Here is a 265,271-nt window from a genome sequence, read left to right as displayed (position 1 = left end):
AGAAGGGCCATCTGTACCCCCAATGTTTATAGCAGCGATGGCCATGGTCATCAAACTGTGGAAAGAACCAAGATGTCCTTCAAAGGACGAATGGATAAGGAAGATGTGGTCCATACACACTATGGAGTATAATGCCTCCATCAGAAAGGATGAATACCCAACTTTTGTAGCAACATGGACAGGACTGGAAGAGATTATGCTGAGCGAAATAAGTCAAGCAGAGAGAGTCAATTATCATATGGTTTCACTTATTTGTGGAGCATAACAAATAGCATGGAGGACAAGGGGAGATGGAGAGGAGAAGGGAATTGAGGGAAATTGGAAGGGCAGGTGAACCATGAGAGACTATGGACTCTGAAAAACAATCTGAGGGTTTTGAAGGGGCGAGGGGTGTGAGGTTGGGGGAACCAGGTGGTGGGTATTATAGAGAGCACGGATTGCATGGAGCACTGGGTGTGGTGCAAAAACAATGAATACTGTTATGCTGAAAATAAATTAAAAAAAAAAAAAGTTCCTATCAGGGGTGCCTCGGTGGCTCAGTAGATTAAAGCCTCTGCCTTTGGCTCAGGCCATGATCCCTGGGTCCTGGGATCGAGCCCCATATTGGGTTCACTACTCAGCAGGGAGCCTGCTTTCCCTCTCTCTCTGTCTGCTTCTCTGCCTACTTGTAATCTCTATCAAATAAATAAATAAAATCTTAAAAAAAATAAAAGTTTCTATCAGGCTCTGAGTATCAGCTTTGATTTGGCCAACCTCTGAAATTCTGACCACAGAACTACTTAAAAACAATGACAACAACAAAATATCTTTCAAATATCTTGTCAGGTTTTAGCCAAAACAAAGAGTAAATATTCCCTGCAGTATTTAAAAATTCCATTGACACAAAAGGGGTCCCTCCCCAAAAAGTGTGCAAAAGAAACTACCCTCCCGAAAAGCCAGAGCCACTGGCAAAGATAACCAAAAGAGAGACTGAGACAGTTTCCCTGAGAGCAAGAAAAAGTCAGTAGGACCCTAGCTCTAAAAAGAGTACAACCATATTTCTGTTGATCACACCAACCATATTTCTGGGAGCTACAACCTGACAGTTGCCAAGCCAAGTTCTCAGGACACAAAATGAGAAAAACAAGAGGCAAAAGCTATCCCTGGGAGAGAAAAAAATTGATAACTTTTTTTTCTTTCCACCAATCCAAATTTGGAAAGAAAGAACAATGTGAAATTTACCTCCCTCTCTCAACCAGGCACCAAAGAGAGAGACCTGGGAGAGCTGACTTTGGTTAGGGCTCTTAAAATACAGACGACTTTATGCAAACGGCTGGAGAAAACTAAATCTTCAACCTTCTGTCATCTTCCCTTTAGTTGAATTCAAACAATAGAAAATTTTTTTTAATAAAAAGTATATTTCCATAACATATTAATATAAGAAGGAGTGACTTGAAGTCCAATTTAAGGTAGAATCACTTACTCAGGATTGTGCCCATTTGGCAGAAAACTTTGATTGGTTATTGAAAGGAGACATGACTTACATAATAAAATCAATCAATTTACAATCTTATAATGGGGATCATTACTTCTTAAAAGCTAAGTGATGGAGACCTAACCAAGTGATTAGACTTGGTATTCCTACTGGCAGGGCAGACTAATATTCTGTGCCTCATAATGTGATGCTTCATTTGCTGATGAGGTGTCCCAAACCAGGACATTCTTGATGGTGGAAGGCACTATTTAGGATTACAGTGGTTCAGAAGGAAAATGGGAATAAATAATTACCCAACTGATCAGGTATAGTTAAAAGTTTACTAATCCTGAATTTCAACCTAGCTTTTAGTTTCCAAGAAGCACAGGAAATAGAAGAATGAGCCAAATGACCCCAAGAGATAACAAAGCCATGTATGTGGGACATCCTACAAGATTACTAGTCTCACCACAAAATAAATATACTGGGAAAAATGTTGGGATGAGAGGATTATTCTAGATTTAAGGAGATATAACCAAATGCAATATATGAACCATGATTGTTCCTGAAGAAATCTGACTCTAGAGTTGATATCACATGTAACTAGAGAATTGTTGGCAGAATAATGCCATGTGATTATGTGGGAAAATGTCCTTTTTGTAAGAGACATATGTTGAAATATTTAAGGAGAGGTGCCACAATGTCTGCAGTTTATTGTGAACAAGTTTATCCCCCAGTATGTTATTTATATTTAAATATACAATGCATGTATGTGAAGTGAAACAAAATTGAAAAAATGTCTACAATTCTTGGTGGTTGCTTATTGTATTATTCTAACACTGATTTAAAATAAAAAGGGGGCAATAATGCTCTTACAAAAATACTCAAAAATATCTAGGTCTACTTCTATCCATTCTGATTTAGACCCCAGTGTATTCTGAGTCTTCCTAGAAGTATAATTTTTATCCTCTCCTGTCTGATGTCATTTACCGGACTTTATTTTTATGTGTACTTTGGGATTTGGGAGATTACATTAGATATGTGTCTTGATGAAAGACATGTGTAATTATTGCAAATTGAGTATGAACATTATCCTTTAGCAATCTTTCCACATCTATCATTTCTAATCAGAGTAGCACTTATAAATTAAACATATCCTTTTAATCTGTTCCTACATAACTACTCAGAGTGTGTGTGTGTGTGTGTGTGTATTTAAACCCCAGTCTGGCATTTTGAAACTCTTCTGAAATACTGTTATGGCATATTATGATAGCTATTGGTCATTTGCAGAGAACTGTGAGTGTTCATGAGACTTTATATCTAGCTTATAGTTCCCTCTGCTCCACCACCAACCAAAATAAAAATTTTCAAGGCAATGCTTCAAGCAACTATATGTCACATCACCATTTTTCCCCCTAAGATGGTCTAAGCTCCCTCAGGGATGGTTTTTTTCATTATGGACCTAGGTGACATGGGATAGAGTCTGATGGCTTGTCCCATTTGTCCCACCCAACCCCCCACGTCGCAAGACAATCTTACAAAGATTGCATCCACGTCCTGCATCCAAAGTGCAGGATCAAGAAGTTCTGATGAAGTCAGACATTTTCTCTTATGCCATTATTTCCCGAAGTATGCTTCACAGAACTAACAGTTATTCCTTGGAGGGGAACAAAAAACCTAATAAAATAAGTTTAGGAGAGGCTGGGTTCAGCCAAGCTAAACTGATTGCTTTACTGCAGGACCTCTCAGAATGTTAACTATGCTAATGTACTTTATCAGTCTCTACTGAGAGATATATACCATTTCCAAAATGTAGTGGCCACAAAACTCTGTCTTGTTGGAATTCTACTTCATGGGACCAGTGTTCTGAGGAATATAGTCTCGGAGGTGCTGTCCTAAGATGCTTTTCTACTTAAAAATTCTCATCTCCCACTCTCACTTCTTTATAGTAAACAACAGATACTGCTTACTGAGTGTTTACTATATATGAAAGAGGTATTTCAGATAGGAATACTGGAAACTGAAGCTCAGAGAGGTTAGGTTATCTGTCCACAGTTCCACAGCCATGAAATCTGACAGTTGTTATTCTCAGCTCAGTCTGATCCTGAAGTGCAAGCTTCCCAGCATTTTGGCTTCTCTCACCTCACCAAACTGACCACTGGAGGGGAAAGAAGTCAGTTCCTTAAAAGTGGAACAGAAAATTATTTTATCTAGTGTAGTCGTAATCTAAAACACTTAACAGACTTCTGCATATATGATAACCGAGGCCTCTCTGTGGCTGGAATGGAATGGAGCTGCCCATGTGGTGGCTGCTCTAGGTTTGCCTCAGAGGAGACCTCACAGTGTGCTTTGAAATTTAACCACCTGTATTATCTGTAAATCCCTGGAAGGGAGCGATAGGCCATCTTCGGTGTACTTTGAAATGCTTTTTCCTCATTGCCTCTGAGTAGAGCTGGCACCAGGCTTTGCATCGCGGGCCAAAACCCCCACGTCAGAACGTCAAGGGAAGGCTCCCAGAGGACCAAATGGAGGGTACGTGTAGTGGAACAACATCAACCCTGCCAGAAACCACAAGCCAAAATCTGGGTCTTCATTAAAAAATAATAATCACTTGGGGTTATACTACCACTGCAAAGACCCTGTCTCTGCAGCCCCTGGTTTGCCAGCTAGAGAATAAGGTACTAGTATTTCTAACTCCTCTCTCACTTCTGACTCATTATGCATTGCTACCGGACAAAAAGTAAGAAGGGATCTCAGAGGCAGCAAAATGGCCCTGACTTTTCTCTATCTCAACACTTTCCAACAGAAACTTAATGTGATCCGCATATGTAGTTCTAAGTTTTCCAGCAGCAACATTAAGAGTAAAAAAAAAAAAAAAAAAAAAAAAACCGAAATTCATTTTAATAACGTCAAATTCAAGAAATCTAAACTTCTATCATTCACACACATAATCTAATCTAAGAATGGCTGTTCAGAACATAGTCTATATTCTTTTGGCTTACTAAATCTTCAGATCCTCCTAATATTTTACACTCAGAGCATCCCAATTACTCCTCTAACTTTCTATTAGAAATATTTGATCTGTATTCAGATTTCAGGAAATTTACAGTAGACAAGTAGATTCCCCCCAACCAAGCTAGTCTAATCATACTTAAAAGTTTCCCAGTAACTGAATCAAGCATTAGTTTTAAGCTGCATAAATTAAATTAAATTAAAAGCTTCGTTCCTTAATCACACTAGCCCCATTTCAGGACTCAAGAGAAACATGTGACTTGCAGCTACCCTATTAGGTAGCACAACTAGTGCCGCAGTTCTTAAGGGGACCAGGAGTGCCCCTTTAGGGGCATTCTGGAAATGGATGGAAACATTTATTTCCTAGTACTGCACTCAGAGTGAATAAACATCACAGATATTTAGTGGGTGGGAGGCTGGGGATTCAGAACATTCTGCAATATGAAGGGCAGTCCTGGCCAAAAGAAAACTGTCCCACACCCCAGCAGCTCACATGGGTAAAACACCTGTTGATAATCATCTGAATCTAGAACTGTTTGTTTGTGTGTTTGTTGGTGTGAGTGGGGAGCTCGGCTTTAATACACAATACATTTTGGGGGATCAAAAATTCATATAAACTAAGGGAAGTTTGTACCTTATTCTAATTAGAGCTCTGCCAAGCATAGTCTACCATTTTAGAAAATCACTTCACAGACTGAAAGGCTGGTCCTCCCTCAGAAAACAAGCAGAGCTGTCGCATTCCCAGGGGTCCTAGGCAGAGGCAGAGTATCTGACACTTCATCACATCTCCTAGGGAAATCACACCCAAGCATTTGCTATGACAATACATAGCATTTCCTTATCAATTACTTTCCCATTCTTCCTATTTATACTCAAGGTTTTTTAAGAACAAGGGTGTTGTGTTGGTTTTTTGAAATCCTATTTCTAGGTGGATTACTTTAATCGACTAGTTTCATTCCAGAACAGTAAAGGGCTGTCAGGAAACAAGTGTTAGTGAAAGCACGGTCCTGACAATCACTGCTCCAGGAAGTATGGCTGGTTCCAACCGATGGGGACTGCCACCTGCAGGAAGGCAAGCGAACTGAGGCTGCACCCATGAACCCAGGAGGAAAGAATGTGGGTCAGGAAGGCGCTGCTTCAATGGAAGAAATGGGTATTTTGCACCGCCAAGATTGAAAGTCCTGTGATTCTAGGAGATAAGGCTATGGAAGTGACCACACAACTATGGCTCTGCTCCCAGCCATTCGTGGTCTTTAAGGGAAAGTACTAGATGTGGGTCTTGGGGGTAAAAATCAGGTCAAGTGGACAAGAATGAGTGGCTGGTCAGAGACACTCCCCACCGGCTTCGGACCTCTCTGCTGGTAACTTGTTTTGGTTTAATTGATCTAGGAAAATATAACAAGAGTGCCATATTTTCTGCACATATATATTTTTTTCAAAATTTACAACAACTTAGAAAATCTATACAAAAACTTAACACAGGGGATGCATGAAAACAGCCTCTTGCAGGATAAAATTTAAAAATTAGTGAGGTATAAATAATAAAACAAAGGGTCTGCTTTGCTCTTCCAAAATAAGTAACTATCACTGTAAGTCTAGAATATGGCCTTCCCAACATTTTATGCATTTATATACATATGTGCTCAAATACAAAAAGATGGCTTTGATGTGTTTTTATTTTTTCTTTTTTAAGATTGTATTCATTATTTGACACACAGAGAGAGAGTACAAGCAGGGGGAGCTGCGGGAAGAGGGAGAAGCACAACCCCGCTGAGCAGGGAGCCCAACGCTGGGCTGGACCCCTTGACCCTTGGATAAGCTGAGTCAAAGGCAGAAGCTTAACCAAGTGAGCCACCCAGATGCCCCGCTTTGGTGTTTTTTAAACAAAATGAAATTATTATAAAACAGGCACATGTATACAAACACATATGTGTATATAACTCCATTATATTAAAATGTTCCTTGGAGGGACTGGATGGTCCCACGTGATCACACAGTAAGTGATGGAACTTAGACTCTACCTGGATTGTCTGATCCTGGAGCTCACATCCTCAAGGAGCTATACTATGCATCATTTAAATACAAATAAGCTCCTATATTATTCCTGTGATTTTTTTTCCTAGCATAAGCAATTCCCTTTGCAGTAAAGATTATGCCTAGCCCTCAAAAAGGCAGTGCAGGATAATGCAAATGACACAGGCTTTAGAGTTAACTCGATCTCGTAGTGTGATCTTGGACAAATTGCTTAACCTCTCTGAATCTCAGACAAGTGGGCAAGGACCCTGAGAAAATGAGACATGGCCTGACTAATTTTCTAGAGGGACTTATGAAAATAAAAATCTCTTACAGATTAAATATAATACTGTATACTAAATATACTTCAATTTCTTTTTAAAGAGAAAACAGGGGCGCCTGGATGGCTCAGTGGTTTAAGCTTTTGCCTTCAGCTCAGGTCACAATCCCAGGGTCCTGGAATCAAGCCCCACATTGGGCTCTCTGCCTAGCAGGGAGCCTGCTTCCTCCTCTCTCTCTGCCTGCTTCTCTGCCTACTTGCGATCTCTGTCTGTCAAATAAATTTTTAAAAATCTTTTAAAAAAATAAAAATATAAAAGAGAAAGCAAGCTCTTAAGGATTTTAGATCCTTAAGGTATCGTTTGTGGCTAAAGATTGGCAGTAAAGTCCAGAGTCTCTACTGGTGAAATCTAGAGCACTCTGGTCACTCCTTGATGTCCCACCGTTATAAATCAGTTTCCTTTGACATTCAGCACCCTCCCTATCTCCCTTCCTTAAAACCTCCTCCCTACCCAGTGTTAGAGCTATCCCTGAAGGCAATGAAAGATTTCAGGGCCACGGGAGGTTTGCCTTAGAGTCAAAAGATGAGAAATCTTATCCCAACTCAATCCATGGAATTACTGTGTGGCTGGTATAAGCCCTTGGCACTCTCTGGTTTCGATTTCTTCATCTCTAAAAATGTCAGTTGCCTAAATAAACTCTAAATTCTCTCTCAGAATGAACATCCTACAACTCTCTCTCTAGCAGTGATGACAAGACGGGAAGGAAGAGAATGGTGGATATAGCGAACATGAAGAATCTGGTTTCCTACCCATATTTATTGATTTGTCAGAGGCTACAGTTGATTGCCTCTCTCTGGAGTAGATGCGCAACTGTTGTTCATGCAGCAAAAGCCATTTTTTGCCTGAGGAAACAAAATGTCCTGGGAAATTTCACAAAAATTGCTCTTAAATTGTCTAAAGAGCTACAAATTCTCATCAAGCAGGGCATTACATGAAGCCTAAGATCTCAAATGTTGCCAGTAAGTATTCTTCCCCAATGAAAATTTCTACAACACTTCAGAGATGTGTCCTGGGCCAAAGAGCACGAGTGGCTGGAGCTGAGTTAGGTCTGACTAACTCCAAACACAGGGAGCTGATTTGTATGTGAATATGGGTCTCTACCCAGAGGGGCCTTAGGTGCTGAAAACAGAACTCTGGGAGGATTACATCCACCCCACCCCCACCCCCACCCAGCCCAAGGCCCCTCTATCCCACGCAGGTCAAACTCCCAGAAACAAAAACACACTCACGCACACAAACCCCACAATCACCCTACTCCAAGAACCATCACTGCTGAGCAAACAGGGTAAAAGAAGGAGACCTAGAGCAGGAGCCAGGACATTGTGGCTCTGGCCTGACAACTGATGGATCTTGACCCTGGAACATGGTCTTTGGGCCTTAACTGCACTATTTGTAAAATGAAACAGCTGGACTTGAACTTGCTAACTGACAATCTCTGATTCTTGCCTGACACCCTGGGGAGCTATATTGGCTTTTCCCAGGCTCTACCTGGCTCTGGTAGCTACAATTTTTGTCTGTTCTGCACAGTTTCCCAATGGCGGAAGGATTTTTGAGCATCTCCTCCCCCTGTTCCATGTGGTCCTTGCAGGAGGTACAAGACCCCACCACTCTGGCCACAGTGATTTGTTTAAGGTTAAGCAGGTGAACTCAAAGATACTCGCATCATTCTTTCTGTTACCTATTGCTGAAGACCAAAATGCCCTGAAACTTAATACCTTTAAATGACAACCACTTTATTCTGTCATGGTTCTGTAACTATGGCTTACAGTCATGGGGAGGCTGGACTGAGCTGGATCATCCAGAATGTGTATGTTATATATGTTTATTATATATGTATATGTATGTGTGTATATATACATATACATATATAATACACACACACACATATACACATATACACACACCACATTTCTCTATCTGTTCATCTGCCATTGGACATCTAGGTTCTTTCCATAGTTTGGCTATTGTGGACATTGCTGCTATAGGCATTGGGGCGCATGTGCCCCTTCGAATCACTATTTTTGTATCCTTTGGATAAATTCCTAGTAGTGCAATTGCTGGGTCATAGGGTAACTCTATCTCTAACTTTTGGAGGAACTCCATACTGTTTTCCAGAGTGGCTGCACCAGCTTGCATTCCCACCAGCAGTTAAAACAATTTTTTAAAAGCCCTACATTGAATTCTTGTCCTTACCACTACATGACCAAAAAGTTCCCTGCGTGAGATTCAGCATCTTTATTCTTAAAACAGAGATAATATCTAGTTCAGAATACCATTATGAAAAGAAAGTAAGTTGAAAGGCCTCAGAATATTTTATAAATCCAAACATACTCTACAAATAGATGTGCTATTCAAATAAACATATCATGGTGATGATGAAAAATGACAAACTGAAAGTTTAATTCAATTCAGTTTGTTGTTCATTCATTTCACAAACAGTTCTTAGATACTTCTTAGGTGTAGAGTATTACTATAACTGGCTGGCTGTGTAGGGGGAAAAACATGTCTAAGCTCTCAAAGATTTTAGAGTCCAATAGGGAATATAGGTATGTACAATATAACATTCACCCAAGGCAAAAAAAAAAAAAAAAAAAAAAAAGCTGCCTTAAGAGAAGAATAAATAAAATACTATGGAGAGGGATGAAAGGAATAAATCATTTTGAGCCACATGGGGATTAGAGAGAAAAATGAGGACATTTTAGAAAATATGGTACTTGGGGCACCTGGGTGGCTCAGTGGGTTAAAGCCTCTGCCTTCGGCTCAGGTTGTGATCCTGGGGTCCTGGGATTGAGCCCCACATCGGGCTCTCTGCTCAGTGGGTAGCCTGCTTCCCCCTTTCTCTCTGCTTGCCTCTCTGCCTACTTGTGACCTCTGTCTGTCAAATAAATAAATAAATAAATCTTTTAAAAAAAAAGAAAATATGGTACTTAACCTGGGCCATTAAGAATGTGTTAGCTTTTATATGCACAGAGAAGGTAGAAGGCATACAGGAGAGTAGTCACTAAATGAACAAAGGCTGGGACATACCAAAGTATCATGTATGTGTATGGATGGATGAATGCAGGATGAACCTGACAATGATAACTGTACTTCTTTTACAGAACAGCCCTCCCTTTCTCTCAATCTACGGAGTGCTGGTGGGCCTGATACCCCTACTCTCATATTCTACTCAAGGGGTGATTAGATGAATCAGCTTGGCCAATGGAAGCATTTCATCACCCTGGATCACAGTGACCAGTTCAGAAAGAGGCATCAGATTCAACCTGGGCCAATAAGATTGTCTCCTGGACTTGTCCCCATTGGGATTATTAATGTAGTATTATGTAGCTGAAGTTTATAGTGACCAAGAAAGCCTATCTGAGAATGAAACTAAAAGGGAAGAAAAAGAGACAATAGACAAAGGGTGTCAATGACCAATGGCTTCATTTGAGTTCCTGCATAGAGCTACCCTAAAAGTAATGCATCCCTGAACTTCCAATTACATTAGAAGTGATCCAACCACATTCAATTTGAATTGATTTTCTGTGTGTAATGAAATGATTCCTGACTTAATAGAGTTGGGCACTACAGTCATCTCTTAACCGTCATTCATTCATTCATTCATTTGAAAAATATGCTCAAGTGCCTACTTTGTGCCAGGATCTATTGTTGGCACCGGAAATAGAGTGAAAAATCAGACAAATATTCCTCCCTCATAGAACTTACATTCTGGAATGGATGAGGGGGTAGATTAGACAAGATTGTAATTATAATGGGGATAGGCAGGATCCTGGAGGGCTTCATAGGCCATTTAAAGGATTTAACTTTCGTTCCTTTTTTTTTTTCTTTTAAAGATTTTATTTATTTATTTGAAAGAGAGTGAAAGTGAGAGAGATCACAGAAGGAGAGGGAGAAACAGACTACTGGCTCAGTGGAGAGCCCAACACAGGGCTGGATCCCAGGACCCTAGAACCATGATCTGAGTTGAAGGCAGATGCTTAACCAGCTAAGCCAACCAGGCGCCCATTAACTTTCCATTCTAAGAGACAGGAAGCCATTGGAGTGTTTTGAGCAAAGGTGGGGTATACACCAATGCAGATTTAAAAGGATCCCTGTGGCTATCACACCAAGTATGAAGAAGGAGGGCATGAGTGAAAGCAAAAGGCCAGTTAAGAGACCCCAGAAATCAGGAAAGAGGATGGTAGCTTGGTCCCTGGTGGCAGCTATGAAGGTGGTGAAACATGGGCAGCTTCTGAATCTATTTTGAAGGTGAAGGCCAACAGGTGTTGCTGATGAATTGGACACAGGGTCATATAAGAGAAGGAAAAGTGGAGAAGACGCCAATATTTTTACTTGAGCACAGATTTGCTATTAATAGATATGGGGATAGTGAGAGAAGAGCAAGTCTGGGGATGCAAGTCAGGAGTCTGTCTTCATCACATTAAATCTGAGTTGCCTGTTTAACTTCTAAGTGTAGACATGGAGAAGACGTCTCAAGTCCAAAGAAAATATCTGATTTGGAGGTATATACATCAGCACCAATCTCAAAGATAGATCAGAAGAAGCTTTAGCCTCATGGATAACAAGGGGAGAGACACCCCTTCTGCCTTACTTTTCCTCTGTCATGTCCTCTTTCCATTTATAACTGTAATTGCCTGGCAAGGCAGAGAGCTCAGATGTGTTTTCTTCAAGCCTCAGAGGTAGATTCTATATTCCAACAATCCTATCCAAGAATATTTTTTTGAAGAAAATATTTCAAGTTTAAAATTTCAGTCTAAAAATCCAAGAGAATATGAATGACCACATGCCAAAAACTTACTTACCAGAAACGAACTTTCCTAGCAGAGAAGTCTCAGGGAAACCTGAAATTCCTGGGACCGTACACAAGGAGGAGCAAGACAGGCACAGAGAGTAGCGCCTGGGCAACAGGTGGCAGAGTAGGTGTCAGTTCAGAAACCTAGTGGGTTTTATCAGCTGATGAATACTGAAATGCTCTGATGATTTTTCAGCTTAAAATAGGAACAATGAATATGGAGGGATCTTTTAAATGTTAATAGAAGCAGTATTAAAGAAGAAAATTGAACCTATTGTTTTGCAAACAGCTGGATCTACTAAAGCAAATTCAGTGTGTATTTCTGAGGGTTCCTTTCAAAATAGGCTTAATTATAATAAGCAAAAACTCCGGGGAGGCACACTACAGAGAAAAGACCTAGGGATTAGGAATGAGAAGATCTGGCTTCCAGCTCCAGCTCTATGGGAAATCCCTGACTTCTGAAAGGCGTGTTCTAAAATGCAGGGTCTAAAATCAATCATTCTGTTGTAAAATGGAAGAAAGACAATGTGCGTAGTAACAATGGAACTGGAAGCACTGAGAGCTATCACTTGCAAACACTGGGCTAGGCACCCGATGGGCACTGTTGTAAGGCTTCCACATCAAGAGGATATCCAGGGTGAGGCTGAGAGATTTGGAAGAAAAGAGCATGGGGGCACCTAGATGGCTCAGTGGGTCGTGATCCCAGGATCCTGGGATCAAGCCCCGCATCCCGCTCTCTGCTCAGCAGGAAGCCTGCTTCCTCCTCTCCCTCTGCCTATCTCTCTGCCTATTTGTGATCTCTGTCTCTTAAATAAATAAATAAAATCTTAAAAAAAAAAAAAAGAGCATGTGTTCAAATCCCAACTCTGAATGACTGCAAGCAAACTACTCACCATTTCTGCACTCAGTTTCCTAATCTGCAAAACAGAGATTATAGCACTTATTTTATTAAGTTATCCAGAAGAGTAAATGCTATATTATAGGTGAAGCACTTTAGCACAGTGCCCAGCACACAATAAGAACTCAATAGTTACTAGCCTTTATTGCTATCATGTATGAATGTAAGAAGGCCATGGAGGTGTACAGACTTTAAGACTGTCATGTAATAGCTGTCAGATAAGAGTGAATGAATAACGTGTCCAGGATTACGTTGGTGTTAAGTAATAAACATCACTAATAAGTAGTTAAGAATGGGGAAGTGTAATTATTTGTATTTTAGAATTTGGAAAGGGTTGTGGGGTTTTTTTTCTCCCTAATGTGGAACTCATTTCAGGCACAAAGCTTCCTCCCATTCTGTTCCTTAGCAGGCATGCTATTAACTTCTATCTCTACAGCTGCTTCCATCCAAAAATCCATTTTTCATTCCCATGTCACATTTCCAGAGAATTTTTCCCTATTAACCTAAAAGTTCCCACTACTCCCATCTTAGAGTCCTATTGACATCACCCTGATTTATTTTCTTTACAGAAGTTACGAATTAACTTCGTCATTTGGTTGTTGTCTATCTCTTCCTACCAGAATGTAAGCTCCTTTGGGGCAAGGATTTTGAATGGCTTCTTAAGGTTTCCATGCGTAGTGCCTGAAATAGTGCCAAGCACATAGTAGATGCTCAGTAAATGAAAGATGAATGAATAACTGATAACAATTCTTTCCACCTTTCTGAGTCTTCTCACTACAATTTCATTTTATGTATAAATCCTTTCAGTTAGTCTTCTGTCTTAGATTCATGAGCAAATGACCAAAGAGTTGGGAAAAATACTCCTGCTCCTTTTATTGCCCTTTCCTGTGAATTTACAAGGCTAACAGGACACTACAATCAGACAAGATTTTCTCGTCTCCTGGAGGCTGGTGCTAAATTGTGAGGATTAATGAGATTCCCACTGCTCTCACTCATTCTAAGTGTCATACCAAGGCTGAACCAATATTGAGACTCATATTGTACATAGGAGTTCATTTCATTCCTACGCTGCTGTACCTGCAAGCAGAGTCTCTGTCAAGTTTGTTTTAATAACAGGGATCCAGAGGGAAAATGCCAACTGAATTCATTACTAAAATAAATCGAAACTACACAAGCAGACTGGAGGGCAAGAGACATCCAAGAAACTTTATCTTCTCAAACTCAGGGGCCGATGATAAACTGACAGCTACTGAAACACATGCTCTCATTGGAAGATAAGATCTTCTTGGTCAGCACCCCCAGACCATGGCTTGACCTTTGTGAATCTGTTCTCTCCATTAACCACACAAAGAGGATCCTGTTGCCTAGAGATGTGCATTTTCCTTCTTGGCAATAATCTCTCCACTGCCCATACAAAACAGTGGATTAATAATGACATAATAATTTACCATCTCTATTCTAACCTCTGTTGCAAAGCCTTATGTACAGTGCTGATGATAACTATACTTCTTATCTATACTTTCATGGGGGAAATGACATGAAATACATAAAAATCAATTCATTATAAATTTTAAGAAGTGCCATGCTGAGACCAAGGCATCTACTTTAGAGAAAGCAGGTAAGATTTAAGCTAATATTGAAAGGACAAGAAGGTAAGCCAAGTGATACGTGTGTGGCATGGGGGGCAGGGAGTGTATGCACGTACATGCATGTGTCCATCAACAGCCATATTCCCATTCTGTGGATGAGGAAACCAAGGCTCTGTGAGATTAAACTTCCTGCCCTAAATCACTCACTTACTACAAAACGGCTTGTTTTTTTTTTTTAATTGAAGTATAATTAACAGTGTTATATTGGTTTCACGTGTACAATATAGTGATTCAAAATTCCAGACATTTCTGAGTGCTCATCAAGATGAGCATATGCTTACTCCCCTTTATCTGTTTCACCTATCTGCCCACCCACCTCCCCTCTGGTAATTACCACTGTGTTCTCTGTATTTAAGAGTTTGTTTTCTTCTATCCTTTTTTTTTTTTAATTTTTTTGGTTCATTTGTTACTTAAATTCCATATATGAATGAAATCATCTGGTATTTGTCTTGCTCTGACTTACACACTTAGCATTATACACTCTGAGTCTACCCATGCAAGTTGTTGCAAATGGCAAGATTTCATTCTCTTTGTGGCCAAATAACATTCCAGTGTGTGTGTATGTGTGTGTGTAATATGTTTTTTATCCCTCATCTGTCAGTGGACACTTAAGCTGCTGTAATTTGGCTACTGTAAATAATAATGCAATAAACATAGGGGTGCAACTACTACCTTTTTGAATTAGTGTTTTTGTTTTCTTTGGGTAAATACCCAGTAGAGGAATTACTGGATCACACAATAATTCTACTTGCAATTTTTTTTAAAGGAAACTCTATACTGTTTTCCACAGTGGTTGCACCAGATTGCATTCCCACCAATAGGGCATGCATGAGGGCTCCTTTTTCTCCATATCTTTGCCAACATCTGTTATTTCTTGTGTTTTTGATTATAGCCATTTGACAAATATAAGATGACATCTTACTGTGGTTTTAATTTGCATTTCCCTGATGATAAGCGATGTTCAGCATCTTTTCATCTGTCTATTGGCTATATATCTAAGAAAGGGCTTCGAAAGCCATTCAGTCTAGCTCCAAGTTATACATTTTTTCCAAGGTTCTCTGGCATTTATTGCTTAAATCAGAGAAATATGGAAGGCTGACACTTCATCAGGGGAAGAGGTTGTTTCTTTCCATGGGTGTCCCCTGCACATTGTGGTGATCGCTGAGTGAGGTTGCTAGGGAAGCCAAAGTAGCCACTGTGGGTTTACAGTTTGGAAAAGACATGGCTTAGTAAAAGAAAGAAGGTAGGAGGAAAGGGAAATGGAAATGAGATGAAGACATTATGGTCAAGAAAAACTCTACCTGGAGAAAATGTGACTGACAAGAGACATAAGGAAATAGATAGGAGATAGGAAGACAGAACAAATGTTGAGACAGCCAATTCACTCCCCCCTTGAGAGTACACTCTGGGCAGTACTTAGATATTGACTAAATTTCAAAGTCCATTTCTGAACTCCCCCTCCAATCCCATAACCAGCCTATTTTGTCCCATTCTCTCCTTTACTTATTTAAAATGCATAGACTGTTATTCCAATGCAAGGCCCTGACAACACAAAGATAAGTGAAGTGATCAGGGACTGGTCTTGTCTAAAAGGGTTCACTTCTGGAGTGCCTGTGTGGCTCAGTCAGTTAAGCATCTGACTCTTGATTTTAGTTCATGTGGTGAACTCAGGGTTGTGAAATCAAGCCCCACATCAGGCTCCATGCTGAGGGTAGAGCCTGCTCAAAATTATCTCTCTCCCTTTGCCTTTTCCCCCACCTCTCTCCCAAAAATAAATAAATACATAAATCAATAATAAAATAGGGTTCACTTCTGACTCCCAAAGTTGGTCAGCAAGTGTCCGAGCCAGGGGCCCTAATGAGTTTTGCCACTGTTGGGTGTCAGTGTTGTCTCAGGCATTATGACCTCTCTAAAAGTAAGAAAGTGAGTAACATCATTCTACCCACCAGAGCTCAGGGCCTAGTAAAGAAGACAAATAGGTCAGTGGACAGTTATAACCCAGTGGGGCAAGAGCTATGGGGAAGAGAAGTGCCAGAGGCCATGGAAGCTGAACCAAGGGTTCTTACCCCTGACCAGGAGCCAGGAAGGCTTCGTAGATGAAATGCCCCTTCATTTGTTCATTCGGCAAGTAATTCCAGAACTTCTGTTATGTGCCAGACATTGCTCTAGGTGACAAGATATAGTGATGAACAATAAACCTCTGATATCCCAGGGGGAGGAGAAGACAGTAAACAAGTAAGAAGCAAATAAATCATTTAAATAATTTGACAGATGGTGTTAAGTGTTGTGAAGTACACAGAGCAGAATGAAATGAAGGAGAGGATAGGCAGGGAAGCTACTTTATAGTGGGTGGGCAGCAAAGGCACCCAACTATCAAGACAAGCCAGCCATGTGAAGACCTGGAGGAAGAGCATCCAAGGCAGAAGCCAGGGCAAAGGCCTAAAGTGGGGACAAGCCGACCTCATCAAGAAACTGGAGGAAGGCCAGCATGAGTAGAATAAAGTGGTCAAAGAGTAGACTGAGAGGAGATGAGGGAGGAGAAATAAGCAGGGCCAATTCCCAAGGGCCTGGTACAGACTGGGGATTTTATCCATAGAGCAATGGGAAGCCACTGAGAGAGTTTAAGAAAGATATTGTTATGCTCTGATTTACATTTTTAAAAGGTAACTCTGGTCAACTGAATTGTTCACCACCCAAGACTGTGAGCATGTCTCCCTCTCTCTCTTTATTTTTTAAATAAACCTTTTATTTTGGAATAATTTTAAATTCTTAGAAAAGTTACAAAAATAGTACAAAGACTTCTTATACTCTTCACCCAGTTTCTCCTGTTAACATCTTACATAACCGTGGTACAGCCAGCACAATGAAGGCATTTATACTGGCGGACTGCCATCAATTAAACTACAAACTCTGTTTAAACATTCTTTTTTAAAGATTTTATTTATTTATTTGACAGACAGAGATCACAAGTAGGCAGAGAGGCAGGCAGAGAGAGAGGGGAAGAATCAGGCTCCCCCAAAAAAAAAAAAAAAAAAGAATCAGGCTCCCCACTAAGCAGAGAGCCTGACGTAGGGCTCGATCCCAGGACCCTGAGACCATAACCTGAGCTGAAAGCAGAGGCTTTACCCACTGAGCCACCCAGGCGCCCCACCACTTTGTTCTTGAATTTTAATAGCTTTTCGACCAGTACTCTTTTTCTGTTCCAGGATCCAACTGAGAAGAGTACACTGCATTTATACCCATCATCTTTTAAATATTCTTTCTGTATTTGAGGAAATACCTCAAGCTAGCAAAAGCCAGAATCTGCTTCCCTGGTTTGTCACAATAGATAAGGGGGAAGAGCGGGCTCAGGCAGGCTGCTTCTGGAGTTACCTGGAGTCACTGAGGCAAGTCATCTAGGCAAGGGATGTAGGAGCCTCCTCAAAAAAACCAGGTGGGAGTCAGTTTACTCAATATAGTCACATCTCTTACTGTCACCTCACAAAATAATGATAATTTTAATACCTCCAAATTAGGAAGAACACAGGCTCAGAATAGGCATTATTTCTACACTGAATAAATTTATCTTTAAGACAAAACTAAAACAATACTTTAAATGTTCTCATTTTTATCTGAGAAGAATGACACTTTATGTGGACATATACCTATCCAGCCCCACAGAGTCTCATCCTGGGACAGTGGCCTCAAAAAAACAAAACAAAACAACAACAACAAAAAAAAACCCAAAAACCTATGTGGGAATGCAAACTGGTGCAGCCACTCTGGAAAATGGTATGGAGGTTCCTCAAAAGTTAAAAATAGAACTACTCTACAATCCAGCAATTGCACTACTAGGTATTTACCCACAGGACATAAAAATACAGATTTGAAGGGGTACACACTCCCTGATATTTATACCACCATTACCAACAATAGCCAAACCATGGAAAGAGGCCAAATGTTCATCAACTGAGGAATGGAAAATGACGATATGGTGTGTATACACACACACACACACACACACACAGGAATATTATTCAATCATCAAAAAGAATGAAATCTAGCTATTTGCACTGATGTGGGTGGAGCTAGAGTGTATTATGTTAAGTGAAATAAGTCAGAGAAAAAAATAAAACAGATGAACTTACGAGAAAGAGGGGAAAAAGAGAGAGGGAAGAAAACAAACCATAAGAGATTCTTAACAATAAGAGAACAAACTGAAGGGTGACAGGGGAGGTGGGTGGGGGATGGGGTAGATGGTTATTAAGGAGGGCACTTGTCCTGTTGACCATTGGGTGTTATATGTAAATGCTGAATCACTGAATTCTAGTCCTAAATCCAACATTACACTGTATGTTAACTAACTAGAATTAAAAAAAAATTTTTTTTTGAAGAAAAAGCATAGAAAAATAACAACCAAACCTGTGGATTTATAAAAATATAATCACTTAATCAACAAACATTCACTGAACACCTTGCGTATTTCAGGCACTATGCTAGCCTCTCGAGAGAGAGATCTCCTGACCTGCTCAAGCCCATAGTCCTATGCAGACATCAGAAGAGTCCTGGTTTTAGAAGCATGCTAGGGACTGAGAAAAGCCACATAATGAATTGCAGAACCTGTTCAGAGATTTATTGCTAACCCGATGGAGATGGTGATTACAGGCAACGAGACACTGATGTGTCAGGTGCAAAATGAGCACAACAGTTGGGAGTGCCTGGCAGGAGATCATATCTGGGATGGGAAGGGTGGCCACTCCTCTTCTTGGGAAAAAAAGCCTCCTGCGAGAGGTGAGATTTCCAGGGTAATTTAATCAGAGGAAATGGGTTTTGAGGCAACTTCAGTTGTGTCCACACCTAAACAGGAAGCCGTCTTTCTTGAGCACAGTATCTCTTCCCTACTCTTTCTTGATCATTTCAGTAGGTCTAAATAGGGATTCAAAGGTTAGAAAACCTCCTGGTAGGAGATCTCAGACCAGAAGATAAAAATCTTGATTCTAGTTAAGATTTAAAAAATAATAACAAATACTACTGAGCTCCTATAATAAGCACAGCAGATCCAGACGAAGAGCTACTCAGCTGCCTTCTCCCCAGCAGCAGAGGTAAAAGCCAAGGGCAACAACAACCATGTGGTGCTGGGGTCACGAGATGAGTTCTGCTCACAGCCATCCGTGAGACTGTGCTCAAGGCAAAGCTAGGCCACTGAAAAATAGGCTTCTTGCTTCCTTTTCCTAATGCTGTAATCCGAGAAGCAGTGGTTACTTTAAATAGTGGCTTGGAAGCTTCTTGCATGAGGATATTCCGAGGTGCTTAGTTAAGAATGAAAAACAGTGAGTCCCTGTCTCAAGGACTCTTAAATCAAAATGTCCAGAATCTGCACTTTAAAGAAGCTCTCTGAGTGACACTGACCTATTTAAAACTCTGAGAACTGATGTCCTAAGGTCCCACTACCAATCTTTGGATGGCCACAATGAGAGAGAAGTGAAGGGACAATGCAGATGACTGGGAGAAGGTCTTGTAGGTTGGGACAGGTAGAGGCAAGAAAGAGCAGGGGCATTTCCCACTACCATTCCTGTGCCCCGCTTTATGTCCTTTTTTGGTAATCTCATATGGTCTGTCGCAGTTCTGTAAACCCTATAGTAGTTACTGCGTAGCTTGACCCTTCCAAGGTTATGTCCACCTTGGTTCTCTAGAGTCCTTTGGGCTAAAAACTTCAAAATCCAGGTATTACTCTCAACACTGTCCAACTTTCACATAGAAGTTTCCAGACAACCTCAAGCCAATCCGCTGGTTAAGAGAGGCTCTAGAATCTAGACACTTAGAGGGCTTTGTCTTTGGACATCTTGTCCCTCAGCTTCCTCCTCTGTACAGCAGGTTCACTACCAGAACCCACCTCATCAGAATGTCGTGAGCAGCAAATGAGAACATCTGTTCAAACTCTCAGAGTGTGTCTGGAACACAACTCACGTGTGATAAATGTTACTTCAAACATACAACCAGTCAAAAATACTGTCCCTGCCATGGGGAAGTGCCCATAGCACACTCGGCTGAACAGAAGAGTCACTGGGTGGGGGGGGGGTGTAGAAAAAGAAAGATGAGTTCATTCACAGAGAACTGATGATGCTATATGGAGAATTCAAGGAGCTGTGCATGCCTGGGTGAGAGTGACACAGTAGAGGAAATGGGGGGACACTGCTTGCCCTGGGCCGGGGGGGGCGGGGCGGGAATCATGTATGATGCAAAAGGTAAAGGAGGGAAGTGAGAAATTCATTGTCTGTGCGTCTGTCATCCTGGATGAGCAATAGAGATCATAAGAATTCTCAAGTCCAGGCTGCATCATTAGATGAAGAATAAAAAGGATTATTATTAGGGGAAATTGATGCTTTGTGAAAGCAGAACTTTTAGAACAAAGAGAACCAGACTGACATTTTGTGTAGCTGAGAAAGTGCATTTCAATCATGATTCATTAGAAGCCTTGGGGTCTTTTGTTTTATTGTTCTCTTGTCCCATTTTCTCCCCCAGGCTCCAGGCTAAACCCTGGAAGGGTAAGGAGTGTATGAAAAAACTCCTGAAGGAGGGTTTGAGGAGGAGGGAGGATTTCTTGTCCAGGAAATACACACAATCTGTATTTTGAAGGGTTTCATTTGAACTGCTTGGCAAATACATCAGAGACGACCTTACATTTTTTGAAGGAGGCTGTTCAGGGGTTGGAGAAGGGCATGGATGTTAATACCAGGATTTAAACATAGTTCAAATGAAGGTGAGTGACTGCGTTACCTTGGGGAAATTACTTAACCCCTTGAACCTCAGTTTCCTCAGCCATAAAATGGGATGGAGGTTACAACCGACCTTATAGGGTTGTTGTGAAAAATGAGTCAAAGTAAGCATGGGGAGGTACAGAGCAAGGTCTAACAGAAAGGGCACTCTCCTCATCAATGTCATTGTTGTTACCACTCCTAACAGGTTATGGGAGCAACAAAGGAGCCTGGCAAATAATTAAGCTGTTTCCTAGCATAGAATCATTGAAGCCCTGAGAAAACACACAGATCACCCATTTCAACCCTAATAACAAGGGGAGCCATCAACAGATTTATTTTGTAAGTTCCTTGTCTTTTTTGAGAAAGCAATTATTCCCAGGGCTGGAAAAGTTCACATCTTTCTCTCTCTCTCTCTCTCTCTCTCTCTCTCTCGTGTGTGTGTGGTGCTTTGTTAGTCACCTTTAAGTTAAGAACGGTACTGTTGTGTCAAGACAGACCGATTCTGCACAGATTTTGCCCCCATCGCATCCCATCACTGGCAACTAATTCCTGAGTCTCCTTTCTTCCCAAAGTTGGTCCCCAAGGCACAAATGGCTCAAGAAGGAATAATTCATATTGTTCTTTCTCAGGTATTCCTGGTTTTTTTAGCCCCAAGTATCGCTGTTTCCATGTTCTGGTTTGTGGACTGCTTTGAAGGTATTTTAGAAAGAGAAGAGGTGTGAGAATGAGAGTAAATGTGCAAAAAATAGTCAAGGACCATGATCCAAAAAAAAGAAAACACATTCTCTCACTCACGTACACATTGAATCATTCTGTGAACCCTCATGGAATCCCCACTGTATGGCAGGCCCCGTGCTAAAAGCCTAGAAGTTCCCAGCCTGGAAGTTAGGTAGCAATAAACAATGATAGCAGTAGAGAGGGAGGGGCACCTGTCACACCCTCAGGTTTGGCCCAGTGATGCCTTCTGGTAAGATTACGGGACTCATGTCCTGTGAACCGGCCTCAGGAATAGGCAGTGAACACCCAGGGATATCCCAAAGTGCCTCTGTGTCCCTCACCTGGCTCCATGCCTCAACTCCCTCATTAGTCTTCATGTTGGAATAAAAGACCACCCCCTTGCTGAATGCCAGTAGGTCTAGAGGACTTCATCATCAGCCATGCCAAAACCATTTTTCTTAATTCCCTTAACAGAGCTTAACAGTTCACAAAACATTTCTATGTTTATTATCTGTTGGTAAGACAGGAAGTTTTGTCCCCATTTACAAATGAGAAAGTTAAATAATTGGCCTGGGGCCTCACATTTCTTTTTATTACTGTGTCAAGATTTTATTTAAATTCTACTTACTTAACATGTCGTGTAGTATTGGTTTCAGGAGTAGAATTCAGTGGCTCATCACTTACATCTGAGCCCCACTGCTCATCATCGCAACCGCCCTCCCTAATGGCCATCCCTCATCTAGCCCATCCCCTGTCCAACTCCCTCCATCAACCCCCAGTTTGTTCTCTATCCTTAAGAGTCTCTTATGACTTGTTTCCCTCCCCCTCTCTCTCTCTTTCTCTCTCTCTTTTCCCTTTCCCCCATGGCCTCACATCTCAAAGGTAACTGAGCTGGGACCTGAACCCAGGTCTTCGGATTCCAATCTAGTGCTCCTCAAAGCCAGCCACGATCATTGCTACTTCCTGGCCACTATGGTGAAGGTACTCTTTCCTCTCAAAAGTAGATACATCATACATGTGATGGAGAAAATAAACTTGAAATAGAGTTAGCATCCCACACTGCATTCTTCTTCAAAGAGCTCCAAGGAAGGAGGGGCTGAGAGCTCTCCTATCCTCTGATGCTCACAGCAGAGACTGCCCAGTCCCTCGGGCACCAGGAAGAGGTCAGATTATGGGAGAACAGCTAATAATAGTGACCGGTTCCTGGAAGCTTACCATGAGGCCAGCACTGGGCAGCATGTTTCAGCTGTATCACTCCAAGTCCCCTGCCTCACCTGCTGCCACCTGTGCAACCACAGCCCCTGTCACTGCCATTATTTAGGGACTTCTCCTCATCAACAGGGAAAACCCCAGGTACAATCCCCTCATGTACATTAGTATCTACTACCCACACACCCTTGTCATCCCATGAACACTGTGGCCTGCATTAAAGCACTGCTGTGCGCCCAGGATGTAGCCTCTTGGGAAGGCTAACAGACTTGGGGTCTCTTAGATCCTCACTGTACCCCTGGACCGAAGTCTACCTTCTGTTATCTTGGCCTCTGAGCCACTGAGTGTCCCACATCACCAGGTGAGAAGAGATCCTTCAGCTCACGGCTCTAACTCCTGCCTCACAGCGGGTGAGAAGTTCTTGGAGTCAGGCAGGGTGGGATTCCTCATAATATCTTCCACGGTCCCTGTGACCCCATTTTTTTGCCCAGGCCCCATGCAGAGGGCTCCTCCCTTCTCTCATAGTCCAAAGCTATATAAAGAAATTGGGAAAAGCTGAGAATCTAGGCCCCACAAATCAATCGAAACTTGCTGGAGAATTCTGTAAAAGAGACAGCTCGGGGAGGTCATGCAGGAGTGGTGCCAGCCCAGAACTCTTAAAAGCAACCCCCCCACCACCACAGAAACAACAGCTGTCATTCCCTGAGTCCTCACATGCTTACCTAATTATCCCTCATAAGCACCCTTTGAAATGAGTACTATTACTGCCTTCGACTTAGATAAGAAAATGGAGTTCAGATGGTCACTTGATGAGGTCATACTCCAAGCTACAAAATCAGGAGATGCGCCCCATCTACCTGACTGCAGAACCTAGACTCTGAACCCTAATTCAACACTCAGCCCCAGGCCTGGCCGTTTGTAAAGGTTTGTGGATCCAGGTAGCATTTCGAATTTCTTGCATTTCAAGTGCTCTGAGAAGCAATGATAAAGGAGAGTTTAAGTATTGGGTGGGTGGGTGGGAGGGAGGAGGAGAAGCTGTTAATTTTAGATCTGTAATTCAGACTGCTCATTAGGTGGCAGACGTGTCACCGTGCCCCTTATCTTTGCCATCCACCTTCTAAAATAAAAGAGTCAGGGCCTATGATTTCCTCAGTGGGAAGATCCTTCTTTGACATACTTAAAAACCCTGGGGATGATGAGACTTTCTATAAAAAAAAATCTCTTTGGAGATTCTGGCATGTGGAAGTCTCCTGTCATTTTCCCCAGTTTTCCCCAAACATGTCCTCAACACCTAGTAGAAAGCAATAGGAGAATATCTCAGAAATTTGGTTTTTGACCAGACTGATAAAACTGCCAGTGGGATCTGGTCAGTCTGGGCCCCTCATTCCTGTGGTCCGGGTCATATAGATGCCCTTAGCAGAAATGACTTGTAAACTCTTACCCCCTAAAACACTAAATTTCTCCTCCTCGCTACTTTTTTTTTTTTTAAGATTTTATTCATTTATTTATTGGGGGGGGGGCGAGGGTAGAGGGAGAGGGACAAGCAGATTCCATGCTGAATGCCTAGCACAACATAGGGCTGATCTCACTACTCTGACCTGAGCCGAGATCAAGAGTCGCATGCTTAACTGACTGAGCCACCCAGGAGCTGCCCTCCTCCCTACTTTTATCAGTTCTACATAAATTGAAAATTAAGTAATTATTTCACATAGTCAAAGTAAGGACCCTAAAATTAGAATTCTAGCCAGCTTGCAGTGTCTATCATATTGCCCCTGCCCCACAAGACAACGGATGATAGTAGCTCACATCCATCTGGTGTTCAGTGTGTGCCAGGCACTGTTCTCCAAGTGTGGCCTAGGAATTGGGTTTGAAATGCAAATTTTCAGGCCCCACCCCAGACTTACTGAATCAGAACCCCTGAGGACGACAGAGGCCTGCAATCTGTTTTAACAAGTTTTAAACGAATGATTCTGGCGCATTCTAAAGTTTGAGAACCCTGCCTTACTTTACAGAGTCCTCACAAACACTGTAGAAGGTATGGGAATATTGAGCATTACTGTTCCCATTTTATAGAGAAGGAATCTGAGTCTCAAAAGTACTGTGCCGCCTGCCCAAAGTAAGTAGTGACACAAGGACTGGAACGCAGGTCATTCTGCTACCCTAAATATGCTTCCCTACCCGTGAAAAGGAAGCATGACAGGGAGTCAAGGAGACAAATGGCTAGTCCCCTGGAAACCAATTAAAGGATGCTTCAGTCCAGGGTTGGGAAAAAAAATTAACATCTATGGAATAGCAGTTATGTGCCAGTCACGATACATAAATATCTCATCTCATTTAATTCTCACCAAAGCCCATGCCAGGTAAGCATCCTGAAATCTGATCAGATCAGATAGTAAGCAACTATGCCAGGCTGTCACAAAGCAAGGTGCAGAGCAGAATCTGAATCCCGCTTAGTCTGTCTCTAAAATCCTCCCAGCCTTCCGGGAGCACACATACACATTCAGCATATTCACAAGCGTCCTCATGGCTAGGAGACCAGAAAACCAAGGCTGAATACATATGCAGCAGTAAATGAGATCACCCTGCTCCAGGGGTGAAAAACCACCTTGACAGCAATTGTGTGACTTTCACAGCGTCATCAATCATCCCGGCTGCTCCTCCCCTCCCGTCTTCTGCTCACAAAACCACAGACTTTTTCCTTTCACCTTCTGAGACAGGGAAGTCAGGTTCTCACTAAACTGAACATGTTTCTGCTCTTCCTATTAATTGCACATTCACCTACCTTTCCAGGGAAGCAAGGCCCTTCATGGGCAAGGACTCCAAGAATGAGATGAAATACCAGTTGAAACCCTAGCGATATTCAGGGAGGATTATCATAATGTTATGGATGCTTTTAACCAGCATACAGAATACATACACACCCTCGAAACTGGCGTAGAATCTACCAGCAACCTTCTAAGCTGATGGCTTAATTAACTTGCAGACTATGTATGCCATGTCATGAAATGTCTCTAAAAATCTAAGAGCACAGGAACGTATAAAATTTAGAAACTACAGTTTCTCAGCCATCATTCCGTAGAGGTTTGTTTGTTTGTTTTTTAAGTTCATTTATCTTTAAGTAATCTCTGCACCCAAAGTGGGGCTGGAACTCACCACCCAGAGATCAAGAGTCACATGCTCTCCTAACTAAATCAGCTAGGTACCCTTAAAGGCCTTTTGTTTTTGAAAAACAGAAAGTTACTTTCCCTTTTCACTTAAATATACAGTATTTCCCCCTTGGTTCATAAAATCGAGGAAACATAAAATGAAAACTCTGGGTGAAAATATTTGACATAAATAGATAAAACAGTTCCAAAACCTTTGTAGCCTAAAACTTGCACATGGCTCTCAGCTGCTTTCAGGATGGAGCCCAGGCAACCCAGACTGCTTCATCAAGCCCTTGTGATCAGGGGGCTGCCCACACTCCAGCCCTGAAGCCTGACATGCCCTGCCCCAAACACAGTGCTCAAGCTATAGGGAATACAGATTGTTCCCAGAAGGTCCCAGGTTCTCTCCTGCCTTCAGGTCCTCACACCTGTGGGTCTCTCTGCCTGGAATTCCCCCTTCAGGCCAGGTGCCACCTCTTCAGAGAAGTGTCCCCAATTTCCAGGGCCGTCTCCCACAGCTTTGTGTGCTGACCCTCATCACATTACTTCTCACCCTATTTTGTGATCATCTATTTACTTTGGTATTACCTTCCAAGATGCAAGCTCCAGTGAAGGTTCCGGTGGCCCAAGACCAAGCAGGCACATAGTAAACACTCCCAACATCTTTGTTGAATGAACAAGTGAATGTGTAAATTAATGAATGATGATCTTTATGCATTTTCCCAGAAGCTCCAGATACACCAGGAGAGATATGATTATTCTCTCCCTATATCTTTAAGATTACGTTTCCACTCCCCGAGACTCATCTAGTCCAACAGGGTCAGAAATATCTCAAGGCCCTAGTCCAAAACATTATCTAGAGAAGCCCGTTATCATGATCTAGATGTATCTAGATAAGCCCAGGGGTATCCACCAAATTCAAGATTCTTGAGATCGGTGACAAAACCAAAGGCAGGCAACTCTTGGAACTGGTTCTTGTCTGAACTAATCTGGAAACTCACTTTGGTTCAGAACTTCTTAGCATTAACGCCAGCGTAAATGCGTTTTCAGTCTTTGTACCCGGGTCTGGGGCGGGGGGGGGGGGGGTGAGTGGGCTGTGCCCCACCCCCACCCCGACGCCCGTGTGCAGGAAGGTCTGGGATCCTACCTGGCCTGGGAGTGGGACCAGGGCCGCACGCACTCCTCATCCTCAGGTCTTGGACACACCGCCGGCAGCAGGGTCCCTAGCAAAAAGATGACCCTTCCAGACCTAGGCCAAGACCCGCCCGACCCTTCCAGACCTAGGCCAAGACCCGCCAGTGCCGGCACTCTGACCCGCTGACCCGGAAGGGGTATTTCCGGTCCGCCCACCGGAAGTGAGTGTAGCGCTTAGCCGAGGACCCACCAAGGATCCCCGCGACCTGTGTGCAGCATCTACAGATTTGTCACCTTAGGAGTTGAGGACTTTCTGAGCTGAATACCTTTCCTGACAACAAGGGCAGAGCCGTACCTGATACCCGGAGCACATTCTGGAGGAGTGACTGAGTGACATGGTCTTGGCCCCATTCCCAGGTTGGGGGTCCTCAAGCCTCGTTGTGGCCCCTGAGCATCCCTCTCAGTTCTTTCCAAGCCCCTGCTTGGGCATCTCTGCTGTCTGCTCAAACTCAGACCCTGCTGAAAACCCGCTGGGGCGGCTGTTGGTGCCAGAGGAAGGTGAGTGCCAGCGGGAGACTGGGAGGGGCTGGGACCAGGACTATGGACCTCCATACACATCTCAGTCTCTCCCTCCAGGTCGCTGGTGCAGTTGCTCAGAGTGGAAGTTCAAGGTTCCACCTTTCACCACCTTTTCCCAGGACTGCCAGGTCTTCCAGCTGATTGTCTTCTGCTTTAGGGATCCATGGCTGGTGGGGTCAGCAGCAGGGGATAGCACGGGGCCTGGGCAGCTAATAAGACTGGTAGACTTGGAGTACCCTTGACAAGGCCATGACCAGCTACCTGAGGCTTGTGGTGAGCTGCCTTAAGGGAGGCTGGGTAGGGAGGAGAAGCTAGTTCTCTAGAGGGTAGATCAGTTCTCTAGGCCCAAAGGTTGGGGCAGTGCCAGATCTACTGGGCTGTGAGCCTGAAGCTACTTCCTGGCAGTGGTCACCCGTCAATGGCAGGTATCCAGTATCAGGAAAGGAGACATGTTTGACCAGGACCCTTTCCTGGCATATCTGATGGTCTTCACTGAAGGAAGCACCCCAAGCTACACCCTCTGTTTCTTGGTGGGGGAGTCATGATCCCAGTGCCAGCTGTGGATCGAGAGGCTTATGATGCTCAAGGTTGTTCCCACGTGGCTCAAGGGCTCTGTTAGATACAGCCCTATTAGGGGATGCCTCCTTACTAGAGATCACTGTTGACCTGCACGTTTTCAACAGCCACCCACTCTCCCTTCCCTCCACCAGTACAAGGCCTACCTACACAACCTGGTGGAGGAATGAATTTCTAAGTCACTGGGGAGGCCTGAGCCCTCACTCCTCATTGTATAGATCCCTTGCCCCTCACCTGGACCAATAAACTGGTTCTTGCCATGGGCAAACAAAGAAAAACAAATATAAAGCAATGTATAGATAGTGCAGGGAAGACCATACTGTGATATTGTCCCAAAATATGATTTGCCAAAGATAACCGTTGTAAGAATATTTTGGAGGTTGATAGGCAGTGAGACTGCAAGACAAAGCCAGTTCACAGATGACCACTTACAATATATATGTATTTTTAATATTTCTAGTGGTTGCCCCAAAGTGAAAATCAGGAGGTTCATGTAACTGAAATATTTTCATGGAGCTTTCAGGATGGCTGAGAAGTAAATAGAGTGTCACAAAGTAGCATGAAAAGCACTATGATTTATAGGTTATCAGGCAAAATCCAAAGATCTGCCAACTCATTAGCAAAGATTAGCTGAAGCTGATCAGTTACTTTCATGCAGGGTGTGTTCTCAAGGTTGTCACAGTCCCTACCTGACCATTTCTAAAACCATTCTGGCCCCCTTATGCATCTGAGTTTGCAGTCATTGATGTCAGTCCTTACAAAGCCTTTCTGTAACATTATGAGTATTATGAACACTGCCTACAGTCTTCTTTTCCATTATCTCCATGTCAGTGTATACAACTCTACCTATTTATTTCACTGTGTGACTATATTATGATACATATAACCAGTCCTATCCTGCTGGATATTTCAGTTAGATCCATTTATCTTCAGTTACAAGCAACAGAACAGTAAATACCCTTGTTTATATCTTTGCATATTTTGTGGGCATTTCTCTTGAATAAAATTCTAAATGGGAAATTATTAAGTAAAAGGAACACATATTTAAAATTTCTATAGATAATCCCAGAATGGGGCAGTAGGTTTAGAATCTAAGCCTTTTTTTTAGTCCTAAGCAAGGGACAAGGAGTGGTTGAACTTGGGAGACTAGCATCAAGAGATGAACTGTCTACCATACTTCATACTCCAGTATTCCTATCCCTAGCTAATGGCTATAAAGATGATATTGCAAATGGACCTAGCAGGATAAATATATTTAGAATTCTAGCTGAAAAGTTAATTCAGAGCATGAATTACAAACTGGGCATGAAAAACAAAATGAAGTAACAAGTCTCATTATATTTATGACATTCTTCAATTCTTATTAAGAACCAAAGGATTTTTTTATCCAAATGTGTTCATGAGTTTTTAGTTTTTTGGCATTTTTATTGTCTAAAAAGGAACTGCCACCTATATTCCCTCCTTTTGTGTTTCAGGTTTATTTCCCTTTCTGTTTTTAATAGATTAACCTGATGTTACTCTGTGAAGGCGACTTGTGTTTCCAAGGCTTAGGCTCTCCTGTGTGGAAATAAAGATAAAAATTTCCAATCAAAAGTGCAATGAAGTATTGATTAAATTAGCCTCTTTTTTTTTTTTTTAATGATAAATGCAGCAAATGGGATGACTTGATGGTTAACAGTGCAGACTCCCTGGGCATAAGGCCTGACTTCCCCAAATACTGGCTGGGGCAAAGCATAACCACTCTCTACACCTCTGTCTCCTCATCTCTTAAGATGAGAGTGATAATAAGGTTATAGTTCCTTGCACAGAATCTGGCACAAAATAATGTTAATTGTTATTATTTATTCCAACATAATAGCCAACCCCACCCCCTCCTAAAGTTCTACAGGGTGCTGCAGTGCCCATGACCAAATAAGCCTCTGGGCAGCTGTTCTGTGAGTTGACAGTCATGTCATGGCCAAGTCGGAATGAATAACTCCTTCAGGGAAACACACCAGGAGTTGGGCTCAGTTTTAAACTATACTTTAGATGCAACATGCTAGATAATAAGAGGCCTGGTAAGAGACTAATAGCTGACCTTTACTGAGCACTTATTCTCTGTCACACTCTTTGAAGCATTTTATGAGCATTTTCTCACTCTATGCTCACAATAATCCTATGCAGCCAGTGGTATTATGACCATCGCTGTTTTCCAGGTGAGAAAATCAAGTATAGAGTGTTTAATCAACTTGCTGAAGGTCACACTCTTGTTTAATAAGATGGCACAGACCTTATGACTCCAGAATGTATGCTCTTAACCATTAGAATAAGTTAGAAACAATTGCAGAAAGAGATAAATCACGTGTAGAACAAAAGAGAGGAATTCAGATGCTGTGGACTGGATTGTATGCAGCAGACACTATTCAAAGTGCTACCAACATGTATTAGGAAGTTTATTCCTTACAGCAAACCTGGGAAGTATATATTACTGATAGCACTTTTATGGATAGGCTTAAGCTGTTGAGTACTCAGGGTCACAGAACTGTTAGTGATAGAGGTGAGTTTCCAAAGCATTCCCAAGCTTTCTCCCTAGGAATGCGGTAAGAATTCCAAACACAAGTGAGTCATCCTCCTCACTCAGCAAATATTTATTAAGCACTTACTGGTGTCAGGCACAAATGAACACTACAGGAATGGTTCCTGCACTAGGGAACAGAGATTATGTAGAAGAGAGATATAATTTATAAGGCCAAATGAGTAAATAACATAATATTATATAATTAATGTATAATTAGCACCATTACAGGGCCCAAGAAATGTCTAACTGATTTGACAAATGTTTATAGCAAGTTATAGGAAAATAATTCTAATTCTTAAAAAAAAAATGGGTAGGGGGAGACATTTGCTTCTCGTGTATTTCATACCCTAGAAGACCTACCTATTAAGAGACAGCTAGGACTAATCAGGGTATTTAGGGAATTACTGAGTTTTTCAACTTTCCCACCTGTGATCAAAAGTATAAGATTGTGGTTATGCAATAGCCTAGGCAAACCGTCAGCTTTTGCACAGACTTGCCCTGAGTTTAATAAGAATTAAGGTTGCAACCTGCTCATGGTTTTGAATCAAAACATTTACTGATTTCATCAGAAAGGAAACAGTAAAGGAAGAGAAGGAAGACTGGTTAGGAGTGAAGTGATCACAGCCCTTTTCTTTTGTAAGGCACAGTATCTAGTGTGGATTAACATCTATGTACAGCAGTTTCGGAGCTTTGTAATTTGTTTTTCTTTTTAAATGGCTGTCTTATCAATGGTAATGTATAGGGTCTTAGTGTTACAGGATTTAACTCTCCCATTGTAAACGTTTTAGTAAATCTATAGTGATTTAAGCCATCTTCTTTATCTTTGAAATTTTTATACCAGTAACATGTCCATTGTAAAAAAAAAAAAAAAAAAATTAGAAAAACACATGAGCAAAATGAAAAAAATCAAATAAAATCAACCGAATAAGTCCAGAGGCCAGAAATTAACTGTTGCTGACATTTTGGCATATATTCTTCTAGTCTCAATAGTATTAAATACTTTGTATTATTATTAAATAACTTGGGCTCATACGCCTTGTAAGTTTCTGTATAGGTTAATTGTGAATACCCTTCATGTCATTAAATATACATCTCCACTATCATTTTTGATAGTTGTATAGAATGTGTGTGTGTGTGAGTGTGTGTGTGTGCATATCTATCTATCTATCTATCCATCTATATCACTGTTTATTTACCTACTCTGTTGTTGAACATTAAGAATTTTTTAACATTTTACTATTATAAGTAATTATATGAGGAACATGGTCGGGTATAACTCTATCACATTAGTATAAATTTCTGGAAGTAATATTTCAGGGCCAGAGAGTATGGATATATTTGCAAGGTTTTGAATATATAGTTTTTACTGGTTTTCTTTTCTGCCTTTCTTTTTTTTAACTTTTTATTTTGAAATAATTATAAACACAAGCAGTTGCAAAAATGGTACAGAGACGTCTCTTACATCCTACAACCAGCTTCCCCCAACATCTTATATATATTACAGTATAAACACTAGGAAATTGACATTGGCACAATACAAGAAGTTACTACAGACTTTACTTGGATTTGACCAGCTGAATTATTTTTTAAACTGAATTATGTTTTTATTATTAATAGAATGGTAAGAAGCATCTTCCTTCCTACTTTCTCTCCTTGCACAACTGCCTTTAGAATTTCTTTCTAATCTTGTAAAGAATAAAACTATGTTTAGTAGATTATTGTCTTCTGTTGAAAATGAAGAGGAGGAAATCCAAGTAAAAGCCCCTCACATAGATGCACAGGTGGTGAACCACCATTTAAGGCACAGGAAATGGTAGGGTTCTGCCCTTCTTTAGGTTCTTCACAGTCATTTTAATTCCTTTATGACAAACTAGAACAGGGTTTCCCAAAACCTGGGAATACAAAATGGTTATCACAGGCTTGTACAATGAGAAAGTTGCCACTTTTTCCTTCACTCCTCTGATTACTTCAAGGAGAAAGTCTCCGTGCATGTCTATGGCAAGTAGCATGGAGATAGGATGCAAATGACTGAAGTTAGGGATACGTTGCGTTAAACCATCTTGGTCCATAAAGAACCGACCAATCATATGGTCTACTATGTTCTTCTTTGGCTTTAGTTTGGGTTAGAGAAGATAGCTCTTGGTTCTCTTATGGGATCTGCTTGCTAGAAAGAAGAAACATAAGAAGGATCCTACATCTATTAAGCATTTACTATATGCATTTTATTAACTCCTCAGAACAAATCAATGAAATAGGTCCTATTAATAACTTCATTTTATACATAAGGAATTTGCCCAAGTTTTCCATCCTCTGGCAGAGCTGAGATTCAAATCAGGCCTATTGGAGTTTAAAACCATGCACTTGAGTACTGGTTTCTCATTAAACTTAAGAACCATAAGTCATTTCTAGAAAATGCGGGGTGGAGTTAACCTTGCTAGGAGTTTGGGTCACTTTACTGTGGGTCTAGTGATTGCATACCCAAAGGTACTTCTAGTACTTTATTTATACTAGTGATTGCATACCCTAAAGTACACTCTTCACCTACAGACATCTTCCTGATAGGAGAGGAAATTTCACAGTCAACTTCATTTCAGACCTGCATCTTTCAAAGAAGGAAAGAATGTCTCATAGACATTCAACCCCTGCCATTCCACCCTCCTTCATTTTTCCACTATTGGAAAGTTTTCCACTTTCCTCCAATCATTCCTCTCGTTGAATATTCCAAAGGTTTTCCAGTATCATTAGAAAACCAAATCAGAGAAGCAAATTTAGCATCTGGGAAACACTAAAGTGAAGTTTCACTTAAGTATTTAAAACATTTCCAGGGACGCCTGGGTGGCTCAGTTGGTTAAGCCACTGCCTTCGGCTCAGGTCATGATCCCAGGGTCCTGGGATCGAGTCCCACATCGGGCTCCTTGCTCAGTGGGGAGCCTGCTTCTCTCTCTGCCTCTGCCTGCCTCTCTGCCTGCTTGTGTTCTCTCACTCTCTCTCTCTCTCTAACAAATAAATAAATAAAATCTTTAAAAAAAAATATAAATAAAATAAAATAAAACATTTCCAAATTTATGCTAGGTACTGAGGAAAGAGAGCAAAGGAGTATAAAACTTGGTTTCTGCCAACAAGAGTCCAGTCATGGTCACGAAAGTCTTCATTCTACAATGCTTTAGATTTCCAATTACTTTAACCCCTTTGGTGGATTTATGGATTACTTTACAAATGATCAGCTTTAGGGCAAAGATCCTGAGACCACCAAAGTGTTAAGAGACCGTCAAAACAAATAGCACAATTCTAAAATTATAATTCCAAAATGCAGGTAAATTTGATTGACAAAAATTGCACACTTGTTTTGTGACCCAATTTTAAATTTGAAACTATGTGAGCCTGAAACAAAGGCTTGCTTGCTTGCTTGAAGGTAATTTATGTGCGAGCAAGGGTGAAGGATGGAGGAATGATTCAGAGAATAAGGAAGAAACAATGAGGATACATTGCTACATTAGCCACTCAATAGCTAAATGGTACTCATCCCACAGAACCTTATGAAGAACCTTATGAAATCTCAGGACTGCCTACTCCAAAAGATGAAAGGAGGAAGTATATTTCCATAGATTTCCCATTAGTCAAGAATCCACAGTTGTGGGCCAGGCTCATATGACTGAAGCAAGCTCCCACTATTATCCCGTATTGCGACATTAGAGAAGCTGTAGGGCAGGGGGCAAGAGATACATGGCAGGGTCCCGAGGAAAGATACCACCACGTAGCGTACACCTGAATCTGGCAAAATTTCTAAGAAATTTAGCCTAGGAAATGAGGCTAATGAGCTAAATTTAGCCTAAGGAGATGAGTGCTACCTTTGAAGTAGCACCCAAGAGGTATCCAAGGTAAAAACATTATCAACAGTTTGTTGCCCCTGGGATGGGAGGGGGTTTGGGGAAGGGACCTGGCTGGCTCAGTTCTCAGAGCATGGGACTCTTGATCTCAGGGTTGTGAGTTCAGGTCCCACGATGGGCATGGGGTCTACTCAAAAAAACAAAAAACAGTTTGGTGTACTTATGCCCAGACACAGTTTTTTAAGAACATCATTCATTCATTAGTAAACCATTCAAAAGCATTTATTAAACATCAACCACATGCCAGTCACTGGGTTAGGTTTAAGGGAAAGAGCAGTGACAAGACACGTAAGTGCCTTGCTTTTCTTGGAGCTTGTCTGTTTGGGGAATCAGGCATTAAATCATTATAACATAATTACTGAATTATGGTTGTGATAACTGCTATGAAGGATAAGTTTAGGATGATAAACTTTTTATTCATAAGAGTCAAGGGAGGCTTCCCTGAGGAAGTGGCATTTAAACTAAAATTTGCGGGGGTGGGAGGTTAAAAAAAAAAAACAGCAAAGGGTGGGGGAGAGTAGGAAGAGAGGAGGAAGAATATAACTGGAAAATGTTGCAGACAGAAGAGCATGAACAAATACATTCTGGTAGAAAAACAAGCTGTCCTGGGTCAAGAGAAAAAGCCAGTGGGACTGGTGTGGGTGGGTGAAGGGGTGATGTGCAGTAAGTTGAGGCAGAAGAGGTAGGTAGGAGCCAGATTCTGTTGGGCCTGGTAAATCAGAAAAGGGATTTGGGTTTTATCTAAGGTCAACAAGAACCTACTGAAGAGTTGTGAAAAGGGGAACAATATGATCAGATTTAGGTTTTTGTTGTGTGTGTGTGTGTGTGTGTGTGTGTGTGTGTGTGTTTGTCTTACATAAATGGAGATATACTGGTAAATACAAGCAGCAGAAACTCAAACATCACACAGGTATGGAAAAAGTACAGTCTGTAATCATTACATACCAGTACGTAATATAAACAAGAGCGTTGATGAGGTGGGAGGGGTGGAGGTGGTGGACTGAGCCTGGAGTCTGGCAAGGCATACATAGTTCAACTTTTTGTTTATTTTTGAGGACTACCTGTTCATCTGATTTGACGCCAAGGTAGCATTTGGGTAAGCCAGGATGAAATCCCCATTTAAAACTCCCCCTTTTTTTTCAAGCTTCAAAAGTTTCTACCAAGACTAACTTCAGGTGTGGGTGGTGTTGGGGACCACCTACAGGGTGTGAATTAGGAGGTGTTAAAAGACCACTCCTGCTCAGTGTAAACTTTGTCTTTCACGAGTGCTTAAGATTCTAAGATGCTACCGTCACTTTTCTATTCTGCTGAATCTTCAACTGCCAGATACATAGTGCAGAGCAACCTGCTGGATCTATGCTGCCTTCCTGGAATGGGAACTGGGTTTTTGAGTTTTGTCAGGGAAGGGAGGGTTTGAAGCTGCTTGAGACCACTGGCTGAGCTATGACATGAAGGTGCATGAGACTGAGCAGTTTCTGTCTTCTTCTTTTAGGTTGGCTCTGAGATCAACTGGTGTGTACATATGGACATATGTATAAATGTGTATGGATTTATACAATAAAGATATATGGGTATATTTATGGCATGTACCTGACTTTATTATGTGGGAAGCAATAATGGAAAGGAACACAGGCCCTGGGACTGGGCCAACCCAGGGTCAGATCAGAAGCTTTGTAATCCTAGGAAAGTTATGCCACCTACCTTATTGGGTGGTTGGGAGGATTTAATGAGATAATCTATTAAAATCTTAGCACTGGTCTGTGGCATACAGCAAGTGCTTCATAAATATTACTCTTAAGGTTATGTGTGTGTTTGTCTTTATGCAAGCATGTGTGTGTGTGCATGTGGTGCAGATTTGGGCATCTAAAGGAGGCAGAATGTGTTTAAGAACAAGAGTGGGGAGGAGAGAGAATGTTGCCCACCCCTGCAGCAAGAGTTCTGGCACTGGAGCAGAACTTTCTAGAGGTTGAGGGGACTGCAGGGCAGCTCACAGAGGAGAGGGCTCAGCTTTACCAAGTGGGAAAAAGCGTAAGGGACAACAAAGGGCTTCAGACTACAGGAGGCTTCCTTATGAGCACAGAATTTATAAAAGTAGACATTAATTGAAGGAGACAGGCAACAGAGTGGATTTGATGTTGCTAAAGCCCCAAAAACCTTTCATAAAAGAGAGAGAAAAAAAGAGTTGAAAATGGTTTCCGAAATTGACATGTATTCAAATCAGGTCTCTGCTCAGAGGACAGATAACTTCATCTGCTCCATCCCAAAGCTCTCCCCTGTTGTGAACTCCATGCATCTTTGCTTTCTCAGAAATAACATGGAAGAACTTTGTAAAACATGTCACCCACCACCATCTGTTCTGGGGCCTCTTGATCCCCTCTTAAGATTTTCCCATGGAGTGGTAGCAAAGTACTTTCTGCATCATAAAGAATTGTCATCCTTAAGTTGAGAGAGAAGATACAGTAAAAAAAGAACACCAATTTCTAGTCCCAGTTCTGCCCCTAACTTACTGGGAATCTCTAGATCTCTCTGAGCCTAGCTGCCTCATTTGCAAAAGAAGTTGATTGGTCAGCTTGGGTCATTATCTTTTGACTTCCTGCCATCCCTGATGAGGTTTACCACCCTTCAACCGTCTCTCCTCCCCTTAAAGCTGTATCACCATAAGACACGGTAATGCAGAGCACAGAACACTTGTCTCTTGCTAGCTGTGACTCCTGGAGTAAGTTATTTGACCTCCCTGGGTCTCAGTTTCCTCAGCAACTGAGGATAAAGAAGAATGCAGTGTATTACCAGCTTGCTAAAAGGATTAAATGAGTTAGTGTGTAAGTAAAGTAGAACAGCACTTGGCACAGATAAGAGCTACTCTGGGGTTAAGTAATAGTATCATGATTATTTACTTTATTGAATACCTATGTAACTTTACATGAAATGTATTATTGATAAATCAAGACATAAAAGTGTTAGCATTATTTGGGCTATAAAAAGATTCCAGTAGGCACCAGGCAGGAAGAGAGGCTGGAACCATTCCTTTTTCAAAGCCCTTCTGTGCTTTGATTTTTCAAAAATGTATATGTGCTACCATGATATGACTCTTTTTTTTTAAACTTAAAGAGTTTGAGCAAAGAGATCACAAAACTCTGTCTCAAATCTACAAATTCAAATAAGAACTATGTTTTTAAGGAGCAGTACTTTTTAGGTGGCTGGCTTATCTTTGTTATAGCTACCGTTAATATGTTTGACCTTTTCAGCAAATCCTTATAAAGGTTTAAAATAAACACAGTCACCTTGGCATGTTTGTAACTGAGCATGTTTCAACTTCTGGGAAAGGAGACAAAATGAGAAAAGTGAAAATATAAACTGTAAATATTTAGCCTTAAGGGTTGGCTTACATCTTGTCCCTTATAATCTTTTCCCAGAAATCAACTCAGTTCCATGAAGGGAAGATCAGTAGCAGAGAGTGAACTCAAGAGAAAAGTGCTGCCGACTGTCAGGCAGCGAAAGCGTTAACAGGGCTGAGTAAGGCGATCCTTGAAATGAGTAAGACTCAGAGTTGTTAAAGTTTTTAAAGCGCAGCAGCAGCAGCGGCGGCTCCTGGGGAAAAGGCAGCAAGTTGGAGGGAGCCTGGCCAAGCAGAAGATCGTGCTGAGCTGAACTCAGCTGGGGTTACAAGCTCAAGGTTAGTGGCCCCCCGCACATCTCCCCAGAGCTAACGTCTTTGGAGAGTTGTCTCAGGAAGGCAAGGTGCCATCTCTCATCCTGGTGTGTCAGGTTCTCTTTGCTGACTGGTGGGGCCCCCCACCCTCCCGCCAAACCTTCCAGGCTGCTGTGCACAATTTTGGCGCTTGTGAGGGACAAATGACCTCTTCCCAGGAGACTTCTCTCAACTGGAGACTTCTTTCCAGACGTCTAAGAGGAAATGGTTTCTGGAATAAGGATGTTTTCAGACCACACACATACACTCACGAGCACACGCAGGTACAGCAGCAGGCACAAACACACACACACACACACACCTGTATACACTACTCCATCTTGATTTTTGCAGGTTCTGACCACAATCCAGAATTCCTGTCTCCTTCAGGTGAAACTGAGAACACTTGTCAGAGTAACTAAACAGGCTGTGTGACTTCATCTTGTGGGAGGAATATTGTCTTGGAGGCTAGAATAATCAGGGAAGAAAAGGCAGGGGAGAGGGAGGGAGGGAGAGAAGGAGGGAGAGGAAAAAGCTTCCAAGCGTCCTGGCATGTAGTTAAGGCAAACAATTTTTGAAAATAGGTTTCTCATAGATATTTTTCTTGAACACTGCTAGAACAACATAATGGGGGAGGATGTATAGTGAAGGAAATAATTCTCCATCTGCATGAGATTCAGATAAACATATCAATGTAAATTTGTCTGTTTGTGCTGGAGATAACAGATAAACCTAAGGGAAGAAGGCCTAGATAGCTTCATAGAAGTCGTGTTCTGAGGAGGCCTTGATTTGAGAACCAAAACCAATTGTCTGGCAGGGAACAGGAGCTCCTTCCAAGCCCTAGGTGGGAGAAAGGAGCACATATGCCACTTCAACTGGCCACTCTTATCACTGCTCTTGCTTGCACACAGAAAAGCAGTGAGTAAGTCGTCAGTCACCGTGCTGAATGCTCCCTCTGAGATCCAGCAGGCAGGAGTTGAGCCTTCTACCTGCTAGCACTGAATCAGAATGAGTCATTTGAAACTTGGGTGCTGGAACAAAGTAACTTGCAGACTGTCTTATGAGACACTGCCTCCTTGTAGGTGGGATATACCTCCCGGAGCAGTCACATTCTTTTCCTCTCTTCCTTTCTCATTCAAACAGGCAAGAATTCTGACGCTCCCAAGAGACCGGATTTACTTCCCTGGCCCAGCTCGCCCTACAATGCGGACTTTCCCCCTCCAGGTCAGGACTGGAGTTTTAAAATAAAATGGATGATCTGACGTTACTTGATCTTCTGGAGTGCCCCGTGTGCTTTGAAAAGCTCGATGTCACAGCCAAAGTCCTCCCGTGCCAGCACACCTTCTGCAAACCATGTCTCCAGAGGATTTTCAAGGCCCACAAGGAGCTGAGGTGCCCCGAATGCCGGACCCTGGTGTTTTGCAGCATCGAGGCACTGCCAGCCAACCTGCTGCTCGTGCGTCTTCTGGATGGTGTGCGCTCGGGGCAGAGCTTGGGAAGAGGGGGCTCCTTCCGCAGGCCCAGCATGCTGACCCCACAGGACAGCAGGAAAAGCAGGACTAACCCCAGAGGTCTGCAGTCCAGCCCTTTCCGCCTGGTGCCTAATATCAGAATCCACATGGATGGGGTAAGAAAGATCTTATTTGTTCATATCATGTCCATTTAGAGGTTGGATCTATGTATACCAGCAGCTAGGGATTATCTTCCTGTAGTTAGGTTTCAAAGAGTGCCGCCACTGATTCCCCAGAGATAAGTTTCTGTGGGCAGTGATCATTTTACCAAAACCTGGTGGAATCCTGAGCCTGTCTCATCCACCCAGGAATTCTTAGAATTGTTCAAGTCTCCTAGGCTCCTCCTGCTTCTTGTCTAGAAGGTAGTAGCACAAAGAAAGCCTTTGTGATTATTTTTCATCTTTTACTTCTGCTGTTTGCATCCAAAGCAGTGCATGGGAAATATACAGAGGAGGGGAAAAAAGAAAGAAAAACAAATCCAGCTGCCTTTTGCTTTTGAGATCTTTGAGAAGTTAAATGTCCGGTTTTGTTTTAATTTTACCCAACCCCATCTTCCCACCCCAAGTCCTAAAGTGCTAGTATGACAGTGCTCGTTCATGATGCATTCGGGAAGCTATCAAGATAACTTGAACGCCCGAAGACTGTGCAGGAGGAACCCGTATCTGTGGGTGGACTGCTCGATCGGAAGGCTGGGCTGTGAAGTACAACACGTGTATACAGCAGCCCTGCAGATGTCTTCCTTTACAAAATGAATCAAACGTACTTAAAATGCTCCTCGGCGGCTGCAATGACCGCAAGGGCCCAGGAGTGGCGCACGGGAGATCCTAGTCGTGTGTTTGGTGTTTGGATAGTGCAAATCGCTCTGGCCAGCCGTGCACAGGACTCCGGAGGGAAGGTCTCCATCTGACGTGGCCGCGAGCCTTTTGTGGGAAACTGTGTTAAGGGCACATCTCAAGAGGAGAACACAGTCCTTGTGAGCCCTGTGGGATTATGCACACTGTAACCCCAGGAGTCATTGTGTCAAAGTAGACACAGAAAGCCGTGACCTGGGTGGCCGGCACACTTAGAGAGTCAAGGCTGGCTTCTGTGAAGTCTTACCTAAAGCGAAGCGCTTTAAAGCGAACGGCAGAGTCCCTTAGCTCTGTTGTGAAGAGTAACAGCGGGTGGAAGGGTCATCGCGGATTCCTTCCCGCACAGGAGAATCGGCTTATGATGTGCTGTCAGGACACTTGTAAAATGTTCCTTTCAACAGCTCACCCCCTCCTTCTGTTCAGTGCATCTCTAAGCTGCCCTTGCAGTAGGGGAATGTGGCAATGGTCGAAAACGAGAGCGGGAAGAAACGGGCATTGGTGTGATTTCTTCACTGCAGACTTTTTATTGCCATTGTATTGTGCTCCTCTGTGTGACCACATTCCAGAAAAGGGCTTGGCATCCTTCTTTCTTTCAGGCTTCCTGTTAGCCCAAGGACTACTCATCAATCAGAATCCACAGGCCTGCAAAAGGCAGGGTGTGGGTAGGCAGCAAACTTCTCTCAAGTGCCTTGTTTGTAGAGAATGGGGCTCCATGGAGGTCAGCAAATCCTCCTTTGAATTTCTAAGACACAGCAACCACCCCTCCCCCACCCAGCAAGGTCGGACTTGGCTCCTGGTGGAGTATCTTCACTGCTAAGAAAGTGTTGCTAAACTAGGAGGAGGCAAGTCCCTAACCTCTTGGAATGTTTTTGTTCAGGTTTTTATCTTTTTTGATGTGGCTGTGTTAAGAAAAGGTAGCCACAGAGGTATCCAGGGCTGCCAAGTTTTTGAACCGTAGAAGATTCCAGGCCCCTCCTGGCATAGGGAACTGTGGGACTGAGAGGTGGTGATATGTAAGAGACAGCCGGTAAGATACTGCATGTCCCTGGAACTCTTTCACAAGGACTTGTAATATCAGACAAAGGTGCCAGTGACGGGGTCGTGCCCATCATCTGAGCCGCACTGGAACAAGTCCTCGTCGGGAGGCAGCAGCCCAGAAGCAGGCTGTGGGCGGCTGCTGCTTTCAGGCGGGCCCTGCCTTAGTCAAGATACTCTGCAAGAGAGCAGAGCTGGCAGCCTCCCCCAGCCACCCCCGTTGCCTTCATTTTCTTAGCCATCCTTCCTTACTGGAAGTGGCTCCTCTCATCCCTTTCGCCTCTCTCAATGGGGTTGTGAACAGACCTGTTCCTGCATGTAAATATGGTTGTCATTCTGCAGCCTGTCTCTGCTTCCAAGAATGTAGCTGTCTTTCCTGTGAGGGCACAAGCAGGCATGCCTCCCTCAGTGAAGAGAACTGAGTCTTGTCTGGGATGCCGCACTGTCCTGAGAGGCAGAGGAGGCACTGGCATCCTCGGTCAGATCCTCGCCCTCTCTGCCTCCTCAGGTTACCTAGTTCAGTCAGCCCCTGGTAATACTTGCTCCCTACCTTCCTCCAGGACAGTGTGAAAATTATCTTTGCAACACACTCTCAGTGTCTTCGAAAACACATGCCCTGTAAATGCAGAGTATCATCATTATCATTAATTTAAACCTGCTGTATGACTTTGGACAAGCCACTTAAGTTTGCTGGGTCTCAATTTAAAATTCTATAAAATCGGAAAATATATTGTAAAAACAGAGAGCCATTGTGAGGCTTAACTAATTAGTGTTTACATAGCACGTTGAGATCCTTAGATGAAAGGCATTTGGAAGATCATTATCATAGTAAACATTATTATTGACTGTTTATTGTGCCCTGCCGTGCATGAGGAATTCCACAAGACACAGAAGGAGTGATAGCGCTTGGCAGGACGGTGAAATGGGTATTATTACTGAGCTTCAGTCTGGGACGAGTCCAGCCCAGGATAATACTAAGTATAAAGTGCTCCCTGAAGAGGGCATAAATAACCTGTTGTCGCAGGGTACCATTTTGTAAAACACCTTTTCCAGGGGCCACGGTGTTAACCTGACATTCTCTAAGAGTTCCCTTCCCTCCCTGTCTGGGAGTTGGTGAAGCCCAAAGCCTGTTCTGCTCACCCAGGCTCATCTAATAGATGAGCTCGTCGGGATTTTCTGTTGGCTCAAAGAAGCCTGGTGCTTCTCGTGCCAGTCGGCATGCCGATGGATCCAATAGTCCCACTTCCTGGTGCCAGCCAAAGAGAGAAAAAACAGTCCATTGTGCCTACCTGTCCAAAACCCTCCCAAGCCTACTGAGTAAAAAGAAAACCTGAGGCATGGCTGTCGGTTCCTACAGCATGCGGTTATTTCAGACCAACAGGTAAGATCAACAGACCCTTGGACAGCCTCCCGCCACACAAACCCTACCAGTTCTTACTGCTTCCCTCACAGCAGTTAGGCAGAAGGAACTTTACATGCCTTCGAGAAGATTACAGCCTCCTGAATAGCTGATCTCTCTTCCTCCTTACTGTGTGAATTTTTAGAAATATTTCTGAATTAAGACAGGCAGGAAAGCAGTGAAACTTGCAAGCTTAGATTTGAAAAATATAAGAATTCAAATCCTCCTGCTGCTGCTCGACAGTTGTATACTTTGGGTGAGTCCCTTGAACCTCAGGGCCTCAATTCCCCATCTGTGAATTGAAGATAATAGTAGCGCCTACTTCAGAGGGTTGCTGGGAGAAATAAATGAGGTGATTCATGTCAATTAGCTCTTAGCACGGGGACGGCTCATGCTCAGCAAATGTTAGCTGGTATTGTTATTGAAGTGACTCAGGACTTTTCGCTCTAAACTGCCCGTCCTCTTTCACCCGCTTGTTAATAGAGTGCCATCCAAAGATGGTCCCTGGTATCCTGATATCTGGCCTGTTTGATTTTTCTCCACATGACCCATGGCTGTGATTCAGATGTGTGATTCTTCCCAACTTGCACTGGCTTAGCAGCCCACTTCCAAGACCCTGAAGGAGCTAGGAACTGATTCCAGGAGAAAACTCACTAGCTGGCTTCTCTCCCCAAGTAACAAGCTCAAACGAACACCTCATGTAGGTGAAGAACTTTCCATTCCCAGCATCTCTGATTCTTCCGTAACTTCTCTAGTTGCCCTTCTCCTGCCTCTCTATCCCCAGCACAAATGTCTCTGCCCCAGGTCTTGCAGGGCCGGACTTTCTCTCTTCTTTGTTACACATCATGCCAACCACACACATTTCTGTCTCGCTTGCCCCAGCTCAGCGAGAACACACCTGCCACCTCCAGCGCACAGACCAGGTGGCTGTGTCCTAGAAACTTCTTTAGCTGGTGTTGCAAGCACCTGAGGGGGGGAAATCAGGTCAGAAAACACACAAGGGAATTGAGCTAAGTAGAAACCAGAAGGTATCCAGCTTCTTCTCTGGGTCTCAGCTGCTGTGTCCTGTGACAGAGACAGTGCTTTCTGCAAAATTGGCAAGGAGACTAAAAGTAACCCACGCCTCTGAAAACAGCAAGCAGAGGCCACCTGGTCAGCAAGGACCGCATGCGACAGGTGGAGGAAGACATAAAGCAGGAGCTAAGGTGGAGAAGTCAGGAGACCCAGATGGTTCTCCACCTTCACACACATTGGTGCATCTTTTTAAAAACCATATGTGCCAAATTGGCTCTGCCCCCAGCCTCTCTCTGTGTACATCTTTCCTAGTTACAATCCCTTCCCTTTTATTATTTACCATAATGTTAGGGATATGTCATCAGATAGAGCTGGGTTTGTGCTGGGATTCAGTTTGCTTTAGGCAGGTCGCTTAACCTCTCTTACCCCCAGTTTCCATGTTTGTATAATGGAGATAATAATGGTGTGCATCTATCATGAGCCTATTGTAAGATTAAAATGAGATAATGTATGTAAAATGAGTACAGATGCCTGGCACATCACAGATGCTGATGAATGTTAGCAACAGAAAATAACAAAATAGTAACAGTAGAGGAGAGAGTCTGCTGGCATGGGATTTGGAGTTCAGCCTCACATAACCATCCAGAGACTCCCATTTAAAAATGAAGCAGAGGGGATAGGGAAAGGAAGGGGAGTTTTAAAAAGACAAGACTATAGTGATAGAAAATAATGGTTCTGAGTGGTTGCTGGAGACTATGGTGTTTCGAGAGACAATGTGACCAGAAAGGGTCATGAGGGAGTTTTCTTCAGTGAGGCAACTGTTCTGTACCCAGACAATGGTGGTGGTTATAGGAGTCCAGGTATCTGTTAAAATTCACAGGCATGTATACCAGGAAAGAAAAAAAGAGTCTGTTTTACTGTCTGATGTTTAAAATCTTTTTTAAGATGGGAAGAGAGCTCTTGTACACATCTTATAGTCTCTGCCTGATATCACCTGGCCCAGTCTGAGTTCCTTTCATCTCTTCGCGGACTGGGTCAGTGCTGTTTTTGAGGACTTGGCCATCATTTGAATGGCCAGGGTAGTTCCTGCAGGTGCGTTCCTCTGTGTTTTAACGAGCGATCCTATTACCTGTTTCAGTTTTCTCATCAGTTAAAGCTGTCTGGCCGAAGGGTGGGACACGCACAGCAGCTCCGCTCCCAGAGGGTGGCCAAGGCAGAGGGGTGGGGCGGCGGGCTCTCCCAACGCAACCTCAATTACCTACCACTCAGGGCAGGTCACCTAAGGGATTAGCCAACACATATTTTTGTGTTGTTTTCCTTTCCTCTTAGGAAAGGTTGCCTGCCCATACGGCCCTTCATAGGATAGAGAGATGATGCGAGCAGGAGGTAGAACGTTTGTTCAGTCATTTTACTCACAAAAAGCATCTTCATCTCTCCCGTTGCAGACGCCACTGCATAACTTTGGGCTGAGCTGGGCCCCGTTCAGATACAGCTCTCTTCACTTTCCTTCTCATTTTCTTTCTCATTTCTTTCTTAAATCATGCATACGTATTAGAGAAGTCTTTCATAAGGCATGATCTACACGCTACAGAGGGATGTTCTTTCAAGCTCAGGGTCAAAGCTTAAAACAGAGCTAAACAGGGGCACCTGGGTGGCTCAGTCAGTTAAGCATCGGCCTTCGGCTCAGGTCATGATCCCAGGGTTCTGGGATTGAGCTCTGCATTGGGCTCCTTGCTCAAGCGAAGAAGGAGTCTGCTTTTCCTTTTCCTGCTCTCCCCCACCCCCAACTCATTTTCTCTTTTTCTCACTTTCTCCCTCAAATAAATAAATAAAACCTTCACACACACAAGAAGAGAACTAAACTTTTTTTTCTTTGCAGCAGCACTTGTCAGAACTTTTAGCATGCTGATGAAGTAGGAATCTCTAAGTGATAACTATAATAAGAAATGTTTCCCACATTTCTTTGACAGTGGCATGCCCCTCTCCTCCCTTTTATTAATACCTTGAATAGTATTAATTGTACATGCGACAAATTTGGGAAAATGTCTCCTACTAATGCAAAGGCAGCTGAGCCCACAAAGAGAAGCTGTGTTGTAATTAGAAACTACGGACTCATTCCAAGAAGAGTTTCAGGCAAGTTCTTGCTATTAGAAGATATTTTTGGAATTGAAACTCACTGTCACCACCTTCTGTAGTGTTTCTTTAGCTCCTATCAGTGTCCAGCTGTGTAAGCACTAGGGGAAGACAGCAAAGTTAGGATTCTCACCTTTCCAGTGCTTACTTTCTAGTGGCAAAACCAACTAGTCAATAACACACACACACATATATATATACATAAGTGGATATATATACACATATATATATATATAAATGTGTGTGATACACACACACACACACACACACACACACACACATACACACACACCCCTGACTCAGAGATATTACCCATTAGACCTGGCTCCAGTAGGAAGGGAAGGCAGCATTTCAAGTAGGAACATGACCCTGTATCTTTGGCGCTGTCAAACCATTAGAAGATGTGTTACAATTTTCTTTATAGCACTTAAGGGAAAAAGGAAATAGTACCATGTTTGATATTCGCTGTAAGATACATCCAATTTTAGAAACGTTAAGATATAAAGAAAGGGGTAGCTTACGTATTGTCTGATTCCATTTATATAAAATTCTACAAATGGCAAACCACATAGTTATTTGGTGAGGGATAATGCAAATGTTTTATGTGGTGGTGTATAGGTTTGTCTAAATTTATCAAACCGTACACTTAAGAATAGTTGCATTTTTTTCCTCTACAAATTATAACTCAGTAAGGTCAATTAAGACAGGGAAGTCTTAGACTCAAGAAATGATGATTTATTAAGATGATGATTAATAAATGACATTTACTAAAATGTCAGTGAGGTGATTCAGTTTGAGAGAAATGAAACTTGGCCAACCAAAAGAAATTTCCTAGAAAAAAACAGGTGTTTTAATGGTCAGGAAAGACATGGTCAGGGGGTGAAAAGGCAGCATCTGTTCTGGGCACGTGGGTGCTAGGTAAGACAGGACAGGAATAGCTGGAGTAGAATCAGAGTTGGAGGAGAGGGAGAAGGAAACAGACGCAGTAGAGACCAGGTAACTGGATACCTAGCCTCAGACCACCACTAGGAAGACACATGTTGGGTACTCTGTATGGTAAAATCTCTCCACAGCCACACTGGTTCTGTGTCATCTCGTGGCCCATGGGCTGTATCTGCCTAAGGGATTCAGTGCAGCCAAACACTGCTAAAGTGGCTGGCTGAGCTTACTGGGCAAGTGAGGAGCCGTGTCCACCTCCTGGCAGACACAGCCATTTTCCCCCATTGAAATGGCTGGGATACCCAGTAACCCTAGCAGATAGGAATGGCAGCCAGTGTGTACAAAGTAGGTGGTAGAGCACAGGCAGGGAAAGAAAAGTCCCTTTGTCATGGGCAGGTTCCTGCAACTTGGGTCTGTGTGTCAGCCCCAGGGGATTCAGCTCCAGACCCCAGCTCAGAAGCCAGGGGGTTCAACAGAAATCTTCTAAGCACCTGCTCTGTACCAGGCTCCATCTTGAAAGCCCACACCAGTACAACCTCATACCACAGATGCTCCTGGCCTCAGACTCGAGGACTCAATTATTAGCTGAGTTCGCCTCTGATCTCTGTCATTTCTCCAGTCTTTTATCTAAGCCCAAGAGGAACAAGCAACTTTTTTGGTTTCTCAGTACAGTGCTCAGAGCACCCAGCCCACAGCCTGGCCCATATTAGGAACCCCCAAATATTTTATAAATGAATACCTTCATGTCTGTGGTTGACCTCATGGAATCATGGAATAACTCTTGATGATGCAAGAATGAACTCTTCATGAATCAAGCCATTAGAGAGCTATGGGAGGAATAAGCAGCACGTTATTTTTGGTGTAAAGTCATGCAGTGACTGAAATCTTCTAGATGTGAATCACCTTACTAATACCTTCCTGGGTGACAGCAGAAGAATCAAGGCATATACTCCTGGGGTGCCTCAAACAGATCACCCCAGCCCAGAACCAGGGGTTCAGCCAGGCGAGAATGAAACTCTCCACCAGTCAGGAAACTGGCCCACGTGGCCACTGCAGCCCATGCTTAGGTCTCAGTGTAACCTTCACTCCTCTGGGAAGTCAGCCCTCTTTCAAAGTCCTAATCTGGCCATAGGTTCCTCCTCAAGTTCCCAGAGGCCCACAGTTCTCTGGCTTCCACAGCACGCATCAGACGGTATAGCATTTTCCAGTCACTTCTCTCTGCCACTGAACTATAAGCTCCATAAGGTTAAGGAGGTATCTTGTCTCCTCTGTCCCTAGCAGACTGGCTGAAATGCAAACAGCTTTCAGTAAATATTTAATGACTGAACGCGTGCTGCTTGCCTTGTTGTAAGAAGCTGCAGTTAGACTCAGCAGCTTCATGGCTCAGGAGCTCCTGATGTCTTCCCCTGAGGCTAGAGGGAAAGGGGATATACCAGCCATTTTGTTCCCAGGATCCCTTCCAGCCCCTGTCTTGTTGACAAGGGTGTTTCTTGATGTCAAGCCAGGTGTGTTAGGAATGGCACGTAGGTGCTTACAGGGGATTCAGAGGCAATTGGGAGGTGAGAAAAGAAGTCAGACCAGAATGGAGCCAGAGAGAGCACCAACTGCCTGACATGCCACAACCCTCTGAGCAGGGTGCCCTGGATCTGCAGAATGAAGGATGATATCGATGCACACATGGAAGTATTCTAATTGGTTGCCAAGGCAATGCAGCAGAATCAGTGGGCATGGGGCAAGAATAGAACTCTGCAGAGCTGTGTTCAGGAGGGGTGTTGCTGATACCACCAAGCTGCATGGATCTGAGAAAAGCAAGGCTGCCCTCAATCTCATTTGGGACTTCTGCTTAATTAACAGGAAAGGTGAGAAAAGGAGGGGCAGAAGAGAAAACTCCCTTCCTGGCTCTCTGGAGAAGCAGGAAGGACCATCTTCTGAATTTCAAATTTCTCCTTGGAGTGGTAAATTCCCATACATGAGGGAAATCCATGTGGACTGTCTCCATGCTTGAAGGCAGGGGGAATAGAGTGAGTGAAGAATGGAGGGAGATGGCCGCGTTCTCTTCCTCCTGAGAGATCATAGAAAGACCTGGGACACAGAAGCCTGCCTTTGAACAGGAAGGACATTTCCCATCTTCTTCTTTTCTGAAGATTCTGAAACACTAGGATTTCATTTTCATTGTTGTTAAATTTTGCAGTTGAGACATGTTCTGGGTTTCCTATCTTCCCCATTCTAATGGTTATGCCAAGGCCCAGCGAAGCAAGTAGATCTCATCCTGTGCAATGTTTGTCCTGATTGCTTGGGCAAGGAGGGAGGGACCAGGAAGGGGAGAAGCCAGACAGGACGAGGACGTGGTTACCAGTCAGCACCTTAGCCAACGGCCATCACATGGTTCATTCATACCGGGTGCCAGACACTGTGCGAGATAGCCATGGCTTTCCTTAAATCCTCCAAATAACACGTGGAGGTCTGTGATATTTTCTCACTTTAGAAAAGTGGCTAGGAAGTGTCAGAACCAGGATGTGAACCAGGTCTACCTGCTTCCAAGGACTGGGCTCTTAACCAGATCAGTCCAGGGGACCAAGACAAGCATGGTGGTTCCCTTGGAGTTCCACGGAGCACTGCACTAACTACCATTGCTGGGTGGGAACTGTTGGCACCAAGAGTACCATTCTAATGTTGCTGATAAGCTTCCAGAGTATAATGTCATCTGTGGCCAGCTCAGTTCCATGTTAATGAAATGCTGTGTCTTGACTGGGTGCCACTTGGTCAGAAACTTAAGGTTTTAAGTAGTAACAATGAGTTTAGATGATTAGGGAAACGAGACAAGAGGAATGGAGTCAGAGAAAAGAGGAGGTTAGAGAAGAGAAAGGCAGAAAAGTTTGCATCTATGATCTACACCGGGGTAACAGAAACCAGGGAGGGAAAGGAGGAAAGGGAAGCAAAATAATCAAGGGGCCAAGTCCACAAGGGCCAGAATTTGGGGAGATAACGTTATCAGGAGCTAGAACAAGCCCCGATCCAGAACTGCGCTCCTTTGCCTAGAAATGTAAACAGAGTCAGAACAAAATATTTAGATTCCATTCCTCTTGGAAACCCGTCATCTGGACAGGCAAAGTGGCCCATTATAGGCGGGGACAAAAAGAGCCTGAAATTCAGGAAAGTCAGCTTCTAATCCTACCTTAGCCGAAAAACCAGCCATGTGACATGAAATGCATCTGAGTTCTTAATAGATGCTCACAGCTACTGCAGTTACAGGAAAAGTCCCAGATTCTCTGAACCTCCAGATTCTAGCATCTCAAATGTAAAACTTGTCCTTTTCGTATTTTACAGAGTATGATGCACAAGAATTTGGATTTACGTTTTTCAGAAATAAAAGTTTCTGGAAAAATAGGTACCACCAGTCATGGGCCCTTAGAGTCTTCAAGGGGCTGTGCTAAATACTTCATCTGCAAAATTTCAAATCCGCAGAGCAACACTGTTTTACAGACAAGGAAACGGAGGTTCAAGAATACTGAGTAGTTTGCCCAAAGTTACTCATGTAGACTGACTCCAAGCCCACATTCTTGACCACTCTTGACATTATGCTGGTTAACCTTGCGGCAACACTAGCTCTGCCTCTCTTATGCAAAGAGTATAAACAGCATATACCTTCTTTAATGTATTAATGTGGCATTTGTAAATTTCTCTCAGGTCATGTAACCTTTGTAAATCTTGTCACTCCAGAACTACATAAGACCAACCATATGTGCAGGGATTGAGTGAGGCTTCTAATTCCTTTGTATTCTAGAGTGACATGTCTAAAAGAGATCTTAAATGTCCTCCAAGCCAGCCATCCACCTCTCCTGCACTTCAGCCCTCTCAGACTTGCCACAGAACTGGTGCATTTAAATCTCCAGCATGGGGGAGTCTTCTGTGCCTGAACACACTCTGTTCCCTCCACCTCTGACAACAGTATTAGAAACGTCTTCCTGAAACTGAGCCAACAAAACATACTTGTCCTTTCTTTCCATGAGTGACTACAGGTTGGTGAAGGCAGCTAGAAGAGGTGCATTTTATTCTTATTTCTTATCTTCTTCAGGCTGAAATACTTCACTTAGTTCATCTAGTGAGCTGGTTTTTCAATATTCTTAACCCAGGGGGTGAGATTGAAGAAAAAGAGCAGGAATGTGAAGTCGTAGTAGTTGATTAGAAATCCCATTTCTACCTCTTGTTAGCTGTGAGACCTTACGCAAGTCATTTAATCTCTCTGAGCCCTGATCTCTCCCTCTGAGAATGGAGTAATATTACCTGCCACATATGTTGGCTCTGAGGATTAAATGAGATACTACACATGACACACTCAAGGACCAGTCCGTGAATGCCTGCTGAATACATGTGAATGATTTTTGTTATTCTTCCCTATTATAGTTGCCAGTCTCTCTGCATTGGTATTCATCTTATTTCACTGAGAGCACCCAGTCCAGGGTCCACTTGCTTTCTGTTTAAATCAGGCACAAATAAGCTTAACAGAGTTTTGTCCTCTGAAAGATCTCTGAAGTATTTATACACTGGGTTTCGGGTGGCTTCAGGAAGAATTGCCAGACTCCTAGAGAATCTGTCTTGGGATCTCCTCCCAGTGAAGAATCTCTAGGTATAACAAGCATTGCTAAAGCAACACTTTAACAGGAACGTTATTCTTGCAAACACCAGAGAACATACCTTTTCTTTGGCTCTAAGTTTTGGAGGGCACATTTAACATTTCTGTGGGTGTATGGTAGGCTGCTGGCATAAACTCAATAAAATGAAGATATTCTGCACTGTAGTAATAATACCCCTGGTATGCAGTCATGACCTAAACATATATTGAGTGTTTGCAAGGTGCCAGATACTAAACAAGGCACTACAGTATGACCATAAACAAGATAGACATATAATGTACACTCTCCCAGGAAAGATGAAAAGAACCAAGAACTCCATGGTCTTAGTTGGTACCCCAGAATCAGACCCTGTCACGAAGATTGAGTGCCTACAGATGATTTGGGAGGTGTAATGACATTGGCAGGAGAGTGGAGATATACAAAGGAGGGATGATGGCTAGTCAAGGTGTGTTATGAAGCTGGTTACCACAGAGGGTGACTGGAACTTCATCCTTTAGGAAAGCTCTGGAAAGTAGCTCAGAATTATCCTGGCCAAGAGGTGAAAGATCTTGGGTATTTATACCCATATGCCTGTCAGTCGTTGGTTAAGAGATGCCCCAAGGAGTGAAGTAGATTCTAGAATCTCAAAGGAGGCTTCCTAAAATTGTAGGAGCCCATTATTGGAAGTCAGGCTGGATTGCACTGAAATGGTAAAAGTATCTGAAAAAAGGTGGGTTGAGTACCATCTGCATTACGCGTACACACTGAATTACCAAAATCACAAATTATGATAAATTTGCTGTGTAAACTAACTCTACACAAAGGTTTGAAATAGAGGGTAAAAGGGAAGGTTTCTGACCAGAGTAGTCCGAGAACACCTTGCTAAGTGGAGGCATTTTTGCCGAGACCTGAAGGATGAGAGGAAGCCCATTGAGCAGAGAACTGGATTGCAGCTCTGGAGAACATCCTGAGTCCTGTGCCCAGAGGGCAGAGGGCGCTTAGAATCTGGGGAACTGACTAGAGACCCAAAGGGCTGTGGGAAGTGGGGGAGAGTTGGTGGGGAGCAGTAAGGTGAGCAGTATGAAAAACGGCTGCAGGGGAAGGTCTAGAGGGACCAAGGTGCCATGGTGATGAAGGGAGATTGGATCCTACTTCTAATGAGAAAGATCCAAGATGAGAGCTGACCTGATACCCAGTTTAATATATACTTTGGCTCCTGTGTGGGAAGTTAATATCTGGGGGACAAGGATGGAAATAGAAGATCAATTCTAGTCTTCTGTCTGGGGCGCCTGGACTGAGATGGTGACAGTGATAGAGATAAGTGGATGGATATGTGAGCAAATCTGGAAGCAGAAACAGGAGAATCTGCTGCAGTTTGGTTTCTTTCTGTGTGCTAAGCACTTCCATTTAACTCTTGCAACCTCTGTGTGAGGATTACCTTCCTCCCCATTTTACAGGTGGGAAGACTCAGGTTTGGGAAGATTAACTTGCTGAAGGTCACACCAAGAATAAGAGACAAAGTGCTCTTAAGGAGCTCTGTTGTAGCATTAAAACCGAGAGGTGGGGTTTGGCCACATTCTCTCTGAATGTGTATGTCACTGTTTGCTTCAATAGTATTCACTTGCAGGATGTCCGTGAAGCAGAGGGAAAATCACAGGCATTAGGGATGCCTGGGTGGCTCAGTTGGTTGGGCATCTGCCTTTAGCTCAGGTCATGATCCCAGGGTCCTGGGATCAAGCCCTGTGTTGAGCTTCCTGCTCATCGGGGAGTCTGTTTCTCCCTCTCCCCGTCCCCCACTCCTGCTCTCTCTTGATATCTCTCTCTCGCCAATAAATAAATAAAAATCTTTAAAAAGAAAAATCAGGGCGCCTGGGTGGCTCAGTGGGTTAAGCCGCTGCCTTCGGCTCAGGTCATGATCTCAGAGTCCTGGGATCGAGTCCCGCATCGGGTTCTCTGCTCAACAGGGAGCCTGCTTCCCTCTCTCTCTCTCTCTCTCTGCCTGCCTCTCTGCCTCCTTGTGATCTCTGCCTTTCAAATAAATAAATAAATAAAATCTTTTTGAAAAATAAATAAATAAATAAATAATAAATAAAATAAAATAAAAAGAAAAATCACAGGGGCGCCTGGGTGGCTCAGTGGTTTAAGGCCTCTGCCTTCGGCTCAGGTCATGGTCTCAGGGTTCTGGAATCAAGCCCCGCGTCGACCTCTCTGCTCAGCGGGGAGCCTGATTCCTCCTCTCTCTCTCTGCCTGCCTCTCTGACTACTTGTGATCTGTCTCTCAAATATATAAATAAAAATATTTTTTTAAAAAATCACAGGCATTAAAACCAAAAGCCATGGGTTTGAATCCCAGCCCTCTCACTTGTTGACTATTATTATGACTTTCTGGACCTCAGTTTCCTTCCTAGTAAAGTCACATAATACCTACTTCCAGTGCTTGGTCTTGAGATTAAGTTTGGTAGGCTGTAAAGCTGGTTCAGTAAGATGTCCCAGCATCATTTCAGCGCACCTCCCCATGTGCCTCCAGCTGGGAGAAAAACTGGGGCCAAATCAGCTCCCAGCCTTGGTTCAGGAGACTTGATTCTGAGGACTCCGGGACAGGTTCCTTCAAAGGGGAACGCATCCAGGCAAATTCCTCCCATGACTCTGGGTACTGCGTAAAGGCACTCCTAAACCGAGTTCATCTCAGGCTTTTTTGAAAACTGCTACCTTATAAGGAATCATAAAGCATAGGTGCTGAGAGCCACAAAGGGCTATAAAAAACATCTCACCCAATGTCTTCCACATACATGGAGTCTAAGACTTAGCAAGAACAGGCTTTCCAAGGCCACAGTGAATAGACAACACGGACCAAACTTCAGGTCTCCTGAATCTCAGTCTGAGTGGTTGGTGTGTCGCCAAAGAACCTTGCATCTTCCGCAGACCATTGTAATTAGTTTGCTGGGCTTCGGTCAGAGGCCTCCAAAGCAGATTTCGGCGTAAAGAATATTTTTAGAAGCATGAACACATTCAGATCACGTGTAGTGTTTTGCAACATGGCCTCTTCAGGGCACTTTCAGACCTGCGGCGCCCAACTGCAATTTGGTCTGAGAGGCAAATAACCATTTACACAGTCTCACAGTTTATGCCAATTTTGAGCCTCAAAAGGCAGTTTCCAAAGACTCAGAGGACAGCACAGGGAGGAGCTAAACAGAGAGACATAGACTAAAACTAAGTGGCAATGAAACCATGTTTCAAATGAAGAGCAAAAGGTCTGAAAACGCTAAGCATGGAATTAGCCACAACTGCTTCCAACATCATGGATATTGTTATCCAAAAGCACTTTTGTAGGCAGCCATTGGCCTCACTCCAGCGATTTTGGTGTTGCTTTTCAACATTTTAAATTATTTCCAAAGAATAGAAAAATGATTCCTGGGTCACAGGAGATGACTATGTTTGAGTCATATATATATATAATATTAATTTATAATATTATATATATAATAATATTAATTTGCTCCCATATATAATATTAATTTGCTATCATCTGTGTTTGTAGAACTCTTTCAATTTCAAGTCACAGAAACCCACCTCAGGCTACCGTAGACAAAAGTGGGACTTTGTCAGCTCCAAGAGCGGCAACCTCAGGGCCTCTTAAAGACCCAGATTGTCCTGTCAGATCACTTTCCCATGTCTTGACTCCACTTTTTTCTATATATTGGCATCATTAAGTCCGAATGCAAATGACATTTTCCATGATGCGTGTCGAAGAAGGTACATCCTCCTGGGTTCTTAGTTACAAACAATAGAATCTACTGCAAAAACAAGATTGAAGAGACAGGATTCATTTAAAAAAAAAAGATGCAAGGTAGTTCCCAGAACTCCTAGGAGGGCTGCAGAGCCTGATTTGAGGCCACCTTGCTCTGGCCCCTCCTCCTACTGCTGCAACTGGAGGTCACCCTAGCGTTAGCAAACTCTGCCCTCTTCCCACCAAGTGGAGGCAAGTCTACCTTGGTAGACACAAAGAGTCTACCTCTTTGTGTCACTAGCTCCCAGTCTGAAATTCAAGTCAGGTCTCTCCAGTTGACAAGACCTAATCCCTGACTGCAGGCCATCCTGATAAAGCTGGCGTCTGAACTTGTTCATTTTGAGGTACTTCCTGTCCCCCACCAAGATGTATAATGTAGGTGAGTTCCCGAACATGGAAAGGGGGTTCAGATGCAGGGCATTTGAAAGAATCCTGAGTATATACTGTAAGAAACACTACAACAGCTCAGATTTACACTATTCCATCTCCACAACTCCAGGAAAGAAGGAAAGTCTTTGCACCACTTAGTTCCATACGTACCTGTCAGACTGAAAGGACCCAGAAACTTTGAAAAGTAAGGCCTGATTCTAAATCCTAAGGCTCCTTTGTGTCTGATCCTGACAAGGCTAAGATGGAATCATGTGTCATCTTCATTTCCCTCCATCCGAAAGATGTGTTCCCTGAGCTTTTGTTTAAGATAGCCACGCCGACCTACCTCACGTGGTCTAACTTTTATTTTTATGGCTGTCTAATTTCTTCCTTGGACTAGGGGGAAGGGACATAGTACTTCTGATAAAGGGAAGTCTGGCAGTTTTACCAGTGGAAGTCTGCTGAAATAGAAAATGAGATTCTTACCTAGGAAGAATCTTAACAGGATGTAAAATTGCCATTGGCACTTAGAGGTACATAGCAGGGTCAACAAGCGGGATCAAAAGGAACCCAGTAGGCAAGGCAGATGGCAAATACAATTCTCAGCTTCATTGAAAACAGGGCAGAAAGTTAAAATGCAATCCCTCAAAGAGCTTTCACAGGTAGTGTGATATTTGATAGCAGCAAGAAGCTGATGGAAATTTTTATACAGATGCTGAAATTAGCTTTGCTAACACATACTCCTAGGGTGAACACCACCCAGCCTGACTCTTGCGAAGTTGCCGGGGGGAGATAAAATGAAGAGGGCAAACTGGTATCATTTTTGAAGACAAGAGGATTTTTTTGGAGCCGTTGCTCTCCTGCAAACATCCTTTTCTTTTCTTTTTTAACAAAAGAGTTTGTAGTGGGGAAAAATCCTGAGGGGGTCATCTTTAGATGTCATTTGTGACAGTCTCCCTAATTTGGTAGTAAAATTAAGGACGTGTTGAGTTGAAGAGTTTACTCATTTCTCTGGAAAGCACATTCTTTGACTCATTTCAAGACGACTCCTGCCTCTTTCTGGCCTGGGGGAAGGGAGAGAGTCACAGAGAGAAAATATGGCCGTAGTGGATGGAGTAACATTCAGTATTCTAGGCGCAGATAGGGAACTCCTGCAAGATTCTTTGGAATGAAAGGACTGAAATACATAAAATACAGAAAATAATCATTGTGATGAATGGTTAAAAGGATTTTTTTTTAGCTGTGGTCTAAAAAAAAAAAAGTCTGGGCATCCAGTTTGGGGCATGTACTGTAACCACAGTGATGGTGTCTTTTTTTTTTTTCTTTTTTTTAAGATTTTATTTATTTATTTGACAGAGGGAGATCACAAGTAGACAGAGAGGCAGGCGGTGGGGGTGGGTGGAGGGAAGCAGGCTCTCTGCTGAGCAGAGAGCCCGATGTGGGGCTCGATTCCAGGACCCTGAGATCATGACCTGAGCCAAAGGCAGAGGCTTAACCCACTGAGCCACCCAGGTGCCCCGGTGTTGTCTTTTTTAACTGAAGTTGCTGACTGCAGCTGTTGGTTCAGCAAGAAAATGAAGTTGGCCAAACCAGATGTTTTAACCTGATGTTGATTTTTATTGATACTGTTTTGACCAGTGTATCCAAGGAAATTTCCTTTGCATCAACACAGTTTATCAGCTCTCTATGTGAGGACTTTTTCAGTTGTGATTTGCAAAATTGCTTGCCAAACTAATTTGAAAAAAAAATGGGAGAGGGTGACTGGAGGATTGGTGGTTTCATGGAGATCTGATGAATGGATCTCAGGCATGGTGGGATATATGAGTTCACAGTGATCTGAATTCTCTCTCTCTCTCTCACCTCTGCCTGCTACTGCTTTCTTTATTCTCAGGGAAGTTCTTTCCAGGAGGAAAATATTGCAGGCAAAGTCTCAACATTCTTAAAGTTCTTAACCTTAGAGAAATGGAGGGTATCTTCTTCCATGGCAGCTCTACCAGGAAGACTCCAGTTAGCTTACCTTGGGTCCCATGTGTCTTTCTGAGCAATTACAGTGAAGAGGATAGAAAGAATACTCTGATTGGTCAGGACAAGGTCCTGCAGCCAACCTTGAAGCTAGAGGACAGGACAGTGTCCACCTTCTGGCAACACAGGGACTGAGCAGAATTACTAGGGAATAAAGGCGAGGTGGTTCACAAGAGGAAAAGAGTCTGTACAGACAAATGTCTCAGTAAGAACACATTTAAATCCTGGGTATGTTTTTAGGATTATTAACTTTCATGCACAGCAGTTAAAAGCAAAAGGGAGATAAATTCAGAGTACCCCCCAACACCTTATTATTTCCCTGAACCCTATCGTTTTCCATCTAGTCTTTTCACCACCGCACAAATCAACCTATCAAAATCGTGCGCAAACTTTTTAAGGTCCTGTTCAAATGCTGCCTCTTTGGAAAATCTTCTCAGTTGGTCCCCATGAGATTCTGTCTCCCTCTTCTGCTCCTGTATCCCGACCCATCTGGCACTACCTTGCCCCGCCTTTATGTGTATTTATAATATGCGTGTTATATGCGCATAGTTTTGCCTTAGGCCTGCTGCCCCCCCCACCACCAGATTAAAACTCAGAAAATACTTTAAAAAGAAACAGACTTGGGGGGCAAGAGAAGGAGGAAGAAAAGAGGCTGAGTATTCCTTGTCTCTTTCTCCTCCGTGACTCAGTTCCTAGCGGGCAAGGAGTCTGCAATATTCAACTCTTCCTTTCTCTATGTCTTGCACATAATAAACACTGGATGCATGGATGGATGGATAGATGGATACATGAACGACTGTGTCATTACAGCTGAGAGGCTGGCATGAACCTTCCCCTTACACCAGTAAGGAAGAGCTCCAAAGAATGAAGGCATTAAGATGAGCTGAGTGAGCAACCAAGAGCGTAACAATACAAGGTGTCATAACCACCCTGAGAACAGATAGTACATAATACATTTAAATTTCTGCCGAAGAGAATTTGTAATGAATGAATGAATAATGTAATGAAAAACGTACCCTCCTCTCAGGCTGATGAAGTACCAGAACCCTTCCTACCATCCCTTGTAACTTCTTCCTAGGTTTCCTGAAGACGGGGAGCTGGATTAAATGTGGTCAGGTGATCCTCAACCCTGTCGCTCACCCCCCAGCTCTCGGCTTCCTTGGAGTTCCCACTACATGTTTTGGGTTTTGTGCTGTAGCATCTTCGTAGCACCAGAACATCCAAAAAAACTGCAGTTCTAGTTAAGTTCTGTTCACAGAGAAAGAAGTAAGCAGACTGTGGAAACGTGCCCTTGTCCCTTTGGGCTGTGGATCCTTCAGTGATCCACCTCAGGGCTCCTCTTAGTTTTCATGCAAAATGCTCCCATTGAAAAACATTCTCTTGTGTGTTCTGAGGATAGTTAACGTGAAATAGTAGACTCGGTTTGGAGGACTTGTTCTTTCTGACAGAGCTGTTCAGAAAGCCAAAAGTGCAAGAACCCTAGCTCAGCTATTTGTAGTTGTCAGTTTTTCTCCGAGAAATGGCACTACCCGGTTTTGTCGGTGGTGTTTACCCTCAGGCCATGTCTGATTCCATAAGTAGTCATCAAGTGAAAACTGATGTGTGCTCACTTGTCATCTCGGGCTATATTAGCCCCACAGTCAATAGTCAGTTGACACACTGTGTTAAAAATCACTGAAAAACTGTTCTGAGCCATCTTCATTTTACTACCTAGAGCCATCATCATTTTTAAAAAGATTTTATTTATTTATTTGAGAAAGAGAGAGCATGGGCAGGGCATGGGGCGGAGGGAGAAGCCGCTCCCCGCTGAGGAGGGAACCCATTGTGGGGCTCGATCCCAGAACCCCGGGATCATGACCTGAGCCGAAGGCAGACGCCCAACCAGCTGAGCCACCTGGAGACCCCAGGCCATCATCATTTTGGACAAGAGTGATGGCAGTCTTCTGTTAAATTAAGAGAAGAAAATGTTGAATTTCAACTGTACTCATTTTAACAAACATTGCCTTTTGCCCCAAGAGCATTAGACTGGGCATTGTGGGGTTTTTAAAGCTGGAAAGAACTAATACCGTCAGTATTTACATGAAATACTCTAAGTATCATTCATCCTTTCAACAAATATTTATTTATCAGCCACCACCATATGGCAGACAGATTGCCAGGCTCAGGGGGAGACACAGTGGAGAAAAGTGTACATGCAGTTTCCTCTTATAGAGCATTCAGTCTAGTGTTAGGTAGTGAAACACACAAATAATTGCATAATTTTAAGGTGTGACTTAAAGTGCAGTTGGTCCTAACAAGGAAAAGCCTTGAAAGCTGTGGCTTCCTCGTGAGGAGGGATATTTTGGGTGATATTTGAGGAGGGAGACATAATTAAAATGAGTATCAGAGACCCAAAAAGGTACTTTCTGAGAAAGTAAAGGGTAAGTCAGGATGAGCCAACTGAAGAGGTGGGCAAGGGTATTTGAGACAAAGGAAATGGCTTGTGCACAAGTCCTGAGGAGGGCAGAATGAACTGCTAGAGGAAAAGACACAGGCCTTGGAAAGAAGGAGAAAGGAGTCATAGGGGAGAGAAGGGGGAGGCAGGGACCCAGTCAGATTTTAAGGACAATGGGAAGCCACTGGGGTTTTAGATGAAAACAGTATAATACAGTTTACATTTTCTAAAGATCATTCTGGCTGCCTTGGTGAGAACCATTGGGCAACAGGAAGACCTATTAGGAGAACATGGCCAAGGGAGGTGGTAGTGAAAGTGACGTAGAGAGAAGTAGCATATTTGAGATCCACCTTGGAGACTCGGCTTGGTATCTGTTGACTCTCTGAATTTGCCCTTTGAAGACTTATGCCCAAGTTAGTCACTGACCAGCAGTTGGGCACGGACAGCAGTCTGTTGGCTCTGTCAGAGGAACGAAGATGCCACAAGATCAAATCATTCAGCAGAAGTGCCAAAAACAGAGTAATATTTATTTAGTACCTGCCAAGTGCCAGACCCCATAGATAGGCATTATTCCACTGCTTTGTGGAGGAAGAAGCTGACCTCCATTGAGTTCATGGAATGTTCCTGTGGTTACAGAGATTATAAGTGGTAAAGGGGGGTTTTAATTCAGATCGGTCTAATGCCAGATGCAGAGTCTTGAGCACTATGTAGAATTATCTGCAGACAACTTTGTGGCTCTCTCTCTCTCTCTCATAGTCAACAATGAGGACATTTGGAAGCTTAATTTATGGTGGATTATTTCCCTAGAAATGTACCTTTTAACTTTGATTTCCGGGAATCCATGAATTCCTGACACTCTATAAAAAACAGTATGAATGTTTGCCTCTGTGATATTTCCTGAGGAGAAAGCCCATAGCCTTCCTCAGATTGTCTATGACCCTCCAAAATGATAAAATTTGGCCTAATCTATCAAAATTTAAGATGTGTGTACTTACTAATTTAATAATCTCACTTGGGATATACTAACATAGCGCTTAACAGTATTCTTGCACAGATTCTTAAACACTGCATCATTGTTTATAAAAGAAAACACTTGGAGGGGTGCCTGGATGCCTCAGTCAGTTGAGCGTCCTGCTCTTGATTTTAGCTCAGGTCACAATCTCAGGTCATGGGATTGAGCCCTGTGTTGGGCTCTGTGCTCAGCATAGAGTCTGCTTGTCCCTCTCCCTCTGCTCCTCCCCCTGCTTGCTCGCTCTCTCTCTCTCTCTCATACATAAGTAAACAAAATAATCGTTAAAAAAATAAAACATTGGAAACAACACCAAACCTCATTAATTAAATAAACAAAGATATATATATATTACATATATATATAAAGAATATTATACCCATTTTTAAAAGCAAGGAAACTCTACGTATGCTAATAAAACATGTCCATAAAGTATCGCAAAATGAAAAAAAGCAACTTGCCAAACATATTTATATGTGCTTTTTTGTTAAAAATTATGTTTTGTATGTGTTTGTGCATATATGCAAGTCTGTATATGCACAGCAATAAATCTAGAACATCATTTTCCAGTATAAATGTCATGTGAGCTACATAGGTAATTTAAAATTTTTAGTAGCCACATTATATAAGTCAAGAGAACGGTGAAATGTATCTTAAAAATATTTTTGGGGGGGAGCACTTCAGTGGCACACCCCATTAAGCATCTGACTCTTGGTTTCAGCTCAGGCCATGGTCTCAGGGTCATGAGATCTAGCCCCATCCTGGACCCTGTGCTGAGCACAGAATCTTCTTAAGACTTTTTCTCCCTCTCCCTCTGCCCCTACCCTCTGCACATGTACGCTCTCTCTCTCTCTAAAATAAAATATATATATATGTGTTTTTATTTGGCCCAGTATATCAAAATACTTTCATTTCAACATATAAATCGAAATAAAAGTTATTGAAGATATTTTACATTCTTTTTTCATACTAAGTTTCTTAAATCCAGTGTGTATTTTTTACTTACAGCACATTATAATTTGACTAGGCACATTTTAAGTGCTTTATACTCACATGTAGCTAGTGGCTACCGTATTGGGTAGGGAAAATCTAGAAGCTTATACATCAGACTGCAGATAGAAGTTGTCTTGACCAGAAGTAGGAATGAGGAGAGAGAAAAAGGGGAGCTATGTTTTCTTTATACATTTTATAGTGCCTAGATTTCTTTTTTTTTTTTCCTAATGATATAACGAGACAGAGAGAGAGAGAGAGCGCACACAAGTGGGAGAGAGGGGAAGAGAGAGAGAGAGAGAAAAACCGACTCTGCTGAGCAGCCAGCCTGATGCGGGGCTCCATCCCAGGACTCAGGGATCATGACCTGAGCCAAAGATAGACACTTAACGAACTGAGCCACCCAGGAGTCCCTAGATTTGTTTATAGAGAAGATACGTTTCTCTTTTACATTTTAATGACACATATTTTAAAGTACTGTTTGAAGTAACATACAGGTACCTGAATTTGCTTCTCAGGTCTAGCCAAATAACCCACCCAGACTAGAATGTACTTGATTTCAAGGATTCATTAGTAAGGGTATATAAATATATACATATACATATATACATACATATTGTATACATACATATATGTGTTGTATATATATATATATGTGTATATATATATATATAAATGTAAATATTTGTGCTTGTGTGTATATATATATATATATCTCTCCAAGAAAATAAATCAAGCCATCAAGTGTTTATTAAAAATTTACAATGTGAAAAGAATCACAGTGAGGGCTAGACCCCATGGAGGTTATGAAGATGTAGAAGGCAGAACTGGTGCCTTTGAATTTAAAATTCTGATAGAAGAAAGGCTTATTTATGGGAACATTAGAGAAAAACACTCAGGGTTGAATGTCACCATCAAGTAGGGCTGACAGTGCGATGGGAATTCAAAGGGGAATTGGTGGGAAGTGGGAGGAGATGAAGAAAGGGAGGGGAGAAACCGAAGATCTTCACTGTGGCCATATTGGGGTAGGCAGACTCCAGGTTCCCCTATGTCACGAGTGGTGATAGAAAAGGCACAAAGGGCAGAATCCAGTACCTTCTGATTCTCCCCCTATGAATGAAACAGCTACCTAAGTGAGAGGACAAAGCAGGCTAGAATAAGGGGGACCCCAAGCATGAATCAGCAAAGTAGACCAAGTATGTCAGGCTGGGGTGTCCCAGTACAGTCTAACATGGGTGTGTGTTTCCTAGAATTCTGGATGACCAAGGTTGTGCAGTGGCATTGCATGGCATGAGCACATAGTCTCTTATTCTCTCCCCACCCCCTATAATCTGAACATTTTCCACTTGACCAAGAAAGAAGAGATTTGGGTGCCAAAGAAATCTCTTCATATTACCATATAATAATAATAATGGCTCATTGTGACCACGCCCTTACTCATACTGGCTTTACATGCATTAAACCATTTAATCCTCACAGAAACCTTTGGCAGATATAGCATCATCACTGCATTTTAGATTCTAGGAAACTGAGATTCAGGAACATTCAGTGGCTTTGGTTGTCCAGATTCCTGCTGCCAGTAAGAGCTGGCACTGGTATTTGGTAAAAACCTGGACCCAAATTAGTACTTTTGACCACAGTGCTAGATCTGCTTTCCTTTCCTACTGGGTGTTGACTGGGCCCTATCTTCCCCTAGTAAACTGAAAAGATAAATATATAAAAAAGACAAATATCCTTTCAATTTTCCCAACCCACTGGAAACTATATGAGCTCAGAGCTTTGAGTATTTTTTTTTTTAAGGAGGGAAGTGAACTTGGGGCACCTGGGTGGCTCAGTGGGTTAAGCCTGTGCCTTTGGCTTAGGTCATGATCTTAGAATCCTGGGATCGAGCCCCACATCATGCTCTCTGCTCAGAAGGGAGCCTGCTTCCCCCTCTCTCTCTGCCTGCCTCTCTGCCTACTTGTGATCTCTGTCTGTCAAATAAATAAATAAAATCTTTAAAAAAAAAAGAGAGAGAGAGAGAGAGAGAAGTGAACCTTATAGATGTGGTGTATATCAGAAGATGTTCTAATAGTTAATGAACATGCAGTTTTTACTGACATGATTACAATACAATTTTAATCTCCATACTCTTCTCAGAGTGTTTGAAAAGAAGGGGGGAAAAGCAACCTCTTTATGAAACTTTGAGTCATTTTTGAGTCATAAGGAATATTAATGGGAACATGGTTCCAAAGATTTCTAAACCTAGTCTCTACCCTTGAGGTTTCCTCTGCATTGGGCTGGTTCTCTCTACACCTGGGCTGTTTTCTCTTATAAGATCTTGGAAATCCAGCCCTACACAATGTATGAATATTACCTGCATGGCTGCGTCTGAACTTGACAGCTCTGCAAGAAGCCATATTTGTTCCATCTACAAACCGAGCCCTTGGGCTTGGAAACTTTTCCTACCTGCCAAAAGCTGATGAGCAGGCTTTATTGGTTTGTAAGTAAATGAAGCAACAAGCCAATAAACAATAGTCTGCTTCTCTCCTTCACCCTGGATCCAGGCATTGGAAGGTGACTGCTTAGTCGCGGGAGATGGTTGAGGGAAGAGGAGAAAGGATCAGCACAGGCAGTTCTCCTTGCATATGTCATTTCACCTTCCCAGTGACCGTACAAGGTGGGGGCTATTATTTCCACTTGACTGGTGTAGAAAGTCGAGCTTAGAAGAGGTAGGTTATTTTTCCCAAGTCTCTTAGCTGGCAGATGTCCCTAGAGCCTGTGCTTATTCCTCAGTACTGTGTTGTTCTCTAGGGCAAGGGAAGCCAAGCAGGAATAGAAGGCATCCAAGCCAAAATCAGAAGGAAGGAAGTTCAGTCGTTCTGTCTGTCTGCAAGGCCTGCTGTGGCCAGCTATGTGCTAGGTGTTAAGGTGAGCCAAATTGCATGGTCCTAGCTGACCCCCGCAGAGTGTCGATAACAAGACCATCAACTCTGGAACGGCCAGACTATGATCAATCCTGAAGGTGAAGACTCAAGATGAAACATGAGGTTTGGAATAGTCAAGAAGTAGTAATGATAACAGCTAACAATTTTAAATATTTACTGAGCTCTGAGCATTGTATATGGACTAGCTCATTTAGTTAGGTGGATGAGGTTGATGTGGTATCATTCTCATTTTAAAGAGGAGGAGACAGGTCCAAGGTGACCCAGGGAGGAGTGGAAAAGATCTGTCTTTCCAGACTGTATTATTTTGGATTGAGAACCAGATAGATTTCATTCAAGTCCTTACTGTACCACTCATTATCTGATGACCCTGAGAATGTTGTTTAACTTAATCTTGTATCAGTCCATCTGGAAAAAAAAATAAACCTAATAATAAACAAGAAGAGGGAAGGAGGGAGAAAGAAAGAGAGAAGTGACAGAAAGAAAAGAAAAAAGAACGGTCATGTTCTTAACTATGTGTAGTAGGTGGAGAGGGCAAAGTATATTTCAGCATCCCATCAGAATAGCAGAGGCTCAGGGTGCCTAAAAGGCTCAGTGGGTTGAGCCGCAGCCTTCGGCTCAGGTCATGATCTCAGGGTCCTGGGATCAAGCCCTGCATCAGGCTCTCTGCTCAGTGGGGAGGCTGCTTCCCCCTCTCTCTGCCTGCCTCTCTGCCTACTTGTGATCTCTCTCTCTCTCTCTCTCTAATTAAAAAAAAAAAAAAAAAAAAGAATAGCAGAGGCTCTGTCTCCACTCTTCAGGACAAATTGGTTTGCTGCCTCCTAAAGGAGGGAGTACAGAAGCAAGGCATTAGAAGGATGCAGAGCCCCCACCACCACTGCCCACCATAATACTTGACCGGCTCCCTGTAAATTAGTCTCCCAGGTGCCATTCCATGGCAATCAATAGTGACCACCCAGAGCCATTGGAGGGGCAATGGACTGTACATGAAGTCCTCTCCCAACTGGAGCCTCAGGGAGCCAGTGTCACAGGAAGCACCAATACCTACAGGCCACATCACCCCAGAGAAAATCATCTTCTCTGCAATTGCTCCTACATTCTTTGTACCTTCCCAGGATATACAGAGGCTGCATCTATCATCTTTACCACTCATGGACTGGCATCCTGGAAGTCACTTGGTCTACTTAGTAGAGGGATGCTGAGGGTAAGTCAGGCCAAAGTAGAGTTGGAGTTTGAGCTCTACAGGGGTGGGACTTTGTCCTGTTTGCTGCTTTATTTGTATTGCCAGGCACACAGTTAGGCATGTGGGGTATAAGAGGTACCAAGTCAGAACCCTGCCCTTAAGGATCTCATGGTCTGCTGGAGTGAGAGACATTGTAATAAGGACTGCGATTTGACAAGTAAAAGGCCACATGGGGAGGCAGCTGACTTGTGCGTAGAAGTCAAGAAAGCCTTTTTGGAATGAATGACATCTCGGCTGGCACCTGAAAGATGGGTGAGAGCGGAGGAACAAACAGCATGTGCAAAGGTTCTGAAGTGAGAAAAGTCAGAACATCAGAAGAAGAGAGAGGACCAATGAAGCCAAAGAAGTTAACAATAGCCTTTAAGCCATGCTAAGGAGTAACAACTCTGTCTTGGAGGCAACTGAGAGACTGCTAAAGAATTTTGAGCAAAGGGGATAACTGGGTGGCTCAGTCAGTTAAGCATGTGCCTTCAGCTCAGGTCATGATCCCAGCGTTCTGGAATTAAGTCCTGCTTAAGGATCTTTGTTCAGTGAGAAGTCTGCTTCTCCCTCTCCCTGCCACTCCCCCTGCTTGTGCTCTCTCTCTCAAAAAAAAAAAAAAAAAAAAAAAAGAAAGAAAGAAAAGAAAGAAAAAAGAATCTGAGCAAAACAAGTAATAAGATCATTTAGGAATTGGACATTTCCAACATTATCTCCCACACCATCCAAGAAAGACAGTGGATCTGAAAGCAACTGAGATTCTCTCTAAAATAAGTCTTTTGAGTCTCTTTCAAACTTTTCATTCTGTATGTAGTAGTTGTTGAAACGTCCAAAAATAGGTGCATCATTTTAGGAAAGATGAGAAGTTGCTGAAATCTCCGCAGAGCCATCTAGAAGGAAAGAGTTGCTACTTTTATTATGCCATAAACGTAAGCGCAGCTTCTTCAGGTCTTTCTCTAAGAATACTTGAGCCCTTTCAATCCAATTGAATTTGTTCTTTGTTTTTGGTTTGTTTGTCTTTGCTTTTGATCTTAAGACAAAATTGTCTTATCCTAAATATTTCAGCGAGGTCCGTCCACATATATCGATGTGGTTCTAGTACATTTTCTACTTAAGACGTAATACATAGCAATTATGAAGGGTGTGAAGTAGTAAAGAGAGAAATAATTGCAGAAGAATACATATTTCTGTGCTAACAAATTCCCACAACTTAGAGGCATAAAAATATACACTTACCTCACCATTTCAGCAAGTCAGCACTCCCAGCAAAACCAGCTGGATCCTTTGCAACCAATGGGTCATCCAGGCCTGGGTTCTCATCTGGAGGTTTGACTGAGGAAGGATCCACTTCCAAGCTCACTGAAGTTGTCAGAATTCATTTCCTTTGGCTCTAAGAATAAGGGCCGAGGCTTCTTGCTGGCTGTTGGCCGGATACTGCCTTCAGCTCCTAAACAGTGACTATCCAGCTCCTTGCCGTGTGGACCTATTAACACGGCCAGCAAAAGACAGAATCTGTAACAAGATGGGAGAGTTGTATAGTCACTTCTCATCACCTTTGCCATGTTCTCTTAGAAATAAGTCACTCAAGGGAAGGATATTACGCAAAGGCATGAGCACCCCATTCATGTGGGGGATCGTGGGATCACCTTGGAATCTGCCACAGATGGATAAGGAAAGGAAAGAAGAGAGCAAAGGAGAAGAAAAGAAAATGGAAGGAGAAGAAAAATATATCAATGTTTATGTAATATTTATTACCTATGTATTATGTAACTCAGTACTGTGCCAGTTATCTTTGTGCATTTTCTAACTGAGTCTTTCTCTGAACCCTGTGTGGTAGGTAGATTTTCTAACTGAATCTTTCTCTGAACCCTTTCTCTTATCCCTGTTTTACAAAAGAGAAAACCAATGTTCAGAGAAGTAAGTTTCTCGAGTTCACATACTGTAAAAAGGAGAGCCAGAATTCATACTCATTTCTCTTAGGTTCCACAGCCCGAGCTTGTAACTACTATGTCATACTTAGGAGAGCAGGAGAGGAAAGAAAAAAAAGGGGGACAAGAGAGAATGGAGAAATAAGAGAGAACGTAGTTTCCAAATAAATGCAAATTTTTTCCTAAAAGAGTTGGCAATCAACAAGGAAACCTGTAGGTCTACAATACTGTGCTCAGTTTCAGCAGGAAGCAGTCAATCAGAAAAATATTCTCTTGAGTTGAAGCCAGTGGGGCTCTAGATGAGTCTCAAGCTTCTGCACCCTTTGCTGTCCCACCTGAGTTTTTCAGAATCTAAAGCTAAACACTACAGCCAAGCTGTACCCAGGACCTTGGAGACGCCCGGCTTATCCAGGCAGCATCTATAACCCATGTTCTGCCAAATGTCTGCGGGAGCACATCTGGGCCCAGGCGGCTGAGCGGGGCCTGGGCTTGTTTTTCACAGCTCATTTGCGATGTCCCATTCTATTTCTGGACACTCCGTCCTTCCCAACTGACACTGGAGCTCAGTTTCCCAATAGCCACTTTAACTAGATGGCTCTAGAAGTGCTGCTCTGCATCCAGTCATCAAGCCCTCTGAAACGAGTGGTTTTCCAACACTGGCTTTCAGAAGAAGGGCTGAACAGGGTACGCCCCTGGCTCACCTCTTAGTGTCTTAAAGGGGCAGCAGATGCAGGCACAGCGGGAACCCTCCTCATGCGACACAAGGTGACTCACAGCCGTGTGGGGGAAAGGAAGGGTTTAGAAATTGGATCCCTCTTGCACCATTTCGGGGCAGGCAGATAGGTGATTCCCAGCCCCCCACCCCAGCCACCTGCACTATTTGACTTGACAAAGCCCTCCAGCTGGTTCTCACCTGCCCGGGACAAGAGGAGGAAAACCACCCATCCTGCGGTTCACAGTCAACCCTGCCAGAGTCTAATCAAGCCATACGCTTATATTAAGTTCGACCTTATGCAGAGCACTGGACCCTTTCGGGGCAGTCAGAGGAAATAGAAGACATGCCTTCTCACCTGGGACAGTGCCTCGCCCTGCCACTTGCCAGCTGGGGGCTGAACACCAGTCCCTGCTCTGTGCCTCACATCCCTTCTCCGGAGGTGGTGAAAACGAAAGGACCAATCTCCTAGACTATTGTGAGGCTACCACGAGATCCTGCACGGACTCTTTAACCGATAAATGTAACTTACACAGGCACTCAATAAGGAATAAATGGTACTGACTTTTTAAAAATGCTGCCATGAACAGTGTCCATAAATACATAATTATGCAGCTCCAATAACATAGTAACAGATCACATATGCACCAGTCAGGAGCCTTCCTTTGCACATGGTGGATTTTTAGTAAATATTTGGAACATTAATTGACCTAGAATATTAAGCAACTACAACAGAGAAGCCACTCATGTAAGGCCACGGGGCAAGGGCTCGTTAATACATGCAGGACGCTGCAGAAGAAAGAGGCCAGGGTTGATCCTCAGACTCCATCACCTACTTATCAGCTGTGTGACCGCCAGCAGGTTACTCTGCCTCTCTGAATTTCAAATTCCTTCGCCTATAAAATAATAGTAATACCTGCCTCATGGGCTGGTTGTAAGGATTGAACGAGATATTCAATCTAAGTATATTTCAGCCCAGTTCCTGACCCACAGCAAACATTTAATAAGTGGTGATTTTTATTAGCTGTTTTACAGACAAATAGCGTTAAGGAAGGAAAACAAAAAAGGGATTTTCTGAAATGCACTTGCGGAAGGGCCAAAATCACCAACTGCTTAGAAACCACTTTGCCTTCCCCAAATTGAGAGAAAGAATGCCTCTTTCATGTGCCTGAATGGGAATTTGAATAGTCTTGTTTTAACTGGCAAAGTCGATGAGAAATAGAAGCTATTACTCATTGACTGATAGAATATCTGAGCTGGATGGGATCTTAGACCAAATTAGCCAGAAGTGATAAAGCCACTGTCACCCAGTTGGCCTAAGCATGCCTAGAACATGAAACAGAATCTCACATGTCCAAGCCATCTGCTTTACCCCGGGCTCTCTAGCTTATGCTCCCCATGGTTCTCTTAAGTTAAAGGTCATTTGAGGCCATCCAGAGCTGACCCCACTATGTGATCCTGGGCAAGTCCTGTCATCTCAATTAGTGCTTTATAATCAAGCACGTTGGAACAGAAAATCCCTCTAAGACTTGCTCACCCACTCACCACTCGCCCGAGTCTGGCTCATACCCCTATATGTCTATGCACACACTAGGCAAAGTAAGGACTTGTTACAATGAAATACATTCATGTGATAACAACCAGCACATGACCTAGGCCAACCCACACCCTCATCTCATTTACACTTGAGAGAAATGAAGTTTGATGAAGGTTGGCTGGCCAATTAGAGGCACCAAGTGATGGGTAGGCTGGGGCAAGAACCCAAGCCTTCTGATTGCCACCCTGGGGCTCTTTACTTTTTTTTATTCTTTTTTTTTTTTTTTTTTTAAAGTTCAGATTATTTCCTGCACATGCAGAAGGAGAGACAAGGCGCTAATGGTTGCCTATCATCTACCCTTTGTTGTGACCTATGTTTACTATTTCTCCATGGACTAAGAGGAAGGGAACTAACAGCTATTGAACATCAACTATATACTGTCCGTATCTTGCTTACATTATATTCTCATTACGCACCTACAATAAAAAAGCTACTGTTTACTGAACACTTACTCTGTGCTAGTCACTGTTCTAGAGGTTTTATGTGTATTTGTCCAAGGTGCCCAGCCAAGGATGTGCACATGACTCATCTGTCCAAAGAGCTGTCCTTTCCAGAGATACACAAAGTCATGCACAGATGCGTAGTGGAAGTCTTGCCACCATCCGCATGCAGCTGGTCCTATTACCATTCATTGCTTAAATGGCATAGCTAGATAGTGGTAGAGACAGGATTTGAACCCAGGTATTCCGACTCTTATCCTATCAATGGCCTTCCTGAGAGCAGCTTGAGATAAGTTCTAAAATTACATACACCTTGAGGACAAATTCTGACTGCCTTATTCACTGACATAGTCCCATTGTCTAAAACAGTGTCCGTGCACAGAGGCACTCAGTCAATTTTGTTGACTAACTGACCCCGTGAATGGCTTAAGATCACGCTGATAGTAGATTGAGCTGGGATTTGAATGCAGATCGCTCTGGCTTGAAAGCCCTTCTTCCCCCAGTTACAATCTGTCGTTCTGGGTTGAGTCTATCTCTCATTATGATCTCTAATTATGATTTTATTGATCGCTAAACTGGGAAAGTGGTACTCGGGAATTGGGGGCTACAAAGATGGGTAAGATTTAATATGGGATTGTGGGGCGCCTGGGTAGCTCAGTCAGTTAAGCGTCTGATTCTTGATTTTGGCCCAGGTCGTGATCTCAGGGTTGTGAGATTGAGTCCCCTCTCAGGTTCCCTGCTGGGTCTGGAGCCTGTTTAAGATTCTCTGTCTCCTTCTCCCTCTTTTTCTCCTTTCCCCCACCACTCACTCACATACTCTACCTCTCTTAAAAAAAAAAAAAGAAAAGAAAAGAAAGAAATGGGATTGCAATTGTCTACAAGAATTCATATTCCTGAATATTCCTGGAATCATAGTCCCTTATTTCTTCAAACAAAGTAAGCCCAAATGATATAAACCGGCAGTACATTTTAAGCCAAGAGTGCCTCTCTTATCTCCCAAACCCAGGATTATAGAAGTGGTCCACCAAGGTCCACTGGCCTCATTTAATTCCTTGCATGCACCATTGGCTGGGTGTGTTCCTGGAACATTGCTATAGGGAGAAGAAGTTAAATCTGTACAAACTTGGGATAGCCAATCCCCTTCCTAGCTTCTCTAGATTCCTTTGAAACGATGGCCATAGGTCCGTTTTTTCCCCCCTATTTTATTTTTAAATTATTTTTATTAACATATAATGTATTATTTGTTTCAGGGGTAGAGGTCTGTGATTCATCAGTCTTAGCCATTTCACAGCACTCACCATAGCACCTACCCTCCCCACAGGTCCATTTGTATATGGACCTCCTTTGTCTTCCTACTTTCTCACCCATCTAAGGGTTTACACTTACGTTTGAAGACTAGAATGGGAAAGTGGCGCTTCTAAAAGCAGCAGTCATATTCTGATCAGGAACAGTAATTCAGGGTTTACCTCATTTTCCTTCCTGGTTTTGTTTTCTATAATATTTTGGAGGCTGGAGGTATTTCGAAGAGATGAGGGGTTTTAAAAAAAATCTCTAAATTCATTAGTTGAACTCCACAGGACTGTGTGAGCAATCTCTTAATAATCCTACATCAATACGAGAGAAGTTGTAACTAGTTCACTTCATGTAATTATAGGGCAGCTTTCTGCCAGGCTTTAAAGATAGACTTTGAAATGTTTCTTTTTTCATTTGCCTCCTGCTGTGTGTGGGGAGCGGCTCAGGCTCCTGGGATACAGGCCAGAGCTAAATGGGGGCCAACTGGAGAGGGAGGCACCAAGCTTTGGTTCCTGTTTTCCTGTGCTCATACTGCTGGGAGCACAAATATCTTACCAAAACGGTCTCCTGTGGAAAGCTCAAGGCCTAGAACTCCTGTCTAAATCCTCTCATCTTTAGATCAGAGAATTGATAAAGCCACAGTCCTAATAAGCTTCTGGCAAGATGTGCAGCAGAAGGCCTCAGATTTTGTACTAGACAGTAGTTCTTCAAGTAGGGTTCCTGACCGGCAGTATGGGCCCCACCTGGAAACTGGTTGGAAATGCAAGCTATTGAAACCCACCCCCAAAAAAACTAATTCTGGGGGTCAGGCCTAGCGACCCATGTTGCAACAAGATCTCTAGGTGAATCTCACACACCCTTAAATTTTAGAACCACTTCTGGGGACAGGATGTTGAAGAACATTATCCTGCTTAGCTTTTGTCCGGGTGAGAGTCCTAACTTTTACAGATTCCAACAATGACTATCTAAACATGAAACCCTTTGGTTTGGAGTTGAGCAGAGCACGTTTTAAATTCAGGCTCCAACACTCACCAGCCATGGAGCCTGCGACGAGTTATTTGACTGCTCTAAGCAGCAGCGTGCTGGCAAGTGTTCAACAAGCAGCTGTCTGTGGGAAATGTCGTGTTTGCCCATTGCCATGGTGTGAATACTCCCATCTTGCCTAATTTCAGGCTACCCACATGATGGCCAGCCAACTTGAAAAATTCACGAAAATCGAGCCGTTAGCTCTACCCATATGAGCTGGTATCAGCCCACCACTGTCTCTGAGACTCAGTTTCCTCGTCTGTCATATTGGTAACTTCTCGTATTTACCCCATAGGATTGTTGGAACGTTGAAGTGAAAGTATAGCGAGAGTGGTTTTTCTTGAGCACTTCTGTATGCCAGGCACTTAGTAAGCATTATCTCCTTGAATTCTCACACCCATGAGATAGCTGCTGTTATTCCTAACATTGTGTATCAGAAAGAACTGAAGTAGCTAGTCCGCCGTCACACAGCCAGCTAGCAAGGGGGAGAGTGAGTGGGATTCCAGAGCCCGTGAAGGAGAGGCTTGTGCGTTGACTTCTCAGCACGGTGATTGGCACAGAGTGTCACCCTGTCACCTGTAGCTATTATGACAGACATGAACTTCCTAAATGCCCCTCCACGTTGGAAGGAGGGATCAAGAGTTCATACTAAGTATAACTTCTCAGCCACAGAAGCCACATTCAGTTTCTTCTGGAAGGGCCAGTGTCTCAGTTCATTTGGGCTACTATAACAAATACCACAGACTAGGTGGCTTCTAAGCAGCAGTGTACTTCTCACAGTTACGAATGCTGGGAAGTTCAAGATCAAGGCACCAGCAGGGTTGAGTTCTGGTGAGAGCCCTCTTCTCGGCTTAAAAACGGTGTCTTCTCACTGTGTCCTCACAGATGGAAGGGCGAGGCGTCTCTGTGGAGTCTCTCTTGTAAAAGCCCTAATCCCATTCATAAAGCCTCCATCCCCATGACCTAAGCAGCTCCCTAAGTCCCCGCTCCCTAAGATCATTATCTTTGAGGGGTTAGGATTTGAACATATCAATGTGGGGGACTCACAGCATTCAGAGAATAACAGCTAGTTTGCCTCCTGGGACAGTTAGCTGTTGATTGCTCATAAAACAGGATGAGCACCTATAGATAATGCACAGCCACAGAGAACACAGCAACTCAGACTCCTTTTCATGGAGTTGTAAGCTTCTCCTCCCCTCCCCAGATCAATTTGGTTTATGTTTTTTCCAGACTTTATCTGTACTTATATACCAATATATGTGTACATACAATATGTCGTTCCTTATTGGGTCATAGTAATGCGTTTGTTTTTTTACAGTTTGCTTTTCTTTTTAACCTAAGAATACAGCATGGACATCTTTCTGACAAAAGTCCACACCGATAGATCTCATTCTCTTAAATATGCTTAGGGTTCCGCAGTAGGAACACACCGCCATTTGCCTAAACTATCCTGCACATCACCATCTTCTACATAGACTCCTGCATATAACTGTAGGAGAAATTTCTAAAACTCTAATTCCTGAGTCAAAAAGAAAATACAGTTTAAATCTTGATGAATGTACCCAAATTGCATTCTCCATGTGAAGTTTTAAGCTGCCAACATTCAAGAAGGGAAGTGTCTGTCCATATTCTCAGTGACACTCACATTCCTCAGATGATTTTTTAAAACTTTTTATTATGAAAATTTCTAAACATAAAAAGTAGAGAAATCAGTAGTAACGAACCACTGTGTAACCATCATGTGTCTTCCACAGCCATCATGAGACCAATCTTAGTTCACCTGAACCTCACTCACCTTCTCCCCCTGCTACGTTCATGTGAGACAGAGTCAGGCTCTTTCATCTATAAACAACTCAATAGACACCTTTAAAAGGTAAAGACACAATTTTTTTTAAACATAGCCTGAATACCATTATCACATCTAAAAAGTCCTTGATATTGTCAAATATCAGTCGGTTTTCTAAATTTACCAAGGTGTTTCATTTTTTAATAATTGGTTTGCTCGAGTCAAGATCCACCAAGGTCCACATGTTGCATTTGGTTGACGTGCCTTTAAAGTCTCTTTTAAACTCTAGGTTTCAAACACACACACACACACACACACACACACACATGCACTTCCTCTTTTTTTCCTTCTCATATATAAGAGGAATTGGGTCATTTGTCTAGTAGTTTCCCATTTTGTGAATTTTTCTTATTATATCCCTGTGGCATCATTTACTATGCTCTTCAACCCTTTGTATTTCCTGGAGTTGATAATTAGATCTAGAGCTATGCTGTCCAGTAGAGAAGCCACGTGTGGCCATTTAACTTTAACTTTAACTTTAAATGGATTAAAATTAAGTAAAACCTCAAGTCCAGTTTTCTAGTCACATTAGCCACACATCCAGTGTTCAGTAACCACATTTAGCTAGTGGCTACTGTGTTAGTACAGAATAGCCTGTTTCCATCATCACAGAAACTTCTGTTAGACAAAATGCTTCTAGTGGCATCAGTGGATCCTCTGATGACTGATAAATTATTTTTTTCTCATATAGACTTAAGAGCAAAGATGAACACCCAGAAGTCTGTATTACTAGGCAGTCTCAGGTAATACAAGGGAAGTAGCTAACAGGTGCCAGACTCTACTCCGCCTGTTTTAAGTGGCAGCTGCCTGTGTTTTCAGAAGATGATTAGATGTTTGTAATGAGTACCTCAGGTATGTAAGAGCTTTTGAGGTGCCAAAGGTCAGCAGCTCCCCAGCATGTAGGCGACCCTGATCCTGTTCTGCCTTCTCAGAGGAAAATTGAGGGAATCAACGCAAATCCATAGGACTCAGTCCTGCAATTATTATAGGACACACTGGTTCCAGAATATTCCTAAATATTTCTCTTTTCTCAGAGGTGTGGGTGCTTCTGGCAGGAGCCTTCTTTCTGACTGTGTCTTTGTCTTGGCATGTGGCTAATGAGTGTGTTTCATAGTATACCAAACAGGTTCCTCAACTAGCTTCTGTGACATTTTGCAAAGTCCAGAGGGGCCATAAGGATGTAGGGGATGTGAGCAGCTACAGCCAATAATGGAGAATTCTGGCTGGCTGGCTGGCTGGGCATTTTAGCAGGAGCCTCCACAGATTCCTGATAGAACCTTAACCAAGCTATGAGGACATGGATGCTTTGCTAGGAGATAGTATAGAAAACAGAGCAGTCAGGGAGGGTGAGGAGACCATCCTTCATGGATTCATTCATTCTAGAAACCCTCATAGAGCCAGACACTGTGCTCAGCACTAGGATCAGTGGTGAGCTAGATTGAGGTTTCTGCCCTCACAAAATTTACAGTCTGATGCAGAAGACAGATCAGTACTTTAATACCATCTCTCAGATGACAGGATGGAGATAAAAAGCACATGGGAGAGATCCCTGAGCCGAACATGGATGTGGAAGGACATATGTTTAAGCTGAGACCTAGAAGACAAGTAGCAGTTGGACAGAAAGAAAGAGTGGAGTGCAGAAAGAATACTCTGGGAAGAACTTAGCAGGTGGGTATGCATGGGGCACTGACAGGACACAAAGATGTATGGTTTGACTGGAGCAGGAAGTATGAGAAGAGAATGGCCAGAGTCAAGAGTAGAGAGCCCATCGGTTGACGAATGAAAAAAAAAAAAAAAAAAAAGATGTGCCATATATATACACAATGGAATATTATTCAGTCATAAAAAGGAATGAAAGCTTGCCATTTGCAATGTCACAGATGGAGCTAAAGTATAATGCTAAGTGGCATAAGTCAGAGAAAGACAAATACCATATGATTTCACTTATACATAGAATTAAAGAAACATAACAATCAAGCAGAGCGAAAACACAAGAGCAAGAGAGCCAGAGCGAGAAATGGACTCTTATGTATAGAGAACAAACTGATGGGTTAATGGCGGGGGGGTGGGGGGTGGGAGAGGAGAATGGAGGAAACAGGTGATGGGGATTAAGGAGTACGCTTGTCGAGATGAGCACCAGGTGATTATGAAAGTCTTCAATCACTATATTGTACACCAAAAACTAATATAACACTGTATGTTAACTAAATGTAATTAAAATAAGACTTAAAAAAAGAAAAGTACAGAGATAAGAACTAAGTAAATCCCATGGTATAAGCTGGGGCAAGTTTTTTCTTCCTATGCCTCGGTTTCTTCTCCACCAAACAGGCATAGTACTCACTATGCAATGCTGTGAGTAGAGCCCAATGGTCTAGCAGATTGCAAAAGTATTTTCCAAACTCTATTCTAAAATCCCAGTTGTAGAAAGACAGTGGTTCTAGTCTGGACCAATTTTAGCTCTGGAGTATGTGTGAATTAGGGAGCTGGGTAGCGGTGTTAGAACAAGCTACATGGTGGTTCACAAAAGACCATAGTGCACATGTCTTGTGTCTTCCCAGCTTCCAAGTCAGTGATGTCAGTGATGTCAGTTCGGTAGCCAAGGTAGGAGTATTTACACCATGAAAACTGGCAAACACTGCAAATCAGAGCCATTTGTTTGTTTGTTTGTTTGTTTTTGAAAGCTGATTTATCAGCACACCACTAAGTGAGGGTGAAAGTCATGAAATGAGTAATAATTGGGCAGCAATTATCAAGGAATGTCCAGCCACAACAACAAAGATTTTTGGAGAGTGACTCTTAACCACTTTTTCTAACACGTGAAACAGGCCTACCCAAAGCCAGCCCTTAGGGAAGAAAACAGGAGAGCCTCTCCTCCATGCCAACCCACTCCCAGAGGTGCCCAAGGAGTGTCAGTGACAGCCAGGGCTCGGAAATGAGATTGGAGCCTCTCAGATCAACAGCTGCTAAGAGCTGCTTTCTTTGGCTCATGTGGCCAGCAGTAAATTGGATTTCAATGTTCTGAATAGGCGGAAAAAGATATCTCCTTGCTCCCTTATGCTCCCTTTCCTGGACCTGCCAGCTGGCATTTTTTGTCACTCATCATGGCTGCCTGCAGTGGAGATTATACACTTGGTGAAGAGGACATGTGGGAAAAACAGAGTCTACAACAGTAGGAGTCTCTAAGGCAGGTGTCCATTGGAAAAACTGGGCTCTTGGAGATAGCTTAAAGCACATTTGAAATAATGGGGTTTTATAATGACCCAGGAAAATACTATACTTATCTGTGGATATCTGTGTTTAGCATGCTTGCATGCTCCCAATCCTGGAGAAACCAGCTGGGCATGTTAGAAATTTATGGCAGCACCAGAGAAGGCAAAATATCCAAGTTGGAGTTCAGTTCAAATGGCACGGTGTGGTGTAATATTCCTTGATTCAATCATTCATTCATCTATTCATACATTCAACAAATACTTGTTGAGCTTCCTAGGTGCTGCTAGAATGTAAGTCCCATAAAGAAAGAGATTGCGCCTCTCTTATTATAGGAACGTCAGTACATTTTTGTGGAATGAATGCGTGGAATGGCACCACTTTGCCAACTGCTAGGGGTATAAAGATGAATAAGCCATAGGCCCTACTGCTACTGAGTTCAAGTCTGGAGGGGAGACCCAACTCAGCCTTGGGGGCTGGGAGATAGTAAAGACTTTCTGAAGCCAGAGGGGCAGTGGCAAACATACTGGCACCTATCTGGGAATGACTTATGGAAGAAAAAAAAAAAACTGTTCACATAATTTGCAGTATCTTGTATTCCTTTTGGGGGGGCAGGGAGAGAGAATCTCAAGCAGGTTCCATGCCCAGTGCAGAGCCTAAAACAGGACTCAATCTCACAACTCTGAGATCATGACCTGAGCTCAAACCACGAGTCAGACACTCCACCAACTGAGCCACCCAGGTGCCCCAGTATCTTGTATTCCTAGGAGGATGACTGACTCTATCTTAGAGTGAAAAATGATTGCAAATAGTTTCTGGAATACTTCTATAGCTTAATCATCAGACATTTTCCATTTCTCGGGGACTTTTAGAAGGTTTTCCTAGATTCAGGCTTTGTACTTAAGTCACCCTGTGCCCAATGGGACAGATGGCATGTGGGTCTTTAGCATCAATCACTCCTAACATGGGGACCAGCTCTATAGGCAGGCAGGTACTCTTCTCCAAGGTCATATCTGTCCCATTTGGTATAAATGAGAGGAGTGCTCTAAATTTTCATTTTACAGAGGCAGACAAACTGTAGATTCACAGAAGGTCCTTATGATGAACATCTTGGCTTCAAGGATGGTAGAACTGAAAGAAAAGAATTTTAACTTCCCAGAGCTTGCTGTTTCCAGCAAGGGTCATGCAGACTTTTTCCTGTGGTATCAACAAATTAAAGTGCAAATAGGTATAAATATGCACATACACAACATGCAAGTTTTAAAGGATTGAGAGGAGTTAAGAAGCAAACTGTTGGAATTCAAGATGTAAATTTTAACAGGAGAAGACGAGCTCAGCCACCTTTGTGGTCCTCTTCAAAGGCATTTTCCCCAAGGTTATGGAGTCACTCACAGTTGCTTCATGCCTTACCACAATGGCCTGCTAGAGGCACCTGTACTCCACCGGCCATTCTAAGGAGGACGACGTACACAAACACCGAGAGAACAGTAGTATCATCAAGCCCCTGTTATCCAGGGCCCAGATAGCAAACCGTTACATACATTTCATTCATTTGGTTTTGTCTCTTTCATTATCTTTCTTTCTGGAGGTATTCTTGGACCTTCACCTCAGCCTCTGTTGTGTTTAGAGTAGGAAGGAATGGTAAGAATTACCATCTTTGCTTTGACACTGAAGAAAGTGAGGCTCAGAGAGTCTCAGGGCATCACTCTTGGACACGGATGTTGAAGTCATATACCTCCTCTCGGGGCTCCCTCCATCCCCCAACGGCATGGCCTGGTTATCAGAAATGTCCGCTGTTTGCCTGGATCATACTGCCCCTAGACATTCCTCCTTCAGCGGCAGAAATCTTCACATGGGTGTGAAAGAGAGAAGAATTGTGAGGGAGAAACTCAGTGTACATGTAGCCAAGCTTTTTTTCTTTTTTCCCTTAGCCAGGGAAGGTGGCGGCGGTGGCGGTGGTGGTGGGAGAGTTATTGGACTCAGCCTTCCTCCCACTGCATGTGGGATTTGGCTCAGGCTCTCAAACCATGTGGAAAGAGATTCATTCACCAGGTGCCACACCTACTGGAAAGGCTCGCTCTGGAAATGAGGATAATGGAAGGGAGCAGAGTCACCTCCTGGAATGAGTGAGCAAGTTCCTGCCCTTATCCCTGAGGCTCCCATGCTCCTCCGGCCCTCCCTCACAGGTGCCTTTGCCCTCCCAGCAGAAGAGATGACAGTGGAAACACTTCGGTTCCCTGGGGAATTCAGTGCTATCCCATTGAACAGCTCTGGGACCTGGCACCCAGCCCATTTCAAAAGCAGTCCCAGGCTATTCATTAAGAACTAGCTTATGTTAGCAGCCAGGGATATGGCTATGAACATGTCTGGAATTACCTCCTGTGATAGGGGAATGAGATCACCCCAAAGCAACATCAGAGAAATGTTTGCAAGAAGAAATGAAAGCATGCTAAGGGTGACCCTAAAAAAGGGCTGAGGACAGTGAATGGTTCTTTCTCTGCCCCCCCACCCCCCCGTATAAATCCTGCTTCTTTCACTTATTCCCTGCTATGAGAGTCTTGATAACCAAGGAAGGAGGCAGGAGGAACCAAGGCAAAGAAGCATGCCATATCCTGGGTACTTGACTGATATTTGATTAAGAGAGGAAGGCAGGAATGCCATGCCCACCGATTAAAAGTGGCAGGAGATTGATAATTAAGTATAATGCAAAGCTGTGGTGTCTCACCTCACTATCTAGGACTGGAAGAAGAGAAGTCTGAGACAAAAGACTGAGGGAAGGTGATACATAGAGACATACATGACAAAAGTCGCCAAACAGAATAAAGTTTTAGATGTAGACATAGGGCCAATAGTAAGAACCTTCCTTATATTGGTTTCTTTCCCAGGCTTCATCATCCTATTCTTTTCCTTCGTAACACTTACTGCAAATTTTAATTTATATGTAGTTATAAGTTTAATCTTGGTTTCCACAACTAGGCAATGCCTGGCATAGCTCACCCTCCAAGGTGTATTTATTGAAAAAATGAATGAATGACAAGTAGGGCTGGAAAAGTGAGGCCAGAAGATGGAACAGTGAATTCATCTCCTCTTGACTCCTTTGGGCAAAATCTCGAAGCATCCTTATTTATTGAACATGTATTATTTGCCAACCATTCTACAAGTACTCTGTGATGTATCTCATTAGTTCTCCCAGCATACCATGAGGAAGTGTGTTCATGGGTCCCCAAGACCCCCCCTCGGATTCAGTGATTCAGAGAATCGCTCACAGAACTCAACAAAGCTGTTACACTCACAGTTACAACTTTTTACAGTGAAAGGACACAAATTAAAGTCAGAATCAGAAAAAAAACTTATGGGCGCCTGGGTGGCTCAGTGGGTTAAGCCACTGCCTTTGGCTCAGGTCATGATCTCAGGGTCCTGGGATCGAGTCCCGCATCGGGCTCTCTGCTCAACAGGGAGCCTGCTTCCTCCTCTCTCTGCCTACTTGTGATCTCTCTCTGTCAAATAAATAAATAAAATCTTTAAAAAAAAAAAAAGTTAAAAAAAAAAAGAAAAAAGAAAAAAAACTTATAAGGCAAAGTCCAGAAAAGACCAGTCACAGGCTTTCAGTTGTTCTCTCCCAGAGGAGTTATACAGAACATTTATTTGACTCAGCAACAATACATGACAGCACTCATGAAGTACTGCCAACGGAGAACACTCACCCAAGACCTGATGTCCAGGGTTTTTATTGGAGGTCGGTCAGGTAGGCATGTGGTTGACTTTAGTCTCCATCCAACTCCTTGAGAGGTCAGGGTTCTACTACGTGACTCAAGCTACCCACCGTAAATCACATTGTTAGCTTAGACTCTCTGGTATGCCCCAAAGCCCCAAGTAAACCAAGTCTCTGGACAGACAGGATATTCCAAGGGCTTAGAGATTATCTCCCAGGTCAGCTGACAAACCTTTCATTGGAACAGGGAGCATCTGAATAACCCAGACTTGCTGAGGGTAATGCACAGAGAGGTCGGATGCTGGTCCCAGTTTGTGGATAACCTGAATTAAGGATCATGAAGGCCAAGTGATTTGTTCAAAGTTACAAATGCCCGAATGCAAACATCCTTCTTGATGCTAACATCTGTGTTCTGTTACACCCTTGTATCTCCCTTAAACAAGTAAAATTCTCACAGAGTATCTCATAAACCTGGCCTCAAATGTAAATGTCCAGATTCAGGGATTTCCATTGAGGAAGAGCATAATACTGTGAACCTCTGGTGGTCTCAAGCCCCCAATGAGCAGATGGTCATGATCCTGTTGAACACTGCGGGGGGGGGGGGGGGTCTTCCTTCTCACCAGAGAAGACAAAATGTGTGCACAAGGGCCAGCCAGCACTTTCTAATGTACCCTCCATTGCCCCAAATCTGTTCCAAAAGGATTATCGTGGCGAGGGAGAAAGGCAGCATGGCCCAATTGGCTAAGCAGCGAGTAGGAAGTTAGGATCTAGGACAGTTAGTTGATCCTTTGTCTCACCAGTAGGATAAAATCCACTTATCTTACCCAGCATTCCCCAAGCCTGTTCTGCTAATCCTGCAAAATGGTCCAGATGCAAATACAAAACCACATTGGCAGATAAAGCTCCTGAGAAGCCAGTCAGCAAAGAAACCTATATGACTTTGCTTAATTCAACGTTTCCTGAACTCGAATATGGAACATTTTTTCGAATGTGTGTAGGACCAAATTATTAAAAATCAGGACAATTTGGAAAATATCACCAAAACTCTTTTTTATTTTCCAGCTTATGCCAATAAACCTACTTCCAAATTATTGTTATCAGTTATATTTATTAACCTTGAATGTATCCCTCTCATCCAGGAATGGCAATTTCTGGATATTTCTCGATCAATTCATTCATTCTTTAAGCATTTATCAAACACCGTCTAGTCTTCAGGTCTCAGAAACAGATACGGAGGAGCTTTAGACACACATCCTGAACTCTCCAAAGAGAATTCATAGCCTAGTGCATAGTAACTTGAGCCAAAGGCTAGGGTGTTTTTTTCTTGGCTCCATTCTCTAGAGATGGGCAATCTCATGATCAGCTCAGGGAGGGAAGCAGTTAGCTCAGCATGTTGATTTTGGCCCCTCCTAATGCCAGGAGTAGAGAGAACCAGGCCAGATCCTTTCTAAAGCAGTGGGAAGTGTCACTAGTCATGATGAAGAGCTCATTACGTGGTAATAAATGAAGTTCTCATCCCCGCTTGGCTTTTTCCTTTATACTGCAGTGGTTCTGTTCCACTTGGGCTCCTTTTCTCCTACGCTGTTATCAGTCCACATGCCTCCTTATTTTCAAATTGGAAGTAAGCTCAGAGCTCATTGGCAGCTATACCTCCTGCTGTTTCTGGATTCTAGTATTTGGAGATTTTGTTGTTAGGTAGTCTTGTTGTTTCCAGGTTCTTACTATGTGCTAGTCAGGACTTATTCAAGTGTCAGAAAATAACTCTGAAGTAGTTTAAGTAATAAACAAAATATTGCAGATACGGTCTTATTTAATGAAGTAGCCTTCAAGCACATCTGCATCTTGGCATTGAAATTTTATTGTCAAGGCTTCTATCTTTCTAGTTCTCTTATCTATCTATATATCTTTCCTCTGCCTTCTGCAGCTTCATTCAGGAAGATGTGTCTATAGGTTGGGAAATACCACCAGTAGTAGTCCAAGGCTTACCTACTCAAGGCTTATGATTCAAGAGAGCGTTTATATATCAAACCTCAGAGAACATTCCAGTTAGCTCTGTAGGAGGCAGTTGACTGCACTGCACAGAGCACTATGTGAGGGGCAGTTGGGTCCCCTGGCTAACCCGGGCCACAAACCCCTGTGTGTGTGGTATGACTGGAGTGAATGACAGGCCTATCAGAAAATGGAGAGAAAACATGTGGTTTGTCAGAGAGGGAACGCTTGCCAGAAGTTCACTACAAACGTTCATTACTACAAAATGCTATTGCTGCTAATGTCTCTGCATGACCTCATTCCCATGTCTCTTGCATTATCCCTTCATCAAAAGCATGGCCCTTGTGGCTTTCAGACCCTACTGTGGTGACAAATGAATAGACATAGAAGTCTTGAGCCTTCTGAATTATAGAAAAGGAAAGCTCTTTAGGCACATACAGGCTTTCATTGGATTCTCTGGCTTTCAGAAAAACACCAGGAAAAAGAGTTTGGGAATGACCCAGCTTTGAGACCTCCACACCCACTTTATCCCCATTCCCCCCTCACATGTACACCTATAGAGACAGAAAACAATTGTGAGTGATAAAAGCTGTTGCTAACAATGTCACGGGTGATAGGTGATGTGGAACTCAGAGTCATTTCCCCCTGAGAGAACAGTTGAGAACCAGATAGAATCAACCAGCTGAGTCTCTTCAGGTGCTTAACTTTTATGTGAGGGCCCTGGAGTTCAATAATTCATGCTAATGCTTCCAGCAGCAAGCAAATTGCATTCACACTCTATTCACATTTTGATTTTGAAACAGAGCCCCAAATGAGTTTTATGATGGAAAAACATACATGGTGACTTCAGCTGGATAAAAGAGAATGAGGGTGAGCGGAGCACCAGGCCTCGAGGTCAAGTCAGAAGAGCCAAGTCAGTCTCGGGGATGCCACGCATTGGCTGTGTGACCTTGCATGATAACGTTGAACATCTCAGAACTTTTGTTTCTTCCTCAATACAACGGAGTGATGCCACCTGCTTTAGAGGATGTTGAGATCATATGAATGGCATAATATATAGAAATTGAAGTAAAGCTATAATGGGAGACAAGTTTCTGTGGCCCATCAGTACCACAATAAATGTTAATTGCCTTCCTCTCTTCAGATTCTCTCCCCCTCACTCTGCACCTGACCCTGCCCAGCTCAGTTGACAACAGGCAGCCAGTGGTTCCTGTAAGTATGAATGTAGAGCTGAGAATACCAGGGCAGACTGAAGAGAAAGAAGGTGTTAAAAGTGGATTGACCGTATGCTTCCACAATACTTAGCTCTACTGAGGGGAGATGGAAGAAAGACAAAGATGGTCAAGCACTTAGTACTGTCTCAGGGTTTCAGAGTTCATGCATCTACACACAGACTTAAGTACTGTACGCATTTTCGGTTTTAATATACTTGCTTAGTAGTCATTAAAACACCCTGCCACTTGCACTGGAATGTCTTCCAGAAAAGAGAGAAAAAAGGGAGATTAGCCATTCACAAAGCCTACAGTGAAACTCCATTGCTCCCATTTTAGTTAGAATAAGACCAGGGGCATCAAACTTGGATGCTAAGGGAGCTTGGTAAAAATACAACCAAGAGATTCTGGTCAAAGAGGTTTAGAGATGAGGTCCAGGAATCTGCATTTTGGACATCTCCAAGGATTCTGCTATAGGTCAACCACAGACTTGAATTTGAAAAACACTGGCTGAGTGTTTAAGAGCTTCAGCTCCTCAGGATAGACAAATCCCACCTCAAATTCTAAACCCGCCACAGTCTACTTTCAGTTTTCTAATCACAGTTTGTCATGAGATTAAATAAGATCTATTGTGGAGTACCTAGCACAATGCCTGACATATGGGAAGGAACACTCACTAATACTAGCTATTGATACTATCATTATTATGCAAAGTTAAGGGGGCTTTAGTGTTTTTCTGTCCTTAATTTTTTTTCATTCTTCCTTCCTTTTACAAATGCAAAGTAACCATGCCTTAGGCAAGATGGATATTTATTTAGGTTCCAGACAAAAGTCTAGAAGTCAAAGTAGTCCAGGAATTGTCTGGCAGCTCTACAATCCAGACTACTTCCTTCCCTCTTTCCCTGTGACCTTCATCCTCATTGTTCAATATGGCAGCTAAAACTCCAGCAATCATGTCTGCATTCCACATAGCAAAATGCAGGAAAGGAAAGAGAAAATCAATCTCTCTGGAACGACATGTCCTAAAAGTTGCTTATACCCCACTAGCCAAAAACTTAGCTGCCTGGGGGAGGCACAATTCCAAATGTGACAAGTGTTCTGCTTGGCCATGTAACCCCCCAAAAATGTGATTTATATTACAATGGAAAACTGGAAGGAGAGGGGACAACTATTAAACTAGGAGTTTAACATATTCAGGCCATTCTTCAGCTTCTACTTGATAACTTGATTATTTCTCAGATAAGAAACTTCTCCAAGAAGGTAGTTGCATAGTTAGCTGATGATCCTACTCAGTTTGGCTTATTTTCTTCCTAAATTGCTTCCATATCTTTCACTTCTCATTCCCCAGTTTCATTCATTTTCTTTCTACTGTCCACTTTTTTTCAAAAATTTTAAAGTAGTTTTGCACACCCAACTTGAGGCTCAAACTCATGCCCCAGAGATCAAGAGTTGGATGGTTTACTGACTGAGCTAGCCAAGCACTCCCCTACTGTCCAATTTTAATAGACAATATAATTATTTCATTGTAGAAGAGTTAGAAAATATGGCTAAGCACTTAAGGAAGCCATTTTTTTAATATTCAAAAGTATCAACACCTAGCAATAACCACTCTGAAAATGCTGATATAGGGGTGCCTGGGTAGCTCAGAGGGTTAAAGCCTCTGCCTTTTGCTTAGGTCGTGATGGGATCAAGCCCCACATCGGGCTCTCTGCTCAGTAGGGAGTCTGCTCCCTCTCCCTCTGCCTGCCTCTCTGCCTACTTGTGATCTCTGTCAAATAAATAAATAAAATCTTTAAAAAAAAATGCTGATATAGCCATCCCAGGTAAAAATATACATAGGTATTTACAATGAAAGCCTAGTTTTTATTTATAACAAAAACAACTGTTTTTAACCTCTTCTATTATACTTAGTACATATCATGAGTAATTGTCAATGTTATTAATTATAGATCCACATCATCAATTTTAATGGCTACAGGGTTTTCCATAATTTATTCAACCAATTCCATTTATAATATCCACAGCATTGTGCTAAACCTTCTAGTGCACACGTCTTCACTCATTTGTCCACTAGTTTCCCAAGGATGAGCTGCGTTCCTGTTGGTTTTCTATCTCCCTGGGCTCTCCTTACTGTGTCCAGGGTCTAGCGGGAAAAAAAACACTGCTCTAACATCCCATCAGCAAGGGACTGCTCAGGTCTTGTCTCTACCTCTGAAATGCTTGAAATTCCTTTTCAAATGAACATTGCAGACTCAGAAGGTTCCCGGAGAACTGAAATACTGCCTGCTTACATCCCCTTATGAATAGCAAGATTGCCCCTGAGAGAGGGGGCTACTTTCCCCCACTGCTGAGGGAAGCACAAAATACAATACAATCCCAGGTATCATGAAGGGCTAATAAACTTAAGTTACTAGAACTTACAGTCTGGGGTGCCTGGGTGGCTCAGTACGTTAAAGCCTCTGCCTCCGGCTCAGGTAATGATCTCAGAGTCCTGGGATCAAGCCCCACATCAGACTGTCTGCTCAGCAGGGAGCTGCTTCCCCCCGCCCCCCCTCCCTGCCTGCCTCTCTGCCTATTTGTGATCTCTGTCAAATAAATAAATAAAATCCTAAAAAAAAAAAAAAAAGAACTTGCAGTCTGCCACTCCTGACTTCAAGCAAAACCATGGCTGTTTCTGCGTGTAGAAACCAGTTCCAATTAGAAAAAAAAAAAAATGCACTTTACTGAAACAATTATTTAGAGAGACAACTAACAAATGACAGTTCTTTAGCTGATTTTTTTAAAAAGCAATGATTGATTTCTGACTAATTCTTTGTCTCAGTGCTTCCTAATGATCCAAACACTCTAATAACATTTACACTTTTTGGAGGCGGCTGAAGACAAATTATGTTGCATCACTGCCATATAGCACTTTCTTTTTTTTTTTAATTACCTTACTTAACCCACTGAGCCACCCAGGCGCCCCTTTAATTACCTTACTTATATATATATATTTTTTATTTTAGTAACCTCTACACACAATGTGGGCTTGAACTCAGAACCCCGGGATCAAGAGTTGCATGGTCCTCCAACTGAGCCATCCAGATGCCCCTCCTATAGTACTTTGTATTTTCAGGGACTTTTCACCTCAATTTACTTTCCATCAACACTGAGGAATAGGTAGAACTGATATCATTAGCCTTTCCTTATTATAGCCATCCTGTAAGAGATGCCATTTAATGGGCCCGTACTATGTATCAAGCAATATGCTAAATGCATTATAAATATTTAGGGCACCTGGGTGGCTCAGTTGGTTAAACATCTGCCTTCGGCTCATGTCATAATCCCAGGGTCCTGAGATCAAGCCCTGCATCAGGCTCCCCGCTCATCAGAGAGCTTGCTTCTTCCTCTCCCTCTGCCCCCCGCTCCCTGCTGGTGTTCTCTACTTCTCTCTTTCTCTCTCAAATAAATAAAGTCTTTAGAAAATGCATTATAAATATCTAGTCTTCATGACTACCCTAATGAAGTACATATTCTGCTATTACGCCATTTTATAAATAGATATGATTTATGACAGATTAAATGACGTGACTGCGGTCACATGAAAGGAAAGAGGTAGAGCCAGAATTCCCAATCAGTATTCAGGCCCCAAAAAGAGTCACTGACTCACTCAAGTCCACACAGTTGTGGAAGTCCAAAATCCTGTTCCCTGCATTGTGATTAATAACAGGGGCTCTGGCCCCCGCCCCTCTCTGTCTTCTCTGCGCTGGGAGCAGCTCTTCTGCCAACAGCCCCTCATCCCCTGAAAATGTACACTGCTACAAAGTTCATCTCCACCCACTTCTTGGTAAGGAGCACCGCTCAGCGTTGAGCTGGTCACTAGCTACAGTGGTGCTAAAACCCCTGGAGACACTTATAAGACCCTCAGCAGCTTGACAGCCCCACGTCCCCTGACCTCACTCATTCCTAGCCACAGCTTCCCAACCAGCGCCATTGCAAGTGACATCAACACAGCAGCCAAGTTCATTGGGGCTGGGGCTGCCATGGTGGGGGGGGGGTCTGGCGCTGGAGCTGACTTTGGGACTCTTTGGGAGCCTCATCATTGCTTATGGCAGGAATCCCTCTCTGAAGCAACAGCTCTTCTCCTGTGCTATTCTGGGCTATTATGCTCTCTCGGAGGCCATAGGGCTCTTTTGCCTGCTGGTGGCCTTTCTCATCCTCCTCACCATGTGAAGGGGCTGTCTCCACCTCCCTTAGGTTTTCCTCCAGTGTATCATCTGCCCTATATGTTCCTTTCCCTATACCTCCCCAGGCAGCCTGCAGAAAGTGGTTGACTCAGGGTTTGACAGAGGGACGACAAATAAACATAGTATTAATAAGAAAAAAAGAAAAGAAAAGAAAAAAGAACAGGGACTCTGAAATCCTGTAGCCTGAGGTCAGACCCTGTATCTTTGCTTTCCCAGCTGGGTCACCATAGGCAAGGTACTAACCTCCTCTGTGCCTCAGTGGTCCTACTTAGAAGAGGAGGTAATAAGAATGTCTATCTCAAAGGTTCAAGAAGATGATCCACATCCAGCACTTAGCACATGGGAAGTGCTCCGTGGTCAGTTTTACTGTTATTCCTTCTGTCCCCCTTGCCTGTGAGCTAAGGATACATTTCATTGGTCTGTGCCACTGCAGGTGCCACGAGCAAAGGCCTTATGTAACTACCGAGGGCAGAATCCTGGTGACCTGAAGTTTAATAAGGGAGATGTCATCCTTCTCCGGAGGCAGCTGGATGAGAAATGGTACCAGGGGGAGATCAATGGAGTCAGCGGGATCTTCCCAGCCGGCTCCGTGGAAGTCATCAAGCAGCTGCCCCAGCCACCCCCACTCTGCCGAGCTCTCTACAACTTTGACCTACGAGACAAAGACAGGAGTGAGAACCAGGACTGCCTGACCTTCCTCAAGGTAAGATTCTGGGCACCCATGGAGATCACGAAAGACTACAGAGAGACTGTGGCAGAACCTGGAGTTGTATAATACTTGCTGATTTTAAAAAAGTATACATATTTTCACATGCATGTTTATATGTAGATATGTGTGCACATGTATATAGTGTGTGTGTGTGTGTGTGTGTGTTTGTGATTCAAAACTAAATGGAAGTTGCCAGAGAAATTAAATGAGAATTTGATGGAAATCCTTAAGCCTTACCTCTTGCAATGACGAAAGTAAGTATTCACTCATTCACTCATTCTATAGTCATTCTTTTTTTTTATTTTAAAGATTTTATTTGACAGAGATCACAAGTAGGCAGAGAGGCAGGCAGAGAGAGAGAGAGGAGGAAGCAGGCTCCCCACTGAGCAGAGAGCCCGATGCGGGGGGCTTGATCCCAGGACCCTGGGATCATGACCTGAGCCGAAGGCAGAGGCTTTAACCCACTGAGCCACTCAGGCGCCCCATCATTCATCCTATAGTCATTCTTGAGTACTTCTTTGCAGGCACTGGGGATGCAGTATGAAAAAGTCACAGTTCCTGCCTGAGGGCAGACTAGGGGGAGAGACAGATAAGCGGACAAAAATTTACAAATACATTTTGACAATGTGCTGGGCAAAATACAGCTCTTACCTCTTTATGTTTCTGTAAGGCATTCTTGGTGGCCAACTTCTGAGGCTCTCATTTCACTCTTTACAACATTCTATTTTATTATAAACATTGTATTCAAAGCCCTCCAAACACACAGTAAGATAATCATACCTTTATATATGAATAACCTCTTATAAGATAATATTTTCCAAGCACATTAATTACCCTAATATTTTCTTGCCTCTTTTTTTTTTTTTAATTCCTCATATAATATGAGGTGAGGATAATTCCTCACCGTGTGCAAGTAACAACACTTTTACTAAAGTCTGGACTACTTTAATTCTCTGAATTCTGTATTTATTATTCCTTAAACATTTAAATTCCCTCAGAGAGGCCAAAGTTGGGGTGATTTTCACTCTTTGCTGCTTGCAATAAGTGCATCAAGTACTAGAAGTGGCTCTGGTACAGTAGCTCAGGAAAGGTCTTCTATTTTGTAAAAGATTTTTATTCCACCACCATCAGAAATGAGATTTATTTCACATTGCCTCAAGCTAGATAACATCACTGTCCTCCATATTTTGAAATATTGATCATTATTGTCTTGGCACCTCAGAGTGAGTCCCTTAAGGAAGATCATTCCATGACCCAAACTGCAATGTCTGTGCTTCAGTGACACTTAGAGGAAGGGCAGTTTAATCCCAGAGATATTTACTGAGTATTTACTTTGTGCCAGGCATTAAGCACTGAGCTCTGGAGACACCACTGGAAGAAGGCAGAGGCAGGAGTCATTATTTATGTTTTTGCCGCTCTCTGGGAATTTGCAAAATTTGTAAAAACTTAACTCCACCTGCCCATTCATTCACTGAGCCCACCCATGTGCCAAGCTGCCCACTGGGGATGAAATGATGTACCATTGTCCCTACCTCACAGAGCTGGCAGACTAGTGGAAGGAACAGACAGATGAATGGGAAATTATGACAAAGGAAACAGAAGAGAGGATTTGATCTTCTGGAAGCTTTGGAAGGCTGCGACTACGCTAGGAAATTTCATGGTCTTCCTAAACTCAGCAAGTCCAAATTAAACCCAAGATCTTCCCTCACAAAAGTGCTCTTGTCCTAGTGTTTTCTATCTCAGTAGATTGTACAATTTTTTAAAATAAATTTTATTTATTTATTTACAGAGAGAGAGAGAGAGAGAGCACACATAGGCAGAGCAGCAGGTAGAGGGAAAGGGCGGGCTTCCTGCTGAGCAAGGAGCCCAACATGGGGCTCAATCCCAGGACCCCAGGATCCCAGGATCATGACCTGAGCTGAAGGCAGTTACCAACCAACTGAGCCACCCAGATGCCCCTAGATTGTACAGTTTACTCACACATTCACTTATTCATGCATGGACAATTCATTGAGAAATATTTACTGAATGATTACTAAATGGGAACCACGGTATTGGGTGCTGGGGACACAGAAATGAGCAGAGCAGACAGAGGCCCTGAACACATGGAGTTTCTCGTCTGTTGGGGTAGACAAGCCTTAAAAATGTTATAACCTATAAATGTGTCATTGTAAATTGTGATGGGGTAGAGAAAGCTAAGAAAAGGTATAATGCAATAAGGAACTCAGATTTGGATTTATCTAAATTCCTGAGAGACATGAATCCGAACTTGAGAGCGACTGGTGGATAGATATTCAGATTTGGACTGACGAACAGGTATGGAAGTGGAAAGGCATTCCTGATATGGTATACAGTGAAAAATCAGTCTGTCCTCTAGGACTTCTTTTGTATGAAATATAAGGCTAGGCAAATGAATGTATACATAGGCATATACTAGGAGTCAGAACAGTGGGTACCGCTTGCTAGATGATGGGTAAGGGCACAAAGGAGGCTTGTGGGTGCTGGAAATGTTCTGTATCTCTTGATCCGGATGGGGTTTCATGAATATAATGGGTGTTAACATTCATCAACCTTTACATCCAAACTTTATGAACTTTATTGTATATGTGTTTGTTTCCAGCAGAGTTTTTAGGAATCAGTGTATTTATATGTATATATGTTTTATCTTCATAGAGAAGAATCTGGGGTGGGGGGGGTGTTAACAATGGCTGTATCTATATTGTGGTAGAATTACTTGTTTTGTTTACTATGTTTTCTCATATCTCTAGAAATCTACATGTAATCTTTTTTTTTTTTAAGATTTTTAAATTTTTGACAGAGAGAGATCACAAGCAGGCAGAGAGGCAGGCAGAGGGAAAAGAGGAAGCAGGCTTTCCACCAAGTAGAAAGCCCGACATGGGGCTCAATTCTAGGACCCTGAGATCATGACCTGAGCTGAAGGCAAAGGCTTAACCCACTGAGCCACCCAGGTGTCCCTACATGTAATCTTTTATAATAAGAAAGTTTTGAATAAAAAAGCCACCTTAACATTTGATACATTAAAAATTGAATGGGGCACCTGGCTGGCTCAATCCATGGAACATGCAACTCTTAATCTCAGGGTTGTGAACCTGAGCCCTATGTTGGATGTAAACATTACTTAAAAATAAAAAAATTGGGACGCCTGGGTGGCTCAGTTGGTTAAGCAGCTGCCTTCAGCTCAGGTCATGATCCCAGTGTCCTGGGATCGAGTCCCACATTGGGCTCCTTGCTCGGCAGGGAGCCTGCTTTTCCCTCTGCCTCTGCCTGCCATTCTGTCTACCTGTGCTCACTCTCTCTCCCTCTCTCTCTCTCTGACAAATAAATAAAATCTTAAAAAAAATAAAATAAAATAAAAAATAAAAAAAAATAAAAAAATTTTTCTAAAGTTCAATAGGTTCTGAAAAGTCTTCAAAATTAGAATGAAATTTATTCTTCCTTTTGCTAAGCTAAAAAACTATCTCCCTATGGCTCCCATATTGATTTTTGCATCAGATTAATATAAACTAAAGCCCAGATTCTGCTGGTGATTGAAATTTAGAAACATTTCCAAATTTCCTTTTGGATTCCACTGGTCCTCCAAATTATTTCTACTTCTCTTGCAGTCTTGGTGATTCAAATGCTGCCCTTTATAAAGGAAGATTTTATCAATAAATTATGAAAGAGTTACATTTCTTACACTTGACACCATCTGGGATTCCACGCTAGTCTCCAGTGAAAGCTTTCACCATCTGAAAACCAAAAGCAGATGCTGACCTTGAGACTTTGTCTCTTTCAGGATGATATCATCACTGTGATCAGCCGAGTGGATGAGAACTGGGCAGAAGGCAAGTTAGGAGATCAAGTGGGCATCTTCCCAATCTTGTTTGTAGAGGTACGTGAATATCAAGTCTGCATCAGATGCACACTCACCAAAATACACACGTGCCACAGGGATGCCTGACAAAAATGGCTTTTTGACAGGAGGCTTATTCTAGAAGTTAACTAAGGTCTCCAAAGAAAAGATGCCAGAAGGTACCACCCAGTTCTGGGGACTTTTTATTCTGCTGATAGGAGTATAAATTATGTGATTTCTCATGCTCACACTCAAATAAACCTGTATCAGTAACATTAAAACCTCCATCTCCTTTGATTCAGCAATTCCACATCTGAGAATTTATTGTAAAGAAACGTTCAAACAAGTATGCAAAGGTAGAAGTACAGAGTATTCACCACAGCCTTGTGTGTAATGGTGAAAAGACAGAAATCATCTAAGTATCTGGCAATAAGGATTTCATTGTTAAAAATTATGGTGATGAAAAGATAAATACCCATGAAAAATAATGTTAAAGAAGAATATTCAATATCATTAAGTATTTGGTATTATGGAAAGAGGCTTATGATTTCTTGGTAAGTAAACTAAGTTTAATGGGTATGGAGTTTAGGAGATCAGAAAGTCCTGAAGATCTGTTTCACAACAATATGAATTATATTCAACACTACTGAATCATATACTTTAAAACGGTTATTAGAAAAATAAAAAAAATAATTAATAAAAGTTATTAGGGTAAATTTATGTCATGTGCTTTTTATCACAATAAATAAATGGAACTGTATGAAACTAGGTTTATAAATATGTGTGTGTGTATATAAATAGAGGACTGAAAGAATATGTACTAAAATATTAACACTGGTGATCACGAGATAGTGAAATTCTAGATAATTTTCCTATTCTTCTGTAATTTGTATCCTATAAATCTTCTGATAGGATCATATTGATATATTCTTTCTGGGCTTTTTAAAGCTACTTTAAAAAGAAAACAAAGGGGCGCCTGGGTGGCTCAGTGGGTTGAGCCGCTGCCTTCAGCTCGGGTCATGATCCCAGGGTCCTGGGATGGAGTCCCGCATCGGGCTCTCTGCTCGGCAGGGAGTCTGCTTCCTCCTCTCTCTCTCTCTGCCTGCCTCTCTGCCTACTTGTAATCTCTCTCTGTCAAATGAATAAATAAAATCTTTAAAAAAAAAAAAAAAGAAAACAAAGGAAGAGCACGTGCTAGACTCCGTCCACCTGCTTCTCAAATATAATACTGTAACCTGGAGTTCCTAACTTCTGTGTCCTCCAGCCTCACCCTGGCTTGAGGCAGGTCATTACAAATTTAAAAGAGGTTCCATTGTTTAAATGCATTAACTGGATGCTTACCAGGCACAAAGCATTAAAAGTAAGCAGTGGGGAGCTACAAATGCAGTAAGAGGCATGCTTTCCACCCTCTAGGAAGGTTGGGTGAAAACAGACAAAGGCATAATTGAGGATACAGGCGACCAGTTCTTTCATTCTTAAGAGCCAAAACAGGTTCTGAAGCAAATGGTGTGCCCAGAACACTATCCAGCTTGCAAGATTCTCCACAACTCTTTCCACTCAGTTAATATCGAAGGGATGAAAAATGGAGGGGAAGGAAAGAGGATGAGTCCCGAGAGGCTGGTCTTCTAGTAAACAATATTCTCATTATCAGTGCTTTTCCTCTTGCTGAGGCACACACACCCAATTCTCTCCACCTGTTCAAATCTCACTCGGGTTACAAGGCTCAACTAGAAGCTTGGCTTCTTCCATAAAATTTCACCACTAACTGACCACTCAGTTGTCTCTGTCTTCTCTAAATACCTAATGGCTGTGTTCCTTATACTGCACAGGCTAGACTAACACAGAACAAGTACTATGTAAAAAAAAAAATTAGCTAGTTCCCCTAGCCCCATCTGTCTTCAAGGTAGCTGAGAAGTACCTGGGAGCACACTGTCTAGTAAATATCATGATCTCTGCTGTATCATAAAAAGTTTGGATTTGATCCAGAAGTCAGTAGACACCATGGAAAGATTTTAAGGGACCCAGAAAGTCTATCAGACGTGGGTTTATTAAAGACTGTTCTTCTGGCTACAGTGGGAAGAATAATTTGAAGAGGAGAGCAGAAAAAGCAGAAATACCAGTTAGGAGGCCAGTGTGTGCATGGCCCAGTTACAAGACGACAGTGGGTTGGACCAGGAGATGGGAAATAAATGGATGGATTCAAACACCGCTTAGGAGGTAGATCCACAGGACTTGAATGTTGAGGGAAGTGAGGAACAGGACAGAAGAACTGGTCAAGAATGCGTGCCTCACTTTCTGCTTTGTATCTGCTTAGGTTAGCAGTGGAGGCATTTGCTGGGTCAAATAGCATTTGCTAAAGAGGGACAGTTAATAGTTAACATGGGGAGACAGTGGTTAAGTCTCCAAGGACAGAGATCAGCTATAGTTAATACCTAGCTGGATACATAAGAGATGGCTCAATTTTTGCATTTTAGAGTTTGCACGGTCCCCTGCATTATTTCAAGATGCTTCTCCATAGCTCTGGGTGGGGGAAAGGACCATTGGCTTTATTACCCATCTCTGATATCCTTTTTTCCAAAACTTCTACGTTTAATGATTATTCATTTGGACATTCTCCCCACTACTTCACCTCTAAAATTAGCGATTACAAGAACCCTCAAGATTATCATCAAACTAGCCATTGCTTCATTTGTTCTCCTAATTGCGAGGAGGGGAAAAGGATAATCAAGTGGTTGCTCTAATCTGGGAATCTGATTTTCAAAAATTACTTGAAATCTTAATTGAGCTTTTTAAAGCAGTACTTAAATTTTGACTCCAGTCATTTCATTAAGACTAGCACTTGCTGAGAACTCTTTAAGTAAGTTTTGAATTACTAGCGCCAAGCAAAGCAATAGGAAAGAAGGAAAGCTTTCTTCTAAGAGTGACATGGGTTTTTGGGGGGTTGTTGTTGTTGTTGTTGTTTTCTGCACAAACAGGATTTTTCTTGTTAATGTATCATTTGATTTATTGACGAGCACCTGGATAAAAAGGTGGTAAAACAAATGCTGAGCTTAGACCCATTCCTGTCAGGACTTCTCCAGTGAGCCCTGCCTGGGTTATGTGAACCTTGCTCAGCCCAATGAACCTCAAGGATATTGTTTCAAATGAGTGGATACAAATTTAAGAGCTGTGCAGTCCTCCCTCAACTGAGCTATTAATCATGTTGGCAGAGCAGAGGGCAGACCAAGAGTCACACTGAGCCCTTTGTCAATGTTTCTGATGAAAACAATGAAGGTGTTGCTCACCTGGGGACAGAACAATTAGGTAGAGGGGAAAAAAAAAAAAAGAAAAAAAGAAAAATAATCAGCCTATTTCATTGTACCTGTGAATGACCATAAAGAACTTTACTCATTCAACTCAGAGAATATATATTGTCCTCTTACCGGGTGAACAATGGAGGGATCGGTGCTCTAGGAAACGTAAGACCTTGTCCCCTCTTCCAGACTGCCGTCAGAGCTTGCCTAGACGATTTCCAGAACTTCCTAGCTGGTCTCCCTACTTATGGGCTGGCACTTCCAAATAACATCCAGAATGAGCTTTTATGTGTTTCTTTTTATTTGCATACGGTAGAATTTACTCTTTTTGGTGTCCACTTCTACAAATTTTGGTAAATACGTACACCACCATCAAGATAATAGAGTAGTCTCAACACCTCCCCCCAAAATAAAACAGCATGCAGACTCTCTGTAGCCAGCCTCTTCCCTGACTCCCAACTGCTGGCAGTGCTGATCTCATTCCTGCTCCTGTAATTTCCCTTTTCCAGAATGTCCTATCAGTGGAATCATACGGAATGTAACCTCTGAGTCTGGCTTCTTTCACTTAGCACAGAGCATTCTGGACTCATCCGTGTTGTTAGGTGGATCCGCAGCTTGTCCCTCTCTATTGACGAGCCATGATCTACTGTATGGATGTGCCAGGGTTTGTTTGTCCGTGCACCAGTTCAAAGACAATGCAGTTATTTCCAGTTATTAGCAGCTATGAGTAAAGTACTATAAACATTTGCATACCAATTTCTGAGTGAGCCTAAGTTTTCATGGCTCTTCAGTAATTACGTGGGAGTGGGCTGGCTGGGTCAGATGCTAAGTGTGGGTTTAACTTGGTTAAGAAACTGCCAAACCGTAGCATGAGCTTTTAAAAGCATTAATCAGATCATGTCATTCCTCTATCTAATCCTGCCAGAGGCTTCCTATTACACTTAGAATAAACTTGAGCCTCCTAGGACCTCTGGGACCCAGCCCTTGCCTGTCTCTTTGACTACCTGCTCCTCACTCGCTCTGTTCCAACTTTGGTTTCTTTCCTGACTTTTTCTCAAATAGACTGTTTTTTACCTCCTTAGGATCTTTCCATTAGGATATGATCCCTCTGTCTGGAATATTCTTACCCCATATTCACATGGCTAGTTCCTTCGTGTCATCTGTGTCCTGGTTAAATGTCATCTCCTCAGTGGGATTTCCTTGACACCCCCCCACACTCTCTATCACTCCAAAGCCTGCCTGCCTGCCTTTCTTTCTTTCTTTCTTTCTTTCTTTTTTTTTTTTTTTTAAGATTTTATTTATATATCGAAGGGAGAATCAGGCTCCCCATGGAGCAAGGAGCCTGATGCGGGACTCGATCCTAGGACACTGGGACCATGACCTGAGCCGAAGGCAACCACTTAACCAATCGAGCCACCTAGGCATCCCACAAAGCTCTTACTTCTATCTGATATTCTCTTGTTTTGTTGTTTACTGGCTGTGCCATTTATAGATCACCCCTTCTTGTCCACAGCTCTCTCATCTGTAAAGTAAACATAATAATGCCACTTCCCTACCTGATGATTTTCTCTTTCACAATATTACAAGCTTCTTGAGGTAGGAACTACCTCCTCTTTAAAATTTTCGTTATTGGTGGGACACCTGGGTGACTCAGTCAGCCAAGTGGCTGCCTTTGGCTTGGCACGATCCCAGCATCCTGGGATCAAGTCCCACATTGGGCTCCTTGCTCATCGGGAAGCCTGCTTCTCCCACTGCCTCTGCCTGCCTATGCTCCCTCTCTCTCTGACCAAAAATTTAAAAAAAAAAAAAAAAGAAAGAAAGAAATCTTTAAAATTTTCGATATTGGCTATTTTAGTCCTTTGCCCATTGTCATAAGAAGTTCTTAAATGGGCAAATTCCCTTTTACTTTTATAGTTGAATCTCTACATTAGAATGAGACTTGTGGCTTTGGAGGGCAATTTGGTCAGCATATTTCAGCCTTCCGAAGGAACTGAGCTCAAAATACAGCACAGTTGGTGGTTGTCCCAGAGCTAGGACTAGATTGCAAGAGCTGGCTTTTTTATTTTCAGGAATTTTGCTAGCTACTTATAAACCACTGATAGATATTTATACCATAGAAATTAGTAAACTCCACAAAATAGGGCTCATTCTTTTCTTTTTCTTTCCTCTTCTCTTTTCCTGATTTACCAGCTTATCATGGACTAAGACGTATGGAATAGGAAAGAATGGTGGGGAGATGAAAGTGTTCAAAGGAAGTAGTGAAAGCTGGTCTTAGCTTAAAGATTCAAAGTTCCGGACAGATTGACATTCTGGTGCAGATGCTTCTCAAATATATAAACCTGAGCAACTTTCACATACACATGATTGCACAGACACTCACTGTGCACATCTGGGGAGTAGAGTAGAGATGGACTGCCCTCAGGTAGCTACCAGTCAGGGTGTAGGGGGTGGGAATGGAAGGGAAGTGATTGCAGGGCAGTGTGTAAAGTGCCCCAGTGGGAAAGCACAGGGGCCGCAGCCCACCCAGGGGCGTTCGGGAGAGGCTCAAAGAGGAAAAGGGTGTGCCTGGGAGAAATGGGAGAAGGAAGACTGCTCCCAGTCGGCGAAGAGTATCATGGCTTATTTTTAACTCCCACAGACCACAATAAAGAATAAAAGCAATACGTGCTTTGCAAGGGAGTCGTCAGGGTGTACTGATACAGCAGAGTAACTGGGACATATCGCTAAAAGATGGAAGTTGACCAAAGATGACTGTGGCATCTGAACTCGTGTCAGACTAACCTGGGTAGGACTTAGCTGCTCACACTAGATCAGGAAGCTAACTTGTCATGGACTTCTGTGTTTCCAGCCCAACCTCACTGCAAGACACCTCCTAGAGAAGAACAAAGGCCGGCAGTCAGCCCGCACAAAGAGCCTGTCCCTGGTGCCCTCATCCTCCCGAGGCAAAGCAGCCAACACACCCACCCTGCGAAGGGGCCCTGGGTCCAGGAGGAAGGGGCCTGGGCAGTTCTCCATCACAACAGCCTTGAACACTCTCAACAGGATGGTTCATTCTCCCTCGGGGCGCCATATGGTGGAGATCAGCACCCCAGTGCTCATCAGCTCCAGCAACCCCTCTGTGATCACCCAGCACATGGAGAAAGCAGACCTTCCTCCCAGCTCTGTGGGGCAGGTAGGAAACACACCATTGGAATCAGGGTATATTGGTATTAGGCGGGTCACGCACACCGTTTCACAAGCAATACTGGATATTTAGTACCTGACGAGCATCCATAATGCATTAATAGTAACTACTGCCGTGTGTATTACATGTCAGAGCTGCAGACGTGTGACCTCCTGTTGTCCTTGAAACGGCCTCTTGAGTTAGGTGTCATTACTGTTATCCCCAATTTACAGGTGGGAAAACTGAGGCCAAGAGGAGTCAAACAACTTGCCAGATCCTCACAGATACTTTGCTTTCCCATACCAAAAGCCACAACATGGTTCCTGTCCCTTAAAGAACTTCCCTCCAAAAAATGGCACCCGTTTTCCCGAAAGGGTTTTGGCATCACGGTTAGAGATTGACTTTTCTGTCCTGTGGCATCATATGGAAAGGAAGGAAAAGAGAAAGGGAAACTGTGGGTTACTAGGTGTTTTCAGGACTGGCTACATAATCCACAGGGCCCAGTGCAAAGTGAAAACAAGATAATACGTGCAAAGTGCTTAGCACAATGCCTGGCACGTTACGAAACACCCGATGAGCACTAGCTCTTCCTACTATTATTACTAAGCCCAAACACTGAATTGCCAACTGAAGGGAGTGGAGAGTGTGGCAACCCAGAAGCAGAAGTACTTTTAACAGCATGTGGCTATTTAGGTTGAAGGGTACTTGGAAAGATGAAGGACTGGAGGTAGGAGGCAAGGTAATTAAGAACAACTACATGTTGGGGATTCTGCGGAAAACACTCTTTGGAACGATGCAGGTGGCAACTTGAAAGGACAAACTTCAACTTGCACTGATGTGTTTTTTTGAAGCTGTAAATCTTGTTTTAAAACATGAATCTCTACCTTGGGATTAAAGGACTTAATTGGACTCTAATCCCTTTTTAACAAGACGAGGAGGAGGAGAAAGTCAAGGGCTTCTCAAAGACCCGTGTGCTGGTCTGAAACAAAAACAATCTCTGTGACATTTTCTGTCGTACACCACTGTCTGGATCTCGAAGAGGCTGACTGCTCATGTGCTTCCGCCCACCGGCTGCGCGACATACACTCACTCACAGATACACGCACACACATGCACACAGACACACACACACGTACATCTTCCCCTCCACGTACTCTCTGCTGACTTAAAGAAGCAAAAAGTTCCCTTCCTACACACACATTCCAGATGCTTTTTTACAAGTACACACATGCTTTGTGCCCAAAGTTCTTCCTCCACCACAGATACACACATGTGCACACCCGCACGCACGTGCACACACATACACACACTAAAATGAGGGGCCCAGTGACTTATAATTAAGCCAAAGACTAACTGAATTTTTCTGAAACCATTTTTTATAGAGAGAGCTGGATATAGGAAGTACAGCCCACACTCAGTAGATACAAGCAAGCTCACTCAGCTCTTAAGTTGGTTTCCCAAAAGATTGAGCCCAGAGTCACTTTTCATGTGCCTTTATAATTCTTCTTTCCAGTCATTTGCCTCATCTACAGAGAGGTTGGACCAGAGTGGAGAATCCTAGTAGGATTGAAAATAAATAGTATCCCCCCCACAAAAAAAAGTTTTAATAAAAAAGATAAAATAAATAGTATTTTTTTTCTAGTTTTCACAGACGGTGAGACTTCCAAAGTTGGGCATTTGCATATGCTAGTCCCAGGGAATCTATGCACAGTATCGATAGCCTTTCTCATTTCAGATGGCTGTGGATTGTAAGTATTTCTACATGTTTGCCCCGGTGTTGTCAAAAATACTCTTAAAAGACTTCACTTAATAAGCTACATCTAAAGAAGGGTAAAAAAATTTGAGCAAATGACAAGTTCTTTTGCTTTTTTCTCTAAATCCTTCCAAGCTTTCCTCTCTACCTTCCCCATTGCACCACCCTGCACAGTGCCTAGTCCCTAGTAAGCACTCCAAATCAAGGAATCAAGACATTGGAGTTAAAAATCTGGGCCGATGCTAGTGACAGATCCTCAGACAGGGAAGACTGGAAGAGGACTGGTTTTAGAAAGCTCAGACAGGTCAGTGTAACTCTTTCAACCAATAAACATCTGTTGGGTGCTTACATTTTGCTAGTAACCATAGTGAGTACTGGGGATTCTACTACCAAAACAACAAGAACAGCAGCAATATTCTTGGCCACTTACTGAGACTAATATGATTGATGGATGGGAGAAATAGGATGATATCCTCTGACAGCAAAGTCTTTTATTTGCTGCTGGTCTCCTAAGTCCTGCTCTCTATCCTAAAAGGTGATAAGAGCCTTTGTAGGGGAGATACTATCAACACTTTACAGCAAGGTAATTAAGTCCTCCCTCCCAAATGATATGGTCACAGTCCATGTAATTAGTAAACAGTGAGAGTCTGGATTAACCCTAGAATTGTCTGATTCTCGAACATACACTCTTGTCACTACACTATGCCATCAACAGAGAAGTCATCAGGCAACGCTATTAGGATGTTAGTGTAGTTCAGCTTGGATGTCTGTAGCCTCCCTCCGCTCAGACCCTTCACCAGACTTCCCTTAGACTCCCAGGCCCTCCAGCATTGTCTTCCCCACCCACCACATTCTCCAGTAAAGAATTTGCCTTGAGTCTTTCACACCTAATTGTTTTCACTTACTATCACTTTGTTCCTTTATGAATTATCAACTGTGTGCAACCATCACATAGGCTGCTGTAGGCACCACTAGTAAGCCCTTGCTGTCCAGGAACTCCCAATCTAGTGGGGACACAAAAAATGAATGACTGACTATAGTGGGGTTAGGGCTTCCTGACATGGGACAAGAGCCTCCTGGCACCGACATTGGCTTTAGCAGTTCAGAGACGCAGAGTTAATAACACAGACCTACAGACCGAGAAAGCTGTTCCCTTTCCAATTTTCCCCAAACCCCTGGATGATATTAGGAAGCTCCCAGTTTGGTGCAGACGTTTGCTAATAATCTGCCTCTGGAAGAAGAAAAGAGCATGGCCTGAGGACCAGGGCTTGAGGCAAAGCTATTGCCCATCTCTGAACTGAATAACACTGAACATTTTTCTCATATTGTCTGATGGGTAATCTTCCATATGTGGTAAGTGCTACTGGTTTTATGTTCACAGAAGTGTATGAAAACAGAGGCCAGAGCAAGGAATTTTGTTTTCCTGTTGTTGTTGTGTCTTCTCACCTGTGGGAAACCACTTGACACGTTTGGCTAGAAGGTCAGGAAATGACCTCATAGATGAACTTTGCACTAAATACAGCTATCCTTGAAAACAATTCAGGATTAGACCTGAAGAGGCTGAGTGGGTTCTCTGGGAAACTGTGATGGAGGAGGTTAAGTGGGGGATTGGAACCCATGGAGTTGGCCTTTGGGAGAGTTCTGAAGATGATCTCTAAGTCTGCAATGAGAAGGGATGCCTTAGAAAGAGAAAGTCAACTGCACCAGATGCCAGTTAGGAAGAAATCCTTCAGCAGTGGAAGCCAGTGGAAGCCAGGCCCACCCTAGAGATTCTGCAATTCACTTGTTCACGATGTGGAGGCTGCTTGCCCCGTTTCTCCCGCACTCACAGAACAATGAAGCACTCTTCTTTTCTGGTCCTTCAGTACACCCTCCATGTCCTTCCCTACCCCACACCCCACTACCTGTCCCCCACCCCCTCTCCTTCAGCCTGCCACTCTTTCTGTACCACATATCCCGGTTAGTGGAGCTGCTGGACAACTAGAAAGCCTGCCATCATTCCAGAGTTTTCTCCTTCCCTCACCTCTTACATCCAGTCAGTCAGCAAGCTCCTTTTGCCACCTGAATAGTTGCATAACTTCTGTCCGTTCCATCCCAGTGCCTTCGTCCGGGTCCGCAGCTCTTGCCTAGACCATCGCTTCAGCCTCCACCCTGGTGTCCCAGACGTCAGGCTCAGTCACCACACCTCACCCCACCCACCCCTTCACCCCCACCCATTCTTCCAGTCACGGCCTCTATCACAACTTCTTGAAAACCCAAATCCATTTCAGCCATTTTTCTTACCCAAACTGCCCGTCGGTCCCTACAGACCACAGAAGAAGTAATTAATACCTGCCGCTTATTGAGTGGCCACTAAACGCCAGAAACCATAATGATGATTTGCAGACATGCTGACTTGCCCCACAGCTGTTTAGAGTAGGCACTGGTATGCCCATTTTATCAAATAGGAAAACGTGGGGGACAGAAAGATGAAGTAACTTGCCTCAAGTCTCAAAGTGAGAAACAGAGCCAGGATTTGAGGGCAGACCTGTGCTCTCTCCCCTAAATAAGTTAAGGCATTCTAGAGCCTCCATGATCTGGCTACAGTCCCCCTTCCAGCACTCCCAGACCCCCATACCCACGACGTACACACACACACACCCACATGCAAATGTATGCATGTGCATGCACAGACACACACACCAGCGTGCACACACACAAAAGTTGTAGTGATTTACTTGACACTTTGAAGCACAGTACGTATACCCCAGGCCACCTCTCTGCTTTTTGTCCTTATACCCAGCATAATGCCTGCATTTTTACAGGCAAAGAACAAATGTTTGTTGATTAAATTAAAGGCTATTTCTCTAGGAATTTATTTTTGGTGCATTCACCTGTTACAATCATATCCACATCCCAAAAGCCCTTACGCATTACCATTTCCTTCAAGAAGTTCTTGCCAGTTCTCCTGGCAGAATTAATATCTCCCCGGTGTTCACAGCATTTTGTTTATACTCGAGTTATAACTTGCTTGGCACTGTCAATACCACACATACATCTTATCACCATGCTCACCAAGAATGCATACTTCTTCAGGGCGGGGATGGTGTTTTGTTCATTTATGTTACTGTTGACTTTCCAAACCCCAGTAAAGGTTTCTAATAACACATTTTGCTGCAAGAATTAAAAACAAAGTCAGAGACCTCTGACTTTTTAAAATAATTACCAGTCCCTGTCCCTTCTTCTGATTACCCAGAAAACAGAAGAGATAAGACAGAGAAGAAAACGGCAGGGCGCTGAAGTCAGGGTAGGAATGCGGTTCCCTCCCCCATGCTGCCTCCATCCCATTTTAGGATGACATTGACAAGTCCAAGCATCCTTCCTGGGCTCCTAGGACGATGAGCTGTCATGGACCTTGGGGGAAGTCTGTAAGACTGACTTTCCTTTCAATCCTATATTTGGATCCTATATCTGAATAAAGTCACTTTTAAGAGTTTGAGCTCTAAGTCCAGATCCTTTCCCTTTCTCTGTTTCATGGGAGTTTCTCAGACTGACTTTTCGGTACTCAGGACTGCCGTGAGAGATGGTTGTTACTCAGTATTAAGATAATTTTTTTCCTGGGGCACCTGGGGTGGCTCAGTTGGTTGAGCCTCGGCCTTCGGCTCAAGGCCATGATCTCGGGGTTCTGGGACCAAGCCCCATGTGAGGCTCCCTGCTTAGCAGGGAGTCTGCTTCTCCCTCTCCCCCTGCTCTTGCTTTCTCTCTCGCTCTCACTCTCAAATAAAATCTTCAAGGAAAAAGAAGGGTAATTTCTTTCCTTTAGAGTCTCAGTGCTAATTTATGCTTAAGATTCTAGCTAACCCTCCTTCTAAAGTAATTTATAGAAATAGATCTATCCTATGCTTATAGTCTTATGTTAATATCTTCCAGTATAAATTTTCCATCTTTCCAATTTTCACTCAGCAAATCCTTCTCATAAATGAAGATATCAGAGCACTTTTTTTATTTTCACCCCGATTTTATTAAATTTTTTTATTAACATATAATGTATTATTAGCCCCACGGGTATAGGTCTGTGAATCGTCAGGCTTACACACTTCACAGCACTCACCATAGCACATACCCTCCCCAATGTCCATAACCCAACCACCCTCCCCCCGTCCCCCTCCCCCCGATAACAGAGCACTCTTGAACTGACTGGGGGGGTCCCAAAGAGTTGTGGCTAGAAAAGTGGGAAGCTGTCTGCTCAAACCGTTTTGTTCCATGTCACCTTCATCTACCCCAAAGTGCCTTCTGTGAACCCTGACAGGTGCTTGAAATGTGTTTGTTAAGTTTTCAAGCATGTACCCCTGGCTGGACACAGCCCCTTAAACTGTTCCCATAAATTACCAGTCAGGCCTGAGCAGGAGTTCCCTGGCGGACACCTGCAAGAAAGGGCGCAGTGTGGGACCACAGTGCCTCTGCCTCCTGCTGCAACGCCAGATCCCCCCGAGTTGAGAACCATCACAAGCTGCCTAGAGAAGGTGTTTCATACAGGAGAAAGCCCTCTGGCCACACACCCTTCCTTATCTCAGTGGTGAGACTTCAGGTAAGTCAGTAGCCACTCTGAGCTTAGGGTTCCATTAGGCATACGAGTACCTCTACCTCAGAAGATTGTTGGGGAAATCAGAAGAGGTAAAGCGGGTACTGGAATTTCTTAGGTGTCAGTTGCTCGATTTCTCTTCAATCACTATGCTGTACAGGTTATAATGGAAATTATAAACATGTAAAAAGTAGAAAGAAGAATATAATGAAGCCTTGGGTACACAACACCAAGTCTCAGTGATTATCCACTCACGGGCCAGTCTGATTTCAGTTTTAGCCCCACTCACAATGGGTTATTTTGAAGCAAAGCTCAGATGTCCTATCATTTCATCCACCACATATCTCAGTATCCCTTTACAAATTTTAGTATTTTTGTCTAAGAGCTTAACATCACCAGGATGCTGTTATCACACATTAGAAAATGGGCAGTGTTTCCTTTTTTTTAATTTAAATTCAATTAATTAACATATAGTGTATTATTAGTTTCAGAGGTAGAGTTCATCTGTCTTGTATAAGACCCAGTGCTTGTTAAATCATGTGTGTGGGCAGTGATCTCTTAAAAGCATTAAATATTCAGCCACTGTTCAAATGTCCATATTTGCCTTACAGGTATTTTTAAGTTGATTTGTTTAAATGGCATCCAAATGAAGTAAACACTTTGCATTGGGTTGATACATCTCTTAGATTTCTTTTATTCCACAAGTTCCCTCTCTCACCTTGTTTTATCCTTAGACATATGTTAAAGAAGCCACATAGTTTGTCTTACTGGGTTTTTGCGTTCTGGGTATTGCCAGTGGCATCTTTGTCACGGTGTTCAACACATTCCTCTCCCCCCATACTTTCTGTAAACTGGTATTTAGGTCTAGAGGCTTAACCAGCTGCAGGCTTGACTTTGGCAAGAATACCTCATAGCTTGTGCTAAGTGCTTCTCTTTTTGGGGTTTTGTCTTGTTTTGTTTAAGTGCACAATTCATTGGCTTTTAATAATATATTCATAGAGTTGTGCATCTGTTACCATAATTTAAAACATTTTCATTGTTCCAAAAAGAAACCCCACACCTCTTAGCTCTCACCCCTTAGTCCCCCATTTCCCTCCACCCCCCCAGCTCAGCCACAGACAACTCTCACTCACTTTCTGTCTCTACATTTGCCTATTCTGCTCATTTTATATCAGCAGAATCACACAGTATTTGGTCTTTCACTTGGCATTATGTTTCAAAGTTCCTGTGTTGTAGCAGGTATCAATACGTCATTCCTTTTTATGGTTGACAACTTTCCATTGTGTAGAATATCATGTGGATACACCACATTTTGTTCAGCTATTCATCAGTTGATGGACATCTGGCTTTGTTTTGGTTTTTTTCCACTTTTTAGTATTATAGATAATCCTGCTGTGGACATTTGTGTACAGGTATTTGTGTGGGCACGTGGTTTCATACAGTTCATAACTAGGAGTGGGATTACTAGATCATATGGTAACTTTATGTCTAACTGTTTGAGGAACTGCCAACTATTTTCCCAAATGATTGCACCATTTTATATTCTCACCAGCGGTTTATGAGGGTTCCAATTTCTCCACGTCTTCACCAGCACTTGTTTTGTTATGTCTTTTTTATTATAGCCATCTTAATAGGTATGAGGTGGTATCCATTGTGGTTTTGATTTGCATTTCCTTGATGGCTAAGCATCTGTTCGCGTGTTTATTAGATGTGCGTATTCTTCAGAGAACTGTCTATTCATATTCTTTGCTCTATCTTTTAATTGGGTCATTTATCTTACTACTGAGTTTAAGAATTCTGTACTCACATACATATATGCCAGGTGCATGTCCCTTATCAGATATAAGACTTGCAAAATATTTTCCTATTTGTTGGCTGCCTTTCTGTGTTCCTGGTGGCGTCCTTTGAAGCACAAAAGTTTTAATTAACGATGATGTCCAGTTCATCTATTCTTTTCCTTCATTGCTTATACTTTTGGTGTCATTGCTAAGAATCCATTGCCTAATCCAGGTTCCCTAGGATTGACCCTGCATTTTTATCCAAGAGTTTTCTAGGCTTACCTTTAGATATGATGCATTTGGAGTTAATTTTTGTATATGCTGTGAGGTAGGGGTCCAAATTCATTCATTTACATGTAAAAAGAATGTCTCTCATTTTGCATAAAAATTGATTTCCCATCAGCATTTCACCTAATGATTTGAGGTGCCATTCATGAACATTCATTTGGGGTTGCAAATGGTGACATTCCAAATCTTTCATTCTTCCTAAATTGTTTTAAGCTTCAGTTCTTCTACAAGACTGACTACTTCTTTCTAAGGGCTGAATGTGTGTAAGATGCTATACTGTGAGTATCTACATTTTTTCACAGATTTCCATAGGTGCTCAGCATATATTGAGCAATCCAAAGTTCATGCCTCAACCACTATATCCCTTCTGTCTCTCTCTATTTCTCTCTCTTTGTCTCTTTCTCTCTCCCTTGTTTGTTCCTGGGAGTTTCCGTAGCTCAAAGACAGGACTCATTTCTCACCACCTTCTCTCTTGGAGTGTTGCCGTCACTGAACTGCTACTACCCTTTTTCCACTGGCCACTGCCAGCTGGGCTAATCGCCCCCTGCCTGCCTGTGCCAGTCTTCTTGTTTACATCCTTATCACTGCCTTCAGGCCAGCCTCAGCAGCCTGGTCTCTTCAGCCGCCGTCTCACCCTTCTGCCCCTCCTGAGGTCTGCCTCCCACCCCTGGGCTAAGACCAGGAGAAAAGACCTAGATCTGTTCAGCCTGGAAAAGAGACAGTTAATATAGGAATGAGTGTTGCTTTTATTTTCCTGAACTTGGGTTTATACTTCTGGGTCCAGAAGAGGAACAGAACATAAATCAGAACATGAAGGATTTCATGAGGTCCAGGAGAAGTCTCTCCCAACACGTAGACTGTGAGAAAACGAATACTGAAAATGCTGAAGGAGCCTATGGAACCTATTGCTGTTGGGTTTGGGTTTGGTTTCTATTCTTCCTTGTAGAGGAAGGCAGCTTAGTTTTAACAAGAAGGCTTTGAGTCAGCCAACGCTTCATGTCATAGCTTTGCCATCTAATACCTAAGTGACATTGAACTGAATACCTTACCCCATTGAGCCTTGGTGTCCTCATCTGCAAAATGCATAGGTCCTTCCATGCAGAGTCATTGCTGCTCCCTATAGCCATTGCTACTACCTTCTTTGCTCCAAGCAGAGCTTTGAGAATATATCATCATTTGTGTGACTGAGGAGAACCCCTGACTTAAAGCAGGCAATGAGCTAGACATACTCAAAAATTTAGATGGCCCTCTTGAACTGAATTTCCTAAGGTATATTTTTCACAACTACTAGCAGATTTGGGGTGATCTTGTCTCATTTTATACATAAAAGAACTGGCAGAAAAGTATGCTTCTATGACAGATTCAAGGTCTTCCAAAAAAAAAAAAAAAAAAACTTAAGTGAAATAATTGCAATTTATGACAGAATTAGGAGTACTTATGATTTATCATTTAATGTCTCGTGCTTGGGTCCTACGGTCCCAGGTGGCCATAGCGATTATTAGCATAAAACAGGTGCCATCATTGCTGCATGAACCATCACAGACCAGTTAGGCCACAGAGAATCTGATCTAAGTGCTCCCACCCAGCCACTGCTTGGCCTTGGGTAAAGCATTTTTGCCTCTTCAGACCTCAGCTTCCTTGTTTTCTCGATGGAATAATAAAATTCATCTGGCAGAGTATTATGTTGCTTAATTCATTGAGAGTACATTCGGAAGCTAGGTAACACCATGAAAACCTGTTCCTGTATTTAGTTCATGATGGTCATCGGTGTGATCCCACCCCGTGCTCCAGCCCGCCGTCACACAAGAGACCTGCATCCTTTCTACCCATTGCAAAAATTTTCTCAGCCCCAGCAGGTGTCAGGTGGACTTCTCAGAGGCAGAGCTTCCTAGCAACATTTCTCGGCATAGGCACTATGGTGAGAAAATGTGGGCTTTGGGGACCTCCAGATCCGGGATGAAACTCTCGCTCTGCCTCTTACTGAGCAAATTACGTAATCTCTCTGGGCCTCAGTTGTTCCATTCGTGAAATGGAACTCATGGTAATTTTTTTCTAACCTCACAAGACTGCATGAGGAGAAGACAAGGCAGTACATGTAAATGAGATACTGGCCAGGGTTTGGCGGTAGCAAATAACTCAATAAACGTTCACTCTGTTATTAATGCTGGGTCAAGTCAGGAAGCTCTAACCATCTCCCACCCCCAGGCTTCACTGAGAAGCCGCGTACTTCAGAGGATCTGTTGGAGCCTGCCTCGCAGCCCAGAGGCTTCCAGAAGGCCCTTTGCTCCCTTGATAAGCAGTGACAATTTCAGAAGAAGGGAAGGGAGTGACTTTTGGCTTATATCTAGGGGGCCCCTGGGACATACTCAGTTCTGATCCTGTTATCCCAAAGGGAACCCATGGGAAGGAACGCAAAAATGACACCAGGAAGAAAGGCTCTGGACAAAAGAGATCAGAGTGTGAGACTGAGGCAGGGCCCTCTCTCTGCCGTCTTCCGCACATACCTTTCAGCTTCTTCTGTGAGCCCCGTCCTCACCTGGGCTGTTGCCCAAGCTGCTCACAGCCCATCAGTGGAAGCAGCCAACAAGGAATTTCTGGGTGCCTCCCGTGCACAGGCACGCGCGACACAGTGAACAAGACAGACATGGTCCCTGTTCTTATGAACTGCAAGCTATCGGGGAAGACAAGCAGGGAACCAAGTAGACACATACTTGATTACAAGACTGCGATGTGTGAAGCGCTGTGAGTTCAGGATGGGAAACGAAGGGGGTTTGTAAGGGAGGGCCCCCTCCTCTGCGAGGTCAGAGAAAGCCACCTGAGAAAGTGAAGTAAAGGATGACAGAGGCAGTGGGTTAAAATAGTAGGTGAAGCAGGGCGCGAGGCTGGCTCAGCCAATAGAGGGTGTGACTCTTGATCTCGGAGTCATGAGTTCAAGCCCCCTAGTGGGCATGGAGCTCACTAAAAACCAAACAGGTGAAGTGAAGCCCCACGAGCACCTCTCTGGGTACTCAAAGCCCAGTATCTTCTCCAGAAGTCAGCGCAGCAAATGCCAGCACTCCTGGTGTGTGGCCACACCCGTACTCCTCGGCTCCCTGCCCAGCCCAAGCTCCCTGAGGTCCTCTGGAGAGAAGCCTCTCTGGTTTCTGGTGACCACAGCAGGTTCTCTAATTAACCCTGCCGCTCTGCTTGCTTCTTTGATTCAGCATTTCTCCAGCGAGAACTTAAACTTGACATCATCACTTCACCCAATTAATCCTGGCAGGTGAGGCCCTCGGGAGGCCCAGCCCTGCCCAGGTGAAAGGAGGAGCAGCCAGGCTTGCACCTCGGACATCCAAGCACAGACTGTTTAGCTCTGGATGCCAGAGGCAGGGGCCAACACATGTGCAGGCGTGCTCCCTCGAGCTCTCACCCCCCCGTAGAACCAGCAAAATACAGTAGAAGCACACGAGAAAGTGAGGTGTGCAGGGCAGCAGTTGGACAGCGGAGAGCAACGTGAGGCACCAATGTCCCTTCAGGGCACAATGACGTTGGCCATGTGGCTCAACATTGCAACGCCTCAAGTTTCTTCATCTTAAAGTGGTGAAACTATCAGCTCCTTTCACATAGAACTGTTAGAGCACTGAGTGAGGTAGTCACAGACGGAGTTCTCGGCCTCAGCACGGTGGGCATTTGGGACCAGGTAATTCCCTGCTGTGGGGGCACCTGTGCATTGTCAGGTGTGGAGCAGCGCGCCTATTCTCTACCTGCTGGGTGCCAGCAGCGCCCACCACTCAGCTGTGGCCATTAGAACATCTCCAGACATTGTCAAATGTTCCCCAGGGTTGAGATCATCCCTAGTTGGCAGCAAGTGCAGTAAAGGACACAGCCTGGGACCTGGCATAGAGTCAGTACACAGTAAATGACAGCTAACATCAGATGTGTGTGAGGCAAATGCCTTTCTGGGTCACCACGGCAGACCCCTCTTTCCAAGCACATGACAAGAATATAAGGGCCTTGGAGAAATCTAGAACTTGCCAAACGTGGGATGGGTAGACATGGCAGTGTCGTCACTGGAATGTGCAAAGGGATCAAGGTGTCCCTGGCTGGAGCAATGGAAGGGATCTGTATATTGAGTAAACTGTTGGAACAGGTCCCCTTGCCAGGCTGCTCAACTGAAAAGGAGAGAAGCTAATTTTACGGTGTGGTGAGCAGGTGCCAGACGTGGTGCCAGGGTCTTCACATACATCTTGGCCTCTGGGTATTGTGAAGAGATGTTATTATTTCCATTTTAGATGGAAGAACTGAGACTCAGAGAGGCTAAGGAATGAATTCGAAGTTACTCAGCAGTCACATTTCAGGGTTCAGTCAGAACCTGGGTCTGACTCTCCTCCGAACCCATGCTCTTTGCCCACCCAGGCAGCTAGAGTGGGGCTTCTCGCATGCTGACTTAGTTTAGAAGTGATTCTGGGGCAGGAATCAGACTCGGCTGGGAAGAAGGATGGTACTGATTAGCAGTATCAGTATCTACTATGGACCAGGAATAGGAAATGTGCCATGAGTTTGCCATCCATGTACAAGCCCATAATCCAAGAGTCAGTGATTCTCTGTCTTCCTCTCTGGCATTATCTGGGGACGACGCTAGGCTAAGGGTACATCTGGTTTTATTCCGCAAATAAGCAGCTGTGCTATATCTTTTCTCAAGGCATGAGCTGAAAAACAAAAACAAGTCTTCATAGGTGAAAATTTCTATAGAAGGGGCATATTTTTTGATGATTCCCACGGAAAAGCAAGGTATGGGCCCCTACTGAAAGCCTTCTTTCATGCTTCATGAATTTTATTTTTGATGAGGAACAGTGTTCTTGAAAAAAAAAAAAAGAAAAAAGAAAGGCGGCGGGGGGGGGGGGTGTAACTTACCAGGTAATAGGCCATTTTCTTTTAGAGAAAAAAAAATTATATTTCAAAGCACAAACTTTGGGAGATACAATATCCATCCTTCATCCTTTCTTCCCACTCCAAAACAAGCCCTGGTGGAAAATTGCACAACTAGATGTATAATGAAACCTGCTAACTTATGCAAAGAATATTTCAAGCACCGGTTTGTCTGTTTCCAGACACCTCGGCTAGGGAAGATGTGCTTTCTCATGGCTAAGTTTGGGGCAGCCCTGAGGACACAGGGACACAGGGTACAGTGTCAAAAACTTGAACAAATCATTCCCACCAGCTAGGCTCCAATCAGGCTCCCTAACTGAGCTCTTAGGCCCTTCCCCACGACTTTTGTCTTGACCTGAGCTGGCACCGACTACAGGAGGCTCACTGCCTTCGTGGTCCTGTTCACAAGCATGGCATGTCTGCCACTTGGCCAGGCATTCATTCATCAAAGATTTCCTGAGTCTCTCTTACGTGCCAAGTCTGAGGCAAGGACTGAGAGGCAAACCCTAAACATGTGAACTAGCACATACTGGGTCAGGGAGAGAGCTCATTGTTTCAGTCCTTCTCCTGCGTCTGTTTCAAGTGCGCGGGACATTAACAAGGTCAGAGAATGCCTATCCTTTATTTTCAAAGTCACATTCTCTCTACCCAGGGTGACATGCCTCCTGGGCTCTCATCGCTCTACATAAGGAGATAAGGCAGCCATGGGGAGAAGGACTATCCACTCCAAGCCATTTGCACCACTTGGCACCCAGCCATTGTCCACTCATTAGATCAGCCAGCTACAGCCCACAGTTCCAATGCAGCCCATAGCCTGGTTTTCTACAACCCATAATCTAAGAATGCTATGTACAGTTTTATTTTTTTTGTTAAGATTTTATTTTTTAAGTAATCTCTACACCCAACATGGGTCTCAAACCCGCAACCCCAAGATAAGAGTCAAACGCTCCAACAACGGAGCCAGACAGATGCCCTAGTATTTATAGTTTTAAATGGGGGGAATCAACAGGATTATGCTCCGTGACATGTAAAAATTCTACGAAATTCCATTTTCAGTGTCCCAAACTGAAGTGTTGTTGGCACACAGCTGTGCTCTTTATACTTTGTGGCAGCACTGAGCAACTGTGACAGAGACCCACAAAGCCTTAAGTATTTACTATCTGACCCTTCACCAGAGAATGTTTACTGACCCCTGGGCTAAAGCCCTGCTCCCACTTTCCTTCACTAAAAGGCAAATCCCCACTGGTCTAGCAGCTTCTGAGGTCTTTAAGTTCTTTGTGAGACCATGTGTATCTGGTCGTCTCTGGTGCTGCAGGGAGAAGGGTCCCCGAGAGGGCACCACCTGAACCCCGACAGTAACTGATCTGTACCTCTAGACACACATCTGTCACTTCACGCCTTGTTCTGGAACTTACCTAAAAGCTGCCTTATGGCCAATTACTCCATAAGGGCAGGGTACCTCGTTCCCTCTAACCCCCCCCGGGTTAAGTCCAGTTGAACTTGACATGCGATGTGTTTGGCAAATATTTGTAGAATGTGTGAGAGAGGAAGCGAGTGAAACCCAGCAAATGTGTGTGTGCCAGTGCGTAAGAGTCAATAAACGTAAACAAGAGACCAAATAAATTAATGTCTGAATTAATGAATGATTAAATGCTGGAGGGGCTGGAGGAAAGAAGACCTAAATGAGTGTATGACTGAGGGAATTCTTCTAAAAATGAGAGATTAAACAAAGAAATAAGAATATAAGTGAATGTAGGAAGGAAGGATCTATGAGTGAGCCAGTGAGTGCGGCTACGGGGTCTCTACAAACGCCACATAGAGAGGATACAGGCGTCACTGCCACGTTCTGCTGATCTCGGCACTTTGACTTGCTGGCTTACGCCCTGCCAGCCATGGGATTTTGAACTTCATCGATGCCCTTCCTTGCTGAGGGTGTGCCCACACTTTCGTGCTTGAGCATCTGGGGCTTCTGTCAGAAGGACAAAAACACCTGCACCCTTGGGCTTGGAGCCAGACAGCGATGTGTCTGAGACTGTGGCTTCCCTCCCATATATGGAAAAAACACGCTTTCCCTGATGCATCCTCAGCCCCATCTCTTCCACGTGCTACAGGCGAGTAGGACCTATCCCAGAGGCACAATTCCGGGTGCAAGGGACGGGCAACATGTTGGTTTGGGGTGAAGTTCGTGCCCAAGGTCATCCTAGCCAGGGAGGAAAATGTGGAATCAAAAGCAGCCTATCTAAATCAGGTCCCCACAGTTACTCTGTTTCCTCTGTAGTGCATACCTTGTCTGCTTTCTTGCTTTTTGTTGCCTGTGTTTTTGTTGCTTTACCTGTTCCCCCGCTAGAAGGTAAGCTCCATGAGGACAGAGACAGGCACATGGAAATCACACTTGGTTGGAAAGAGTGAAACACCGTGTGGAAAACAAGTAAACCGACCACTTGAACCAGCTACCGAGACATAATCCCCTCTCCCAGTGGTGGGCCTGAACTAACTGTCCCACTGCCTGGCACACCATTTCCCCTCTCTAAGGCTCAGTGATGAAAGGAGATTATCTTCATGGTCCTTTCCAGCTCCCCCATACTACGGTTATAAAGCCAAGGGGAGGGGCCTTCAGATTGTTCAAGAGTCACATGGTTAGTATGAACCCAAGTAAGCCACAGCGCTTAAAAAAAAAAATGTAATTATTACATAAGGGACAGCCATTTTATCTGGCCTGTGATGGGGTGACACTGGGTGTGGTGACATCATTGTTTTGGCCAGTGGCCATCTGAGCCTCATGTGTGAGTGTCCCGGTGTGATCAGTCCTCTCCTTCAGAGCTGAAACCCAGCCTGGCATCCTGCTGCCTTGCATCTCATGAAAGTCAGAGAAGTATGCCATGAAGCCTCCATGGCTGGGAAATCTCTTCACAGACGTCTTTGCAGAGTTCCCAGAAACCACACAAAAACCCTTCCTGGCTCAGCCTGGCAAATGAGGTACAGGGAGCTAAGGAGGGCTTGTCTGAGGGTTCCAAGGCTCGCTGACTCCTGCACCCTGAGAACTCTCCTGCCTTTACTACCAGCGCCACTTGGTCCAACCTCCAAAATACGCACACTGCTTTGTGTGCTGAAAGGAGCTCTTAAGAGTGCCAGCTCTCAAGTCAGGATTTTTACTTTAATTTAATTTTATTTTTGTTAAGTTAATTTATATAACTAATCTCTACACCCAACATGGGGGCCTGAACTCAAAACCCCGAGATCAAGAGTCACATGCTCTTCTGACTGAGCCAGGCAGGTGCCCCCAAGATCAGGATTTTTAGGTTAGAATCTCCGCTCAGCCTCCTTGCTGCCTCTGTGGCCTTGGCCCCTTACTTTTGAACATTTTTCCCTTGACTTTCTCATCTGTAAAATGGGAATGGCGATGATAATAATAGAATTTAGGCTTTTGGTGTGTTGTGAAGATTGTATGAGATAACAGAGGGCATAGGAATGGGCGGCCCTAGCAAGCATTCTCTAAAGACTAGCCCTTGTGGTTGTGTGATTTCCAAAATCTGGTTGGGTATTCCCCATTGTACCTCCATGAGATTATACACCCCACAAGGGCAGGGACTGCGCCTTCTTTTTGACCTCATGCTCACGTTGCCTCACCTAGGGATCGGACACTCAGAACACTTGGGAGTGGAAGGCACCACACATTCCCAAATTGTTGCTCTCCAGAATGGAGGCCTGCTAGTCAAAGTCCACAGGCATGGCACAGAGCCTTCTTTTGAGAGAAATGACCCCCCCCCCGCCCTTTGTGGAAAACCATTGTTGGGAGAAGAGGCTGAGTTAGGAAACATCTAGGGAAGGTCAAGAACAAGAAGGAAAACTTCTCCCAAAAATATACCTTGATGGTTTGGTGTTAGCAAACTCTTCACCCAACGGAAGAGAGAACTGGGAGGATAGTCTCTTCACAGCTTCCCCGGAGGGTTTAGACACCAGCCTTCTTTACGGAGTGCTGAGGTATTGTTCTAAAGCCTGGGGTTACAAATAATACTTTCACAGTTGTTCTAAGGACAGGCCAAAATTGGGGATGCCATCCCGAAAGCAAGTCTGCGTCTTCATCCCTCTTTAGCAGGTATCATGACACCTGAAAGGCTTTACTGTCTGTTTGCTGCCAAGTGCCCTGCTCGGGAAGCAGAGATGCATCAGTTGTACAAACAGCCTGGGGCCCTGGTGTGTGTGGTTCACTCCTCGAAGGGAGAAGACAGGAGAAGACGGCAGAGTGCTCGCTCGAAGGGCATTCAGCCTCTTGAGTACCACAGGCTGGCCTTTCTGGGCAGGGAGGGTGGTCTGTGGTGGCAGCCAATCAAAACCATTTAAATCTAATTTGAGACAGGAGAGGACAAGCTTCTCCCAGTTTCTAGAGAATCACAAAGACAACCAGCATGCTCTCCAGAAGGGGGCCTGAAGCACTGGCTTGGGAAATGTCACAAGTGCTTCTCGCTCACTGCACATCCCTGAGCCTGTCTTTAGAAAGGATTCTGCGGCCATATCCTGTCCATCCCATGAGAAGGAAAAATTGTTACATGACCAACCACATTAGAGGACTTAGCCTCCACCCAGGGTGTTTTTTCAAGTGTCTCCTCTGACAGCATGTGGATGAGGGCTCCAGATCCTACATTTTCTAAGATCATAAATCCTTCATTTATTGAGGGGACTTACTTAACCTAAGGTAAGTAAAGACAACTGCTTTGATAATGTGGTAGAGCAGTTAGCAATTACCTTTTTTCTCTTTTTAAAAATGCCACTGAGGGGTGTCTGGGTGGCTCAGTTGGTTAAGCGTCTGACTCCTGATTTCAGCTCAGGTCATGATCTCAGAATCATAAGATGGAGCCCTGTGTCTGGCTCTGTGCTCAGCAGGAAGCCTGCTTAAGATTCTCTCTGTCCCCCTCTTCTTCTGCCCCTCCCCCCACTCATAAGCCAGCACTCGGTCTCTCAAATAAATAAATCTTTAAAAATAAAAAGGAAAATTAAAATGTCCATCGTGGTTGCAGTGATGTCCTTTGAGAAAGTTAAAAAAATGTTAAAAGACAACAAACAAATGGCAAGAAGTGAACTTTCACCAGATGCCAAATGAATTTGACGTTATTCAATGATTTCTGGGCTCACTAAATTCTTTAGAAGGGATTTTTATAATTGATTCACAGTCCTACTTCAAGTTGCCTTCCAGAAATCTCCCCCAAAGTCAGACCCATAAAAATTGTCAAGTCCTTAAAGAAAAAGCTACCAGACTTCACCTAAACCAGGTGAAGGAATTCAGGAACACACAGGTTCGATAGCTTGCCCAGGTTTACTCTGTGAAACAGTAACAAAGTGGGGAGATATACCTGGGAAAATCTGAATGCAGACCCCGAGTCCCTCATAATTATGCTGTTTTACCTCCTGACTGATTTTGGTCTGCTGCTCTCCCCATCCAGTTCTCTCTGTGGGTCTATTTTCCGTAGCTCAGGAAGGAACTCAGAAAGAAGGAAGGAACCCTTCCCTCTTCACTGTAGAAAGACACTTTCTGAGAACTTCGTGCAGTCTATGAGAAGTGAGTATGGTATTTCTAAATTTCTAAATATTCTGACACTGCTCTCCTATGGGATGCTCTTGTCTGGCAAATGTGAGGGCAGGACCCTGGTATAGGACGGACAGATTGCTTTTTTTTTTTTTTTTAAGATTTTATTTATTTATCAGATAGAGATCACAAGTAGGCAGAGAGGCAGGCAGAGAGAGAGGAGGAAGCAGGCTCCCTGCTGAGCAGAGAGCCCGATGTGGGACTCGATCCCAGGACCCTGGGATCATGACCTGAGCCGAAGGCAGAGGATTTAACCCACAGAGCCACCCAGGCACCCTGGACAGACATATTTCTTACACATACAGTCTACATCATCGTGGTGAGCACTGGCCTTGGTCACCAAGCCTTTAAGACCTAGCCTGGCACTTGGTGCTTTAGTAGATGCACAACAAAGCATATTCTGTGAATAAATGCCAGAAAACTTAAGAGGAACTTTAGTTGTTAACATTTTTATGGCCCTTAATAAAGCCCAGTGAGAGGATTTAATTATAATTATTGCCATGCAGTTACTTCCCAAGTGGACTGTTATGACAAAGAAGGCAAGGGTTATAATTAAGGTTTGGATAAACCCTGGCCTTTAAGCAAGCCCTAATAGTATGTACCCCATCAGATTCTGCTTTGGTATGAAAACCTGCCTGCGGGGCACCTGGGTGGCTCAGTGGGTTAAGCATCTACCTTCAGCTTGGGTCATGATCTCAGGGTCCTAGGTTCGAGCCCCACATCAGGCTCTCTGCTCAGGAGGAGCCTGCTTCTCCCTCTGCTTCCCCTTGTGCTCTCTCCCTCTCTGCTATCTCTGTCACTGTCTCTCTCAAATAAATAAGTAGAATCTTTAAAAATAAATAAATTAATAAATAAATAAAACTTGCCTACAAGGCAGCAGGCTGCTAGGCTCAGGAAAGCATGAGGAAGAAAATGAAGGGGGAGTGATGGGGCCAGGTTACTGTGCCCAACCAAGGGACCCAGGTTAAAGAAGAGGATTTTTGTCTGTAGTTTGAGGCACAGTTGCATTTTCATCTTTGTCCCAAGAAGCCAATGCAGAGCACAGCTACAGAGAGTACTAGACATTACCCTTCTCTAGAAGCCTTAGGATGCATGAGATTAGCACAATCCAGTGTCAGGAAAGAGACTCCTGAGTTACCATCCCACACACATGGTCCGTCTCCCATTACTGAGTGTTCCTCAAAAGGAATCTGCACTATTGCGGGGGGGCCCCTTGTATCCTGGAGAATGAATATCTCCTTCTTAAATCCAGTCCCCAGAGAATGGCTTTTCGCCATCCTCTTGTCATAAATCTGTCCTGTATGTCTCCCATCTCATCATAGTTACGACTGTAGGGTTTACTGGGTACCAGACATTGTGCGAAGTACTTTGCATGCATGTTTTGATTGAATTCTCATAAGAATTTTAGGAGGTAGCCATGACTGCTGCCCCCTTTTAGAGATAAGGAAACTATGACTCAGATGAATTAAATCTAAGCTTCACACAGCCAATAGGTCACAATGCCAAAATTCAAACTCCCTTCAAACAGCCCGCAAGTTCATCCTGTTAGCCGTGGCTGCATAGAGTCTCATGGAGTTACAGAAATCCAGTAACTGTCTCATACAGCTCTTCCAAACTAAGGGAGTCGGACTCTGGAGACTAAGGGCTTGAACTGACATTATGGCATCCATATTGGCTGGGATTTCCAAGTGTCTATGCAGATATTCCAAGCATCACCATTTCTCCCCAACAGAAGTAATCAAGTAAATAAATTAATCAGGAATGTGTCTTCAGCAAACAGGATTAATGAAAACACTTTACATCTGATAAACAGCTGTTGGCAACCCTTTACAGTAATATTATAACCACTTAAAAAATTTAAAATCTTCCCACAAAGAGGGGCACTGGGGTGGCCCAGTTGGTTAAGCATCTGAATCTTAGTTTCAGCTCAGGTCATGATCTCAGGGTGCTGAGATCCAGCCCCACGTTGGGCTCCATGCTCAGCATTGAGTCTACTTAAGGTTCTCTCTCTCTCTGTCTCCCTACCTGTCCCTCCATCCTTGTGCGCACTCTCTCTCTCTCTCTCTCTCATAAATAAAAAAATCTTCCCACAAAGAAAACCCAGATCCTGACAGGTTTATAGGTGAATTCTTTCGCCCTTTGCAAACTCTTCCAAGAAAGGAAGAGAAGAAGACATCCCCCAACTCATTTCATGAGCTAAGATATCCTTAATATCAAAACCAGAAAACAATGTAAGAAAGGAAAATCTGAACTGTACCTCACTCTTAAACATAGATGCATATGAGCAAACCAAACCCAGGAACATATGAAAATAGGATACATCATGATTAATATAGGTTTTTCCCAAGACTAACCTTCCAAAATTAATTAATGTGATTTATCACATTAACAGATTAAAGGAGAAAAACCATGTGACCTTTCTCTATACCTATAGAAAAAAAAGTTTGAAAAAATTCTATATCCATTCACTATACATATATATTTTTTTAATTTTAGCAAACTAGAGGGCTCCTGGGTGGCTCAGCGGGTTAAGCCTCTGCCTTCAGCTTGGGCCATGATCCCAGGGTCCTGGGATTGAGCCCCACATAGGGTTCTCTGCTCTGCGGGGAGACTGCTTCCCCTCTCTCTCTGCCTACTTGTGATCTCTGTCAAATAAATAAATAAAATCTTTTTAAAAAAATTTTTTTAGCAAACTAGGAATAAAAGGGAACTTTCTTAAGAGGTTAAATGGAATTTATAAAAATCTATAACAAACATCATACCTAATGGTTCAGTGTTAAAGGCATTCTCCTTAAGCTTAGGAAAAAGAACAGAATGAATGCTTAGTATGTTTCTGCTCAACACTGTCCCTCCCAGAGTACCTGTCCAGTATAGTAAGGCAAGAGAAAGAAGTAAAACATTAATATTTGAAAGGAAGAAATGTAACTGTCATTATGGATGATATTATTGTCTAAATAGAAAAGTCAGAAGAATCTGAAAAAAATATATCAGGAATAAATAGGACTTTAGCAACAGTCCTGGTAACAAATCAATACAAGAAAGTTAATTACATCTGTACTCTAAAAAGAAAACAAATAGAAAATATTTTCTTAAAAAGATACCATTTATAGGGGTGCTTGGGTGGCTCAGTCGGTTAAGCATCTAACTCTTGATCTGCTCCGGTCATGATCTCACCGTGGTGGGACTAAGCCATTTGTCAGGCTCCATGCTCAGTGAGGAGTCCACTTGTCCGAACTCTCCCTCCGCTCCTCCCTCTCCCTATCTCTCTCTCAAATAAGTAAATAGACTCTTTATTTAAAAAAAAAAAAATACCATTTACAGAAGCAACTAAATTTTTTAGATGTCTAGGAATAAATCCAACAAAAGACATGCAAGCCCATTTTGGAAACAATTTGTAATACTTTAATGAAAGATATTACACCTAAAATAAATGAATATGCTCTTGAATAGGAAGATTCAATAATCTTAAACACAATTCCCCTCTGACTTTATAAATTCAAATCCCAGTACATTATTTGTTTGGAACTCAAAAGGTGATTCTAAAATTGTAATGGAAGAAAAGACAATAGCCAAGATATTTATAGAGAAGAAGATGGAATTTGGATGAGATGAGGACCTACCCTATCAGATATCAAATTTTATTTCAAAGGTATAGTTATTAAGGTGGCATGAATTTAGCAGAGGCATTCTATTAAACCAATGGAACATACCGGAGCGCCCAGAAATAGACATAGCATGGAGACTTGATTTATGGCAGAGCAGGCTTTGCAGATGAGAAGGGAAGGATGAACTATGGCATTGGGCTAATTGGGTATCCATGTGGAAAAAGATGAAATTGGATTTCTCCCTTGTCAAAAATCAATTCCAGGTGGATTAAAGACTTAAATATGAAAGGCAAAACTATAAAACTTTTAGAAGATTATAGAGAAGTACATCTTTATGACCTTGGGATTAAAAACTCATATTCCAGATTTTTTAAAAGTATAATCCACAAGGGAATATGTTGCAAATTTGACTATGTTAAAAATAAGAACTTCGGTTTACCCTAAAACACTGTAAACATACAAGTTACAAAGGATTCATGTCCAAAATATTAGAACTCCATAACTTAAGAAAATGATAAATAACCTGAGGAGAAAAAATAGACAAAGAGCATGAACAGGCATTTCATACAAGACTCAAGAATGGCCCATACAAATCTGAAAAGAAACTCAAGCTCATTAGTACTTGGAGAAATTAATTTGAAACCACAATGAGGTACCATTTCACACCCACCATAGGCAGGTATTAAAAAGCTGGGCATTACCACATGCTGGCGAGATTATGGGGTAACAGGAATTGCCATTAGCTGCTGGTGGAAGTGTAAATTGTTACAGCCACACTGGGAAACAATTTGTTATTACCTAATAAAACTGAGCAGGCTCATGCCCTATGGCCCATCAATTCTACTTGTCGGTTTGTATCGTGGAGGAGCTCTTGCGCGGGGGGTGGGGCACAAGGGAAATATACAAGATTGTTCATAACAACTTCGTTCATAACAGCTGCAAACTGAAAATCACCCAAATGACACATAAATGATAGGATGGCTAAATGCTGGTATACACATACAGTGAAATACGCACGGGCAGTGAAAAACACGTAGTATGGAGCCAAAGGTGCAACTCTCAGAATATGCTCAGCGTGAATCCCATTCATACCATGTTCAAAAACAGGCAAATTCAAACAACATGTTGTTTAGGGATGTACTCTGCAGTGGTAAAATGACGTCGAAAAGCCCTGGAATGATGAACACCCATTTCAGCACTGTAATTATGGGGGGCGGGGGACAGGGATCTGATTATGGAGGAATATGCAGGAGGCCTCTCAGTACAGTATTCAGTTTCTATTTTTATTGTCTCTTATGCTGGATGGTCTGTATACAGGTGTTAGTTTTATTAGTCTTTCAGTGATACATAAAATTATATATACTTCTTTGTATGCAGAATATATTTATCATTTAAAATTTCCCTAGCAAAGGAAAATAGCAGAGCAGAGATTGAGGCTGGGGGGTCTGCAAAGATCAGGGGAGGCAGAAAGTGAGTGTGACCTGCTCAGAGAGCTGAGAAAAGACCCAAGGCTGAAGGAGGTGAGGAAGTGAGGGGGAACGTAGGAAGGTGAAGCAGGAGCCAGATCACAGGGAATATTCGAGGCTTTGATGACTACCTAGGAGACATAAACTCAGTAGTCTTCACGGGTACTTTGCTGACCTATTTGTACTTGAGAAGTTGGGTTTGTTGTTTTTTTTGTTTTGTTTTGTTTTGTTTTGAGGTACACCTAAAGGGACCTGCTGCCAAGTCATAAATGAGTTCTCTTTTTCAGACAGTGTTTTTACTCACAGGACAAATAAACAGCACTAGGAGCCCACTCCTTGCTCATCAGGCTGAGCTGGCTCTGACAAAGACTGAGATGGAAAGGAAGAGCAGTCTGGCAGAAGGGGCCCTGATTCTGTTGGGACCTTGGTTCTGCCAGAGAAGGAAGAGGAAAAATAAAAAATAACACTATTCTGCCAGCCTTCAGATCTGTTCCATATTACATGCGGCACTGGACCGGATGGTAGTCATCATGAACGTAACCTATCTGTGAGCATATAAACAGAACGCTGATTATGGCAGGATGGTTTTTTCCTACCACCTGTATAGGACACCTTTAGCCATATTGAAATACAGAAATGGTAAGTGTTGGGGCGCCTGAGTGGCACAGTTGGTGAAGTGTCCGACTCTTGGTTTCAGCTCAGGTCATGATCTCAGGGTCACGAGAGCAAGCCCCACCTTGGGCTCCACACTCAGTACAGAGTCTGCTTGAGATTTTCTCTCCCTCCCTCTCATGGTCTATCTGTCTCTCTCTCTCTCTCTCAACTACATAAATAAATCTTTTAAAAAAAAAAAAAGTGTTAACATTGGTGTCCTACAGAAAGGGCTCTAACTCTGGGGTTCTTGCTTCCAATGTCCATCTGACCACCGATCTGACCACAGAATCATGTAAACTTCTTATCTCCGTTTCCTCATTGGTCATTCTCCCGTCATGGGAGAATGACCATGAGGATGGTGTAGAAGTTAGCACTGGAATTTCACAGCATGAGAGTGAGATACCTCTTGGAGCTCAAAGCAGGGTTCTCCTGGCAGCACCCAGACCTCCTTTAACCCTACCCGACCCCAGCACACCTCATGCTCATAGAATTATGGATTTTTCTGCCTTGTTTGTTGCATTAACCTCAGTGCTAGGACCAAATAGGGTCCACACATTGCAATTGCTGAATGCAGCTCTTAAGACTCTTTTAATCTATACAAGAGAATGAGTTTTTCAACTTTATAAAGTTGGATAGTCAACTCCAGATTATCCATCGTGGTGGGTACAGACACTGTCATATAATACCTAATTTTGTCTCTAAAATGCAGCCTTCTCCTAACCCTGAGTGAATTCCATGGGTTTGAAGCCCTTGGTAGCTCCTAGGCATACAGAGATGCAGGATACAACGGGCTCCAGAGTAGTTCCTGCTCTTGAGGAAGACAGTCACCCCATGCCCCCTAAGTTACCGAAAGGCATGAGCCCTACAGGAAATAGCTGAGCACCGCAGCGTGGGCTGGAGGAAGACAGCAAACAGACATTTTGGAGAGTTGGGGACATTCTTCTCCAGAAATTCTTCTGGTTGCTTCTTCCCATCCCCCCACCACATGCCTGGGTCCTGCTTTCAGTTCAAACCTGCAGAGCTGTCGCATAAAAGGAGATCAATGCTCCACCCATCCGATCCCCACCCCCACAGCAGCTAATCTCCTTCCTGATTGAAATAAGTGGCATTTGTTGAGCTCTTACACTGTGCTCAATAATTTATATGGATTACTTTTGTTAATCCTCATAACAACTCTGAGACAGCTGCCATTGTTGCTCCCATTTTACAGATGAGAACATGGATGACCCACAGAATTGTGTCACTTGCCCCAATCACAAACCCTGGCAAATGCTAGAAGCACACGCCTGAATACTAAGCTAGACCTGCGCTCCAGACTCCTGAGCCACGTTCTGCGTACCTCGTGTGGCCGCTGGTACAGACACCGGGCCCACAGTATGTTGCAGGAGCTCTGTGCCGGACTCCGTGCCTGCTTCCTCCCTCATGTAACACCTCAAGACCCAGAAAAGCCCAGAAACACACAGCTATGCATTCTTCTGCTACTGATAAAGGCTTCTTCTAAATGAGTCATTTCCTTCAAAAAAAGGAAAAAAATGTTTTTAGATTGTAGCAGAAATATCCACCCCACCCTCAGATATGCACCCTCTGTCTGACCCTGCTCAAGCCCACAAACGCTATGTCAGGAAGCCCCAGTTGCTGGAAGACCTCACGTCCGGCCTCAGGTCCCCTGTGGCTTGGGGACCTGAGGTCACAACTGACCCCAGGCAACCACCCCACAGCGGCCCGGTCACTCAGTCTTGTGACAGGGACACACTTGCCACCTCAGAAGCTGGTCATCTGCCTGGTTGTCACGATTTACCTGGTGGGACCTTCATTTCTGCTTTATTCTCTCTGTCCTCCTTCCTAGCCAGTTTCTCTCTTCTCCGTTTTTATGTTGCTGTCTTTTCCTGTCACTTCATTTGTTCATTCGTTTGTTTGTTCGTTCATTCATTCATTCATTCATTTTTCTTTGGACCTTATTGAGATTGTGTCTGATCCCTAGGTTTCCATTCTTGATTTCTCTCCTATTCAGGTGGCCCTCTGCCATGAGGGTCACTTGCTAGCTGTTCATCAATAAGCTGAGCACCCCTGTCCCCTCCTCTGACCAGCCCCAGGGCTTAGGCTGGATCAAGCTCAGGCTGCTTGAATTTTCCTGCCAACTAGATAATATTTGTCTTGTGTTTTATCAGCTTTATCAAGCTATAGTCACATACAATAAAGTTCAACTATTTTAAGGATACAGTTCAGTGACTTTTGGCAAAGGTATAAAGGCATGTGATGATTACAAAAATCAAAACACAACACAGTTTGATCACCCCAGGAAGTTCTCTCGTTTCCCTTTGCAGTCAGTCCTCTCCCCTCACCTCTGACCTCTGGCAGCGCTCCATTTTTTGTGACTATAATTTGGGCATTCTTAAGAATGTCATATGTAGTCTTATGTGTCCTGCTTCTTTTCCTTAAGATGATATTAAGATTTACCCACGCCATTGCATGCGTGGCCCAGGAATATTCCATTGTGATTGTAACACAGTTCGTTCTTTTACCAGTTGATTGGCATTGGGTTGTTTCCAGTCTGGGGCTAAAATGAATAAAGTCACTGAGCACATTTAAGTACAAATCTTTGTACAGACATGTGTTTTCATTTTACTTTGATAACTACTTGTGAGTAGGATTGCTGAGTAGTATGATAAGTGTATATTTAACTTTATAACAAATGGCCAACTTGTTTTCCAATGCGGTGGCGCCATTTTACATTCCCACCAGCAGTATATGAGTTAAAGCTGCTCCACATTCTCACCAACACTTGGTATAGTCAGTCTTTTTATTTATTTATTTTTTTAAAGATTTTATTTATTTATTTGTCGGAGAGAGAGAGAGAGAGCACAGGCAGACAGAATGGCAGGCAGAGGCAGAGGGAGAAGCAGGCTCCCTGCCGAGCAAGGAGCCCGATGTGGGACTCCATCCCAGGACGCTGGGATCATGACCTGAGCCAAAGGCTCAGCCGCTTAACCAACTGAGCCACCCAGGCATCCCATAGTCAGTCTTTTAAATTCTAGACATTCTCATAGGTGTATAGTGGTATCTCATGGTAGTTTTACCTCACATTTTCCTCATAATTGCTGATGTTGAGCATCTTTTCAAGTCCTACTTGGCTACTCCATATATCTTCTTTTGTGGCGTCTTTATACATTTTTAGATTGAGTTGTTTGCTGCCTTAATGGGTGGTAAGAGTTTTTCTGATATTTTTTCATCTGCCTTTTCTTTCTTCCTTCCTTCTCTAGCCTTCTGGCTCTACTTCTTTCTCCCACTGGGTCCCTGTCCCAGTTCTTGAGAAACACACCCCTGCCCCCAGAGTTGTCCATGATCTCCCCTTCCCTCCTTTCTTCTTTGCCTCTTTCCTCCTTGTCCTCACATGCTCTCCCTTCTCCGCCAGGACACCTCAAAACCTGAGAATCTGGCCTCAGTTCCCATTCCATATCAGAAAGCATTCCATCACAAGCCCGCTGATCACAGTCCTGCCTAGGTTTAGAGTTCCAAAAAGGAAGAGCCCCCCCACCCCCCGGATGAAGACTTAGGGAAGTAAAAAGTCATGGAGGGATGGCTTTGCATTCTGGCATCTTCCTCCTCCCTAAATGATTAATCATGTTTACAGATAGAAGGGCTTTTTACTCAAACACAACACTTGAAAGTCATGGGTGTGAAGTGAAGTGCATCCTGCTTATTAATCAGTGGTCCAGCCATCTCCAAGAACACAAGATTAATTGTTCGCATAACAAGGCTCTCCCTTGGCACATCTCCCAGGCCCAGCAGGGATTTATCTTGCCTTGTCACAGGGAAGGAGCAGCCTAGCCCAAAGCTGGCAACTTGTCTTCTCTGTTTAAGAGAACTGGTGTGACAGTATTTGATTGCAAAGCTCAGAGCACTTTACGCAGTATTAGCGCTGGATAGGAGTAACTATGGAATTTTTTAAAGAGTTTACTTAGATATACTTCACCTGCCATACAATTCAGCCATTTTAAAGTGCACAATTTAGTGTTTTTTAATATATTCATGGATATGTACAACCATTACCACAACTCTACAACAGTTCGTCACCTCCGGAAGCAACTGTGTACTCATTAACTACCACCCCCATAACCCGTCTTGTCCCCCACCCTCATCTACTCTCTGTCTCTATAGATTTTGTCTATGCTAGATATTTTATGTAAGTAGAATTATATAATGTGATCTTTGGTATCTGGATTTTTTCCCTTAGCATAAAGTTTTTGCGATTTATCCATGTTCTAATGTGTATCGATACTTCATTCCTTTTATGGCTGAATAATATCCCATCGTGCATACACCACATCCATTCATTGATCGATGGACATTTGGGTCATTTCCACCTTTTGGCTATTGTGAGCGATGCTGCTCTAAACATCAATGTATAAGTTTTTATGTGGTACAGTTTCATGTCTCCTGGGTATGTACTAGGCATGGACTTGCTTGGTCTAATGCTAATTCTGTTTAATCATTTGAGGAACCACCAGACTGTTTTCCAAAGGAGTAACACTGTATTACATTCCTTCCCACCAACAACTATATGAAATGTTCTCTCCAACCCTTGTTCTTATCTGACTGAAATGTTTTTCTCATCCTATAACCGTATCCTCAAACTGTCAAACATACATACATAGCACACATATATTTAGACAATCGTCAACAAAGGATACACATAAAACTACCAAGTCATGCATACTGCTGCATACCTCTGGAGCTCATGCACATACACATAGACTCCCATACAGACATTTACAATCACAGGTATAGGCACACACAGTGCACATGCATATCCACCCTCAGACTCACATGTGTGAACACAGTCAGACACACAACAGACTAGTGCTGTCGCACAAGTGAGTACAATTGTCATGGGTTGTGAACAAACATCCATGCAGAACCAGAGACATGTGCACTCAATAATGCTTTCCTTCTTGCCCAAACACACATAAACAAACAAGAGTTGTACCTGAAAAGCATGGTCCCAAAAAGGCACACATACTATAGTTACCCTCAGGGGGGCTAACCAAAGGTAGACTGAACGTATTTACTCTGGGTGACATAGAGATGGTTGAGATTACATCAGTCTTTGGTCTACTGAGTAGGAATACCTTCTTATTCATTTAGTTGTACTTTAACTACAAGTACATACTGAACACATAGAAAAGACCAGGATGAACAAGATCGAGTCCCTGCCCTTGTGGAACTTACAGTCTGGTAGCAGGGGCAGTTACCTCTGTGAGAAGTGCCAAGAAGGAAGCAAGCAAGGACATAGGTCACACAGGCAGGGTGCCAAGAGGGTAGTTTCTGGGTGTGTCTAGCACTGTCGCTCCCTCTTTCATCCTGGCAAAGTGAACTCTATTCAGATTCACCTTCCGTAAGTCACTGGATAAACTGGTGTGTCTGTGTGTGCACTAATAAGAGTGTGGGCTCAGGACCTAGATTACCTTGGAGTAAAATTTGATTTCTTACTAATTGGGTGATCTTTCCCTGACTTTCTCATCCAAAATTAGGGATGATAATAGTACCTTTAGTAAGGATTAAAATAGCTGGTACTTGGAAAGCACTTAAAAGTGCCTGGCCAGAGTTCTGTCCTCATTAGCAACCATCATGTCTTCTGAGAGTACGTTTCCGTAGAGCGGCTGAGTGTACTGGGAGGGGGTGGGAAGAAGTGGGCGGGGGGGAGATCAAGGAGCCTGGCAATGCCCCATTGGCGGGAAATTGGATGAGTCTTCATCTTCTGCCATATCTAAGCAGTCTTTTGGAAAGCAGCCCCGGCAGGCCAGCCCGGCAGGCCATAAACCAGTCTAGCCCCACCCTGCTCTGCCCACAGCCCCAAACCACAGCGAAGATGCACGCTGGGTGGCTCTGGGCATGGCTCTTGGTTTTCAGCTGTGTCAGGCCTTTCGGCAGCAGCTCTGCTGTGGGCCTGGCTTGTGGCATTCACTGGTTCTGCTTGACTGTCTTTTCTGTCTATGTAGGTCAGCGCTTACCACCCTGTACCTGCCTCCCTGGGACATTCCACAGCCATCGTCAGTGTGCCTGGCTCCCAGCAACACCTCCCAGCAAACATGTAAGTAACAAGCTCAGCCCTTCACCGGAGGGGTCCTCCTGGCCATCCCCGTGCCGCCAAGCATCACCACTCCCAAACCAGCCCATTCAGAGAGACTAGAGCTCCCCTTCCTTCATATCCTTCAATGGAAATAATGCTGAAAAACCCACACTGGCAAACTTCATCTACCTAGCTCATTATTTTATAAGAGTAGAAAGATACCAGAAGCGTATACACGAAAACACTACTGGGAGGTTGGAGAGTGAGCAATTTCTACTGACTTCCTTTAGATTCAGAATGTTGGGTCATAATTAGATACTGCTTTAGGATCAGCGGAAAATACAGCATCTTAGAGGGGGACAGCCTTGAGGATGAGAACACCCCCCCAGCACCTTTGATAAAACCTTCCAGTGTCTCATACCCCTTGGAGTCCAGAAGGAATTCTTGATGTCCAGCGTGAGACCATACTCTATTAACCTGAATCTGGCAAGCCAACGTGGCTTCTTTTTAATGCTTTTACTCGGCAGATGTTCTCACTTTCACAGCCTCGCTAGTGTCTTCACCTCCCAACTCATACCTAGGTGTTATTTAGTTGCCTGGCTCCTGTGCAGACTGTAGAGTGAAAGTCACTGCTCTATCCCGGGGACATCTTGCATTATCCTAAGCCCTTTCCCCTCCAGCCCGCCGTGCAGCCAGGATTCCACTGTGTGCTCACAAACAAAACCACCTCCTACCTTCTAATTCCCAATGCCCATCCATGTCCCTGCCTATATTAAGCTAGCTCCTTGGGCCATTCCTGGGGGTCAAGCGTGTTCTCACTCTTAGGAGAGGGAGTGGATCAGAGAGGCTTGTGCCCTCTCCTTTCCCTTAATTTGTGGCTACAATCATTTTCTTGGGTGGTAATTCTGAGCGGTATGAAAAAGCACCCTGAGCAGAGCTGTCACTTCTAGGTTTGAGACCCGGCTCTGCCACTAATTGCTGGTCACCAACTCCTGTCTCTTTCTTAGGCCGGCCTCCCCATAGTCAAAATGCTTCGGTAGCCTAGCTTAGTGATTCCCAGCCGTGTGGCCCTCTGTGGAGGACACGAGAGTCAGGGAGGGCAGGGATGTGGGCCCCTCCATGGCTGCTTCCCTATCACACTTCCATCCCGAAGAAGAAGTTTGTTATCGCTGACGCAGGGGATGGGGTCCCTGAGGTTCCGTTTCCCTTTGCCCTCTCCTGGTTCCATGTCCCTCTACCAGGCACGCTCGCCTTCTTCACCAGTTCCCTGTCTCCCCAGGTTTGTAGCCCTGCACTCCTACTCAGCCCATGGCCCGGACGAGCTGGACCTGCAGAAGGGAGAAGGCATCAGGGTCCTGGGCAAGTACCCGGACGGCTGGCTCAGGGGCGTCTCCTTGGTCACTGGCAGGGTCGGCATCTTCCCCAACAACTATGTCATCCCCATTTTCAGGTGTGTCCCTTCTGTTCTCAGGCAACAGAGGTCGGGTCACCAAGCCCAGGAGTCCTCTGTGGGTTGCATCAATGAAGGACTCAGTGCTCCTTCAGAGTGTGGCCCAAGAAGTAGCTCTAGTAACCCCCTAACACTTTATTTTCTTTAATAGTAACAAGTTATCTTTTTTATAGCTCTTCACATTTTACAAGCACTTTCTCAACGTTTACCTCATTGCCTGTGCCCAAGAGTCCTTCTCATAAGGTAGATGGTATTTTCCAGATGAGGAAAGCACTATACATAGTTAAGCTCCAGAACGGGATTTCAGGTTTTCTACTGTATAAACCCCCCAAATCCTATCCACATCCCACCCCTTGATACTCACATCTAATCAAACAATGGGAACCTGCAACCATCAGAAGACCCTCAGAGCATCTCGGGAAACTTCCTCGGACACTAGGCCAGTAGGCAAGTTTCTGTGACTCAGTCCACCACCTGTCCAGCCACACCCCAGGCCACAGGCGGGTTACCCGAGAGGTCTGAGGCCCTCACGGTCTTCCCAACCTTTTCCATTCTCCGGCACACCTGACACTTCTGCTTTGGCTGTTCGGACCGTGACAGATGCGCTGGGTCCCAGCACCGCCCTTGGCTCATCCTCCCTCCACGCCACACCAGGCCGGGCACAGCGTGTCACAAGGCAGTGAGGCCATCACCACACACCAAATGCTGGCTTTATGACATACCTCTGAGCAAAGTGATAACCCATTGTACTCTCTGGGGGTCCCACCTGGAGTCATATGTCCAGTTTGGGGGACCTTCATGTAGGTGGGGCCCGGTGTCCGGAGGAAGGCAACAAGGATGGTGAGGAGATAGAAAAGTATGCCGCAGGAGAAACTGATAGAGAAACTAGGGTTAAGCTGTAGAAGGCAAGGGTCAGAGGGACCATAACAGGCTGTGTAGATAGGAAATCTGTTTCCTGAGGGGGCAGTGAACACAGTGGATGCAACTTAGAAGGTTTCGGTTCCGTAAAGGCTACACTTTCTAAGGCGTAGATTTTTTTCAATAAGGTTGGCTGGTGAGGCGGGAGACCCTTTCTCGGAAGAGTATGGGGAAACTCTGGGTTTCCTTAGATCTAGGTTTATATAAAATGATTTCTTCACATAACAGAAGGTTGGAGGAGAAGTCATTTCCTTCAATGGAAAGTTCTTGGAATTGGTTAGAAAGTTACAAAATCTCCATTGGCAAACTGTGTCTTTAACTGATGCTTTAGTTCATTCATTCAACAAATATTTAATGGGCACAAACTATGTATCAGGCACCTTTCTAGGCACCGGAGAAACACCAGTGAACAAAATACACAAAATCTCTGCCCACTGGAGCTTATATTCTACTGGGACAGACAGACAATAAACAAGATATATAAGTAACATCTACGGTGTGTTAACGGTAAGGGCTAAGAAGAAAAATCAGAAAAGCAGGATAGAATTTGTGGTGGGGATGGAGGTGGTGATTAAAATTTTAATATGTTGGTCAGGAATGGCCTTACTGAGAAGGAAGAAGGAAGAAAATGAGGCAGGTATATTCCACACCACGGGAATAGCTAGGACAATTGCCCCGAAGTAGGAGTATGCCGGATCTGAAGGCCAGTAGGACTGGATCCGAACTAGTGAGGGGGGACGCGGGCCAGATCATCTAGAATTTCCAAAGTCATAATGAGGAATTCGGCTTTCATGTGGTCACAGGGTTTTGAGCATAAAAGTGACATGATCTAACTTATATTTTAAGCAGAATCCCTCTAGTTGCTGGCTTGAGAGTAAACTATAGAAAGGAAACATGGAAGCACAGAGACTAATTAAAAGGATATTATAATATTGTGGGGGAAAGGTGAGGGTGAGTTGAACCAAGGTGTCAGCCATGGAGGTAGGGAGAAGTGGTTAAATTCTGGGTACACTTTGAAGGTAGTCATAGCAGCACTTTGAAGGTAGTCATAGGCAGGATTTTCTGACAAATGAAATATTGGGTGGGAAAGAATAGAGGAGTCAAGGTGAGTCCTCATTTTTTTGCCCTGAGTAACTGGAAAATGGAGTTGCCTTTTATTGAGATATTCCGGAAAACTGAGAGGAACTGGTTCTGAGAGGTGGGGGGGGGCGGGGGGTGAGCAGAAGCTCAGGTGGCAGCAGATTAAGTCTTAGATTCCTGTTAGTAATCCCAGTAGAGGTGTTGGCAAATGGTTGAGTACACAAGTCCAGCATTTTAAGGAAGGAGGTCTGGGGTTGAGATGGTATTTAAAGCCCTGGGACTAGATGAAATCATCACGGTAGGATCAGTTGCACTGGAGAGAATGATGGTGAGCCAGAAACTAAAATCTTCCTGAAATGAGGGGAGAGGTTGAGAGAGGAAAGGGTGACAAGGTAGAGTGGCAGGTGATAGAGTCTGGTACTACCAAGCAAAGCTGACGGGGTGGAGGAGGGGATGGCCTAGAGGAGCCAATGAAGAGCAAGGAGGATACCTACCCTGACTTATGACTGTTTCCTCCATGACCATGTCTACTACTAGAGTGGGGGTTTGCTTATGTATCAGGCCTTAGCCCAAAGTCCTGGTAATTCTACTGGAAAAAAAATCCTTTAGAATCCCAGTGACCATATAATTTGTCACCCAAACTAGGACACATTTAAGAAAAAAAAGAGAGACACACACACTTTTAATACACCAGGAAAGCAGGTGTAAACTGAGACTATCCTCGGAGAAGCTGAACAAATAGTTACCGTAACTAGAATGCATGTAGGACTCCATTCCAGTGGGTTCCAAGACTCCAGCTTCCCTTTCCCTCCTCCTTGGCTTTTCTCCTAGGTACATATATTGTGTCCTTAGGCAAGTCCTGAACATCTAGACTTGCCTGCTCCAGGATGGCGGCAGCATGTCAGACAGTGGATGAAACGTCAGCCGTAGGTTGCCATTGAGTCTGTCTCCCTTCTCGAGTTCATAGAATCCTGAACATGTGTGTACAGAGGTGCTACTTACATGGAAGGGTGTGTTTGCTTCTAGGGAACCAGCATTTCTAAGCAAGTCCCAGCCAGAGTATATTCTCTGGAGGGCTCTTAGGTGACAGAGGATCAGTGCTTTCTAGAGTGAAGTTCTCCTTGACGGCCCCCTGATGCAAAGAAAGGTCCCGTCATCACTGATCTTAGACATGGGTGACATACACCCAATTTGTCTACCTAGAAGCAGCTCACCCTTGTCTGTGACCACCCTTTCCATTGTGGGAGGTTTAGCTCCTTCTGCCTCTCAGGGCTGAATGATGTTGTCCTTTGTCAACTCAGTCTCCACAATTTTTGGCAGGTTGTGTTAGGACTAAGGGATTGAATTGCGTGGACAAGGCCCCTTTCTGCTCCTTGGCTCTGTATATGTGTAAGGCTTTCCCCCCATCTTTGTTTCTGTCTGCAGTGATGCTTCTCACTGCCGCCAGCCCCCTTGGTTAAGGTTAGGGTGAACCCTAGAAGAGCCAGCATTCTAAAGTGTGAGGTACCCCCGTTATTTGCTCTTATTAGCCTTAGTCCTTATATTCATTAAAGAATATAGTTTGGGGACTAATTATAGAAAGACTAGAGCTGACCAAAATGGATGGGTTTTCACTTCAAATTCAGCAAGTGAGCCTTTTAATTACTGAGAGGGGAAGAGACTGCTGTGCTGTCCAGAGCTCTGGCCCTCTCTCCACCCACCTGTCTAGCCAGGTTGATCACAACTAAGTGTCTGCCACCATGACATACTTCCTGAGATTCTGCAGGCAGCCATTGGCTCAGGCTGTGCAGAATGTCAATCAAGTTTCCACCCAAACCCCTTCCTAATAGCACCAACATCTTTGGGGTTTCCTCCTCCATGCATAGTCTTGGTGGAGGCAGAAGTTCCTCCCTTTTCAGAGGCTCAAGAAACCCAACTCCCCCTCCTCCTCCTCCTGCTGCTGCTCTTCCTCCTTCTCCCCTCCCGCCCCTTCCCTCTATCACCCCAGCTGAGGAACAGGCTCAGCCAATCTGATGTTCCCTCTTGGGGCTTAGAACCTTGAACCAGAGAGGAAAGAACATGGGTGTAGGTGAAGACCATCCATGACAAGATCCCGAGCAGCACCATCTGATCAGAACACCTGCCTCAGATGCCTGCTGTGGGGCTCTCGGCAGCCTCCCTCGGATCTGGTTTCAGTGGACTCTCTGCCCCTCCCGTCCTCCCAACACATTTCCTTCTGCCCAGTAGCCAGGATGTTTGTTTCTTGCAGCCTACACCACACACATATGCCCTCCTGGTGCCTTATGGATGGAGAAAAGCAATACAGGGGCCTACCCTCATTTCTCTTATCAGTCCACACAGAACTCTACAACAATGGCCAAGGCGCAAGCTGCCACCTTACCAGGAGGCTGCTGCTAGTGGTTAGCACAGCAGAGCTGCTGTTTGGAATGCTTCTCTGAATATGGGCTGAGCTCTTACAGGCTCCTATCACAGAGACGAGAGGGGCACAGACCCGCACACTCAAAGTAGCACAGTGGAGCAAGTCAAAGGCAACATACACTCCTCCCCGCTAAACTCAGAGAGTCTTTCTGGGAAACAAGGATCAGAACGTTTGCAGGTCTGAGGTATCATGGGGGCTATTACTATATGTTCGCAAAGTACTTTGATATTAGAAGAAAGAGCTGGCCAAGTGCTGAGCTTTTTGCCAAAAGACAGAGGGATTCAGTGTGGGATGGGGAACTTGGGATGTAGGAGTTTCTGGACTCTGGCCTAGTGCTGGGCTCAGAAAAATGAGGTCGTAGCTTGGTCTGTAAACAGTTGTTCAAAGGAGAGACTTGTGGGCCAAGGCTGGCTTGGGTCTAATGAACCGTGTTCTGTCCTCATTGCTGTATCTGCTACTGCTGCTGCTGGGAACAGTTCTGGAAACTGTCTTTCCTACTGCCAGCCCATTTTACAAGATCCAGCATCTGGAGGCCTCCATTCAAAAGACAGGCAGATTCAGCCCTTTGCCATGGAGGCCAGTGCTGGGGATTTTTCTCCACTGCTCTGCCCTCAGCTCCAGAATATAGTCTGAGCGGGCAGCCCATTCCCTTCACTGACCATGTCCCCAGGGACCTGAGGCAGGGTTTTGGCCGTGGGTAGGAGGCCCCTCACAGCAAGCAGCATTCCCCGGCATCTGGCTGCATCTGTTTCGTGGGCAGAGTGGCCTGCTGAAGGACTCCTCACCTATCTTCGTACAACTGGCTGGCTCATTGTTGGGCTCCATATCGCTTTTCTAGGCAAAAGGAAGGGAGAAGAGGAGGAGGAGAAATAAGGGGAAGTTCCCCAAAGAGAAAGCTTCGGACGCTAATGGGAAGGCCACCAGGCAGGGCACCTCTGAGCCAGGACTGTGGGCGAGTCGGTCATTCCCGGGGAGTTCACAGGTTATTTCACCCACTGAATGACAAGCTGATCCATGGGCTACTCAGTAGGGGCTGTGATCTTGGAGTAGGATTCATAAAAGGGCAGGAAGGGCGTGTAAAATGAGAGCCATTCCCCATGGGGTTCAGGGAGTACCAAGTGGGAAACAGTTGACAAAGATTGCTGTTTGAAGAATACTATTCTTCAAACTCAGAGCCCAAGGCTGAGAAGTTAGGCTCTTCAGAAAGCAAGTGTAGGGCCTTACCCCCAGCTTTAGATTGTTGCTTTCAAGCAGGATGCAGGGTTTTCCTTGCTACCTAAACAATGAAGGCTCCAAGCAGCCAGGACGGGGCGTGCTCAGTGGTAGACAGTGGTACCATTCAGTGGTAGAGCAAAGGGCCAGTGGGTTCAGATCTCAGGTCTAGTAGCTACTTGGCCAAGTAACTAGAAGTCTCCGTTTTCTCACCTAGAAAATAATGGCACTAATAGTACCTACCTCAGATGGCTGTTGTGAAGAACCAAGGGCTAATGTGGGCAAAGCACTGCCCAATGCCCAGTGTACAGTAAGTGCTCAACATGTGTCAGCCCAAATGATTGGCATCAGTGCCGAAAGCATCATGCAAGCCATTCAACAAACACTTGTTAATAAATAATGTCTGCAGAACGCAAGGATATAAAATCTCTGCCTTCAAGGAGTTTAGCACCCAGTGGGAAAGTCACTGAACAAATAAGAAATCAGAACTGTGGGGCACCTGGCTGGCTCAGTTGGTTAAGCATCCGACTCTTGGCTTCTGCTCAGATCATGATCTCAGGATCATGGGATCGAACCCCATGTTGGGTTCTTCCCTCAGTGCAGAGTCTGCTTATCCTTCTCCCTCTGCTCTCCAGCCACACCCCCAAACTGTCAAGTAAATAAATAAGAAATCAGAACTACAAAGTTGAACACATACTAGATCTTATGCTCTGAACTCATAGAGTCAGGAGTGATCAGAGCTGGAGTGGAGAAGGACAAAATTCAACTCTTCCTATTCCATCAGGGCCTCAATATGAGACCCTGTCCCTGGCCTCAGCACTCCCACATGGAGACCCAGCTGTAGGAGGTGAGGCCTAACATAGTTAAGCCTGTGTGGTTGATAAAGGGAGTATTTAGGGGTCGGAAGAGGTTGGAAAGAGGCCACATTCAGTATATGGTTGAGAGCTGAGAGGTTTTTGAAATAGGACTCTTGACTGAGCATTTTCTTTATTTCTTCTTTTCGAAATGCTTGCACCAATCAGAAAGACATCTAGTTTTCCAGATTCTCGGAGTCCTGGTCTCTACACCACATGGACATTATCCAACTCCTCTGTGTCCTCCCAAGGCAGCATTTCAGAAGGTGATCCCCGGCAGAACCGGCCCTTCAAGTCCGTCTTTGTGCCCACCGCCGTAGTCAGCCCTGTGAGGAGCACGGCCAGCCCGGGGACTGTCAGACAGGGCTCTCTTCGGAAATCCGGGCGGAGCAGCATGAGAAAGAGTAAGTGGTGGCAGAGAGGTACGTGTCTAGAGCTAAGTGAGGGGGGGACTGGACTCTGGGGTAGGCAGAGTGCCTTTTGCAAAAACAAGATCTTGACTAGAAAACAAGCCTCTGTAAAGGGAGTTTTTCATTCCCAAATAATGACTGGTATTACTGGAAGAAGCCAGACCGACTTAAGGTCACTGCCCTGAGTCACTCCCCACCTGTGTACTGAATGGCTGGGATGATAGCGGCCCTGAGTGCCAACATAGAACTAGAACACAGCCAAGGTGGAGACTGGCTCTAGCTAAGACAAAACAAGCAAAGTCCCTGCTGGATCATGCTTCTCAAACGATGTTCCAGGGAACCCCTTAGGGTGCCAAAAGGGAAACATGGGAGGGACGGGGTGAGGGTTGAGGAGGGGAGGAGGCAAAGAGGATGAAGGAGCCAATTCTCAAAGCCCCTAAATCTTGCTTATTTAACTAATATACACAGACAAGGTTTAAAAATATATATATTGTATAAAAATAAGCCCTCCGACCCTTCACCCCTGTCCCAAGTGCTCTTCCATGTACATAAATAGTAGCTTCTACTCATACCTGCTGTGCTGTTCTGCACTTTTTATTTTTCCCTGTAAAACATGCACATTGCTCACATGGCAATATTTTTCTCTGTCAATATTTTGAACTTCTGCAGAAGACTTCATTTTCAGGGATTTTAAAAAGTGTTTGAAACCCATTGCTCTACAAAACATGAAGGTTCTGTAATTTGCATATCTTTCTGGAAGATCATGAACCACACAAAGTAGATTTGATTTACTCTACATCCTCCGATTTAAACTGGGCTCTGCAATCTCTCTGGCTATCTTAAAAGAAAAAGATGATTAAATATGAAAGTGCAGGTGACGAGTCAGAGCAAGAAGGTAACATGTGGGACAGTATGCCACCCAGCAGAGTGTGCCAAGAAAATTAAAACAAATGTCTCAGCCCCACTCTCTCCCAGTGCTTTCATCTGACCACCTGCTTGACCACCGTTCCCACTCTGCCACCTCTACCACATACCTCCTTCTCCCCCTCTCCTGCCCTTCCTCCAGGGTCCCCCCTCCCCCCCACAAACCCATACTCAACAATCCCACCACAGAAGCCTTGGGCAAGTGACTGGACCTCTTCAGTCTTCAGTTTTCCCATTTGTAAAATGGAAATAAAAATAGTACCTACCTCATCAGGGTTATCGTGCGGATTTAATCAAATAATTCATATAAGACTGATGGCACGGTCCCTGTCACACAGTGAGTCTCGGGAAATCCTGTTTGTATAAGATGGTCATCATCTCAGTACCATTATTGCTACGACGACGACACAGGTCGACTTTGGTCCATCCACTGTGCGAACTGACACAGTGTTGACATGTTCACACTCGGTCTAGACCACTTAGGAGGCGGACACAGGAATTGTGCCCTGCTGGCAGTTGCTCACATTTCTCTTCACACACTCCTCCTCTGCCTTGGCAGAGATCTTGACTGGCTTGGAGTTTTGACTGCTTGCCTTGTATGCACATGTCATAAGAAAGCACTCAATCTCTCGGAAATCAGGAGCCAACAAGATAAATAGATGAGGCATAAACCCCATTTTTCACACATTTCCAGGAGCCTAAGGACATGTGTGCCCAGGGCTGCTTTGACTTTCTCAGGTCCGGGAGGCTTTCTGTCTCTCCTTTCCCAAGGTGAGGCTGGTCAAGCTATCAGTCTCCCCACAGCAAAGAGAAATGACAGGAGAATTGACTGTGCGCCTCATAGGGCTGTCAGTGGAAAAATAAATGTCTACATTGAAAGGGCAGACTTGTGTAAATGGCGCCCGGCTTGCTCACCGCAGCTGAGAGCACTGGCTGCGTTGAGTGAGCGTTCTGCTTTTCATGTTCACATCCTGCCTGACAAAGAGTCGCTATGCAGAACATGGCCTTGGCTCAGACCCTCTGTGCTGGACACAGATGACTCTAATTCACACACATGTCCACAGGCTATCACAAAGGACTCACATCTCTGACCGGATGCTGGGTCTAACCTAAATGCTCCCAGCATTTAAGTCTGACCTAAATGCTGGGAGACCCTTATGGAGAAGCAGACGGCAATGCTACTCAGGGATGTGCCTCCTGTCGTCCCACCCCGAGAGTGCACTGAAGTCCTGATTGTCCCCTGGTCACATGCAGGCATATGCCCAAGGGCTGGAGGTCTCTGGTCTTCCAGAGAATATGCGGGAAAGGAATGACTTCCTGTTACTGAGGGAGGAACATCTCAGTTCACGAAACAAAACAAAATAAAACTCAAGGAAGGGATAAAATCACACTCCTGGACTTGGCATTTTTAGGGCTTGCTATCGTTTACCCAAAAATAACGAGAGCTAACAAACATGAGGCATTAATTATGTGCTAGGCACTGTGGGAACACCCTGCACACATCATATGATGTAAGCCTCCCAGCAGCCCCATGAGACCCTGCTGTCACCTCCGGTTTACCTCTGAGGGGCTGAGACGCCAGAAGGGGATGGGGCTGACTTGTCCCAGGCTTCCTGGGAGTAAGTCTGATTCCAGAACATCTTGTCGTGGGACTTTGTAAAGCTCATCTACACACAGCCCAAACCTTTCCGAATTTGCTTCTGTGTGGTGTCAGCATTTGCCTGCACACACCCTCCCTGAATTCTACTTACCCTTCCTCCCTGCAGCCCCCACCCCAACAGAAGCCACCCCACTACCACATGCCTACAGCCTCTTCAGGTAGCTGGTCAGAGACCCCTCCTATCCTCTCTGCTTCCCTGTCTGTCTCCCTCACATCCCTTCCAATTGACTGACTCTTTCTGTCCCTTTTTTGCTGTCTCTGTCTTCCATTTCCTCTTTGGTTTGCATGCCCCTGTTGCTTCTCACTGTGAAGCTGTCTCTTTAGGTTTGTCTTCTTCACTTTCCAACCGCTAGTCCTGAAGTGAGAGAGTGGGAGTGCATGTGTGTGCGTGTGTGTGAGGGAGAGAGGCGGCAAATGGAAGTAATGTACCTTCTGACGGTGCCCCCCCTCCCCCACCACCACCCAACACTGGGCGAGCCAGTTACTTCCTGCCAGCATCAGCCAACAGCACTAAAAAAAGAATAAGGTCACCTTTGAAAGACCCTGAGAGAATGTGAGCACACTCAAATGGGGAGAGCACTTAGCTATTCTGGGATATCAGGACACTTGGCTTACACAACCCCAACCCAACCTGCTGTCAGCGGCCCCTGATGCTGATATCTGTGTCATATCATTCCTCAGATGGATCCCTACAGAGACCCGTCCAGTCAGGGATCCCTGCCCTTGTGGTGGGCTCCCTCAGACGCAATCCCACCATGGTTGTACGGCCTCAGCAGTTCCAGTTCTGCCAGCCGCAGGGGGTCCCCTCCTCCCCCTCAACGGTGGTGGCAGAAGTGGGACCTAAGCCCACTCCCACTGGGGAGCCTGCCCTCACATGCGTCAGTAGGGGCAGTGACACCAGGATCCGCTCCGCAGCCAGTTCCCTCATCATGGAAGGCAAGGAAATCCCCATCAAGAGTGAGCCTCTACCTAAACCACCTGCGTCTGCCCCACCATCGATCCTGGTGAAACCAGAAAACCCAAGAAATGGCACCGAAAAGGTAGGAGTGAAGTGACATAAGGGGGTGGGGGGCTTATATAACCTATATATAGGGATATATATAGGGATATATAGGTTATAGCCCTAACTTTTCACAGCGTCCCAACTCCTGAATTCTGTTTTAGCGGACAAGGAATCAAAATCGCAGCCTCAAAACAATCCTCACACAGTAACACCCCACACACACACAGGCACAGCCCCTCAGCCCCCTTGTACCCTCTGCAGATGTCCTACTGGATCTCCTTTATGTTTCCCGAATATTTCTTCCATAGTCCTTTCGAGGCCCACAGATGAGTTGGAAAAAACATGGCTTTGGCATCAGACACATCTTGATTTGAATTCCAGGTCAGCTGCTTGCTATCTGGTGACTTAGCCAAAACACGGCACCTTTCCAAGACTCTTTTTGCCTAATCTGTGTAATAGCAGTTGAGAATAGGAACCACCTCACAGGCTTGGTGTGGAAATGAAACAAGAGGAGACGTGTTAAGTGCTTACACAGGCGTTCGTGGTATGGAAGAGGCACCGGAGACACCAGAGAATTCAAGTGATTCATCAAGGTCACAGCAAATTATCATGACTCCCAACAACTTTGTGACCTCTATGACAGAGGGTCAGATCTTTTAACTTCTAGTCGAGGGCTTTTCCCACTAGAGACAGGAGTTTTTGTATCTCTCAATAGAATATCCTTGAGTCGGGAGGGACAATGAGATACAGGAAGTGACAGTGAGAAAATTAGGTGATTGTTACCTTTTAGTTTATTGGCTATCACCACTGTCATCACCATCACCACAAAACCAGCACCATTCCCCATTCCCCTCCAAAAGGAAAGAGGATTTGGTCTCCTTCTCTTTGTTAAGCATTTACTGAATGCTAACAACCTAGTAGGCCCTGTGCTGAGGACTTGACGTGTCTCATCTCCTTTAATCCTGACAGTAAGTAACCCTCTGTAGTAGATATTATTCTCAACAACCCTCTGTAATAGGTATTATTATCGTCATCCTCATTTTATTATTTTTTTAAATATTTTTATTTATTTATTTGACAGCCAGAGATCACAAGTAGGCAGAGAGGCAGGCAGAGAGAGAGGAGGAAGCAGGCTCCCCTGCAGAGAGCTCGATGTGGGGCTCTATCCCAGGACCCTGAGATCATGACCTGAGCCGAAGGCAGAGGCTTAACCCACTGAGCCACCCAGGCGCCCCCATCATCCTCATTTTAAAATGAAGACATGGAGGGTTAAAGAGTTAGAGGATGTTACTCAAAGGCACACAGCTGACACATGGGGGTATCTGGGGTAGATTCCAGATCTCATAGAAAAACTCATGCTCTTCATGCTAAGCTATCAGCTTGTAAGGAAAGGCATTTGGAAAAAGTTAGTGTTGACGGATGTGAATGTTGGGAGCTCCTTTTCAGAATTTTAGTATCTGAATAATTCCATTTTCCAGGCCCCAGTTTCCCTTTATGCCAGGCTGTTTGATATGGCCCTCAAACTATCAGCATTTAAGAGGTGCTCAGACCTCTGCAAGATATGGTGGGGGTCAAAAGTATGAAGAAACTTGCATTCTCAGTGGGGGACACTAGGCCCGATTTCATGGAAAACAAATTATTCTTAAGCAGTAGCAGAAAACCCTGAGAAGCCTTAAATCAGAGGTGTGCTAGAGCAAATACCTGTGGGTGCAAGATAGAGATGGAACAGGCATGGAGAGGTGAAACAGGGAGGGAGAGAAGGGGCTTGGGCCACAGGAGACCGGGGCTCCCATGGATATGGGGCCTGCTAGTCAGCTCCAGGCAGATACTGTCCGTATAGGAGACAGGCCTCAGTGCACCAGATCTTTGATTTTTTAAGAGACATATCGAATACCCAACTTTTGTAGCAACATGGACGGGACTGGAAGAGATGATGCTGAGTGAAATAAGTCAAGCAGAGAGAGTCAATTATCATATGGTTTCACTTATTTGTGGAGCATAACAAATAACATGGAGGACATGGGGAGTTAGAGAGAAGGGGGTTGGGGTAAATTGGAAGGGGAGGTGAATCATGAGAGACTATGGACTCTGAAAATCAATCTGAGGGGTTTGAAGTGGCGGGGGGGGGTGGGAGGTCGGGGTACCAGGTGGTGGGTATTGGAGCACTGGGTGTGGTGAAAAAATAATGATACTGTTATGCTGAAAATAAAAAAAAAAAAATTTTAAAAGAGAGACATATGGAATTCGAATTTTTAAATACCATCACCCCATTTTATGTGTTGGCCCCTAAATCAAACTCTCAAACATTCTGCAGACAAAAGTCAGCCAGCAGGTGTCCAGGTTGCTAACTCTGCTCCATGCATATAAGGCCATTATGAAACTTAGGAGTTGGAGTCAGCAGGGGGAGTGGAGGGTACCCCAAAGAAGGGGTGGGCCCTGAGAAAGGCCTTACTGGCAGCTGGAGAGGACAGAGGAAAGGCAAACCTCTGGAAGGAAAGGCTTTCTGGAAGGGACCACAGCTTCTTGCCTCAGCCCTTTGCTCAAGGGGTTGCCTCTCCTGTTTCTCTTAGGTAATTTCTCATCATTCTTCAGCTCTCAGTTTAAATAGCTCTGCCTCCGGGAAGCCTTCTGTGGCCACCCCATCCCAGCTGCAGTGCGAGGGGCTCCATACCTCCCCTAACATCTGCCACCTCTACCTCCACAGCACGATGCAGAGTAGACCCTCATAGTGGACACAAGTATTTACTGAATGAGTACAGAAATGAGGCATTTTAAGGAGGGACAAGCGTTGAGAAACAGCAGGAGTCGAGTCCCAGGGAAACCAGCACAGCTCCCACCTCACCCGGGTCCCTCCGCTCTGCTTTCTCTTGCAGCAAGTCAAAACCGTGAGATTTCAGAACTACAGCCCTCCTCCCGCCAAACAGTACACCTCCCATCCCACCGCAGGAAAGCCTGAACAGCCCACCACCCCGAAGGGTTCCCAGCCAGAAGCAGCCCCCTCGGGCCCAGAGATGAACATCCTATTCGCCCACCGAAGCGGCTGCCATTCCGGACAGCAGACAGACCTCCGAAGGAAGTCAAGTTTGGGCAAGACCGTGACCCCGGTGTCCGCCACTTCGGCCACACAGACCATGTTTCCCAGCAAATGAATCTACGGGTGGCTTTTCCCAGACCCCAAAGAGGTGAATTGCCTTTAAATACAGTCTGCCTCCACTGATAGCGCCCTACCATTCTTTGGCTACTCAAGCCTGGGTCCTTGTTCTGCTCATGTTACCTCTGGGAAAGGAAAAGTGGGCGCAGGGAGTCCTGCCCTGGGTAGGAAGATGAAGCATGTGGCCTTGCAAACGTAACAATTTGAGGCAGCAAGGCTACTACTCAGATCCAGGAGTGGGAGACGGACCTGCCCACCCTTTTCCCTGAATGGAGTGGGCAGCCTCATCCCCTGTGTTCTGTGTAGAATTTCTACGGTGCCCTAAAAGGGACTTCAGCCAGGGGTGTCACAATGGTGGGAATGTTGGCATTGTTTCTTTGACCTCATCATCGTGTTCTCAACAAGCATCCGAACAGCCTCTGGGGCCTTTACACTGGCTGCTAGTGGCTGCCATGTTGTTCCCTCCACTGAGTCTTAATCCTGGCTGTGAAGGGGACATTCGGGGAAGGGTGTGAGATGGATATCTGATCATTCTGAGAATCCTCGAAAACCAAAGGGAGTCAGCTTCCTGGATTTGGTCCAAACAAGAAGGTCAGAGAGAAAGCTATGATCATACTTTCAACTTCTGAATCTGTTTTCCCACGTACAATCCTACACGATAGCTGAGCAGGAAGCACAGGGCTGTGGACAGGGTGCTGCATGGAACTCTGGCTATTTCATTCATCCTGGCTCCAGGCTGACGTCCCCGGGAAACACAGCACGCTTCAAGACAGCTGTGTAGGGGGTTGAGGCTAGACATATATTGCATTTGCATTACAAACTTCTTTACTTCCTCTGAAGTCTCTTGGTTTGGGGCACTCTAGCTGTTTCACTGGGCCATGGTATAAGGCAGCGAGGTCAGGAAGATGCTAGTGCAAGGCCGGAGCGGGGACACTGCATGGAGGCCAGCGGCCGGGACAGAGACGGGGCAAAGGAAGATGGGGAGGGAAGGGAGGAGCAGGAGAGGAGGGCGGTAGAGAGTGTGGGGAGTGGGTGTGAGCGAGAAAGACACAGATGGGGGAGGCAGAGGGGAATGTCGGGCAAGAAGCAGAAAGGGAGAGTGGCTCTGACACTCCTGACAAGTGGGGCCTGAAGGATGGAGCCTGCAAAACCAGGCGACCCCGCCGGGGGGGGGGGGGCCAGAGGGAGGCATCCTTGACTTGTCAGAAGAACACCCTCGGTGAGTTTAGCCATGAGTTCAGTCATTCTGCTCTACCCCCCAGAGCACAGATACGTGATACCACCAGCCACGCAAATATTTAGACTCTGCCTCTGTAGCAGCGGGACCCGTTAGTGTTAAGTATTGTGGCTGACGAGCAGGTTGTAGGGGAGTAATGGAGACACAGTCCTTGCCTTCCACATGGAACAGAAAAGTCTTCCAGTTGTCCACTGTCTTTATAGGGTAACCTTTCTGAGAAGTGTCAACAATCCGAAAGGCTTGCCACCCCCATTCCAGACTCTTCACTAATGCCCAGCATCACACACACTCCCTCCCAAACCAAAGCCCGTCTCTGTGGAGCCATATGAGGCTTGGAAAGGAGAAGAGAGTGTGATTTCTGAACTCACTGGCCCTTCCGATCATTGCTTCCACCACCACGTTTTGGACAGTCCCCGTGTGCTGGGCACCGCAATGAGGACAGCAGATGCGTCCTCTCCTATAATGTCTGCTATTACGTCCTAAGGCAACTGTAATTGTCCCCAGGACAAAGCCAGGGAAACCAAGGCACAAAGGGTAGCCGCAGATGGTAGCAGAGTGGGTTTGACAGCTGCCCACGCCCCAAGCTCAAGCTCTCTGACGTCAAAGCCCAACATGGGACTGTGCTTTATGAATGAAGAGAGCGACCCTGACCTAGGCCACTGATCCCCAGCCGCAGGGAATAGCGTAATGGATGCCGATGCCGCCTCGGCCACATGCAGACTGAGTTCAGATCCCCATTTACTGCGTGCTAGCCGAGTGATGTTGGGCAAGTTACTTAACCTCTCTGAGCCAATCTCACTGATAACAGCGGAATGATACTAGTGCCAGTCTCATTGGGCTAGCATGAGGATTAACTGTCATTGTATTATCAAGTGACATAGTACACACCTCACACATTATCAGACTTGAATGTCTTTAAGGGAGCATGTCACTGAAATTCCGGGTGAGGAAGTCTAAAGCAAGGCCATGTCCGGGGCGGTGGTGCTAAAATAAATGAGTATGGCCCTGTCATAGAGGTCAGAGCACAGGGTAGGCTGAGTCCTAAAGGATGAATAGGAGTCAGAGAGAAAAAGGGCTTGGGGAAGGCATTCCAAGCAAAGAAAGCAGCACTTAGCACTTGCAGTAATCAAGCCAAGTTCTTATATATGTAGAGGAATCCACTCCTTTGTGGAGCATTCGAGGGATCCCAGGTAGACTGAGTACCTCATGTTTGAAGACAAGTCAAGCTGTGAGAACTCCATCCCTCGCCTAAGACTCAGAGTCACTAGGAAGGTGCCCCTTTCACCTCGTGATTAGACCCTGGCATCTGAGCACTACGAAAGGTGCTGAGGGCAGGCTCTGATTGGGGCTGGGGTCAGGAGGGCATCTGAGAGGTGGTGGGGGGGCACAGCATAGAGCCATACATTTTTGTTGTTCTTTTTAAAGATTTGATTTATTTGAGAGTGAGAGAGAGCATAAGCAGCAGGGGGGCAGAGAAAGAGGTTGAAGCAGACTCCCTGCCGAGCAGGGAGTCGGATGTGGGGCTCAATCCCAGGACCCTGGGATCATGACCTGAGCCAAAAGCAGATGCTTAGCCGACCAAGCCACCCAGGCACCCAGGCTACAGCCATACTTGAGGAACTGGTTTCCTTAAGCAGCATCAGGACCCTCACCTAGGGCTTCCTTTCTCGAGTGGGACCAGCACCACCTCCTTTGCCCTCCACCACCCACAGACAGGGCTTTTGGAGCAGCAAGAGTATAAAGCAGTGCCCCGCCTAGGAGTTGGTGAGATGCAGGACTGACCCAGTAAATGCAGGGTTCCCTGACTTCCAACTTCCGGTGAAAATGTGGAAGGTCCATCCATCCCAGGCCTGCCGTTTCAGAACAGCAGCGATCCAGCAGGGCTGGGTCAGGGGCAAGCTGTAGTTAGGTGGACATGCGTTCTTCCACTTGCCACACCATCCCCCCCAAGCCTGCTTTGCTCACTCACATAACCACCATGTGAATGAAGCATCTTCTCCTGGAATCTCTGCGCTGGACATCATTTCTGTCTCCAGGGATGCCTTGAAAGTTAGAGCTAGACCCTGAGAGATCCTCATCCAGGCACTCGGGTCTCATGAGTGTAGCAAGCTTAGTCTGGGCCTAACAGGGTGTCAGTCAAGTCTTTTTTTTTTTTTTTTTAAGATTTTATTTATTTATTTGACAGACAGAGATCACCAGTAGGCAGAGATGCAGGCAGAGAGAGAGAGAGAGGAGGAAGCAGGCTCCCTGCAGAGCAGCGAGCCTGGTGTGGGGCTCCATCCCAGGACCCTGGGATCATGACCTGAGCCGAAGGCAGAGGCTTTAACCCACTGAGCCACCGGGGCGCCCCTGGTCAACAGTCTTGAGGTGGGATCTAGGCATCTGTGTTGTCAGCATACTCCCCAAGTGATTCTGATGTCTAAGAACAAATCTAACTTTCTCGTCTCGTACAGTAGGCCGGGAACGTAGCCACGCTGGGTGCCGATATATGAACAATGCCTGTAGTGCTAGGCAAACAGTGAGTGCTCGGAGCTCCCACTCCTCCCCGCAGCCCTTTCTCCACATTCTCCCCATCACTCTACCCTCCAGCAGCCTAAGAGCTCAGGCCCGGTGCAGCTGAGACCTTCAGCAGTAAAGCTCTTCTTCGTTCTCACTGGCTAGTGCCTGCGCCATGGTAATGGCTAAATATCTTGACTATTACTCTGTAGTAGAGAATGAGGCCCAGAGAGGTCCCTCAGAGATGAAGAGCTCTGCTATTAAGCCCAGCACTCTCCCAGCCCGTGTCCCAGCCACTGTCCAGCCCTTGATAATCACTTTCATCGGGCCCTTGGCTTAGGAAAGGAGAGGACTTAGAAGGTGGACAGTTCCTTGCTCAGTGGTCTCTGTGTTCCTTTAGCAAACATTTTCACAGGTTCAAGCAATGCCCTTAGCTTCCCGGCTCCTCTAGCATCAAGTAAACAGGTATGGAAGTTGCTTGTTTCAGTAAGATGATGAGAGGGCATGATCCTCGCCCTCTCACCCGCCTCTGCCCACACAGACCAGCCTCCCAGCCCCTGGACATCCTTCCTGGGATGTGCACCACTGGGACTGGCGGCAGAGGGAAGTCCTATCAAGGCTGTCTGCTGGCAGCAAGTGCTGAGCGAGCTCAGCTAAGCTGGGGCCAGCAGCTGCTCCCACGGGCGCTCCTCTTGTTTGCGTCTGGACGGTAAAGACCCCAGGTCTGCCCTGGGCCGAGCATAGGGAGTGTGAGCACTTCCAGCAACCTCTCAGGTGACCATGAATGACAGTCACTCGGGGAGAGTGTTGGGCAGGCAGAATAGAAGAGTTAACTCCGAAGAACCTTGCAGCAGCAGCTCGGTGTCCCTACGAATAAATCTTGCAAGGACATATTGCTTGAAATAGAACAATGTTAAATGATCAAGCCATCTGTTTGCCAGGCCATAGTGTTGTGTCCTAGACCAGAGCAGAAACAAAATGTTCTCTGGAAGGCCTTCTGCCTGCTGACCGTCACTTCCACAAACAGAATGCAGCCAAGGTGGGATCAAAGGTGATGGGGGCGGGGGGCATTGAGGAGCCTTCCACATCCGTCCATCCATCCGTCCGATACCAGTTATACCGCACCCACTCTGGATCAGGCTCCATGAGAGACTGGGGGGGCTCAGTGGTTCACAGGAGAGAGAAAACACATATGGGCCTCTCAGAGTGGGGTTTCTTAGGAATTCTACTGGACCTGGGAGCTCCTTTCTGCCTTCCTCCCTTATTTAAATTAAATTAGATCATATATATATATATATATATATATACATGATCATAAAACAAATAACCATATACCTACCATCTAGCTGCTTTTTTTTAAAGATTTTTTAAAAAATTTATTTGACAGAGATCACAAATAGGCAGAGAACCAGGCAGGGGAGGGGAGCAGGCTCCCTGCTGAGCAGAGAGCCTGATGGGGGGCTCGATCCCAGGACCCTGAGACCATGACCTGAGCCGAAGGCAGAGGCTTAACCCACTGAGCCACCCAGGTGCCCCCACCATCTAGCTTTTTAAAAAGTAATCATCCATTCCATTGAAGCCTGCTGTGTGCTTCATCCAATTTCATTCTTTCTTCCCCTCCCCCTCTTCCCTCATAACCACTATCATGAACTCCATGCTTCCCATTCCCCTGTACGTTTTCTGCACATGTACCATATGGAATTTTCAGTGCAGCTTATAGATCTGCTCAGTAAACACCAGTCAAAGCAGCTATCGCAACCTGAGGCCACAGAAACCCGCTGAATATTTGAACTCCCATCTGGCCTCTGTCACTGGGATTCTAAGGCTTTGAGTCATTGCTGGGAATTGAGGTTTTGATGTACAGCGTATCTGGTTTTAAGAAGTTCTAGTTTAGAGGGATTTTTGTACGCATCCTTCCCAGTACCGCTGCTTAGAGAGACCTTGCTGCTCCCAAATAGGTAAGATATGGTTTGCGACTGTCCCTGAACCTTTTGAGTACACGGCTTTCCAGGCGGCTCTCCTCTTGGCCTTGCCTGCCCCCCGGGGAGTCAACTACAGAAACCAGAAGCAGCCCCTTAGAATCTGAAACCAAAACAGATCTGGCTGCCACTGCTAGAAAGTCTCCCAAGAACCTTGTGAAGTCTGCAGGCAAAAGCTATTCTTGTCCCCTGACTACAGATCAGGAAACTGAGACTCAGAATGTGTCAGTGCCTTATTTAAGGTTTCACAACCAGTTTGAGATGGTAGGGAGAATACTAAAAAAAAAAAAAAAAATTGTCCCTGACTCACCATCCAGCAGAAATTGTCACCATTTATTGAGCACCTACTATGTACCAAGAACTTCACTTGCATTATGCCATCTAATCCTATCCAACCCTATGAGAAGAGGTTTTGCATTACCCTGTTTTAGAGATTACAGTTAAGGCTCAGAGATCAAATGACCAGCCCAAGGCAACAAGGACTAGAATCCAGAACTCTAAGCCCAGACCTTAATCTTAAATCACCGGGTCCCTCTGTTGCGACTATTAACACAAAACATGGTTGAGGCTGGAGAGGATACACAAATTGGGTATGTGCTTCTGAAATCACAGGAATGCAGGTGGGGGCAGGGTCAGAGGATGGTTTAATTCAGAGGGGCCAGCCCACCCAGATTAAAACTGTCATCAAGATGTGGTGGTGGGAAGGAAGGTAACTGAGAGTGTTCTCTACAGAGATATCCAAAAAGCAAATGTACCCCTGCTCCAAGGGCAGCCAGACACAACCAAGCAACTTGAAAAAGAACCGAAGCTTGCAGTGTGGTTCTGGATCATTGACGTCAAAGCACGATAATTATTTTGCATTCCCTAGATCTCTCCCTCTTCATGAATTTATTTCTGGTTTTGCCTGTTCTCACTCCAAATGATACAGAACAGAGACCCAGAAGATGGGGGGTATGATTTCCAAAATGACCCTCCACTTTCATCTTCTCTGTGGGAACAGGGGGACTCAGAGCAAGAACATCTTCCAGCCTTCCATGCCGGTATTTATCCAAAGTTCAAAAGCGACAGCTTTCAGGGGTAAACACACACCCACAGATGCAAGCTAATGATGCAGATAGGGTCACTGCTGGATGGACAAGAGCTACTAACGACTAAAAAGGATGCTAGCCAAGACCTGGGGAGAAAGGCAAAAGGCATCTGCAAAAGTCATTTTGTGAATCTTCAGTTAATGCTATTAGAATCAGTGCTAGCATGACCGAGAGACTGGATGATATCAGAGTTTGACTGCTGTAGGTCACATATATTCCAGAGGCCAGAGCCATACTTATGCCCTCCTCAATGAACACAGCGACTCCCTGGACCACCCAAGAGGACTGTGAGAGCTGGTGGCATTCAGCAGACCTTCACAAAGAAAGCAAAAGCACGTTGACATCTGAAAGTAAGGAGGCAACAAAACCACCTGGAGGACTAAGGAGGAATTCAAATCAGGAGTGCAGTCAAAGGGTGGTACCCTCCCCTTCCCCGCTCCCAATTCTTTGGGAAGATGTTTTACATCTCTGTCAAGGAGAGAGCTGGAAAAAACTTCACTCCCTGAAGAGGACATGTCAGTCATAGCTCTAGTGAGACAGCATCAGCTTCCATGACAAGCGGCAGAACAGTCGCTCAGAAGGGGCGGCACCGGTTGGAAGGGAATTTTAGATATCAGAACCATGTTTCCAAATATCCCGTTCTGCACATTCTATTTATGAGCTCAATCCTTTTTTAAGCGTAAGCTCTTTTTAGATGTTGGCAATTCTGAGAGCCTAAGGCGTCTTCATCAAGGAGACCTCCAACAAAGGACTAGACTTTAAAGTTCCGGTCAGCAAGGATTTGGGGATAGCTACACCAGCTAGGTACCCAATCCACTAGAACATTATAAGGTATGGAGAAGCAATATAATAATAATAGCTCGGGTAAAGGGTTTTGGAACCAAGTCATCTGGGTTTCTGTCCCAGCTTTGTCACTCCCTAGTTAAGTTTCCTTTGGCAAATAACGAAACCAACTTGGATAAGTTACAACACCTGCCCAAACGTTTTCCCATCAGTAAAATGGGTATCAGAACCTCCACCTCATCGGGCTCTTGGCAGGATTAAGTGAAATCATGCATGTACAGCTCCGATTGTTGTATGGGTACATCAAAGAGTTCAATAAGTGGTAGTTATTACCAATAAACGGATATGGAATCACAATTCAAAACCGGAGAGTACTGTAAAAACGCAGCTCTGTCATACGAAGAGAAATGAGAAAGGGGGGAGAGCAATGAGGGAGTGTTTCCGTTGTCAGGGGGCTTCAGGGAGGAGAAACATGGTCTGAAAGACGTTAACATGGAAAAACGATGTTAGCCATGTGGAGAGAAAGCACCTGGGCTCTGGGATCACAAGTCCCTGGGTTCAAATCCTGGTCTTCTTGGCTCTCTGACCTTGGACCGACTACCCTCTCTGAGACTTTCTTGACTCCTCTGAAGAGTGGCCACAACACCTCAGCCCTTCATAGGATCCGAGGGAACGTGAAGGGAGCAGGAAGGCCAGATGCTGGGGTGCGCAAGGAGTCTAGAAGTGATAGCTGCCGGAGAAGTCTGTGGGTGTGACAGAGGCTCGAAGGCAGGTGAACTGCGGAACCGCTGAGTAGCACAGACACTTACTCGCTGCCATTCATCAGCCATGTGCTCCATGCAGATACGGCGCTAACTCACGGGGAGGGAAGAGCGCAGCCAGCCAGGTAGCCCAAGTTCGAATCCAGGTTCTAGGTTTCTTCCCTGTGCCACTGTGGGCAAGTCCTTTATCTCCCCAGCCTTTTAGTCCCCTGGCTTGTAAGATGCAGGTAGTAGTCGTCATTCTCGGAGTGGTGCGGTGGGGAGGAAATGAGGGAATGAACGTAGTCATGAGCACCGGGCCCGGCCCATAGAAAACGCTCTGTGGCATCAGCTACCGTGATTACTCACAGGCAGGTTTCCCAGGGATTCCTCACAACAATTCCATGAGTTAAGTGTTAGGATCCCCTAGTTACTAGATCGAACAACTGAGGCTCAGAGGACACCTCACTCATCTAAGGTCATGGTACGCAAGCAGCGGGGCTGGCTCTGTAAGACTAGAAGTCTCAGATTTTGTTCTCATCACTTTTCACATAAGCTGGGAAGCGGCCCACGGTTGAGGTACTAATGACCATTATTTTCAATGTATCGATTATCCTAATGTCCATGAGTCTTTCCTCTTCTGATTGCCTCCACCTCGTCCCCTCCCTCACCTGTTGGAGGCATGAGGTGCAGGCTTGTCGGTGTGCCGCAGCCCAGCTGCTGAGCATACGGGTGCATCATCTTTGGGGACTTGCAACTTGTCAAGGCTGACAGTGCTGACGGCAAGTCCATTCACAGAAGCCTTGCAGATAGGACTGACACAGACATGCTTCCAGCTGGCCAGGATTTCAATGAAAATCCCTCCTCCTAGGTGCCAGGTAATAGAATTACATGCCCCTGGCACACTTTGTAATTCAGAAAATGCATGTGCCAATGAGTCCCTCTCCTGCTGGATGCGTCCTGATGACCAAGGGGCTTCAGGCCAGTGTCCTAGCTCTTACCCTGCCCCCATTTAAAGTCACAGGATATTTTCCTCCTGGGTAGACATCAGTGTCCCCTCACGCATTTATCCATTCATTTCCACCCAGCAAACTGCTTGAGCACCAAGCGTGTGACAAAACCTTTCGCACCATAGACCTGGGATACAGCAGTGAACTGCGCAAGGACAGTTCCTCCCTTTGTAAAGGGGAGTAAATGGTCAACACACACGCAGGATGGCTTCCATATGACAAGTGTTAGAAAGGAAGCAAAGCAACCAGACAAAGAATGGCTGAGGAGGACGAGCCACATTAGGGAGAGTGAGCAGGAACGGTTTCTCCAAGGAGGTGGTGTGTGCACAGAGACTGAAGATCGAGAAGGAACCAGACAGGCAGTGTCACAGGCGAACAGAAACAAGCTCAAATGTCAAGGAGATTCGTTCATTTATCCAACATTTTTGATCATACGATAAATATGTGTTGAACCAACAATTGAATAGGTTCATCCTCTTTGTTCTGCCAAAAAGGGCCCTTGCACAGGGAGGAGGAGCTCTAGGGAAATGCCACATGCGTAGAGGCAGATGACTGCCTTTTCTCCAGTCCCACTCCCTGTCTGGAAAACAAGGGGACTGGCCCGCACAGCTCTTTGAGCAAGGACTGTGCAACAAGCAAAAAGCAATCTGTCATTTTTTAAAAGCAGTCAGGATGTGTGTTTGGAATTATGTCAAGGTATGTCAAGGTATGTCATCTGCTTAATTATTATTAGGATATATGTACTGAATTTCCATGTGCACTCACTCACTCACTCACTCACTCTGAGAACACTGTTGCTTGGGAGCCTCCTGCCTCCCTCTCTCCTCCCCACTTCCAGCCCCAAGCTTTCTCTGGCAGAGTAGGGAAGAGTCCAGGCTACAGAACTGAAACACTTGTAGCCCAGGGGTGACTCACTATGTGACTTTGAGCAAGTCACTTCACTTCTCTGAGTCTCAATTTTCTCATCCACATAATGGGGAGAATAAAAGAGACCATCTCACAGCAACCATCTAAAGTGTTGTTCTTGTTTTAAGATTGTACTTATTTGAGGAGTAAGGACAAGCAGGGGGAGCAGCAGAGGGAGAGGGAGAAGGAGGCCCCCTCTGATCAGGAAGCCCAACAAGGGGCTCAATCCCAGAACCCCAGGATCATGATCCGAGCTAAAGCCAAACGTTGACCATCTGAGCCACCCAGCTGCCCCTAGAGTTATTATTATCCTTACTTTCAGATTAGTGTGTGAAATGATCAGACAGAGAAGAGAGACAGAAACAGAGATTTAGGTGTTTGAGGCAAAGGAAGCTGCAGCAGTGAGTGTAACAATAAGCCCATTTAATGATCTGTCTCCACCTGTAGCATTTTCCATTCTTGGAGATAATCAAGAAGCAGGACCACAGAAACAGTCTTAAAGACGTCTCTCCATTTATCATGATACTTTTGTGCCAACAATTACAGATCCCCTCTATGTGCCAGACACTGTCCTATGTCTTATATTTACTTCTTTAAACGTCTCACCACAACCATGCAAAGTAAGTACTGTTACTATCCCCCTTTTACAGATAAAGAAACTCGGACCCAGAGCAAGTAAATAACTTCCACAGGGCCACACAGCTGGGCACGGGTAGAGTTCGGAAATAAGCCCAGGCAGTCTGACTCCAGTCTGGGCTGCTGACTGCTCGCCACCTCATTTACAATAGAAACATGAAAGCTCTCCTGCAGACATCAGGTTTTTCTACTTCAGATAGACTTGTCTTCTGAGCAGCCAGTAAACAAAGAGTTATTACCTGCCTAATCCCAAAACCCCTGGCCTGTAGCCCCAGCACTCACAAGGGCTGCATCCCCCAACTACAGTGGGCCAGCCATAGGTAAAGTCACACTTCCCATCATGGATGGGATTTCCGGGTGCCTACTGAAATGTCAGTTGATCTTGAAGTTCTTTCTACATCATTTAGCACAACCCGGAGGGCCAGATTAATGTGGCAGCCAGCCTTCCCTTGGCAGTCACTTCCTTATTACTTTCCTGCCTCTGCACTCCCTCTCAGAAGTGCTACATCACAATAAATGCAGTTCAAAGAGCAAACAAGCCAGTACCACTTCCTTGAGATCCAGACGCCATCATCTCAAACCGCCTTGCCTTTGCTCTCAGAGGGACACGCTCCCAGCTGCTGACACCAGGCCGGATCTGCAGATCAAAGAAGCCATTTTCTTGGCCCAAGTGGTATTAACCCAGCTCCAAAGGCGCGTGCCCAGGTCCAGCACAAACAACAGTTTCGGCAGACGGAAGAGAAGCAGGGTATAGCCAACACCGGTGGCTTCCCTTTTAAGGGCTAAACGTCATGAACAGCACCACAGAACTCCTGCCCATGTTGGGTCGTATACAGGGAAGAGAGCATAATTGCAAATCCTAACTTACTGACATGGTGGGATGCAGAATGCTGCACAGTTATCACAGACGTCGTATCTGTGCCTGCTTCGCCCGCTGAACGTAAACAGCCACCTGGAGACCGCTCTTCCTTGCTATAGCGCCGAGTGGAGCACGTCCGCAAATAAGTAAACGCTGCACTGCATTTGCAGGCCCCGGGAGCTCGGGGAAGCTCAGTTTTGAGTCCAGACGCAGCCGACTGCTGGAAAACTCAGGGCTTCTCAGGACCGACTCTCTGCCTTTGGAGAGTGGGAGTGTGGGGAAACCCCAGTGTTTCACATGAATTGCTGGCAAGACGGGTTCCCATGCCATCCTGCAAAGAACGAGCCTGTGAACATCACTGAAGTTTCCCCAAAGAGAAAACTGATCTGTTAAATCAGCCAGGAGTGCTCGGAGAGAAAATAAATCAGGCTCAGGTGAAAGCAATTGGGCAACAGATGGCCAGCTCCCTCTCTGCTCACTTCCGATTTTACTGGGTTCCCTTGGGAACTTGCTCATGGACAGGCTCTGGGGCTGAGACTTTCAGAAGGCAGGTCTTGCTAAGCACTCTTGGACCAGTTTTCATCAGGCTTTAGGCGTCCTTCTGCCCCGCCTTCAGCGTGAGCAGCTGGGATGTCACTTGCTCTGAGGAGGGCCCCGGAGCCAAGCAGCAGTGTCATGGGAGCAGCCAGCTCTTGGACTGGGTGTTCACACCGCCTGCCCTTACCTGGTGAGGGGCAGCCCGAGTTGTTGCTGTCCTTCCTTCTGAACATTCTCAGCCTCGGGGAGAAAAAAGGGGCTGCAGGCCGGACAGGGCAAGAACAACGCTGGTTATAAACATGGGGGTAGTGGGGATACACGTTGAGTTTGGTCATCCAAGTAGAGTATTTGAGGTCTTGGAGAAATTCTGGGGGACTCATGGATTTTAACTTTGTTTTTGAAAGGATTTCAGGCTTACAAAAATACTGCTGAAATAGTACAAAAGAATTCCTAAATACCCTTCAAAGCAAGATCTCCTAGATACTAACATCTTACCAAGTTTTTTTTTTTCCCCTCATATATGGTCTTATATATTAGTTAACATTACCTAAATATTTAATGTAAATTATATATATATATATAATTTTTCTGAACCATTTGAGAATAAGCTGAAACTCAAATGCCCATCTGTCACTAAACATTTCAGCCTGTCCCCCAAGCAAGATGTGCTCTTACATAACCACAATACAACGACCAAAGCCAGGAAGGTAACACTTTTAAAGAACTGTTAACTAGTCTACAGGTCTGATTTAATTACCCGATGTTTTCTGTTGTCTACTCTTTTTCCTACACAGGAAACAACAACAAAAAAAAATGTAATGTGTTATCTAGGATCCCATTCAGGACCAAATAAAGCATTTAATTACCATCTTTCTTTAATTCCTTTCAATCTGGAGCAGTTCCTCAAGATTCACTGTCTTCCATGACCTTCATATTTTGAAGAATATAGACCTTTTATTTTGTAGACTCTCTCTCCATTGGGGTTTGTCTGATATTTCTCCATCATTAGACTCAGCCCACTCATTTTTGGCAGTAACAGATAATCTTTAGCATCAGATAGAAGTCCCCGAGTCCATGCTATATAAATATAAGGAAAAGCTTTTCCTTAGAGTGCCAACTACTAAATGTAGAAGGAGTGATGGAATTTTTTAAAATTACCATTTGGCAGCCACTAGGCTCATACTTGGTTCATACAAGAATCATCAGTAGATATTAAAATCAGTGGATCAGTGGATGAAAGCTTGAAGAGCTCAGAGTATTTCCTCTCACGACACTGATTCACAAAGGGGAAAACAGCAACTTGAGAGCAGAGAAGCCCAGTAGAGAACCACCTTCACCCAAAGACCACAGTTAGCATCACCAAGAGCAGGGAGCTAGAGGCCGTGTACCTCCCAATAGGATGAACACCTCTTCTGTGAAATGAAAAGGAAGGCTTCTGTCCAAAAGGCTTGATAATTTTAAAGAACTATAGTTCTTTCCAGGGTACGCTCACACAGAATAGAATCTGAAATCTTTTTCACCTTCGCAGACCCTGCCTTGGTCATCTTCCCAGAAGAAGCTAGGAACACCTGGGATACGGAAGAGGACACATGATCTGCTTGGATGGAAACTGCTCAGTGGGGAGTTTGTGGACCATGTGATAGTCCTCAGACATCAGGGATGGCACTGGCATACCAGCAGGCCGGGCTCTGGGACAGAAGGGCAGTAGGAGAAGGAACACATCTGTCCTCAACTGGAGCATCCGTGGGTGGTGACCCAGGATAGGGACCAGCGTGTGACTCATGGGTTGTTCCAGGTGCCAGCAAACTCCCACCCCTCCTGTTATTCTGTCCTTTTGCCGGAGCCAAACTTCATCTTGCCGGTTTCTCACACCTTGGCACCTCACTGACAAATGAAAAGACCAAACGTCACATTCCTTCTGGGTCTGTGACTGGCCAGTCTGCGCAGCTCACCTTTGGAGCAGTGGCGGCCTGACACTCTCCTTTTGGATATTCAAGCCAGAGAGGCCAGTGCCTCTTCATAAAGCCCCTAGCTTTCACCCCCTCTCCTGACTCCCACCCAAGCACCCTGAGTCTGCCCACCACATCTGTGTTCTTTTCCAATCCGATTCCATGCTATCTTTCCCCCCTGAAACTGTCTGATCGAGAGGGTTTCTGTTAGGACATACTGATTAAAGAAACGAGGACTTGGTACATAAGGGATTTCAGAAGAAAAATCATGATGTAATGAGAGCTACCACAGACTACAGAGAGGCTATTGTATTCTTTTTGTTCAGAAACAAGTCATTTTAAAGGGCAAGTCATTCAATGATCTTCTATGCCTCGTTTTAAAAACTCTAAAATACAAATTTTACACCCAGTGTGGGGCTCAAACTCACAACCCCGAGATCAAGAGTCACACGCTCTCCCAACCGAGCCAGCCAGGCACCCCTACCCTCAAATACAAATTTTAAATGATCTGTGGCAACCAGAGAGAGCCACGGTACCGATCAATGCAAATCAGAAGTTCCCTGAGACTCTTCGAGCCAATATATTCTCATCACCTCCGCATCTTAAGACATCAGTGAGAATTTCATTTTTAAAAGCTCACGCTGCCCTGATTATTAAAGACAATGGACAAGAACACAGCAGTGTTTGGATGCGTTGGTTGTTTTAAAGTTCAGGATTATAATTTTGCACTGAAACCTCCTCATGAAACTGCCTTTCCTGCAGTCTTTGAAGCCTTGTAAGCAGGAGCCAGACCATGAGTCGAGTGAGGACTATATTTGGTGGTTGCAGAAATGCTTCCTTCTGGGTGAGGCTGGACGTGCAGGGCTCAGACTAGCACCCATCTCTTGATTAAATGAATCACTGGGACTTTTTAGTCACAGCCTCCTCTCAGTTAACCCCAGGGGAAAGTGATAATAAGCAACAATGAGCCAAGAGTATTGGCTTTATCTGCCGGGTGGTGAGTGAGAAGCTAAGAGGTATGGAGAGACCACAGAAAGGAGAATTCAGGGATGACACTGCCTCTCACACGTGGTCAGGGATGCGTGGCCAATTGTCTGTCATCCCTTCTCTCTTAACTACTCTGATTTAGGTCTGTTTCCTTTCCTCTGGGATGAGTTCAGGTTTGGTTGGCTCCTCCTCTTTTGTCCCAGCAGCAAAGGCTTCAGAGACGCGGCCTTCAGATTCCAGGATCTCCTTGTTACTACCATGAGGCCGTACAGCACACCTATAAATAGGTTTCCGTGACTTCATTTTCCAGAGAAAAGTCATTTGAATGTCAGAGGTGGAAGGAATTTTACTTTTACAGATGATGCTTGGCAAGGTGAGGGACAGGCAGGCTGCCCACACAAAAGCAAGTTGTATAAAATGGGGTGGTGGGTGGACCACAACTCCGAGTCCCCAGATCCCATCAGACCACATGAGCTCATTGCAGCCTTGTGTTCAAGGGCCTCTCATTCCCCTTTGCCGCTGCTCACATTTTCTTTCTTCCTCGTCTCTTGTTCACAGCATCAGGAAATCCCCACTCCTAATTTGTACACTTGCTGTTTTTTAAGTCTCCGGGAATTTTCCATGCCTTATCAAGTGGAGGGTTTCGTGGAGCCTTAGAATCTGCTTTAGGCAATAGACCAAAATATTTTTTTTAAAACGTTAAATGAAGAATCTGGTTTGTTGCCAGCCGAACAGAGGCTTGAGAAAAGCACCCCTCTCTCCCTGTTTCCTAAAGTTTTCTGATCCGCCTTTGCACTGTCGGTTCCACCACAGAGATTCCACCAAGTCATGGGCCAGCAAGTGGTGGGCGAGCGGGGAAGTGGGTGAGGACAAATTAGAATGGCCAGGATGAGGTCAGCCCAGAGATTTACCCTAGAATACCCTAGGGTACTTGCTAACCACAGAGTCTGGAATTGTTGCTGCTGCTTATTCCATGGGGCTCTGGGAGGAGGTGTCGTTTAGGGGAAGAAGCAGAAAGACAAAATGGAAGGGGAGAAAAATTCACTCCCCCATTGAAATGCAAGCAGAGAACCTATAGACTCTTGGGTCCTGTTTTTTTAAGTACAGTGTTTTTAATAGACCGAAAGAGAATCTTGATGAGGTAATATGTATGTGAGTGATGTTTATAAAATAGGGTGTAAAATCTTAATCATTATGGACTGCTGTATAAATAAAGCTTAGGTATATAAAATATAGAAACTTATACAAAATTATTTTATAGAGCAGGGAACACGAAAGGACTTTGAACGTTTTCATATCTTTGTTCCCAAAACTAGAAAGTTCCAAGGCTGGCAGCTTATTTCCTTAGTATATTCCACTGTAAAGGCAAGAGGTTTGCTGGGGTTTTATGTGTTTTCTAGTTTTATAATTTATAACAATCTGTATGGATTACTTTGAAATGTCTGTTGCTTGTGTGTTCATGTTGTTTGCCCACAGGGAGACATCAGAAATTTGTTCCACACTTTGCATCTTGGAAAACTAAAAGAAATTTTCTAGTGAAAAGAAAAATACATAGAACATGACTTCAGTGTTGGGAAACCCTTGGATTTGTACCAATGACAGCTCTTTGCAAGTCTGAGGAAAGGGAACTTTAATACCAGAGTTGTCTCCTACGTCAATATTGGGTGTTGGTTCACTTTTCTCCTGGGAAGAAAGCATGTATTTTTGGGTCCCTTTTTCCTCCACTTGACATGTGGAGGAAACCAGAAGTCAGGGCCTTAAGCTGCCTTGCTTTGGGACCACTCTCCACCATCGGCTTTCAAAGAACTGTCCACATCATATGTCTGTTTTCTGTTCCATGGTTCCGTGGTAAAACCACTGCTTTTTGGAGCCCAGAGTTTTGTTTGGGTTTGTGGCTCTAATGAGTTTGCTTTTTACCAGCCAGACTAAAGAGAAGAATTCAAGGGAAACAGGAGTCGCCTTGCTGGACAGGTCCTCCTGCAGCTCCCACCAGCACAGGAGGCCCACGCCAGAGACCAGGGCCCACAGCACCGTCCGCTCTCCACACAGGGAAGGGCCCATCATGCTAAAGTGGAGGCATTACCCAAGTCCCCTCTGTCAGAACTGCGTACTGTTCCCAGCTGGAAGCTTGTGAAGCCCGATGTATGTGTTAGCATGGAACAATAAAACCGGTTTAGTTGTCCCTCGGGCCTGGTTTTTTTCAGTAGCCGGCTTGGAGAGGGAACATGTTATCACAGATTAAATAGAAACATGGAGCACTTGATTTTCCCAGAGGACGTTGGTTCCTGGCAGCTGCTCAGGACTGTCCAACAGGGAGGGGCAGGAGGAGAGAAATAATTTTGTCAGACGGGAATGGCTGAGGATCTGTGGGGATGGCTGCCACAACCTCTCAGCGTTCCCCAGGCTGGGTTCAGCTCTGGAGAGCAAACTCCCAGCTTGGATGACCATGAGGGCCCAGGAAGACCTCTTCTCCACTTGCTTATTAGTGCAGAGGTTAAGAGCATAGCCTCAAGCACCTTACTGCCTGTCACCTAACAGCTATGTGGCCATGGCCAAACCACTTAGCTACTCTGTGGCTCAGGTCCTTTTTTTTTTTTTATGGAAAAAGGAGCTAAAGTAGCCTCTTCTTGAGGAGTGAAAGGATCAGATGTCTTAAAACACGTAGAGCACTTTGAACAGTGCCTGGCATACACAGGTAGCCAATAAAACGGATTTCCCCACCTTCACAATGTTGCCACACCTACCAACCACCCACACTGTTATTTACTTAACATTATTTGAATGGATTCCATTTTAATCTAAAATTTGAGAACTTTACATCCCAGGTATAAATGGGAAACTAACATAAATTGCTGTGAGCATAAAGTAGCAGTTAAAGAGTTATAACAACTCCTATTTACTGAGTCCTTGCTACTTGCCAGGCAGTGAGCTAAGAGTCTTGACTTCTGAGAATCCTCACAGCTCTCTGAGGTCAGCATCATCCTTTTACAGATGAAGAAACAGAGGCACAGAGGCATCAGAACATTCGCCCACAGTTACACACTCTGCAAATGCAAGAGGTGGTCCGGGCTTCAGGACCCAGGCTCCTCAGCCCTGTTCTGTGCTGCTGCCCGAACAAAATCAAGAGTGTTGCATTCCCGGGGCTGACGGCGGCTGGACCCGCTTCCCAGGACGGTGGTAACTGAGTGCTGCAAACTGGCTGGCTTATAGCAATTGAAACTCAATCTATCCCGGTTCTGGAGGCTCCCAGTCCAAAACCTAGATGTGGGCAGGGCGAGGCTCCCTCTAAGACCTCCAGTGGAGGCTCCTCCCTTGCCTCTTCCAGCTTCTGGTCACCCAGGCCTGCCTGGGTGGCTGCATCTCTCCGATCTCTGTACCCGTCTTCACACGGCTGTCTTCCCTCTGTGTGTCTATCTTTGTGTCTCTTCTCCCCTTTTCGTGAGGACAGCAGTCACACTGGATTAGGGCCCACCCTAATGACTTCATCTTAATTACTTCGGCAAGACCCTATTTCCACGTAAGGCCACATTCACAGACGCCAGGAGTTAGGACTTCAGTGTATCGCTTCGGCGCAGGCGGGAGTTGGACACAATTCAGCTGCCCACCTAGGGCTTCAAGCTCAGGGCCGAGACCCGCCAGTGTCGGAGAGGTGTTCAAGACCTGCAGCCACCCGGGAACGCCTCCTTCATGAGGTGCAGACTGAAAGAGTCAGGACAAGGGAAGGACCATGCCTCTCTGATTTAGTGACGCTTCGTGTCCAGTCCAGGTGCTAACTAAGATCGACCGTTTCCTGCCCCACTACTGGCTCTGTGGGCAAAAGGGGGTAGGGAAGAAAGCTTGCCAGGAAAGGATGGTGGTAGGAAGATGGGGGGAATGCACCCTTCTCCAACTCTAGGCAGGTGTGGAAGGCACAAGCTCATCTCTAGAACCTGCCTTACGTGGCGAGGCTGGAATGCCAGAGAGACTTCATCGAAGGTGTGTGTGAAGAACGAACAAGAGTAAAGACAATAGCGGAGAAATCATTTATTTTCATACAATTTCCATGAAAACTTAAGAACAATCTCTCTTCTAGGAGGGGCTTGGGGAGCGAGTGAGGAGGAGGACTTTTCTAGCTCTGTCAGATAAGGTTGTCCTTGGTTGAAGGAGCCGTGTAGATTTCATAGAGTCGGGAGGCCCTCATCTTGAGCTCCCGGGCCACCTGACAGATGGAGAAGGGCCAACAGCAGTGCACGGCGAGCCAGTCCTCACACAGCGTGCCCTAGGGTGAGACCCATGCCTCTGTCCTGGAGCAGTCACTCAGGCTCCGTGCCATCCCCCAGGAGCCTAACCCGTCCGCTGCTTCCGAGTTCCACCAAGTCAATACCCTACAGGGACACCCGGGAACACGGCTCCACCAGGACCCCCAAGGGCCAAGCAGCTCAACCCCTTATCAATCCTTGCAGCTCAAAGACCTGGCCTCACTTAGGGCTTCTGACACAGACTTCACACTTGAAACCACTGGTTTCTCTGTCAGCATCTTTTTTTTTTTTTTTTTTCCTATTAGGACTTAATACTTCGAATTACTTTCTTTCCTTGGAGTGGGTAATAAATGCCTATGGTCCAACATTCTCGCAGTAAGGCGGCACAGGAAGTAAAAAGTATATCCCTCTTCCACAGCTGTCCCCAGCTACCCACTTAACTTATCTGGGGGCAGCTGTTGTTGGCAGGTTTTTATGTACACTTCCAGATAAATTCTATGTCTGCACAAGTACATATATAGTCCTTATATGTGAATAGTTGTGTACTTCTGTGTCCTTTACCTTTTATTCAATATATTGAATAAAATATATTTTTGAATATATATTCAAATTCAATTGAATTTGAATATTGAATTCAAATTGAATTTGAATATATTCAAATCAATATTCAATATATTGAACCAATATATTGAAATATATTTTAGGGATCATTCCATTTGAATATATAAGGAGATGTCTTTTTTAACTGTCCACATCCTGATATGTATGACTTTCTGTGCTCAGTCTCTTGTTGTACCTAGGCTGAGCTGTCCTGGAAAGTGACACTGGCTCTTTGAAGAATCCCCAGGGAATCCTCAAAGTGAATTCTGCATATGCCCCATATACTTCATTTTCACTTAGACCATCCCAAGTAAATCCTCCAAATTTGGTGCCATTCTACCTGTCATCTTCTCTTGATGCAGTAAGAGAGAGAGAAACAGAAGCGGCCCATTGACCTATCATCAGCATAAGTACCCCCTTTGAGATGCCTTTCATCCTGTCCATTTTAGTCCATATGAATGAAGTCAGAAATTTCTTCCCTTTCCTTTCCCAAACTCTTTGCTAAGTGTGGTGTTTTTTAAGCATTCTCACTCAGACTTTTTTTTTTTTTTTTTAAACCACAGCTTTGAAGGACATTTAGGTTCTTATATAGATCCAAGTTCACATACCGGTTCAAACACACTTACCCGTATTTTATGTCTCTCTCTGGTGCCAATTCTCAGTGCAAAGGTGGACCCGGGTAACAATGGCCAACAAAGGCACTCTCCATGATGCCTGGCGATGTCACACTCAAGGCACATTGGACAAAACAGACCACAGAAACCTGTCAATAACCACATAAAAGCAAGCCACGGTTCTTAGATGTGCTTAGAACAACTTCACGTCTCGAAGAGCATTTACAACCTGATGCCATCCATTGAATGCTGCACTGTCTCCCTGCAATCAGGGACTGAGAATGAATAACCAATTGTCAAAACTCAGTGGATGAAAATTGCCATAACTGAGCCACATCAAAATTGTCTTTTGTTAAACACTGGCAAAGCTGCACCTGATACAATTCTGTTAGCGTTCACTATGGTAATTGTTTTTTCCTGTCAAGAGAAGAGCATTAAATAATTTTTTACAGTTGAATCTTAGCTGTTGCTTCTATTATGCTCATCTATTTTCAACATTTAAAATAGACCCAGTATATGATACTTGTGAATAGCAGGCGTCTTTCTCTGTAAATGTGATTGAAAGCTCTTTTATGGTGCGCTGATTCTGCCTGCTATTCTCATCAGGACTGTATTCTATTTCCCCGGCCAGAAGGTTACTCTCATTTTTGCTAGTTTCATGGAGCCAGTGACATCTGCCAGTTTTAATCTGTAAACTATTAGAGGCTTGGTTCCTTGAACATCAACTGGAAACAGTGTGTCATTTATTTATTCATTGATCTTTAACTCCTGATACTGTTTCCTACACATCCTGCATGAACCATCAAATGCAGAGGTTCTGTTTTAAATATGTTTTGGGTCGCAGACCCTTTTGAGGATATGGTGATAGCTATGAAGTCACTCCTCAAGGGAAAAGAAAAAGACACAGACATGCAAAATATTGCGTTCAATTTTGTGGGGTACAAGGATCCACTGAAAGCTATCAACAGACTGCAGATTAAGACTTCCTTGTATACAGTTAAGATGCTATGTCATATAGCATCGCAAATGAGGATGACCTTGGAGAACACAAATAATTAGGACTATAAAACAGCAAAATAAATAAACACCAAAAAGCTAACCATGACCTTTAACGCATGTATGCAATAAATGGTATTCAGACATAATTTATATACAAGAAAATGAACAGACCGTAAATGTTATGTTGGGTGACTTGTGACAATCACGTTCTCACCCAAGTAACAAGTAGAACACTGCCCTCAGGGTTCCCTTGTGCCCCTTCCCAACAATCCCAGCCCTACCATCCCCACTCCAGAGGCAACCACTGCTCTGATTTCTCTTCCCGTTGATAAGTTTTGCCTTCTCTTGGACTTCATATACAGGGAACCATTTTTATTGTTATATCCACCTTCTTTTATTCATGTTCCCTGAGGTTCACCTTTGCTGTTATGCGAGTCTGTAGTACGTTCTTCATTGGCGCTGAGTAGTATCCAACACATGACTGTTGCACAGACCGCTTCTCCAGACTCTCGCTGGCTAGTCCATCCTCTGCTATTGTGAATACGTACTTCAAACACTCCTGGACAGGCCTTCATGCGGACATATATTTTCATTCCCTATAGGTGGATTTCTGGAAGTGGCATTGCTAGGTCATGAGGTAGATTTATGTTGAACTTGACAAGATATAAAGAGTTCTCCAAAATATTTGCACCACTGAACAATCCCACCAGCAACAGATGAGAGTTCTAGTTGTTCCTCGTCCTGACCAGCCCTGGCTACTGTCGGTCCTTCTGACGTTAGCCATTTTCGTGAGTTTGAAGTGGTTATGATCCCAGCCTGTTAAGTGCACCTGACAAAAAGGCTCACATACCAGTGTCACTAGCACAAGAAGTTCCTGCCAAAGGCTTGTCTCTGTTACCTGTCCTTCCCTCCCTCCCCAAACAGTGGGGCATGTGAAGTCCCACTCCCAGATTCAATGCCAAAAAAGCGAAATGCGAGGAATGCTGTTGTATTTAGAAGCTCGGAAAGATGTTCCAGGATTGTGGACTTCACCCTGGCTCTGAGGGGCTGAGGTGGCACACATGCATACGGAGAGGGAGGACTCTGAGGGGAAAGAGGACAAGGAGCAACCTATCCTTTGAAGACCAGAGCATCTATTCCATCCATTCAGGAGCTGTGAGATGATCCACTAAATCACGTATCGTAAGCATCCCTTGCCCCAAAGCAAATTCTGAATTCAGCCTTGAGTGAGTCTGAGATGTTTTGCCCCACACTTTTAAAAAAAAAAAATCATTACTCCCAGCCAGATCAGAAGGCCCCACCCTGCACCGACCACTGGGATGAACAGCTCAGAGGACACATGGCCCAGTCAACTTCCTGCGACTTTATAGGGGTCCTAGGGCAGGCAACCCTGAATTAGGAGACATGGAAATCATGGCACAGGAAAAAACAACCAATCAACTCTCATTTAAGGCATGGATGATGAAATAGTGCAAATGCCTGCAAATAAAAAATTAATCAAAAACTGCATAATTGGGGACGCCTGGGTGGCTCAGTTGGTTAAGCAGCTGCCTTGGGCTCAGGTCATGATCCCAGCGTCCTGGGATCGAGTCCCGCATTGGGCTCCTTGCTCCGCAGGGAGCCTGCTTCTCCCTCTGACTCTGCCTTCCACTCTGTCTGCCTGTGCTCGCTCTCGCTCGCTCTCTCTGACAAATAAATAAATAAAATCTTTAAAAAAAAAAACAAAGTGTCTGTAGAAAGAACCCAAGAGTATGAAAGATGTAAAGTCTGTCTTTCTGCCATTTAAAAAAAAAAAACTGCATAATTATAAAGCTGACAAGCTAAGTAAATAATAAATTGTGTTTACACAATCGCCTGAGCTGCACCACTATCGCTGGCAAGGAGAAATGCCCACCATCCTCAGTATGTATACTGTAAAAATGCCCACCATCCTCAGTATGTATACTGTAAAAATGTTGCTCTTTGCATTGGAACCCCTGCATCTCAGCTTTACGACTGGTATGTCTTTTTAAAAAATACATGCTGTTATTTTTATTTTTAATCTTTTCCATCAGATAACCATGTTATCTAAGCATTCATTAGGATGTAGCTACTAGATGCTGAAGGCAACACACCAAAACACATATTCAGTTACCTTGGGACAGGATTTAAAAAATATATCACATGAAATTCGAATTCTTATTAATGTAATAGCTAACATTAGAGTTCACCATGTACCCATCCCTGCTAAAAATATATTGTATTCATTAACTCACTTAATTCTCACAACAATCCTATAAGGCAGATATTCTTATTGTGTCAATTTTAACGGATAATAAACTGACGGCCAGAGGGATACGTGTATTAGAAAGGAGAAGAGGTCAGATTTGAACTCAGGTCGTCTGGCCCCGAACCCAAAGTCTTTACTACTACATACAATCCTGTATGTTCTCATGTTTTATGAATTTACGTTACAATGGTTGTGAATGTGTGTTCCAAGATTGAACTACCACTAATTTGTATTTATTCCTGTGCACATCATGCAACTTTAGGAAAGTTCCTTTTCGTCAGATGTTGCAGTTCTAGATGGTGGAGTGAGTGAGATTAAAAACTCCTGGCTCACACCTCAAGAGGAATGGGCAAAAGCGGGACCATGGAAGGCTGTATTAAAGAGTCTCTAGGAGAAATTTTTACAGCATAGTTGCTAACTCCTACAAATCAATATATAAAGGATTAAGCAAAAGAAGAAAATGGGGATAGAACATGAACAGGTAATTGACCAAAAAGGAAACACAAATGGTCAATAGCAACCGTCAAAAGCCAGCCATTAGTAATCAGGGAAATGCATATTGAGACCTTCAGAAACCCCAGAAGCATGCCAAGTTTTTCAATATTTACATTGTGGGGAAACCAGAGAGGAATTGCTACACAGTCCTTTTGAAAGCAACTTGGGTGAATCTAGTAAAACTTTAAGTACACTAGGATCTAGTAATTCCGCATGTGAGCATCTACCCTAGAGTAAGAAGCAGTACAGGGATGTCCACTGTAGAATTATTTGTAGCTTGAAATTTAAAACTTCAGTGTGCACTAATAGATGAAAGCATAAATAAGCCATGATGGTATAAATCATACTATGGAATAATTAAGAATGTAGCAAAAGAGGGGCACCTGGGTGGCTCTGTTGGTTAAACATCTCAGCTCACATTTGCAATGACATGGATGGAACTAGAAGGTATTGTGCTGAGCGAAATAAGTCAATAAGAGAAAGACAGTTATCATATGGTATCTCCGATATGAGGAATTTGAGAGTTAGAGTGGGGGGGTTGTGGGGGGAAGGGAGGGAAAAATGAAATAAAATGGAACTGGAGAAGGATACAAAGCATAAGATGCAAAGCATAACAAACTGAGGGCTGCTGGGAGGTGGGGGGGGAGGGATAGAGTGGCTGAGTGATGGACACTGGGGAGGGTATGTGCTACAGTGAGTGCTGTGAATAGTGCAAGACTGATGATTCACAGACCTGTACCCCTGAAGCAAATAATACATTATGTGTTAATTAAAAAAAAAAAAAAAAAAAGGTCTCAGCTCAGGGCACAATCCCAGCATCCTGGGTTCGAGCCCCTCATCAGGCTCCCTGCTTAGTGGAGATCCTGCTTCTCCCTCTCCCTCTGCCTGCTGCTACTCACGTTTCTGCTCTCTTTGTCAAATAAATAAAATCTAAAAAAAAAAAAAGAAGAAGAAGAAGAAAAGAGGAGGAAGAAGAAGAATGCAGTGAAAGATTAAGTACCAAGAGAATTAAATCTCTAAGACATATTTTGAGTTTAAAAAAAAAAAATCAGATTGCAAGGGCACTTTGGTGACTCAGTAAAGTTTCTGACTCTTGATTTTGGCTCAGATCATGACCTCAGGTCATGAGATCAAGCCCTGCATTGGGCTCCACGTTCAGCACAGAGTCTGCTGGAGCTTCTCTCCCTCAGCCCCTCCCCTGGTCCTGCCCCCATTTCTCAAATAAGTAAATAAATAAAACCTTAAGGGGCACCTGGGTGGCAAAGTCAGTTGGGTGGCCAACTCTTGGTTTCTGCTCAGGTTGTGATCTCAGGGTCATGAGCTCGAGCCCCACATCAGGTTCCATGCTCAGCAAGGAGTCCGCTGGAGATTCTCTATCCCTGTTTCTCTGCCCCTCCCACTCCTACTCTCACTCTCTCAAATAAATAAATTTTCTTTTAAATCCTTAAAAAAATCAAATTGCATAATGATACATACAGCATAACACTATTTATGGTTTGTTTAAAGAGTTACAAAAGAGTAGTATATACTTCTAATGGCTCCATACGTAAACATGGAAAAAAAGATCTGGAAGGATTTAATAAAAAAGAACATTCATGGTTTCCTTTTCTGTAATGTTTCATTTCTTACAAGGTAAACATATACCTGTGTTATTTGTGTATATACATATATGCAAATATATATTATTGTATTTTATTTGTTTTTAGGACCTCAGGCTCAAAAGGATTTGAGCCAGAAATTCAGCCTCTTCCTCTTACATGGCACCCATAGGCCTGGCGGTTATATGAGCACCCACTCCCTCAGTGTTCCTGGCCTATCCTCTGAGATGGGCTCCACCCTCATGCATGGAAGTGATTTATATTATTCATCCCTCTCACTCACAGGGGAGTTGAGAAAGAAAAAGCCTACACAGAACCAGAGTGCAAAGCCCCCAGAGAGCAGAAGTAGAAAAGGGGGGTGGAAACTGCAGCGAGGCACAGTTTAAATCAATTACTACAAAAAGGCAGAACCACTGAACAGTAAGAGATGGTCAAGAAAGAAATGGGGGGGCGCCTGGGTGGCTCAGTGGGTTAACCCTCTGCCTTCGGCTCAGGTCATGATCTCAGAGTCCTGGGATCGAGCCCCGCATCGGGCTCTCTGCTCAGCCGGGAGCCTGCTTCCCTCTCTCTCTCTGCCTGCCTCTCCATCTACTTGTGATTTCTCTCTGTCAAATAAATAAATAAAATCTTTTAAAAAAAAAAAAAAGAAAGAAAGAAAGAAAGAAACGGGGCACCCCCATACCTGTGGGTGGGTCTGTAAGTTAGTACAACTTCCAAATGGAGATCCACTTGGCAGCATCTATCAAGATTTAAAATGGTACCTACTATTTGACCAACAGGTTTATTCCTCAGCAATTGTCCAACAGGTAAACTTACACACACGCAAAGTGCCGTCTGTACGAAGACATTCAGGGAGTGTGAGTTTGAACGGCAAGAAGTCTGGAAACCACATTACGGTGCTCCAATGGATTTCTGGATAAATAAATTATGGTACACTCATAAAATGGAATCTATGCAGCAATATAAGATATTTGGTGCAGAACAGCATGTGTTTATAGTTCTACTATTTGTGGAAATTACATAAATCCACGTACAGCAAAGAATCTGGAAGAAGAGGTACTAGAATATCAACAATAATTATCTCCAACAGCTGGGATTACAGGACACTGGTTTTTGTTTTTTCAGAAGATTCCGTATTTTTCCTTTTTATGATGACTCCACAATACTGTTATAATAGAAAGAATAATCTCCTTTGCTTCAAAGTTATTGTACACCTTCACAAGCATACAGTCTGTATGTGGACTCAGGTAAGAATTGTTGTCTCTGGGGAAACTGGGTGGACAGGCAGCAAATGTATCAAAGGGGTAGGTACTTTTTAATTTTGCATCGTGTGCATGCTAAACTTTACAAAATCTCTTTTTTAAAAAGATTTTATTTATTTATTTGACAGGAAGCTTGCACAAGCAGGGAGAGCAGCAGAGGAGAGGGAGAAAGAGACTCCCCACAGAGCAGGGAGCCCATTGCCGGGCTCCATACTCAGAATTATGACCTGAGCCCAAGGCAGACGCTTAACTGACTGAACCACCCAGGGACCTTTTTTTTCTTTTTCTTTCTTTCTTTCTTTCTTTTTTTTTTTTTTTTAAAGCACAAAGCTGACTCCCAAAGAGAAAAGCCCTCCTTCCTAGAAATGCTCAGAAAGCCACAGCTGTCAAAACCTTGCCAGGTTTTGACAAGCAGGTGAGGGGCCAGACCAGTGACCCCAGTAACCCTTCCAACTCAGAAGACTTATGATTCTTTCAATGAAAGCAAGCAAGAAAGAATCCAGTGAGAATATAGGTTCAAATTCATTCACTGATGGGTTGTTCAGCAAATGTTTTTCAGCGCCTCCTGCGGACCAGGCACCCTGCTGGCCACGGCAGGGGTGAGCAAGAAGCAGTGGTGCCTCCTTCTAGAGAGGTACACTGTACCCAAGATAGAGTTCAGGGACACAGACCTCCATCAGAGGCCTTTTCAAGCCTTCCTCTTCCAGAAAACCAGAGAGAATCCTGGCCCACTTCATTCTACATCTTGGGCATCTGGTAAGTACTAGTCCCACCAAGCTCTTCACCCCCACGTGCTTATGGTGCCCTCCACACGGAGGTGGTTTGAGCGTCGTTTCCTCCCCGTTTTCCGTATCAGCTTTAAGTTGGTTTCTGAAAGAGGCCGTCTCTGACCCCACTCCCCTATAGTTTCCTTCCATAACACCCTCTTTCTTTCCTTCAGGGTACTTACCACAACTGCTATTATTGTTTGTGGATTCATTTGCTTAATGTCTATCTCCTTTCTGAAACCCTCTCTGTCTTACTCACTATTACGACTGTAACACCCATCACCTGTCGGCACATGCATAGGAACTCAGTAACTATTGAGTTACAAACCAACGTGCATTAAACCCGCCACATAAACCTTCTCTGGGGCAACATCACAAACATTCCCGAAGCCGGGCTATCTCGCCTCTCACCCTGGACAACATTTAGCAGCCACTTACTTCCCTGTGGCTTTATTTTCACACCTGAGTTGCAGCAAACCCATCTCCAAAGAACTCAGAAATATCCATTTGCCAACCCCAGCGCACAGTGAATGCAGATAAAAGTGCCCAGGAGAGAAGAGGGAGGCAGGCTCAGGTCATGATCCCGGGGCTCTGGAAATGAGCCCCACATTGGGCTTCCTGCTCAGCGGGGAGCCTGCTTCTCCCTCTGCCCCCTCACTGTTTGTGCTCTCTCTCGCTCACTCCCTCTCAAATAAATAAATAAAAACTTTTATTTATAAATCTTTAAAATATTTATAAAATCTTTAAAAGAAATAAAAATAAATTTAAAATGTAATTGCAATAAAATGACAAAGCAAAATGTCAAAAAAAAAAAAAAAAAAAAAAAAAATCACCGCGGTTCTTGACATACCCTTTATTTAGTGGATGACAAATTATAGCAGTAATTCTCAACATGTAATGGAAGGCTGTCCCAGGATGGGACTCTGGCGTGGAAAAAGTCACGGAAAGCGGCTCTCCCTTTTTGTTCCCAAGTTTGTCACAACTATTTACACAGTGGTCCGCTTGAATTGAAATTCTGTGGATAAAGCAGCCCTTTTAAACAAAAGCAGCCCAGGGCTCCAGAGCACTCATACTCCACTTGTGTCCCGGGTTGATGACAGTGTGGAGAATGAGCATTTAAAGCGCATCACCTCGAAATTTTCTTCAGAAACAGTCAGCTTTGAGACACTATGAGCAGTCATAAATAAAATGGAGGTCCATCCAGGGAATAACAACCAGGACACAGAACATTCCAGATCATCTTGTACTAGGTATCCATGGCCCCTTCTCCACAGATCGTGCCAAAATGTAAAGAATGTTCTATTTCAGGGTGCCTGGGTGGCTCAGTGTGTTAAAGCCTCTGCCTTCGGCTCAGGTCATCATTCAGGTCCTGGGATCGAGCCTGCATCGGGCTTTCTGCTCTGCAGGGAGCCTGCTTCCTCCTCTCTCTCTGCCTGCCTTTCTCTGCCTGCTTGTGATCTCTGTCTGTCAAATAAAAATATAAAATCTTAAAAAAAAAAAAAAAAGAATGTTCTATTTCTCCACACATCCTCCCTTCTCACCTTGTCCCCAGAATGGGCTCTGAAACGGGCCAGCAGGGAATCTCAGAAAGCCGAGTGCGGTCGGTCTTCACATTGACGGGGCTGGGGGACAAAGCTAAATGGTGAAGCAGCATTTGAGGCAGGGGCGTGGTGAGGATGGTTGTTTCTTTAGCCAACTTTTTCGGTGCCCTTGCGAAGGAGTAGAAGTCACTGTGCAGCAGCACATCTATGCCTCCTGACTCTACTCTTGGCTCTTAACAATAGTAACAATAATATATCTCAGATTCACTAGGGGCATTATTCTGTATTTGTTAGGCATTTCCTGATAACAGCACCCCAACAGTAATTTGGGAAAAATATCTCTTCACTACTGGGGGCAATGCTGATAGGACTGTCCTTTGGAATGACCTAAGCCTGGCAAAATGGACTCCATCTTCTCCATCAATTCTCAGAAGGAAAAACAAAATGACAAAAATGTTTGCAGTTGATCAGAGTATCAACTAGCTTCTGATAATGCAGCTTGTCCCAGGGGCGCCTGGGTGGCTCAGGGGGTTGAGCCTCTTCCTTCGACTCAGGTCATGATCTCAGGGTCCTGGGATTGAGCCCTGCATCGGGCTCTCTGCTCAGTGGGGAGCCTGCTTCCTCCTCTCTCTCTCTCTGCCTGCCTCTCTGCCTACTTGTGATCTCTGTCTGTCAAATAAACAAATAAAATCTTTAAAGAAATACGGTATAAAAATACAGCTTGTCCTTTCTGAGCTTAGTTTTCAGTTGATTTTTTGATTCTCTGAGCTACCCCAACGCCTCCAAATGAAATCCAATGTTTATTTGTGTATTAGTTTCCTAGAGCTGCCATAACAAATACCATAAACTGGGCATCTTTACCTGATAGAAATTATTTTCTCACAAACTGACAAGTACCAGAGGAGAGGGGGAATGGGTGAAACAGGTGATGGGGATTAAGGAGGATACGTTGTGATGAGCACCAGCTGTGGTATGGACGTGTGAAACCACTAAATTGTACACCTGAAACTAATATTCCAATATATGGTGGTAACTGGAATTTAAATAAAATCTTAAAAAAAGAAAACAAATCATTCTCTCAATGGAGAATTCTGGAGGCTAGAAGTATGAACTTAAGATGTTAGCAGGGTTCGTTCCTTCCAGAAGTTCTGAGGAAAATTCTCTTCCATGCCTTTCTCCAAGCTTTTGGTGGATGCTGGCAATCCCTAATCTCTGCTTCTCTTTTCCCATGGCTTCTCTTCTTAAGTGTTTGTACTTAAATTTTCTGTTTCTTATGAGAAACACCAGCCATTGGATTAGGATCTACCCTAATGTAGCAGAACCTCTTTTTAAACTTGACTACACAGCAGAAACTCTATTTCCAAATAAGGTCACATTCAGACCGTACAGGTGGCCATGAACTTTGAAAGGACTATTCAATCCAGTAGAGCATGCAACCAAAAAAAATGATCTAGTCAAGTTCCAAGCCAGTGTTAAGAATGGGTTCTAGATATTACGTTTTTGTTTTGGGTTTTTTTTTTCTTTTTTAAAAATTAAATATAATGTATTATTAGCCCCAGGGGTACAGGTCTGTGAATCGTCAGGCTTACACAATTCACAGCACTCACCATAGCACATACCCTCCCCAGTGTCCATAACCCAACCACCCTCTCCTTAACCCCCTACCCCCTGCAACCCTCAGTTTATTTTGTGAGATTAAGAGTCTCTTATGGTTTGTCTCTAGGTATTACGTTTTATCTTAACAACAACCCCTGCGGCGAGCACTTTTATTATCCTTCCTTTAGAGGGGGCAAAGTGAAGACCCAGAGAATTTGTTCGAGGTCAAATAGCCAGTAAGAGGCAAGCTAAGATACAAGGCAAGGTCTCATCTGATACAAACATGTTCTCCTCATCACTACACTATATTCTAGGCTTTGCCATACTTGAAAATGTACTGATGACTCCCCAACACCCAACTACAAACTATGAAAGGAAAATGTCTACTTCCTAATCTGATGCTAGATCTCCACATCTCCACATGGCTATTCTGCCTTCTCTGGACCTCAGTACAGGGGACAACCAAAGTCAAAGTATCTGGAAGAGAACAAGGAAGAAGCTGAGAGAATCAGAGAATGGCTGCCGTCATTATCTGATCAGAAGTCCACATGAGAGGGCGCCGGGGTAGCTCAGTGGGTTAAAGCCTCTGCCTTCGGCTCGGGTCGTGATCCCAGGGCCCTGGGGTCAAGCCTCACATCAGGCTCTCTCCTTGGCAGGGAGCCTGCTTCCCTTCCTCTCTCTCTGCCTGCCTCTCTGCCGACTTGTGATCTCTGTCAAATTTAAAAAAAAAAAAAAAAAATCTTAAAAAAAAAAAAAAGAAGTCCACATGGGTAGCAGCGGCAGGAAGAAACCTGTTGAGCTCTGCGTCAGATGGGCAGGGATGGAGGGTAAGGTATTCTACGAGGCAATCTCTTCTTTATGGGGCCCAGGCAAACAGTGAGGGGCTCAAGCGTGGAGGACCAGACCACCAAAACTTGGTGGGAGAGCTTTAGCCTCAGCCAGACTGTCAGCTGAGTAGGGACTAGGACCATGTAACGGCTCAGATGGGTCTCTGATCGATACTATGAGGCTTTAGGATTGAATCCAGATCTTTCCAAAAACCAGCAAAGGGCAGAGAAAGCCATATTCTTCAAAAATAATAGACCCAGGGTCTGCTGGATTTTGAATGTTAGTGACAAATGCATATCTAACAGTGACCTCCCCACAGCCACACCGCATCCCCCAGAAAGTCTTGTGGCCGAGATGCTCCCTAGGGCAAAGGCAGGACTTGGAAAGGGATGCTGACATGGTACCAGAGATGAGTCAGAATATCCTAAGATAAAAATGGAATCGATGTGCTTTGAACTTCATTCCCAGGGGACAATCATACAGCTAGGGGAGTGTTATTGGTACCTCTCTAGAGCTAAAATAGTATCTGAAAATAATTCAGTTAACATAGGGGGCTTTTTGTGATTATTTCTGTTCTTAAAAGAGTAGTGCATCTTCCTCCTAGAAAACTAGAAAGAGAGAAGCAAAAAGAAAATAAAATTACTCATGAGCCTACCATCTGGAGTATGTCATAAACATTTGTATTTGTATCCTTCCAGATATTTTTTTAAATATTCCCCCCCCCAAAAAAATGGTGTCTAATGTGCTTAGTTTTACAGTCTGCTTCTTTAACTTAAAAATGTACCAAAACATCTTTCATCCCATTGACTGTTATTCTACCATGTTACTTTTCATGGCTGTATAATAACTCATTGTGTGCGTGCCCCATCAAACATCTCAGGTCATTCCAGATTGTTGCCACAATAACCAATGCTGCAGAATTTAACACTGCTAAATCTTTGCACGTGATTTACCTCCTTAGACTAAATGCCTAAAAATGTAATGACTGGGCCAAAGCTATATAACACTTGAGGTTCTTGTCATACGTATTGCTAAGCCATCCGGCGGGAAGGTTATACCAACGTCTCCTCCTACCAGCAGCAGATGGGGCAGCCCATTTCATGCATCTTTGCCAACAGTGGAGTTCGTCATTTAAAAAATCTTTGAAGTTACCACTTATTCTATAAAAGCATCCACATCCCTGAAAAGCAAGATTTTTTCCTGCCAAGGAGTGCACGTGAGCCGCTAGAAGATTGGTCCGCTTATTCTAAAGCCATTATATTTCTGTCCTCGTGCCTGATGTAGCTCCTGCACCCAGGGATGACTTGGGAAAGAAAATAGTCAAGGGCTTGAGTGAAGAGGGAACACATACAGATTCTCCTGTCTCGGCAGACACTGAAGAGGCCCGTGCTCCAGTCTCCCCCAGTCTGGACGATCGCTGCGATGGTAGTTCTGCCAGGGCCTCCCCGGTCGGGCTGCTTCACCACAGCCTGGGCTGGCGCATGGCTCCTGGAGAGTCAAAAACAGTGATTAACTTGAAAACAAAGGGGATGGTTCAGAAGGATAACCATTAAGCCAAGACGGGGTAATAAAAAGGAGAAAGGGACACAGATGCTGAGTGGCTCTTAATTCGTAGCCCAACCTCCTCACCATCTGCCCTCCCCCCGCCCAACTTTTGCCCTGACTTAGCCCTCTCTCTGGTAATGGCATCATTATTCCAGACCCTGTCATTCACCCTTAAGGTCTGGCCTACTTCCTTAGTATTTTGTAATAGTTAAATCCACAAATTTGGAGGACTCAGTTCAGACATCAGCATGTCACTTGCTGGCAGCTTGACCTCAACTGTCGCTTAACGTCTCTGTTTCTGTTTGTTTGGAAGTAAGATTAAAAAAAAGATGACCTCACAGGATTATTGGGTTGAATGAAGGACAAATAATTAGTTTGCTGTGTCTGAGTGTATGTAACAAGGTGCCTTGAGTGAGGCTGTACCCAGGGGTTTCGAGCCTTCATTGGAGAAACTAATAGGGCTTGGGCATGGAAATTGGGACGAGGCCATAGAAATTGTACATTATTTAAACAAACAATCAAGACTTCAGAAGATGTCTTTTTCTGTTTGTTTAAAGATTATTTACTTATTTTGGTGGGAGAAGGGCAGAGGGAGAGGGAGAGAGAGAATCTCAAGCAGACTCCTCACTGAGTGTGGAACCTGACAGGGCTGGATCCCAGGACCCTGAGATCATGACCTGAGCTGAAACCCAGAGTCAGATGCTTAACACGCTGAACCACCCAGGTGCCCCCAGAAGATGTCCTCATGTCAAAGTACTATATGATTATCCTGGGGGCCCGCCAAATACAACTTGGGACTAGTTTTCCCTGAAGGGAAGAGATAGTCCACGTCACCATTCTCAAGTAGAAAATACGGGCCGAGGGGCACCTGGGTGGCTCAGTTGGTTGAGTGACTGCTTTCGGCTCAGGTCATGATCCTGGAGTCCTGAGATCAAGTCCCACATCAGACTCCCTGCTCAGAGTCTGCTTCTCCCGCTGATCTCTCTCCTCTCATGCTCTCTCTCTCTCTCTCAAATAAATAAATAAAATCATTAAAAATTAAAAAAAAAAAAAAGAAAAAGAAAAAGAAAGAAAATACGGGCCGAGGGGATAGCCTTCAAAAGTGAAGTGGAAAAACTCCCTTCTCTTTCTGGGCCCCAAAGCTGGTTTTGCCCCAGCTCCCACCATGGAGATACCTGGGGTAGTCCCACAGGGAAGGGTAAGCTGTACCTAGCCTTCTGGAAGGGGCAGATTGAGAGGATGGTCGAGGGACCGCCCCAGAATGAGCGTGAGCCTGTACAGGGTAGTAATTATTCTACCTCCTGCTTCCCTCTCAGCAAGCCTCATTAACAGTCTGTACCTGTCTCTGGTGGGCTGTGAAGAATGAAAGAGCGAGCCTGCCTCACACGGGAGACAAAATAAACAAGAGACAGCAGAAATTCTTCCTGTAATAGCTGCTGTTACGGGACTAGTCACCAAGGCTCAGCACCTGTGACACATGGCCTGGAGGGCAGAGAGGAACACTCCTGAGCACCCTTAAGGCAACACCCTGAGGGCATCTTGGAAACAGCAGAGGGCCCTTTGAGAACCTCTAAATCAGGGCAGTAAATCCAATGGGGGTGCATCGTTCTTGTTATTAAGGTCCACATCTCTCTTTCCTTCCACTAACACTGCCCGCATCCACGCCCTCCCAAACCTGATGGGTTTTTAACAAACACATTAGCTTGTTAACAAAACAAATGCCCAAGCCTCACCCGGAGCCAAGAGCGCAGGTCTCCAGACAAGAGATACAGAAATCGAGATTTCTAACCACATCGCCAGCAATACCGAAGCTGTCATCCTGACACCAGCCTGCTTGAAAGCTGGCACAGGTGGATGTGGGGGCCACAAATGACCACACCGGCCTCTGAGTCTCCCATCGGGTGGGTGGGGATGTCAACGTGAGAAAGATGGCGGAGAACACAGAGTAGGAGGAAGGCTGGTGGGGAAGAGGGTGGGTGGAAGATAGCGGGTCTTCAGTGCCAAGGAGACACCAGCTGGGAGTTGAAAGTCAGGAGCTACCTGTCGAAGTGCAAAGTGGAGCTATAAATAGCCCCAACCCTTTCATCCTTTAGGCATTTAGAGACAAGGCTGGCAAGCTAACGAGCTTTTCAAGAGCCTGCAACACTATCTGAGGCCTAGGAAAAATGTACTGGCTCCAAAATACAAAAACTATAAGACAGAATCCAAAATTAGTTAATGCTCAACTAAACACTGAAGTCTAGCATTATGCCAACCTCATTAACTGTCAAATTCACAAATTCACAAATATTTTACTACATTTAAAAACAATTTAGAATTCTCATTTTGCAAAAAAATCCCAAGTACGAATGATTGCTGAGAAACAAGAGCCAATCATAAAATGAACTAATTGCGGAGAGCCAAATAATTGCAAAAGCAAAATTATAAAAATCCTTTCACCTATTGTACAGCAGAAAAAGTATGGATATAACATGTGGTATGGGTACACTTAAATATGTTTGTTACACTGTGGGTTGGGGCCCATGGTACGAACTGAACTGTGTCCCCACCAAGTCTATGTTGAAGCCCCAGCCCCCAGTGTGACTGTATTTGGAGACAGTGCTTTGAGGACGTGATTACAGTGAAGTGAGGAATAGGGGTGGGAGACTGGGCTGATAAAACTGCCATGTAAAAAGGCCACGTTAAGCACCTAGCAAGAAGGCTGCAAGCCAGGTGCAGAGCCCTCACCAGAACCTGACCATGCGGGCACCTTGATCTTGTACTTCCAGCCTCCTGAATGGTGAGAAAATAAATTTCAGTTCACGAGACCACCCAGTCTATGACGCTGTGTTACGGAAGCTCAGAGCGAACAAAGACAGCTATGAAGATTTCAGACTGGTGAAGAAACCACCTTTATGCCTGTCTTATTTCCTCTGTTCCTTGGAGTCAGTGAGCACAAGCTGCTTGCCCGCACCCCCTGACCCCGTAACCCCAGAATCCAGCACACAACCTGACACCTGGCAGGTTATTTGGTGAACTAGACCAAAACTAAATGTCCATATCTCTTCTGTTATCTTTGAGTGCTCCTCAAATCTAGTTATAAATTATGGGATCTTAGTGTTTCCTTCTCTAGCAAAGTTACACTTCTCAGGTGTGGAGAGAGGAAATAAAAGCAGAGAGAAGGGGCACCTGGGTGGCTCAGTGGGTTAAAGCCTCTGCCTTTGGCTCAGGTCATGATCCCAGGGTCCTGGGATTGAGCCCCGCATCGGGTTCTCTGCTCAGCGGGGAGCCTGCTTCCTCCTCTCTCTCTGCCTGCCTCTCTGCCTACTTGTGATCTCTGTCTGTCAAATAAATACATAAATAAAAAATCTTAAATAAATAAATAAATAAACAAATAAATAAAATACATAAAATAAAAGCAGAGAGGAGCCTCAAACTTCCTGCATCCCTCCACACCACCCATTTGCCATCAGATTCAGCAAGTTCTTCATTGAATGGAGGACAAATTTTAGGCTCAGGCATGCTAAAATTCAAATGTGGCCTGGTTGCCTTCTACTTGTCTGACCTTGGGAAACACATCACTGCCTTCAGCTCTGGTCTCTCTCCCATAAAACTGGATTGCAAACATCCTCCCTCTGTAGTGGTCTTGAGGACCAAAGAGGATCACACTCCAGGCACTCAGGAGGCTTGCAGTGGGTGGAGGCTACTGCTATTCTAACTTCATGATCCTGCACTGCCCTGGGGCCTTCTGTACCCTTTCCCAAGAAACAGAGAATGGAGGCAGGTGCTCTCAGGCAGTTTCTCAGGTGTCACACGGGCTGCCCCAATACCTAAAACTTCGATCCCAGGGACCCATCAACCAGCTTTCCCAGGACTAAGGGTTTTCCCAGGAGGGAGAACTTCCAGGGCTCAACTCAGGAGATGCCAAGGTAAACCACGAAGTTTAGTCACCCTAAGAGATAAGCAACAGAGGGAGGCTTCAGCTGATGGGAAGCAGGAGGCTGACTCAAAGCACAAGGCAAGAGGCCCAGTGTTGGAAGATGGAGATGCACACTCTCCCCGCTTTCTGACCTCACTCTGCGGTCCTCTTCTTGCTGCTGCTAAGCACATTCCCCACCCTGTGTACCCACTTGTCTGGTGCTTCACCTTGCGGGGGGGGGGGGGGGGGACAGAGGGGGGGGCGCGGCGGGCACGGTGGGCATTGTTCCTGTCACCTTCTTCCTTGATGAAACTTGCAATACTAAAAAGCATTCATTCTGCCTCCCACCCAGGCTTCCTTGATTAATTCAAACTTAACTGAAGCCAAAGCTCTGGAGTTTTGATTTCAAAGGACTAGAAATTACTGGCAGCCCCCAGTAGTCAAGTTTTACTTGGTCAAGGTTCAACGCTGAAAGTCAAGAATAACTTTCACCCAAGCCAGCCCTTCTCTTTTCACTGGCCAACCAGGGCCTGAAGGAACTAATCAGTTGCCCCTTTTCAAGTACCCGTGGAAAATGATAGCAACTACTTTCTTCCCAAGCCCAGTTTTCTTCTCTTGGCTCCTCCTAAGAAGAGACTGATTTTTAGACAGAGAGACAGAAAGAGATTTGATATGCTACCCAAAAAGAAAAAGAAAAAAATCACCCAACTCTCTACCTCACACTGGAAAGAAAATGTTCATCTTCAGAAGAGATGAGTGAAAGCAACAGAGGTGAGTGTAGGCTGAGTAAGGAAGCATCCTCAGGAAATTTAGAGAAGTAATTTCCAAACCAGTTCATAGCGAGGCGCTTTCCTGTCTTGGAGGTTCTCCTTCTCCCTTTGACAAGAAGTTGACTGATTCTAAACTTAGATTCAATCCAAAGTGAAGCATCTCTTCTAAAGAATGTTGCATTCATATTCTGGAACCTGAGGTCACAGCACTGTAACTGACAGACATCTTATTTCTTTAAAGACGTGTCCACATCTAACTGGATGTGTCTATGTCAGGCTATTAGGAGTTTCTAAAGTACATCTCTAGGACATGCCTTATGCAGCTGTGGACCTTAGCAATGCTGGGGAAATGTCCAGAGAGGAAAAAAACTTGAGGAAAACATTGGAATTGAGGGAAGACATCTACAATCATAATTCAGGGTTACATGAGAAAGACAACAGCAGGGACCTGCCAACTCTGCTACATAGTCTTCACATCAGACCCACAGAGAGTAACTGCTGAGGGTTCTGAATTTCAAAGCATTTATTTGAGCAGGTTTGTGAGGAAAAGCCTTTATAATGCCTTCCAAATCAAGATTCTTCAGATACATCTTCCTAATTGCCTTCACTCACTGGGTTCTGGGCAAGTCTGTCTCCTCATCCAGAAGGATGCCTCCTACATGAAGGACAGCCATGTTTCTTCCACTTACCATTCCAACTCTAAGTGCATAACATGGTGTATGCAACAGAATAAGGAGTTAGTAACTTGTTGAACAATGTGCTATACATGAAAATTCAAGTTTGTAGGATAACAGAGATAAACAGGTGATTACTAAGCTTTGCAAAAAAAAAAAATGATTTATAATACGGTTCCTTTAAGGAGTGGATAACCATTGTCCATGTAAGCTGACTCCATATTTTAAAATTTCATTTGTACTTAACTTTTCCAATCAAACATCTATTGTATGGACTAAGCTGTAGGCACACAGCTCTTTCACCTAAAACTAAAATGAAAAAGAGAAAGAAGAAAAAGGAACGTTCTTCTTTATAGAAGAATGACAACTGTATGAAAAAGAAATAATAGCATTTAAAAATCACCATATTGAATAGCATCCAACATAATTTATTCAGGAAGGGATCTTGAAGGGGCACTAAAACCATTAGGTAAAAAAGAATGGAAACAGGAAGTTCCCAAGGTGCCAAAATATCACTCCACAGATTTCTCACTGCAAAAGAAAAAATGTATCTTAGCTCTGGAGAGTTCCAGAAATACTCAAAATCTATCTTTAAATAGTAAGTTCTGAGTGTTTGTTTTTTTATTAACATATCGTTACAACAAAAACTCTGGAAGTGATTTCAAAAAAAATACCTTAAAATATATGTATATATATATATATTTACACACACACACACACACACACACACCCCTTTATAATGGAAAGTTCTGAAAGTGATCAAAATATATCCCTAAAATATAGTTTTGGAAAATGCCAAATCTAGTATCATTTTTTTTAAAAGATTTATTTATTTATTTATTTGACAGAGAGAGATCACAAGTAGACAGAGAGGCAGGCAGAGAGAGAGAGAGAGAAGCAGGCTCCCTGCTGAGCAGAGAGCCCGACGCAGGACTCGATCCCAGGACCCCAAGATCGTGACCTGAGCCGAAGGCAGCGGCTTAACCCACTGAGCCACCCAGGCGCCCCCAAATCTAGTATCATTAAGAGTGGGACAAACTCATATTATGTACCTCTTAGTACAACACAACATGAAATAATGTTTAATCATAATTTCATCAAGTTTCTAGACCACTGTCCAATAGAAATAAAATGCAAGCCACGGATGCAATTTTAAATTTCATGTTCTTAAAAGGTAAAAAAGGATGAAGTTAATTTTAATTATTTTAACATAATTTATTCAAAGCATTATTTCAGCATGTAATCAATAGAAGAGAGTATTATTACTGAGATATTTTATATTCTCTCTGTCACACTAAGTCTTTGAAACTGAAAGTATGTTCTACACTTTCAAACAGCACACCTCAACTCAGACTCACCATCTCTCAAGTGCTCTAGACCCATGTGCTTAGTGGCTAAACTACTGCACAGCTCTAGACTGAACCCCCGGATAAGGACAATGAGTGATGGAAGAACAAATGACGGCTTAGTCCTCCAGAGTGAAAACGCAGGAACTAGTCCCCTATCACACTCCTCAGCCCTTAGGAACACAGATCATGTCCTTGCCTGTTGTTTTGCTTTCTGGAAGTGAGAGGAGGGGTTCCCACCTTATAACCAATCAGGCTGTAAGCCTAACAGTGGGCAAGGAGAAAACTTAATCGATCCTGCAAGTCTTGGGTGGCATCTGAGTATTTTCCAATAGAGAGATGAAGTTATGTCCAAAGACAGCAAAGACAGGAAACCGTGTAACAAAATTCCAGCTAACACTGAGACCCCACCAGAGCGAGGCACGTTGATCTTCACCAAGTAGTCATTAGAACAACTAAATGAATGACTTTCTCAAGATAGAAGACACAATGACCACAAACTAGAGAAGACACAAACCGATACTACCACACCAAAAATCTGCAGTGACTCTGCAGACAAATCCACTTCAAATTTCATCCTGGAATCTGAGAATCTTTGTAAGGCCTGATTTACTTAACCTGCTTCCAGTTATCCCCTCCTTTCTCCCAGATCAGCATTCCATTCCTGGCATTATCTCCCCAAACAAGCACACACCTGTTTTCACTTCCAAGCCCGATCCACACTGACTTCTAAGAGTTGGGAAGGTAGACTGCTCCGCTTCAACTGTTACTTCAGTCCTAACAATCCTCTGGGCTCTGCCTCATCTCTTCCCTCTGCTCCTTATCAACTTCTCCCTCCCTCAGAGCCCTGACAACACCGGCCTTGGTCAAACACATTCCTGTTTTGCGTGTATGCATTCTTTGTTTAGTAAGTGGGTTGCTGGGCCCCCAGGTGGTTCAGTCCATTAGGTGTCTGATGCTTGATCTCAGCTCCAGGTCTTGATCTCGGGGTCATGGGTTCAAGCCCTATGTTGGGCTCCACACAGGGCATTTTTTTTTTTTTTTTTTAGGACGCCTGGGTGGCTCAGTTGGTTAAGCCACTGCCTTCGGCTCAGGTCATGATCCCAGGGTCCTGGGATAGAGTCCCGCATCGGGCTCCTTGCTTGGGGGGGTAGTCTGCTTCTCTCTCTACGTCTGCCTGCTTATGAGCTTGTTCTCTCTCTCTCTCTCTCTCTCTGACAAATAAATAAATAAAATTTAAAAACCAAACCAAGGGGCGCCTGGTTGGCTCAGTGGGTTAAGCCGCTGCCTTCGGCTCAGGTCATGATCTCAGGGTCCTGGGATCGAGTCCCGCATTGGGCTCTCTGCTCAGCAGGGAGCCTGCTTCCCTCTCTCTCTCTCTCTGACTGCCTCTCCATCTACTTGTGATTTCTGTCAAATAAATAAATAAAATCTTAAAAAAAAAAAAAAAAAAACCAAACCAAAAACAAAAAACCTTTTTTAAAAGTGTGTTGCAATGAACCGGAAGTATGAAGACCAGGGCTCTAGTTTAGCTCTGCCAAGAGTACACAGCATCTTCAGCAAGGCCGCTTCTCATCTCTGCTTCTTCAGGTGGCCTCTATGCAATTCCATCAGCACCCCAGCTACATGTCCTCGGCTCAGAGCCTTTATACCTGCTCTACCCTCTGCCCCAAATGCCTTTTTGCCCAGATTATAAGCTAACAAAATTACGTGTTCATTTACCCTCGGACCTACAAGGCTACGGCTAGAAATTTACTCTTAAGATACACCTCCACAGGGGTGCCTGGCTGGCTCAGTCGGGGAAGCAAGTGACCCTTGATCTCAGGGTTGTGACTTCAAGCCCACGTTGGGTGTAGAGATTACTTTGAAATAAAATCTTAAAAAAAAAAAAAAAAGAGAGAGACAACACCACAAATATAAAAGCACATACTCATAGAGTTACACACTACATAATCCTATACTAAGTCTATAAAATAGCAAAAGCTCAGAAACAATCCCACTGCCCATCCATAGGAGACTAGTTGAATAAATTGTGGTACACTTTTACAACAGTATGACACAAAGCAGAGAGAAAAGAGGAGACAGAAGGGGGAAGGGAGGAAAAGGAGGAGGAGAAGGAAAGATCTCTATACACTAAGGTGAAAAAATATCCAAGCTGTTAACTTTAAAAAACAATGTGTAAGGGGCGCCTGGGTGGCTCAGTGGGTTAAGCCACTGCCTTCGGCTTTATGAAGGGTCCTGGGATCGAGTCCCGCATCGTGTCTCTGTAATTATCTCTATAACGTGCTCCTTTTTGTGATTTCTCTCTGTCAAAAATAAAGAAAATCTTAAAAAAAATACAAAAAAAAGGAAAGTAATTAGTTGATGGTTGCCAGAGAAAAGAGGGTTAAAGCGATGGACAAATGGGTGATGGTTGCCAGAAGGCAAAGGGTGCCGCGATGGACAAATGGGTGAAGCGGAGCAGGAGATACAGGCTTCCGGTTATGGAACAGTCAGTCACAGGGATGAAAGGTACAGCACAGGGAACACAGTCAGTGGGCCTGTAATAGCGTTGTATGGTGACTGACAGTAGCTACACTTGTGAGCACATACAGACTTGCTCAATCACATGTTGTACCCCTAAAACTAGTGTAACATTGTATGTTAACTATACTTGAATTTTTAAAAAGTACATATATATATATATTTGCTTATTTTGGGAAAAAAAAAACACAGGAAAGAAACTAATGAGAATGTTTGCTATAGAGCAGGGAAGGGAATATTGTGCAAGAAAGAAAAAATTCTCTACACGGATCAAGTTTTGACTTTTGAACTGTGTATTTTACTTATTCAAAAAGACCTGAACTTTACTTAGAGGATCTGTTGGTTAAAGCCTCTGCTTTCACTCCTGGGTTGATCCCATTCCTGAAGTAAAGCCCCACAGGGCCAAATGAGCCTGTACATTCTCTTGAGATTACAGTATGTCTGTCTGTCAAAAAAAAAATCTTTAAAAAAAAAAAAAAAAAGAATTTACTTAGAGGATTGTTGTCCACAGTGATTTGAAAAACAAACAGATGAAATGAGTAATTTATTGAGATTACAGTGAAACAAAAAGAATCCCATTGGTCCACAGTGATTTGAAAACAACGATGAAAGAAAAAAATTGAAAGCAAAAGGGAAACCTCTTCTTTACAGAACTAGATCTAATAAATGTAAAAGAAATTACAAAATTAAGAAATCACCTTCTTATAACTACCAATGTAATAATAAATGGCAGAAAGATGATGAATGAAGGCTGCCATTTCATAAAAGTTTATAGGTAAACAGGATATTCAAAGTCTCAAAATAATTACCTTATTAATTATAAAAGGGAAAAAAGTACCTTCCCAATGGGGAAATCTGAAGATACTACTTTAACCAGTGATGGGAACACACCAACAATGTATCAGTATCTCAATCCTGATGTGTTATAATGGGAAACACCACCCACTTAGCCAGGCTTGCCAAGAATTTTAAATCTGAATCTAATAATGAGAAAATAGACAAATCCAGATTGTGAGGCAAACTACTAACAAATGCCATGGAGTCTTCAAAAATGTTACTGTCAGGAAATATCAAAAAAAGAAAAGAAAGCTGAGAAATTGTCTTAATGTGAAGAAGGCAAGAGACATGACCACAAAATGTAATGCTTGATCTTTGATTAGATCCTAAAGAGTTAAAAAAAAAATAATGAGTTATTAGGGAAATTTTATTACTTCATTTTTATTAGGAAAGCTTGTTACCTAATATTACTGCATCATGTTAAATTTCTTGAGCAAAATATGTATACAGACACACACACACACACAGGTATAGTGATTATACAGGAGAATCTCCTAGATCTTAGGAATTACATGCTAAAGTATTAAAAGGTGAAGTGTCATGGTGTGTGCAACTTACTGTGAAATGGTTCAGAATTTTTTAAAAGTATATTCTAAATGTAAAATGACACCAGTGCAGAAATTGGTGAAATCCAAATGAAGCCTATAATTTAGTTAAAGTAAAATACCAGTGTTAATTGTTTAGTTCTAACAACTGACCCAAGGCTATATAAGAAGTCTGTTAACATGGGGGGAAACCATGAAGGAGGTATACAAGAACTCTCTGTACAATAAATGCAACTTTTCTATAAATCTAAAAGTATTCCAAAATAAAAAGTTTATTTTAAAAAATGTGTAGAGAGAGGAAGCAAAGGTGGCAAAAGTTAGCAATTGATAAACCTAGGTGATAGGTGTATGGATGCTCATTGGCCAATTCTTCTAACTTTTCCACAGGTTTAAAATTTGTCAAAATGTTAAAATAAAATAAAACTACAGAAAGTTAAAAGTAAAAGGATAGAGAAAGATATTCCCCATGAACACTAACCAAAAGAAAACTGATATTGTATTAGTATTATAGCCTTTAGGCAAAAACATTTCTAAAAATAGAGGAACACTTCCCAACTAGAGAAAAGTTCAATTTACCAGGAAGGTAATAGAATTTAAATTTATATGCACCTAATAAAACAGCATTAAACTGTATAAAACAAAAAGCTGTCTGAACTCTAAGAGTAAGTAAATCCATGATCCTGGGAGATTTTAGTTTCTCAAAAACAAAGCAAGAAAACAAAATAAAACAGTAGGATACAGATTTGAACAGTTCAGTCTACAACTATGACCTAAAGGACATATACAGAACATTACAACAACAAAATAAACATTCTTTTCAGATTATCATAGAACATGTATAAAAAGTTAGCTTAAAAAAAAAAAAAGATCTGACAGTATGTTAATTGAATTTAAAAAAAAAAAAAATTTTAAGAAGATGTCAATTTAAGGGGCGCCTGGGTGGCTCAGTGGGTTAGGCCTCTGCCTTCAGCTCAGGTCATGATCCTAGGGTCCTGGGATCGAGCCCCGCATCGGGCTTTCTGCTCTGCAGGGAGCCTGCTTCCTCCTCTCTCTGCCTGCCTCTCTGCCTACTTGTGATCTCTGTCTGTCAAATAAATAAATAAAATCTTAAAAAAAAAAAAGATGTCAATTTAAAAAAAGTATATGAAAACTGTATACTGACTGGGACACAAGTTTGTCTTTATGGGAGGAGGCACAAGGTAGGCTTCTGAGGTGCTGGCATTGTGCTGTTCTTTGACCGAATGGCAATTACATAGGTTTTGCTCTGTTAATAAATTGTTTTGTTGCTGCTAATACTTTTGTTAGTTTAATTTTTTTTTTATGTTCTGAGTTTATATATTTCTTGTTACTCACTTTTTGTGTGTGTATGTATCTCACAACTAAAGAATTAAAATCCCTTAGGAAGATACCAATCTCCTATCAATGCAGTAAGCCCAACGCAGCCTGTTTTTCCTTCAGCAATTCATCAAACTGCTGTTTCTTCAGCTGAGCACCAGATGAAGCAATGGGCTTACCCTTACAGGCTTCCTTGTACAAAATTTATGTATCTTTAAACACAAGAAACATATTCAGCCCAGCAAGGGACGCCAATGAACTGAGCCTGCAAGAACAGAGGATCTATAAATCCCAACTCACATTTAATCCAAAGCATCAGAGAGGTTCATAGGCTCATCTAATAAATAGGCATAATCATCCACAATATTAAAATTATTTTCCATCCTTGTTTTTCGTGGTTTTTTTTTGTTTGTTTTTTTTTTGCCACACACATATAGTTTAATTTACCAAAGTTAAACATAAGTTAGTTTGTATTTAGGCACTAGAAAAGATTATCTGATTTAGGGAATAACTAAGGCAGAGGGAGCAGCAGAAGAATCTAGAGGGCAAGCAACAAAATGGTGGCCCCATGGAAACCAACACAGAAGACATGACGATAGCTTATAATAATCTTAAGCCAATATATCCTGGGTTTACTAATTTATTATTATCGTTATTATTATTAATCAGTAACACCTACTGAAGACCTACCACTTGCCAGGTACTATGTTATATATATGATTTTCCTAGAATGTTTCAACTAAACATCTCATGGTAAGCCTAGAAAATAGATAGACACATTACTACTTCCATTTTACAGATAAAGAAACGGAGGTTGAGTAACTGCCCAAGATCACCTAAGTAGCAAGTGGAAGAAGTGGAAATCTAAGCTAGCTAGTCTGACTTCAGAGCATGTACCCTTACCGGCTATGCTATGCCAGTCCTTACCAGATAAATGATGACTTGCCCTTGACCTCTAAGGGATCTTTCAGTTCTAACATTAAATGACTTACTTCAATGAACCTATGATAAAGCATTCAGTGTTGGCCCAGTAATGTCAAACTGTTACAAAATAAAGCTCAGTAAAATCTCTTGACCTAACCTAAAAATCAGAACTCAGGTTACTTACCGTTATCAGTATTGGTCTTTGTCCATATTGGTTTGTTTTTGTTTTTGTTTTTTTTAAGATTTGTTTGCTTGAGAGAGAGTGCAAGTGCATATTAGAGTGGTGGGGAGAGACAGAGGGAGAGACTCTCAAGCAGACTCCCCTGTGAGCACAGGAGGCAATGCAGTCTCAATCTCACCACCCTGAGATCATGACCTGAGCCAAAATCAAAAGTCAGATCTTAACCTGAGCCACCAAGATGCCCCAGTCTTTGCCCATATTGAACCCTTAAAGAAATGGAAATGTTTTTCTCTAGTGTCAGTCAATACCTAATATTTTTCCTATGATGCATAATGGCACAGATAATATCAAAAGACATTCCAGCAGGAGTGAAACAATAAATCTGCAATACAGTGAACGTAATCTTTAAACATAAATGGACTTGAGACAAATCTGACAAATGCAGATTTCTGGGGGGGGGGGGGAATCCTCTTTTAAAATGCCTAAATTTAGCATAAATCATTATAAACTGCTTATAAACTATTGATGCTAGCCCTAAAAAAATATTAGTGGTGGTTAACTGAATATATTGAAGCTAAAAGGGGGCACCTGGGTGGCTCAGTGGGTTAAGCCTCTGCCTTCGGCTCAGGTCATGATCTCAGGGTCCTGGGATCAAGCCCCACATCGGGCTCTCTGCTCATCGGGGAGCCTGCTTCCCCCTCTCTCTCTGTCTGCCTCTCTGCCTACCTGATATCTCTTTCTCTGTCAGATAAATAAAAAAAATCTTAAAAAAAAAAAAGGCTAAAAGAATTCTTATAAATGTAAGACCTATTTGTTGTTTATACAAAATACTTGTTATGCCAAAATATTCTCATGTATTTTCTTAAATCATCATGAGAGTTCTGTTCTTTAAAAAGTAAAACTAGCTGTCTAATTCAGTTTTTCTTTTTAAAAAAAGAAATACAACCAACTCCATAATGGTATAATATAAAAAGTTGTTAAATGATCCTTAGCCTTCATAAGTAGTATAAAGTACACCTGGGAAAGAAACACAGTGACATTTTTTGTGTTAATCTGAAAGATTAGAAGCTTCTGGGAAATACCACTGGTTATAAAAAACAAAAACAAACAAAACAAAACAAAAAAACAACTATGGTATAAACTACTTCTCTCAGAAGTCCCAAGAATGAAAAAAAAATTTTTTTTATTAGGTTCAGGAATCCAAGATGACCTGGTGTAACTATGATTACAGAATTTGATGGTTAGAAATGAAATCTATTAAAGTCCAGCCTACAGTTCTTATATCCAATCTGTAGACACAGAATAGTCACATCCCCAGAAACCAGGATGTATCTCCAATCTGCATGAGTTTAATGAACCAGATAGACAATTGTATCACCAATATCTGCCCCTAGCCCATTTTCAGTGAGATGAATTTTCTTGCTCATAAGGTCCACATGGAAAACAGCATGCTCAGAAATGGGGGTCTTCCCAGTGTGCTCTTTTCCTAGGACAGGAACTCGCCGAGGCCCCAAGAGTGGATCATCAAATCTCATCAGCTTCACTTTAGAAAGGTCTATAGCAAAAAAAAAAAAAAGATCAATATGAGCATTTAATTACAGTCACTGCCTCAAACCCATGCCTGAGCCTGACAATTCAAGCTTTAAGCACACTGGATGTTTATTAAAGATATTTTCAGGAGATTATTAAATAAGGCTCAATCTCAGAAAGCAGAGCTATATCTAGCAAATCTTCCTCCTGTGGCTTCTACCCACATCAAAGATTCAGAGACAATGATTCTGTGTAACACATCACCTTGAATGATAAACCAAGAGGAAAGATTGAGTATATTTTTGAACACTATCCTGTATGGCTTCTCAAATCATTTTTTATACACTTCAATTAACCACTTTTCAAAATATCAGTAAGTCTAAAACTTCTTTCTCTTTCTTATCTTGGTTCCTGGGATATATTAAAACTGCAAGAGTTGTAGCTCTTTTCAAAAGATACTTCTAGAGAAAGAATTACTACTCTAAGAAATAGCATTACCAGTTCCTTGTTTTGCTCCAAGGGTGAAAAGTGTTTGTATTACCAAGCTGATGCGAGACAAGAAGATGGAGAAGGATGGGGGAAAGGGCACAGCTTTCTGGGTTTTGAGCTTCTGGATGAGCTCCAACCCTGCCCTGCTTGAGATTTTCCTGATCTGCTCTTGTGCAAGCTGATAAGATGGCTCCTGGCAAAGAAAGCACTTGTCCCTTGAACAAATTTATGATCCGACAATCCTGCCAACAACTGAGCCTAAAAAAAATTTATTTATTTCAGCAATTCTGAGACACCCTGACATCAAATGCTTTTATTTTATATGGTAGAAAAACATCGTAAATGACTACCAATTCTGATTCTGGGTTTAAATCTCATTCTGAGTGTAGCATGGCTAGTTATACTTAACCAGATCCTCAGAAATAGAAGTTATTTCCTGAATTAGTTCCCACCCCTTTCTAAAGCAGATTGCTAAGTGGTCCGTGAGCTACACTCCCTCATGCTGCCTTAAGAGTATAAAGCTTAGCATGAGAGGGATAAGAGATAAAAGCAGACATTAATGCAGCTGGTAGCTATGCCAGGAGTACAAGTTATCCAGGCATTATATTCTCTTTGGGAAACAAAGACTGAAAGATTGCAAGTTTAGCGTAGGGATATTGAAGCTTACGTTATAATTACTGAGACGACCAGGAAGGCAAACCCTGTTGAAGAGTCTTATTTCGGGGAGAGAATACAATTCATTTTAACAGCTATTACATTTCAACATGCACACTGGTGATACTAAATATTTTGCTACGAAAGCAGTGAGAAGTTCTGCCAGCAGATTTTATGCATGAGGCCTTTACTGCAGAGCTGCACCCCCCACCCCTCCCTCTCTCGTTCTCCTTCTCTATCCTTCTCTCTCTCTCTCTCCCCCTTCCTCTCTGAAACAGACCTCTCTCATCATTCCCAGCAATTCTGAATCAAACTATTTCAAAGAACACTTAATACTCAATCAGCCATCTAAGTGACAAAACATATTTGCTTTGATGTTTCACCATGTAGCTCATTACTGCCAATATTTCTTAGAGCTTTCTTAGTATTTTACTCTCTTTTCTTACTGTAGACCTCTCTCATCACTGGATATGTAGAAATTTAAGACTGCAACTACACAAGAATTAAGGCACTTAGAGAAAAGATGAGAGTGACTGAAAGTCCCCAGGGATTGATACTGTGACATGCAGCCTTTCACCTCCAAGTTATCAGTTCATATGTGGCACAGGCTGGGAGTGATTTAAAGTCATTATCATCAAATAGTTGCTCAGTGGCCTTTGTGGAGAGAAATGATGGTTTCACTCCAGTTCCTCCTGGACCTAGATCATAATCACCTTCAATGCAATTGGCACTAATTGGACGACTTACTGGCTATTGCAGCAAATAGACTGAGAAATATGTTATTGAATTTCACTCTCTTCCCATCTTATACACTCAATATACTCAGCCCCCTTAGATATCAAAGCATCCTGAGAGCTTTGGAGAAGTCTCAAGGTTAGAGCTGTTCTGCAGATACTTGAAGGAATATCAATTTCAAATCCCATCCTAACATTTCTATCCATTTTTGAAAATTCACAGCGGCTATGAACATCAAACTTAAAGTACTTTACGATAATATTATTCACAGCTAGTATAACAAAGGATGTAAGAATTATGCCAGAGGCTCAGTGAAAAAAGACAAGATACAGAAAACACACTTCAGTACAATTCCGAAGAACCTCATCGGTCCTGGATCTGAGCATATTTAAAAGGGAGGCAGTTGTAACATTACAAAATACAATTTCCAATCTAGGAAAACATCCTCTCACATGCTACAACTCCATAATAATCCTACCCAGTGAGTCCACAGAACTATCTATTTTCTTTAAAAGCCACTATAGGGGGCGCGCCTGGGTGGTTCAGAAGGTTAAGTCTCTGCCTTTGTTTGGCTCAGGTCATGATCTCAGGGTCCTGGGACTGAGCCCCACACTGGGTTCTCTGCTCGGCGGGGAGCCTGCCTCCCCCCCCCCCTGCCTACTTGTGATCTCTCTCTGTATCAAATAAGTAAATAAAATCTTTAAAATAAATACATAAAAGCCACCATAATGTTCTTCAAAGATAAGAGTTCTTCCTATTACAAAATCTTCTCAGGACCGAACACATGCAGGGAAAACAGCCAAATGGAAGGCCACAAAACGGCTTCCTGTACATTCATATTTCAAAGTTTTCAAGTTCTGCTTTCTGTGGCCTCTAAGTTCTAAGGATGGCATATGATGTAGGTCTATGACAATGTGGATGAACCTCGACATTTTGCTAAGCAAAATAAGCCACTTATTCACTATTTCATGATTCTACTTATACAAGGTACTTAAAATAGTCAAATATAAGGAGACAGAAAGTACAACATGCAGGGGCTACCAGGACTAGAGGAAGGGAGAATGGGGAGGTGTTATTTAATGGGCATAGGGTTTCATTGTGGGATGGTGAATAATTGTGATGGCTGTACAACAATGTAAATGTACTTGATGCCAGTGTACTGTACCCTTAAGAAGGACTAAAATGGTTAATTTCATGTTATATGTATTTTACCACAATTTAAAAAAATGTTTACAAATGAAAAATCCCTAGCCCTAATATGCTGCTGCTACATAGAAAAACACAAGAGCATCCCTCCTGCTGACATGCCCGTCCCCTTCTCCCTCCCAGGTCTAATTTCCAAGGTTTCATCCAAATAGTAATTTTCTCTGTGATTCATTCCTGATCACCATAGCTGGAAATAATCTCACCTTTCTCTGTGCTATTAACTTTATCTGTATCTCCCTTATTGTACACAGCATCAGATACAGCGTCTTAATGAATAAACAGTATTTTGCAGCTTCCCAAGGCCTTAGTACTTACACAGGAGTCCCTACATATATACCGAAATATACTATACTGAGGGTCTCTCAAGAAATGTCAACAGAAGATGCATGAATGACCTCAAGAGAGCAAAAATTAACTGTAGAATGAATTCCAAAGGGCTATATTCAATCTTCTGTTGATGTAATATTGCTGACCTGAATATAGTTCCATAAATTAGGTCACTGTCTTAGATTTCAAAATCTTTTCAGAAAATTTCTACACTGATAGAATGTGACCCAATCAACTCATGATTGCCATCAAGAAGAGAGAGAGAATGTAAAACAGAGAATCTCAAGATTAATTTGTCTTTATAATTTGGAAGAGATACACTAACTCCCTTCACACCCTGCTCAGCCACAGTCCTGGCTGAGTGATTAAAAAAAAGAAGAAGAAGCTACAAATTATTATATTAAACCAAATCATGGAAGAGCTAGATTTAATCTTGATAAGAAATAAAGATTATTTACATATTTGAGCTGGAAGCACTTTTTTTTGTTTGTTTTTAAAAGATTTTCTTTATTTACTTGACAGAGAGAGAGATAGCAAGAGAGGGAATACAAGCAGGGGGAATGGGAGAGGGAGAAGCGGGCTCCCCACTGAGCAGGGAGCCCGATTCGGGGCTCAATCCCAGGATCCTGGCATCACAACCTGAGCTGAAGGTAGATGTTTAACAACTGAGCCACCAAGGCGCCCCTGGAAGCACATTTAGAAGAAAGAATACAAGCTTTGGAGTCAAAAAGACCTGACTTTGAACTCCAGCTCCAGGATTTACTACCTGAATGAAATCTCTCCTAGTCATTTAGTCTTTCTGAGCTCCGTGTCATCATCTGTAAAAGGGAATGATAAGGGGCGCCTGGGTGGCTCAGTGGGTTAAAGCCTCTGCTGTCAGCTCAGGTCATGATCCCAGGGTCCTGGGATCAAGTCCTGCTTCAGGCTCTCTGCTTTAGCAGGAAGCCTGCTTCCCCTGCTCTCTCTCTCTCTCTCTGCCTACTTGTGATCTCTGTCTGTCAAATAAATAAATAAAATCTTTAAAAAAAAAGGGGGGGGGATGATAATACCCTTTGCATTCTAGGGCAGTTAAAGGATTAAATGGCTAATACATGGCAGACACTCAATGAGTTTTTACTGTTTCTCTTCCTTCCCCAGGAACAGACCTACTAGGCAGGTTAGTTTAAAATATTAAGTATATGTGTGCCTTCAGTATAAAAACTGCTAAGAGATAGGAATTGCTTGTTACAATTTGAAAGCTAGATGGAGACTTAGAAAAATATCTAATCCACCATCTTCATTTTACTGAAAGAGAGATCAGTTTAGAGTTTAAGAGACATGGCCAAATCACCAAGCTACACACCCACAATGTCCCAAAGAAAATACAGGCTTCCTGAGTCTGAGTCCAATATTCTTTGCACAAAATGACACTGCTGTCCCTGAGCAGACAAGTTACTCTTCTTTCTCCCCTCTGCTTAGAACTCATCGTATCCACAAACTACTGCCAAATGTGCATTTCAGGGAAACCATTTACCTTTGATTCCTCGGTCCATTTTCATTAAACGCCTGATGATAGAATCGCAGTTATCTCCTTGCCTGATTTCAATTTTGGTTGAGAAGTGGCCATTGGATGGCTGGGGATTCACTAGGGAAACTGCCACACCAGGCTAGGAAAATAAAGAGAAAATGACTGTTATACGAAATCAAACTTGAATACTGCTGAGGGAGAGAAAATCTCTGCTAAATTTTTAATGCCCAATGAAAAATTTAATTCTGGTATTCTAAAATCAAGACCAAGGGATACTCAAGTATAAAAGAAAAAAAATGTACAAAAACTCATGCTTACAACCAAATGCTAGATAAAAACAACTCTGAATACATACATCAGTACTAATGATGGAGAACAACATTATTTATATTTTCTCTTCTTCAACTCCCATCACTTACTGAATTTCTACTATGTACCAGGCACTGTACTAACCATTTTATAGACATTATTCCTATATCCTGCAAGGTAGCTCTTTAAAACCCCTTTCACAGATGAGAACCTGAGAACCAGAAGCATTTTAAAAAGTACTTCAAGGTCACATAGTAAGAGGCAGGGGCAGGATTAAACTCAGTTATATGAGGGGTGGGAGGGGAGAGAGAGGGTGGGTGGGGTTACGGACACTGGGGAGGGTATGTGCTATGGTGAGCGCTGTGAAATGTGTAAGTCTGATGATTCACAGACCTGTACCCATGAAGCAAATAATACTTTTTTTTTTTAAAGATTTTATTTATTTATTTGTCAGAGAGAGAGAGAGAGCGAGCACAGGCAGACAGAGTGGAAGGCAGAGGCAGAGGGAGAAGCAGGCTCCCTGCGGAGCAACGAGCCCGATGTGGGACTCGATCCCAGGACGCCGGGATCATGACCTGAGCATGCTTAACCAACTGAGGCACTGCTTAACCAACTGAGCCACCCAGGCGTCCCGCAAATAATACTTTATATCTTAATTTAAAAAAAAAAAAACTCAGTTATATATCATACTACGTCCTACATTATATAAGCTACATAGTCAAAGACCCTGCTCATTATTTTAAGTGGAAAAATTCAACTAAGTCTTATGGAAGACTTGAAGACATAGTAGCTTAATAAAACATTTGAATATGTAGTTCAAAAGAAACATATCTGTGGGGAACCTCAGTGGCTCATCCAGTTAAGCACCCGACTCTTGACTTCAACTCAGGTTGTGATCTCGGGGTCATGGGATGGAGATCCAGGTCAGGCTCTGTGGTCAGCGGAGAATCCACTTCTCTTCCTCTGACCTTACCTTCTCTCCTTCTGTCCCTACCCCCACTTGCACATGCATATATGTGCATACTCCCTAAAATAAATTAATCTTAAAAAAAAAAAAAGAAACATTTGTATAGGGAACTCTATTTCATGTATCTATCCATGAGCCAAAGGACTGCACTTTAAAAAGCCACCATATTCTAATGTTAATGAGTGTATTCATAACACAATGATAAATTCATCATATATTCATGACCATGATTACCTTATTCTTTAAAAATGGGCTTTTCCTCTTTGTTGCATTTTCAATTAAATATAGCAAAAGTAATAGGATACTTATAAGTCCTCCACTTCTCAAGAAAAGTAGGGCATTTTATGGAGTCTTATAATTGCACTCCATTGGGCAAAACGGATTCTTTTAGACTAAAGAAAGAGAATCTCCCAAAACTCTAAAACCTGCTTATCTTCACCAATACTGGCCAAAAAAATTAGGGGAAAAAAAGTATTTCTAGTAAAGTGTAAGATGATTCATCAATCTGATTTATGCCAGGAGCCAAAAAGTCTTGAATAACATTATCAAACCAAGACTCACCTGAAGTATGAAAGCTCCTCTTCACTGCTTTAAAAAAAAGTCTTATATTTCATTCTATTTTTTAATAAAAGTCAGGTTTTGACATAAAAATAAACTCAAAATGGATTAAGGACCTAAATGTGAGACCTGAAACCATAAAAATCCTTGAAAAGAGTAGAAGCAGTAATTTCTCTGACATCAGCTATAACAATATTTTTCTAGGTATGTCTCCTGAGGCAAGGGAAACAAAAGCAAAAAGAAACTACTGGGTCTACATCAAAATAAAAAGCTTCTACAGAGACGGAAACGGTCAGCCAAACTAAAAGGCAACCTATGGAATGAGAGAACGATACTTGCAAATGACATATCTGATAAAGAGTTAGTACCTAAAATAGATAAAGAACTGATATGACTCAATAGAAATTATTGGCACAATTAAAAACACAAATAATCGATCAAAAATGGGCGGAAGACATGAATAGACATTTTTCCAAAGAAAATATCCAGATGTGCCAACAGACACATGAAAAGATGCTCACCGTCACTTATCATCAGGGAAATGCAAATCAAAAACCACAAAAAGAAACTATCTCACACCTGTGGGAATGGCTCAAATCAACAACAGAAGAAACAAGTATTGGTGAGGATATGGACAAAAAAGGAACCCTTGTGCACTGTTGGTGGGAATGCAAACTATGGCAGCCATTCTAGAAAACAGTACAGAAGTTCCTCAAAAAGTTTAAAATCAAATTACCATATGATCCAGTGATTCCACTACAGGATATTTACCCAAAGGAAATGAAAACACTAATTTCAAAGGATATACACACTCCTATGTTCATTGCAGCATTATTTACAACAGCCAAATTACGGAAGCAGCCCAAGTGTCCATCAACTGATGAATGGATAAAGAAGATGTGGTATATATACACAACAGAATATTACTCAGCCATAAAAAATGTCATCTTGCCATTTGCAACAACATGGATGGATCTAAAGAGTATAACTAAGTAAAGTCAGTCAGTTAAAAAAAAAAAGACAAATACCATATGCTTTTGCTCATGTGTAGAATTTAAGAAATGAATGAACACATGAAAAGAGACAAACCAAAAAAACAGACTCTTAACTACAGAGAACAAACTGATGGTTGCCAATGCAACAAACTGATGGATCCCATGGTGAGGGGATGGCTAAAAGAGGTGAAGGGGACTAAGAGTCCATTTATCACGATGAGCCGCGAGTAATGTATAGCATTGTTGAATCACTATACTGTATACCTGAAACTAATACAATGCTATGAATTGACTACCCTGGAATTAAAATTCAAAAAGAAAAAACAGGCTAAAAAAAACAGGTTTTGACAATCATTATTTTTCTTTTTAAACCCACAAATAACATCCGATGCCAGCCATAAGAGCAAAGTAAAGTGAGCAGAGTGCCAACCAGGGAAAAGCTCAAACCCAGCTTCATTCTAACAAATTATGTGGCCTAGACCAAAGCAATGACTTCATGTCTCTGCACCTCACTTCCTTCCGTCTTTAAATGATGGGCTTGGATATAACATTTAAGGTCTCTTCTAGATATAAAGTGCAATGATTCAGTGAGATTCTTTCAACTTACTTCTGTTCTAAAAACATTAAGTGGTTTCCCAGGACAGCAGTCTTCCCTGATTTTATCTTCTGCTTCGGAGGCAAATTTGACTTCTATGTGTTCTAGCTAAACAGAAGGAGGGAAAATGAAAGTCATCAGTATCACTTAATATGATTGAAATTAATCATCACCTCATTTCCCCAAAGAGCAAAACTAGGTTCTCCACTTAACACTAAATGGTCTACGCACTCTTCAGAAAGCCAGCCAAGCACAGGACAGGAGTGAGAGAGCACTCTGAAACTCAGGATCAAATGTTCCCACAGCAAAACCTTGTTTGAAGAGCAAGAGACTAAATCGTTTAAATGTCCACCAAAAAATAAATTCTTTGATTAAAAGTATTAAGAAAATGGTTTGTGCAATTTTATTATTTTCAATACAAACATAAAATGAAATCTATAATTAATTAACATTGATCTTAAATGTCTCACAGTATTATTTACATCGCCATGTTTACCACTTTCTATAATGAAATCTGGCATCTATCGGTATAAGAGAAAATGAGAATTAGCATAAAAGGCTTCTGCTTGAATAAGTTCAGAAATTTAGCATTTGAGGATAAAGGACTTCTGCTTAATTTTTTTTTTAACAAAAGACTTTCACTTAATAAATGAAAAAACTCAGAAATGTAGCATATTGGATATGCCTGATTATAAGATGATGCTCAATATAAGGGGTCCCCATTGTCCCAGCTAAAAAATTCGAAAACTTTTTTGACCTCCAGGAGTATATATGAACATTTAGAAATATAAACAAAGTATCTACCAATATCTATAATTTATTTAACTCATTTATAATTATATGATATAAAATGCTTATTTAGAAATAACTTTCTTCCATTACCATATTTCATGGAACAACTTTATCCAAAATCTAAACCTGCATTTTTTAAGTTAAGTGTCTTGTTATTATAACAAGAACCAGGTTTTTTTAGTCCTTTAAAAGTTTCCTAGGGCAAATTCTCTTTCCTTCTCCCTAAGCTGAGAGATAGCATTTTTAGAATCTATATATGAAGTGATTGGTGCAGAAAAATGGAATGAGGAGAAACTCCCCAGATAAGTCAAAGCTATCGGTAATGTTTTTAGTTCTTGGGTTAAGTAGAAGATTCATGGGTGTTCATTACATTACCAACTTTAAAACAAAACAAAACAGCGTCAGGCATGGACCTATGATAAGATATGAAGAAAGGATTCTAATTAAGTCAGTTCTGTAAATCTGAGGTATAAACGGGAAGGGAGAAAAAGGAAGCAATTCTTCCATAACATGAGAGGTGTCTAACGTATTTGAATATAAGATCTCCCTTCATATGTTTAAAAGAAAAATCTGGGAGGAAAATATAGACACATACAGTTAGTATTTATGTATAAAATGATTGATAAATGGAATAAGATCACACTATTTTTTCTTCCTGAAACTTCTATCCCCCCCCTTTCTGTTTCCTTCTAAAAATATTTTTGACAAGTGTATCTGGCAAAGGTACTAAACACAGAAGATGTTTACAAAAAGCTTTATTATAAAATGAAAAAACTGGATTATATTTACTATAGTTAACTAAATCTTTGGCCCGTCTTACCTCAAGGGAATTGGTCAGGTAGACTATATTCTCCATCAGCACTGCCTGCTCATCAAATTCTAACTGCAAATCCAGAACACGAGGTCCCATCTTCTCCAGATTTTCCTAATAGCCAAAAGTTTTGAAAAACAAAAATCACATTAATGATATGTTGAAAAGAATCCACTTCCTCCAAAGCAATCATTCTTCCCTCAATTGATAAAATCTTCAAATTTGAACAGCTAAAGGAAAGGACCTTGGACTCATGGTTTCCCTTATCTGTGTTTGCTTGTTAATGAAATTATTGGCTCAGAATAATTATCACTTCAAGTATGATAAGATTAAGGCAACACTGAAAAGACTGGAAGGACAAGGTTTTCATTTATAAAAGAAATATGATTTTGTCACTGTTTATTTAGAATGAATTAATATGCAAACCCAAAAAATTCACTTTGACAAGGAATTAAACAAATATACAGAAGTATCTCTTCAGGTAACCAAAAAGAAAAAAAAAATTTTTTTAATTTTCTAAAATAATACATCTTTAAAGCTAGTTCAGAGAAGAATGAATTAATAATAAAAAAATTTCTACAAATAAAAAAAATTCTAAGTCTTATGGGGACTGAGATAATCCTGTGGCATATGAAAAACAATTTCTTATTCTTATTTTCTTGAACATGAAACAAAATATTTGCCAAACAAAACGTGACCTTCAAGATCCAAGTTCACATGTACAAGTATTGCTAATTACATAGAATGTGCTGCACTGATATGAAAGTGACCTCACATGATTCCTAATATTTCCCCTTCTCATTTACTATCCAAGTTGTTTCTTTTTCTTTGAAAAAGTACTAGAAGCCACTTTCTTATTCTCAGATTTAAAAAACACTTTGCAAGTTTTAAACCATTAATATGCCTAGCACATGCCCAATATTACACACAAAAAAATATTATTGGGGGCGCCTAGGTGGCTCAGTAGGTTAAAGCCTCTGCCTTCAGCTCAGGTCATGATCCCAGGGTCCTGGGATCGAGCCCCGCATCGGGCTCTCTGCTCTGCAGGGAGCCTGCTTCCTCCTCTCTCTCTCTCTCTCTCTCTCTCTCTCTGCCTGCCTCTCTGCCTACTTGTGATCTCTGTCTGTCAAATAAATAAATAAAATCTTAAAAAAAAAAAGAATATTATTGGTGAACCAGTTCTAACACTGATTTTCTTTCTTTTTTTTTTTTTTAAAGATTTTATTTATTTATTTGACAGACAGAGATCACAAGTAGACAGAGAGGCAGGCAGAGAGAGAGGAGGAAGCGGGCTCCCAGCTGAGCAGAGAGTCCAATGCGGGGCTGGATCCCAGGACCCTGGGATCACGACCTGAGCCAAAGGCAGAGGCTTTAACCCACTGAGCCACCAAGGCGCCCCCTAACACGAGTTTTCTAAAAGCCGATTCTTGAATCCTGGTTATTTAACTACAGAACTTTTCAAATCAGTTTCACTGGAATCTGTAAAGTACATCATCAAACTGAATTGCCTTTGCAATAAAAAATGAAATATTTTTGACACCTGGGTGGCTCAGTGGGTTAAGCATTTGCCTTTGGCTCAGGTCATGATCCAGGGTCATAGGATCAAGTCCCACATCAGGCTCCTTGCTCAGTGGGGAGCCTGCCCTCTCCCTCTGCCCCTCATCGCTGCTTGTGAGCGCTCTTGCTCTCTCTCTCTCTGACAAATAAATAAGATCTTCAGGGGGAAAAAACCCACAATGAAATACTTTGTTGAATCCACATATTGACAATAGATCTGGCATTCTGATCAATGGCACTAGCTAAAGTAGGGAAGCAATGAATTACGAGAATATTGGCAGATGTGTTATAACTTGATTGGTGTAGGTCAATCCAAGATTTTAAATTATTTATGAAACTTCAAAGACCATAAGGCTCAGAGAGTTGATTCTGATGTAGGAGAACAAAAAAGCTTTCCTAAGAATACAATTTGCTCAGTGGGGAGCTAGAAGTTTTGGTCATCATCAGGCAGGCATCTATAGACCAGAAGATTCAAGAATGAATCTAAATAACCACTAACAGGGTGAAGATTCAAGAATGAATCTAAATAACCACTAACGGGGGGACTAGGCAGCTGAGTTGTCAAGCATCTGCCTTCAGCTCAGATCTTGATCCCAGGGTGCTGGAATGGAGTCCAGCTTCAGGCTTCCTGCTCAGCAGGAAGCCTGCTTCTCCCTCTCCCAACCCCCTTGCTTGTGTTCCTTCTCTCATTGTCTCTCTCTGTGTCAAATAAATAAATAAAATCTTAAAAAAAAAAAAAAACCACAAAACTATGTTCCTAGAAGCCTAAAAGACACTAATTTACACTTTAAAAAAACATTTACTGAGCCTATTCTTTGATGGAAACTATTAAAGTGTGTTAAATATATTATTTCATTTACTTCTCACAGCCCTCCTAAAATGTAGGTTCTATTAATTTCCTCATACATATGAAAAACCATGTGACCCAGAGAATTTAAGAGAGTTGTCGAGGGTCTAAAAACTAAGAAGTGACAGACAAAAAGGATTTAGAACAAGATTTGTCTGACCCCAGAGCTTGAGCTCTTACGCAACATATAGCCTTCTTTCTGTTTCTCTAAGAAATCAAATAAATCTGTTATTTCTATGAAGAAAGCTGAATCTAATGCAATGATTCTCAATGGGAAAGGTGTGGGTGGGAGCAGATTACGTCCCCAGAGAAATTTAAGAATGACTGAAGAAGTTTTGGTTGTCACAACTTGAGGGGGTGAGGAGGACATTCTATGGGCATCTAGTGGGTAGAAGACAAAAACACTGCTAAACATCCTATAACGCAGGGGGAAGCCTCCCCCACAGAGAACTCCTGGCCCACAATATCAATAGTACCACTGCTGAGAAACTCTGGTCCAACCACGACAAACAATGTTTATCCTGTTAAGCTAAACCTATACAAATGTAGTATCTTCGTTCCAGTACCAGGATCTAATAAAAACACCCCAATGTAAGCCAAAAGAATTTGCCTCCCTGCCAAACAGAAAAGAAGGTAGAACATAAAGAGACTCATTTAGTGAACAATTCTAAATCAGTTTTTCTTCCATAATGCATATTTCCAAATACTCAGCAATTTTAGATAAACCCCCAAAATGATCACTCATTTCTCCCAACTAGTGATCGAAAAGTACTATTTTTAGCAGATTTCCTGGGAAAGACTATATCCAAAGTTTTCCCCTCCCTTCCACTATCCTATCTAATCATTACTCGCAGAGTAATAGCTGCACGAAGTCAATAGCTTACCTTAATCATGGCAACAAACGGCATCACTTTCTTCATGTATTTCTTCAACTCTGGCAAATTGCCCAGTTCACTAGCAATGACTTTGTTATCAGGCAATTTTCCACTGTTGGCCTAAAAAAAAAAACATTGGGGAAGAATGTGGAGAAAAATATTTTAAAGATAACACACAATAGTAGATATGCCCATAGGAAGTTGGCCAGACACAGAATGGCGGCCTCGACCAGTCCAATAGAAAACAGTAGAAAAGAGAGCAGCCCCATGCATTCTAGGGAAGTGAAAGGTGAACGTGTAATACAGAAGGGAGTCTCCCATTTCCTCTAAAGTTAAAAGATAAATGTTCTTTATGGTAAAGGAGAAAATGAGGCATCTTGTTGAATATTTAATTTTTTCTTACACTAAGAACACCTCTAGGATTGTAACATTAGATCTTATCGGGTAAGAAAACAAAATAGTCTTATAGAGATCTTGTTTGTCTCCAAACTTGTAAAAACACTCACTAGTCATATCAAAATGGAAACTGTGTAACTATCATACAAGATATATAGAATGTCTGCTTTTGAACACTCTTCCTTATAAACTGTTACCACAAATGTGGGGAAAAAAGTCTCTGTCTGGCTATCTACCTGTTAAAAATAGTATCACTTCTATCTAGCCACAAATAAATGCCTGTATCATGTATCATTAATATGCACAGAGTCCCAAATGTGCTGCCTGAATTTAAATTCATTTCTGCAAACACAACTGTCCCCTTTGACAGAGTGAAAAATGAAGCAAGTGACCTCAGAATTTTGGGTGACTTGTTTTTTCCCTATAAAAGCGTGGCATCGAAGCCAAAGATTGGGAATGAATCTAAATGAAAAGTAACGTATAGTAAGACTTCAGTCAACATTTACTTTTTTTTTTTTTTTTTTTAAAGATTTTATTTATTTATTTGACAGAGAGAAATCACAAGTAGGCAGAGAGAGAGAGAGGAGGAAGCAGGCTCTCTGCTCAGCAGAGAGCAGAGAGCCCGATGCGGGACTCGATCCCAGGACCCTGAGATCATGACCTGAGCCGAAGGCAGCGGCTTAACCCACTGAGCCACCCAGGCGCCCAGTCAACATTTACTTTTAATTCTAACTTTTACTAAAGTACACTGGGAAAATATTTTCTCCACTTATCAATGTGCTGCTTTAAAATATATATGAAAGAGAGAAGAGCATAGGAAACACTCCTTCCCCTTATATCACCAAAAAGGTGCCACATACAACTTAAGAATATCCTCCATGATCATAAACTTTCTTTCCGTTCTTTTGGATGAAAACAAACAAATATTTAAAAGAATGCTGATCATTCCAAATAATGCCAAAAGATGATATTACTTTGAAACCATGTATCTAATAAATAATTACTAAAAAAAAAACTGTAACTTCTAAAAGAACAGCAGTTTTTAATAAAAGATGCATTTTTAAATATCTGGGACATACATTCTATATTTGGTTCTCCTACTGCTTCCCTGAAAATGCTGTTACGGATATGTAACCCACAAAGGCATGACATCATTTTTCTACCCACAAAAGCGGCTTTTACTTTTTCACTTGCCAGAAGTCAAAATCTGTAAGCAATTCTAAGGACTAAATTCTATTTCTTTCTTTCCTTTTTTAAAAAATTTACTTATTTGAGAGAGAGAGAGAGCATGAGAAGGGGGAGCTGCAGAGGGAGGGAGAAGCAGGCTCCCACTGAGCAGGGAGCCTGATACAGGGCTCAATCCCAGGACCCTGGGATCATGACCTAAGTCAAAGGCAGACACTTAACCAACTGAGCACACAAGTGCCTCTAAATTCTATTTCTATTATATATAATCAAACGAGGAGGCAGCTTTCTATAAAAATAAGCTCACAAGGAATACAAAAACACTAACTCTTCTCTTTCCATTAAATTTCCAAATGTAAAAGTTTTTCTGAGTATTTTTTAATTAACTAAGAAAACTTTTGAAAGAAAATTTCAATAAAGTCCTCAAAAATAAAAGCTAAGGATTTTCCCTTCAGTTATCACTTCATGCTTTGTCCATAATTTCTGGTCCTTTTTCTCTCTCCTCTTCTGTCAGTGCACCTTAACAATTTGTGTCTATCAATAACTCTTAAAAACCCCAGCAAAAATTCTACAACATATACTTTGTTTCCATATTGCGAATGTGAAAGAAAAAGTAGATGGATTTTTTTCTTCAGGAAAACTTAGAACTATGCTTAAGTATTGCGTTTCCTTTAAACACAACAATCATATTTAACAGCTACTTACCTGACAAAGCCAAAAACACCGAGCTCTCCATTTCTATGGGTAATTATTAAACTGACCATTTTGTTTTAAATTACTCAAAAGCCAAGCTTCAATTTTTTGAAACATGAGGTGAAGGCTTCATGAATCCCAGTGTTTAAGTCAGAACAAACCCGAAGGCAAACTCAGTACTCTTGCTTCATGATTTTCACCACATATGAGAAAGTCCCACACCTTTTAATTACGTGGGACTAGATCCACTATATTTTTGTATGGAAGTCTCAGAAATGATAAAAAAGACGGCAACTTTTACAGTAACTATTTCAGAGCCAGCACCGCTAACAAAAAAACACTCCATGTTTAAGAGTAATCCCACAAAGTTGCCCGTGTCCTTCTCTAAGACATTGCCAACATCCTAAAAACAACAAGAGCACAGGCAGCAAGCAACAACGCGGGCGGAACGGCTGCTGCGAGCATCACCTCAAAGTGATTCCGCAGCACTGACAGGGTGGTATGTTGCCAAGAAGGATAGTTCTTTGCCACGTAGATGGTGCAATGTGAAGGTTTCTGAGGTGGCTGCTTGTCAGTCTTCTACAGGGCAAAAGAAAGGGAAAAAACATTTTATCACTCTTGTATACACCAAAAATGAAAGATCCCTCTCCTGGTAAAAACCACTATTGCCTTTAACATTAAGAAGCATACACATCCTACAAAACTGCATTAGGAATGAAAAGAGCCTGACACATGTGAATGACAGTTGTCTTAATTTTCATTACTAGTAAATGTTACCTGACTAATCACTTTAAAGCAACAGCCTTTAAAAAAAAAAAAAAATGCCTTCACCTTCCCCTTAGCCAGCATCATATAGTTCTTGAGTCGCAATCTAAGGTCATGTGCTACTTCCATGAGATACTGTGAGGAACGTATCAAGGCTTCATCCACGGGACCTGCCAGGGGCCATGAAGCATTCATAATGGAGTCAGGCTTTAAGGGGGAGAAAAAAAAAGTTCAGTGGGCTCAAAGCCACGCAACTATTTTATCCTTCATGATTACAGTTCCATACCAAGACTACCATCTGTAATTGCGTGCTCAGAGTTCAAACCTGACTACCCATAACACACTTCCACACACTTCCCTGATCTAATGTTCCCTAGAATTCAAGCTGTGAAGTCTGACTCTACATTCCTAATTAGCTTCCATTTGTACAAGCATATTAATACCCACACACATATGCTCACTTTCAAAGAAAATTATGTAATGCTAATTTGCCTAAATTTAATCATTATTACATAAATTATATACACTCAGTTTTTACCCTATTTAATACATCCAGTATTGAAAGTATAGCCATTCGGTATATGCATCACAAGCACATTTTTACAGTGTTCATGAGTTAAAAAATACAAAAGAACCTGGCTAATAAAGATGAAAAGAAATTATTAAGCCAGCCAATCTGTTATCTGCAACCCTAGGAGAAATAATTACATTTATCCTCACAGTAAGGATGCTAATATAATATCCCTGAATATGAAGCCCTACATATGCCAGAAATTTTATATAAAACAAAAATATATGCAAATATACACTTCCCTCTTTGTTTATAAGCTGCTCCTAACAGTCGTTTATTTCTCTCTCAATATTTTCACCTTAACAGTTGGAAAACAGTCTTAGTTATATAGTATTCAAATCAAATGTATTTTTAAAATATATTCAAATGTGTTTTAACATTTTCTAACAAGAATTAGGTGATAAACAAAATGCAGTCACGTGGTTTTAAAATACTTCCATTGTGTGTATATAAATAAAGACACATACTCGGTAAGCCCATCTAAACAGGAGCGGTTTCAGTACAACCTGTTGTAATAATTAGGAGATGACAGATCCAACATTACTCCTGAAATATCATTTTCAGTCTTTTCCTCTTAAGTAACATCATTATTGTATTTATTTAATAAGGCCATATCAAACAGCCCACAACATCTCAACCACATACAGGTACCTTTCCCAGGAGTGTCCAGATGTGCTCACACAAGTGTGGACAGAATGGAGCCAAGAGAAGTGTCTGAACTTCAATAAAGCGGAACACAAGGTCTCTGTGCATCCCTTCTATGGCCAATTCACGGTATTTATCTTTCGCAGCCTGCAAGATTTGAAATTATTTGCCATTTTTCTCCCCATACTTCTTTAAAATAAAATTAAAAGAACAAAAATCCAGTGCCTCTATTTTAATGCATTTTTAAGCTTTTAGTCTTTCAAAATTCCATAATGAATTCTCATAAAGGTTTTACTTCATTTTTTTTAAGTAATCTCTACACCCAATGTGGGGCTTGAATCTACAACCTCAAGATCAAGAGTCAAAAGCTCTACAAATGGGCTAGCCAGGCCCCTGGTTTTTCCACATTTTTAACAACTTGCAATTAAATGCATATCAATCCTTGTTAAAGGATATTATGGTTTTATATTAATGACTCTCAAGAAAAATGGTTTTTTTTTTTTAAAAGATTTTATTTATTTATTTGACAGAGAGAGAGAGATCACAAGAGGCAGAGAGGCAGGCAGAGAGGGGTGGGGAAAGCAGGCCCCCTGATGAGCGGAGAGCCCCATGCGGGGCTCTATCCCAGGACCCTGAGATCATGACCTGAGCCAGAAGCAGAGGCTCAACCCACTGAGCCATCCAGGTGCCCCAAGAAGACATTTTCTAACAGACATAGAAGTTGTGTATTAAGGGCTGATGATACCCTCAACAGCCTATAAGAAAGATATTAAGTATCGAAAAAAGGCTATAAATAGGACAATTGCTATGTTCAGCACTTATCCTTATTTAACCACATCTATGAAAACCAAGTTACATAAATCCCAATGTGATATTTTACAAAATTGATTGAGGAAACCTACATTTTTTTTTAAGCCCTTGAACTGCCAAACTCGAGGAAACACTGACACCTTGTGGAAAACATCAGAAAATGCTTGATTTCAAACAAGGGGTAATCAATTACAATTTTGCTTTATGTTTTATCAATTTAAAAATGTTCTCCTGGGGGCACCTGGGTGGCTCAGTCCATTAGGCATCTGCCTTCAGCTCAGTCATGATCCCAGGGACCTTGGATAGAGCCCCGTGTCTGGCTCCCTGCTCAGGAGGGAAGCCTGCTTCTCCCTCTTCCTTCTCCTGCTCCCCGTTTGGGTTCTCTGTCAAATGAATGGATAAAATCTTTGAAAATTAAAAAAATAAAAATGTTTTCCTGGAAAATGTGGCTGACTTTTAGACTTAACCTCTTTACTGACTCATAGCTGAACTATGAAACAAAAAGATTTATATTAAATAAATACAACAGAGAATCAAAGAAAATTATTTAAAACCACAATTCACTGAATAATTTAAAAACTGCTTGGCAATATTTTCAGTCTCCATTCTAGATGAATTAACATTATAGCAGAAGGGAAAAGGGTGAAATACATCACAGCCACACTGATGTACTTTATAGCCACTAAAAGAAGAGCCTACCTGAAACTCAAAAAACCCTGTTTTCAAAGCTTCTTTAAACATCATCTTTTCATAATTTTGATCTGTTTTTATAATTCCTGCATTCATCTCACTATAGAACAGGGAAAAAAAGGTTACTGAGTTTAATGGCAAGTACACAAAGATATAAAAAACTGCCCCATATACTAGTCAACAGTAAAACAGGAACGCCTGAAACATTTAAAACTGCTCAACCACAAAACCACTTAACCACAACACAGTTAACAATGTTCTTGCCTAAAAATTTCTGGATGGAAACTTTACTAGGAAGCCCAAAATGCAACATGAAAACAGCTTAACAAAGGTGGTCAAGTTTACTTGCTGCATTTAAACAAGTGACATTGAGTATTAAAAAAATTTTCTCTTGCTACCAAAGGCCCTTCATAATTTAGCCTAATCTGGCCCCAAAGTGTCTGATCTACTCTACCCTTCATGTACTGTACCCCAAATAAATATCATATCTTTCCATGGCTTTCTCCTCTCCCTGTAAAAATCTATTCTTCAAGAAACCCAGAATGCACATGCCATCTCCTGTAAATTCCCTCCATCCCTATAACTACATTTGCAATGGGTTCAATGAATGATTTCTTCTGCTGAACTAGAGTGAAGAATCAAGTCCCATTCACCTTTTAAACAGCAGTTCTTAAGATGGCTCCTGATACAAAGGTGATGATAAGTGTTTTTTAAAAGAAAAAAAATTGGCATTTCTCTTTTTCTCCTAATCTATTTTTCATTTAACCATTCTGTCCTCTAATGCAGGAGAGCAAGGTAAAGTGTCTATGAGCAAGGGCTTTGGAGAAAAAAGCAAATTCATAACCCCCAACTGGAATTACTAGCTTTGAGGCATTTAATAAAATATTTAATTTTTCTAAGCTTCAATTTCTTTAACTATAAAATAGGGAGAATAATAGCTTTATCATATAAGCTGTGAAGCTAAAATCAGATAATGGATGCAAAGTGCTTAGCAGAGTACCTAGAACAAATAAAATGAATTGTAATGAATAGCAGCTATTATTAACATCTAATTTATTTTAGGAGGAAAGGAAAAAAGAAAACTTAAAAATGCAGGAAGACTAGGCAACTCTAAAGTACCACGGCTGGAGTCGGCAGATTACCTGGCAAAAACTCTGTCATTGAAGGTGCTGGCAGGCCCACTTCTCAGGCTGTCCCTGTTGGCCAGCATTTCTTTCACCCACTCCACCCAGGTGTACAGACGGAGGATCCCTGCATCGGCCATGGCTTCCACGAAGTTAGCATCTTCAACAGTGTCACCAGCATCAGCCAGAGCCAAACGCATTCCTGGAGGAGGAGGAGGAGGAGGAGGACAAAGAAGCAGAAGCAGAAGAAGAGGGTGATCAAGTGATGATTTTAAAATGTGGTTAGTGACTATCAACGATGTGTCCAACCAGGTATACTGCAAAACCTACATCAAAATTAAGAAATAGCAGATGCTTTACGGGACTGCCATGGATCAACAACAAAAATAAGAGCCACCAAAAGTAGGATCCACAGAGTTGTTCAAATCTGGGAATCACCTATGTATTGATTTGCATATACTTAGCATCAAAATGTGTTTCTTCCAGGCAACTGGTTGAGTTAATGAGATAAAGTGGTCCTGAATGAAGGAGAGTAAGAAAATGATAAACTGGAAATACAGATCCCTATCAACATCTCAGCCTCATTTAGAGGCAGCAAAATATTTTAATGCATGAGAGAACACGCTGGTGCCTTACATATACAAAAATATATTTAATTTCTTCTTTCTAAAAGCAGGTACTGCTAAGTTTTCTAATAAAATTGTACTTTTGTAACCAAAATCTTCCATTCTAAAATATTGAAAAAAAAAAAAAAACCTAATTGAAGTACAAGACAACCTTACAAAGGGACACTATATTAGGGCAAAGGAGTGTGGAAAACTCTTTACATTTCAATATGGAGTGATCTCAAATATGAACTGTTAAGTGATAAAGGAGAAGTTCAGAAGAGTGTATTTTTTTTTTTTAAAGATTTTATTTATTTATTCGACAGAGAGAAATCACAAGTAGGCAGAGAGGCAGGCAGAGAGAGAGAGAGGAGGAAGCAGGCTCCCTGCTGAGCAGAGAGCCCGATGCGGGACTCGATCCCAGGACCCTGAGATCATGACCTGAGCCAAAGGCAGCGGCTTAACCACTGAGCCACCCAGGCGCCCCCAGAAGAGTGTATTGCTTTCTACCATCTGCGCCTAAAGGGGGGAGATGAGAATATGTAACATTAAGTTATGGATGGATTAAATATGCTTTATAATACGCAAGAAGCTCAAAACATTTCATATGTTTTTACTTGAAATAATTTTATACTTAAAGAAAAGGTCCAGAGACAGCAAGAAAATAGACATAAATAATTTAACAATCTTCTCTAATGTTAACAACTTACATAACCATGGTTTCAAAACCAGAAACTAACATTAGTACAATACTATTAACTAAACTGTAGACCTTATTCAAATTTTACCAGTTTCTCTTCTAATTCCTATTTCTGTTGTAGGATCCAATCCAGAAAACTGCCTTACATTTAATCATTTTATCTTCTTGGTCTCCTCAAATCTGTGACAAGTTCCTCAGTCTTTGTCTTTCATGACCTTGACATTTTTGAGGAGTACTAGTCAGTTATTTAACAGAATTTCTCCAAACTTGGTTTGTCTCATGTTTTCTCATGATTAGACTGAGCCTATGAACCTCCGGCAAGAATATCACTAAAGTGATGCTGTGTGTCCTCTCGGGACATCACTATCAGGGAGGTGCATGACATCGATAGGACTTATTACTGGTGTTGCAAGCTTTCGTCACTTAGGTAGTCAAGTTTTCTCAACTGTGAACAGTTTTTCCTTTTGTGATTAAAAAAAAATCTTGGCAGAAATACTCTGAGAATATACAAACATCTTGTTTCTTCCAGAAACATACACCCATTGATTTTGGCAACCATTGGCAGATCTCGCCCGTTAACAATTATTTGTGATTTCTGCCTAATGGTGATTTTGTATTTCAGTCAATCTTCATACATTTATTAATATGAATTCTTCTGAAAGGAAAAGCTGTCCCTAAACCCCCACTTATTCATTTATAAAACTATTATTTAGATCAGTCTGAACTCACAAATATTCAACCTATTCACTGGGTTACAATCCAACACTACCATTTATTCCTTAAATTGTTCTAGCTTGGATAATTGAGAGCTCCTTCCAGTTAGCTCCTGTACTTTTTTTTTTTTTTAATCACTGAGTGCTCATCATAACAAGTACATCCCTTAATCCACATCATCTATTTTGCCCATCCCCTCACCCACTCCCCTCTGGTAACCATCAGTTTGTTCTCTATCGTTAAGAGTCTCTTACGTCTTCTTTCCCCTCTCATTTTCCACAGCCCCCTCTCTGGTCATATAGTCATCTGTTTTGTTTCTTAAATTCCACATGAATAAAATCATATGGTAATTTGTCTTTCTCAGACTTACTTCACTTAGTATTATACTCTCTAGCTTTATCCACGTGGTTGCATATGGCAAGATTTCATTCTTTTTATGGCTGGAAAATATTCCAGTGTGCATGTGTGTATACATATATCATCTTTATCCATTCATCAATCAATGGACACCTGGACTGCTACCGTATCTTGGCTATTATAAACAATGCTGCTATAAATATAGGGGTGCATGTATCCCTTCGAATTTAGTGTTTTTATGTTTTTTGGGTAAATACCCAGTAATGTGATTACTGGATCATATGGTAGTCCGATTTTTAATTTTTGAGGACCCTCCATACTGTTTTCCACAGTGGTTGAACCACTTTCCATTCCCAACAACAGTGTACAAGGGTTTCTTTTTCTCCACATCCTCACCAACACCTGTTGTTCCTTGTGTTTTCAATTTTAGCCATTCTGACAGGTGTAGGTGGTATCTCATTGTTTTGATTTGCATTTCCCTGATGATGAGTGATGGTGAGCAGCTCTTCATGTGTCTGTTGGCCATCTGAATGTTTTCTTTGAAGCAATGTCTGTTCATATTTTTTGCCCATTTTCTAATTGGATTATTTGTTTCCTGGTGTTGAGTTCTACAGGTTCTTTATGTATTTTGGATATTAACCCTTTATTAGGTATGATTAGCAAATATCTTGTCCCATTCTGTAGGTTACCATTTAGTTTTCTGGATTGTTCCCTTCTTTGTGCAGAAGCTTTTTATTTTTATTTTTATGTAGTCCCAATAGTTTATTTTTGTTTCTCTTGCTTTGGGGAATCTATCTAGAAAAAAATTGTTATGGCCAATGTCAGAGAAATTACTGCCTATGCTCTTTTCTAAGATTTTTATGATTCAAGATCTCACATTTAGGTCTTTAGTCCATTTTGAATTTATTTTTGTGTCTGATGTAAGAAAGTGGTCCAGTTTCATTCTTTTGCATGCTGCTATTCAATTTTCCAAACACCATTTGTTTAAGAGGCTATCTTTTTCTCACTGGATAGTCTTTCTTGCCTTGTAGAAATAAAAAAAAATTTTTTTAAGATTTTTATTTATTTATTTATTTGACAGATCACAAGTAGGCAGATAGGCAGGCAGAGAGAGAGGAGGAAGCAGGCTCCCTGCTGAGCAGAGAGCCCGATGCGGGACTTGATCCCAGGACCCTGAGATCATGACCTGAGCCAAAGGCAGAGGCTTTAACCCACTGAGCCACCCAGGCGCCCTGCCTTGTAGAAAATTAAAAGACCATATAATGTTGCATTCATTTCTGGGTTTTCTATTCTTTCCATCGATCTATATACTTATTTTTGTGCCAGTACCATGATCTTTTGATTACTCTGTAAGCTCTGTAATAGAACTTGAAGTCCACAATTGTGATGCCTCCACCTTTGCTTCTTTCAAGGTTGTTTTGGCTACTTGGGGGGTCTTTTATGGCTCTATGGAAACTTTAGGATTGCTTGTTCTAGCTCTGTGAAAAACGCTGTTGGTGTTTTGATAGGCAATGCACTAAATGTGTAGATTTCCAATCTATGAGCATGGAATATCTTTCCATTTCCTTCTGCGATCTTCAATTTCCTTCATCCATGTTTTATAGTTTACAGAGTACACGACTCCTACTTCTTTGGTTAGTTAGGTTTATTCCTAGGTATCTTATTATTTTGGGTGCAATTGTAAATGAGATTGTTTTCTTAACTTCTCTTTCCGCTGGTTCATTACTGGTATACAGAAACACAACAGACTTCTGTACATATATTTTGTATCCTGAGATTTTACTCTGTGTATCAGTTCTACCAGTTTCTTGGTGGAGTCTTTCAGGTTGTCTATATGCAGTACCACGTCATCTACAAGTTGTGTGACTGCTGTGGCTAGGACTTCCAGTACTCTATTGAATGAAAGTGGTGAGAGTGGACATCCTTGTATAATTTCTGACCTTACAGGGAAGCAGGCTTACCGCTTCTCACCATTAAGGATGATGTCAGCTGTGGATTTTTAATTTAAGACCTTTATTATGTGGAGGTATGTTCCCTCTAAACCTTTGTTCAAAGTTTTTTTCATGAATGGATGTTATACTTTTTTTTCAAATGCTTTTTCTGCATCTACTGAAACAATCATATGGTTCTTACCCTTTCTCTTACTGATACATCATGTTGATTGATTTGTAAATAAAAACCCAGGAATAAACCCCACTTGACCATGGTGAATGTTTCTTGTTTTGTTTTCTTTTTACTATATTGTTGGAATCAGTTTGCTAATATTTTGTTGAGGACTTTTGCATCTATATTCACCAAGAGATACTGGCCTTTCGTTCTTTTTTTTTTTTTTTATTTTATTTATCAGAGAGAGAGGGGAAGAGAGAGAGCACAGGCAGACAGAATGGCAGGCAGAGGCAGAGGGAGAAGCAGGCTCCCTGCTGAGCAAAGAGCCCAATGTGGGACTCGATCCCAGGACGCTGGGATCATGACCTGAGCCGAAGGCAGCTGCTTGACCAACTGAGCCACCCAGGCATCCCCTTTCGTTCTCTTTTTTGTGGTGTTTTTATCTGGTTTTGGTATCAGACTAACGTTGGCCTTATAGAATAAATTTGGAAGATGCTCTGCCTTCTCTATTTTTCAGAACAGTGTAAGAAGAATAGGTATTAACTCTTCTTTAAATGTTTGGTAGAGGGGCGCCTGGCTGGCTGAGCCAGTGGAGCCTGTGCCTCTTGATCTCAGGATTCTGAGTTTGAGCTCCAAACTGGGTACAGAGATCACTTAAAAATAAAATCAATCAGTTAGTCAATCAATCAATATTTGGTAGAATTCACCCATGAAGACATCTGGTTCTGGACTTAATGCTTGTTGAGAGTTTTTTGATTACTGAATTCAATTTCTTTGCTGGTAATCAGTCTATTCAAATATTCTATTTCTTCCTGTTTCAGTTTGGAGGGTTATATGTTTGTAGGAATTTATCCATTTCTTTTAGGTTATCCAATTTGTTGGCATACAGTTTTTCATAATATTCTAATTGTTTCTGGTGTTTGTTCTTATTTTTCCTCTTTCATTTGTGATTTTACTTGGGCCTTTTCTCTTTTTTTGGTGAGTCTGACAGAGGTTCATCAATTTTATTGATTTTTTTCTCAAAGAACCAGCTCCTGATTTCATTATCTGTTCTTTTTTTTTTTTTTTTTAGTTTCTATATCATTAATTTCTATTCTAATATTTATTTTTTCCTTTCTTTTGCTGGTTTTAGGTTTTGTTTGTTATTCTTTTTCTAGCTCCTTTAGGTGTAAGGTCAATTTGGTTATGGGAGATTTTTCTCACTGCCCTTTTTCTTTTTAAGATTTTATTTATTTATTTGACAGAGAGATACAGAGAGAGAGAACAAGTATGTAGAACAGCAGGCAGAGAGAGTGGAAGAAGCAGGCTCTCTGCTGAGCAGGAAGCACAACATGGGGCTCAATCCCAGGGCCCTCGGATCATGATCTGAGCTGAAGGCAGCCACTTTAACTGGCTGAGCCACCCAGGCGCCCCAGATTTTTCTTGCTTCTTCTTCTTTTTTTTTTTTTTTTAAGATTTTATTTATTTATTTGACAGAGAGAGATCACAAGTAGGTAGAGAGGCAGGCAGAGTGAGAAGGGGGAAGCAGGCTTACCGCTGAGCAAAGAGCCCGATGTGGGGCACGATCCCAGGACCTCAGGATCATGACCTGAGCTGAAGGCAGAGGCTTTAACACACTGAGCCACCTAGGCACCCCTTTTTCTTGCTTCTTGAGGTAGGCCTGTATTGCTATAAATTTCCTGCTTAGAACCACTTTTGCTGTGTCCCAAAAGTTCTGAACCATTGTTTTCATGTACTTTTTAACTTTTTTTTTTTTAAAGATTTTATTTATTTATTTGACAGAGAAAGGGATCACAAGTAGGCTTCCATATTTTCTGGCAGGCAGAGACAGAGATGGAAACAAGCTTCCTCCTGAGCAGAGAGCCCAATGCAGGGCTCAATCCCAGGACCCTGAGATCATGACCTGAGCTGAAAGGCAAAGGCTTAACCCACTGAGCCACCCAGGCACCCCTCCATGTACTTTTTTATTTCTTCTATTTCCTGGTTGACACATATCACTGTTTAGTAGAATGTTATTTAACCTCCATGTATTTGTGGTCTTTCCAGATTTTTCTTGTAATTGACTTGTAGTTTCATAGCATTGTGGTCAAAAAAAATGCATGGTATGAATCTGATCTTTTTTTAAAAAATAAGATTTATTTATTTATTTATTTGACAGAGAGACACAGCGAAAGAGGGAAATGAGCAGGGGGAATGAGAGAGGGAGAAGCAGGCTTCCCGCCTAGCAGGAAGCCTGATGTGGGGCTTGACCCCAGGACTCTGGGATCATGACCTGAGCCAAAGGCAAACACTTAAAGGACTAAGCCACCTAGGCACCCCAACTTTGATATTTTTAAATTTGTGGAGGCTTTCTTTGTGGCGTAATATGTGATCTATTCTGGAGAATATTCCATGTACACTTGAAAAGAATGTGTATTGTGCTGCTTTAGAACAGAAATGTTCTGAATATATCTATTAAATCCAACTGTTCCAGCCTGTCATTTAAAGCCATTGTTTCCTTGTTGAATTTCTGTTTAGATGATCTGTCCATTATATAAGTGGGTGTGAAAGTCCTCTACTATTACAGCATATTATCAATCAGTTCCTTTATGTTTGTTACTAGCTGTTTTATGTATTTGGGTGCACAAATATTTACAATTCTTACATTTTCTTGTTGGACTGTCCCCTTTATTATATTATTATATGTATCCTTCTTAACTCTTGTTACAGTTTTTGTTTTAAAAATCCATTTTGTCCGGGGGGGCGCCTGGGTGGCTCAGTGGGCTAAGGCCTCTGCTTTCTGCTCAGGTCATGATCCCAGGTAATAGGATCGAGTCCGGCATCAGGCTCTCTGCTCAGCAGGGAGCCTGCTTCCTCCTCTCTCTCTCTGCCACCTCTCCACCTACTTGTGATCTCTGTCAAATAAATAAATGGAATCTTTAAAAAAAAAAACTATTAAAAAATAATAAAATCTATTTTGTCCGATATAAGAATTGCTACTCTGGCTTTCCTTTGACCTCCATTTGCATGACATATGTTTCTCCATCCTCTCACTTTCAATCTGCAGGTGTCTTTAGGTCTAAAATGAGTCTCTTGTAAGACCAACTGGCTGGCTCTGCTGGTAGAGTATGAAACTCTTGATCTCAGGGCTGTGAGTTCAAGCCCTATGCCATTCTTATTTAAAAATACAAATACTGGGCACCTGGGTGGCTCAGTGGGTTAAGCTGCTGCCTTCGGCTCAGGTCATGATCTCAGGGTCCTGGGATCGAGTCCCGCATCAGGCTCTGTTCAGCAGGGACCTGCTTCCCCCACCTCTCTCTGCCTGCCTCTCTGCCTTCTTGTGATCGCTGTCTGTCAAATATGTAAATAAAATCTTTAAAATAAAATACAAATATTATTAACGTTTGATGGAGCCATGGAATTTTCTAAGTCTATTCTCATTTTGCATAATTCTTTTTTTCTCTTTTGTTCAGTTTAATTACTTTCCATTACTCTGTCTTCTAGGCCATTAACTCATTTTTCTGCTTCTTCCAACCTGCTGTTCATTCCATCAAGCACCTTTCTCATTTTGTCTATTGAGCCCTTTTTCTCTGTTATGTTATTCCTCGTGTGTTAACGGTCTTGGGAAGATCCTCCACTCTTTTCTCAAGTCCAGTAAGTATCCTTATGACCACTGCTTCAAATTCTCTATCATGCATGTGACTTATATCTGTTTCACTTAGATCTCCAGCCTTGGCTTTGTCCTGTTCTTTCATTTGGGACAAGTTTCTCTGTCTTCTCATGTTGTCTAAATCTCTGTGCCTATGTTAGGAAAGTCAGCTATGTTTCCTGTTCTTGAGGGTGATGGCTTTATGATGAGGAGGATCTATAGTGCCCTACTGTGTAGTATCCCATTCCCCAGGGCCTGGCACTCCTAGGACGGTCTCCAATGTGCTACATATGCTGTTTTCTCCCGGCCACTTTATCCTTCAGACCAGTGATTTGCAAAGGCTCTCTTTGCTTGTTGTGAGCAATTTGTCCCTGGCCTGAAAGTGGTGGCATTTTAACTAGGTGTGCTTGGGCCTGCTTGTGAAATGAGATATGTCACTGCCAGAACCAAGGCGACATCAAACTCTTGGGTTGAGAAACACAGTGTGGGCAGGGGTTTGAGCTGGTCTTCTGGGGAAGGGAGCCTACCAAGCTGGGACTGAGGCAAGCACAACTGGGAGGAGTGGTTTTACCAGAGCATGGAGGGGTGGGACTTGGTGTAACCAAGTTAGATGGCAAGTGTTAGCACAGTGCAGCTTCCAGCAGGGGGCCCTACGCCACTGGTTTCAAGAACTCATGAAATTCAGGCCCTCTCAATTTCCAAGCCAATTGCTATGGGGATTTGTTTTCTCCATGCACTCTCTTGTGAACTAATTTGTCATATGCCCTTTTTGCGATGGCTCCTAACTCCACACCTGCCCCCCCCCCACCCCTGCACTGCTCAGTGGCCATGACCTGTTTCTTTCTCAAACCATACCTCGGCATTTCCTACCTTCTTCAGTATAGCCTCTTCTCTGTCTTTAGTTGTGGAGTTTGTTCTGCTAGCCTTCAGAAAGATTTCTGGGTTCTTTAGGATGATTTGATAGTGCCACGATCTTCTGTCTTAAATAAATCTGTGTCCTTGTAAATGTCCTCATCCTTACTGAAACACTTCCTTATTTTCTGGCACCTTAAGATGTTTTGTGCTCATCTTGTATTTTTCCTACTCCAGCCCGCCAATCAATCATTTCTCTCAGGCACCTGAGTTCCATTTATTGGAGACCAAGATCTAAAAGCCAGGTGTGTCCCTGTTACTAGTGTGTCACTGCTCATAAGCCGCCTCAGCAGACACAGCTAGGGATATATACGCATGTATACTAACCAACCACACATATCTATATTTATTTTTACATCACTCTGTCTATATAAAAATTAAAACCTGGAACGCCTGGGTGGCTCAGTTGGTTGAGCAGCTGTCTTCGGCTCGGGTCATGATCCCAGGATCCTGGGATCGAGTCCCACATCGGGCTCCTTGCTCGGCAGGGAGCCTGCTTCTCCCTCTGCCTCTGCCTGCCTCTCTGTCTGCCTGTGCTCACTCGCTCTCTCTCCCTCTGTCTCTGACAAATAAATAAATAAAATCTTTTAAAATTAAAACCTTTGGAAATTGCCAATTCCAATCCAACACCATAGGGTACAGTCTAGCATTCCCCCTTTATTATCTGTATTTTTTTAACAGTGAGCTCTCATCTACAATAGATTTATTTGTTCAATCCCAGTAAAAACATAAAATTAGCTTCAGAATTGCTAACCTACACCTCATGTAAGAAACAGTTTTACTTATTACAGTATTTGTGTGTAGTTCTTTTTGGCTTACAGCTTCCAGTCAAAACACTGTTTTTAAGGTTAGTTAGGTTAGTTCTTTTCCAATCCCTTCAGCATGGCCTCAAACTGTGCTAGCCAGGATCAGTAAAAGACATGCCATAAGGACCAAAACAATCAAGGGTTCCTACAGGTCAGACAGTGCATCTCCTCCCTTGAAAAAGTAATGATGAAATGGAATAGTACTACAGCCAAGGAGAAAATATTTCTTGAAAAAAAGAATGCTCCAGATTCAAGTCACCTATATGTATATCATGTATGAAGGAAATACTTTGCAAAAGCTTCATAATCAACATCTCTACAAACCAACTCTTTAACCTTATAAGTAGTAAGAAATTAGAAACAAGCCAGATAGCAATTACAGTGAGTTTCTTTTTTAAAAAGACTCTAATAATGTTAGCTTGAATGTGTTCCTAAACAGATCACATTGGCAATTCTTACGTTGCTTATTACACAAAGAAATCATGAGTATTTTAAAGTACTGGAAAAAGCAAAAGAAAAGTGCAATAAAACTGAAATAGTAATTTTAATTTGCCTTCTATAATCTGGAAAGAATCAGACCCTATATATGAGCAATAATAAAAAAGTATACTCACCATCGGCTGAAAATTTGTCGATTGCTTGGGTCAAAGTAAGGAAGTTGCCTGTGGACTTGGACATCTGAAATAGAAAGTCAATGATCAGATATTATTAAGAATATATATAAATAAAATAAACCAAATCAGACAAATCAAAGTAAGTAGGTTAGCCACAATCAGATAAAGACAAAAAAAAAAAAAAAAATAGAGAGAAAAAGGAAAAGGTATCTTGCACTAATTTTACAGAGCTGGACACTGAAATCTAGTTAACATAGTGACTTGTCTGGGTCACTCAGCTAGGCAGGGACAGAGCTAGGACAGGGTCTCCAGTCTGGTATTAAATGCACTAATCTTTCCAGTAGATTATACTGCCCCTTAGGAATCTGTTTATACATGTATAATGATTCCACTGTATCTCTGGAACATTTCAGGGGTCTTAAAGAAGAGCTTTAGAGCAATTAGAATCATTCAGAAACAAATGGACTGGCATATGATGTCAGATTTAGGTGTTTTAGGGAACTTCAACTAAAACAAGTGGTTGTTTCAAGTCGTGCTCTACCTGACGGCACCACATTTAAGGACACACTGTGCATAGCCTGCCAATTTTTACTATTTAAGAATTTGTTGTCTTTGGGGTATCTGGTGGCTCAGGCAGTTAAGTATCTGCCTTCAGGTCAGGTCATGATCCCAGAGACCTGGGATTAAGCAGGGAGCCTGCTCCCCATCTCCCTCTGCCTTTCTCCCTGCTTGTGCTCTCTTGCTCCCTCTAGCTCTCTCTCTGGGCATCGATCTCTCAAATAAAATCTAAAGGAAAAAAAAAAAAGCATTTGTTGTCTTTAACAGAACTTTGACGATACCAAAGAGAGGTTATAATCTAGTCTTCTATCACACCACAATGAAGTATCTAGTTCTAATAAAAAGAGTACAATGTATAGTATGACAACTTTGAGACCAAAGAAAAGATCACATTATAACACCATTTATATTTATACACATATATACATATATGTAAATACATATATAGTTCTACTTCGCCTTACAAAGCAAAAAATGAATTTGATAATCAAAAGTCCTTGTGGATCTAACACACATCTAATCAAAGAGCTGTTTTTCAGTCTAATACAGAGATTATTTTAAATGAACTTCTATATTCCCTTTCAACATCAGGGCACCAGTTAAAAATGATGTTTCATTTTGCAATTCATACCACCTGCTATTTGTTTAAATCGACACCTATTTTCATTATGACAGACATTTATAGCAAAGAATACTCTTTTTCAATTAATATTCCATCAGTTGTAGCAAAATGCACTAATTGTAACAAAATCAACTTGCTACGAATATTCTAAGAAATAAATAACATGGCAATTTTTAGTTTATGTGAGGAGGGGTACCCTTTTCAATGTGCACAAAAGCATCACAGGGGCAAGCAAGGGCTTTGTCACGGGGTTTGAAGACACTGATTAATGAGATAAAGTCTTATATAGCCTATAAAAAAATCATATATATTAGTAGTTTTAACAACAGCAGAAGCAGTAGTAGTATAAAGAGAGATATGTTATACTGCCTGGAAGAAGCATTAAATAACAGTTAAGAACCCTACAAATTCCAAAATTCTATTATTTTAATTCAGTGGCTGATCACAGTAGAAAACAAATCCCACCAAGTATTTTCTCAACTTAATGAGAAAGTTATTCTAGGGTCACAACGTAGGGTTTTTATATTTCTTTTTTTTCTTTTTTAAAGATTTTATTTATTTATTTGACACACAGAGAGAGATCACAAGTAGGCAGAGAGGCAGGCAGAGAGACAAAGGAAGCAGGCTCCCCGCTGAGCAGAGAGCCCTGCACGAGACTCAATCCCAGGATCCTGAGATCATGACCTGAGCCTAAGGCAGAGGCCTAACCCACTGAGCCACGGAGAGCCCGGATTTTTATATTTCTTATATCTCCCTCTGTCTCCTCCAGTCAAGAATTGTATCACCTTCTACCATTCTAACTACAAATGTTAAAATAGGTAAGTTTTCCCAGTTCCTGCCCTCCGTTAATACTATTTACTCCACTTACTCCCTAATTTATGCTGGTAGTCCTAAACATTTTAAATGGAAGATTAACACTGACTTTTACACTCTCTATTTCTTTAAAATGTACAACTTCCTATATCTGCAAAGTTCTCGGCATAATTTTAAATTTACTTACCTTCTCAGAGTTGAGGAGGAGATGTCCATTTGCTCTCACAGCAGTGGGCCATTTGTCACTTTAGAGGTAAATGTTTAAAGACAGAAAATAAAACTTTAAGGTTCGAGTCTAAGCTTAAGAAGTTGAGGTAAATGCTGAAAGCTTTACAACAGTTTGCTAAAACAAATGTACAAATGTTCTGAGTCCTGCTCTTAATAGGAAACAAATGAAAATAAGAAGTGCCCATTAATAAAGGACTGGTTACATAAACTATCATACAGGCATACACTGAAATACTATGTAATAGGTATTTTAAAAATATAGGAAAGGGCTAGATATGTGGATATAAATAAATCTTAGAAGCATACAATCACATGGGGGATAAAAATGTCCACAGTGTTGTATCTCTGCATAATTAAAAAATAAATAAACATGGGGTGCCTGGATAGCTCAGTCCAAAAACCAAGTGACTCTTGGTCTTTGGATTTTGAGTTCAAGGCCCACACTGAGTGTAGAGACTCCTTAAATAAATAAATAATCTGATGCTAGTTTATTCATAAACATGTCATCCAGAAGAAATCATAAGAAAGCAGTGGCAGGGATTACCTATGGGAAGCAGAGTGATGTGGGGGCAAGGGTAAAAGTTCCCTTTTCTTTTTTTTTTATGAACTCTTTGAATTTTTGAACTATGTAAGTTCCACTCATTCATTCTAGCAATGAGATTATGCGAGGATAGTGGTTGAGAACAAGAGTCCTGGAGACAGGCTGTAGGGTTTGCATCCTCACTGTGTCATTGCTGGGTAACTCAGCAATGAGTTACAATGAACTCTCTAGGCCTCAATAAGGTTCCTTGTCTATAAAACAAGGATATTATAGAACGTCCTGGAAAAGTTGTAATGAAAATGAAATGAGTTGTTATAAGTGATTAGAACAGTGCCGGGTCTTACTGATAATTATTACTTACAAGCACTTGACATTATTACTTACCTATAATTTATAAAATCTAATACATGTTCAAAAACTTGATGCAAAGGGATGAACACTCAACTATGTTCCCCAAAAATACTTCTGAGATATCCAATTTCTCCAAAAATACATTTTAAACAGTAACAATAAAATAATTGGGTAACATAAGATTTATTTTATTCCTCTACTTCAAAATCTTCCTCTTATTCTTGAGAAAGAAAATGCAATCTCATTCTAAATATAGAAAGTCACATGAGATTGTTCTGGTGATATGAAATAAAATTTAAACAGAGGGAGGTGTCTGTTTCCTCGGCTACCTTGAGAGACTAAATGAAAGGCACAGAGACATATTTGGATCAAGAGGAAAAGATGATAGAAGTATTACTTTTGAGCATACAGGAGTAAAAATGACACTTAGATTCAGACTCTAATCAAAATACCACTACCAGGGACACCTGGGTGGCTCAGTCAATTAAGCATCCGACTCTTGGTTTTGGCTCAGGCCATAATCTCAGGATCATTGGACTGAACCTTGTGTCAGTCTCTGTGCTGAGTGTGGAGCCTGCTGAACATTCTCTCACTTCCTCTCCCTCTCCCCCTTCCCTCCACACTCTCTCTCAAAGGGGAAAAAAAAAAAAAAGAAGAACATCACTACCAACTAATGTCGTAAACTTGCAGCTCTCAGCTCTAAAGGGATGTTTCCTTCCAATTCTAACATTCTAGGCTCTGTCTTGAACCACCTTTATTTCTGCATGTAAGAGGTCAAAGAGTCACAAAACAGGTCAAGTAAAGTACTGAAAGACTGTCAAGGTACCTGAAATGTGATGTGCTTTGGTGAGCCCAAGGTAAATATGTGGATTTCTGGATGTAACAGAGAGGAGAAAGCGTTCTTTCTGCTTCATTTATATGTTCAACAGAAGAAAAAGACGGCAACTGGCAAACCTAACTATGCCTTGCGGAGTAACTTCTTAAATATTTGACATCATAAGACATAAGTTTAGTCTGCAGCCTTTTTAGCACTCACCTTTGTTCTGGCCACATAGCCACATGATTATAAAGGTAATATGAAAGATGATTAGGAACAAGATCCTTGCCAGACACTCGGAGATCCACAGGATACCAGAACTCAAATTCCTGCTTTAACTGATCTAATTTCTCCTTTGGAATCTGAGTCTTGGGAAATGGAGCCTCCTTGAAGAAAACATAATCCCAAACCTCCTTGGTCATCTGTTGCGGTCTGTATTAAAAATAAAACAAACAACAAAATATACAGATTATTTCTTTGAAGAAATCAAAATATTCACTTAATCATGACATAGGAATCTCTTAATATAGCTATACTAACAAATGATGACAAAAAACTTCAATAAGGGGGCACCTGGGTGGCTCAGCAGGTTAAAGCCTCTGCTTCAGCTCAGGTCATGATCCCAGGGTCCTGGGATCGAGCCCCACATCGGGCTCTCTGCTCCGCAGGGAGCCTGTTTCCTCCTCTCTCTCTGCCTGCCTCTCTGCCTACTTGTGATCTCTGTCAAATAAATAAATAAAATATTTTTAAAAAAAAGACTTCAGGGCGCCTGGGTGGCTCAGTGGGTTAAGCCGCTGCCTTCAGCTCAGGTCATGATCTCAGGGTCCTGAGATCGAGTCCCGCATCGGGCTCTCTGCTCAGCAGGGAGCCTGCTTCCTCCTCTCTCTCTCTCTGCCTGCCTCTCTGCCTACTTGTGATGTCTCTCTGTCAAAAAAAAAAAAAAAAAAAAAAAATTAAAAAAAAAAAAAGACTTCAATAAGAATAAAGAATGGTAACGATAACAGAGGAGCTATTTATTACTTTTTCTCAGTGCAGCAGCAAAAAAACAAAAACATCGTAACAAAACTCTACTAAAGGAATTCTGATGAAAACTAAATTAAAAAAAAAAAAAGAATTTTCAATGCGTATATCAAAAGATTATATCTCTTGCTAACAAACTACACTACTTTGCCTCATCCATTTACCCACCTGATGCCCAGCGGAGACTCTGCCTGTCCACGCAAGTTCCCCCCTTGCAGCAGGTGCGCAACTGTGTAAAATGCCATGTAAATAGTGGAATCAGAGAGCGATTCGATCAGCCACTGCTCATCCCAGGGCAGACGGGTACCTGCAAGATAAAAAGAAAAAAAATTAATGCATGAGGAACTCAAGAGACATGTCATCTAGAGAATCCACATTTTTAAGACATATAGCATTTACAAAGCTCTTTATTTTAAGAAGGTCTTAAATTTGCTTGTATAATTAACAAAATAAACTGGTACATAAAAAACCAAACAGCTGAAGCACTGGAAACTTTCTTAAAAAAGAAAAAAAAATCCATAAAGCTATCTGGGTTAGAGAGGTCATATTTCTACCACCCAGGAAGATGATAGGGCACCATGTTCTAGTTTCCCTCACCCTCTAATTGAAACCTCTCACTTCCAATTCAGAAAAAATAATACAAAAGAGGGAGACAAGGTAAAAGTGTAAATTTGCCGTGTAATTGGCAGTCATTCAAACAGAAGAATTTGAAGTATGCGTTACCTAAACCGTAAGTTCTCGAGCAAGCATGCTCTTGTAGCCAACCTAAGGTAGCTTCAAAATTCCTCCTGGTCTCCTCACAGAATCTGGAGAGAGTAAAAGATAAAGCGCCTTTCTTCACTTTCACTGTCTTCCATGTTTCTCATCTCCTCTCCCTTCCCTCATCACCTTTCCCCTTTCTTTCTTACGTTTCCAGGCCCTTCAAGCACTGAGATGTCTGTTTTTTCCAGTTCTCTTCTCCATAATCCAAGTACCTTGGGAGAGGAAAGATTGATTAAAAAAATAATAATAATAAAAGTCAAAAGGATAAATAAAGTGACTGGAGGAAATTTCTTGCTATGAGAGAGACTAACCACTGATCACACAGGGCCACGACACATTCATCTGCGGATCTGGACATAACTTGTTTCTCCGGTTCCATGTAAATAAATGCATCTCCCTACACAAAAGCAAACAAAAATATATCAGGTGTTATGTCAAGTCAATCTCTATTCCTCAGCGATAATAAAAACAACTTCAAAAAAAGAAAAAAAATGTTATACCAATAACCAAAACCCCACATTTTCATTATGTCTTCCCTCGTCCCAGCAGAAGTTATCGGCCTTTCTTTCTACACATTTGCTTTTGAAAAGGTGAGCATCTTTGTCAACAGATCATCTTGATCATCAATCTAGATTATTAGATTATTCCTTTTCAGTAGAATGTAAAAGATGTTCAAGAGTTTCTAATTCTATGGTTTGAAGGTCAGATTGCCTATGGAAGCCTTTTATCCTTGTTAGAATAAAAATGTAAAAAAAAATGAAAAAATGCATGGAACCACTGCTTTAAAAAAAAACATGCACAAAAATTAAACATGGAAAATATTGCTGCTAAAGATTTATAGTGTCATGAAAAATGCTCACTAGTAAACTAACCATGAATTTAATTATTTACCAAATACAAGCACCTCTTAACGTATTATGTTCTCAAACTTTTAAGCCTATTTAAAAAAATAAATCCAATACTATTATTCATAAAATGGCCAGTTTTTCTGTGTTTTTAATTTAATTCTTCATACTGTTAAATAGCGAGGACTTTTTAAAGATGATAAATTAAAAACAGACATTTAACTCTACTACCTCTCAAAATTCCAGCAAAATGACAATAAGGAGGGTTTTTCTTTTTTCCAGTGGAATGAATTTACAGATACAAAAGAACAGAACAAGAAATAATATCAACCAACTTTTGGAAACTAAAAACCAGGATGAACGACAACTGCATTAGCAGGTTGAGGAAAGCTAGCTAAATCCTAAGCCAGCACTAGAGAAGGTGAAAAGCAATCCAATTTGCATTGCAGAACCTCCAAAAAACTCAACAATTTGTGGTATAAGATGGTGCTGGAAGTGGAGGCAATATGAGGCTGAAAATAAGGGAACTAACTTAAGTTTTTAAAGAGGTTAGAGCCCCAGACACTCTAATCCCACACTATACAGACTTGAAACTCTTCCCTATGCCAGCAGAACAATGAAGGTTTCTTCTCTGGAGAGGAGGAGAGAATAACTCAACCAAAAACAAAGTTGAGGGCACAGGTATCACAGTGGGAATAGATGAACTAACTGGAAAGTCAGTACATTGGGAATTGGTATTGCCCCTAGCAACCTTTTCAACTCCCAGAATGCTCAGTTAGCTGAGACCTTTTAAGCCAGAAACTGAAGAATCTTTTGGGAGGAATCCAACAAATACAAGAAGCTCTAATTAACATCAAGGCTAACAAAAGCTTCTCCAAAAGCCAAACAGCCCTTCTATTTTTTTTCCCCAAACAGCCCTTCCAGATCTTCCCCAGTGAAGTCCTACTCACATGCAAAATGCTTCTGATTACCATTTCATACCCACTCGTAAATATCAACAACTTTTCTCAGGGAAATAAGAGATTAAGATTTCACATCCATGAAACAGGAACAGCAACCTCTAAAAAAGGATCAATTAGATAGCAAGAATAAGCTCTTATACTGGCCCTGTGTTGGTTATCTCAAAGATGGATAATAGTATACAGGAATTCATCATACTACTCTCCACTTTTAATACATTTGAAATTTTCCATACTAAGAAAAAACATGTTCTACATGCTCACAAATAGCAGATTAAAAAAACCCCACAGTTAACAAACAAAATCTTAAAGGAAGAAAAAGTTGAGGGACTCTGCCAGAAAGAAAAGGACTTCCAAAATCTAAGAGAACCAATATCTGAACAAAAATAATTCAGAAAGTGAAAATAAAGAACAGGAAGAGATGAAACAATCAAAGAAAAGGTCAAGAAATTTTCCCAAAATTAAACCACAAAAGTCTCCAAACTGAAGGAATCCACCAAGCACTCAAAAAAGTAAAATTGACTTACACCAAGGTAAGTCATGAAATTTTAGAATACCCAGAAGAAAAAGAAGATTCTACAAGCTTCCAGAGAATGGAAAAAACAAGTCATTCACAAAAAAAATCAGTTATTACCAAAATGATCTTGGACTTCTCAGCAGCATTACCGAAAAAAAAAAACACCTGGGGTAATGCCCATAAAATTTTATTTTTTTTTTATTTTTTTTTTTTTAAAGATTTTATTTATTTATTTGACAGAGAAATCACAAGTAGATGGAGAGGCAGACAGAGAGAGAGAGAGAGGGAAGCAGGCTCCCTGCTGAGCAGAGAGCCCGATGCGGGACTCGATCCCAGGACTCTGAGATCATGACCTGAGCCGAAGGCAGCGGCTTAACCCACTGAGCCACCCAGGCGCCCCTGCCCATAAAATTTTAAAGCAAAATTATTTTCAATCTAAAGTCCTGTCCCCAAGCAATCAAATATGAAGACAGACTAAAGCTATTTCAGATATGGAAGCTCACAAAAATTTACCTTCCAGGTATGCTTTTTCAGGAAAGCCACTAGAAGCAGAGCTTCACAAAATGAGAAAGTAAATAATAGAGCAGCAGTGATGGGATCAAGAATAGAAGACCTCCAACTTTAAAAAAAAAAAAAAGGAAATTCTTAGTAATAGTGGAGAAATCTCCCAGATGACATTTGTCCACCAAGACAGTAAGCAACTAGTCCTGACTAAAACAGGCAAGGCAGCTCTGGAAGAACTTTCTCTAAGATGGAACCAGCAGCGTACTGGTGTATAAAAGTATTATGAGAAGAAATAAACAGGCCAGAATCTGGGGATGGAGTACTGATCATTATATTTTAAAAGAAGGAAATTTAAAAAAAAAGACAACTACTAATGCCAGGGGAAAACAAAAGCTGGGGAAGAAAAGTTCTCATTGTACACTTCATTGTAGATCAGTGATGCCTCAAAAATGCACGCAATAACTACTGTTCTCATGAAAGTTATAATATACCCAGGCTAGGAAGATAGGAGGTAGAAGAGTATATACAAATAGTGAGGTTAGAAAGAAAGACACAGGTAGAAGGAAGAGTTAAATCTTGATTTTCCACAATAGGAAGTCAATGGCTAATGCCTAAAACTGAAAAACAAAATTAAAAAATGACTGTGCTAGCACTAAGATTAAAGATCTTTAAGAGAGACAGAACTTTTTTTAAAAGAAACAACTGAAACAGTTGAAAGTAAGCCTGTTCAAAGAAGAGAAATTTTTTTATTTTTTATATATTTTTTATTTTAATAAGCTTTACAGACCACTGTCACTATGTACTAAGGCCATATACAACTGTCAGAAATCAAAACTTAATTTAAAAATTAAGTAGCTAGGGGCGCCTGGGTGGCTCAGTGGTTAAGCCCCTGCCTTCAGCTCGGGTCATGATCTCAGGGTCCTGGGATAGAGCCCCACATTGGGCTCTCTGCTCGGCGGGGAGCCTGCTTCCTCCTCTCACTCTCTATGCCTGCCTCTCTGTCTACTTGTGATCTCTGTCAAATAAATAAAAAAACTTAAAAAAAAAATTAAGTAGCTAAACAGAAAAAGACATTTCAAAAAAAATGAAGACAGAGGGGGAAGAAAAAGGATGAAATTAAAAGTAAAGCACTACACAAAGAGAACTGTAACTACCAATATTTCAAATGGCCGCTGCCAGCAAAAGTTCTCTGTGCTTTGCACGTGCCAACTTTATAGGTCTACATGCCATCAACATTACAGGTGGGATGTTCAAGTTAAACAAATTGCTAAATAAGTCTCCTATTTCCTGCCATAAAATTATTTATTTTTAATAGAGCTCCAAGCTTTATTATAGAACTCAGTACTAATTAACACCATGAAGTCTATTAACTGAAAGGTTTTCTCCTAAAGCAGCCTTCAGAGGATAGCCTATCACATACAGTGTCAATCATGTTTTTCTGAATAGTCTTCTTTACATCTTGGACCTTCTGTCCCTTAAATCCATCCACCAACATTACCTAAAAGGATGAGAAGTGGGGGGAAAAAAAAAAGAGAAAATGATTAAAATTTGCTTTGTGTTTCCTCCAAACTTTTCCTAACTAAATTTACTTCCATCCACAACCAAGATATTTTTAGTATGAAATTTATCACACTTATAATCTTAAGTTTTTATTCTGCTATAGCTTAGATAACTAATATTTATAATACACTTGTTTTTCTTTTGGTGTAAGTAGGATAGCTATCAGGAACATGATTAGGAAGGAGTCCTCACTTCTTTCCCACTTCTCAGATTTCCATTTGGAGCTAATTTCAATAGGCTCACTCATCTCATTCCTGAAGGCTTTGGGAAAATGAACTGAGTACATGCAGCTCAGCCCCATCTAGACTTGTTTCCAACTATGCCTGCTGCCAGCGAGCATTTTCCTTTGCTTGGCCATATGATAAACCTGGCCCTTGGGACACCTGGGTGGCTCAGTCGTTAAGCTCCTGCTTTCGGTTCAGGACATGGTCTCAGGGTCCTGGGATCGAGCCCCACATTGGCTTGATCCTGCTTAGCGGGGAGCCTGCTTCTCCCTCTCACACTTCTTTCTCCCTCTTGTGTTCCCTCTCTCACTGTCTCTCTCTCTGTCAAACAAATAAATAAAATCTTTAAACACACACACACACACAAACCTGGCCCTTACGGAAGGCCTGTTTTTCAACTCGGCCTTTTACGTAGTGAGGAAATTCAATTCTAGGACTAAGTATTAGCTTGCCCATTGTTGTCACAGATCTAAGCCACACAATCCCCTTCCAGGTGGCATTCTGATCTCCAGCTATGTGACTCCTGTTTCTCTCTGAAATAGTTTCTATTTTAAATGGAAAAGACACAAGCTCTTTTTTTGACTTTCCAACCCTCTAACATGCCAAAATGCTTTTTATCTATTTAATTCATCATTATGAAATTATACTAATTCATCATTACGGTACAGTGGTTAAGAGCACAAATCCCAGGGGCTCCTGGGTGGCTAAGTCAGTTGAATGTCTGACTCTTGATTTTGCTCAGGTCATGATCTCAGGGTTTTAATTTTAAGACTGAGCCCTGCCTCAGGCCCTGTGCTGTGCGTGGAGCTTGCTTAAGATTCACTCTTTCCCTCTCCCTCTGTTCCTCCGCTGACCCCGTTTCCATACACCCAAGCTCACTCTTTCTCAAATAAATAAATAAATAAATAAGCAAGCAGGCACAAAACCTAGAGCCAAGCTGACCAGTGTGAGTACCAGTTCTGCCACTGGCTACCTATCTGGTTGATTTCAGGTAAATTACTTAATACCGGGGCGCCTGGGTGGCTCAGTGGGTTAAAGCCTCTGCCTTCAGCTCAGGTCATGATCCCAGGGTCCTGGGATCGAGCCCCAAGTTGGGCTCTCTGCGCAGCAGGGAACCTGCCTCCACCTTTCTCTCTCTGTCTGCCTCTCTGCCTACTTGTGATCTCTGTCTGTCAAATAAATAAATAAAATTTTTAAAAAAAAAAAAAGAATCTGGAGGGACGCCTGGGTGGCTCAGTCATTAAATGTCTGCCTTTGGCTTAGGTCATGGTCCCAGGGTTATGGGATTGATCCCCCTGCTGGGCTCCCTGCTCAGAAGCGTGCTTCTCCTTCTCCCTCTTCCCCTCTGCATGCCTGTGCTCTTTTTCTCTCTCATTAAATAAATAAAATCTTTAAATAAAAAATAATTAAAAAATAAATCTGGAAACGGAAGAACACAGTCTCATATAAATCTCTCTCAAATCAGTATATAGTTGAAACCATATTGAATTTTTCTATTTTTTTCTAAACACTGAAAAAATTACAGAGCAAAACTTAAAAATTATTACTTACACCATCATAAAACCCTTTCAGATATAACTTCTCCTTTGCTTCTGCAAGCTTTTCTCGGTCATTCTGGCTTTGAACTTTCAAAGCATCACAAATGGTTACAGCAGAAAGATTTCCAAAACCTGGAATTTCAATGATTGGCACCTGCAAAGAACAGCATGTCAGGAACTTATTCACACTGAATGAACACAAAAACAGCCCCATGGGGCATAATCCTTTTGCCTCTACGGTCTAATGAAGTCATTTCAGATTTTATATATCATTACAGAAGCACCATACATCAGGTAATCACAGTGACTAACACCCAGATGTGAATTTGTCCTCCTACTCTCCTCCACAGGAACTACCCAAATTCTCTGCACCAAGCCCCAAATTGTCCTTCCTGCACTACCAAACATACCTTCTCCAGCTCAAAACCCTACACGGGCATATAATTATCTAAATAATAAATTCTGAAACTAGGAAAATGATGTAAACAACTAAATTTAAGGATGGTCTTATTGCTGGTTTATGATGTCTTCCAGATTCTTCATGAAAGTTATTTGCTAGTGATTAAAATGTTTTTGTTCTCCAGGCATTAATATGAAAACATAGCCATTCATGACTAATATGGCAAAAATTTTGTCCTTAGAAGCTTGAAAATTGGCCAAACTAGCAAAATAAGTGATTATAAAATTGGTGATGCTAAGAAAGTCATTTATTCCAGAATTACAGGTGCTAGGTGCTAAGAAAATGCTTATGGTTGGTCTTTTTCTCACTCCTAACTGCCACAGCAGATATCAAATTAAAATAAGTAAACTCTTACGCAAATTCCCTCTCATTTTTATATTCACCAACTATACAATTTTGTTACAAGGAAAATGTTAGCTTTTTTTTCACTGATAAAGAGAGGTGTATAACTATTCTGAATCTTCTATGTACTCACCGGTTCAAATGGCAAGACCATGTCATCTCTAATTCCATACTTTGTTCGTAAGGCCTACAAAAATATTTTGCAAATTAACACAATGATCAGCACTTTACTGGCAGAATCACTGAGAGAACCAAAACCAAAACTTTTTTTAATTATTTGTTCTCCTCTCCATACAGAGAATTTTTTAAATTTTACCAAATATCTCAAGAACAGACCTATGACTTTCAAAAACTCAACCGTTTAAGTTAGAATGAATGGCTTAAATGAAAAAATAGTGAATCAAAAGCAAAAATTCACACACATACACACACACACATGAAAATGAGGTTCATACCCTAAGTTGCAATGAAAATGTGAATATCAGAAAACTTTTTTTGAAGTTTTATGAAACCCATCAAAACAGATTAAAGAAGAAAAATCACATGATCCTACCAAGAGATGCAAAAAAAGCTTTCGACAAAATCTAATACCCATTCATGATAAAAACTCCTAATAAACAGGAAAAAATGCAGACCTTCTGAACTTCATAAAGACTATCTACAAAAAATCTACAACTCCTATCATACTTAACGATGAGAAACTCAAAGCTTTTCCACTAAGATCAGGTATGAGGCAAAGATGTCCCCTCTCGCTGCTTCTTTTCAGTATCATTCCGAATGTCCTTGCCAAAAGAAATCAAGAGAAGAAACTCCTAGAACTAATAAACAATTACAGTAAGGTTGCAGGATACACAGTTAATTACACAAAAGTATACTAAGAATGTATTAAGAATGAACAAGTGGAATTCAAAATTAAAAACATAGTATCATAAATATTAGCACCCCCCAAAATTAAATACTTAGGTACAAAAGTAACAACACATACATAAGATCTATGTAAGAAAAACTATGAAACTCTGTGAACAGAATAAAAAAACTGACTAAATGGACAGACACGTCATGTTCATGGACTGGAAGATTCAGTATTGTCAAGATGTCAATTCTTCCCAACTTACCTACAGATACAAAGCAATCTCAACCAAAATCCCATCAAGTTATTTTATGAGTATCAACAAACTCATTTCAAAATTTGCAAAAGGCCAAAAATTATCAAATCAATACTGAAGAACACAGTTGGCTTCTGGCTTCAAGACTTCCTATAAAGTTATAATAATTAATACAGTGTGGTACTAACAAAAGAAGAGAAAATTGTTCAGTGGAACCAACACAGAGAGGACAGAAACAGACCCCAAAAATATAAGCAACTGATCTTTGACAAAGGAGCAAAGGCAACACAATAATTCAAAGACAGTCTTTTCAACAAATGTTACTGAAGAACTGGACATTCACATGCAAAAAAAAAAAAAAAAAAAAAAAGAATCTAGACACAGACCTTACACTGTCATAAAAATTAACTCAAAATGGATCACAGACCTAGATGTAAAACCAAAACTCTAAAATTCCTATGAGATAATGTAGGTGAAAACTTAAATGACCACAGGTACGGTAGTGCCTTTTCAGATACATCAAAGACACAATCCATGAAAGAAATAAGCTGCACATTATTAAAATCGAAAACTGCTCTGCAAAAGACAGGTTCAGAAATTAAAAGACAAGCCAAATATCAGGAAAAAATATTTACAAAAGACACATTTGATAAAGGACTATTATCCAAAATATACAAAGAATTCTCAAAACTGAATAATAAGAAAACAAACAATCCAGGTCACCAGGGTGACTCAGCTAGTTAAGCACCTATCTGCCCTTGGCTCAGGTCATGATCTCAAGAGTTCTGGGAGGGAGCCCCACACCAGGCTCCCTGCTCAGTGGAGAATGTGGTTCTCCCTCACCCTCTGCCCCTCCCACCCCCACTCGTGCGTGCACACCCACGTGCATATTTGCTCTCTCTCAAAGGAATAAATAAAATCTTAAAAAAGATATCTGATTTTTGAATGAGCCAAAGACTGTGACACACCTCAACAAAAGAAGATACATAGCTGGCAAATAAGCATATGAAAAGACCACATCATGTCATCAGGAAAATGCAGATTAAAAGACATAGAGAAACCTCAGATGCACATGAGTAGTTGAAAGAAACCAATCTGAGAAGGCTACATACTGTATGATTCTAACTATATGACATTCCAGAATAGGTAAAACTGTGGAGACACTGAAAAGATCAGTGATTGCCAAAGGTCGCAGGGGAGAAAGATGAACAGAAAGAAAGAGCACATGGGGTTTTTAGGGCAATGAAAATACTCTCTGATATTATAATGATAAATCTGTGTTATTATACAGTTGTCCAAACCCAAAGAATATACACCACCAAGAGTGATCCCTAAGGTAAACTATGGACTTCAGTGTATTATGATGTGTCAATGCAGATTCATCATGGTAATGAATGTACCTCTCTGGTGGAAATTGTGACAATGGAGGAGCCTGTGCATGTGCAGGGGCAGGGAGTAAATGGGAAATCTCTACACCTTCCTCTCAATTTTACTGCAAACCTAAAAGTGCTCTAAAAGTCTTTTAAAACAAGATTCTATGAAATATTATACTTAAAGGAAAATACAAAAACATCAAGAAACAAGGCTGAGATAATAGCTCAAAGATACATGATAACTTTTTAGCCTAATTTCATAGTTCAGTGGTACTTAATTAGATGATTTAAGAAGAAATAACATAAAACTCAGATACTCACTTGCTTTTTCTTCAGATCTCTGAGGGCAGCGAAATCATCAGGGGAGTCAGAAGGAACACTTGTAACCACACCAGTGCCTTACATAAGAAAGTGTGGAATTAGTACAAACCAGAATGCAATTTCCAAAGTACATCTAGAAAGAAAGAAACTCTTTACCTTTATCTTCCTTGATGGTGAGCATTGGAAGAACATAGATCACCTTATTAGATGCTAAAGGTGCAGAAAGTGATGCACCAAGAATTTCCTATGGAACAAAAAAATCAACATAAAGGTGAAAAAATGTATTTTATCCATTAAAATCTCAAACAGTATTAATATTTTTAAGCCCTGAGAAGCTAGTATTCAAAAATAAATGAAGTAGAACAAAACACATTTTTATACATATTAGACTATAAATCATTATAAATAATTATGATACCTAAATGTGGTGTGGTAAGGTTGTCAGAAAATTAGGACACTAATATATTGTTTGTGACAGTGTATTCCTTGCGGAAAACGATACAAGAACCATAGGAAGAGATACAAAATGTTCACATAACCTGGACCCAGCAATCCAATCCTAGGAATTTACCTCAGAGAAAAAAAATAACTTTTTCTCTTTGAGCCTGCCCAATGTTGTGTTAACTATAACAGCAAACCTATAGATAGCTAGAACTTTAAAAAAGAGAAAAATCATTTAACAAAATGAGATAGCAACAAAATAAAATACTGTATATCCATTTAAAACAATGATTACGAAGACCAATTTAACAAAAAGAATATAACCTGTTTCTCTTTAAAAAAAAAAAAAAAATCCAAAGATTCAACAATACTGAGCCCATACTCTCAGAATGGCAACAAAGAGCTTGCAGCTGCTTGTTGAGCCAAGGAATGCACTGTCTCAGTTTCACACAGTTCCCACCCATCTGCTGTATTCATAAAGCAGCTACTTAGAGTCACAAGGATGAAGGCTAAATATCATGACAGTCGTAAGGGCTGAAAACTATTTTTTTAATTATACCACACACTCCAGAATCTGCTCAAGTTTACATGCAAAGAACTGTGTTAGGAACAGAAAAAAATCTGTGTTATCACACAATTCCAAAAAACGTCTCAGACAGAACTCAAACATCAGAACGAGATGCAGCAGCACTGCTTACACAGAAAAAGACAGGAACCTACTGCAATATCCATTATAGAGAGTGGCTAGATAAACTGTGAAAGAGCCAAACAATGGAATACCATGCAACTGTGAAACAGAAGATACAAGGAAGCTCTGTGCTGTTAAGGCAAATACCAGGACATAATTAAGTAAAAAAGAAAGCAAGACGAAGAACGATGTGATGAAGTATACTGCCTTTTGTATACGAAAAAGAAGGCGGGGTGCCCGAGTGTCTCAATTGGTTAAGCATCTGTCTTTTGATTTTGACTCAGATCATGATGTTAGGGTAGTGGAATTGAGCCGGGAGTCAGGCTCTGCACTCAGGCCCCCTGCTTGTGCCCACGCGCTCTTTCTCAATCTCAAGTGAATAAGTAAAATCTTTTAAAAAATAAATAAATCGGGGTGCCTGGGTGGCTCAGTCATTAAGCATCTGCCTTCGGCTGCGGTCGTGATCCCAGGGTCCTGGGACCAAGCCCCACATCAGGCTCCCTGCTCAGTGGGAAGCCTGCTTCTCCCTTTCCCACTTGCCCTGCTTGTCTTCCTTCTCTCACTGAGTCTCTCTCTGTCAAATAAAAAATAAAATCTTAATAAATAAATAAATAATAAGAGGAAGAAAGAATATATACATAAGCATTTGCTTGTAGCTAAGTGAAATATTTCTGGATTTTAGTGACTGCCTATGGAAGGGGAAACTGAGTGACCAGTGATGTACTCTCTATTTTGTCTTTTGAATTTTGAGTCCTGCTAATGTGTAACAATTCAGTCCAAAAGTAAGTTGGTTTACAAAATATGCAAGAAATAAAAGGTCTATTCAAAAAAGAGCTAAGGTAGTATTCTACTCATCTTTTTCTTTTAAAATGTTATGTATTGGGCTGCCTGGGTGGCTCAGTTGGTTAAGCATCTGACTCTCGGGTTTTGGTTCAGGTCATGATCTCAGGGTTATGAGATCGAGCCCCACATTGGGCTGTGCTCAGCCCAGAGTCTGCTTGGATTCTCTCTCCCTCCTTCTCCCTCTGCCTTCCTGCTCATGATCTTTCTCTTTAATAAATAAATAAAATCTTTAAAAATAAATAAATAAATAAATGTTATTTATTAAGACACCTAAGATCAGCATTTACCAAAGGGAATAAAATATACTCTGAAGTACTGATAAGTAAATAAACCGTAAAGATAAAAGCTACATAATCATCCAGATTTAGTTACTATCAACCAAGATTCTTCAGGAAAAAAATGGCTGCAATTCTACACCAGGAATGCAGGTAGTCGTCTTCTACTGCAGCCATTAAATCGCTTGGGGGAGGACAGTCTGTGTTTTTCAACCAGGTACTTACGGAACTGAAACATAAGACTTGAAAATGCTATAAAATTATGGTCATGCAATGAATACTCCACTGTATTAAGAAAGAACAAAACCACTCCTACACACAACATGTATGAATCTCAAAGACCTAATTCAAGCAAAAGAAGCCAGACACAAAAGAGTACAGATTATATAAGTCTGTCTATGCCATACTTGAATGAAAAGTTCGAGAACAGCAACTAATCTTTGATCTTAAATCAGAGCAGTGGTTACCTTTGCAGGAGAGGGGTGAGTACTGACTCAAGATGGCCAAGAGTGCACTTTCTAGACTACTAGAACTGTTCTATATCTTGATTTGGGTGGTGCTTGCATGAGTGTATGCACATATAAAAATGCACCAAAATACAAAATATAGAATTTACACACTGCATTGTATATGTACCTTAATTTAAAAGATTTTTTTCAATGTCCTTCCCTCAAGTGTTACAGTTGTAATTTTCCTCTTAGTTTAAGCACTAAATTAAAAAATCTCCTACCCAACTCACCTCTCCCATTAATTCCTTAACAACAGGCACCACCCCATTGTGTTTGGTAAAGCCCTGGTATGACATATTCCTGGCAGCTCTTTGGGTGCAGATGAATATATCACCATTCACCGTCTCAAACCCAATGTACTTCATGTCAGGTCGAACCCAACAGTTGGTCTGTCCAAACATGGTCTCAGGTCTGAGAGTAGCAGCGACCAAGAAAATATTTTTCCCTTTCAGGCCACTAAGGAGAAAAAAATATATATTTATGCAAAAAAATGTTGTAGATTCTATCACATTTATCTGTAATTTCAAAAAGAGCAATAACTGTTTGGTAACCTACCTTAATTTGGATGGGTATGGATCAAGCACTTTTAACTTGATTAAAGTATATTCCTGAGGTCCCACACCCTAAACAAATAAACAAAACAAAAATTTAAGAGGGAAAAAAAGACTTGGATTAAACCCACTAATCTACATGAGAGATCTGAGTCAATTTTTTTAGATGGATTCTCACATTGTTAGAATAATTCTTTCTTCCAATGCGGAAACTGCCAGTGGGGAGATAACTATATTCACACAGAAGTCTAATGTGGGGGTGCCTGGGTGATTCAGATCATTAAGCATCTGCCTTCGGCTCAGGTCATAACCTCCGGATCCTGGGATTAAGTCCCATCAGTAGGGCTCCCGGCTCAGTGGAAGTCTGCTTGTCCCTCTGCCTCTCCCCCCTGCTTGTGCTCTCTCTCTCTCAAATGAATAAATAAATCTTTAAAATATAATAAAAAATAAATAAAGGTCTAATGTGAAAGAAGTAACTTGAAAGAGGTGCCTGGGTGGCTCAATCAGTTAAGCAACTACCTTCAGCTCAGGTCACGATCCCTCTGCTTCTCCCTCTCACTCTACACTGCAATCCCCTCCAGCTCATCCTCTTTCTCTCAAATAAATAAAAATCTTTGGGGAAAAAAAGGGACTTGAAAGACCACCTTCCCACCCCACACCAGCTTAGAACCCGTAAAGGAAGCCCAGACACTACTAAGTAAAAACACAATTGGCTAAGAGCTCACTTAAGAATGGAAGACGGGAGAAAAATTTAGAGTAATCACCCAAAATGGTGTTTATCAAAAGAGGAGTCAGAATATGTAATCAAACAATCCCAAAGAGCAGGCAGGAATCAAAGAAATACCCTGGACCTGAGGTTCAGATGATGTGCATTCAAAACCTAACCGAGGCTATTACTAATGGCTTCACCCAAGGGAGTCACAATCTCTCTGAGCCTTCATTTCTTCGTCTGTAAAATAACTGTCCTGTGACTCACATGGGATTGTCCTGAGGAACACATAAGACAATGAACAAGAAAATGCTTTGAAAAACTATGACATACTATTGGAATTTAGGATACTGCTGTGGTGTTGACTACATTAAAACTTAACAGAGTCAGTAAACTGGGTCTTCCAAATTCAAAATTCTGATCAACTCTCACTTCTATTAGACAAGTTGCATCATAATTTAAAGCTGTCTTTGAAAAGTAGTCACTAGACTACAAACGCATTCAGAGATGGCAATAGAGGAAGATGCAGCATAGGGAATCCTAAGGTCAGATTCTGTCACTGTTACTGATTCACTATGCTAGAGCTTTAGGTAAATCACCCTGGCTTCACTCAAGTATTACAAGGAATAATGCTACTAATGTGTTTCACAGGAATGTAGAGTGACCTGATATGCATGGCTACAAGTACTTTGGAAAGAGGCAAGTAAGCACATGATCAGAACAAGTATAAATGGAATCTGTGTACATCAGTTAGCCACATATCTCATTACCTTGCCCCATGCTCTCTTAGAACAGCGTATTCTCCAAGCAGTGCTTCGCAAACATTAGTTTGCACGTGAATCTTACTGAGAGCATATTAGAGACAGATTTCTGGGCTCCACCCCAGACCTTCTGAAACAGCAGTTTGGGGGAAAGGCTCAAGAATGTGCTTCTGGGCACGCCTAGGTGGCTCAGTTGGTTAAGCAGCTGCCTTCAGCTCAGGTCATGATCCCAGCGTCCTGGGATCGAGTCCCACATCGGGCTCCTTGCTCCGCAGGGAGCCTGCTTCTCCCTCTGACTCTTCCTGCCACTCTGTCTGCCTGTGCTCACTCTCGCTCTGACAAATGAATAAATAAAATCTTAAAAAAAAAAAAAAAAAAGAATGTGCTTCTGTATCACAAGCATATGCAGCTAGTCATTAGCACCGCTCTTGGAGTAACAAGGTGGTAGACAAGATGCAGACACCTACAGTGTCATTGTGCCTCCCTCTTCACAGTCACCAGAATACACCTCAGCAATGGAATATTTTAAAATTATTTTTGGGTTTCTGGGGCGCCTGGATGGCTCAGTGGGTTAAGCCTCTACCTTCGGCTCAGGTCATGATCTCAGGGGCCTAGGATCAAGCCCTGTGTCGGGCTCTCTGCACACCGGGGAGCCTGCTTCCCCCTCCCTCTCTGCCTGCCTCTCTGACTACTTGCGAACTCTCTCTGTCTGCCAAATAAATAAATAAATAAAATCTTTTTTTAAAAAAATTTATTTTTAGGTTTCTGATCTACTCTGTTAACTCTATGACTATATTATGAATTATTATAATAGCTACTCTATGTCACAAATAATTACCTCTCCAGGGGCGCCTGGGTGGCTCAGTGGGTTAAGCCTCTGCCTTCAGCTCAGGTTATGGTCTCGGGGTCCTGGGATCGAGCCCCGCATGGGGCTCTCTGCTCGGCAGGGAGCCTGCTTCCATTCCTCTCTCTCTGCCTGCCTCTCTGCCTACTTGTGATCTCTGTCTGTCAAATAAATAAATAAAATCTTTAAAAAAAAAAAAAAAAAAAAAAATTACCTCTCCAGTTTGTCTGTCATGATCCATGCAAGGCTGTCCGTCTTTTGGAGAGTAAATGGTATACCTAAAAAATAAACAGTAAGTGACAAATATTATTATAATATACAAGTTTTACCCTAACATATTTGCCTTTGTTGCTAATATCTTTCAGTACTTCTTCTAACTAAAACTTCTAACTGAACAAATGTCTATATCAATTATTTATGCTTTTATGAGTAGTTGCCAGCCTAGTTATTTAATGAAACTTTTCTGCCTTCAACAAAGGTACCCCTGAAAAATATGCACTAAACTTGGCTTTGTGGTATGAAACATATATTTCATTATATGAAATATAATCTCAATTATGAAATACAAGTAGCTTTTAATTAATCCACATAATCAAGAAAGAATCTTTTTTTTTTTAAGATTTATTTATTTATTTGTCAGAGAGAGAGAGCAAGCGAGCACAGGCAGACAGAGTGGCAGGCAGAGACAGAGAGAAGTAGGCTCCCCGCCGAGCAAGAAGCCTGATGTGGAACTCGATCCCAGGACTCTGGGATCATGACCTGAGCTGAAGGCAGCTGCTTAACCAACTGAGCCACCCAGATATTCCCAGAATCAAGGAAGAATCTTAAGACAATTTATAGAAAAAAAGGATAAACTAACACATAAATAAAATTATTTTTGAACGTGGCTGGAAATACTGAACAGCATCTTTAGGGAGATCGTAAAAGCCAACACTCTGAGAGGAAGATAAACCATAGGAGACTCTTAATCACAGGAAAAAAACAGGGTTGTTGGAGGGGTATAAGGATGGGGTAACTAGGTAATGAACATTAAGGAGGGCATGTGATATAATGAACACTGGGTATTATATTTTTTAAAAAGCCAAAACTTCCATTCTCCCTGTTTTTATTTGTCATAACAGTAAGCAGCTCAAAGGCATTAAAATACTGTTAAGACAAAAAGGGAAACAACTGAGACATGAGAACAAAAAGGAAAAATGTATAACAGGAAAAAGAAGGCTATCTATCAAGCAGTGAAATACAATGCAAGAATTAGAATTCTTGCTTTATTATATCAAAAGATAACTAACTTACCGCTTCCCAAATTTTATTTTGCTTCTTTCTCTTAATGTTAAAAACTGCCACCTGACAAATGAATCGTAGAAAGGATTAACATCAGTGGTGATGAAGGAACGACGCCAATCTACCTAGAGAAAAGATAAAAGGTAATTTTTGAGAAATTTATAGAGTTTCTATGAATAAGAATTCCCATGTACCAATTATTTACTCTTTCGCTCTTTATGTTCCAACCTATAATTATATCAAACATTAAAAAGAAAACAACTTTCAGGTTCTATTAAATATATAATTATATTAACTTGTGTTTAATTTGTCAATTTTGAAACACACATAGTCATATAATAAGCATATAGGGATTACAACAAATTAAGGAAGAACACTTAAATAATACCTTTATGTATTCCTAAATATATAAGCTAAACTTTGGCTTCTTCATATTCTTTGAATGGAATTCCCTTCTACTAATTGCTATTAACAAATATTCCAATACAACAAATATTAAAGTACTTCACTGCTTACATCAAGGTCCATAACAATAATGGTACCAACTCATTAGAGCAATACAGGTGGAATATATTATTCTAAATTAAGAGGTGGTCCAAGTCTCATATAATCATCAACACAATGTATTCTTCACATTTTCTTAAACTATGGGGGTGATGGACATACCTTCAAACCCATTCTCTTCAGATCCTGAATAGCCAGTGGTGGGAAATAATCAAGCCAATGTTCTGCTTCAGAAAATTTGACTATCTCTTCATCAGACAAACCAAGGGATTTCATAATGCCCCACTGATATTTAGAAGATCCAGCTTTAGCAGCAGCTTTACTCTGAAAATAACCAGTAAATGCAAACCCCATCAAGATCAACCAACAATTGGTTAGCAAATTCTAGGACTGCAATAATTTTAAGTGAATAATTTAATTTGGCATTTTTTTACATTCCAAAACATGCTGTTGGTATGTCAGAATACTAATGAATTTAGATGTACAGTTTTTACAAATTTTACAGTCCAAACTAAAACTCTGATATGAGAAATAATTAAATCACTCTAACCATAAAGAATTATCATCAAAGATAAGATCTCAGCACCAATCTCAATTTCCTTTTTCTAATACCACATGTATCATTTTTTAGTTACAAATAAGCTACTAACAAAGAGTTTTGTCTTTTTCTAACATTTACCAGTATCAAAAAGGCAACCAAAGATGGAAGAGATTAAGGAGACATACAAAGGAGACATGACAAGTAAATGCAATATGGAAGCTTGGATTGGACCTGCAAACAGAATAAGGATGTCAATGAAAATCTGTTGTAAGTCAAATAAAGTTTGTAGTTTAGTGAATAGTATTGTTCAAATGTTAATATCTCAGTTCTGAGGACTATACATGGTTAAATAAGGGGAACTGGGTGAAGATTATGAGGGAACTCTGCTCTACCTTGCAATCCTTCTCTAAATCTAAATTACTTCAAAATAAAGTAAAAAGGGGAAAAAGGCCATCAAAAATTTTTGGCTTTGCTACTTTTTTAAAATCACGGAGTACTTTTTATGTGTCAGGTACTGGGAATACAAATATAAATTAAACAAATATAAGTTTGAAATTTCAACCAAAATAAATACTATTAACCACCAAACCTTTTTTCCTTTAGCTTTATCCTTAATTATTACATCTTCTATTTTAACATTGATTTCTTCCTCCTCTTCTTCTTCATCTGGAAAATCAGGGGGGCAACCATAAAGCTCTATTTCTCTTTTCAGCTTATCAGCACATGCCTATAACAAACACAACATTAGAGTGAAGTTCAACATTCAAGGTCAAACAATTTTTTGGGTACTTCTTTGGCTAACTACAATTGAAGATTTTCAATTTTTTTATTTATCAGAGAGAGAGAGGGGGAGAGAGTGAGCACAGGCAGACAGAATGGCAGGCAGAGGCAGAGGGAGAAGCAGGCTCCCTGCTGAGCAAGGAGCCCGATGTGGGACTCGATCCCAGGACGCTGGGATCATGACCTGAGCCGAAGGCAGCTGCTTAACCAACTGAGCCACCCAGGCGTCCCTGACTGAGATTTTCTACAACACATCTATACACATGTGACTCATTACAGAAAACTCAAATGATATAATTTATGTGTGTCAAAATTCACTAATTTATAAATTAGTATTTTTACTTCATTTATTCAGCAAGTATTTATTCAGCGTTCAAAGTACTCAATGTAGTATACCGTATGTTAGGCATCAGAGGCACCAAGATATATAAGATACAGTGTTATCATTTTGAATAACATGAATAATAGTATTTCTCAATTTAAAGATGACTGTCTTATATCTTCTATCATTATCTCAAGCCTCCAAGGTAGACAGGAGGCATTAAGTTAGAAAACATGCGGAACGCCTGGGCAGCTCAGTCGGTTACGTCTCTGCCTTCATCAGTTCAGGTCATGATTCCAGGGTCCTGAGATCGAGTCCTGCCTGGGGCTCCCTGCTCAGCAGGGAGCTGACTTCTCCCTCTCCCTCTGCCCTTCCCCCTGCTCATGCTCCCTCTCTCTCTCTCTCTGACAAATAAACAAAATCTTATAAAAAATTAAAAAATAAGTAAGTTAGATAATGCACACTGAGAGATGAAGGGGTTTATCCGAGGTTATACAAACTGCCAAAATAATGCCTTTCAATATGGTACTGCAGAAGATTTATACCTCACCAATATAGTATTCTTGTCAGAATATTTCATTCAAATCTCATCATGAAGAAACAATCGGAAAACTCAGATGATGGGGCATTCTACAAAATTGTTTGAGGCCTAAACCCTCAAACAATATCAATGTCATGACAAACTAAAAGAAACCAAGAAGAACTGATAACAAAATCCAACGTGTGATCCACAGCACACAAAGTAAAAAACTGCCAGAAAGAACATTCTGGAACAATTAAAAACATCTGACTAGAGATTAGATGAAGATAGTAATATTATATGAATGTTAAATTTCTTGGATGGGACAATGAGACAAAGATACGTACTCAAGTACTTGGAGGTGGCACAACATGATGGGTGCAACCTACTTTCAGCGAGTTTATAGACAGAGAAAAAAGCGTGCACGTATAATGTATGTGAACTAAAGCAGTTATGGCAAACGGTAAGAGTTGGTAATGATGTGTGAAAAGTATATGGTGTTCATTCTCCAAACATTTGCATCTTTTCTGCAGGTGTGACATTTTTCAAAATAAAAGGATGGAGAAGCAAAAGAAATGGCAGTTACATTTCCCAACCCTCTTGCATTTCGGAAATCCTTTCAACTCTAATTGTCTGGCCCCATCTTTATTTAGAATTATTTCTAATACACATTCATGACAAATGAAGACTTTTGTAAACATGATGAAAATATGATATGACAAAAACCAAAAGCTGAGACATATTTTAAAAAAACTATGACTTGATGCTGATATGCTATATATCACAAGTGCATAAAATATCATGCTATTTTACTTGTTAATAGTTACAATCTAACTTGAAATATTAATACGTAAAGTCACCAACAGAGATATCAAAATTACTTAGCAATCACTTAGACCTTAATGTGTGTCTTCTATGCACTTCTTCAAGCATCTTCTAAAAATTAATTTTCACAATAGTAAATTCAACTCATTTCAAAAAACACTGCAATAAAATACACAAGTATTTGAAAATCCTATTTCAAGCTCTTAAATTGGACATTACATTTGCTTTAAGCTAAAAAGAGTAGAAACCAATCCCAAAAGCAATCTTACCTTAATAGGCATTCCAGTACAGTGTAAACCAAAGGGGAACAGACAAGTTTTTCCTTTCAGTCTCTGGTATCCTACTGCAAACTGCAGAAAGCAAACTAAATTTAAATTACAAATTCAAATGCTAGACAAATACATAATGTTGACATTTCACAAAGATTATCAGCCTAGTTTTCCTCTTCCTCTCCTTCTTTAGAAGGAAGTCATTCCAAAATTCCATTCCTTTTTTTGTCTTCTCACCATCCTAGGAATTACTTATCACACACCACATATGCAAATTAAAGAATATTTAATAGAAGTAAAATATTAAAATTATGTTTAAAATTAAGGAATTCTAAGTTCTCTTAACAGGAAATAAATTCTACATACGCCATTTTCTTCAAAATAGTATTTATCAAAGACCTTCCACCCCATTATATTAAACACAGATGAAACTTTACCTCACATTTGGATAAAGAAAATGTGTGTCCCAAATGAAGGCGCCCATTCATATACGGATATGGGAAGGTTACAAAGTACTTGCCCTTGCTGCGAAACAATCATGTAAAAAACAAAGTACAGAGAAAAAAATGTTAAGTTCCTTTTACAGTGAAGAGGGGGGTGAAGGGAATGCAAACTACAAACAACTTGTTTAAATTTTATTATTTAAGAGGCACGTGGTGGTTATGCATCTGCCCTGGAATCTGATCATGATCCTGGGATCCTGGGATGGATCGAGCCCCTCATGGGGCCCCCTGCTCAGCGAGGAGTCTGGTCCTCCCTCTCCTTCTGCCCCTCTCCCCTGATCTTGCTCTTTTTCTCTCTCTCTCAAATAAATAAATACAATCTTCAAAGATAAAGAATAATTAAAAATTAAATTAAATTAAATATGTAAGTCTGGAAATTAAAGGCCCTCTTAAATTGAAACTCACTTTTGATTTAGAAAGAGTAATATATTTACAGGTAGATATTAAAGAAATAAATATCCTTGCAGCAAATAATGGAGGTATAAATTAAGCCAAAATGCTGAGTAAAGATAATTTACTGAAGATAATCTTAAAACTCTTAGGAAACTGGATTAATTTAATGTTTTAGGACTGGACAAGATTTGCCTTCATTAGACATATATATAAAGCAAGTCAAAGTCCGTCAGGTAAAATAAAATACCCTCTTGGGGCGCCTGGGTGGCTCAGTGGGTTAAAGCCTCTGCTTTCAGCTCAGATCATGATCCCAAGGTCCTGGGATCAAGCCCCACATCAGGTTATCTGCTCAGCGGGGAGCCTGCTTCCCCCCAGCCCCCGCTTCTCTCTGCCTGCCTCTCTGCCTACTTGTGATCTCTGTGTGTCAAATAAATAAATAAAATCTTTTAAAAATAAAAAAATATTTTAAAATAGTAAAATACCCTCAGTATTACAAGATACATATGTATCTTACCTAAAATCGTCCAAAATTCTAAAACCAACAAAAACTTCAAACAATAGCTTAAATAATATCAGAGACTTTACATTACAACAACACTCTTAATTTCCTTAAAAAAAAAAAAAAGGAAAAAGAAAAGAAAAAGAAAAAATTCACTAGAGCGTGTTGGGTAGCAAGGAGGATACACCTTACAATTAGAAAGTTCTGGAAAGTAGTCCAGATCCCATCAATGCATAGCTATGCAACCTTGAATTGGTTACTTAGCCTCCCTGTACTTCAGTCTCCTCATCTACAACATAAGGATAAAGTATTGCTAATCTTAATGGATTAAAAATATTAAATGATAATATGTTAAAAATGGCATATTTCCTAATTTCTTTGCATACTAAACAATAACTTTTCAAGATTAGCTACTTCTATAATTGTTGTCAATGTATTTTCTCATTGTAAGAAGACATTCTTCTACATTTCAACATACCTGAAATTGAGATACATCTTATAAAAGATGCATATATTTATTACAGTACTGTTTTGCAGCAGTTATTTTTGTTTTTCCCAATATCATAATCATTATCTGTGGACTGTCTTAAAACTGATGCTTAACATCAAGGCAATACAGTATTTTTGAACTAAGACCTTCAAATACAGAAACCCTTCAAAATTTATACTTTGTGTTTCTGGAGATAATCATCACTAGAATATGAATCTCTAATAGAATGACTATCAGAATCAGTCATCAAAGACAAAACTTGAAAACACTCTCCTTTGTCTAAACACAAAAAATGTAAGTTAAGAAAAAAAAAACTTTATGTAGAAAAAGTCCTTTAAGAATTCTGTGGGAGGGGCACCTGGGTGGCTCAGTGGGTTAAGCCTCTGCCTTCAGCTCAGGTCATGATCTCAGGGTCTTGGGATCGAGCCCCGCATCAGGCTCTCTGCTCAGCGGGGAGCCTGCTTCCCCCCCTCTCTCTCTCTGCCTGCCTCTGCCTACTTGTAATCTCTATCAAGTAAATAAATAAATCTTAAAAAAAAAAAAAAGAGAGAATTCTAGGGAAGGGGCACCTGCCTGGCTCAACTGATAGAGCATGTGGACACTTGATCTCCGGGTTGTGAGTTCAAGTACCACAATGGGCATAGAGCTCACTTTATTCTTTTTTTCCTATATATTTCATTCATTCATTCATTCATTCATTTGAGAGAGAGGCTTGTGCTTCTGCACAAGCACAGAAGGAGGGGCAGGAAAAGAGGGAAAGAGAGGATCTCAAGCAGACTCTGAGGGAGACCAATGTGGAGCTCAATTTCACAACCCTGAGATCATGACCTGATCTGAAATCAAGAGTTGGACACTTAACCAAGTGCACCAACCACGTGCCCCATGCTCACTTTCAAAATAAAAAAATTAAAAATGAATTTAAAAAAAGAATTCTAGGGGCACCTGGATGGCTCAGGGGGTTGAGGCCTCTGCCTTCCACTCAGGTCATGATTCCAGGGTTCTGGGATCAAGCCCCACATCGGGCTCTCTGCTCAGTGGGGAGCCTGTTTCCTCCTCTCTCTCTTTCTGCCTGCTTGTGATCTCTGTCTGTCAAATAAATAAATAAAATCTTTAAAAAAAATAAAAAATAAAACAAGAATTCCAAAGGAAAGTGGATCCTCATTTCAAATGCATACGTAGAAGTTACCTCCTTCAGCCTGTTTCAGACATTATAAATACAATCTGCCTTATCCTTTCCACGAAGTGGTTTCTGCAGCCAATGGTTTTGGATACACAGGTGCAGAACTTCACAAAGTATTACTTACCTAGTCTGGTTCTCTACATTAGATGCATTGACCTCAAACACTTTCTCAGTATCCCATTTCTGTTGGATTTCTTTCTCAATCTTCTTCAAAAAGTCTACTTTGGCTGTTCCTTTTCTTTCCTGTTGGACACAAAAGAGAAAGAATTATTCACTCTATACTTTGACAGTCTTGCTTTAAAAAAAAGTGGGTTCACACAGAACTGAGCTGTTTACTGAGAGGCCATTTTTCCATGGTTATCTTGAATTTTAAACATGATTAAAAATTAGGGTTATCCTTTGTTGAGTGCTGATTCACAGACCTGTATCCCTGGGGATAAAAATACATGTTTATAAAAAATAAAAATAAATAAAATAAAATAAAAAAATTAGGGTTATCACTATCTGTCCACTTTAAACCACAAAGGGATAGTTAATGAATTACTGATATATATAAAAAGCTCTGAAACACTTTTTAAAAATCAGATTACTAAAACAGAGTAAAAAAATCAGATGCTAAAACAGAGTCGGTTGTCAAACAAATACTGCTCCTATTTAGTTAAAATATATAAATACTTAGAGAAGTACAGGATGGAGCAGTACACACTGGCAAGCTGCAATTATGCCCACCAAAGAAGGATGCTGAGACCCAGTGGGAAGATGCTAAGGGAGGATTAGTCATCTACATGTTTCCCCCACCCCCCTCAAGGAAACTGATGAAGAACTTCTCTCCAAATGGTTAATAGACTATTAATGTGAAGTTAAAATGAAACAGAGAATAGCAAGCATGTCTCTACTAATATCAAATCCACACAGCAACACCGGTATCATCATCCCAGTTTCAACGGAAACTGAAAGCAAAGCACATGCATGATCACCCTATTTCTGAAAAAAAGGAAGGTTAGAGCTTCTTTCTCAGTTTTGATTCTGGGGGCAAATAATTAGCTGTTAAAACCAAGTACGCCAAAGCTGGAGTGGAATGAACATTCACAGAACAGGCAAGTGTGAAAGCCGAATACCAATGGACCATCCACAAATCTAATTCTGTTTTGAAACTTACATTAAGTTTCTAAAATGTTATTTTCTGGCATAAAGTTACTTTGAGTGAAATCAGGTTTTCTTCCCCTTCTTATATGCTAACATTTCCAGAGTCTGCAGCATTTTCAAATGAGAAAATATCTGGATTCTACTCGTACTTTTATTTAGAGGTTTTATTTATCTCTTTAATAGAGGCAGCAAGGGAGGGAACACAAGCAGGGGCAGTAGGAGAGGGAGAAGCAGGCTTCCCACAGAACAGAGAGCCCAATGCGGGGCTCAATCCCAGGACCCTGGGATCATGACCTGACCCAAAGGCAGCCGCTTAATGACTGAGCCACCCAGGCACCCCTACTCATATTTTTTTTTAAGTTTTTTTTGTTTTGTTTTGTTTTGTTTTGTTTTCTCTTTAAAAAAATCTCTACACCCAACATGGAGTTCAAACTTACAACTCTGAGATAAGAGTCACATGCTCCACTCACAGGGCCAGCCAGGAGCCCCTGGACTCTACTCATACTTTTACAACCTACTCAACAGGTGACCTTGCCAAGTCCCTTAACACCTACAACTCAGTCTCCTTTAATCGTGCCTCCCTCTCTCCTTTCAAACAATTTAAAAAATGCTTCCCAATGGGGTGCCTGGCTGGCTCAATCAGTAGAGCATGCAACTCTTGATCTTAGAGTTGTGAGTTCAAGCCCCACACTGGACAGAGAGCTTACTTAAATATATATTTATACATATATTTTAATTACTTTAAAAAAAAGTGGGGCATCTGGCTGGCTCAGTCAGTAGAGCATGTGACTCTCAATCTAGGGGTCATGCCTTCAAGCCCCACACTGGATGTAGCATTGACTTAAAAAACAAAATGCTTTCTAGTCATATCGCAGATATGGTGGATTCCTGGTTGTTTTCTAAATGGTTACACAATTTGAGCACTTTGCAAAAAGGAATTCTGTGCAGTCAAAAAAACCCCAACCTTAACACTATTTCTCCAGTAACAATCTTAAATATACTTTGTCTATTATGTAATAAAAATAACTAACAGTACTAAAATTAAAATTTAGTAGAAATCTACTATGAAGTTGTCAGCTGTTTTACTATTTTCAGTTACCTACATTTTTAAAAAAACTGTAGAATTTTTCTTAAAGATTTTATTTATTTATTTGACAGAGAGAAAGAGTGCATACCCAAATGAGGAGGAGAAGAGGGAGAGGAGGAAGCAGGCTCCCTGCTGAGCAGGGAGCCCCATAGAGGGGCTCTATCCCAGGATCCCAGAATCATGAACTGAGCCAAAGGCAGACACTTAACCAACTGAGCCACCCAAGTGCCCTAGGTCCCTACATTTTAAACCAAAGAATGATTTACTATTTTTTAAGCATGTTTAATATAGAGGACAAGGACAAGCAACAAAAAGATGAAAAGTCAGTTTATAAGGAGGTGAAGGACGCGGCTACAAAGGTAGAGAGGAAATGAGAAAGAATTCCCTACTTGCAAAGTCGTGGGGGTACCTGGCTGGCTCAGTCAGTGGCGCACGCAACTCCTGATCTTGGGAGTTGTGAGTTCAAGCCCTCCATTGGGTGTAGAGTTTAATTAAAAAAAAAAAAAAAAAAAAATCTTTAAAAAAAAAAACATCAGGGACATAATAACAAGTTTCTCCAGTAACCAAAGGAAAATGAAAGTGACAAGGAAATTTTTTGTTTCTATAATTCCTGACCAGATCATAATTGCTGTAAGTGGAAATGTTATCAAAACACAAATCTGATCAAGTCAATTCCCTTTCAGAGATTCTCTGCAGCTGTCTGTCAGGATAAAGTCTATTCTGTAAAATCTGGCACTCCAGGCCCTTCTTGCCTAATCTCTGCCAGATTGCACCCTCCTCCCCTTTCTCTTATTCCCCCACTGCAGGCCCATCAAGGCATCTGCATTTTCCCAAAAGTGCCAAGCTCCTTCCTTCACCTGAGCCTCTCTGTTCATAGTATTTTCTCTGCCCTCATGCCTCATCAATCATTTTATGATGCTCTCATCCTTCAGGTCCCAGTTAATCACCTGCACTGGTCACCAAGAGGTCATGATATGCCCTTCTTAATATGTTCCTACCTACCAATATTTCCCTATGCTGGCACTAATCACACAGTGGTGCTGGTATCTGTCTGTCTTCGTCACAGGACATCTAAAGCTTGGTCATGCTGGGGACTAGTAACTTGTATCTCATTAAACCCTCAAGGTTTAGCTTACAACAGGTTCTCAACAAATATCTGTTGAATATTTAAATTTTAAAAGAGAAGTGAATAATAATACACTGCCCGCTTTTGCACATTATGGCCATAAAAAAAATAACATACTAGGAACTAGGTACACATGTGAATCAAGGTACTAAGCAATTTGGACTCTTTCCCAAGAATTTCCACAGAAGTAAGTGTGGATGCATATGGTTATTTCCTTTTCCAGGAAAGAGTAAGGGCCTTCATCTATTCACTCCTTTAAATTTTTGTGGCTAGCCACCTTCATTCAGACCCTCAGCTCCTTTGCTCCTTCTTACTACAAAACCCTCCTCCTAATAAGTAACCTGTAAGTTACAAGTCTCTCTACTTCTATACATGCAAACCTGTTTTAAATAATAATATACAAAGACTACCATTTGAAAAGAAGCTATGGCAGAGAAAGCAGATCACCTACCCAATACCTGTTCCTTCTCTTTCTTCCTCACTAACAAATGCCCAGTCTTATTTAAGGTAGTGTATTAGAGGTGGCTAAATGTACTCTTCTGTTTCCATATTAATTACTGGGTAGATTGGACCTATGTTCCAACAAAGGACTTCTGGGCAGAAGATTCCACCTACCCCTTACAACAACAGCCTGCCAACTCTAGGGTGGTGGGCTGGCTCAGCCTGTAGGGCATGTGACTCTTGACCATGGGGTCAGAAGTTCAAGCCCTATGTTGGGTATAAAGATGACTTAAAAATAAAATCTTAAAATTATAAATTAAAAAAAAAAAACAGCCTGTATAACTCCTAACAGCTGACTTAACCTGTAAATAAAGTGCCTAGGTTGCCTATAGAACCCTTTGTCTATAGGTTTCCCATAGAACCGTAGACAAATTCCTGAAACTCTCTAGGCTATAGGGACTCACAAAAATATTTTAATTTATTTTAAAATCAGAAATTAAAAGCGAACTTTAAGGTTGAAGAAACTTTAATACATTTAATATTATTTTTATTATTTCAGATTAATGTTAATATTAATATATTAATAAAACTTTAACATATTTAATATATGTATTTAGAAAATACATATACTATTATAAATATAATATTAACATACTTGCCTTTATACCAACGCAGCCTAGCTCGCGAAGCCTAGTTGTACCTTCTACCCTACAGTCATAAATGACAAGAAATCCTACTCTATCTTTACTAAATTCCTCTTTAACCAACCTGAGTTGGCTTCCACTGCATGCAACCAAATGATTCCTAAGACATTTACCCAGTTGACAGCAAACAGCAATTTCCAGAACTTTCATGGTCACCTCAGCACCAACTACAAAGCCACAGGCAAAGAAGTTACAGGACAAATATTTTTTCCTTAAAAATGACCATGTTACCCACTTTAAAGAAGAACATGAAAACAACAGTCTTCTCAAATTTTATTTAGAACTACATGTTTCTGGGGTGCCTGGTGGCTCAGTGGGTTAAAGCCGCTGCCTTCGGCTCAGGTCATGATCTCAGGGTCCTGGGATCAAGCCCCACATTGGGCTCTCTGCTCAGCAGGGAACCTGCTTCCCTCTCTCTCTCTGCCTTCCTCTTTGCCTGCTGGTGATCTCTGTCAAATAAATAAATAAAATCTTAAAAAAAAAAAAGAACTACATGTTTCTTTTCATTGTTTTGAGCACACTAAATACACAAAAACTCTTCTTTGCGGTTTCTGCTTCTCAGAAAAAAAGTTGTTCCTCAAAACATCAAAGCCAATTGTAATGAAATCTGATTTTGGCCCCAGCACCAATTTGTTGTAAAACCTTGGGAAATTCCTTGGGGCACCTGGGTGGCTCAGTGGGTTAAAGCCTATGCCTTCGGCTCAGGTCATGATCCCAGGGTCCTGGGATCGAGCCCCACATCGGGCTCTCTGCTCAACAGGGAGCCTGCTTCCTCCTCTCTCTCTGCCTGCCTCTCTGCCTACTTGTGATCTCTGTCTGTCAAATAAATAAATAAAATCTTTAAAAAAAAAAAAAAAAAAACCTTGGGAAATTCCTTGATCAATCTGAGCCTTACTTTCTTCAGTGGCTATTTAACTAAACAATTGGTTATAATAATTAGTTAAAAGGTTACTTTCCAAGATCAGTTTCTAAACATTGGCACTATTGACAGCTTAAGCTAAATAATTTTTTGTGTTTTTGTCTTGTGCACTGTTAAGATTCTTAGAAGCACTCCTGGCTTCTAGCCACTAGATGCCAGCAGCACACCCACCACTTGTGACAATCCAAACAGTCTCCAGACCAAACTTTCTCAGGGGAACAAAATCACCCCCAGTAAAGAATCTCTAAACTAGGTAACAACTCTTTCCTATATTCATAGCATCCTGCAGCTTAAAACTTCAATGAACATTAACTTTTTTTATCTTAACAACAATCCTAAGCAGTGGGCAGACCAACAGCTATCATTTCAAAGATAATAAATCAGAAGCTCTGAGATCGTGGTGTCAGCAATTAATCAAGCTGGACAAAAACTCTCATCTTCTGACTTCTGTTTCTGCTTTCTCCTGGGACTCTGGCCATCTTCTAGCTCCACCACTTACTATCTATTCAATCCTCGATGAATTCATTTAACTCTCTAAACCTCCATTTTTCTACCTATCTATAAAATGAGAATAAAAATTATGCCTACTTTGTAGTGTTAGTATGAGGATTAAAACAGTTAATATGCATGAGAACTTAGCATAGTGCTGGACCAGGATAAATGCACAATGTCAACAAATACCACAAAGAGACATCTGGAGGGCCGCCTGGGTGGCTCAGTGGGTTAAAGCCTCTGCCTTCAGTGCAGGTCATGGTCCCAGGGTCCTGGGATCAAGCCCCACATTGGGCTCTCTACTCAACAGGGAGCCTGCTTCCCTTCCTCTCTCTCTGCCTACCTCTCTGCCTACTTGTGATCTCTGTCTGTCAAATAAATAAATAAAATCTTTTAAGAAAAAGAGAGAGAGACATCTAAACATCATGTGATTTTTATTAGGTATGAAAATGGCATTGGGGGGTGCCTGGGTGGCTCAGTGGGTTAAGCCTCTGCCTTTGGCTCAGGTCATGATCTTGGGGTCCTGGGATCAAGCCCTGCATCGGGCTCTCTGCTCATCAGGGAGCCTGCTTCCTCCTCTCTCTGCCTGCCTCTCTGTGTACGTGTGATCTCTCTCTCTCTGTCAAATAAATAAATAAAATCTTTAAAAAAAAAAAAAGAAGGAAAGAAAGTAAGAAAATGGCATTGGGGTTATGTTTTAAGGAAAGTTTATCATTACATTAAAAAAAACTAAGGGGCGCCTGGGTGGCTCAGTGGGTTAAAGCCTCTGCCTTTGGCTCAGGTCATGATCCCAGGGTCCTGGGATCGAGCCCTCCATCGGGCTCTCTGCTCAGCGGGGAGCCTGCTTCCCTTCCTCTCTCTCTGCCTGCCTCTCTGCCTACTTGTGATCTCTGTCAAATAAATACATCTTAAAAAAAAAAAAAAAAAAAACTAACTAAACTATGTATTGATGTAAAAACCTTATACTAAAATATGTCAAACATGTACATATGATGCCTGGAACTCGCCTATAATGAAATCCTGAGGGGTGCAGGGACAGGATACAAGGGAGGGATATAAGAATCAAGATGACCCTGAATTGCCAATTCTTGAAGTTGGGTGATGGGTATATAGAATAGTTAGTACTATTATTATCTCTGTTTTGTTCACTCTTTAAACTTTGCAGATGCAAGTTTAAAAACAGTATTTTTTTTAAGTTGGCTATTATGTTTATTATATCGCAATCCCAGACCCCCCTAGAAGTCTGATATATAATTAGAAGAGTTAAAACTGTCAAAAGTTCTAAAAAATAAATACCATTCTGATATAAAGAAAATTATAGTTTGGTGTTTATATACTCAATTGTAAAATAAAAACTAATATTCTATCCATGCTATCACATGCTCTTTGTCTTACACACTTCAGTATTGGTAAGATTTCCACTGCAAAGAGAAAACTTTCTTTATGGGAGGGATTGCAAAATAAATTTTCCAATTAGCTTACAACTGGGGGTAGCACGATAGCATAATGATTAAGAGAATGAGCTCCAGAATGGGATCAAATGAATTCTAATTCCTCCTCTGAGTAGATTTGATGCCTTATTTTCCACACCAGTAAAACGGGGATAATAACAGCACCTATTTTACAGGGTTGTTTTGTTGAAAAATTATGTAAAACACTAAAGCATGGCACAGAATAAGCAATCAGTACATTTTGTTATTTTTATTATTACTTATTCTTTTTTTTTTTAAGATTTTATTTATTTATTTGACAGAGAGAGATCACAAGTAAGTAGATGGATAGGTAGGCAGAGAGAGAGAGAGGGAAGCAGGGTCCTTGCTGAGCAGAGAGCCCGATGCGGAACTCGATCCCAGGACCCTGAGATCATGACCTGGGCTGAAGGCAGCGGCTTAACCCACTGAGCCACCCAGGTGTCCTACTTATTCTTTCTAAAGGGAGTTCTTATTGGATTCTTCCAATAAAGCAAACTTTAACATCCATCCCGTATCATGACAGTGCAAAACCTGAATATTTTCAGAGCACAAGAAGTGAATGAAGTCGGGGCGCCTGAGTGGCTCAGGAGGTTAGGCCTCTGCCTTCAGCTCGAGTCATGACCTCGGGGTCCTGGGATCGAGCCCCGCATCGGGCTCTTTGTTCAGTGGGGAGCCTACTTCCCCCTCTCTCTGCCTGCCTCTTTGCCTACTTGTGATCACTGTCAAATAAATAAATAAAATTCTTTTAAAAAATCTTTTAAGAAGTGAATAAAGTAAAACAATCATATCTACCAGAAATGTTGCCAGTTTCCGTATATAAAACTTGAAGAGTATATTAAAATCTTTCAAACTAAAAAGCCATTCCCATTAACACCAAAAAAAAAGAGAAAAACCTGCAAATTCCACATTAGCTAAGGATATCACCGTCGGGGAGTGGAGCTGGTGGGGAGTCATCAAGCAACACATTACAGAAGAAAAAGCCCTGGACCAGGACTCAGAAGGTACATCTTTTCCTGAAAAGCAGGGTAACATAGTGACTGAGAAGTGAGTCAATCTCTTTGAGTTCTAATCCACTTTCATCATGCCCTAGTTATGAGAAATTGGACCTGCTCATTAAGCAACCTAAGCCTGGGTTTCTTCATTTGTAAACTGCAAATAAGAGTGCCTAACTCAAGTAGATTAGTGTGAAGACTCAATGAGACAATTCCAAAAAAATGCTAAACACAAAGCATGACACATAAGAAATGTTACTTATTGACATTATTGGTCGTAACTCTGCTAGAATTCCAACTCCAATAATTCTTCAAGCCCAACAGGACCTATTGATCATGACCTTTTTTCACTAATCCTTAGTTCCCTCCCACCCCAAATCCTTATTTCCATCCCTTAAATCCATCTATATAATCACTCCTTCACTATTCTCTTTACCATTCTTGTATGGCAAAATTCCAACCCTCCTAGGCACCTGCTCTTTTCCTTCAAGCAGGCAGCTGAAAGAGACAGGAGATAAGAATTCAACAATGCTGACTGGCCTCAATTTAAATTCATGTCCACTAATGTCAAGTGTGCCCAGCAATACTACTTTCTGAAATCAACTTACTAACTCCTTCTAGACTAATGCTTCTCAAACGTTAATGTGTATACTGTCCAATACAGTAGCCACTAGTCACATGTAACTTTTTAATTTTAAAGTTATATTAAAATTCAGTCCTTCCGTTGCACCAGCCACATTTCAAGTGCTCAAGAACCATGTGGCTAGTGGCTACCAAATTAGTGCAGATACAGAACTTTTCATCACAGGAAGTTCTACTGACAGCAATGTCCCAAACAAACCTTTCTCTCAAGCCTCCAACATTTCGTCTCCCATCCTTACTTGGAGCCGGTAATCTTGCCTCCTAATTCAATGAGAAAACAGAGGCGAACAGAAAATTTTCAGTCTTCCTCATCACATCTGCTTAACCACATGCATGTGTCCCCATATAATCTGTCTTCTTTCCTTTCTTCCTTCTTTCCTACTACACCGATGAGTGTAGTCCTGCTTAACCCCTCCACTGATGCATCTGATCTCAACCCCTCTACTCTATTCTGGAACAGCACATCAATTTTTCCTTTCTACAGGGTAATTCCCATAAACATACAAGCATTGTGTAATTTCTTCCACCTTTAAAAAAGGGGGGGGGAGTCCCCTTTTGACCTTCACCTATTACCCCACTCCTCTGCTCTCCTTTATAAAATTCCTCAAGAGTTGTCCATATTCCGGGAACCTAGGTGGCTCAGTCCGTTAGCTTTTCACTCATACTGTTGCTTCTGCCTGCAAATCTTTTCCTCCATATAGCTGCCTGGCTTGCTCCCTTACCTCCTTTTTTGCCATACAAAGGCTTTTTGAAAGGCTTTCTTGATCCCCTTTTAAAACTACAACCCTACCCCACCTCACACTCAATGGTCTCCCCCTTCCTGTTGTTGTTGTTTTTTTTTTTTTTCCCCCTATAGCACTTACGGGCACCTGACATATTTTACAGTGTATTTTAGTACGTAACTCTCACACACACATGAAAACACCATGAATGTAGAGATCCGTGACTCTTTTACAGGGAAGCGCTCAGTAATTTTTTGTTAAAAGGAGGAACAAGGTTACCTACTCCTCTCTCTCCAAATAGGTTTTAGACACTTCGGTGAAATCAACACAGAAAATTAAGTAGGATGTAAAGTTGAAGACATCAGTTCCTGGCTCAACAGCTAGGAAGAAAAGGCACATGCGCACAACAACCACATCGGTAGCGTGGGGTCAAGGCATTCCCGTTCTTCAGAGGATTTTTCCCTTCAGAACAACGGCTACCACATGGAGCCCCTAGTTTCTGGAAAAAGCCGACAGCTCAGCCGGGTTCCACCGCCGGGCTGAGCCGACTCTCTTCCCGCCAGAACTCACCGCCATGGCACCGCCCAGCCAACTCTGCAAGCCCACGACAGTGACCTCGGTGATCCTGTCAAAGCAGAGATTACCACCTTTCCCTTCCGTTTGGGGGGCAGAAAGGCCTCCCACGACACTGAAGCACACACTTAACACCTGATGAGGCAATCGCCCACTCACTGAGAACTACTGCGTCGTGCATCTCGGAGGCCGCCGGGAATTGTAGTTTCCAGACCACTAGACCCCAAGTCCAGCAGACATCTATTGACTACAATTCCCAGAGAGCAACAGGTTACCGGAAACTGACGTAATCGACCACGCTGTGGTGACACACAGGTAGTGATGTCACTGGCATGTTGAACTACAAAGTCCATGAGGCTGTTCGGGATTGCAGGCTGCGGAGCGCGCGCCCTGGCTAAGGTTGAGTTCCCCGACCTTCAACCTTTTCACCTGCGGCGCTAGGTTGGATGTCTGTCCGGATGCCAGGATGCAAGGTTTATTAGTCTTCGGTGACTGAGATGCTAATTATG

General features: G+C 42.3%; 3 protein-coding genes and 2 pseudogenes across 12 annotated transcripts; 3 read left to right on the top strand and 2 right to left on the bottom strand.

The window, feature by feature from the left end:
- Positions 1-27,346: 27,346 nt before the first annotated feature.
- On the top strand, positions 27,347-28,426 carry LOC123390816 (annotated as a pseudogene).
- Positions 28,427-38,160: 9,734 nt separating this feature from the next.
- Positions 38,161-163,979, top strand: SH3RF2 (SH3 domain containing ring finger 2). Of its 9 annotated transcripts, none has more exons than XM_045075335.1 (11): positions 38,167-38,373; positions 39,532-40,015; positions 90,261-90,530; positions 94,333-94,428; positions 100,531-100,854; positions 131,439-131,530; positions 132,789-132,959; positions 139,611-139,864; positions 143,118-143,476; positions 146,313-146,621; positions 163,274-163,979. In XM_045075335.1, exons 2-10 carry the CDS (start codon positions 39,638-39,640, stop codon positions 146,586-146,588), a joined length of 2,220 nt encoding a protein of 739 aa, XP_044931270.1. In that variant the 5' UTR covers positions 38,167-38,373; positions 39,532-39,637; the 3' UTR covers positions 146,589-146,621; positions 163,274-163,979. The 9 variants fall into 9 exon arrangements, with proteins under 9 accessions (XP_012907798.1, XP_012907799.1, XP_044931270.1 ...); XM_013052340.2 differs by lacking the exon at positions 163,274-163,979 and adding an exon at positions 158,067-159,729; XM_013052341.2 differs by lacking the exon at positions 163,274-163,979 and adding an exon at positions 157,480-158,058.
- LOC123390757 lies at positions 89,000-90,253 on the top strand (annotated as a pseudogene).
- A 1,826-nt stretch (positions 163,980-165,805) lies between the features above and the next one.
- PLAC8L1 (PLAC8 like 1) lies at positions 165,806-184,962 on the bottom strand. The gene is made up of 4 exons (XM_004744705.3): positions 184,764-184,962; positions 179,956-180,092; positions 167,262-167,398; positions 165,806-166,055 (listed from the first exon to the last, which is right to left on the bottom strand). The coding sequence occupies exons 1-4, from the start codon at positions 184,883-184,885 to the stop codon at positions 165,915-165,917; spliced, it is 537 nt and encodes a 178-aa protein (XP_004744762.1). The 5' UTR covers positions 184,886-184,962; the 3' UTR covers positions 165,806-165,914.
- Positions 184,963-194,348: 9,386 nt separating this feature from the next.
- Positions 194,349-264,935, bottom strand: LARS1 (leucyl-tRNA synthetase 1). Of its 2 annotated transcripts, XM_045075332.1 has the most exons (32): positions 264,760-264,935; positions 254,571-254,689; positions 251,819-251,906; positions 251,382-251,462; positions 249,255-249,392; positions 248,287-248,448; positions 247,633-247,745; positions 246,554-246,617; positions 244,030-244,097; positions 243,705-243,930; positions 240,875-240,962; positions 240,719-240,795; positions 238,052-238,105; positions 237,130-237,270; positions 235,215-235,292; positions 231,281-231,366; positions 231,116-231,181; positions 230,931-231,013; positions 230,376-230,514; positions 229,407-229,619; positions 227,438-227,495; positions 225,258-225,321; positions 214,834-215,017; positions 213,701-213,791; positions 212,198-212,338; positions 211,042-211,182; positions 210,679-210,789; positions 207,946-208,056; positions 204,667-204,771; positions 203,067-203,162; positions 199,637-199,769; positions 194,349-194,737 (listed from the first exon to the last, which is right to left on the bottom strand). In XM_045075332.1, the coding sequence occupies exons 1-32, from the start codon at positions 264,763-264,765 to the stop codon at positions 194,532-194,534; spliced, it is 3,531 nt and encodes a 1,176-aa protein (XP_044931267.1). In that variant the 5' UTR covers positions 264,766-264,935; the 3' UTR covers positions 194,349-194,531. The 2 variants fall into 2 exon arrangements, with proteins under 2 accessions (XP_044931267.1, XP_044931268.1); XM_045075333.1 differs by lacking the exons at positions 251,819-251,906; positions 264,760-264,935.
- Positions 264,936-265,271: the final 336 nt, after the last annotated feature.

Source organism: Mustela putorius, unplaced genomic scaffold (assembly GCF_011764305.1).
Source record: "Mustela putorius furo isolate JIRA1106 unplaced genomic scaffold, ASM1176430v1.1 tig00000145_pilon_pilon_pilon, whole genome shotgun sequence".
NCBI lineage: Eukaryota > Metazoa > Chordata > Mammalia > Carnivora > Mustelidae > Mustela > Mustela putorius.
This window is presented reverse-complemented; position numbering and strand designations above follow the sequence as displayed.

Bases quoted from the DNA above. Each gene is read 5' to 3' on its own strand.
- SH3RF2 (XM_045075335.1), top strand. From the start codon at position 39,638: ATGGATGATCTGACGTTACTTGATCTTCTGGAGTGCCCCGTGTGCTTT. The intron at 131,531-132,788 runs GTAAGTAACAAG...CTGTCTCCCCAG, and splicing joins CAACACCTCCCAGCAAACAT to GTTTGTAGCCCTGCACTCCT. The intron at 132,960-139,610 runs GTGTGTCCCTTC...TGCACCAATCAG, and splicing joins TATGTCATCCCCATTTTCAG to AAAGACATCTAGTTTTCCAG.
- PLAC8L1 (XM_004744705.3), bottom strand. From the start codon at position 184,885: ATGAACTGGTTTGGAAATTACTTCTCTAAATTTCCTGAGGATGCTTCC. The intron at 180,093-184,763 runs GTAGAGAGTTGG...TTGACTCTCCAG, and splicing joins CATTTTCTTTCCAGTGTGAG to GAGCCATGCGCCAGCCCAGG. The intron at 166,056-167,261 runs GTAAGTGTGTTT...GTCTCACCCTAG, and splicing joins GAGAGAGACATAAAATACGG to GGCACGCTGTGTGAGGACTG.
- LARS1 (XM_045075332.1), bottom strand. The intron at 211,183-212,197 runs GTACCTGTATGT...TCCCCCTTAAAG, and splicing joins TCTGGACACTCCTGGGAAAG to CCTGACTCCATTATGAATGC. The intron at 199,770-203,066 runs GTAAGTTGAAAG...TTATTTTCCTAG, and splicing joins TTAATGTTTTTAGAACAGAA to CCTGGTGTGGCAGTTTCCCT.